Raw genomic sequence first — 216,798 nt, 5'->3', positions numbered from 1 at the left:
TTCTTCCTAAGCCTCCATTCCCTGTCTCATTTCCCTATAGCCCTGAGACCATCCATGTGTAGATATATATTCATGGATAGAATTTTTTATGTTGTTGAATTTATAGTATATTCCTTAATGGTTTGTCCTTTGCATCTCTGATAGATATTTACCCCTACATCAAGATAATCAAGATAATTTCTAATACATCTTTTTTAAAGACACATAGTGGGAATTCCTTGGTGGTCCAGTGGTTAGGACTCAGCGCTCTCACTGCTGGGCCCTGGGTTCGATAGCTGGGCCCTGGGTTCGATATCTGGTCGGGAAACTAAGATCCTGCAAGCTGTATGGTGGGGCGAAAAAAAGAAAAAAGACACATGGTGATGACTTGTGTGACATACATTGTTGTGGAAGTGGGTTGTACACATTCCTAGCTGGATAACTGGAATATCACTCATTTCACTATCAAGAATGCATGTAAGTGAGAATAACATTATAGGAATAATCTTGAAAGCATTTCTATTTCTTAAGCTATAAATAAATCACAGATTTTAAGTGTTACAAGTAAAGATGACTTGTAACACATCTTGCAACTGTGGAGTTATATTTTGGGGGAATCTATAGTGGGTAACTTGCAATCTCTATCAAAATTATAAATGCATATACCCCTGTGGCTCAGTTCTCCCATATCAGAGAATAGACTACAGTTCTGTCTGCACACATGTGTACAACTATTTCTAAATGGAACATAGTTTTTAAATTGCCAGGGATTGGAAACAACCCAAATGTCCTTAAATAGGGGACTGATTAAGCAAGTTTTAGTGTATCCACACAAGAAATACTATGTAGCAGTAAAATAAAACAAGATAATGAGAAAGTTATTTTTATACCATTTTACAAAATGTGCAAGGTGCCCAAAGTGTGTTTAGTGGCAAAATTAAGGTGGAGAACACCATGTATCAATGCTTTCTTTTGTGTAAAAAGTTCAGAATATATTGGAACTTATATTCAGCTTTGCTTATACTCATAAAGAAATACTGAAAGGATTCATAAGAAAGTAAGAGTTGGTGGTGCAGTGGTTAGGACCCATGGCGATTACCAATGGAAACAAGACAAATGAGGAAGACTTTGTATTGTATACCTTTTATATAATTTCTGGCATTCGAATCATGGGATAGCATGACTATTTAAAATTAAATTACAAGAAATCTGGGGAGTGAACTGGAGTCTAGCAGATTTTTAGAGACTGTTTCTTTAATTGACTTCTTTATAGCTTCCTTTCCAGTAGTCCCTGGGGCTAAACTCCTCCCCCTTTCTCTTTATCTCTAAACTGGCAAAAGTTTCAACCCACAAGAGACAAGTATTAAATATGCTTAAATTACAGGGAACAGTGCTAGGTACTGGGACTCCCAAGGGACAAAGGAGAACAGAACATAGTCCCTGCCCTTGAAGTGGTCCAGGTGGATTTTATCACTCTCTTTAGTGGCTATAACAAGAACAAAAAACGTCCTTCTCTCCCTGCTCCTACCCCCTCCTTATAATCTTGCAGAACGCTGGAAATATATTGGAATTCCTACTTAACTCTCCTCCCCCTCACTTGGAGAGCAGTAAGGCTTGAGGAGCTCAGGAACTTTCCATCAGGCCCAGATTGGAGAGACCTCAGACCAGGGCAAAGACTCAACCCACTTCCCTTGGGCCCCTGGTGCCTTGTGGAGGTTCTTGGACCTCAGATGCTGCTGTGACTGTGGTTTCCGACTTCCTGAGTTCTCACACTCAGCTTGGTGCTGCAGATGTCATACCCCTGTTCCTGCTTTGGAGACTGACATGCTCAGGCTTGGTGATACTCTGAGTACATGGGATCTGTGGGTGTGAGTCACAGTCAAGGGGCTTGCTTTTCTGTTTTAATTTTCCCCTTTTCCCTTGACAGACTGATTGTAAATGCCTTGGGGTTGCATAAGGGCAGAGTATAAAGGTTTGCTGGGTAGAGGTTGAGAAAGATCAGTTTTCTAATTGAATATCCTGTCTCAGGTCTTTAATTCTGCTTTTCTTTAGCTAGGGACATTGAATACTCTAGACAATGAATCTAGTAAGAAAGCAATTGGAAAATCATTTATATAGAACTATGCAGTTTACAGTACACTCTCACATATTATTTAACTTAATCGTGACAATTCTTTGAATGAGGGTAAATATCATCCCATTTTACAGTTGAAGAAAAGTGATGCTTAGGGAGAGAAAGGACACTTCCATGCAGGTATTGAATATCTCTGGTGCTACAGTATATTCTCGTGTGTATGTAGGGTTTCATTGTGGAGCTGTCATCTTATGTGCTGGGACCACAATTCTGAAATGGTTGGAGGGATTCTACTCTCTGGAGATGAGGCTGCTGTACATTCATTCTATCACTTGTTCACTCAGTCACAACTGTTAATTGAATGCCTATCTAGACAAAGAAAGGTTCTAGGTAAGAAAGAATTGGGAGGTTGAGACCAACTACTAGTGAGATGCGGGGGAGGACCTTAAGACAGAATGATAGAAGCTGCTAAAGAGGCAGTGGTGAGACCTGGAGTTTAGACCAGAACTTTTCAAACTGGGGTTCTGTGACTAGCAGCCCAGGACTGTTCAGTTCAGAAGCAAGCAAGCCAGGTTTCTGCAGGGTTTTTTTGTTTTTTTAATTTGTTTATTTTATTTATTTTTTGTTGCATTGCGTCTTCGTTGCTCCATGCAGGCTTTCTCTGGTTGTGGTGAGCAGGAGCTACTCTTTGTTACAGTGCGCGGGCTTCTCATTGCAGTGGCTTCTCCTGTTGTGCAGCATGGGCTCTGGGCACACGGGCTTCAGTAGTTGTGGTACTTGGGCTCAGTAGCTGTGGCACTCGGGCTCAGTAGTTGTGGCTCGCGGGCTCTAGAGTGCAGGCTCAGTAGTTGTGGCGCATGGGCTTAGCTGCTCCGTGGCATGTGGGATCTTCCTGGACCAGGGCTCGAACCTGTGTTCCCTGCATTGGCAGGTGGATTCTTAACCACTGCGCCACCAGGGAAGCCCTCCACAGGTTTTTTAATCAGGAAAAGCTTAACTCCCAAGGTATTTCATTCATACTTGTATGAAGTTATTTTTGTCTGGCCAGCATCAGTCCTCCCCCTCTCTTTTCATTTGGGGGGATATCCTTAGGGGCAAATCGTTTCTCTCTTCCCCTGGCAGCCTAGACTAATCCATGTGACCTGAGATTGACCAATCAACATCAGCTCCCCGCCAAGACTTTGCCTTTTGAGTGAGTGACTCAAAGACAAAGGGATGTTAGGATTGAATCCCAGCTGTGATGTGTGGTGCTGCTGGCTGCAGAAGCTGCTGTTTCTTGCTTCTTGCTGGAGCTGCTCTGTGCTGCTTATTTTCCAAGGCTGCCCTCCTGTGCATGCTCTGGGCCCCCAAAGATCCTTGTAATACATGTTTCTTTTGTTTGTACTTGCAACAGTGTCCATGTTTGTATTTGCAACAGACAAAAAGAATTTTAACTTACAAATTGTGATGATTTCTTTACCAGGATGTAAACTCCTTGAGAGCAGGGCCTAAATCTCATTCTGTTCTGTGTCTTTTTTTTTGGCTGCACCGCCAGCATGTGGGATCCGACCCACCAGGGATCAAACCCGTTCCCCCTGCAGTGGAAGCATGGAGTCTTAACCACGGGACCGCCAATGAAGTCCCCTGCTCTGTGTCTTTGATGCTCAGCTCAAGCCTGGGTCTCTATATGTGCAGGTTGAATAAGTAAAGAAACATGTTATATTTGTATGGGGCTATGGATTCGTGGCATGACTTCGGTTGCGGGGCAAAAAAATTCTCTATATGCTACAATAGCCACTAAAATCTGAGCAATTTCATGTCAATAAACATAAACCCAGAGGATCCTGGGAATGTCCTTTCTTTCTGTATCTGAGCCCTTATCCGAGTTCATGTAGGTACTTTTGGTCCTCAAATTCCAGAAGGTGTTTTTATTTTTTTTTTAAATATGGAACACTTCGGGCTTCCCTGGTGGCGCAGTGGTTGAGAGTCCGCCTGCTGATGCAGGGGACACGGGTTCGTGCCCCGGTCCGGGAAGATCCCACATGCCACGGAGCGGCTGGCCCCGTGAGCCATGGCCGCTGAGCCTGAGTGTCCGGAGCCTGTGCTCCGCAACGGGAGAGGCCACAACAGTGAGAGGCCCACGTACTGCAAAAAAAAAAACAACAACAACAACCCCCCCACACACAAAAATATATATATATGGAACACTTCACTAATTTGCATGTTATCCTTGGGCAGGGGCCACACTAATCTTCTCTGTATGGTTACAACTTTTGCATATGTGTTGTCAAAGTGTGTACAGCTGAACCTTTTGTCCCTGGTTTCCTAGAAGCTCTCCCTAAGCACCTCCTTCTGCCCTGACTACATCAGCTCAGGAAATCCTCTCTTCAGCCTCCAGTCCAGATTTGAAAAGACCACTCCTATGGAGCCAGGTCATTAAAGAAGAATCTACTCATTATTTTCAATTATTATTTTTTCCCCAAATATTCTCTTTCCTTTCATTCCTTCCACAGATACATAATGAGCATCTACTATTTGTCAGATTCTGACAATTCAGTAGATACAAGATAGTTCCTAACTCTAATTTGGGGGGAAAAGACAAATAAAACCAAGAGAACAAACAAATTAAATAATTAAAAAGTATGTTAAGTGCTCTGATGAAAATGAACAGTGATAAGGTAGAGAGCAATTGCCCTGTACGAGGCAGGAGATCAAGGGGAGCATTTTCTAGCTAATGTAGTCAAAGAGGACCTCACCGAGGAGATGACAAACTGAAACCTGTTAAAGGGTTAGTTTTGCAAAAAAGCAACAGCCTAGTCAATGGCCCAGTGCCTGGACAGAGCTTGGAGAGAACCATAGAAAATGATAGCAAGTCAATGTGGCCAGAGAAATAGCAAGGGTGGAGGATGTGATGGAGAGATTGGTGGTTCTAAGCAGGGCAGTGACATGATTACATTTACATTTAAAATGTGCAATCTAGCTGCCCTATTTTTCTAAAGTAAAAGTCATTATTGCCTTCCTAAATAACAAATGTTAAGCATTCCTCTTTGGAACTTCCCACGTCCTACTGGGAAAACATCTCAGACCCTTGGGGGGTGGCTGCAACTCTGACCTGGTCCCCTGAGGCAGAATACTGCTCCTCTCCACACCAGCAATTGGAATCCTTTCCTAGGAGCTAATGCAGTGAAGCGGAGTGGGGGGATGAGTGCAAAGGCCCTGAGGCGGAAAGGAACCTGGCTTGTTTGAGGACTTGAAAGATGCTGAGAACTGAGAATGTGGGGGAGCTGAATGCGTGCCAATGTGAGAGAGGAAAGTTAGGTACAGACTCCGAAGAGCCTGGCTCACAGTGAAGATTTAGATCTTAATCTGAAGAACAGTGGGCAACGGGCTTTGAGCAGGGGATGGCGGTGAATATAGTTTCGTTTTGAAAAGCTCCCGCTGTCTGAGTGTGAATGGATTGGAAGGGGAAAGAGTAATTGTATGGAGAGGACAACCATCATCTAGGAGAGAGGTGATGGTGGACTAAACTGGAGTGCTGGCAGCAGGATGGAGAGAAGTAGGAGGCTTCGAGATGCATTCAGGAGGCAAAATTAACAGGTGATGGATAGTGTCCAGTCCTGGCCTTCGTGTGATCACAGTGGATACGAGTGAGAGGGGACTTCGTGCTCCGGACCCGGGAGAAGGCCTGTTCCCGCGCGTCAGGGCAGTGGGCGTGTCCCGCCCGAGCCGTCGCCACGGTGATCGGGTGGGGCGGGGCCGAGGGCGGGGCAGCTGAGGCGCTGCGTCACTCGGTGGAGTCGATGGTGCGTGTGTGTGGGGGGCGGGGGATACGCTGGGCGCGTCCCCGGGGTCACGTGGTGCGCAGCACGCAGAGTCCTTCAGTCGGTTGGACCCGGAGCGGAGCAGCCGGAGCGGGGCTGTGAGGTGAGCTCGCAGCAAGGCGCGGCGAGGTGAAGGCGGCTGGCTGGGGCAGGGTCGGGTCAGGTCGGGCCGGGCCCGGCCCGCGTCGCGCGCGCGCCGTGCGGGCGGGGACGGTGACGGACGCCACCGCTGCTCCGGTCTCCTACCCGGCCCCGCTCCCCGCCTGGCCCGGCTCGCCCAGCCGGGAGGGAGGCCCGGGGACCGCTGCTGAGAGCGTGGCGGGCGTGCGGGCGGCGCCCAATCCCTAGGGCTGCCCGCAGGAGTGACGGTGGCTGCGGCCAATCAGCGGCTCCCGAGGGGGCTGGGCCGCGGGGTGCGGGGCCCGGGGCGCGGAGCGGGCCGTGTTGGGGGTGGGGTGTAGGCGCTAGGGCCGGAGCCTGAGCTGTGTGGCCCTCGAGAGCTCCACCAGCAACCCCTGCCGTTGCCTTGTGCTTTGGGAACGCGTTTTCTTTTATTGACTCTTTTATCCTATTCTGGGGAGCACACCCCTTTCTCAAGCACCAGACTATGGGAGTGTCCCCTTTCTCTATAGTTTTTAGAAATTGTGGTCGGTGCACCCCCTTTCTTAAGCTCCAGCCCTGGGATGTTATCTAAATTTCCAAAGCCTGCCCAACTGAGGATGTATCCCTTGACCCACGACCCCCAAACTGGGAGGACACTCCCTTTTCGAGCCTCCAGTCTGAGTAAGCATCCCCTTTCAAATTTTGGGGTTCTTCCCATTAGCGAGTCTTAAATCTGGGGTCCAATAACCAAAGTTTTGGGGGTACTTATATTCGCACAAAATCGAGGAAGAATTCCCTTTTCCAGGCCCCAAATCTGGCAACGTGCTTTCCGGAATTTCTTAAATTTAGGGGCCGCTTCCTTTCCCTGCTCTTTCAAAATCTGGGAGTGCACCTCATTTCCAGAGTCTACTTAAAATGAGATCCAAATCCTGAAATTTTAGGATACATATTTGTATTTACACAAGGGAATTCACTACTTTTTCCAGTCACTCTATTCTTGGGGTTGCACCGTTTTTCATGAGTTCTCTAAATCCGACCACCTTATTTCCTGGGGGAGACTTTTCATATCTGAAAGTGTATTTGTTTCCTGTGCCCTCCACATGTACAGCATGCACTACTTTTGGTTACACAACTCTTAGGGTGCATCAACCTTCCTGGTGCTTGTTAAATCTGGGATGGCGCACCTTTTTTCTGAGTTCGTTCATTTCCATACGATGGTCCAAGGTTCTTGAGCTTTTCTGCCATCCAAGATATTTTCTTTCCTCAGCTTCCTTCCCTCTTTGGAACCCCATTACCCTTTAGGTGCTCTCCCTGTCAGGGCAGTGCACCTATTTCCTCTTCCTTCCTCTGGTGAATAAATACCTTCAGCACCACACTTTCTCTGCTTCTGTAGCCTTTTTTCTGTGCACACTTCCTAGTCTTACCTCCTGAAGTCCCCTCCCCCTAGGGGAGGATCTCCCCGCCCATCCTAAAGGGGTTGCCTGCATGTTGTCTCCCATATGTCTACTTTATCTTTTACTTTTCTGCTAACAGGAGCTCTTTTCTCTTGGCTTGCCCTATCCCCTGGCATTTTTCTGGTTTCTTTCTTTCTTTGGACACTGCTCTGCTTATTGGTGGCTGTAAAGATTTTCCCATTTCCTCCCCTTGCTCTGGAAGTGGCTTCAAGTCCAGGGCTGCCTGACTCCCCAGCGCTGGATTTAAACTGGAAAGGAATCCCCTTGCCTTTCTTTGGTTATTCACAGGGCTCTTAATCCTCCTGGTGGTTTGCTTCCTATAAGATTCTGGCTAGATGGATACTGTTTTCTCCTTTGCTTTATTTCCCTTCGTTGGAAAAAAACAAAACCAAAAAACCCTCAAGAGATTCTTTAGTCTTGTTTCCAACTCATACGCTTCCTCCCTACATTGGCTTTTTTCCTTCCTTTTATCAAGAAAGGAGGTCATTTGGAGAAATCTGTTGGTCACTCTTTTTTTTGTTGTTGTTGTTCCTGGGGAAGAAGAGGGAGATGGGTATTTACCTCTCCCCGTAATCCTCTCACTTATCTGCCAAGCCTTGCCCCCAACCCCCTCCTTAAAATCTGCAAATGTCTGAGACCTCTCCTCTCTTAAGAGCCTCTCAGTAGGTTCTTTCTTTTGTATTTCCCTCTATCTTTCCAGATCTTACTCAGGGCTTCTCAGCGGGAGCGAACCAGATTAATTTCTCCACAGCTGGAATCTCAAGTGCTTATGGGATAATGACACCTCTGACCTTTCTCCCTTTTGGGAAGTACTTGAGTGTGCAGCTGTATGAGGCCTCAGTGCGGGAGAGAGTTTGAGCCCGAGAAGCTACCCTGGCAGGACAAGGCAGAAAAATACTGCATTTTCAGGACCACGTCCTTCTGAATCTCATTTGAAGATTGGATGTTTGCCAAGCACCTGCTTCTTAGGGATGCCGGGGGATTTAATGATACTCCCAGGAACCTGTAGGAATTAATGGGGCTTGTGGTGAAGTGCTCTGAACTCAGTGTTGGAACTTGAATAAAATAAATCATTATTGTATTTTCAGAACAACTAAGCTGTTTTAAATTTCATGTGCATGAAAACGCTAGAGCTGTGTTATTTCAGGAAGTGAAATGGATCCCACATTTATATCATGTGGTCATTAGTAAGTACCAAATTCATTAAAAAGCATTGGAGGTCTGTCTGAGCAGTACCTAATAAAATATGGTATACAGAAAGTGAGCAGGTACTTTGTCTCTTATTTGCCTGTTTGGTACTTTGTCTGTGTAGTGCTATATATAGTCCACCCTTAAAGTATTCTGCACCAGTGCTGCTCAAACTTGAATGTGCAAATAAATCACCTGGGGTGGGGAGTGTCTTGCTAAAATGCTGATTCTAATCCAGTGGTTTAGGGTGGGGCCTGAGTATATTCTTTTCTCATTCCCAGGTGATATTAATATTTCTGAACTACACTTTAAGTAGTTAGGTTCTGTGCACAAAGTTAAAGATTTCTCTTTGAAAATAGGAAGGTGGTGGTTAGCTTTAAGCTGGGACATTATTTTCCATTCTCTCTTTATCTAGACGCACACTCCTTAGAGTTTGTACAAGTCCCCTTTGGAGGACTACTATTTATATTCATTTGTAGTTACTCTAGCATTAAACTTTTAAAATCATGGCTGGAACTTCTCCAGGAGTTTGATTCCTATGTATTTTGTCAAATTTAAATGCTTAATTATTTCTTGGGACCTCCCTGGTGGTGCAGTGGTTAAGAATCTGCCTGCCAATGCAGGGGACATGGGTTCGAACCCTGGTCTGGGAAGATCCCACATGCCGTGGAGCAACTCAGCCTGTGTGCCACAACTACTGAGCCTGCGTGCCACAGCTACTGAGCCCACACGCCACAACTACTGAAGCCCGCGTGCCTAGAGCCCGTGCTCTGCATCAAGAGAAGCCACTGCAATGAGAAGCCTGTGCACTGCAACGAAAAGTAGCCCCTGCTCGCTGCAACTAGAGAAAGCCCGTGCGCAGCAATGAAGACCCAACGCAGCCAAAAACAAACAAATTTATGTAAAAAATAAATAAATAAATAAATAAATGCTTAACTATTTCTTGATTGAAGGTAAACATAACTCTTGACATAAAATCATTCTAGTAAATCCCATGTAGTAATCAGCCAGCTTGCCTCTCTGGTTCCTCATCTTTTACCCTACCATGGGTAGTGATTCTGAGATACTCCAAGTCAACAGGGTCACAGGTATGGGAATTTCCAAGGAGTCCTTCTAGGTCCTGGAAATGGGCCTGGGAGACGCAGGTGCCTGGACCCTGAATGGAAGCTACTGACTTGTCTCTGTATGGAGCTTCACAAAGGTGAATGCTGGTGTGAATGTGACATTATTCTTTGGTGGGAATCATGGCTTATGATGCTCTCTCTCCTTTTGTATTCACATCTATTTTTAAGTCTTAGTGGGTTTTTCCTTTCTAAGTGTCTTAGGTCATCTGTACCTATTTCCCTGGCTATCACCTGTCGTGGACTTTTCCCAGCATGATCCTATTCTGGGCCCTAATCAGGGCAAACCTGAATGACTAGACTATTTTGTGTCCTGGTCCTCTCCCTTCCCCCCCATCCCTCACATGAGTGTCAGATAGATCCTCTTCAGTAACGGATTTGATCTGGATTTGGCTCTAGTCCCAGCTCTTCCACTCACTATGAGACCTCAGGCAAGTTACTTAATACTACTGGACCCCATTCTCCCCATTTGTAAAGTGAGGGGCTGATTATCTCCAAGGTCTACCCTGCTCTGAGCCTTTGTTCGTGCCTTGCTTAGAAACCCAGTGTCTGTGGGAGTTTGTAGCAGATCTGATTTCCTTCACGTGCTCTTTTGGGCATGCTGCCAATCATTTGCATGTCCGAGTCACTTCTGCCACCGCCTCTTTTCTAGCCGAGGCAGCCACCTTGTCTTCACACCCAGCTTCAGCATTCTTCTGCTTCCGTGTCCTCTGCCATTTCCATGCTTTATTTCATTCAAAACTGTCTAAGCTTCTCAAAGAAGTCTTCCTTGAATTCTCCATTCAATGTTAGCTACTTCCCTGAATCACTAAGAGGGAGTCTGTAGTTGACATGCAATTTTGTTTACTTGGAAGTTCTCTTATCTGATGTGTATTTTAAAAATGTTTTTCCCTCCTCCTCACCCCAGCTTTCTTTTTTGCTTTGAATTAGCAGAGTAGGTACAATGAAATTTAAAAATGAAGCAGGTAGTTTGCCTTTTGCTGGAGTTTGGGGAAAATGAATGTAATGCTTTTAGCCATCTTCTCTCAAGGTCTCAAGGAAATCAGCTAGCTGGTTCTTCATCCTGGATTTTAAAGGTGCTTAAACACCCTATCAAATTTGAAAGTGTATCCTAAGTTCAAACTTCATTTTTTTTAAACAAATTTATTTATTTTATTTATTTATTTTTGGCTGCATTGGGTTTTCGTTGCTGCGCGTGGGCTTTCTCTAGTTGCGGCGAGCGGGGGCTACTCTTCCCTGCGGCGTGTGTGCTTCTTATGGCTTCTCTTGCTGCGGAGCACAGGCTCTAGGCATGCGGGCTTCAGTATTTGTGGCTCGCGGGCTCTAGAGCACCGGCTCAGTAGTGGCGCGCGGGCCCAGTTGCTCTGCAGCATGTGGGATCTTCCCGGACCAGGGATCGAACCCGTGTCCTGTGCATTGGCAGGCGGATTCTTTTTTTTTTTGGCGGTACGCGGGCCTCTCACTGTTGTGGCCTCTCCCGTTGCGGAGCACAGGCTCCGGACGTGCAGGCTCAGCGGCCATGGCTCACAGGGCCAGCCACTCCGCGGCAGGTGGGATCTTCCCGGACTGGGGCATGAACCCGTGTCCCCTGCATCGGCAGGCGGACTCTCAACCACTGCGCCACCAGGGAAGCCCCGGCAGGCGGATTCTTAACCACTGCGCCACCAGGGAAGCCCCCCAAACTTCATTTAAAAATTACTTCTAAATGCTCTTCCTTCTAGGAACACACTCAGCCACAAAACCTGACAAGAAGTTGCTAAGGACAATGATAAGAAATTTAAATTTTAAATAACTTCATCAGTGAGTAAAGCTAACAATTCTTTGAGAGCACCTGATTATTCTCAAGGGCAGCTGCTGATGTTGCCTGGAAATCAGGGATCAAAGATGTATATAACCTAATCCCCCTTCCTCATCTTTCTAGGAAGTGATGGGATGTTTACATGTTTCTTGATAAACGTTCTTTTTTTTTTTTGATAAACATACTTTAAACCAAAATGTGTGTTTAGTCAGAGCCTCCTTGGTTAGACTGTAAGCTTGGAGAGGGAGGGTGCTGTCCCTGTCTTATTCATCTCAGCAACTGACCTTTACAGGTTGTTGATTAACTTTGGGGTAACTTGTTGAAAATTGAAACCTTGATTTGTAATAATGCTGTGACAACTTTACTAGATCTTGTGCTAGGTATCAACTGTCCTTTGCTTTGTTTGGCCAAATAATGGAAGAGGTGAGCTTGTAGAAATCCTGTAAAATTTTAGCAGCTGGGTATGAGTCACCAAACATAAATAGGGCAGTTGTATGAAAGGGTGGCGGTTCCTGAATCAGTGGACTTAGGGGAAGGAAGAAGAGGAGGGGCCTGGGAAAGGATTTTAAATGATGGTTTTATTTGGTAAGAGCTTTTCTCTTGTCAGGAACATAATCCTAAGATTTTAAAGACTGACTCCCAGGCATCTTAGATGATGTAAGAGGTCTCATCTTGTCCTAGTAGAGACCTGATTTTCAAGAGGTCTCTTTTTCCTGTGGAAAGGGCACATGGCTAGATGGATTGACGTGCCTTCCTTGCTTATCCAGGTGCTGGGATTTTGTGGAACCCTAGCCTGGAAATGTGGGCATTTTAGTTAGCATTGTTTGGAGCACTCTATTAGGTCTTATTGAATCTTTACAATTTATCCATTATCTTCATCTTATAGACAGGAAAACTGAGATTAAGTAATTTATTTGTCCAAGGTCATTTGGCTAATGACCCAGGTTGCTTTGCCTGCAAGCCTGGTGCCCTTACATCCTTCTCTCTACAGCTGCCTTACCTTTCTCCCTCAATGTTTGAATAAGTCACATTAGTCACAGTATCAAACAGGGCAGCCTGGAACGCAGGACTGAGGCACTGTTGGGAGAAGAGGTGGCCTTGCCACCTCATCTCAGATTCTGTTCCTGACCATGTAAACATCTCTTAATTGTAAAAGCCAAACTCTCCCAGCTGAGGCTGCATTTCTCCCCTTCTTGAGGCCCTGGTGCGTGGCTGGTTTGGTCTGCTTGACAATCTCTAAGTCTCATGGAGTGGTGAATGCTGTCCAAAGTGCTTTGTTGAGTAGGACGTCGGTCATGCTGTGACCTATATGAGAATTATACATCTACAATTCAGAAAGGCAAGATAGTTTAAGAGGCCACCTTTCATGTCCAGGCTGCGTGGTATGTAGCGGTGAAGGACCAGAATTTGGAGGCAGAATGCCCGAGTTTGCATTCTCGCATCTGCCACTCTGTTGGGGCTACATGTCACTTGGGCATGGGGCTCAAACATCTTGGGACCCTCCCTGTAGCACAGACGTTGGAGGCAGACTTCCAGCATGGCAAGTTTCTAACATATCTGGACCTCTGTTTTCTTTCTCAAGTATCATCATAACTACCTCACATCTATCATTGTAAGTATCAGTAAATGTTACCCTTTTCTCTCCATTTCCTAATCTGTAAAATGGGAAGAAGAAAATCTAATTTATAAGATTATTAAAACTTGGTGAGCTGTGAAGATTTGAGTATATGTTACCATTATTTTGTTTTATTCCTCTTACAAAATGTTTGTAAAATCCCCTATGTTAATTGTGGTTTTTTTATACTTGAAGTATAGTTGATTTACAATGTGGTGTTAATTTCTGCTGTACAGCAGTGATTCAGTTATACATATGTATATTTTTATTTATTTATTTATTTTATGCGGTATGTGGGCCTCTCACTGTTGCGGCCTCTCCCGTTGCGGAGCACAGGCTCCAGATGTGCAGGCCCAGCGGCCATGGCTCACGGGCCTAGCTGCCCCGCGGCATGTGGGATCCTCCCGGACCGGGGCACGAACCCGTGTCCCCTGCATCGGCAGGCGGACTCTCAACCACTGTGCCACCAGGGAAGCCCCTATACATATATATATATATACATTCTTTTTTTTAATATTCTTTTCCATTATGGTTTATCATAGAATACTGAATATAGTTCTCTGTGCTATGCAGTAGGACCTTGTTGTTCAAAGGCCTTATGTTTTTCAATTTTCTAATTTTTTTGGCTGCATCTTGCGGGATCTTAGTTCCCGGACCAGGGATCAAACCCGGGGCCCCCTATCCACTGGACTGCCAGGGAATTCCCTCAAAGGCCTTACTTTTAAATGCAGTATAAATACAGTGGGTTTTGGAGGAGGTCCTGCTTCTCAAATCCCAGCTCTTCTCCTAGCCAGGTGACCATCGGCAAGTTATTTGCTCTAAGCCTCCTTTCCCTCCTCTGTAAAATGGGATAATACTGCCAACTTCTCTGCATTGTTGGGAATGAGATATTTGTCAAGGATTTAGCCTGTGGTGAAAACTCAGTAAAAGTTAGCCACTTTCTGGTGTTAATAATAAAGACCAGGAACAAAAGTTAATACTTAAAGAATAACGTAATTAATTGACTTAAATAATTTTAATTTATCTTTAAAGCCCCATGGGCAGTGAATCAGTTGTAATTTAGGAAAATGTCTTTGGAGGTCCCATGGGGTATTGACTCTATCTCCAAATTGTTTTCCTTTGTAATATAGTGATGCCTCAATTAAGGAATCCTGTAAGAACAGTTTAGTCAGGTATATTTAAAAAAAGATTCCCTTCCCTAAAAGGAACCCACACAAACCCGCTCCAGAGCTGCCTTCCACCATTTATAGACTGGAGCCCTCCCTGTGACTGAAAACCGAGTACAGCTTTTCTTAGACTCCAGGGGCGGAATTGTGGTCTGTCTTCAGGGGCGAACTCGTTCCCTGTGCTTTGCCTTCCTCCCCCTTCCCCCATGGAGTGATAACAGTTCCTACATTTACCTGTGGATAGCACTTTTCAAAGAGCCTCCATATGATTGTCTCCTTGAATCCCTGTCCCTTAAGGTGGGTGATACAGGTCTCTTTCCTATCTTTCTTCCTTTTTTGACAGAGGAAGCTGAGGTTATCTCATTTAACAAGCATCTGACTGCCAAGTAAGGGCGCTGCTTGTTAGTTGCTGGGGATGCGTATGAGGAGTTAAATGCCTGAGGAGAGAGAGGCTCAGAAACAGGCAATTTCAATGTAGGGTGCTGGATTGTGGTCCAGATGGCAGGCAAAGCTGCCATGGGCGAATAATGGAGTGGGCCCTGGCCCAGCGCCCTTGGCAAGGTGCTGATGGCTGAGCCCAGTCTGAAGGACCAGGGAGAGGAAGCATCATTGCAAGGAGTCTTGGTGTGTGGGCGGCATGAGAGCTTACTGTGTGCTAGGCTCTGTGCTAAGTAATTTTTTTTTTTTTTTTTTTTGCGATACGCGGGCCTCTCACTGTTGTGGCTTCTCCCGTTGCGGAGCACCGGCTCTGGACGCGCAGGTTCAGCGGCCATGGCTCACAGGCCCAGCCGCTCCGTGGCATGTGGGATCCTCCCGGACCGGGACACAAACCCACGTCCCCTGCATTGGCAGGCGGACTCCCAACCACTGCACCACCAGGGAAGCCCTGTGCTAAGTAATTTTTATCTTCACAGCACCTGTATGAAGTAGGTATTGGTACTATCCCCATTTTACAGGTAAGGAGCCTGAGGCTCAGAAAGGAAATGACTTGTGCAAGGTTATCTGGAAAATGGTGGAGCTGGGGTCCAAACCCAGGCAGTCTCATTTCGGAGTTCTGGCTCATAACCACCATATGCCGCTGGCCCTCTGCAGAGCTTGTCTGCTCCTCTCCTTGTAAGCTCCCGTTTCTAACAAGCCCCGGTTTGGTTTGGTCATAATGGCTAGCTCACTGATGGCCTTGATGCTGCACTAGTAGTTTGAAGTCTGTTCTGTAGGGGAACTACTGAGCTTTTTTTTTTTTTCTTCATTTGAGATATAATTGACATATAACCTGAAGTGTTTTAAACAGAGGAGTCTTATGATCAGATTTGTGCTTTAGAAATATTACTGTAGCAGCACTGATGAAGAGTAGCCACAGTGCAGTAGTTGGCTAGTCAGATTACCTGAGTTCAGCTCCTTGACACAATACTTGGTAGCTTTGTCATTTGGGCAGCTTACTTTCTGAACCTTACTTTTGCACCTCTGAAACAGGAGTAATAGTAATCCTTATTACAAACCTATGAGGTAGATGCTAAATGAGACGATGTATATGTAAAGCACTTAGAATACTGTATGTTGTAAAATAAGCACTCAGAAGTCAGTCTGTAAGACAATATTGTTTTGGATCTGGGGATGGTGTGGCTGGAGGTTTTGAGCTCCTTTGAGAGTTGTTGCAGTAATCGGATTAGAACTGATGGGAACCTGAACTGGGCAACCACTGGGCAATGGGAGAAACCTAGAAGTAGGTGTGACAAAATGGTGACTGAGAGTGAGATGCAAGGGTGATGCCCATGTTTCTAGCTTGGCACATTGGCCAGTCTTGGAGTCTTAAACTGTGATGGGAAGAAAAGGAGAAGGAACTTGTGAGGATAAGATGATTAGCTCAGTGAAGTTGAGTAATGTGCCAAAGGTTATTTAGCAAATATATTCTGGAGTCAAGCCTGGGCACTAGGCCCTTTCCATTGTTTCTGGGAAGATCCACTGATTTAACCAATTCATTCTCAGTAATTCGGAATGAACCTGTGTTTGCTGTCTGTCTGAATTTTAATTGTGGAAGGAAAAGGTTGGCTCTTAGAGAAAGTATTTCAAGTATCTGGGAAGAGGGTAAGGGAATTTTTTGGGGGGGCCTTTTTCTTTCTTCCTGCCTCCTTACTTTCCTCCCCTCTTCCCTTTGTTTCCTTCCTTACCCTCTCAAGTGAAAGAGGCTAATTCAGCTCTTTTAGTGTGACTTGGGCAAGGGCTGGAAGGAGTGGTAATGGTTGGCTTTAGACCCAGTCTTCTTTCTGTGTTGTTGAGGAGAGGATAGTGATGGAGGGGCCCTTGCTCCTACTTGAACCAACTTGTCACTTCCCTAGGACTAAAGATGTGCTCTTTTATGTTCATTGTGTTGGATACTATTTGTTAATATTGCATAATGATATTGACTGTAGTCCTTTGTGTCTGATGTCCTTTTTGCTAGTGCTACTACTATCACACAGCCATTTTATCACCAATATTGAATATTTAGTGTGTACTGTGCTAAGCACTTGACATCCATTAGCTTGCTTATCCTCAGAATCCCAGGACGTAGGGGTTATTAATCTGCTTTTATAGATGGGCAAACAAAGGGAGGCTCAGTGATTTTTCTCATCTTCACTTAGCCAGCAATGAGTGGAGCCAGAATTCGTCAGAATCTGAGTCTGAAACCTGTCTGCTCCCATCCCTAAGTACTCCCTGGCCTTCCTTCAAGACAGAACTTTGGCAGAGTCCCCTTGGAAGCTTCCTCCTGTGAGACGTAGGTGTCACTGGACCTGCTGATATTGTTTATGCTTTTCTGTAACAGTGGTGAGGGCTGCAGGGAGCATCTCCACCTCCTAGGCTCAGGGCTGTGTGGGGAGGGGAGCTCATTCCTTCCTGAGTCACCTTGCCTCTAGGACTTGCTCTCTACCTAGAATTCTCTTCCTCTGGATCTTCACATGGTGGTCTCCTTGTCATTTATTTATTTATTTTAAAGCTAGATTTATTTATTTATTTATTTGCTTATTTATTTATGTCTGCATTGGGTCTTCATGGGCTTTCTCTAGTTGCAGCGAGCGGGGAGTACTCTTGGTTACGGTGTGCAGGCTTCTCATTGCGGTGGCTTCCACGGCCTGTAGGCGCGCTGGCTTCAGTAGTTGTGGTTCGTGGGCTCTAGAGTGCAGGCTCGGTAGTTGTGTCTCATGGGCTTAGTTGCTCTGAGGCATGTGGGATCTTCCCGGACCAGGGATCGAACCTGTGGCCCCTGCATTGGCAGGCGGATTCTTAACCACTGTGCCACCACGGAAGCTCCTTGCCTTGTCTTTTAGATCTCTGCTCAGACCTCAGCTCCTCAGAGTTCTTTCTAACAGCCTTATCTAAGGTGGTCCTGCCGTGTCACTGGCTCACATTGTTTTATTGGGTTTTCCCCCACAGAACTTAGCCTCCCAGAAATGATCTTATTTGTATTTGTGTTTATCATGTTCCTGCCTTCCCCACTAGAGAACGGGGCCAGGGGTGTCTCATCCTCCCAGCATCTATCTCCAGCACCTGGCACATAGCAGGCACTCAGTAAATATTTATTGAATGAAGGAGGCATAAAGATGTTTTTTTTAGACATTTTTTAAAAATTTTTTATTTATTTACTTTTGGCTGCGTTGGGTCTTTGTTGCTGCGCGTGGGCTTTCTCTAGTCGTGTTCTCTAGTTGCGGCAAGCAGGGGCTACTCTTCGTTGCGGTGTGCGGGCTTCTCATTGCGATGGCTTCTCTTGTTGTGGAGCACGGTCTCCAGGCGCATGGGCTTCAGTAGTTGTGGCTCGTGGGCTCTAGAGTGCAGGCTTAGTCGTGGCGCACGGGCTTAGTTGCTCCGCGGCATGTGAGATCTTCCCGGACCAGGGTTCGAACCCTTGTTCCCTGCATTGGCAGGAGGATTCTTAACCACTGTGCCACCAGGGAAGCCTGAGGCATAAAGATTTAAGCTGGTCTTTCACTTGCAGTGTCCCTCAGTTTGAAAGGCACCGTCACCCTTTAATGGAGGTTGAATTTCAAGCCTGGTGTAAGCACTATTAGATTATTGTAAAGCCTGTTCTGTAGTTTCTGGTGGTTAGTAGCTGAGTAACATTCTTTATTTCATTTATTAGGCATCTGTTGAGTATCTGTCATTCCTTTCCCTAATGGAACTTAAAGTGTAGTCCTACTACGTTAGGTTTTATTTAAATATTCTCTTATTATTTTAAATATTTTTTAAAATTTTATTTATTTTTTGGTTGTGTTGGGTCTTCGTTGCTGTGTGCGGGCTTTCTCCTGTTGTGGCGAGTGGGGGCTACTCTTCACTGTAGTGCATGGGCTTCTCATTGTGGTAGCTACTGTTGTGGAGCATGGGCTCTAGGCACGCGGGCTCAATAGTTGTGGCTCGTGGGCTCTAGAGCGCAGGCTCAGTAGTTGTGGCACATGGGCTTAGTTGCTCCGCAGCACGTGGGATCTTCCCGGACCAGGGATTGAACCTGTGTCCCCTGCGTTGGCAGGCGGATTCTTAACCACTGTGCCACCAGGGAAGTCCCTCTCTTAGTATTAAACATGTAAGTTATATCTAGCTTCCCCAGCATTGTATGTAAAGAGCTATTTTTTTTTAATGTAGCTTAACCTTAAACAATTCTGTAATCTGACAATTTTTTTTTTTAAAGAAGATGTTGGGGGTAGGAGTTTATTAATTTATTTATATTTATTTTTGCTGTGTTCGGTCTTCATTTCTGTGCCAGGGCTTTCTCTAGTTGTGGCAAGCGGGGGCCACTCATTATCGCGGCCTCTCTCGTTGCGGAGCACAGGCTCCAGATGCGCAGGCTCGGTAGTTGTGGCTCACGGGCCTAGTTGCTCTGCGGCATGTGGGATCTTCCCAGACCAGGGCTCGAACCCGTGTCCCCTGCATCAGCAGGCAGATTCTCAACCACTGCGCCACCAGGGAAGCCCAAGAGCTATTGTTCTTTTCTCGTTTTCACAAATGATTTATTTTTATCCTGGACTGTATCCTTCTGATTGAAATTACTGGCTCCAAGTGTAGAAGCAATTTTACAGCTCGTTCCTTTTTTCCAGATTGAGGTATAAAATGATGGCCATGGTCAGGGCCTCAGGCAGTGGTTCAAGTGTTCCAGTTTTCTCACAGCTGGGCCATTCTTAGGTGTTGTCCTTTCTGAAAGATTAAATATTTCTGCTTGCTATATAACGGTGTAATAATTCTGTCACAACATTTGAAAAGCACCCAATTGCTTCATCTTCCTGTATTCAAACTATGTTTATGTCTAAAGGCATGAGTATAAGCATAGCATGGACTTTGGTAAGGGAAAGAGGAAGGGCCTTCAAGAAGTGGTTTATCTACCTCTGGAAAAATCCTGTTACCTGTGATAAGAGACATGTCTCCTGCCTTGGAGGACCTTGAAAGCCCCTCTGCACCTCGTTTCCTTTCTGTACAATGGGAATGTCACATTTAGTCCTAACTACATCATTTGGCAGTTGTGTAGGTCCAGAAAATAGTGTAAGGATGAAGGCCTTTTACATATTTAAATAATCTATTTTTTTAAAATATGAAGAAATACAAAGACGTAATTCAAAATTAAATTTTTACCAACTAGATAATCCCTGCTCACAATTAAAGTAAAAACAAAGAAGTACATTCGTTTTTTTTTGTTTTGTTTTTTTTTTTTTGCGGTACACGGGCCTCTCACTGTTGTGGCCTCTCCCGTTGCAGAGCACAGGCTCCGGACGCGCAGGCTCAGCGGCCATGGCTCACGGGCCCAGTCGCTCCGCGGCATGTGGGATTTCCCCGGACTGGGGCACGAACCCGTGTCCCCTGCATCGGCAGACGGACTCTCAACCACTGCGCCACCAGGGAAGCCCCATTCTTTTTTTTAATGTATTTTATTTATTTATTTATTTATTTATGGCTTCATTGGGTCTTCGTTGCTGCGCGTGGGCTTTCTCTAGTTGCGGTGAGTGGGCTTCTCATTGTGGTGGCTTCTTTTTGTTGTGGAGCACAGGCTCTAGGTGTGTGGGCTTCAGTAGTTGTGGCGTGTGGTCTCTAGAGTGCAGGTTCAGTAGTTGTGGTGTACGGGCTTAGTTTCTCTGCGTCATGTGGGATCTTCCTGGACCAGGGCTTGAACCCGTGTCCCTTGCATTGGCAGGCAGATTCTTAACCACTAAGCCACCAGGGAAGTCCCAGAAGTACATTCTTAAGGTTAAAAAATTCTAACAACACAGGGGTAAAGAATGAGAAGTTAAATTTTCATGCTCTATTCCTTTCGTTAAGGGAACTACTTAAAACAGTTATTTTCTTCCTTCCAAGAAATAATTTAATGCATATACTATAATAGATCTGTCTGTTTGCATTAAAGAGATAATACCAGACACGGGCCTCTACACCATGCCTGTTTTTTGTTTTTTGTTTTTTGTTGTTTTTTTTTGTGGTACGCGGGCCTCTCACTGTTGTGGCCTCTCCCATTGCGGAGCACAGGCTCTGGACGCGCAGGCTCAGCGGCCATGGCTCACGGGCCCAGCCGCTCCGTGGCATGTGGGATCTTCCCGGACCGGGGTGCGAACCCGTGTCCCCTGCATCGGCAGGCGGACTCTCAACCACTGTGCCACCAGGGAAGCCCCACCATGCCTGTTTTATTTGACAGTGTATCTTGTAGGTGGTTCCACATCAGCATCTACAGATTGCCATTTTTAAAAAAATTTAATTAATTAATTTATTTTTGTCTGTGTTGGGTCTTTGTTGCTGTGCGCAGGCTTTCTCTAGTTGCGGCGAGCAGGGGCTAGTCTTTCATTGTGGTGCGCAGGCTTCTTATTGCGGTGGCTTCTCTTGTTGCAGAGCATGGACTTTCTAGGCACACGGGTTTCAGTAGTTGTGGCTCACAGGCTCTAGAGCTCAGGCTCACTAGTTGTGGCACACGGGCCTAGTTGCTGTGTGGCATGTGGGATCTTCCCGGACCAGGGCTCGAACCCGTGACCCTTGCATTGGCAGGCGGATTCTTAACCACCGCACCACCAGAGAAGCCCAGCCATTTTTCCTTTTAATAGATGTACAACATTCCATTGTATAGGTGGCCATAATTCATTTAACTAGCCCTCTTTTTTTTTTTTTTTTTTTTTTTCCGGTACGTGGGCCTCTCACCACCGTGGCCTCTCCCGTTGCGGAGCACAGGCTCCAGACACGCAGGCCCAGTGGCCACGGCCCACGGGCCTAGCCGCTCCGCGGCATGTGGGATCTTCCCGGACCGGGGCACGAACCCGTGTCCCGTGCATCGGCAGGCGGACTCTCAACCGCTGCGCCACCAGGGAAGCCCTAACTAGCCCTCTTTTTTGATGGACATTTTAGCTGCAGAAATTACGAAACTATATTGTTCATCCTTACCGGTAACTTGGCAGACTTTGGGGATGTATCTGTCGGATAAGTTACTGGCAATGGGGACTCCTGGGTTGCAGGTATTTGCATTTTTGTAGATAGCGCCAAGTTGCCTCTAGAAAAGATTTTCCAATTTATGCTTCTACCAACAGTGTATAAGCATCTTTTTTTCCTCATCCCTGAAGACACTGGGTATTTTACCTTGAAATTTTTAGTCTGAGAATTGAAAAATTGTTATTTTGATTTGCATTTCCTTTAATTTAGGGTGAGGTTATGTGGATAATATAATATCACATGCTTATTAGACCTTTATATTATTCCCCGCTCCCCCCCCAAACCTCCCCCTTCCCTGGGAACCTGCCAGTTCTTATACTTTGCTCATTTAAAAAAAAAAAAATTATTTATTTATTTTTGGCTGCATTGTGTCTTCATTGCTGCACGTGGGCCTTCTCTAGTTGCGGCAAGTGGGGGCTACTCTTCGTAGTGGTGCGCAGGCTTCTCATTGTGACGGCTACTCTTGTTGTGGAGCACAGGCTCTAGGTGCGCAGGCTTCAGTAGTTGTAGCACGCGGGCTCAGTAGTTGTGGCTTGTGGGCTCTAGAGCACTGGCTCAGTAGTTGTGGTGCACAGGCTCAGTTCCTCCATGGCATGTGGGATATTCCTGGACCAGGGATCGAACCTGTGTCCCCTGCATTGGCAGGAGGATTCTTAACCACAGCGCCACCAGTGAAGCCCATACGCTTTTCCCATAAGTGAGTTGTTTAACTTTTTTCGTTCTTGGTTTGTATGCACTCTTGTTAATAAAGGAAGTTAGCCCTTTGGTCATATGTGTTGCAGTTATTTTCTCCCAGTTTGTTGTTTGTGAAAGTGCCCTTTAAACTGTATTACACAGTGTACCTTTAAAGTTTTCATTGTCATTGATACAGGGGCATTGACTGCAACTGCTGTATTTAAGGAAATAAACTGGGCTCTCTGTCTCCTGTGTAGCAGTGAGCTCACATTGTAGGAAAACTTGTATAAAAAAAAAATTTTTTTTTTGCCATGCTCCATGGCTTGTGGGATCTTAGTTCCCTACAGGGATCGAACCCATGCCCCATGCAGTGGAAATGTGGAGTCCTAACCACTGGACCACCAGGGAATTCCCTGTAGAGAAATTTGAATGTAAAGGAGTAGTTTGAAGTCCTGCCAAGGTCTTTAAGTGGAATCATTTGTGAATACAGATTGCATCAGATTTTTTCTCATAGTTTTTCTGGATGTCCTTACTAAACATATTTCCTTTTCCTATTCTGGAAGCTAGAGCTTTTTGGTAGAAAAAAACTAAGGCCCTGAAAAATGGGTAAGTTAAAAGCTACAGAATCTTAGCCCTCTCGCCTCTTGAGAAAAATTTGTGTTTAAAACTAAATGTGAAGCAACGAAGACCCAATGCAGCCAAAAATAAATAAGTAACATAAATTTAAAAAAATTAAAAAATAACCCTAAATGTTAGGAGTAAAAACATACTTCTTATGTAATCTTTTTAATTCCTGCTTTTGTCTTGAACTCTTCTTTATTCTTCAGTAGATTTGCCAAATTAAATTGAGACTTTGTGGTGATTGTCCCTCACCTTGCCCTTTGTTAGAGTTCGCTCATCTCTTCTCATATTTGTGTTTGTCTTCCTGGGTGGACTGGAGCTGCAACTGAGTTGGATTTCTGATTCCTGATTTCCAGCACAGTGCCTTACTGACAGTGCTCACTAATGGTTTGTTGAATGAATTAATGTGAAATTTAAAACAAACTCTGCTATCCCCAGAGGAGTGGAGGGAAGATTTGGGCATGGGTCATAAAAGCCAGATTAGTCCTTAGTCTTGTTCTGTGTGATAACAGGGAGTGAAGCTTCAGATAAGTGGCTCAGGGACTTCCCTGGTGGCAGTGGTTAAGCATCCGCCTGTCAATGCAGGGGATGTGGGTTCGATCCCTGGTCCGGGAAGATCCCACACGCCGCAGAGCAACTAAGGCTGTGCACCACAGCTACCGAGCCTGCGCTCTGGAGCCAGCATGCCACAACTACTGAGCCTGCGTCCCGAAACTACTGAAGTCCATGTGCCTAACATGCTCTGCAACAAGAAGAAGAAGCCACCGCAGTGAGAAGCCCACGCACCGCAAGGAAGAGTAGCCCCCACTCACCGCACAAAGCAGCCATAAACAAACAAACAAAACAATCAAACAAATAAATAAAATAAGTGGGTCAGAGTTACAGTGAAACAGGTTTCAGTTCATGATAAGGAAGACCTTCGACAATTCAGCCTCAGGAGGACTTGGTTTTCTTGAGCCATTAAGAATAATTTGCTCATTTTCATTCACTGTCTTGTTACCACACTCCTGTACTTTAATGGAAGGCATCCTAGGGAAGTTGTGTGGTAAAAGAATTAATTCAGAAATCAAGCAGATCTGGGCTTTTGTTCTGGGGCTGGTCACTTAGCACCTGAACCTTAGCCCAATTCTTTTTTTTTTTTTTTTTGCGGTATGCGGGCCTCTCACTGTTGTGGCCTCTCCCGTTGCGGAGCACAGGCTCCGGATGCGCAGGCTCAGCGGCCATGGCTCACGGGCCCAGCTGCTCCGCGGCATATGGGATCCTCCCGGACCGGGGCACGAACCCGTATCCCCTGCATCGGCAGGCGGACTCTCAACCACTGCGCCACCAGGGAGGCCCCTTTTCACTTTTTTTTTTTTTTTTTTTTTTTTTTTTAGCCCAATTCTTTAAACCTAATTTCTTCATTTGTGATAATAGAATTATTAGTAGCTACAAACTGTATAGTCCTTACCTTGTGCCAGTGTTCCTTAAATGGATTATCTCATTTAGTTTTCACACCCACTGCCTGGAAATAGGTACTATTATCACCATCCCCATTTTAGGGAGGGGAAACAAATTCAGAGGGGTTAAGTAATTTACCCAAATTCATTCAGCTAATAAAGGGTGGGGCTGAGTATTAAAGGCCAAGCATTTAATCCTATTACATTACACTATATTACATGACATCTGTAAAAGGGAGCTGTCTCCCTGCATGAAGGCTGATAAATACTAGCTGCTCTGGTGAGTTTTCTTTTTTTTTTTTGAATTAAAAAAATATATATATATTTATTTATTTTTGGCTGCATTGGGTCTTCGTTGCTTCACGCAGGCTTTTCTCTAGTTGTGGCGAGCAGGGGCTACTCTTCTTGCAGTGCACGGGCTTCTCATTGCGGTGGCTTCTCTTGTTGTGGAGCACGGGCTCTAGGTGCACGGGCTTCAGTAGTTGTGGCACGGGGGCTCAGTAGTTGTGGTGCATGGGCTTAGTTGCTCCACAGCATGTGGGATCTTTCCGGACCAGGGCTCTAACCTGCGTCCCCTGCATTGGCAGGCGGGTTCCTAACCACTGCGCCACCAGGGTAGCCCCACTCTGGTGAGTTTTCAGTGCCACTCTGTCTTTATTCTTGTCTGACTTCACCTTTTCATATAATCTGAGAGGCGAGACTATTACTTGGTATACATGAAGTCAAAAATAAAAAGATAATTTGAGGCGGTGTTGCTCCTAAGTCAAAGTGAAGACTCTTCTACTGATTGGATTTACTTACATCAGATTCATATCTCATTTTCCTGGAGAGTGTGAAGTATAGCCAGTCAAACATCTCACTCTCCCTTTGCTAGGGTCCATATAATCCAAATACTCTTATTTGACGTAGCTTTTCAGTTTATTAGGTTTCAGATTCCTTAGTTACAACTGTTAACCATTCCTTTATTGGTCTGATTTGCTTTGTGCGTTGTCCAATATCACCCCTTCAGAATGAGTTGTTTAATGTAATGGATAGCTCATCCTTTACATTACATATATTTTTTCTTATGGAAAATTTCCATTATGAAAAACAATAAGCTTAGGAAACTGTTTAAGAGGAAAAGATCACTTACAAACTTCTTTTTTCTTCCTGTGTTTTTTTTTTAAAGGCACATGAATTTTTATTTGAGCTCAAAGGGGTGTAATTTTACATCCTGGTTTTTCATGTAATATATTGCAAGAAAATGTGATGGTATTACACATTAGATGTGAGGACCCACTTTTTTTTTTTTTTCCATTTTTAATTTTTTTGGCCACACTGCACGGCTTGCGGGATCTTCATTTGAACCCGGGCCCAGGGCAGTGAAAGAAAGCTCTGAGTCCTAACAACTGGATGGCCAGGGAATTCCCATGAGGTGCCACTTTTGTGATTATTCCTCATTCATCCATTGCAAAGATTGCCCTCCTGGTATGAGGCAGATACTGCCCTGGCAGTGCAGGCTGTTGGGTTCCTAAGTGCAGTGGGAGAGAATTTACTCAGGGATAGCCTTGCTCTATGGAGGTCGCCTGCTCAAGTGCCCCAAGAACTCAGAGTGGCTACATCTCCATCAGAACCACCACTAGCCCCTAAAGATAAATTTTACTCATATAGAAAATGACCACCAATTCCAGTACCAAAAGGCTCGATTAAGAATTGGGAAAACATATCAATAAATTGTCAGAATGTACTCAAGAATGGGTAGAAATATAAATAAATCAAAAAATATATAAATAGATCAAAGAATGAATAAATAGATCTTTCTTGTCTAGCCTTCCAAAAGTAGGGCCAGAAATCAGCATTCAGATTTTTTTTTTTTTTGCAGTACGCAGGCCTCTCACTGTTGTGGCCTCTCCCATTGCGGAGCACAGGCTCCGGATGCGCAGGCTCAGCGGCCATGGCTCACGGGCCCAGCCGCTCCGCGGCATGTGGGATCTTCCCGGACCGGGGCACGAACCCGTGTCCCCTGCATTGGCAGGCGGACTCCCAACCACTGTGCCACCAGGGAAGCCCAGCATTCAGATTTTGTTCGCTTCCTTTGTAGCACTTAAAATTCATAGCAGTTACAGCTTGCAGTTAAGTCATTTGTCTGTTTACTGGCTACATTTTTGCTTTCCCCCGGTAGACTGGAGGCTTTATGAGGCCAGGAACTGCGTCTCTCTTGGTCTTGACGACTGTTTTCCTAAATCATCTCTCAGCAGGTATTTGTTGCATACTTCAGCAAATGATTAAATTTAGTTCTGAGAGTGATTGTTTTTTTGGTGTTCTGAGAGGTGCCCCTTATAGGTGAATTCTTGGTAAGCAGTGTCGAGGGAGGGTCTCCTTACAGTTCCAGAGACTACAGGATGCTGCATAATAGAGAAGGAGGAACAGTGGAGGACACACCTGTGTTAGGATGAGGGCAGGAGTAAAGGAGGGCGCTGACAGGGTTTCCTGGAGCTTTGTGTTTTGAATAATGCCTGTTTGTCTTTTCTGTGTAGTGAGTGTTACTCCACTCTGGGCAGACTTTGCCTAAGTTTCATAAATTTTAATTGGCTTTTTCAGGAGAATAAAGGCAGCCCCCGTTGATGACTGAAAATGACAAAGCATCCACCTAACAGACGAGGAATCAGCTTTGAAGTGGGAGCCCAGTTGGAAGCCCGGGACCGATTAAAAAACTGGTACTTTTACATTTTTCTGTTAATTAAATCCCTTCAGTAAAGGACTTTTGCCAGCACTGATAAAGAGGGGTAGCCTGGGCTTTTCTGTAGTGTTTTCCTGCTCCCTGACTCTTGGAAGGTGGAAGGAGACTTAAGTCTAGAGCTGTGGAATGTCCTTTGTCTTTGGTGCCAGGATCCCTGTGTCAAGGGGACCATCCTGTTATATTTGTTTCCCTTCTCTGCCTGTTCATCTGAAGGAGTTATGGGAAGAAGAAGCAGAAGTGGCTGCAGGGAAGGGAAGATTAATAGTGGCAGCTCTCTTGCTCTTGGCTGCCTGTCTGAAAGATCAGGGATAGAAGAATGAAGAAAAGGGGTTAGATTGGAACAGCTTGTGTGTCGTGAACAACTTCTGTTTTCTGGGTGTGTTGTTGTACAGTTGAAACTCAGTCATCACATTTTAGGGATGATTAGATTCAGAGGCTGAGAGGTTGTAGTCCCAAATTTGTCATTGACTTGTGACCTCTGGCTGGTAATTAACCACTTTGAGCATCAGCTTCCTCTGTAAATGTGGGTACTAGTAATATTGACCTCACAGACTTTTTTCTGAGAATCAAATAATAGGATATGTTGGAAAAGGCCTTATAAACTGTAAAATGATGGTTGTTGTTGGGGATACCCTAGAATTTAGTCACTTGTTAATGCTTAAGGTGAAAGTGGGAGTTTCAGAACTCAAACCTTTCTGTGAATTTTCATAAGGAAGAGTGTAGTGCTCTTTTTTTTTTTTTTTTTTTTTTTTTTTTGCGGTATGTGGGCCTCTCACTGTTGTGGCCTCTCCCGTTGCGGAGCACAGGCTCCAGACGCGCAGGCTCAACGGCCCAGCCGATCCGCGGCATGTGGGATCTTCCCAGACCGGGGCACGAACCCGTGTCCCCTGCATCGGCAGGCGGACTCTCAACCACTGCACCACCAGGGAAGCCCGAGTGTAGTGCTCTTGAGGGTTATCTCAAAATAGGCTGACCAGCTCCTGGGGTGTAGGAAGAGAAGACGGGAAGGGAAGCAGGGGAAATGCCTGGGGTAGAAAGTGTCTCTGCTGCCTTTTGGGGCTGGGAGATTTGATATAAAAATTAGAGACACTTTGAACACCTAGTTGTTTTTAGGCTGTTTGTATTTCTATAATTATTTCCCTTTGGTTTCCCTCAGTATTTTTTTAAGGCAGCTTAATCAAGAGAAAGAATTGTTTTTAAATTTGGGGGAAAAAATAAAATATAGAAAAAGTTTAAAAGTACAGCTAACTATAAAATAATCTGTGTACTTATCACTTGGAATTACTGAATATTAACACTTCTATTTTACTTATATTTTAAAAAATAAAGGACATAAAACGTTTCTGGTATAATGGAAGTACCTTTTATACCCTTCCCAATTGAATTCCCCTCCTGCATTCCTTAGAGGCAACGAGCATCCTGTAGTTAGTTCTGTCCTTTCTCTCCATGTTTTACATTTTTACTGTATGTATCCATAAATAATACTAGTTTGCATCACTTTGGGTATTTTTGTTTTTGTTTTTTGCGGTACACGGGCCTCTCACTGCTGTGGCCTCTCCCGTTGCGGAGCACTGGCTCCAGACGCGCAGGCTCAGCGGCCATGGCTCACGGGCCCAGCCGCTCCGTGGCATGTGGGATCCTCCCGGACCGGGGCATGAACCCATGTTCCCTGCATCGGCAGGCGGACTCTCAACCACTGCACCACCAGGAAAGCCCCTCTTTGGGTATTTTTTAAAAATTCCTATAAGTGGTCTCATTGTTTGTTTCTCTTCTATATTTCATGTTTTTGTGATTTACCCATATTGATATGACATATTCATCCTAATTTCTTATTTATTTATTTATTTTTGGCTGCGTTGGGTCTTCATTGCTACATGCGGGCTTTCTCTAGTTGTGGAGAGGCTACTCTTCATTGCGGTGTGTGGGCTTCTCATTGCGGTGGCTTCTCTTGTTGTGGAGCATGGGCTCTAGGCGTGTGGGCTCAGTAGTTGTGGCTCGCGGGCTCTAGAGTGCAGGCTCATTAGTTGTGGTGCATGGGCTTAGTTGCTCCGCGGCATGTGGGATCTTCCCGGACCAGGGCTCAAACCTGTGTCCCCGGCATTGGCAGGTGGATTCTTAACCACTGCGCCACCAGGGGGGTCCTGTGTGCAAGTTTCTATGTGGACATAACTTTTCGACTCATTTGGGTAAATACTAAAGAGTGTGATTACTGGATCATATGGTAAGAATATGTTTAATTCTGCAAGAAACTACCAAATTGTCTTTCAAAGTGGCTGTACCATTTGACATTTCTACCGCCTAGGAATGAGAGTTCATATTGTTCCACATCCTTGACAGTATTTGGTGTTGTCAGTGTTTTGGGTTTTGGCCATTAAAATAGGTGTATAGGGCTTCCCTGGTGGCGCAGTGGTTGAGAGTCCGCCTGCTGATGCAGGGGACACGGGTTTGTGCCCCGGTCCGGGAGGATCCTACATGCTGTGGAGCGGCTGGGCCCGTGGGCCATGGCCGCTGAGCCTGCGCGTCCAGAGCCTGTGCTCTGCAACGGGAGAGGCCACAACAGTGAGAGGCCTGCATACCGCAAAAAAAAAAAAAAAAAAAAAGGTATATAGTAGTATCTCATTGTTATTTGAATTTGCTATTCTCTATTGAAATATGTGGAATATATTTTCATATACTTATTTGCCATCTGTATATTTCTTTGGTGAGGTGTTTGTTAAGGTCTTTTGTCCATCTTTTAATTGGTTGGTTGTTGCTTTTATTTTTTTGTTGGTTGTATTCTTATTGTTGAGTTTTAAGAGTTCTTCGTATACTTTGGATAACAGTTCTTTATCAGATGTTTCTTTTGTAAGTATATGGGATTTAAGGCCATGAGACTGGATGAGCTTTCTAGGGCTGCACTGTCCAAAAAAGTAGCCACTAGCCACAAGTAGCTCTTTACATAAAATTAATTCAGTTCCTTAGTCACCCTAGGCACATTTCCAGCGCTCAGTGGCTAGTGGCTACCGTATTGGAGAAAGGAGACATAGAAAATTTCCACTGAGAAGGTTCCATTGGACAGTGCTGATTTAGGGAGTCAATATAGATAAAAAGGAGGATTGAGCCCTGGTTCCTTCCAGTGTCAAGATGTTAGCAGATGAAGAGGAACCAGCAAAAGAAACTGGGAAGGAGTGACCATTGAGGCAGGAGGAAATCCATGGGGGTGTCTAGAGCAGCGGTCCCCAACCTTTTTGGCACCAGGGACCGGTTTCGTGGCAGACAGTTTTTCTACAGACCCTGGTTGGGGAGGGGGTGATGGCTCAGGTGGTAATGGGAGCAATGGGGAGCGGCAGATAAAGCTTCGCTCGCCAGTCCGCCACTCACCTCCTGCTGTGCAGCCTGGTTCCTAACAGGCTGCGGACGGTAACGGGGCGGGGGAGGGGTGGGGGGGACATGACCCCTGCTCTAGAGGACAAGTGGAAAAGGTGTTTCAAGAAGCAGTGAGTAATCACTTCAATCTTGTGATGCTGGTAGTTCACATAAAATGAGGATTGAGTGACTGTTGACTTGGTTACATCAAGGTTGTGGATGACCTTGACAAGAATTGTTTTAATGGAGCAGTGGGGACAAAAACCCTAATTGGCATGGGTTCAGGGAAAACAGGAGAGAAGGAACTGTGATGTGATGCGAAGTGGGAGGAATTGGCCATTGATAGGAGCAGATAGTTCATTTATTATAAGGGGAAGAGGGAAACTGGGTATATAGGTAGAGATGAAGGTTTACTTGTAGAGTTGGTGATGGGAGCATGTGTTTTTTTGTATTTTTAAATTGAGGTATAATTTACAAACAGTAAAATTCACTCTTTTCAGCATACAGTTCCATGAAGTTTGCCAAACTCATACAGTCATTCATGCATGCACCACCATAATCAAAATGTAGCATTTTTATCACCCCACAGAATTGACTTGTGTTCCTTTGTAGTCAACCTCTCCTGCAGCCTCCAGCCCTTGTCACCTACTGATCCGTTCTCTGTCCATATAGTTTTGCCTTTTCCAGAATGTCGTATAAATGGAGTCATGCAATATGTAGCCTTTTAAATTTGGCTTCTTTCACTTACAATGCATTTGAGATTCATCCATATTTTTGTATGAATCAGTAGTTCCTTTTATTGCTGAGTAGAATTAAATTGTATGGATGTATAGTTTATCTATTTACCTATTTGAAGAAATGAATTGTTTCCAGTTTTTGGTGAATATGAATGAACATGAATACAGATTTTGTGAGAACGTAAGTTTTCATTTCTCTTGGATAAATATCAAGGTGTGATTGCTGGGTCATATGTTAAGTGTGTGTTTGACTTGATGAGAAACTGCTGAACTGTTTTCCAGTGTGGCTGTTCCATTTTGCATTTCTGCCAGCAGTGTATGAGAGTCCCAGTTGCTCTGTATCTTTGCCAGCCCTTAGGGATTCTTTTCTTTCCCTCTTTTTTAGTTTTTATTTTTAAAAGTGAGATATAATTTACATACCATTCACTCTTTTGAAACATACAAGTCAGTGGTTTTTAGTGTATTCACAAAGTTGTACAACCATCACCAGTCTCTGATTCCAGAACATTTTCATCACCCCAAAAAGAAACCTCATACCTATTAGCAGTCATTTCCCTTCGTTCTCTCCAGCCCTAGGCAGACACTAATTTACTTTCTGTCTCTGTAGATTTGCCTATTCTGGGCATTTCATAGAAACCAAGTCAAATAATACGTGTTCCTTTGTGACTGGCTTCTTTCACTTAACATGGTATTTTCAACATTCATTTGTGTTATAGCATATATCAACATTCTTTCTCATGGATGAATAATATTCCATTATATGGATATACCATATTTTGTTTATCCATTCATCAGTTGATAAATATTTGTATTATTTTCGCTTTTTGGCTATTGTGATTAATGCTGTTATGAGCATTTGTGTATGAGTTTTAGTGTGGACCTATGTTTTCATATCTCTTGGATATCTACCCAAGAGTGAAATTGATGCATCATATGGTAATTAGCCTGTTTAAGCTTATGAGGAACTGCAAACTGTTTTCCACAGCGGCTGTACCATTTTACATTCCCACCAGCAGTGGGAATTCTTTTTTGATTGTTTTTATTTTTTAAGTGAAATAAGTAAAATCTTCAGCTGAGATCTTGGTCTTGGGTTTGAGGAAAGAAGATAAGGTATGCAATACCATTTAGGAGAGTGAAGAGGGATAGGATGTGAGAAATGTGGTAGGATTGCTGGTGCCCTCAAGTGCCACTAGGGTCCATTGGAAGTTGGTGGTCATAAAGTTTTTCTGATAAGCTTCAGTAAGCTTTTTACCTTACAGTAGTTTTAGATTTACAGAAAAATTCCAAAGAAAATACAGAGAGTTCCCATCTGTATGTACACCCAGTATTTTTCTTTTTCTTTCTTTCTTTTTTCTTCCTTCCCTCCTTCCTTCCTTCCTTCCTTTCTTTCCTTCTCTCTCTCTCTCTCTCTCTCTCTCTCCCCCCTCCCCCTCCCTCCCTCCCTCCCTCCCTCCCCCCCTTCCTTCCTTCCTTCCTTTCTGGCTGCATTGGGTCTTTGTTGCTACACGAGGGCTTTTCTCTAGTTGCAGCGAGTGGGGGCTACTCTTCATTGCGGTGCGCGGGCTTCTCATTGCAGTGGCTTCTCTTGTTGAGGAGCACCTTTAGAGGCCCCTTGGAGCCTCCTTGGCTCCTCTCTTCTACTCCATCACCTAGGACATCAGCTCATCCTGTCAGATCCACTTGCAGAATCTATCCTGACTCTGACACTGGCTGCCACCTTCACCCTCCTGCTGTGGCCCAGTCTCCCATTGTGGATCTCGTGAACCCCGGCAGTGGCTGCCTAACTGGTCTCCTGCATCCTTCTGGACTCCTCCTCCTCAGGCTCTTTTCCACTCAGCAGCCAGTGGTACGCCCTGGAATTTTAAAACACTTTTTTGATAATGATTTTTATGGCAGTTTACAGTTGTAAGACATTGAATTAAGAAGAGAGAAAAGATGCTACTCCTTAAAAATGTTTATTTTTTATTTTTTAAAATACTTCTTTCTTTAGGCTGTGCCGGGTCTTAGTTGTGTCACATGAGATCTTAGTTTCGGCATGCACGCGGAATCTAGTTCCCTGACCAGGGATCGAACCCAGGCCCCCCGCATTGGGAGCCTGGAGTCTTACCCACTGGGCCACCAGGAAAGTCCCGAAAATGTTTATTTTTAAAGAAGTTTTGTAGAGCTATAATTTATTTTAGAGTACACATATTTTGTGTGTGTAGCTTGATGAACTTTTATACATGGATATACCTGTGTAATCACCCAGATTAAGAAATAGACATTCTGGGCACCTCAGAAGACCGTTTTTCCCATACCCAGTCACGCAGCCACCCTCACCCGCAGGGGAACCACTATTTGTGGCCATGCATTTAAAGTGAGACCCATCAGGGACTTCTCTGGTGGTCCAGTGGTTAAGACTCTGTGCTTCCAATGCAGGGGGCTTGGGTTCCATCCCTGGATTGGGAACTAAGATCCCACATGCCACACGGGGCTGCCAAAAAAAAAAAAAAGGAAAATAAAGTGAGACCCCTCACTGTGTGTGTATTCTCCAGCATAATCAGGTGCCTGGGTGCAGGAGTGGAGAATGTGGAGATTCTGATTTGCCTACAGTTGGGGTTTGTCCAGGCAGGTATGATGGAGGGCGAGAGGGGCCAGGGAGTTGAGGGTATATGCAAGGAAGTGAGATTAAAGGATAAGATTTCCAGGATAAGACTGAAGTGTGAGAGCAGGCAGAAGGGACAGTGTGAGCAAAAAGAGTTCAAAGAATGTGGTGTGTTCTCACAGTCTGGAGAGGGGACAGATCAGGAGTGGTGGGAGACTGGGCTAAAAAGGAAGATTTTAAGCAGGAGAGAGGCATGGTCAGATCCCTTGTAGGAACAGAAAAGTGGTGGTGTTTATTCAGTCACCAAACATTTATTGAGTGTCTCTGTATCTGGTCCTTTGCCAGTACTGGTAGAGGGGTATAGGAGTTAACCTGGATGTACTGACTGTTCAATTGTGAGAAATGATCAGCTTAGAGAGGAGAGGTGAATTCAAGACATTTCCTGAGTTAGAAGTGCCCGATGTTGATTAATGGAAGTGGTGAAGGGGTAGGAAAAGAGTTAAGGCATCCAAAACAGCACAGTTTTTCTGCAGCTTAATAGTCAGCCCTTTGTTTTACACTAAATACAATTTCCATCTCCATCCCCTCTCCACAAAGGCTGGAGATGGCTTAGAATGTTACTTTTGTGCATAGAAGTAGTTTGCTTCTGGTGTGTGCCCTGAGCCAGGAATAGAGAGGTACACTCTGATTCTTGAAGTAAATGATTGCTGTATGTTTGCAGAAAGGCTCTTTATATAGGGAAGAATCTGGAAGCAGCCTGAATGCCCAAACCTTGGGGGAAAGTTTAGGCAAATTATGGGCTACCACCAGGTAGACCATTAGGTAGCTAACACAAAAGATACCTCTGTGGACCCGTGTTACTACAAGCATGTTTGCGTGTGAAGTCAGATTAAGAGCAGAAGGCTCTTCACTGGGTTTAGTGAGAAGATTTGGATACTGATCTTGGTTACACCTCTTCCTAGTCACTCTCTTTGAGCCTCCATTTCCAGAAATGTAAAATGGGTGCAGTGATAATAACAGTTCCTTAAGCCCTCATGGGATGGTGGTAAAGATCCTGTGAGATACCTTATGTAAAAGCAGTTTATAACCCCTAGAGTAAACTACACACATTGGTTATTAGTAGCCATGTGAGTGAATGCTGACCGGTTGGAGTAGGAAATCAGAGGGAAATTGTTATCGTTTCTGTTCCTCTTTTTCCCCCTGTAACATTTCTTCAGTTTGTATTTTTGGTGTGTATGTGGGGGGACCAAACAGATTTCTGCCAGGCACTGTCTAGCTGCTCTAATTTAAGCATGTGCACAGTGTGCGGTGTTGGGCAGCTTAATTTTGCACAGAAGCAGCCAAGACTCTGAGCAGCAGCAAGCCTTCCTGGGACTTGAGGTCATATATTGTGGACAAGCCAATGTTGTATTTCTGTGTCAGACCTGGACTATTCTTTGCCTTTCTGGACATGCAGGTGGAGTTATTCCCTTTTATTTGGTGTGGGTTTCACTGTCCCACAGCCCTCTCCTTTCCTTGGTGGAGCCCTAGGGGAGACTGGCTTATCTGGTAGTTTAGAGTAGTGTGTCTCAAACTCAAAAAAATATAGGGACCTCCAACCTAAGTACTATCTGTGGATCCCACTTTTAGTAGCATTGGGGCAAAATGCTACTATGTTAGTTATTTATTGCTGTGTAACAAATTTTCTCAAAATTTAGTGGCCTAAAACAACACCAAATATTATCCTTTCAGTGTGTGGATCAGGAATTCAGGAGCAGCCTAATGGAGGGTTCTAGGCTGAAGTCTTATGTTTGTCTTAAGCTGGTGCTAGTCGCTGGTGGGAGACTTCTGGTTGCACATGGACCTCTCCATAGGGCATCTAAAATGTTCTCGTGACACCACACCTGGCTTCCCTCAGAATGGGGAACCCAAGAAGCAGCAGTGCTTCGTGTGCGTGTATGTGTGTTAAAATATACATAACATAAGGTTTACCATTGTAACCATTTTAAGTGTATAGTTCAGTGACATTAAGTGCATTCATATTGTTGTATAACCATCACCATCACCCATCTCCAGAACTAGGTATGTATGTATGTATGTATGTATGTATTTAAAGTGTAGTTGATGTACAGTATTATATAAGTTACAGGTTTACAATATAGTGATTCACAATTTTTAAAGGTTATGGTCCATTTGTAGTTATTATAAAATATTGGCTATATTCCCTATGTTGTCAGAACTTTTTCATCTTCCCAAATGGAAACTCTGTACATATTAAGCAGTAACTCCTCATTCTCTTCCCCCACCAGCCCCTAGCAACCACCATCCTACTTTTTTTTTTTTTAAATTTTTTTCTTTATTTATTTATGGCTGTGTTGGCTCTTTGTTTCTGTGTGAGGGCTTTCTCTAGTTGCGTCAAGTGGGGGCCACTCCTCATCGCAGTGCGCGGGCCTCTCACTATTGCGGCCTCTCTTGTTGCGGAGTACAGCTTCCAGACGCGCAGGCTCAGTAATTGTGGCTCACGGGACTAGTTGCTGTGCGGCATGTGGGCTCTTCCCAGACCGGGGCTCGAACCCGTGTCCCCTGCATTGGCAGGCAGATTCTCAACCACTGCGCCACCAGGGAAGCCCCATCCTACTTTTTGTTTCTATGAATTTGACTACTCTAAATCATGCAGTATTTGTCCTTTAGTGATTATTTCATTAGTATAATGTTTTCAAGGTTCATCTATGTTGTAGGGTATATATAAGAGTTTTATACTTTTTTAAGGCTGAATAATATTCCATTGTGTAAACATATCACATTTTGTTTATCCATTCGTCTGTCGATGGACACTTGGATTGCTTCCAATTTTTGGCTGTTATGGATAATGCTGCTATTGAACATTGATATACAGATAACCGTTTGAGTCCCTGCTTTCAATTCTTTGGGGTGTTTGCCCAGAAGTGTAGAATTGCAGCACTTTTTATGACCCAGACTTGAAGTCCTCCACCATCACTTCTGCCACATTCTATTTGTTAGAAATGAGGCCACATTCAAGGGGAGGATAATTAGTCTCCACCTTTGGAGGGAAGGAGTGCCAAATTTGCAGATGTCTTTTAAAACCACTACAGCTACCTTTTGAGAGTGATCATATAATGCCAGGTTAATAGCAAACACACACTGAAATTCTTTAGTAGTACTTGATTATATGGTGGTCATCTTTTTTTTTTTTTTTTTTTTTTTTTTTGCGGTATGCGGGCCTCTCACTGTTGTGGCCTCTCCCGTTGTGGAGCACAGGCTCCGGACGCGCAGGCTCAGTGGCCATGGCTCACGGGCCCAGCTGCTTCGTGGCATGTGGGATCCTCCCAGACCAGGGCACGAACCCGTGTCCCCTGCATCGGCAGGCGGACTCTCAACCACTGCGCCACCAGGGAAGCCCATATGGTGGTCATCTTGATTAGTGCATTTCAACCTTTTTCATGTTGTTGCTCACCTGTAATCCATTTGTGGCATCTCAGCTGGGAAGCTCTAATAAAGATGGTTTAGATTATGGAAAAGCACAATAAAACATTCCTTAAGGAGACCTTGTGGACCACCAGCTCTGTGTTCACTAACACCCAGTGGTCCGTGGAATCCATAAGGTTCCTGCATAGTTCTCTACACAGAGTTGCTGTTTCTTTTCTCACCTTCAGTTTCCTGTACTTCCTTATCTTCCTTTGTGCTTCTCTTCCTCTGTACCTATGCTGATTTACTTATATTACACCCTCTCCCAGAAACACTCTTCAGTCTCGTTGCCTCCTTCATCACCTGGAAAATGCCTATTCATCTTTTAGGATTGAGTCAAGTGTCTCCTTTTCACTAGTTGACTTGGCCCTCCTTCCTCAGCCTCCTTCTTCTCCCCCTCTGCCTTAGAACTAGCCTTTTGCTCCTTGGTACCCTATTCTACCTAAGTAGTCATCTGTAGTTGCACCTGTGATGCTTTATTACAGTTATTTGTGTGTATAGTTATACATTTATTCCTCCTGAGGATACTGCAGTAAGAGATAGATGTCTTTAGGGGTGTCTATAATATCCTGGGGAAGCAGGCCATATAAACATAAACAGGTAAACAGAGGAACAAATGAAATAATTACAGATTGGGTCGAGTGTTATTTGTGAAGGAAGCAAGCAGGAAACTGACACAGATTGGAAGGAGAAGGAGGCTACTTGAGATAGTCAGGGATTCTGAGGCTGCAGGAGGGTCAGGCTGTTTCCTGGGAAGAGTGGGCAGGGGAAAGTGATTCAGGTGAAGTGAACATACCCGGTATGGGAAGGGAGTATATGTCTGAGGAAATGAAAAGCCCCCGTGCCTTGTAACATTGTCTTCCTGCCTCTGTCAGCTGTTGTGATCACATGACTTTATAGATTTTGCTCTGTATTTCCAAACCCTGGTACACTTCCTGGCCCAGAGTGGGTACTCAGAAAATGTCAGGGGAATTGATGAATTTCCCTTTCTCTAATTTTTTTTTCCTTTCTCTAATTTTTGTCATTCTCCGTGTGTCTTTACATTTGATTGGCACACTGCCCTTCTGTGGCTTCTTGGTTTAGTGACCAATTATATCACTTGCTTAAGATAAGGTCACCATAGTAACCTAAATTACTATGAAGTTTAGGTTATCCGACCTTTCCAAGTTGAATTTTATTTTATTTATTTATTTTTTGGCTGTGCTGCATGTCTTGCGGGATCTTAGTTTCCCAACCAGGGATTGAACCCAGGACATGGCAGTGAAAGCACCAAATCCTAACCACTAGACCACCAGGAAACTCCCCCAGGTTGAATTTTATTTTTATTTATTTATTTTAATTTTTTTTCTGCAAATTTTTTAGTTTTTTTTTTAATTAATTAATTTTATTTATTTATTTTTGGTTGCATTGGGTCTTCGTTGCTGTGCCTGGGCTTTCTCTAGTTGGGGCAAGTGGGGGCTACTCTTCCTTTTGGTGCACAGGCTTCTCATTGCGGTGACTTCTCTTGTTGCGGAGCACGGGCTCTAGAGCGCAGGCTTAGTAGTTGTGGCACACGGGCTTAGTTGCTCCGCGGCATTTGGGATCTTCCCGGACCAGGGCTTGAACCCATGTCCCCTGCATTGGCAGGTGGATTTTTTTTTTTTAAATTTTATTTATTTATTTATGGCTGTGTTGGCTCTTCGTTTCTGTGTGAGGACTTTCTCTAGTTGCGGCAAGTGGGGGCCACTCCTCATCGCGGTGCGTGGGCCTCTCACTATCGCGGCCTCTCGTTGCAGAGTACAGGCTCCAGGCGCGCAGGCTCAGTAATTGTGGCTCACGGGGCTAGTTGCTCTGCGGCATGTGGGATCTTCCTGGACTGGGGCACGAACCCATGTCCCCTGCATTGGCAGGCAGACTGTCAACCACTGCGCCACCAGGGAAGCCCGGCAGGTGGATTCTTAACCATTGCGTCACCAGGGAAGTCCTCCTACCAGTGTTTCTTTATTTAATATTTAAGCAAAAGCAAATATACGGTGTATTCTTATTTTCCGCTTTTGTAACACAAAAGGTATAAGATATGCATGATTTTATAGCTTGACTTTTTAAAATTTGGAAATCTTTGTCAATTCATAGTTTGTTCTCATTTTTTTTTTTACAGCTGCATAATATTCTGTTTTGTGGATGTGCCAAGCAGCATATAAATCCAAGAACCATGAAGCTACTGGTTGATATCAGCCCGTTAAATATTTTTCAAAACTTTTAATTTAAAAGTATTTATTTGGGCTTCCCTGGTGGCGCAGTGGTTGAGAGTCCGCCTGCTGATGCAGGGGATGCGGGTTCGTGCCCCGGTCCGGGAAGATCCCACATGCCGTGGAGCGGCTGGGCCCGTGAGCCATGGCCGCTCAGCCTGTGCGTCCGGAGCCTGTGCTCCGCAACGGGAGAGGCCACAACATGAGAGGCCCGCGTACCGCAAAAAAAAAAAAAAAGTATTTATTTTTGCTTACACAGGTACTTTGTGACTAAATCCTTGTAAAAATTAAAACCACAAGCAAAAGTCTCTTGGCTATTCCCAATCCCTCTCCTCCCCAGAGCTAAGTTTTGTTTCAGTTTGGTTTTTAATGTCTGCTCCTTTCTGGCTAGCATTTCCATTAGAAATGTGACTCCCAGCTGCAATGTTAGTTTGGAAACTAGAGTCTCATCAGTAGCTGTTAGTTACATGTTGAAGCTGGAAACTCTCTCTCCCCTTTTCTGTCTATATAGATTCCATTCACATCTCCTCTTTTGTTAACCTTGCTGCATCTTCTCCAGCTTCCTTTATGGTTGTTCCAGTATTTGGGTTGAACCAGATAAAATTACTATTTTTGTCAGTAAAAAGCAGTTGATTATCAGCTGTTTCATGTGGTTCCACCATGTAGGTTTTTTTTTTAATGTAGTTTTTTTTTTCTTAATTTTATTGGAGTATAGTTGATTTACAATGTTATGTTGGTTTCAGGTGTACAGCAAAGTGATTCAGTTTTTCATATACATATATTCTTTCTTTTTTGGATTCTTTTCTCATACAGGTTGTCACAGAATATTGAGTAGAGTTCCCTGTGCTATGCAGTAGGTCCTTGTTGGTTCTAGTAGTTTTTTTTTAATAAAATTTTTTATACAGTTTTTAAAGGTTACTTTCCATTTATAGTTACTACAGAATATTGGCTGTATTCACTGTGTTGTACAGTACATCCTTGAGCCTATCTTACACCCAGTAGTTTGTGCCTCCCACTCTCCCATCCCTGTATTTCCCCTCCCCCGACCCATACCACTAGTTTGTTCTCTGTATTTGTGAGTCTGCTTCTTTTTTATTACATTCACTACTTTGTTGTATTTTTTAGATTCCACATGTAAGTGATATCATGCAATATTTTTGTCTCTGTCTGACTTATTTCACTTAGCATAATGCCTTCCAAGTCCATCCATGTTGCTGCAGATGGCAAAATTTCATTCCTTTTTTCTTTTTTAAATAAATTTATTTATTTATTTTTGGTTGTGTTGGGTCTTCATTGCTGCACACAGGCTTTGTCTAGTTGCGGTGAGTGGGGGCTACTCTTCGTTGCGGTGCACGGGCTTCTCGTTGCGGTGGCTTCTCGTTGTGGAGCACGGGCTCTAGGTGTGCCGGCTTCAGTAGTTGTGGCACACAGGCTCAGTATTTGTGGCACATGGGCTCTAGAGTGCACGCTCAGTAGTTGTGGCGCACAAGCTTAGCTGCTCCACAGCTTGTGGGATCTTCCCAGACCAGGGCTTGAACTCATGTCCCCTGCGTTGGCAGGTGGATTCTTAACCACTGTGCCACCAGGGAAGTCCCTTGTTCCTTTTTTATGGTGAGTAGTAGTCCATTGTATATATATATATATATATACCATATATTCTTTATCCATTCATCTGGTTTTTTTAAAAAATATTTATTTATATATTTAGGTTGCACCAGGTCTTAGTTCCAGCAGGTGGGCTCCTTAGTTGTGGCATGTGAACTCTTAGTTGCGGCATGCATATGGGGTCTAGTTCCCGGACCAGGGATCGAACCCGGGCCCCCTGCATTAGGAGCGTGGAGTCTTACCCCCTGTACCACCAGGGAAGTCCCTCATCTGTTTTTTTAAAAATAAATATTTTGTTTATTTATTTATTCTTTTTTTTGACTGCACTGTGCGGCTTGTTGGATCTTAGTTCCCACACCAGGGATTGAACCTGGGGCATGGCATTGAAAGCGCTGAGTCTTAACCACTGGACCACCAGGGAACTCCCTCCATTCCTCTGTTGATGAACACTTAGGTTGCTTCCATACCTTGGCAATTGTAAATAATGCTGCTGTGAACATTGGGGTACATGTATCTTTTTGAATTCGTTTTTTTTTTTTTTTTTTGGATATATACGCAGTAGTGGAATCGCTGGGTCATGTGATAGTTCCATCTTTAGTATTTTGAGAAACCTCCATACTGTTTTCCACAGTGGCTGCACCAATTTACATTCCCACCAATAGTGTACAAGGGTTCTCCTTTCTCTCCATCCTCATCAGCATTTGTTATTTGTGTTCTTTTTGATGATGGCCATTCTGACAGGTGTGAGGTGATAGCTCATTGTCATTTTGATTTGCATTTACTTGCTGGTTAGCCATGCTGAGCATCTTTTCATGTGCCTGTTGCCCATCTGCATTTCCTCTTTGGCAGCATGTCTATCCACAGAGTAGTTTTAAAACTTAGTTGGAAAAACAAACAAGCAAACAAAAACTTAGTTGGTGTCTGGTTCTTCTCAAGGGCAGGGGTCAGAACCACATACATTTAATAATTTCTTCCAAGACCTGGAATTGACTGGCCAGATCAAAGTCACTTAATAACGTTCTGTTGGCTGATGAATCTGAGCTGTCCCCAAGGCAGCTGTGCAGTTGTGAGCCACCAAGCCTTACTGGGTTGATGTCTAAGATCAACTGCTTGTCTTTTCTGTGAAATGGCAGTTGGGTTTCCCCATCCACCATGAATGACTTGTATCCTTGTCACACTTTAGAGAAGTAGGGAGAACAACCTTCTTCTTAGGAAAACTTACTGACCCCTTGGTTATTCTTGATCCTCCTGGAGAGATTTGTGTAGTCTGCAGACAGTGGGATGCCTGTGCCCTGTGAAGTTTTTGAACAAGGGAGTAGCTTTTGGCTAGCTAAGGGCCCAGAGGTCCTTCATACTCTGAGTGTGCGCAGTGGAGTTACTAGCCTAGGATTTTGCACTTATTTCTGTGGATCCAGACTTACCAGACTTTTAGAAGGCACTGACGAAGTGCAAATTCAAAAGAATTTGGGGTTGTACTGAGGTGCCAACTTTTTATTTTGCCAAATAAGGATATTTAAAATAAATACCTAATTATATTTTTTATATTTAATACATGCTCATGGTACAACATTCAAAACAAACAAAAGGATATATATTGAATAAAATAAGTCTCATACTTCCTCTCCAGTTCCTTAACTATCCAGTTCCCCTCCCAAGAGGCAAACCGGGTTGCTTGATCATCCTTCCAGAGATAGCCCACGCATTTAAAAACAGGTACGAATGTATTGGCTCTCTCCCCTCCCCCAAATGAATGGTAGTGCATTCAATACCGTTTCGCATCTTGAGTTGTTCCCCCCTCCACTTTTCTTAGAGATCTTTAAAAATCAGTACATAGAGAGCTGCCTTATTCTTTTTAATGGCTGCATAATGTTAGTAAGGATTAAAAACAATTACGATTGTTTTAATTTCAAAAGTATATTTAAGCACCAAAAAAATTAGAAAGAATGTGATTTTAGTATAAAGGAAAGTTCTATAAGTTAAATAAATTTAGTTCTGTGAAAAATTAATTCTGCACGTTGGTCCAAAGACCTGTTTGAAACTACTGCTAGAGATAGTAAACCACTAAAGAAGGGGCTTTGAATAGGAGTGAGTTAGGGAGGCTTACTAGTCTCTGGTAGGCTGACTGAATGAGAAGGCAAGAGGAATGCAGTTGAGATATCCATATCCTTCTCCTCATTTTATAGGGAGGAATAGACTTAGGGAAGCCTCTTTTATGTCGTACCATTGTACTACTCAGTTCACGAGATCGTACAATTAGCTAGTCTGTTGTCAAGATAGCTTATATTTAGTCAAGATAGCTCATATTTATGGCAGCTGTGTGTAAGTTGGATTGGCGTAGGGGGACTAGTTTCAGGGCTGTTTATTCCTTTTGTTAATATTTTTTGAGCAATTAATGTATGCATAATACCATTAGGAATTTTGAAAAGCATACCCTGTCAGTCCTGTGTGAGAAATACCCACATGAAGTGATTGGGGCCTGAACTTGGAGAGTGACTGAAATTGGAATGGGTAGCTGAAGACTGAGAGCTTTGGGTTTGAAGAACTGACAAGACACTCGACCTTGGGGAAGAATAGGGAGAATAGAATTCATTTGCTGAATGTTTATTGAATGCCCAGTATCTGCAACCTTCTGTGGTTAGTTAACTCCAAGCGTACTGCCTTAGCAGATACTAGCATAGGGTTGAAGAGGACACAGTGTACAGGTGACACATGGAAGCAGGCCTTTTCATTTAGGTAGCACATATTTATTAGGACAGTAGGGTACTAAGTGTTAGATGTAAGAAGAAGGAAATGGTGCGTGTCCAAGCTGTAGGGAGAAAATAAAGAATAGGCAGAGTGTAAACTTTCTCAATCTAGACTAGCATTCTGATTAGTACAAGTGTATTTAAGAGAACAAGTGCATGTTTATTTTTCTTTATTTTTAACCATTTATTTATTTTTGGAATGAGCAATACATTTATATGGTTGAAAAATGAAACAGTATTAAAAGGTATACTGCAAAAGGTCTCCATCCCAGTTTTGCCCCTCCCTGCTGCTATACCCAGTTCCCCTCTGTATCGGTCAGGTTTAATGCTGGAAACAGAAACCATTCTGGGTACTTGAACCACAGAAGGATTTAACACAAGAAATTGGCTACTTACAAAATTGTTGGAAGAGCTGGAGGAGTGGGACCCACGGGGGCTGCCCTTAGAGTGTAAATTTGAAGGACCCACCACTGGAGCTGTGATCTGGAGGCCAGGAATTCACTGCTGCTACTGCCACCCCCACCATTGCTGCTTGACACTCAAGAAGCCAGTGACTAGACATTAGACCCTTGCCACTGTAGACCAGCATGTCAGTATCACCTGGGAGCTTGTGTTAAGCTCGTAGACCTTAGCTCCATCGACTGAATCAGAATCTGCATTTTAACAAGATCCTCTGATGATTTGCATTGCATGAAAGTTTGAGAGGTCCTGCACTGGAGCACTGGGTCTGGCCGCTACAGTTGCTTCCAAATCCACAGGTCTCCATGACCTTGATTGCCAATTGTAAGGGAGTCAAGCAAATGTAGTTGTTGGTTTTCCCAACTGTCAATCTAGAAGAGTGGATTGGAGATTGAAAGAGCCCATCTAGTGAACTGACCATACTTCCACAAGTAACCAGTGTTAGTTTGTTGTGTATTCTTCTAGATGTTTTATGCATATTTCAGCATGTATGAATATATATATTCTTTTTCATCTTGTTAAAAAAATAAGCAGTAGCTTACTTACCATACACAGTTTCTGCACCTTGCTCTTTTCATCTAATAGTTGATCTTGGGAGAGCTTTCCATGTCATGACATAGAGCCATCTTCTTTTTAACAACTTCATAGTATTCCAATATGTAGATAACAAAATTCTTAAAATTCTTAAAATTGAGACTAACACAATCTGGGCTGCATGGTCATTTGAATTTTTTAACACATGCAAAATATAATCTAGTTGTTAAATGTTTGCTTCCTGCCTCCTTTGTGCTTGGGTCTTGTGTATATGTTATCTTGTTTAACTTGCACTACAACACAGTGTGTTGGGTATCCTTCTTCCACTTTACATGAAGGAACTCAGGCTCTGAAAGGTTAATTTAATCACGGACTAAGGAATATCCTGGATGGGATTTGAACCCCAGGTCTGTTAGCCTTCATAATTTTCAATTTGACACAATGACACAGAACCTGTAAATGATAGGCTTTATTTAGTACTTTGAGACCTACTCCTTTGGGAAGAGGTTTGGAAGGGTATCGTTTTGATTATTTTGGGTGGGTATTAAAGGCATTTAATTTTCTTTTTTTTTTCGTGACTCAGGTATCCAGCTCACATAGAAGATATTGATTACGAAGAAGGAAAAGTACTCATCCATTTCAAGCGTTGGAACCATCGTTATGATGAATGGTTCTGCTGGGACAGTCCTTATTTACGCCCTTTAGAGAAAATACAGCTGAGGAAAGAGGGCTTACATGAAGAGGAAGGATCATCTGTGAGTAACAAATCTGGGCAATTCAGTAATGAGTGGGGTCAGCCATTAGGTACTTTATGTTCCAGACTTTGATGTTTAGTGTGAAAGTCTATAGCAGCTGGGGACCATCCTTATTTAGGCTTGTAGTGCAACTCTGAGATCTCCATGGCCCCGGGGAGCGGTGGGGCGGGGTTGTTGAAGAATCTCAGCTGCCATCTGTTTGTATGACGTGGTTGATTTGACAGCTCATAAACTAACTTGGTTGAGACTGCATTGATGATGAATGGGGACTTTCTCTCTCTTTTACACCACTGTGTCCCTTTAGATCATTTAGTAAGCTCATCTGCTGTCTGATCATTTATTAAGCAATCATTCCATGTGGAGCACTGTGCTAGCCTCATATTAAGGTCTTTTATAAGACCTTGAAGAATATTCATTCTTCAAAATGTAGCAATGCAAACTGTGTGCTGGGAAAACAGTATGAAATATTAATGGTGAATGAGTGCCTCCTTTGTCAAAAGACCCTTTAAAAGTGTGGATGGCATTAGGTGGCAAGAATGCTGCTTCCCTTAAGATGAAGTAGCCTCTCTCCTTCCAGCTTGTGTACTTGGTGTGTTCCCTGGTGGTCCTGGGCTCTTAGACTCACTTTCAGGGACAGGATAGGATTATCACTGGTGCTGTGCTGTGGCTGTCCAGAACTCTTAAAATGGCAAAAGTCTGTGTCCAGCCCTTTTGTTTTGGCTCCCAGTGCTGAAAAGCAGAAACATCGTCCTGCATCCCAGTAGCCATCTCCCCTTCCTGCCCTTGTCAATTTCAGCTTCTTTTATGAATTCTGTTACTATGTATGTCCTATGAAATTGGATTGGTAACAGGATCTTTTTTTGTTTTTTAATATTTTTTAGGAATTTCAAATAAATGAGCAGGTCCTTGCTTGCTGGTCTGATTGTCGTTTTTACCCAGCCAAAGTCACTGCTGTTAACAAGGATGGTAAGGCATTTGAGTTGTAATTGTTTTTACTCTTGACTTAGGGGTGAGTTTGTAATATTGGAGTTTGAGAGTATATTTTCAGTATGTATTTATTGCCTAGGAATCCTCTCTCTTTAATTACTCTGTCAGGAGTTAGGAAGAAATTATAAATGGAGAGAAAGGTAGGTTAAAGAGGGGGAGTTTGGTTCTTTGCCTTCTAAAACAGTCATGGTTCATCTGTCACTCCGCTGGGAAGTGTGTAGGTTCTTGCCGTCTAGGGGTTCCTAATATAATAGATGAAATAAGTCCCTAATATTCCTCAGTTATTAGTGAACGGCCAAGAAATGAAGCAAACAGCAAACTTTTCTTAAAAATGTGCTTTGTGGATGCAAGGTGATTGAGAGTGGTCTGTAGTATCAGAGTTACTAGTTGAATTGGGATACTGGGATTTAGAGCACTGAGCTGGAATGCCTTTGCCAGAGTTTAGAACATGTGAGGAGTCAGGACCGGGAACATGGCCCAAAGAGGCTCATTTTGCTAATACAAAGGCAAGAGAAGAGGAGGGTCATGAAGGTAATATGTGTGGTCAGCATCCGGACACACACAGAACACACTGGGGGTTCAAGTGATACCTTTTTTCCTTTTTTTAACATTTTCTACCAAGATGTTTGTGGTATGTCCATGATTCCTGCAGTGAATGTTTAGGGCAAACAGACCTCTTAGTACCAGTGTTAGGGGTGACTCTAAGGCCACATTGATTTTTCATTCAGTGAAGTTATTCAAGTATTTATTCAGCACTCTGCTGGACTTTGGGGTGACCAAGAAGTTTTGTCTGAGAATAGGTTGAAATGGTCAAAAATGAACATACATTTGCATGTAGCAGAAATTTTAGTTCCTCTCTTGCTACATTCACTCCACCCCCAGTCCCAGCAGTGGGTTGACAGATGTAGGTTATCCTTAAACCACAGTTCTTTTACCACAGGCCTCCAAAGCAAGGTTGTGTCTTCCAAGTTATCTAAACAGTTACTGATTCCTCCTGTTCATGGTTGATTGTCTTTTTGGATAGTCCCTTGTTTCCCTAAGTTACTTTATAAGCCAGTGTTCAAAATAAAATCCTGTTACTATTTTTCATATGTATCACTTTAACCTAAAAATTTATTTTAAAGGAAAGCATACATGTTATTAAGCTGCTTTAAATCCTTTTAGTAAAAGACATAGTTTATTATATCAAACACTCATTAAATAAAATTTATAGGTCCATTTTAATTAAAATGGTGACTGATCTCACTTAATATGGGGAAAATCAAGTCAAACTCATAGAAGAAAAAGCTACAAGGATATACTACTGTACAGCACAGGTAATATAGCCAATATATTTTTAAAATAAATTTATTTTATTTATTTATTTTTGGCTGCATTGGGTCTTCGTTGCTGCACGCAGGCTTTCTCTAGTTGTGGCGAGTGGGGGCCACTCTTCGTTACGGTGCGTGGGCTTCTCATCATGGTGGCTTCTCCTGTTGCAAGGCACGGGCTCTAGGTGCGTGGACTTCAGTAGTTGTAGAACGTGGGCTCAGTAGTTGTGGCTCGTGAGCTCTAGATGACAGGCTCAGCAGCTGTGGTGCACAGGCTTTGTTACTCCACGGCATGTGGGATCTTCCCGGACCAGGGCTTAAACCCATGTCCCCTGCATTGGCAGGCGGACTCTTAACCACTGCGCCACCAGGGAAGCCCTACGTCTGAAATCTTTTGAAGTGATCATTTAAGGACTAAAAGTCATTGGCCGAATTATTGGCCATAGTTAATTAAGGTTTTTAAATGTCTTTTAAACTTCGGCAACCAGAGCTTTGCAAGTTGTTTTAAAAAATCTTTTCAGTTCATTTCCTCCACAAGCTAAAATTATAGGAGGGAGAGTCTTGAGGTAATTTGTTCCTACAATGGTCATTTGCTACCCTAATATATTAGTTCTATAAGCTTCAAATTCTGTTCAGTGAATTTTAGGTAACTGGAGGACATTGAAAATGAGTGGATATTTTTGGGAGAACCTGTTTTCCCCAGAGTTCTTGAGTCTGAAATCCTGTTTTATGCTGCCATCCTTTCTGGTTCTTGAGATTAATTGGAAGAGGGAGGAGAAGGAGGGACATGGGGGAGGGGCAATCCTGAAAGTTAATGGAACCAGCTGTGTGGCATTATTGCTACCTCGTGGACTGCGAAGGAAAGCTAGCCTTTGCGGGTGCTCAGATCTGTGCCTGATTTTGAGATGAAATAATGACTCTTAGGTGCTGCCTTTGGGTTAGGTTTAATCCAGGGGAGCTGGCAGTTTCTAGCTCATGATTTATTCTAGTAATTCAATTGCAGGATTGGGAGGGACAATGCTGGACTCTAATTTCACTCTTTCCCTGGTGTTTTCTGCCCTGCCTCCATTCCGTCTGTAGCAGGGGCCACCATGGCTTAATGGTGCTGTGAGAAGAACCTCTGCAGGCAAGGTGGTGCCTTTATTTCCTGTAAAAGTTATTCTGTGTTTTTGGTGCTGCTAGGAGGAGGCTGGGGATATAGTGAAGTCACTTTCTATAGCTTCATCTTGGGAAGGCTTGGTCTGATTTTTCTGCCGTTCTTAACCTCCTTGATGGTTTTGCTGAGGCTGAGCATTGACTGAGCAGGCTGGTGGGTAGTGGCCCTAGCCAGGGTGGAGAGCCCTGGCTGCTGGCATTGGGAATCCGGCATGACTGAATCACAACCAGATAGCAACTTTTATTTATTTATTTATTTTTAAATTTATTTAATTTATTTATCTTTTGGCTGCGTTGGGCTTCATTGCTGCACGCAGGCTCTCTCTGGTTGTGGCGAGCGGGGTCTACTCTTCGTTGCGGTGTGCGGGCTTCTCACTGTGGTGGCTTGTCTTGTTGCAGAGCACAGGCTCTAGGCGCGCGGGCTTCAGTAGTTGTGGCACACGGGCTTAGTTGCTCCGCAGCATGTGGGATCTTCCTGGACCAGGGCTTGAACCCGTGTTCCCTGCATTGGCAGGAGGACTCTTAACCACGGCGCCACCAGGGAAGTCCCTATTTTTTATTTTATTTAATTATTTTTTTTGCAGCAATAAAGTTGACATGTTTATTAATTAAACTATCACTTAAATTAAAAAAGTGCATAGAAAATAAACATGTTTTAAAACTCCTTTTTTTTTACAACTATGTACACTTTTTACTTTTACATTCAGTCTTTCGTTGACAGCTTTCAGCACTATTATTTTTTGCACTATTAAAGTATTTTCCTTCATCCCTGTCACAGGGAGTTAACACTGATGGACTTTAGACACATTTTTTCTTTTTTTTCTCTAAGCAGAAGCTTGGAAGAACACAAGGAAAAAAAACCCCAAAAGATCTGTTTTACATGAATAAGTTGTCAAGAAATGTCTTATTTCTAGAAAAGAAGCTTGTCATCTGTTGAGTTTTTGATAGCAACTTTCAGAGTTTCTTAAGGGAGTTATTTAGCACTTGGAAACTGGGGAGAGCAATGCCATGTTATTTAGCCCTTTTCATCTGGAATGATTCCTTGGCAATGGCAGTTAAGCATCATTTTGTGTGAAGGCAGCCACACCTGGTAGCCTTGTTAGATCCTTGGTCTGTGTTGGAGAAAAAGAAGGGATTCTGCTTCCAGGGAATATTTGTTTGGAAGCCATCTCTGGTGAGTTGACCTCACCTCTGCTCAGCTCTCCGTTTTTATGCCGAGGATGTCAGAGCCGCTTGTCTGTCAGGGGGTTTGTGCCCCTGCTCTGCAAGGCATTCTCTCTGGGGGAAACTGAAAGTAGGTTCACATTTACAACAAAATGAGGAATCATTCCTTCCTGTTGATCTGTGGTTAACTTGAGTGCGCAGGCGAATCAGGTCCCTCTTCCTTAAAATTATGCATATCCTTGGGTCACGTGCCCCTTCGTCCCCTCCTTGTACCCCAGTTCAATCTCTTTGTTCATTGCCTAAATCTGCATTTAAACTGGGAGATTTTATGGAAATGGTCTTATTTCTAGAGTCTCTGGTTGAAGCAGTTACTATTTTTTGTTTTCTTCATGCTGTAACTGAACCTACATTTGAAATGTGGGAACACTGGGACTATGAGCAGCTTTGAATAGAGATAAAAGGACAATTTAGGCCCATACGTGCAGCTGCTAGCTCGGCTCCTACCTTCTATGGAGGGAAGGAGGTTCTCTGTCAAAGTGACTTGGTAGATGATGGTAATTAGAACCACATATTGATCCCTTGCTCTGTGACAGTCCCTTTGCTAAGCAACTTCCATATCTGATCTTATTTAGTCTTCACACAAACGTGGAAAGGTTGTTGCCGTCAACCCCATCCACATTTTACTGATGAGGAACTGAGCTCACAGGAGAAACTGCTTGAGGTTACAGAGCATATAGATAAATGGTAGCCTGAGGTCTGCATGGAGGTCTGTGGTGCTCCAAGTTTCCTGAAACTGCAGTTCCTACAGCACCAGGCCGCTTCTCTGGAGCAGGGTTTTCCTTAAACAGCGGAAGTTGTCAGGGCCAGATGCTCGCTGGCGGAGTGTGTGTGTGTACGTGCACCTGATCCGGTAGGTTGAGTGTAGATGGTTTGTACTTCCTGGAGCCCGGTGGTGTCTTGAGAGCCCTGACTGGAGACAGGCCCTGTTCCAGTCTCTGCTTGATGATTTTAAGCAGTTCACTCTCCTTGCTCTAGACTCATCTGAGCAGTTAGAAATGGGAGAAGGAATTGGACTAGATGAGCATTTTTGGAAATTGTTGGCTACAGAACCTAAGCCCATTATGTAAAATTCCTAAGAGGAAAAGACTTAGGGGGAGGTTGTCTGCAAACATGCACTTATCCCATCCCTCTGCCCACCCCCTTAGGCACATCTGTAGGAACCTCGGGACTTTGAGAAACCATGTTTGAAAGCTCCTATCCATGATATTATGGAATTCTCTGACTCCTGGAGAATGAGCGGGGTAGTAAAAGGGCCCTGAGTCACAGTTATGGTAGATATCAAGAGCAACAGAAATCTGTCCTTTCTAGAGTCACCTGTTTCCTTGGTCTTAGAGAAGATGAGCTTTCTATACATCTCTAGTATTGTTCTTACATGCCTTCTGCTATTACTGACTTCTGTAAGGTTGTCTGATATGCTGAGTTCTTAACCCCCAGAGGGCAAAGCCAGGAAGCTTTGTTTCATCTGGTAAAGACGGGAGCTTCTTAAGGGAACTTGAGGCAGGTGACCTTTGTGGCAAGAATGTTCTTATTTTGGATTCTGTCATTTACATGTTTTTTTGTTAGATGTTGTTTGTGGCCATGGGAGAGCTCTGTTGCCAGCCACCCTTGGGAGGATTCCATGGGAAGACATTCTTTTATTCATGAAACCATTAAAGTAGATTTGGAGCCTCTCTCCAGAAGTGGGTCTAGACCACTGTTGTCTGTGGGATGTGTTGTTTTGTTCCCTCTGATTTATTGAAGCCCAGGTTAGGCTATGTGCATGATCAAGGGAGAAAGTTTCAAGATGATCCCTAGTAGTTCTTTGGAAGTAAAAAGGGTCAGGGCCAGGATATTGTTATCTAAGGACAGTGGCCCCTGAGCACCTTTGGCCATAGTTTGGGTCATTTCAGAGTGGCCAGTGGTGCTCTGGGTTTGGGGTTTGGAACTGAGGCCGAGGGACTTGGGGAATAGGCAGTGTGGGGTGGTGGGAGAAGAATTAGAGTTCAGCAGACAGGCTTGGGTTCTGCTTCTAGCTCTGTTGTAGACTTCCATGGAACTCGGTGTCCATCCCTTCATCTAAGGCCTCCATTCTGAGCCTGCTGTGAGGAGTAAGCTTCAAAATTGACTTCAAGTAGCTGAAAATGTTGGACTTTTGGGTAGTATTTTGTCCTTCTGGATGTTTGAAATGTCTGTAAAAATGGACAATTTTCATTTTGATGTAACTGATGATGAACTTTGTTGATAAGATAGTTGAAAGTATAGGCTTGGGTGGCCTGTTGGCATGCTTAATATTTAAGATTTCTTGAGAATTGGGTTCTTAAGGTCCCCACCCCCAAACCCCCATCCTTAGACTGGCCAGAGCTTTGCCATGGTTGCTTGAAAAGAGTCTGTATAGAGTTCCACAGCCTTGCTTATTATCATTGCTCCTTTGCTTGCCAACACTCTCACAATAGAGGCAGGAAGACCGGAACCCAGGCCTTTGCTGTAAGTGTTCATCAATCATTGCTGATGTGCCTTATGTAGAATGCTTATCATAGCCTGTCATCTTGTTGTTTGCTTTAACAAACCAATTATATATACTTGTATAAGTATTTTATATATATATATATATATATATATATATATATATATATATAAAACCAGCTGTGTATCCTTGTGTCTGTCTTGTTTGCTAGCCACTTTTCTGTGTTGGTGACACTTGTAACAAATAATCACTTTTTTTTTTTTTTTTTTTTTGCGATACGCGGGCCTCTCACTGTTGTGGCCTCTCCCATTGCGGAGCACAGGCTCCGGACGCGCAGGCTCAGCGGCCATGGCTCACGGGCCTAGCCGCTCCGTGGCATGTGGGATCTTCCCGGACCGGGGCAGGAACCCATGTCCCCTGCATCGGCAGGCGGACTCTTAACCACTGCACCACCAGGGAAGCCCCAAATAATCACTTTTATTTTGTAATTACAAGGAGTAAAACAGTAGGTAATTACTCGTTGTTTACAACAGTGGTTCTCAGACTTCATCATGCACCAGAGTCACCTCAAGGCTTTATTAAATTTTTTTTTTTTTTACTTAAAAAAATTTTTATTTTATTGACGTATAGTTGTGTTAGTTTCAAGTATACAGCAAGGTGATTCAGTTATACCTATATATACATTATTTTTTTCATATTCTTTTCCATTATGGTATATCACAAGATATTGAATATAGTTCCCTGTGCTATACAGTAAGACCTTGTTGTTTATCCATTCTTTTTTTTTAATTTTTAAATTTTATTTATTTTTATATACAGCAGGTTCTTAATAATCATCAGTTTTTTTAAAAAATTTATTTTATTTATTTATTTTTGTCTGTGTTGGGTCTTCTTTTCTGCGCGCGGGCTTTCTCTAGTTGTGGTGAGCGGGGGGCTACTCTTGGTTACGGTGCACAGGCTTCTCATTGCGGTGGCTTCTCTCGTTGTGGAGCACAGGCTCTAGGCACGCGGGCTTCAGTAATTGTAGCTCTCAGGCTCAGTAGTTGTGGCTCGCAGGCTCTAGAGCACAGACTCAGTAGTTGTGGCGCACGGGCTTAGTTGCTCCGCGGCATGTGGGATCTTCCCGGAACAGGGCTCGAACCCGTGTCCCCTGCATTGGCAGGCGGATTCTTAACCACTGCACCACCAGGGAAGCCCCAGTCATCAATTTAAAACACATCAGTGTATACATGTCAATCCCAATTGCCCAATTCATCACACCACCACCACCACCACCCCTCCACTTTCCCCCCTTGGTGTCCATACATTTGTTCTCTACATCTGTGTCTCAATTTCTGCCCTGCAAACCGGTTCATCATACCACTTTTCTAGGTTCCACATATATGCATTAATATACAGTATTTGTTTTTCTCTTTCTGACTTACTTCACTGTGTATGACAGTCTCTAGATCCATCCACGTCTCAACAAATGACCTGATTTCGTTCCTTTTTATGGCTGAGTAATATTCCATTGTATATATGTACCACATCTTCTTTATCCATTTGTCTGTCGATGGGCATTTGGGTTGCTACCATGACCTGGCTATTGTAAATAGTGCTGCAGTGAACATTGGGGTGCGTGTGTCTTTTTGAATTATGGTTTTCTCTGGGTATATGCCCAGTGGTGGCATTGCTGGATCGTATGGTAATTCTAGTTTTAGTTTTTTAAGGAACCTCCATACTGTTCTCCATAGTGGCTGTATCAATTTGCATTCCCACCAACAGTGCAAGAGGCTTCCCTTTTCTCCACACCGTCTCCAGCATTTGTTGTTTATAGATTTTCTGATGATGCCCATTCTAACTGGTGTGAGGTGATACCTCATTGTAGCTTTGATTTGCATTTCTCTAATAATTAGTGGTGTTGAGCAGCTTTTCATATGCTTCTTGGCAATCTGTATGTCTTCTTTGGAGAAATGTCTATTTAGGTCTTCTGCCCATTTTTGGATTAGGTTCTTTGTTTTTTTAATATTGAGCTGCATGAGCTCTTTATATATTTTGGAGATTAATCCTTTGTCCATTGATTTCTTTGAAAATATTTTTTCCCATCCTGAGGGTTGTCTTTTCGTCTTGTTTATGGTTTTCTCTGCTGTGCAAAAGTTTTTAAGTTTCATTAGGTCCCATTTGTTTATTTTTGTTTTTATTTCCATCACTCTAGGAGGTGGATCAAAAAAGATCTTGCTGTGATTTATGTCAAAGAGTGTTCTTCCTTTGTTTTCCTCTAGGAGTTTTACAGTGTCCAGTCTTACATTTAGGTTTCTAATCCATTTTGAGTTTATTTTTGTGTATGCTGTTAGGGAGTGTTCTAATGTCATTCTTTTACATGTAGCTGTCCAGTTTTCCCAGCACCACTTACTGAAGAGAATGTCTTTTCTCCATTGTGTATCCTTGCCTCCTTTGTCATAGATTAGTTGACCATAGGTGTGTGGGTTTATCTCTGGGCTTTCTGTCTTGTTCCATTGATCTATATTTCTGTTTTGGTGCCAGTACCATATTGTCTTGATGACTGTAACTTTGTAGTATAGTCTGAAGTCAGGGAGTCTTATTCCTCCAGCTCTGCTTTTTTCCCTCAAGACTGCTTTGGCTATTTGGGGTCTTTTGTGTCTCCATACAAATTATAAGATTTTTGTTCTGGTTCTGTAAAAAATGCCATTGGTAATTTGATAGGGATTGCATTGAATCTGTAGATTGCTTTGGATAGTGTTGTCATTTTCACAATATTGATTCTTCCAATCCAAGAACATGGTATATCTCTCCATCTGTTGGTATCATTTTTAATTTCTTTCATCAGTGTCTTATAGTTTTCTGCATACAGGTCTTTTGTCTCCCTAGGTAGGTTTATTCCTAGGTATTTTATTCTTTTTGTTGCAATGGTAAATGGGAGTGTTTCCTTAATTTCTCTTTCAGATTTTTCAACATTAGCGTATAGGAATGCAAGAGATTTCTGTGCATTAATTTTGTATCCTGCAACTTTACCAGATTCATTGATTAGCTCTAGTAGTTTTATGGTGGCATCTTTAGGATTCTCTATGTATAGTATCATGTCATCTGCAAACAGTGACAGTTTTACTTCTTTTCCAATTTGTATTCTTTTTATTTCTTTTTCTTCTCTGATTGCCGTGGCTAGGACTTCCAAAACTATGTTGAATAATAGTGGTGAGAGGGCTTCCCTGGTGGCGCAGCGGTTGAGAGTCCGCCTGCCGATGCAGGGGACACGGGTTCATGCCCCGGTCCTGGAATATCCCACATGCTGCGGAGCGGCTGGGGCCGTGAGCCATGGCTGCTAAGCCTGTGCGTCCGGAGCCTGTGCTCTGCAACGGGAGAGGCCACAGCAGTGAGAGGCCCGTGTACCAAAAAAAAAAAAAAATAGTGGTGAGAGTGGACATCCTTGTCTTGTTCCTGATCTTAGAGGAAACGTTTTCAGTGTTTCACCACTGAGAATGATGTTTGCTGTGGGTTTGTCATATATGGCCTTTATTATGTTGAGGTAGGTTCCCTCTATGCGAACTTTCTGGAGAGTTGTTATCATAAATGGGTGTTGAGTTTTGTCAGAAGCTTTTTCTGCACCTGTTGAGATGATCATATGGTTTTTATTTTTCAGTTTGTTAATATGGTATATCACATTGATTGATTTGTGTATATTGAAGAATCCTTGCATCCCTGGGATAAATCCCTCTTGATCATGGTGTATGATCCTTTTAATGTGTTGTTGGCTGTTTGCTAGTGTTTATTTATTTATTTATTTATTTATTTATTTATTTTGCGGTACGCGGGCCTCTCCCTGCTGTGGCCTCTCCTGTTGCGGAGCACAGGCTCTGGACGCGCAGGCTCAGCGGCCATGGCTCACGGGCCCAGCCGCTCTGCGGCATGTGGGATCTTCCCAGACTGGGGCACAAACCCGTGTCTCCTGCATCGGCAGGCGGACTCTCAACCACTGCGCCACCAGGGAAGCCCCTGTTTGCTAGTATTTTTTTGAGGATTTTTGCATCTATATTCATCAGTGATATTGGTCTGTAATTTTCTTTTTTTTGTAGTATCTTTGTCTGGTTTTGGTATCAGGGTGATGGTGGCCTCATAAAGGAGTGTCCCTTCCTCCGCAGGTTTTTGGAAGATTTTGAGAAGGATGGGTGTTAGCTCTTCTCTAAATGTTTGATAGAATTCACCTGTGAAGACATCTGGTCCTTGACTTTTGTTTGTTGGAAGATTTTTAATCACAGTTTCAATTTCATTACTTGTCATTGGTCTGTTTGTATTTTCTATTTCTGCCTGGTTCAGTCTTGGAAGGTTATACCTTTCTAAGAATTTGTCCATTTCTTCCAGGTTGTCCCTTTTATTGGCATAGAGTAGCTCGTAGTAGTCTCTTAGGGTGCTTTGTGTTTCTGCGGTGTCTGTTGTAACTTCTCCTTTTTCATTTCTAATTTTATTGATTTGGGTCCTCTCCCTCTTTTTCTTGATGAGTCTGGCTGATGGTTTATCAATTTTGTTTATCTTCTCAAAGAACCAGCTTTTAGTTTTATGGATCTTTGCTATTGTTTTCTTTGTTTCTATTTCTTTTTTTGCTCTGATCTTTATGATTTCTTTCCTTCTGCTAACTTTGGGTTTTGTTTGTCCTTCTTTCTCTAGTTCTTAGGTGTAAGGTTAGATTGTTTATTTGAAATTTTTCTTGTTTCTTGAGGTAGGCTTCTGTAGCTATAAACTTCCCTGTTAGAACTGCTTTTGCTGCATCCCACAGGTTTTAGGTTATCGTGTTTTCATTATCATATGTCTCTAGGTATTTTTTGATTTCCTCGTTGATTTCTTCAGTGATCTCTTGGTTATTTAGTAATGTATTGTTTAGCCTTCATGTGTTTGTGTTTTTTACGTTTTTTTCCCCTGTAATTGATTTCTAATCTCATAGCGTTGTGGTCAGAAAAGATGCTTGATATGATTTCAATTTTCTTAAATTTACTGAGGCTTGTTTTGTGACCCAAGATGTGATCTATCCTGGAGAACGTTCTGTGCGCAATTTGAGAAGAAAGTGTAATCTGCTGTTTTTGGATGGAATGTCCTATAAATATCAATTAAATCTATCTGGTCTATTGTGTGATTTAAAGCTTGTGTTTTCTTATTAATTTTCTCTTTGGATGATCTGTCCATTGGTGTAAGTGAGGTGTTAAAGTCCCCCACTATTATTGTGTCACTGTTGATTTCCTCTTTTATAGCTGTTAGCAGTTGCCTTATGTATTGAGGTGCTCCTATGTTGGATGCATATATATTTATAATTGTTATATCTTCTTCTTGGATTGATCCCTTGACCATTATGTAGTGTCCTTCCTTGTCTCTTATAATATTCTTTATTTTAAAGTCTATTTTATCTGATATGAGTATTGCTACTCCAGCTTTCTTTTGATTTCCATTTGCATGGAATATCTTTTTCCATCCCTTCATTTTCAGTCTGAATGTGTCCCTAGATCTGAAGTGGGTCTCTTGTAGACAGCATATGTATGGGTCTTGTTTTTGTATCCATTCAGCGAGCCTGTGTCTTTTGGTTGGAGCATTTAATACATTCACGTTTAAGGTAATTATTGATATGTATGTTCCTATGACCATTTTCTTAATTGTTTGGGGTTTGTTTTTGTAGGTTCTTTTCTTCTCTTGTGTTTCCCACTTAGATAAGTTCTTTTAGCATTTGTTGTAGAGCTGGTTTGGTGGTGCTGAATTCTCTTAGCTTTTGCTTGTCTGTAAAGCTTTTGATTTCTCCATCGAATCTGAATGAGATCCTTGCCGGGTAGAGTACTCTTGGTTGTAGGTTCTTCCCTTTCATCCCTTGAAGTATATCATGCCACTCCCTTCTGGCTTGTAGAGTTTCTGCTGAGAAATCAGCTGTTACCCTTATGGGAGTTCCCTTGTATGTTATTTGTCGTTTTTCCCTTGCTGCTTTCAGTAATTTTTCTTTGTCTTTAATTTTTGCCCATTTGATTACTGTGTGTCTTGGCGTGTTTCTCCTTGGGTTTATCCTGTATGGGACTCTCTGCGCTTCCTGGGCTTGGGTGGCTATTTCCTTTCCCATGTTAGGGAAGTTTTTGACTATAATCTCTTCAGGTATTTTCTCAGGTCCTTTCTCTCTCTCATCTCCTTCTGGGACCCCTATAATGCGAATGTTGTTGCGTTTAATGTTGTCCCAGAGGTCTCTTAGGGCATCTTCATTTCTTTTCATTCTTTTTTCTTTATTCTGTTCCACAGCAGTGAATTCCACCATTCTGTCTTCCAGGTCACTTAACCATTCTTCTGCCTGAGTTATTCTGCTATTGATTCCTTCTAGTGTAGTTTTCATTTCAGTTATTGTATTGTTCATCTCTGTTTGTTTGTTCTTTAATTCTTCTAGGTCTTTGTTAAACATTTCTTGCATCTTCTCGATCTTTGCCTCCATTCTTTTTCCGAGGTCCTGGATCATTTTCCTATCATTATTCTGAATTATTTTTCTGGAAGGTTTCCTATCTCCACTTCATTTAGTTGTTTTTCTGGGGTTTTATCTTGTTCCTTCATCTGGTACATAGCCCTCTGCCTTTTCATCTTGTCCATCTTTCTGCGAGTATGGTTTTCATTCCACAGGCTGCAGGATTGTAGTTCTTCGTGCTTTTGCTGTCTGCCCTCTGGTGGATGAGGCTATCTAAGAGGCTTGTGCAGGTTTCCTGGTGGGAGGGACTGGTGGTGGGTAGAGCTGGCTGTTGCTTTGGTGGGCAGAACTCAGTAAAACTTTAATCTGCCTGACTGCTGATGGGTGGGGCTGGGTTCCCTCCCTGTTGGTTGTTTGGCCTGAGGCCACCCAACACTGTAGCATACCTGGGCTCTTTGGTGGGGCTAATGGCAGACTCTGGGAGGGCTCATGCTAAGGAGTACTTCCCAGAACTTCTGCTGCCAGTGTCCTTGTCCTCACAGTGAGCCAGAGCCACCCCCCGCCTCTGCAGGAGACTCTCCAACACTAGCAGGTAGGTCTGGTTCAGTCTCCCCTGGGGTCACTGCTCCTTCCCCTGGGTCCCGATACGCACACTACTTTGTGTGTGCCCTCAAGAGTGGAGTCTCTGTTTACCCCAGTCCTGTCGAAGTCCTGCAATCAAATCCTGCTAGCCTTCAAAGTCTGATTCTCTAGGAATTCCTCCTCCCGTTGCCAGACCCCCAGGTTGGAAAGCCTGACGTTGGGCTCTGAACCTTCACTCCAGTGGGTGGACTTCTGTGGTGTAAGTGTTCTCCAGTTTGTCTGTCACCCACCCAGCAGTTATGGGATTTAATTTTATTGTGATTGTGCCCCTCCTACCATCTCACTGTAGCTTCTCCTTTGTCTTTGGATGTAGAGTATCTTTTTTGGTGAGTTCCAGTGTCTTCCTGTCGATGATTGTTGAGCAGTTAGTTGTGATTCTGGTGTTCTCGCAAGACGGAGTCTTTTTTTTTTTTTAATTTTTGGTTGCGTTGCATCTTCTTTGCTGTGCACAGACTTTCTTCTAGTTGTGGCAAGCAGGGGCTGCGCTTTGTTGCGGTGTGTGGGCTTCTCATTGCAGTGGCTTCTCTTGTTGCGGAGCACGGCCTCTACGTGTGCGGGCTTCAGTAGTTATGGCTCACAGGCTGTAGAGCACAGGCTTAGTAGTTGTGGCTCACGGGCTTAGCTGCTCTGTGGCATGTAGGGTCTTCCTGGACCAGGGCCGGAACCCATGTCGCCTGCATTGGCAGACAGATTCTTAACCACTGCGCCACCAGGGAAGTCCTCAAGGACTTACTAAAACACATTTCTGTGTCACACTCCCAGAGTTTTTGATTCAGTATATTGGGGGTGGGGCTGATAACTTGCATTTCCAGTAATTTCACAGGGTTGTTGATGCTTCTGGTCTGGGGACTACACTTTGAGAAACACTGGTTACAGTGAGCCTGGCGCTGTGTGAGAAACTAGTGTCAGATGTGGTCTCTAGCCTTGGAGAGCCTGCCTTCGATTTGGGATCTGCCTTTTATATGAAGGCATCTAAATGTGAGGATCTGCAGGTCAGGTACCAAATGAGTCTGAGAAGTTCAGAGGAGGGAGAACTCTCCAGCAGCAGGGAAGTCAGGAAGCTTTTACTGAACTATTGTGGTCTTTTGAGCTGAGTGCTTAAGGATCAATGAGTGGCACATTCCAGTCAGGAAAACACTTCGTGTGGAGGTGGAAATGTCACAAGACAGTTTCAGTGGGTGGCAAGTAGCTAGTCACTTTGAGTTGGTGGGTATTGTGTGCTGGTAATTCGAAATAAGGTTTGGAAAATAATTGGGCTCAGATTGCTTGGACTTTGAACACTGAAGAGGGAGGGTTTCAGTAGAGGTGGCTAGCCATGGGCAGGGCCTTATTCAGGGCTGGAGGAGAGGGCTGGTGGGTGGGGAGAGAATGTATAAGAAGGAGGCAACCAGCCAGAAGATCTTAACTTCATCGTTGCATTATTCTGCTCCCAACCCTTGGGATTTATTTTTTTTCTTCCATGTTGGGTAGTAAATTGGTCCTGAAAACTGACCATGTTTACTAGTGGTAAATCATTACATGATTACCAGTGGTTCATTGATAATCTTGACAAGATTAACTGTGATTTTTTAAAAAAAATAAATCCCTGGAACCCCCCCCCCAAAAAAAAAAGAGAGAGAGAGAGACATGGGTGGGTTCTAAAATGCAAAAGTTTGAAAGTGTTGGTTTGGGTACAGCTAAGAGAACTTCTGTAGTTGGATGCGTTATTTGGGGAGATAAGATTATTTGGATTTCCAGTTTCAGTTTTTTAGCAGAGAGTGATTTTTGTTGGACTTAAAAAAAAAAGAAAAGGAACAAAACTAATAATGTAGCGGTCACCGTTTAGTGCTTTGGCCTAGTCTCTATTTTGAAATATTGTAATATGCAGCTAATTCATATGGATTTTGAGAGTAATGTGACCTCTAAAAACATAATACCTTTAGCAGATGGTCGTATTTCTTTTAAAGTTTAAAAGATATTACTACTTCTAAGCCCAGAAAATAAAGATTAAGTGATAAACATTAATAATTCACCAAGCAATAAATAAATCTGCATTTTCCTTATATCCTATTTTTTCCTATTTTTTTAAATTGAAGTATAGTTGATGTACAAATTATGTTACAGGTATATAGTAATTCACAATTTTTAAAGGCTACACTCCATTTATAGTTCTTATAAAATATTGACTATATTCCGTGTTGAATAATATATCCTTGTAGCTTATTTTATATATAATAGTTTGTATTTCCTAATCTCCTATCCCTATTTTGCCCCTCCTCTGTTTCCTTCTCCCTACCGGTAACCACTAGTTTGTTCTCTGTATCTGTGAATCTGTTTCTTTTTTGTTATATTCACTACTTTGTTGTATTTTTTAGGTTCCACATGTGAGATCATATGGTATTTGTCTTGTCTAATTTATTTCACTTAGCATAATACCCTCCAGGTCCATCCATGTTGCTGCAAATGTCAAATTTTCATTCTTTTTTCATGGTTGAGTAGTATTCCATTTTATGTGTGTGTGTGTGTGTGTGTGTGTGTGTGTGTGTGTGTGTGTGTGTGTGTATACCACCTCTTTTATCCATCCATCTGTTGATTGACACTTAGATTGCTTCCATATCTTGGCAATTGTAAATAATGCTGTGAACGTTGGGGTGCATGTATCTTTTCGAATTAGTGCTTTCGTTTTTTTCGGATATATACCAAGGAGTGGAATTGCTGGGTCATGTGGTAATTCTATTTTTAGTATTTTGAGAAACCTCTATACTGTTTTTTCCACAGTGACTGCACCAGTTTACATTCCCACCAAGAGTGTAACACATTATATCTTTCCATCTTCAGTTTCTTACATCAGTGTCTTATAGTTTTCCAAGTACAGGTCTTTTACCTCCTTAGGTAGGTTTATTCCTCGGTATCTTATTCTTTTTGATGCAACAATAAATGGGATTTTCCCTTAATTTCTCTGATAGTTCACTGTTGGTGTTTCCTTACATTCTTAATTGTTTTACTGTTCTTTGTTCTTGGTCTAAGTCAGTGCAAGTTTTTAAGATTTAGTGAAGCACCATAAAAATGAGGGGTTTTTTGGATGGATTTTGATTTGTATAGAAGAGGAAAAGGCAAGTGTACTATTATTATCTTGGACATAAGTAAGACTAAATGTGATTCTTGGACAACTTTTTAATTCCCATATGTTTATTATTGTGGTTGGAGCTCCCTTGTGTTTATGCTTTGAAAAGTTTTGTTGCTTTCATGAAACTGCAAGTTAAAATCATATCTTTTTGAATTTTAGGTACTTACACTGTGAAATTTTATGATGGAGTAGTTCAGACTGTCAAACATATTCATGTCAAAGCTTTTTCGAAAGATCAGGTGAGAAATGTGGTTTTATGCTTTGTGGTATGAATAATGCTAATGTTATAGTTTTGTTTCTCAAAGATGTTACATTTGTTTATGATGACAAAATCTTTCCTTCATCTGACATGATTTCACCAGAAAGCAATACACAAGTTTTCAGTAATTGTAAATATTTGTCTCTCTCTCTGCCTTTTTCTTTTCATACCAGTTCTTTTCAGAAGTGCCAGTACTTGAGTACCACTACCTGTTACCTGTCTTTTTCCCAAAGCGCCTCATTGTTATTCTTTTTTCTCTCTTCCTGTCCTCTGCCCACAGAGCCGTTTCCCCTCACAGGGAACTTGCTGAGTGGTTGAAGAGATGGAGATGTTTTCTCCTCATCTGACTTTGTCCTTCAGCTCAGGACCATGGCTTGGTGGTTACGTAGCCACCGTTTGGCGTAGATTTGGCCTTGTGCTAGATGTGCCTGGGTTGAAAATTTTGTTTCCTTTTGTCCCTTTCACCATCCATGTACTTGTCTAAGTACGGGTCCTGAGTTTTGATCCTGGAAATATGGTGCACACAGATGGATTCTGACCATCTGGAAGTGTTGCCTACTTTCTTCATGATTTTTTTTCCCTCTTAGTTTTTTTTTTTATATTTATGTCTTAATGAAATAGCTGAGGGGAAAGATTCTGATTGTAACTAATTGTTGTTTACTTCTTGGGTGGTTGTTGATACGACAGTATTTGGTAATCCTGGAACCTTCTAATAAATTCTTCTGAACATATATTTAGCAATTCCAAAGCATTATGGTACATCGTATTGTTAAAGATAATCTCAAAAGTGTTTTTGCCTTTCTGGTTTTCCTCTTCAGAAAACTGACAAAATTATAAAGCTTTAGCCCTGAAGATGTTTTCTCTTTGATCATTTGCTTCTCAGGCATCTAAGGAGCTACACAGAACTGTAAAACATTATTTTGGCCTTCAGTTTGGCAATTTTTGTGTTAAGTTTGTGGAATGAGTTCATATAGATAGAGGACTGTATTAAGAACATGTCCAGAACTGTCAGATTGTATCTAGAATCTACACAAATGGAAGTCTAGGGCTCCACATAACAAACGTTCATCTGTTTCCTCTGATTGATAGTACTCATGGTGCCTTAGCTTGAGGATGGGCACCTCACCCTGTGTGGATTTGTGGGTCTTCAGTCCTCAATTCCCAGCTGCCTGTGAGTGTCTCATGTCATCTCAGACCTGGCAGGTGGTCAAGCACAGGCCCATGGCTCCTGTTTGTTTTTCTTTTCCAAGAGGACATAGTGGTTTGGATAAATGACTTCTCAGCTAGGCCACTTAGAAAGCAAAATTTCTTACAAATATCTGTCAGACAATTTTTAAAGCTTTTTTCATATAGTATTAGATTGTGGTTTTGTTTTTTGTTTTTTAAATAGGATTGTACTGCCCTAAGTGGTTTGATAATCTGTATTTCAGGGACATTTATCTTTTTTTTGAAGTTATAGAAACTATATGTTTGCTGTAGAAAATTTAGAAAGTACAGAAAAGCGCAAAGAAAGTAAAAATTGTATAATTCTATCATCTAGATGCAATTGCTCTTAACATTTTAATGTATAGTCTTCTGTATTTTTTATAAAAGATACTTATGTATATATATTTTTCTTTTCCAAATTTGAGTCATATGTTACTGTTCTATAACTTGCTGGTTTTTTTTTTTTGTGGTGTGTGGGCCTCTCACTGTTGTGGCCTCTCCCGTTGTGGAGCACAGGCTCCGGACGCGTAGGCTCAGCGGCCATGGCTCATGGGCCCAGCCGCTCCACGGCACGTGGGATCCTCCTGGACCGGGGCATGAACCCGCGTCCCCTGCATCGACAGGCGGACTCTCAACCACTGCGCCACTAGGGAAGCCCTATAACTTGCTCTTTTAACAAAATAACATTTTCCCAAGTTCCTAACTGTATGGGAATATAGCTTTTAATGGCTTAGTAGTATTTATAATATGTATGTAACCCTACTTTGTGTAACCAGTTTTCTAATGGTCATTTAAGGATATTTGTAAATCTGGGTACACACGTCTGATTATTTTGTTAGCAGATTTCATTTCTAGGAATTCATTCTAGTTCAAAAGTATAAACATAAGACTTTTGACATAAATTGCCAACCCCCCTTCCTGGTGGTTGCAATTTATATTTCTGCCAGCAGTTACTGAGGAGTACTTGTTCTCAAACCTGGCTGCTTTCAGAAAATTTTGGAGACTTGAAAAAAATATTTTCTTTTAGTTTCTAACCACAGGGATTCTCCTTGTTTATTACTTTTCCCTCTGGAACAAATTAAACTTTTACTCACTGTGAATTTAGGCAGTCCTTCCTGCTCCTGGCAAAAATCTGTGTGCCAAGTGTGTGCTTGGTGCTAGGGATCCAATATGAACACGATGTGGTGGTCTCTGCTCTTCTCTTGAGGTCTTGGAAGAAAGATACTTACACAAATAAACTTAATTGTAGTTTTGGAAACTCCAGAGCTTTCAGAGCTGGCTTTATTATGAGACAGTATACTAGGACACAAGATTATTAAGATGAATTTTGAAAAAGTAATTTAGGAGGAAAGTAACCAAGAAGCAGTACTTTCTCCTAATGGACAAAAACTCAGTAGCTCAGGAATGCAGTAGGTGACTTGTTCGACTGAGCACAGCCTTTACCCAGTAGAGGAAGCAAAGACCCTGTTTTTGAGATGGAAAATCTTTACAGCTTTCTGGTTCACCTCTAGTTATCAGTTTGGGTTCTTCTCTACACAGGACATCAGCATCTGCTGGCAAACTGAGCCAGCCTCTGAAAGGCCCTGGGTCAGTGTAGTCATTCTTGGGAGGAGACGGACAGGGCATGAAGGCATCTCTGTAAAAAAGATTGCTTCCCAGAAGAGGTCCCTGGGGTAGTTGTCTGTCCCTTTAATTATTTTTTAGTGACTTACTAATCAAAAGGGAGATAGCATTGTCTCAGAAGGAATTGAACATGGCTGTTATTTTCTTTAAACTTAGGACTGGTTTTCAAACCTCAGAATATGGGTGTATATTTTCAGTGGTGCTTTCCGTTATGTGACCTGATACATGTCCTCTTTTAATTTCTTTGTCTTCATAAGTTTACAAAAAACGATCTGATTTATATTTGCAAGTAATCACAAAGTGTGTTTCATCGCTATTTTGCTCATTTTAGAATATTGTGGGTAATGCTAGGCCTAAAGAAACAGAACACAAAAGTCTTTCATCATCTCTTGATAAACGAGAGAAGTTTAAAGAGCAGAGAAAAGCCACAGCCAATGTGAAGAAAGACAAAGAGGACAAAGCCTTAAAGACAGAAAAGAGACCCAAGCAGCCTGATAAAGAAGGAAAGTTAATCTGTTCTGAAAAGGGGAAGGTGTCAGAGAAGAGCCTTCCCAAGAACGAGAAGGAAGATAAGGAGAACATTTCAGAAAATGACAGAGAGTATTCTGGAGATGCTCAAGTGGATAAGAAACCTGAAAATGACATTGTGAAGAGTCCACAAGAAAACTTGAGGGAGCCAAAAAGAAAGCGAGGCAGACCCCCTTCCATAGCTCCTGCTGGTGAGTTTCCCAAGTGTGCAATGCCAGAGTGTTCTTCTGTGGTCCTTTGTGGTTCTTTATAACTTCTGTACTTCAAGCCTTTGTTTTTGTGACTGACTTTGAATCATCCTGTCATCTAAAAACAAGTCATGCCCATAGAGCTGAATTTTATGGGAGGCATATATCCAGGTGAACATAAGTTTCGGAAACATGTTCTTGACTGGGCTTCTGGGGTGACAGATAACTCTTCACTAGATACTTCAGCTTATATGATAAACCCTAATAAGCTAAGGCCTTTTGCTTTTGCCAGTTCAAATGATTTCACTTTAAGTAAGCTTACTAGAACGTAGAATCAGGAAGTAGCGTTTTCATGAGCGACATGAAAGGGGAAAGGAGAAGTAAATAGGTGTGGGCATCTGGAGGAGGCGACAAGAAAGAACACTGGACCTAGGAACATATGGGTACATTTGAAATTGAGATCTCTGGAGAGTGATTATGGATCGGAAGTTTTCCCCATCTAAATAAAAAGCTGAGATGGCTAATTGGTAGCATCAAGGTTAGAGGATTTAGGGAAGAATGCACAATTATTTTAAAAAGTTGAAATATGGAATTCTTCTAGAATAGCCAAGAAAGAAAGAAACCCTGAACTTTTTCCTAAGGCAAACATTCCTTCTCTAGATTGAGTGGCGTGAAGAACCCCCAGGATCTCTAGACTGAGCACTGCCTATGATTATCTGGCAGTGGCCTTCAGACATTCTTGTTTACATGTTCTTTACATAAATATTGAAAAACTGTGAATCCCCTAGTTTTAAAGTGATACCTGGGGACTTGCCTGGCAGTTCAGCAGTTAAGACTCCACGCTTCCACTGCGGGGGGCGCTGGTCTGATCCCCGGTCGGGGAACTAAGATCCCACACGACATGTAGCGAGGCCAAAAAAAAAAAAAGTGATATCTGTTTTTTTCTTACAAGTTTGAATAGCTGCCAAAGGTAAATTTAAAATATAAAATATGACAAAATATATTTTCATCAAAACTGTGGAACTACAGAGTTAGCTCATTTGTTGTTCCCTTATGATGCAGAATGCAAAGCCAGTCCTATCTGTCAATCCAGACAGCTACACCAGACTTAATTCCCGTGGCAGAAACTCTACCTTTATTTACTTCAAATAAATGTATTAGTACTTGTTCCCAGTAGACAGCCTTCTTACATCTTCTCATTTTAAGGTATGAAATAAGACAATAGATTGATTTCTTCCTAGATGAAATAAGGCACTTCCCCCTTTAGTGGTTATAAGTGGGTTTCACTCTCAAGATCTGAGCATGCTGGAATTGTCCCTACGCCTAACTAGGGCCTAGACCTGTGCTGTCCGATATGGTAGCTGCTAGCCACCTGTGGTTACTGAGCGCTTGAAATGTGGCTACTCTGAATTGAGATGGGCTGTAACTTGTAAAATACACAAGGGAGGGCATTTCCTGGTGGTCCAGTGGTTAGGACTCTGCTTTTAGCACTGAGGGAGGGCCCGGGTCCAGTGCCTGGTCAGGGAATTAAGATCCTGCTAGCTGTGCAGCGTGGCCAAAACAAAACAAAAAACCACAGTGGTTTTCAAATAGTACAAAAGAAAAAAAAAAAAAAACACCCAGGAATGTAAAATATCTCAGTAATTTAAAATTATTGACTACATGTTGGAATGATGTTTTGGATGTATTGGGTTAAATAAAATATATTCTTAAAATTAATTTCACTTTTTTTAACTTCTTAAAGTGACAAGTAAAAATTGAAAATTACCTATGTGGCTTCCATTTATGGCTCTCATATTTCTATTGGACAGCACTGGCCTCATTGGCTTTCTCAGTAGGGTTCCAAGAGAGAATTAAGCTCTAATGCCCAAGGCATCTGTGACCTCTAATGAATTGACTTCTGGAAATTGAGAATGTTAGTAGAATGATAAACCACTCTTGGGAGAATTGAGAAAATAACCTTTGTGTTCTGTTTTCAAATGAGGAGCCCTAATTGAGAAAGTCCTGGAGGTTTTAAACCTCTGGGTAGTGTACCATGTTAAGATGTGGGATATAATAAGCAGGCCTTTTTATTAAGTGTAGGATTTCACACCAGATAGGATCAATTTAATAGAGAACTGGAGTTTTCCAAGCTTAGTGTTAACACTTGCCTGAGGCATTCCTCTGCAGTCAGAATTTTCTGAAGCAGGATCTGGGAATGCTAATTGTTAACACCTTCCCAGATAATTCTTACTGTGGTAAGAGTTTGGGAAGCACTGAAGTTCTGTATGGTCAGCCCCAGTTTGTATGTGGTATCAAAGTGAAGAAGGTTTGCCAGTATCTAATATATAGTTCAAATCCCCTTTAAAAATTGCTTGGAATAAGTTCATTGACACGGTGGAGTCTTGAGCTCTGTAGATTGTACAGACCTTATTGGAACAGGATCTGAGCTGTTTGGGGAAGGTTGTTTGTGTTTAATTTGGAATGTGTGTGATCTCCAAGTTCCCATCCTTGGAACTAAATAATGTTGGCACATTGAGAAGATTGAACACAGGAAGAGACAAAGAGTTCAGCACTCTCATCACGTTTGCCTCCTCAGAGCTCAGCCCTGTGTCCTTTGGCCATTTGACATGGCAGATCTGAAGCTGCTAGTCTTAGATGAGTTTTTCTCTCCCTTCCCCCTTCCCCTCCCATTTCTTCCCCTTCCTCCCTCTTCTTTCTCCTGGCTGCTGCTTTCTCTCATTTCAACCCTCATCAGACCCCCAGCCCTACCTTTGCCTCAAGCTTCCCAATTTCTTTTCTTTTCTTTTTTTCAATTAATTAATTAATTTTTGGCTGCATTGGGTCTTCTTTGCTGCGCACAGGCTTCCTCTAGTTGCAACGAGCAGGGGCTACTCTTCATTGCTGTGTGTGGGCTTCTCATTGTGGTGGCTTCTCTTGTTGCAGAGCACAGGCTCTAGGTGTGCGGACTTCAGTAGTTGTGGCACACAGGCTCAGTAGTTGTGGCTTGCGGGCTCTAGAGCTCAGGCTCAGTAATTGTGGCGCATGGGCTTAATTGCTCTGCAGCATGTGGGATCTTCCCGGACCAGGGCTTGAACCCGTGTCCCCTGCATTGGCAGGCGGAGTCTTAACCACTGTGCCACCAGGGAAGTCCCCCACTATTTTTTTTCTTTTGTTTTTTTCTTTTGCCTGCCTTTTGGATTCTCACCTTTCCTCATGGGGGAGAACTTCTTAAGTGTTAGGTTTAAAAGTACAGAGTGAGGGGCTTCCCTGGTGGCACAGTGGTTGAGAGTCCGCCTGCCGATGCAGGGGACACGGGTTTGTGCCCCGGTCTGGGAAGATCCCACATGCCGCGGAGCGGCTGGGCCCGTGAGCCATGGCTGCTGAGCCTGTGCGTCCGGAGCCTGTGCTCCGCAACGGGAGAGGCCACAACAGTGAGAGGGCCGCGTACCGCAAAGAAAGAAAAAAAGAAAGAAATACAGAGTGAAGGACTTCCCTGGTGGCGCAGTGGTTAAGAATCAGCCTGCCAATGCAGGGGACGTGGCTTCGATCTATGGTCCAGGAAGATCCCACGTGCTGTGGAGCAACTAAGCCCGTGCACCACAACTACTGAGCCTGTGCTCTAGAGCCCGTGAGCCACAACTACTGAGCCCATGTGCCACAACTACTGAAGCCCGTGCACCTTGAGCCTCTGCTCCGCAACAAGAGAAGCCACTGTAATGAGAAGCCTGCGCACCGCAACGAAGAGGAGCCCCCTCTGGCTGTAACTAGAGAAAGCCCGTGCGTAGCAATGAAGAGCCAACGCAGCCATAAACAAATAAATAAATAAATAAACCAAAAAATAAAAATAAAGAGTGAGTACTATCTAAGGGTTTAGCTTCTGCACTGCTAAATTATGTCAGGGCTGGATTTTCCAGTGTTAAGCAGCCTTGCCTGGCCCTGACTATCAAATAGCATAGTCCCCTGAGAATTTTCTGGAATTGTTTTTTTTTTTTTTTTTTTTTTTTTTCTTTTTGCGGTATGCGGGCCTCTCACTGTTGTGGCCTCTCCCGTTGCGGAGCACAGGCTCCGGACGCGCAGGCCCAGCGGCCATGGCTCACGGGCCCAGCCGCTCCGCGGCACATGGGATCCCCCCAGACCGGGGCACGAACCCGTATCCCCTGCATCGGCAGGCGGACTCTCAACCACTGCGCCACCAGGGAGGCCCTGGAATTGTTTTTAAGAGGTTGTAAATGTTGACATTCTTTTTGGTCCTTCAAAATTAGGAGCAATGCCAAGCTAACCAATTTAGCAAGTAGAGGTTGAAAATAATAATCAAGCCATAGTCCCAGGGTACTATACATTTTAAGAATGAGCCTGCCTGGTGGATTTCCTGAATATTGTATAAACCAAATTTTGATAAGAAGATTTGATGGTGATAAAAATGACTTTTCTGTTGCCTTTGTACCCTCATATTTTAAAGGAGTCACGTTGGGGTATTTAAAGAGAGGATTTCAGGAGATAAATATATGAGTAGAGCTGGGTCATAGGAGAAACCAAAAAGATTCAGGAGGTCAGTCTGCAGGGTGTCTGTGTTTCCTAAAAGGAAGTAATTTCTCACCCATTTCACTTTTTTTTCCCTTTTGGCTTAAGTAGGAATTCCCTTTGAGGGTCTATTTATCATGCAAGGATGTGTGTGGATCTTTGTATATATGTTTTATTTACATATAATATGAGGATTGGTCACTAAGAAACTACATACCTATTTTTGTGTGGTTTTATATACATTGTAGCTGTGGATTCAAACTCTCAAACTTTGCAACCAATAACATTGGAATTGAGAAGAAGGAAGATATCAAAAGGAAGTGAAGTCCCATTAAAACGTCCTCGGCTTGACAAAAATTCATGTGAGTCTTCAGTTTGTGTATGTGTGGCTGGAACTTGACATCCATTGGGTTAATTCCGCTGTGTTCATCTTGTCGCCTATTCCTTATAGGCGCTGATGCTTGTCCTTGATCACAGGGGCTAGTGTGAGTGGGATGTGGTTGGATCAGAGGAGTTCTGCTAGAGGAAAAATAAATCTCAGAGCACAAGCTGTGTTAATGTTGGGGTCAGTAGTGTTGTCTCTATACCCATAAACTACATCTGATATGAATTCCACTGGAAATTTAATGGCTTAGGAAGGGATGGATTTCATATGCTGAGTAAAACTTTAAAAATACTATTTACTGATTTTACTGTATAGTACAGGGAACTATATTCAATATCTTATAATAACCTATAGTGGAAAAGAATCTGAAACAGAATATATATATATGTACACACATACATATGTACATATATATATGTACATACCTGAAACTGTCACTTTGCTGTACACCTGAAACTATCACAACATTGTAAACCAACTACACTTTCATTAAAAAAATACTGTTTATTGATTTTTTTTAAAGTACCCTGTTGGCTCCAGAAAGGATTTGTGATGGCTCTAAGGCTCTGTAAACCTTACTGACTTGGGAAGTTAGTATGTAGACTTCTATGTTGGAAAGCCCCAAAATAAAACTTGTCAAGACTGGGACACGACCTTGGCACATATTTTCAGATCATGAATCCTTAAATTAGGAAAATTATATCCTGGCAGAAGGACTGCACTTTTACTTAAAACTATAAACCAGGATAGGGTATTTCCTTTCATCATTGATCTAATATTCCAGAAGTCTCTGGTTGAAGCCCTTATAGAGGCAGCCAGTCCAGAAATCTGTAGTAGCAGAATTATTTCTTCAGGTCTCTTGACTACAACTCTCTTAATGGTTTATAGCCCAGGAAAAGTCAAAAAACTACTCGGAAAACACTGACAAAGACTTATCAAGGAGACGGTCCTCCAGGCTGTCCACTAATGGGACCCACGAGATCCTAGATCCTGACTTGGTTGTATCAGATTTGGTTGATACGGTTACTACTGATCCTTTGCAAAACACATCTGGCACCAAGGAGTCTGAAGAAGGTGAGTCAGAGTCTGTTCTGGAATGGTCTTGCCAACCTACTCCTTGTCTAATGAGAACCAGTCTAAATCAATCATTGTGTACTGCCTTATACAAGTTTTAGATGGTCTTGAAATCAAGTTATTGAATTGGCTGCAGTGTTTCTTATATTCTTCACTGAAGACTTAATAGACAAACCTGTTTGCATTTGTGATTGGTTTTGCTTATATATGTCTGAATGTTGGGTTGGAGGTGCAGTGCTTGAAGAGCCCTGTTCCTGTTTCTGTCTTTCTGATGCCATCTCACTCCAGTCCCTCTGCCTTTTTGTTAATATTTCCAGCAGATCCTCCCTTCACTTTAGCTTCTTATTGGTCTTCGTCTTTGATATGCTCACAGCCCTGGCTATGTGTGCTGGAACCTGTGAATGTATTCTTGTATGCCATGAAATGAATGGTTTCCTCTAAAAAGACCCTGGCTTTATCAGGTTTTTTTGGTTTTTAATTAATTAATTAATTAATTAATTTTTGGCTGTGTTGGGTTTTCGTTGCTGCCCGTGGGCTTTCTCTAGTTGTGGCGAGTGGGGGCTACTCTTCATTGTGTTGCGCAGGCTTCTCATTGTGGTAGCTTCTCATTGCAGAGCACAGGCTCTAGGAGCACGGGCTTCAGTAGTTGTGGCTTGCTGGCTGTAGAGTGCAGGCTCAGTAGTTGTAGCCCATGGGCTTAGTGGTTCCATGGCATGTGGGATCTTCCCGGACCATGGCTCAAACCTGTGTCCCCTGCATTGGCAGGTGGATTCTTAACCACTGTGCCACCAGGGAAGCCCCTTTATCAGTCTTTTGTGGGACTTTTGGTTCTCAGATTATGTACATGTATATATTCCCCAATCTTTCTCTTTTTCTTCTAGGTCAGTTGAAATCTCCTTTGGAAACTGGCCAGGTCTCATCTGCACTAACTTGCCACTCCATTGGGGATGGATTGGGGCCTGCAGGCTTGGAGTTGAACTGCAAGTCAATGGGAGAAAACACTATGAAAACGGAACCGGCTTCTCCCCTTGCTGAGTTACAAGAGATTTCTACGGTGGCAGGTTCATATTTAGAGTTAACGTAATCCTCTTCTTTTGCTTCTCCTTTGATTGTGAACTTAAAAAATGGATTTTCCTAATGATTTTTTTCACCTTTTATTAATAATACTTTCTTATTTTAATGCTATATACATTTTAAAATGCTATATACTTGTCATTTCTGATATTGCCAATTTGGGTTTCCTCTTTTCTTGATTAGTATAGCTAAGGATTTATCAATTTTTGTTGATAATTTCAAAGAACCAACATTTTACTTTAGTTTTCTCTATTTGTTTTTTTTTGTCATTGATTTCTGTTTTGATCTTTACTGTTTTCTTCCTTTAAATGTTTCTAGAAACATAGGTCATTAATTTTAGATTTTTCTTCTTTTCCAATATGAGCATTTAAAGTTATAAAATTTCCCACTAAGCACTGCTTCAGCTACATCCTACGAATTTTGGTATGTTGTATTTTCATTTTCATTCAATTCAAAATATCTACGAGTTATTTGTTGACTGGGTTACTTAGAAGTGTGTTGTTTCATTTCCAAGTATTGGTTTGTTTGTTTGTTGTTTTTAATTGATTAATTTTTGGTTGCATCGTGTCTTCGTTGCTGCGCACGGGCTTTCTCAAGTATCGGCGTGTGGGGGCTACTCTTTGTTGCTGTACGCAGGCTTCTCATTGCAGTGGCTTCTCTTGTAGCGGAGCATGGGCTCTAGGCGCGTGGGCTTCAGTAGCTGTGGCTTGCGGGGTCTGTAACTCAGTCTCAGTAGTTGTGGTGCATGGGCTTAGTGGTTCCACGGCATGTGGGATCTTCCCGGACCAGGGCTCAAACCTGTGTGCCCTGCATTGGCAGGCGGATTCTTAACCACTGTGCCACCAGGGAAGTATTTTGTAGATACCTTATTGTTACGATTTATAATGTAATTCCATTGTAGTCAAAGAACATACTCTGCAGGATTTCAATCTTTTTTGTTTTTGTTTTTGGCTGTGCCACGCCAGCATGCGGGATGTTCCCAACCAGGGATTGAACCTGGGCTGTGGCAGTGAAAGTCTGGAATCCTAACCACTAGGCCACCAGGGAACTCCTGAACTGTCCCCTTTGTAATGTGAAGTATAACTCTGGCTTTGGTGATAGTCTTTTACTTGAAGTGTACTTTGTCTCATATTACTCCAGCTTTCAAAAAAGGTACTCCAGCTTTCTTTTGCTTTCTGTATGCATGGTATATCTATTTCTATCACTTTTCTTTCAATATAACTATTAACTATGTCTTTAAGTTCCAAGTGTGTCTTTTATAGATAGTTGGGTTTGGATTTTAATTGCAATGTTTAGTTACATTAAATGAAATTATTGATATGGTTGCTTTTAGGTCTACCATCTCGCTTTTTGTTTTCTGTTTATCCTGTGTTTTGTTCTTTTACTTCTTTCTTGTTTTTTCAGGTCAATTGAATTTTTTAAAATCCCATTTTAATTCATCTATTAGCTTGTAGCTCTACTTCTTAGCATTTGTTTTAGAGGTTACTCTAGGCATTATGATATATATATATATATATATATATCCTTTTCATGGTTTATATAGAGTTAATATTGAACCACCTTATGTAAAATGTTGTATAATCCATTAACACCCCCTTTTTATGCTCTAGTTATGACATGAATTGTATCTATATGTGCTGTAAAGTCCACTATTTAGTATTATAACTTTTGCTCTGAACAATTATGTATTTTAAAGAATAATACAAAAGAGATAGTGCTTTACACATGTATCTACCATATCCAGTGTTCTTCATTTCTTCTTCTTCCTCCTCTTTTTTTTTCTGTAGTGCAGGTTTCCTGGTGACATTCTTTTGGTTTTTGTTTATTTGAACGTAACTTTATTTAATTTTCATTCTTAAAGGATATTTTCACTGGATATAGAATTGCGGGTTCACAGTTTTTTCCTTTAAGTACTTTAAAGATGTTATTCACGGTCCTCTATTGTTTCTGAAAGGAAGTTAGTAATCATTTATATTGTTGTTTCCCTGGTTGTAATGTGTTTTCTTTCTGGCTGCTTTCAAGATTTTCTTCTTTATCTTTGGGTTTTCTTTCTGGCTGCTTTCAAGATTTTCTTCTTTATCTTTGGTTTTTAGCAGTTTAACTATGATGTATTTAAATTTGTTTTAGTTTTTTTTTTTTTTTTTGCGGTACACAGGCCTCTCACCGTTGTGGCCTCTCCCGCTGCAGAGCACAGGCTCCGGACGCGCAGCCTCAGCGGCCATGGCTCACGGGCCCAGCCGCTTCACGGCACGTGGGATCCTCCCGGACCGGGGCACAAACCCGCGTCCCCTGCATCGGCAGGCGGACTCTCAACCACTGCGCCACCAGGGAAGCCCTGTTTTAGTTTTGTATTTAACCTGCTCGAGATTCACTGAGCTTGAATATGAAAATTGATTTATTTCATCAAATTTATGTTAGACCTTTAGATATTGTCCCACAGGTCACTGGGACTCTGTTGTCTTTTTTGTTTTCATTTAGTTTTCCCCCTTCATTTTCAGATTGAAAACTTTTTGATCTGTTTTCAAATTCTTCTCTCAACTCCAATATGCTTTTAAGCCCATCCAGTGAATTTTTTATTTCTAGTACTTTTTAGTTCTACAATGTCCCTTTTATCTCCCTAGATTCTCTGCTGAGATTTTCAGTCTGTTTATTCATTATGAGCGTAGTTCATTATTTTATTTTATTTTAATTAATTAATTTATTTTTAAAATTTATTTTTGGCTGCATTGGGTCTTCATTGCTGCACGTGGGCTAGCTCTAGCTGTGGCAAGTGGAGTCTACTCTTTGTTGTGGTGTGTGGGCTTCTCACTGTGGTGGCTTCTCTCGTTGCGGAGCACGGGCTCTAGGAACATGGGCTTCAGTAGTTGTGGCTCGTGGGCTCTAGAGCTCAGGCCTCAGAGGTTGTGGCACACAGGCTTAGTTGCTCTGCAGCATGTGGGATCTTCCTGGACCAGGGCTCGAACCTGTGCCCCTGCATTGGCAGGTGGATTCTTAACCACTGCGCCACCAGGGAAGCCCATGAGCATAGTTTTAATTGGTGCTGTCTACCACCATTTAGATTATCCTGACGTTAATCCCCATTGATTGACTTTTCTCTATAGGTGACACTTTCCCTTTTCTTTATATGTCTAATGTTTTGGACTATATCCTGTGCATTGTGAGTGGTAAGTTGTAGTTTGGATTATGTTATGTTCCTCTGAAGAATAATGATTTCTTTGTTTTAAAGGGCAATTCATTTGGCTGAACTCAAACTCCAAGTTCTTTTCCTCTGCAAGGGCAGTGTCTGAAACCCCCGTTCAGTCTTTGAGCCTTAGTTGGTCTTCTTGAAACTCTATACGTTCAGAGATCAGCCATAGATTTACACAGAATTTAAATGCATTTAGTGAGTCCACCCTTTTGTGGCTCTCCTCTTTCTAGGATTTTACCCCTCACTTTCTAGCTGTTGTAGTTGCACTGAATGTTGTCTTCTGTTTCTTTAGCCAGTAAGACTAAAGGGTTTTAGCTACACAGTGCTACTTACTGGAGCCTGCCTTTAGGTGAAAAGCCTCGAAAAATGGGAAACTCACCTAGCGCCCTTCTCTTATTCCAAATATCCGACTCCTGTTTCTGCCTCTCTTTGTTGGTCTTCAGTGCCTTTAGATATTTGTTTTTTTATAATTTTCCCCCAGAGTTTATAATGGTTGTAAGCAAAAGGTTTGTTTCCATATGAGGTCTTCTACCATTGCTGAAAGAAAAAACTCTACCTTATGATAACAGACATACAGTTTAGGAAGTTGTGCATATCCATGGCTACACAGAGGGATTTTTTTCTCTGAAGTAGTGATTGCTTGTTGCATTAATAGCTATTTGGATGTTACTGGTAATACAAACTCTTAGTTTTGGTAATGTTATGTTTGTGATAAATGGTCCTTTTTGATGGATATTTAGATTATTTCTGAGCAATAAGAAAGTATTTCAAACAATAATGTAGTAATTCTTGAACGTTTATTTTTGACTGCTTGGTGAATAGACCTATAGGATACATTTTGTAACTGTGATTGCTGGATTCAACGGAATGCAAGTTTTAAATTGCATCAACAGATCACCCTTCAAAAAGACCATTCCACTTTATATAATGACCAAGAGTATGGGAGAGTATGTTCTCCCTACATTCTTGCTGTCTATGGATACTATTCATTGTTTGAATTTTCTTAAATTTATGTTAACATTAGAAACAAGGTTTTACTTTTTTTTTTTTTTTTTTTCGGTACGTGGGCCTCTCAGTGTTGTGGCCTCTCCTGTCGCGGAGCACAGGCTCCGGACGTGCAGGCTCAGCGGCCATGGCTCACGGGCCCAGCGGCCATGGCTCACAGGCCCAGCGGCCATGGCTCACGGGCCCAGCCACTCCACGGCATGTGGGATCTTCCCGGACCGGGGCACGAACCCATGTCCCCTGCATCGGAAGGCAGACTCTCAACCACTGCGCCACTAGGGAAGCCCAAGGTTTTACTTTTTAAGTTGTATTTTTTTAAATGAGGTTTAGCAGTTTTTCTTTTTTTTTTTCTTTTTTTTTTTTTTTTTTTGCGGTACGTGGGCCTCTCACTGCTGTGGCCTCTCCTGCTGTGGAGCACAGACGCGCAGGCTCATCGGCCATGGCTCATGGGCCCAGCCGCTCCGCGCCATGTGGGATCTTCCCAGACCGGGGCACGAACCCGCGTCCCCTGCATCGGCAGGCGGACTCTCAACCACTGTGCCACCAGGGAAGCCCCTTCATATGTTTATTGAATATTTTTATTTATTTATTTTTGTGAATTGTCTTTTCATATTCTTTGCCCACTTCCCCTAGGATTATTTGTTTTTGTTATTGATTTGCCAAGTGTCCTTTGTATATTATTATTATTATTATTATGAGTTAATTAATTTATTTTTGGCTATGTTGGGTCTCTGTTGCTGCACGTGGACTTTCTCTAGTTGTGGTGAGTGGGGGCCACTCTTCATTGTGGTGCACAGGCTTCTCATTGCAGTGGCTTCTCTTGTAGTGGAGTGGGGCTCTAGGTAAGCAGGCCTCAGTAGTTGTGGCACATGGGCTCAGTAGTTGTGGCATGCGGGCTCAGTAGTTGTGGCACACGGGCTTAGTTGCTCCGCGGCATGTGGGATTTTCCCGGACCAGGGCTCAAACCCATGTCCCCTGTATTGGCAGGCGGATTCTTAACCACTGCGCCACCAGGGAAGTCCCATACATTGGTGTCACTTTTATTTATTGTATTTCATAATACTGAAATTAAAAAATTTAAATCTACATTCTTTTTTCCTCAGTATTTGAAAAATATAGTTATGATCATAGTATGTGTATAATCAGTATTATTACATATGCATTTTCCCATATTATAAACTCCATATGAAAATCATTTTAATTATAATATAAGCCACCCTTTAAAAATCTTGATGAGATCAAAATATGTCTTCTACCCACGGCTCATGTTCCAAGGTTTGATCAATATTCATCTTTAAAAATTTGTTTATTTTGTAAAGTTTGACTTATCATTAATTGAAAGAGGTAGAATAGGGGAGAAGGGAATTAGTATAGGTAAATTCTGGTGTTTCCTAAATACCCGTGAAGGCTGAAGGGCTTGTAGGGCCCTCTTGTGGGCTCAGCTATATTCTGAACTAAGGCAGATTTAATGGGTGGAAGACATGGCCTTATTGGAGAATTTAGCCAGGAACAAGTTATGGACTCAAAACTCATGAGATTCTATTGATGACTTGGTTCTGGACCTGGGAAGTGTTCCTTTGATAAACCTGGGTGGTCTGTAACTTTCTTCCTTCACTTGTGTGGAGAGGACGGGCCCTGTGGTTCCTGGAGCAGAGCTTCCTGGGTATGTATGAGCCCAGAGGAAGAATGAAGAAGCTTGTGGAGATTCGTGGGTTGCGCATTGTTCGTGGAGATTTGTGGGTCACGCATTGTTCCTGGAGAAGAATGTGCAGACAAGCTTTTCGTGAGAGACTCAGGGAAATAGTAGAGCTTAAATGAAATTGTCTTCCTGTAGTTAGGGCCTGAAAGGTGAGAAGAGATGCTGCACACATGGATGTGGAAGCTCTGCTTGTGTATCTTGTTTTGCTCAGTTCAGTTAGAGTGTCCTGTTGACCTGCTAAGTAATAGGCGCTGTGCTAATATAATAAGCATCAGTGGTGGAAGATCAGTCAGACTTAGTGCCTGCCTGGGAGGCATGACGTTTAAGCTGAATCTTGATGGATGTATAGCACTGTCCCATGAGTAACACATGAGGCTTAGATATTCCAGTAGACGAAACTATATGAATAGAGGATGTAGCACATCTCTTATTAGGCTATTTGAAATGGAGAGAAGGTAGTCAGTTGAACATTTAGTGATTCTGTATTTTGACACTACATACTTGTGACTTTATTTAATATAAGCTGTCATGAAATCTATACACTTATATACTCATTTGTGTTATACTAAATATAAATCTAATTTATATATTTAATAATTAATGTAAGGTTTGAAATTCTTTGCCTTTCTTCTGGAAAGGCAAATTTCGAACATTAAGAGTAATTTAAATTTTGTCCAGTGGTTAGGGCTCAGCGCTTTCACTGCTGTGGCCTGGGTTCAGTTCCTGTTTGGGGAACTAAGATCCTGTAAGCTGTGTGCGTGGCAAAAAAAAAAAGAAAAAAGGTAATTTAAATTATAAATAGAAAATTTATTAAAAGGTTAATGAAATTTAAATTTTTTTAGTAAGAGTTTTATACTGTAAAGACTATGTGTCTACAGAATTGCATACTTTTGTTTGGATAATTTCAATTTAGATTGGAGGGGCAGATTTTCTTTTTTTTTTAATAAACAAATTTATTTAGTTATTTATTTTTGGCTGTGTTGGGTCTTTGTTGCTGTGCATGGGCTTTCTCTAGTTGCGGTGAGCAGGGGCTACTCTTCGTTGCGGTGCTTGGGCTTCTCATTGCGGTGGCTTCTCTTGCTGCAGAGCATGGGCTCTAGGTGCTCGGGCTTCAGTAGTTGTAGCATGTGGGCTCAGTAGTTGTGGCGCACGGGCTTAGTTGTTCCATGGCATGTGGGATCTTCCCAGACTAGGGATCGAACCCTTGTCCCCTGCATTGGCAGGCAGATTCTTAACCACTGCACCACCAGGGAGGTCCCCTTCTTCTTCTTCTTCTTCTTTTTTTTTTTTTTTGGTCTTGATCAGATTCTGTGTAGTTAACATAAATGCAGTGGCAGAGCAGTTCTTTGAAAATAGTAAACTGAAAGTACTCAAGTATCATTCCTGGCTCATCCCTGGTGCCTTTATGTTGGTCTTCTGTTCCACTGGGTCCAGAGTGTTATGCCTCAGCCATGTGAGCTTGTGGATACAAGGGCTCTCTCCTTTCGTGCTGAGCCTCCTCTCAGTTGCAGGGCTCCTCTCCTCAGCCTACTTTCTTCCCTGTGGGGGAAATTATTAAACTTGATGCGCAAATTTGGTGGAAATTTAATCTCAGAATTTAGTAGTCCATGTTTTGGCATGGAAAACTCTCTATAACAGCCATGTCCCTTAACTCAGCAGACTGAGCCCTTCATTATGCTGTCTTAAGGGTGGTGTTACATTAGACATCACTTGAAATTGGAAATGAATTGTTCCTACGCCACTGGGAAATATGCTGAGCAGATGAGATGAGTGAGAGGACTAGGTCAGAGGCTAAGTCCCAGTGCTTGTTTTAAAGTTTTCACACACATACAGTTTCTGTCTCATGTCAGTTAATATAGCTGCATCTCTGGTTTGTGGAGAAGATGGAAATAAGGTAAAGTGAGAGTGGCACAGGTGAGTCTTGGGAAAGATGATAGGAAGATTTTTTGTTGTCTTGCTTCTTTATGTTGCACATAGGATTTTCTGGGGAATAATTTTGAAACCACTGCAACTAACTGAAGCACTTGCCCATTTTCCAAGAGAGTGTATAGTAATGGTAGTGGTCCAATTACCTGGATCTTGAGCTATGAGGAGTAAAAGCAGCATGGATCCCATTGCTGTTCTCTTTTGGAGTAGGCTCTAAGCTATTTGCTTTCATGACTTAAATGCCAGAGGGGAATGCGGTTGAAATTGTTCTACTTGGGTAAGCATTTGTTTATTCTGTAAAACAGAAATTAGAATAGATGTCCTTAGAAGTTGGGATCTCAGATTAGTCTCTAAATCTGGGCCCAGCCTATTTGGTCATTCACAGATAACCAGGGCTGTTGGAAAATGGGCTGCCGTCCATTCGTTCATTTCAGTCAGGGAATATTTAACAAGTACCTACTAAGTGCCAGACTCTCTTCTAAGCTGTGTCATTTGTGAATATTCTACATGAACCATAGAATGAACAAGAGAGAAGACCCAATAGAAGTACAGACTTATTCAGCTAATTTTTTTTTAAACTAACTACCTGTTAGAAATGGGGTACTACCATGAGGTGTAGTGTCCCATTGTTATGTTGTTAGTTATAAAATGAATAGGAAGTTATTTGTCATTGAATTATTAAACGTTTACAGATGATTTACTTGTAAATTAACCAGGTTAGTTTCAGTGTAATGCCTATAATAGTTCTTGCAAATGATTTATTTTTAAATTAACATGGTCCGGTTTAGTTTAATGCTTACGATAGTTTAGGTTTCAGACACTTGTGTTCTTCCATGTTTTCTTGAGTAGGAGAGTGAGTCGTTGACCTATAGCCATTGTAGTTTGGGGAGTTGGGAGTGTCTGTGGTCTGTCATCAGACATATAGTGGTGGAACATTGGCTGAGAATTCATTGTTCTGGGGGTTAGAGAAATGAATGAGACATCTGGTCAATGTCCTTGTAGGTCTTTCTGTCCAGAGGAATGAATAAGACTGCAGGTACCTGCATTACAAGAGAGACAGTTAAGGTGGTGTCATGAGAAATACTTAAAACTATGGGAGAGAAAACTGACAGTGATAATGTGTGCCTGCCACATGGAAGTTGAACTCAGGATTAGCTTGTTGAACCCCTACTATATGCCTTGGAGCTCTGCTGTCAGTGAATGCGGCACTCTTGGTCTTAGTGTTCAGTAAATGCTCTTTGGATCTGACTATGGAGAGAGGTGATATTTAGGTTGGTGGTTTGGGGGCAGGGGTGGAAGAATATGGAACTTGCACAGGGCCTTGAAGGATGAGTATCACTTAGGTATTTGGAGATGGAGGCAGAGCAGTATCAGCAGCATAATAATAGGGTGTTTTCTGAGACCATTAAGTGTGCTTTCTGACTTAATTGCAGGCTTCCTGAAGTGGGTTAAGGCTGAGCAGGTAAGTTGCTGCCAAACTGAGGTCAGTTGCTTTGAGTTGCTTTTCTGTTTATGGAGCTATTGGAAATGCTTCGTTTGCAGGATAGGGAGATAGCCATCAAATGTTCACTTGGATCTCTGTTGGTAAGGTTGCTTTCCTCCTACTTAGCTGTTCTGTGGCCTTAAGGCATTTTAAAGTATTTTTTTATGAATTGTTTGACAATGAGTTGCAGACTTTTACCCCTGAATATTTTGATGTATATTTCCCCAAAAATGAGGGCATTCTCTTATGTTACCACAATTATCAAAATCAGGACCTTATTCAAACTCCACCAGGGATTTCATTGGCACGTTTTACCTCATTTATGGAAGTGATCTTGTCTTCATTCAGCACTTTCTTTCTTGGTAAGTTGCTTTTTTATATTCATAAATTTGTAGAGAAATCTAGAAAAATACAAGAACAATGAAACTAACATTCATGTTTCCCACCACCCAGAACTGTTGGTATTTGGTCTTGAGTGAGTGCCTCAGGTCCTTACTCTGGCCCGCAGTGGCCCTGCTTCTTCTGGCCACCTGTAACCTCTCCAGTTTCATCTTCCCTCAGTCTCGCTCCTTCCTGCTGCCTCTGCTCCAGCCACAGGCCTCCTTGCTATTCTGTAAGCACAGCAGGTACACTCTCACCTCTGGGCTTTCATTTAGCACACTTATTATTATTATTTTTTTAATATTTTCTTGGCCGTGCCGTTGCGGCATGTGGGATCTTAGTTCCCCGACCAGGGACTGAACATGCGCCCCTTGCACTGGAAGCGCAGAGTCTTAATCACTGGACCACCAGTGACATCCCTCAGCACACTTTTATTGAATACCTTTTATTCCCAGCCAGAGCAAAATGGATCCATTGGAAAACTTATTTCATCAGTCAGTTAGTGGGTAACATTTATCATCAGATCATTCATTCAGCAATTGCTTGAGCATTTCTTAGGTACCAAAACTTTGGAGGGGGGTGAGAGGAAATCTGGAAGCGTTAATGAAAACACAGAAAGATGAATAAGTTATCTCCTTGACCTCAGAGAGACACTTACTTATAAGAATGGATCGTTCTGGGGCTTCTCTGGTGGTGCAGTGGTTAAGAATCCACCTGCCAACGCAGGAGACATGGGTTCGAGCCCTGGTCCGGGAAGATCCCACATGCCACGGAGCAACTAAGCCCGTGCGCCACAACTACTGAGCCTGCACTCCTAGAGCCCACGAGCCACAACTACGGAGCCCAAGTGCCACAAATACTGAAGCCTGCACACCTAGAGCCCGTATCCCGCAACAAGAGAAGCCACGACAATGAGAAGCCTGCACACAGCAACGAAGACCTAACACAGCCATAATTGAATGAATGAATGAATGAATAGATTGTTCTGGATACTTCCAGTTGACTAGTGGTGAATAGCATTATTGATTGATCATTGTCCAGCTTAAGCATATGCCATAATGTTGACAACTTTTTCCAAACAAAATTTCAAGTACGTCCTATTTTTTGATGCAGTGATTCTTTTCCAACGTATATGATCAGATAAAGAATCTATTTTGAAAATAAAGGTGAAAAGGTATTTTAATACTTTCTAAGATATTAAAAGTTATATCAGTTAATCATTAGTATTCTTCATTGAAAAACAACATGGCAGGAACTTAAGATCATTACAGACTGTGCACTTAGTATGGTCATCACTTTTGAGTCATAAGGAGACAGCAATGAAAGGTTTTATTTAATGATGGTTTTTAAAATTTAAATTTGATTTTTCACAATTAAAACACTAAGGAATACTAATTCTTTATAAGTACTACTTCTTGATGAATTTTCACAACTACTCTGATGTAAAGGCAGTTAGGACCCTTATTTAAAAATTATTAGGGCTTCCCTGGTGGTTCAGTGGTTAAGAATCCGCCTGTCAATGCAGGGGACATGAGTTCGAACCCTGGCCCGGGAAGACCCCACATGCTGTAGAGCAACTAAGCCTGTGCACCACAACTACTGAGCCTGTGCTCTAGAGCCCGCAAGCCACAACTACCGAGTGGCCTACTAAGAAGAGCAGTGTGTGGTACAAGTGATGTCAGTACTCCAGGCAGGGTGGTGCCTTTGGAATTCTTTAATGTGAGGCGGGGAGGAAGTGTTGATCTGGAAACTGAATGGTGTTCCTGGTGTTTCTTTTGGAACATGGGCTTAGTGGTGAGTACAGGACATCCAGAAAGATTGCTGGGAGAGAGGGGGGGTTGTTGAGAACTCATTCACCAGGAATGTGTTATGTAAGTAAGCAGGAAGGAGGGCGGGATCATCCTCAGAAACATCCAGCGAGGCCCCTGGAGGCCAGGATGCTGCTGTTTTAGTCACTGTTTAGAGGTTGCTGTCCTGAGCTGGTGCCAGTCTTGGAATTTCTAACTTGGGATGGAGTCATGATCTGAGAAATCTGTGTGAAGGAGGCTCTTGGGCAGCAGGAGGAAGAGCTGGGAAGGCAACACTATCTAGTCTAGAGCAGAAGAGGGGCGTTAGCTGCATATGGAACAGCTCTGGCATTTGAGGCAGCTCTGCCATCTTGTGGAATAAATGCTCAGTGATTTTTGTGAGGGCTGAGTGTGGATAGCCTTGGCAGGGTTGCTTTCCTCACACTTAGCTATTCTGTGACCTCAAAGTATTTTTTAGATTTTTTTTTTTTTTTTTTTTTTTTTTTTTTTTTTTTGCGGTACGCGGGCCTCTCACTGTTGTGGCCTCTCCCGTTGCGGAGCACAGGCTCCGGATGCGCAGGCTCAGCGGCCATGGCTCACGGGCCCAGCCGCTCCGCGGCATATGGGATCCTCCCGGACCGGGGCACGAACCCGTATCCCCTGCATCGGCAGGCGGACTCTCAACCACTGCGCCACCAGGGAGGCCCTTAGATGTATTTTAAAGACGTTTTTATTTTGAAATAATTTAAGACTTATAAAAACTTGCAAAAATAATGGAAAGAATTCCTGTATATGTTCAACCAGATTCCATGCTTAGTTGCTCTGTGCCATGTGGGATCTTCGCGGACCGGGCCACGAACCCGCATCCCCTGCATCAGCAGGCAGACTCTCAACCACTGCGCCACCAGGGAAGCCTGGCAGGTGGATTCTTATTCACTCTGCCACCAGGGAAGTCCCTCTATGCATTTTCATAGTAACATTTTCCCCCTCTGTAACCATGCATGGGGTCATACCGTATGTACTGGGCAACTTCCTGTTTTCATTTAACAGTGTATCTTGAGATTATCCATATCAGTATCAGTAAGTACAGAGCTACTTCATTCTTTTAAATGACTGATTAGGATTACATAGTGCACACTTCCCATAAATTATTTAACTGTTCCTCTGTTTATGGACATTTTGTTATTTTTTAATTCTAAACATTTGACTGGACTAATTGTGAATATTTAAATGTGTTTACATTTCTCTCTGGTTGCTTTTTGTTGTTTTACAGCCGAGAAAGTTATTCCTTCACAGACCTGAAAAAAGTTTTATTCGTTATAGAATTTCAAGTACATTTCAAAAAGTATTAAACTACTGGGGTCATGTGGTGTCTTTGTTGACAAGAATACCAACTGTATCAGGGGTCACTGCTGAGGAAATACAAGACGATGAGCCTTATTCTCGGTCTGGAGAAGTGACAGACAGCAGATCCAGGAGCAGGTCTGCAGTGCTAAGGGCGGGGTGCAGTAGATAGTCATTTGTGCCAGGAGTTGACAGCATGTGGTCCCTGAGAGCCAGGGCCATCTGGATGCCTTCCTGCATTCGGAGTGAGCTGGGTCTGAGTGCAAGTAAAGACTTGGCTGAGGCAGTGAGGGGTGGCAGGGAGCGGGCACAGCCTGAGCAGTGGTGCAAGCTGTGAGAGCGTGAAGCAGCTGCTGAGGGCTCATGGTGGATTAATTAATGGGAGATGAGTTTAGAAAGCAAGATGGTGCTTAGATTGACATGGGCTTAGAATTCCAGCCTGAGTATTGCCAGCCCGAGTGAATACCATCATCATAGTCAATCCAACTGTGAGATTTTGAGGTACTGGCAATGGGTATACAAAACAACTACTGAAGCCCGCATGCCTAGAGCCCGTGCTCCACAACAAAGAGTAGACCCCGCTTGCTGCAAGTAGAGAAAGCCCACGTGAAGCAACGAAGACCCAACGCAGCCAAAAATAAATAAATAAAATAAATTTGATAAAAGGGGGGGTTATATAGAACATTATTTCTAAGCCAAGTTTCAGAGAACATAGTTTAAAAACCTTTTTTATTATAAAGGTGATATATGCTTATCATAAAAGGGAAAGTATAAAGCATTGCCCCAGCAAATAGAAAACTAGAGAGCTTCTGATCCTACTCTGTGTTACCTATTGCTGTGTGACAATATTACCACAAACGTAGTAGCTTAAAACAACATATTTATTTTCTCACAGTTTCTGTGGGTTGAGGAGTCTAGGCACAGCTTAACAGAGTTCTCTGCAAGGCTGAAATCAAGGGGTTGGCCAGGGCTGTGTTCTCATCTGAAAAATCTACTGGAGAAGGGTCTGTTTCCAGGCTCACATGGTGGTTGGCAGCATTCAGTTCCTTGCAGGCTGTCAGACTGAGAGCTACAGTTTTATTTTTTTTAAATACTCTTCTTCCTCCCTCCCTCCCTCCCTCCCTCCCTCCCTCCCTCCCTCCCTCCCTCTCTTTTTTCTTTCTTTTCTTTCTGTTTATGGCTGCGTTGGGTCTTTGTTGCTGCGCGCAGGCTTTCTCTAGTTGCAGTGAGCGGGGGCTACTCTTCCTTGCGGTGCATGGGCTACTCTTTGACGTGGCATCTCTTGTTGAGGAGCATGGGCTCTAGGTGTGCAGGCTTCAGTAGTTGCAGCTCGCGGGCTCTAGAGCACAGGCTCAGTAGTTGTGGTACACAGGCTTAGTGCTCCGCAGCATGTGGGATCTTCCTGGACCAGGGCTCGAACCTGTGTCCCCTGCATTGGCAGGCGGATTCTTAACCACTGCACCACCAGGGAAGTCCCGAGAGCTACAGTTTTTTAGTGGGCACTCTCAGTTCCTTGCCACATGGGCTTCTCCATAGAGTAGGTCACAACATAGCAGCTTGTTGCATCTAGCCCGCAAGGGAGAGTGCCTGCTAGTAAGATGGGTGTTACAATCTTACATAACATAATTATGAAAGTGACATGCTGTCACCTTTGCCTGTTCTATTAGAGGCAAGTTATAGGTCCTGCCCACACTCAAGGAGAGGGGATTACACATGGGCATGAATACCAGGAGGCAGGATTATTAAGAGACATTTTATAGTCTATTTCTACCCTTCCCCCCCAGAAAAAAAGAAAAAAAAAGAGAACATTCCTTAGAGTTATGCCATCATTAAAAGCAAATTCAAATTCTGTGGGCCATTTCTCCCCTCATATACCAAGGTATAGTAGTAATTTGTGAGAGGCAAGAGCAGAGGGTGACTTGGGATTTTGAGCCTGGGAGCCTAGGATAGAGCTCTAATGCTTTGCCTCAATTCTTCCATACAAAAATATGTTCAACATGAGGAAGAGCACAGCATTTAAATGGTAATACCCATAACTACTTGCAAATACTGATTTCCATACTACTTTCTAAAACAAAAATAAATTGGTTTCAGTAGTTTACCCTCTATCCCAAGGACAATTTGATTACCCCTCGCTTTTGAACCAGGCTCCCTGGAGGATTTTTTTTTTTTTTTTTTTAATTTATTTGGCTGTGCCGGGTCTTTAGTTGTGGCATGTGGGATCTTTGGTTGCGGCATGTGAGATCTAGTTCCCTGACCAGGGATTGAATCCGGGCCCCCTGCATTGGGAGCACTGAGTCTTAACCACTGGACCACCAGGGAAGTCCCACTCCCTGGAGGATTTTATTTACATATTTTCTGCCCTTTATCGCCTAGTAACTGCTCTCATGTTGACAAAGGACCATAGTATCCCTAGAGTGGATAATGTCATTTAGCTGGTGCCATCAGTGACATATGTTCCAAATGAACTGTCCTCCCATTGGGAAATAGACACTGTGTGTGAGACTTGGGATTTTTGTAGACTGTGGCCCAGGCCCTTTTGGCAACCATTGACTCTCCTGGTTGCTTGACCGTGCTTCCATCATCATGTTTCTTTTGTCACAGGAACACCATTCTGGGGAGGAATGTAATATAATATATAAAATAATTGTATTCTTTCTACTGTGAAATAATATGGGTATTATAACATGGAAGAATAGGGAAAAAAATCAGTTTTTTTTACCTTGGAATCTCAAATGCAAAATGGGTACCATTGTTTATATTCTTACAATTCTAAACAAAAAATACACTATTTTATATGTTATTCTTATATATAATTTTGTTTTGCTGAAACTTTCTTTTGAGGGTTTTCTTTAGCATAGTTACGCTGTGCATATTCTGTTTTAAAGTTCTTACTTTTAAAATGTAAAACATTTTTACTGGTCGCATCATTTTGCTGTTGTGCTTTTATTAATTACCACTAACACCTCAGTGTTTGATTAATAAAGTGGGGTAATTAGATGTTAAATTTTGTCAGGTCGTGCCCTGGTACATGGATCCCTGGCTGGGATTATGCATAACTTTGTTGGAAGCAAACAACTGTGAGGTCAGTGCCAACTCAGATGACGGCTAATGTTCCAGTAACCTATTGCAGTTAGTAATGGGCTTTCTCTTCTAATACCTCATGGAAACATGTGGGAGCCTTGTGAAATAAGTATTTTTATTCCCATTTAATGATAAGGAAACTGTCTTGGAGAGGCTAACTCTCTTGTTTGAAGTAGTAATACACTGAGTTGAGTACTGTAGGAGTAAAGAATAGAGCACATTCCTCATTTCAATATTTTAGAATAAGGAATGAACGGAACTAACTGTAATACAAATAGAAAGGGACAGATACTACAAGATTTATTTTCCATGAAGTACTTATGGGAATTCAAAGAAGGCAGGATAGAATGTTTTTTGCTCAGAGACCAAGGAAAAAGCATCGTACAAGTAGGTGGCCTTTGAAGGCTGAACAGGGCTTGGTTTGCACGTGGGAGAGGTGTGCCAGAGGCCTGCACCGGCTGGACTGGCAGTTTTCATTGTGCATACAGAGGGCTCATTTGGCTGCCATATGGGAAAATTAGGATAAAATTGTGAAGTCTGGAAAATGCAGTTTTTCATATCTCTAAAAAATTTGTTGGGTTCAGTTTGCAAGACCTTCATGAAAAAGGAGCAGTTACTTAAGTTTTGGGGTGTTTGATCTACTTCATTTGTGAGTCTGAAGTTATAGTTTTGTCTTCTTTTTTAAATATTTATGTTATTTATTTATTTATTTTCCTTATTTTTTTGGCTGTGCCAGGTCTTTGTTGCAGTGCGCAGCCTTCTCTCTAGTTGCAGCATGCAGGCTCCAGGGCACGTGGGCTCTGTAGTTTGCGGCACACGGGCTCTCTCTCATTGAGGTGCACAAGCTTAGTTGCCCTGCGGCATGTGGGATCTTAGTTCCCTGACCAGGGATCGAACCAGTGCTCCCTGCACTGGAAGATGGACTGTTTACCACTGGACCACCATAGAAGTCCCTGAAGTTACAGTTAATTGTTTAATTTATCAGATTTTGTCACAGGCTATTATCCACAATTAATTTATACCCTCTTTGCTGCTTGTCTCACCCTGATGCTCGTGTTGATTGTGTTTTCTCCACATTGCAAGGTAGGTTATATTTACTGGCTTATAATCAGAAGGGCTTGCATATCAATGAGTTATATATATACTTCACTGAGTTGAGTTTATGGGGGGAATCTTATTACTTCCTGAACTTCCGTGGTTGAAGATTCATAATTCTCAAGCCTTTCTTATTCCTTCAGACAAAAACCAGCAACTCATTTTGTCTTATTAACGTTGCCATCTTGAAAAGAGTTCTTGGTTTGGCCAGGGGCTTCATGATAGTGACACCAGGTAGTGTCTTTTCTCTTGGGGAGTTTATCTGTTTACCTGAGCCTCTTTGATCCTAGTACCACCTCTGAGGCAGGTGGCCACCTGAGTGCCAAGCTTGTTTACCTTTGGAGGACCAGCTGTTTCCACTTTCTGCTTACCTGTGAGGAATCAAGGGTTTTGCTTTTGGGGGCGAAGAGTTTTTATCCTGCCAAACTAAACGTATTTCCTTCTGAGAGGCTTACTGGATTGGTAGACTATCTGTCTTAATCCATTTGGGCTGCTATAACAGAATACCATGGACTGGGTGGCTTATAAACAACAGAAATGTATTTCTCACAGTTCTGGAGTCTGGGAAGTTCAAGATCAAGGTGCCAGCAGATTCAGTGTCTGGTGAGGGCCAGCTTCCTAGTTGATAAACAGCTATATTCTCACAGTAACCTCACATGGAGGAACGGGCAAGGGAGAATTCTGAGGTCTCTTTTATAAGGGTGCTAGTCTTATTCATGAGAGCACTGCCTTTATGACCTAATCACTTCCCAAAAGCTCCACCTCCAAATACCATCACATTGGGAATTAGGTTTCACCATATGAATTTTGGGGGTTTAGTATAGCACTGTCAGACTAGGTATATCTTTATTTCAGCAGATAGTTTGACCATATCACTTTTAAAATCTATCTGTGGACAAGGAGGAAATAGATATATGAGTGCATTGGTAATTTGCACAGGTGCAGTTCAATAGGTTCAGGTAACTCTACCCAGAGTGTACATTAATTGATCGGTGTCAGCCTGAAGCTTATTCTGAAGGCTGTCCTCAGCTCTGTCCTACTGGATATTTATCAGCAGCTTGGATAAAGACCTAAGAATACATAGGATTACAGAAACGAGTTATAAAATTCTTGGACTAAAATAATAAGATGGAGTTTATTAGGGTTAAATGTAACTTCCAGCGTATAGTTTGATAAAACTTTTGGGGGAAATGGAAATGCACTTGTGTTTTAAAAAGACAAACAGGACAAAGTTCAGGATTTTGGTGGATCAAGCTTGGTGTACTGTCCAGCACCATGTAATATAATTATTTTTTAAAATTTGGGGGAGGCTGAATTAGTGAAAGTAAGATGTCCTGAAAGGTGGGGGTAATAATGCCACTGAATGGCCATGCTAGGAATCTTGTGGTTGGTTTTGGATTTCACATTCCTAGTAGGATGTAGACAAAACTGAATGCTTACAGAGTGATGTGTCTCCCAGCCAGAGCTTATGAGGGCTGGTCAAAGGAATGTTTCACTCTGGTTGATAATTATAATATTGGGTTGGCCAAAAAGTGCCTTTGCCTTAAGCAAAAATAAAAGACACACTTTTCATTTTCACCAGGAACTTTATTGAACAACGTACTCACCCTTATGTTCCACTATCTTCTGCCATTTTTCAGGCAAATTCATAATTCCATCTTCCCCAAACTTTTTATCTTTTTGAGCAAAGAACTGTTCCAGGTGCCTTTTACAGTCTTCCAGGGAATTTTTCCATTAAGAGAATTTTGTAAAGACTGAAATAAATGGAAGTCCAAAGGGGCAGTATCTGATGAATATGGTGGATGAATCAGAACTTCCCAGCCAAGCTGTAAGTTTTTGCCTGGTCATCAAAGAAACAGGTGGTCTTGCATTATCCTGATGGAAGATTATGCGTTTTTTGTTGACTAATTCTGGACGCTTTTCATCGAGTGCTGCTTTCAGTTGGTCTAATTGGGGGCAGTACTTGTTGGAGTTAATCGTTTGGTTTTCCAGCAGGAACTCATAATAGAGGACTCCTTTCCAATCCCACCATATACACATCACCTTCTTTGGATGAAGACTGGCCTTTGGTGTGGTTGGTGGTGGTTCATTTTGCTTGCCCCACGGTCTCTTCTGTTCCCCATTATTGTATAGTAGGGGCCCCCAATCCCCGGGCCGCAGACTGGTACTGGTCCGAGGACTGTTAGGAACTGGACCACACAGCAGGAGGTGAGTGGCGGGCGAGCGAGCGAAGCTTTATCTGCTGCCCCCATTACTGCCTGGACCATCGCCCCGCCCCCACCCCCCCACCTCCAAGGTCCGTGGAAAAATTGTCTTCCAGGAAACCAGTCCCTGGTGCCAAAAAGGTTGGGGGCTGCTGTTGTACAGTATCCACTTTTCATTGCCCGTCACAATCTGTTTTAAAAATGGAACGTTTTCATTATGTTTAAGTAGAGAATCGCATGCAGAAATACTGTCAGGAGGGCTTTTTTTGCTTAACTTATGTGGAATCCAAACATCAAAGCGATGAACGTAACCAAGCTGGTGCAAATGATTTTCAGCGCTTGATTTGGATCTTTTGAGTATGTCGGCTATCTCCCTCGTGGTATAACGTTGATTGTTCTCAATTAATGTCTTGATTTGATCATTGTCAACCTCATTTCAACTGGTTTGCCTTACCGTGGAGCATCATCTAGCGAGAAATCTCTAGCATGAAACTTCGCAAACCACTTTTTTTTTTTTTTTTTTTTGGCCGTACGCGGGCCTCTCACTGTTGTGGCCTCTCCTGTTACGGAGCACAGGCCCCGGACGCGCAGGCTCAGAGGCCATGGCTCATGGGCCCAGGCGCTCCTCGGCATGTGGGATCCTCCCGGACCGGGGCACGAACCCGTGTACCCTGCATCGGCAGGCGGACTCTCAACCACTGCGCCACCAGGGAAGCCCGCGCAAACCACTTTTGACACATTCGATCAGTTCCAACTTCTCCATACACTGCACAAATCTTTTTTTTGCGTTTTAGTTGAGTTTTTACCTTTCTTGAAATAATAAAGCATAATATGCTGAAAATGTTGCTTTTTTTTCCATCTTCAGTATTAAAAATGGCTACACAAAAATTCACCAATTTTGATAAGTTTTTTTTTAATGCACGCTGATATGACAGCTGTCACATACAATCTAGCAAAATTGTTTCGTATGAAGTTAAAGACACGTGCAACTAGAGCCATCTTACGGAAGAAACCAAACGAAACTTTTGGCCAACCCAGTATCTGTCTCTTGCCACATTCCATAAATGACATAAGCCTGTTTATCAAGATTATTTTATATTTGAAATAATATAAAATAATATATTTTAATAATATATATAAAATAATATATATACTTGGCCTGTTTTGTGCCAAATCTTATAGCCCGCTCTCCAACTCTTGAAATGGGTGGTATTCCCTTTTATAGATAGGAACCTGGATAATAAGAACAGTTTAAAAAAACCATACACAGCTTATTTATGCAGCTAATGAAGAGTAGAGCCGGGATTTAAAGTTGGGTTGTTTGCATTATACCATACTGCCTCTGGAATGAGCATGCAGTGAAGCTGGGAGTGATGGGGACTTAGGCCCTTCTGCTATGAGCAGGTTAATTTCTGGAAGGCTGTTCATAAGTATACTTGTTCTTAAGTCCAAAATGATACTATATACACATATATACATTCTTTTCTAAATATTCTTTTTTTTAACTTCTACTGGTCTTTATTAAAAGGAAAACTGTTAGCTGAAAACAAAGACCCAATGTAGTCTCAGGCTAAGTCTCATTGACAGAACCCCTTAAGCTACAGCCCAGGAACCTAATCTTGGCACTACAGTGTTGTCCTTGACTCTGCCCTCTCTCCCCATCTCAAACTCTGGGGATTCGCTTCCTACCAGGATATTCCTCTCCAGCCAGGCAAGATATCTCGGCCCCCAGGACCCCACCCTTCCTGCCAGGATGGTGGCCACAGGGTCATCCCCCTATCCCCACCCGCTACACACCCGGTCAAGGTGACTGCTACACATTCGGGGCCGCCACACTGTCAAATCCAAATGTCTTCATTGTCTTGTCAGCACCCTGGGTACACTTTAAACATCTTTAAAGTCTCCAGCCCATTAACAATAGGGTCTCTACAACAATAAGGCAGACGCAACCTCCTCTGAACTCAGTGTGGTGGCGTCCAAAGCTCCTAAAATCTAAGACTTAGGTTCTCCCACCCCACGTCACTCCCTGGGGCATAAGAACTACTACTCATCCCTCAGGCCTCAGCTCAAAGGTTTCTTCTCTAAGAAGTCTGCCCAGCACTCGACAGGCCGAGCCAGGCGCCCTCTCCTGGGGGCCCCGTGCCCCCTCATTCTGGGCAGAGATGACACCCGGAGTCAGCGAGTGTGCCCGCCCCGGCCCCTTCCAGGGCCAGGGGCTCCTCGGGTGCAGGAGGGAAGCCGAAGTGCGCGCAGTTACGGTGTCCACGTGCTGGGTCTGCCCGGGATTGGGCGCCTGCTCCTCAGACGGGAAGACTTTAACTCCATGAAGATAGGAGTCCCCCGGTGGCCCACAGGCCTTTTTCCCAGCGCTTCCCGACGCCTAAATATTCTTTTCCATTCTAGTTTATCACAGGATATTGAACAAAATGATAACTATATAGTAATAAGAGCCAATACTTATCGAACACTTATTATGCGCCAGATGTTTTTCTAGAATCTTTGCACATAATTCATTTAATTCTTACAACTCATTGAAGTAGTTACTGTTATTACTATCTCCGCTACGCACATGAGGAAACTGAGGAGGCAGGAGTAATTAGAGGAGCCAGGATTTGAACCAGGCTGTCCAGCTGCAGAGCCCACACTTTTAACCACCATCCTGTCTTTGCCTTACGCAAATGGCCTGTGTGTGTACACAAGGGTGCAAAGGTTTTGAATAGAAAGAGTGGCAATTCTTCATGGAATTGGTTCAAAGTTCTCATTATTTTTAACTTTTTTTTAAAATTCAAAGGTATTTGTAGTTTGGCATTCTTCTTTTCTATTATAAATAAGTTGATCACAAACAGGGCTTCAAACACAAGCCAACGGATGGCTGAGTTTACTGTAGCTGAACTTGACTGCTGAGGTCCTCAGGTGATAGTAGGCAGGGTTGATGCTCTCTGACTTCCTCAGACCTTAGCTTTGTTCACACAGTGGTAAGTGGAATTTTCTGCAGTGATTTTTTTGAAACATTGTCAGATGGAAAAGGAACTATTAGGTTCGACCATATGAAATGGCCAATATCTAACCTTTCTTAACCTACAAAAACGGCAAATTTGTATGGTTCAACTTAATAGGCCGAAGGGGAGGAAATTCCACAGAAACTGTTTGTATTTTTTTTTTTGCGGTACGCGGGCCTCTCACTATTGTGGCCTCTCCCATTGCGGAGCACAGGCTCCGGACGCGCAGGCTCAGCGGCCATGGCTCACGGGCCCAGGGGTTCCGCGGCATGTGGGATCTTCCCGGACCGGGGCACGAACCCAAGTCCCCTGCATCAGCAGGCGGACTCTCAACCACTGTGCCACCAGGGAAGACCTGTTTGTATTTTAAGAAAGAATTTTAGGATGTATTGGAGGTTTGAATTTTGAATTTCTTCACTGACTTTTTTGTTTTTCCTGTACAACTATAAGTATGAGAAGTATGCATTCCATTTCATTTCGTGTTACTTTTTCTTAACTGTATCTGATTTGAACCTCTTTGTTATGTCTCTTGTCATGGATAGAAAGTGATTTAAGGCATTATGCTTTGGCATGGGTATGTGTATATAATTTGTTACTTGTTTAAATGCCTATGTAACAGAATCCATCAGATCATCAAGCCTACCAGTTTGATGTATGTATGTATGTATGTATGTATGTATGTATGTATGGCTGCATTGGATCTTCGTTGCTGCATGCAGGCTTTCTCTCACTGCAGCGAGTGGGGGCTACTCTTTGTTGTGGTGTGCAGGCTTCTCATTGCAGTGGCTTCTCCTGTTGCGGAGCACAGGCTCTAGGCGTGCGGGGCTCAGTAGTTGTGGCTCATGGTCTCTAGAGCGCAGGCTCAGGAGTTGTGGTGCACAGACTTAGTTGCTCTGCGGTATGTGGGATCTTCCCGGACCAGGGCTTGAACCCATGTCCCCTGAATTGGCAGGTGGATTCTTAACCACTGTGCCAGCAGAGAAGTCCCAAGCCTACCAGTTTTATAATCATACCCTAGCGCTGATTTTGAAATGTAGAGGATGATTCAGATTGAGCTTAATAATTTTTTTTTATTCCTTCTGATTATGGAATGGTACTTGAAAAAGTAATCATAATATTTACCAAAAGTTCACCATGCTGTTCGCTTCTAATGGAAATTGTGTCATTGCATTTAGGAAAAATTTGATTCACTCAAGAAAGTTCCGTCCATTCAGGATATTCTTGGGTGACTTAATCTGTAGAGTAGGAGTGATTTGAGTTTATGGTGATTGCTCTCATTAGGGTGAGGGCATTGTGAAGGGACTTCAATAAACTGAGTTTCTAACACTCATGAATTCCTTGTGACAGCATTACTTTTTGTCACTGATTCATGACCATTGCCTTCAGTTTATTTGGTTTGGGGAGAGGGTGTCAGACTTTTTTTTGTCTCTTTGAATTTGATCATTGAGTTCTCCGAGTTCTCCACATGCCTTCCAGCTCCATTCAGTTGGTTGTCTTTTTTTCCTCTTCTTTTCTGAAACCTCTTGATCAGAGTACACGGTAGCGAAATCTCAAAAGCTCAATACTAAAAGCTTTGTAATAGTTACTCTCCTTGTGCAAAAACCATTGTAAGATCCTTTCAGTTTCATAAAGAGATCCCACCAGAATATTCTCTAGTCTTGTCTACACAAAGGTATCAGGATGGTAGAAAGTCTGAATCTGGTCCAACCTATGAATAACAAGTGCTAGGTTGGATCCCTGATTTTGTTTTTTTTTTTAGGATTTTCCCTTGTTCTTCTGAAACCCTGAGAACTTGTGTGGCTGCTTTAAAAAAGAAAAAAAAAGTTGATCTCTTCTTTCAAAAGATGAATCACAGTTGAGTCTCTGTTATTTACCCTGAAGTTACACCATTCTTTCAAACAGCAGTAGTCATTGATGTCTCCGTCTACATATGCATGCTGCTCTCTCACTCTCTGTTGCCATGCGTTGTGTTAATGCATGTATTGTAATAGTTCGAATAAGCATGAGGGATCTTTGTTTTTTTTGTTTTTGTTTTTTTCAGTAACAAATACTTGTAAGAAAACAGATGATTTTGTGACATCTAAAGCACCAGCTGTCGACCTAGATCACAAGTTTAGGTGCAAGGTTGTGGATTGTTTAAAATTTTTCCGCAAAGCCAAACTGTTGCACTATCACATGAAGTATTTCCACGGAATGGAGAAGTCACCAGAGCCAGAGGAGAACTCAGGAAAGAGGCATGTCCAGACGAGGGGCTCTTCAGCTTCAGACAAGGCCAGCCAGGAGAGCCTGACCAGGAAGCGGGTCTCGGCCAGTTCCCCAAGTAAGCATTTTGGTTCTGGGTTGTTATCTGTATCATGAAGGGCTGACACAGAAAGTGGGTGTTAGGTTGGTCTGGTCCAGTTGAATCCCTCAAAATTGAAAATGACAAGTGATCCTCAGGAATTGCCTTGTGGAGTTGTAGCCTTCTTGGAGGAAGTAGAAATACCTGACTCTCATTCTTACCTCCACCTCTTGCTGCTCAAGTTACCTTGAGAAAGTCACTTAGCCTCTGAAGGTCTTGGTACTCTTGGTATGGAGTGGGAACAATCAAGGAAAGGGAGCTCTGTTAGAAGCCAGCAGGAGAACTAGTGCTCAGAACAGCATGGGTGCAGTCATCCCATCCCTGCTAACAGAACAGAAGAACTAAGAGGTGATGTGGGATTCTGCTTCTGGGTCCAATTTTGTCATAATTGCAACCAAAGGTGTTTTCTAACAACACTGTTTATTTTACATAGAAACTACAGTGGTGGTAGTAAGGGTTACCATAAAATCTCATGTTCACGTCTTATTCTAAAACTTACAGAAATTGAAAAATTACATGTTCCTTGGGAATTTCAGAATAATTAATGAGTTTCCAGTAAATTCTGCAAGCTTCCCAGCTTCGTTTTACCTGAAATTGTAACATCACTATATATTTTTTGGCTTGAACTTCTCTGTTAAAATACATAGGCATTAGATGGTATATGGAACTCCTGGGACACCTGACAGTGTTCCCAAGGGAGTACAGAGTTGGGTTTCAGACAGCAGGTCAGGGCCATGCAGACTAAGGTGATCTCTGACCCTGTGAGAGGTCAGTTCTTAGCCAGGCTGTGAAGACATAATGTGTCAAGTGACAGTTTCTTAGTCATATGTGCTGCATTATCCATTAGAAATATAATGTGAGTCAGCCTGTAACTTTTTCTTGTAGCCACATTTTAAAACGTAAAAAGAAACAGGTGAAACTTCTTTCTTTTTTTTTTTTAATATTTATTTTTTTGGCTGAGTTGGGTCTTAGTTGCAGCACGCAGGATCTTCGTTGTGGCACGCGGGCTTCTCTTTAGTTGTGGTGTGTGGGCTCTGGAGCTCGCGGGCTCAGTGGTTGCAGTACATGGGCTCTCTAGTTGTGGCGTGTGGGCTTAGTTGCCCCGCAGCATGTGGGATCTTAGTTCCCTGACCAGGGAACGAACCCACGTCCCCTGCATTGGCAGGTGGATTCTTTACCACTGGACCACAAGGGAAGTCCCTGAAATTTCTTTTAATAAATTTTGTTAACTCAAAATATCCAAAATACTATCATTTCAGCATGTAATCAGCATAGAAATTACTATTTAATAAGCTATTATGTATTCCTTTTTTTGTATTAAGCCTTTAAAATCCAGTATGTGGGACTTCCCTGGTGGTACAGTGGCTAAGAATCCGCCTGCCAATGCAGGGGACACAGGTTCAAGCCCTGGCCCGGGAAGATCCCACGTGCCACAGAGCAACTAAGCCCGTGCACCACAACAACTGAGCCTGTGCTCTAGGACCCGTGAGCCACAACTACTGAGCCCGCGTGCCACAACTACTGTAGGCCATGCGCCTAGAGCCCATGCTCCACAACAAGAGAAGCCACCACAGTGAGAAGCCCACGCACTGCAGCGAAGAGTAGCCCCTGCTCACCACAACTAGAGAAAGCCCACCCGCAGCAACGAAGACCCAATGCAGCCAAAAATAAACAAATAAAATAAAATTTTTAAAAAATCCAGTATGTGTTTTACATTTACTGAACATTTCAGTTCAGACTAACCACATTTCCGGTGCTAGTAGCTGCATATGGCTGGTGGCCACAGAATTGGCCCAGGCAGCTCGATTACTAGCTGTAGACTACCTGTAGGCAGTTTAGCTGTGCACTTGACGAGCCCAAGTACTGAGCTAAAAGGAGCTGCCTGAGGAAGGCCAGCTGGCCAGTAGTCACCCAGGAGGGGCTCCCCATGTGGGCTGCAGGGCATGGCAGCACTCTCCACCTTAGTGACTTCACCAGAGTCCTGCTCAGGTACCCACCAGTGGATGGATATCTCTCACAGCAGGGTGGTCTGAATCAGATAGCAGTGGATGATGCTCAATGCCAGGTGCCAGTTATTTATTTACAATGAAGCCAACAGCTACCCAAACTCCTTGTTTATTGAGCATTGGAGCAGAGCACTGGAGTTAGAGATGCCTCCGGCTCAGAGAGATGGACTTGTTCATTCAACGACTGTATCAAATGCCTCTCTTCTGGGGAGTAAAAAGGAAACCTAGGTCCCATTCTGCCTGGTGCTCTTGGTTGTGGGTGTTCCTGGAACAGAGAAGAAAGGACAGGCTCAGTTGTTAGATGGGAGCATCCTCTTGCCTGGGCAGTGCTCGTTTTATTAGGGCCACTGATTCCTTAGGGATGTTAATAATGTCTTACTGGCCAGTCCCACTGGCTTTGGTGGCCATTCTGTGTCCTTTAGATAAGTTTATATCTCTCTGCCATTGAATACATGGTTCATTCTGGAGGCAAGCTTATTTCTGAGAACTTGAGAGAGACCTGTCAGTGAGATCCTTTTCTCCCCTCCATGTGTCACCTGGCCCAGGTCTCACCTGGAGCAGTGGCCAACTCACCTGCCTGGGAGTCACTGGGTGACTTGTTAAAAGTACAGATTTGGGCTTCCCTGGTGGCGCAGTGGTTGAGAGTCCACCTGCCGATGCAGGGGACACGGGTTCGTGCCCCGGTCCGGGAAGATCCCACATGCCGCGGAGCGGCTGGGCCCGTGAGCCATGGCCGCTGAGCCTGCGCGTCCGGAGCCTGTGCTCCGCAGCGAGAGAGGCCACAACGGTGAGAGGCCCGCGTACCGCAAAAAAAAAAAAAAAAGTACAGATTTATTGGACCCTGCTTTACAGTATTCCAGTTCAGTGGCTCTAAGTTTAGAATCTGAAGTTTTTGTACACGCCGCCCCCCAATATAAAAGTGACATATGATTGCTGTAAAATCCATACAAAAGAATACTAAGGGGAAAGGCCTCCCTCCCACTGGTAGCCCCACCTCCCTTGCAGATATACCTATTTTTAGCAAACTCTTTTATAACTTTTCAGATATTTTCTGTGCGTATCCAAACTGCACATTTCTTTCATGTCTAATAGAAAATATCTTTTTATACAGTTGGTATCATATGCAGCTTGCTTTTTTCATTAAAGATACCTTGGCCCTCATTTCATGTCAGTATAGATACGTGGCTCTATCTCATTTTGACAGTGGCCATTATTTCATTGTATGGGTGTACTGGACTTTAAACATTTTCCTACAGAAAATTATGATTCACCGATTTTTTCACTCTTACCAAGTGCTAAAGCAAAGTAAACCTTCCTGAAGATTAATTTGCTCTTTTGTATGAATAAATTCATGCGATAAGTTCCTGGAGGCGGGATTTGCTTGGGAAAAGGGTATGCATATTTAAATTTCTGATAGATGATGCCAAATCACCCTTCAAAGAGCTTGTCCCAGTTTGTAATCTCCCACCAACTGGTTATGCACATCAGTTTCTTTACAATCTTATCAGTATTATCAAATTTTAAATTATTGCTAATCTGATAGGTAAAAAATATTGTAGTGACTTTAGTCTTTTATTTTAAAAATTTTGGAATATTTTAAATGTATAGAAAAGTACACAGGATTATATATAGCAAACATGTATGCATCTAACCCCCACCTACACTTAAAAAATGTTAACATTTTGCCATATTTCCTTCAGATTTTTTTTTAAGGGAAACAAAACACTAGGATGAAGTACAAACCCCCTGAATTGCTTTTCCTTTCTTTCCCTTTATGCTTTCCCAAATACATGCATATATGTTGAGAAATAATGTCTAGTATTAAAAAAATTTTTTTACTGGAGTATAGTTGATTTACAATGTTGTGTTAGTTTCTGCTGTACAGTAAAGTGACTCAGTTATATATATACATATATCCACTCTTTTTTAGATTCTTTCCCCATATAGACCATTACAGAGTATTGAGTAGAGTTCCCTGTACTATACAGTAGGTCCTTATTAGTTATCTTTTTTTTTTTTTTTTTTTTTCGGTACGCGGGCCTCTCACTGTTGTGGCCTCTCCCATTGCGGAGCACAGGCTCCGGACACACAGGCTCAGCGGCCGTGGCTCACGGGCCCAGCCGCTCCACGGCATGTGGGATCTTCCTGGACCGGGGCATGAACCCGTGTCCCCTGCATCGGCAGGTGGACTCTCAACCACTGCGCCACCAGGGAAGCCCTAGTTATCTATTTTATATAAAGTAGTATGTTTATGTTAATCCCAGTCTCCCAGTTTATCCCTCCTCTCCATATAGTATTTTCGAGTGTTATTAACATTTATATTGGTAAATGATAGAGTATTTTGTGTGTTTTAAAAATATGTATAAATAGTATCATATTATACTTACTCTTTTGGAACTTGCTACTTTTTGTCTAGCATTATGTTCATCTTCATCCCGGTTGAAACCTGTAGGTGAATCTCATTGATTCTTCAGCTGGTGTATTGTGGGTTTTTGGGCACGCCCATCCCCCCTTGTAGGTGTAACTTTTTTTTTTAAACAATAGTTAAGTATGCCAGAGTTTCTTTAACCCCTTCCTACTCGGGGTCATTGAGGTTTCTAGTTTTTTACTTTTATGGATGATGCTTCAGGGACTGCCTGTGTACACATCCCCTGTGCGTGAGCATTTCTTTTGAGTATTTACCTAGAAGAGGAATTGCTAGATGGAAGGGTTTTAGTTAATGTACCAGAATGTATTTGAAAATGGTGGTTCTGACTTCAACATTCCTGTCAGCTCTGTGATTTGTCTATATCCCCACCAGCTTTTGGTATTATCTGACATAAGTTTGCCCAGTCTTAGGAATTTGAAATGATCATCTCCTTGTTTTTCTCAAGGAGAAAAACGTTTGTTCTATACTTTTTAGATGAGAGTCGGAATTGTTACAGACCTCCCCTGTTTCTGCTGGGCTCCCACTGCAGCGCCATTCTCGGACAGCCTGAGAGAGGAAACCGTGATGTGAGGGATTTGGTCTGCTCTGAGGACGGTTCTCTCTGAGCCCCTCTCTCTGTGGATTGGCCTGGCTTGCTGGTTGGCTCTGGTCAGCTGACCTCTGACTTTAGTCTGCACCCTCCCCTCCTGCTTCCCTTTTCAGTGCTGTGGTGGAAGGAAGGAAGGAGCAGTGGTCGGGGAGCCTGAAGGTCTGAGTTTGAGACCCAGCTCTGCCACTCGAAGTTCTGTGGTATTGATTAAATCCCTCACCTTCTAGTATGTAACATGGAGGTTAAACTACTTGCCCCCCCAAAAAATCCTGGAAAGGTCTTTATGTTAGGCATTTAAAATTATTTTGAAATGTGCACACATGTTCAAAGCAGCACTGTTCTTAAGAGCCCTAAATTGGAAACAGCTCAAGTGTTTATTCACAGTAAATAAATATGTGAAGAATAAATCGAGTAAATAAATTGTGGTGTCTTGATACAGTGGAATACTATACAGCAGTGAGTGAATGAGCTACAGCTATACCCACCAACATCTCACAAATATAATGTTGAGCCATCGAAGCTAACATAAACTCATATATATGATATGGTAGATATGTATATGAAGTTCGAAAACAGATTAAAATGAATCTGTTAAGTTTGAGGTCAGTACAGTGGTTTTCCTTGGGGGTAAGTGGATGAATGACTGAAAGTGGGGCAGGAAGGAGACTCCTGGGGTGCTGGGGTTCTGTTTCCTTATCTGAATGGTGATTATAACACATAATCATGGTAATTGTCCGAGGAGGCACCTTGCCCTGAGTACAGGGTGGGTGTTCCCGCACAAGAGGGTGTGCGGACCTCTTGTTTGGTTTTGGAATTCCTGATTAACCGTACTTGAGCGTCTTGATTTGTGTTGAGTAATATGAGCAGGCTTGGAGTCAGCACACCTGAATTTGAATCTAGCCTCCACCACTTGCTTCCTCTGTGACCTTGGGCAAAGAACTGTGAGCTTCAGTTTCTCCATCTGTGAAATGGGAATACCTACCTACCTCAGAACTTTGTTACATTAAATGACCTAATGTAAAATGCTTAGCACAATGTCTGGCCTACAGTAAACTCTTAATAAATACTAGGCCTTTATCTTAGTGAAAACATTAACCCAGGCGGTCAGAGAGCTGAGTTCTAAACTCAGCTGACCTCTGATAAGCTGCAAGACCGATAGACAAGGTGTTGCCATGTTGATAAAATGAAGAAACCTGAGTGAGTGATTTTCTATTTTTATGTACTGCATTTGGGTCTCATACCAATATACCGACATGGGATTTCTAAAATTCTCTCTCAATACAGAAGGATCCCTTTCACTGGGGTTTGGAAGTCCCTTGGTGAATTGGGAAAATTTGCCTGACAGGTTTGAAAATAACAAGATCTGCTATGGGAATACTTGCCAGGCTGGCAGGGGTGGACAGTTACAAAATGCTTTAGGGGGAACAGAAGGGTATTTTAAATCCCTGTGTTTTAACTTGTTAGCCCCCTGCTGGTCCTTTGTAAAACTGGTCAATTTGGTGGCTGAGTGTACCACACAGGCCTCTCACCCATGTTGGGGTATAGCCTGGTCATTCCTGTACCCTCTCAGATGGAGAGCAGGTTTGTGCAGCCAGAAAGGGACATTTCCCCCCCGCCACACACACCCCCATGTCAGACCACAAGACCACAGACCCCCATGTCAGACCCCACAGACCACAAAGACGATTTCACAGCTCTCCCAGGCTTGATTGCTGAGATTGCCAGCAGTTCCCAGGCTGAAGCAAACTAGACCATTCATCTTGCTGTGCTCTAGCTGGGAAATTAAAAACCTGGCCACTCGTCCTGCCTCTGCCACTAACCAGCAGGAGCCTCAGTTCTCACCATCTGTGAACTGGGGTCAGTAGACATGTTCAGCCTTCATCACGTCGCTGGATACCAATGAGAGCAAACATAGGCATATTCAGCATATTCCAGAGGCCCCAGCCCTCCAGAAGGCACCCCCTGTTCCAGGCATTGCCCTCACTTTTTTCACATCAGTCTTCTTCCATTTCCTCATGGATTTGCTGGGTACTTGATTAATCTGATGACTAAATTTCTTAAGATTTGAAAGAATAAAACCAGCTAAACAGATCATCTGTTCTCTCAGCATATCTAGTTTTCACCTCAGCTTCTAAGAAAGCTCTTATCTTTAGGGGTGGAATTTCAGACAGTGGGGGGAGTTCAACTGGGGAGATGTTTCAAGGTGAGACTCTGACACCAGGCAGCTTGTGTGCTAGTTCACAGGCAGTGTGAACTTGACGCTATGCTTAAGTGAAAATCAAAATATTACAGAATGTGTGCTGCTTGGGACAGCACAATTACTGTACTGTAATTGGAAACAGTTATTTGGGGACAATTACTGTAAAAAAGTACTCCCTTTATTCCAAGTACTCTGATTATGGGAACTTGGGTTCTAATAGATTTCTCAGATGGAGATTTCTGGGGCTTCTGGTCCAGCGTGACCAGAAAACGCTCTGCAGAGGTTTATTTTTTGGTCTATCCTCCCCAACCATTTTCCTGCTGGTAAAGTTAGGCAGGAGAAGCAGTTCTGGTCTGAAGTCCACAGACTCTATCTTAGTAGCAATTCTGCTCCTGTTCACTTATGATCTGAGCTCTTCACAGATCTGATTTCCTCCTTTCCAAAATGATGATGTAGGACTAGGTATGAATGAGGCAGGGCTCTTTCTTGTGGGGAGAAAAGCACATAAACAGCTACAGTGAGAACTACTAAGTTCTATGTAGAGAACGTGTGAAGTGTTGTGGGAACACAGATTGAGATTTTGCCTGAAGAGCAGGGGCTGGGATGTCGAGAGGAGGAGGTGACGTTTGAGTTAGGCCTTAAAGTGTGAGGGTAGGTAGGGGGTGAACCAGAAGGCAGGGGAATAGGAAAGGGATCCCTGTGCTGGGAACAAGCAGAACAAAGTTCAGAGGCATTGAGAGGAACAAACTGCCATGGTGGTCTGTCCCTAAGGTACCCCTTCTGACTCTGGCCTTCAGATGTTTCCTCTTCGCTCAGCCAGGCCTTTAGTCACATAAGTTAATTTGGAAGGTCAGTTTAGATTTGCTTTTCCAAATGAGGTTTCATAGAATACCAGAATCCATTTAGTAAATTCTCTTCCAGGGGTGAGCTTAGGCTTCCTTGGTGCTTGTGTTTGATTCTGCATAGGTGAGTTCAGTCCTGAGTAGAGGTTTGCTGCAGAAAGAATATTTGAGGATCAAAGGGAGGCTCACCTGTGCTCATTACCTGTTGTTACATCCATTTCATTCATATTCTCACTCTGGGTGTAAACCTTGGCTTTAGGCCAAAAGGAGCCTTGGAGCACCGGAGTGGACAATTCTTTGTATCTTTTCTTGTGGTTCTAGACTGGCCTTCTCACAGAACCGTGCCCTCTCCCCTTAGAGGGAAGGGAGAAATAGGAGCTTAATTAGGATATAGATTATGGTGCCTTAAAGAGAATACCAAAGAAGCTGGCTTAAGACAGAGGTTTATTTCTGTCTTTGGTCAAACTGTAGGCTCTCCACAGTGGCTCTGCTGTGGCTCTGAGCAGGTGTCCAGGTGTCCAGGGCCAGCTTCCTCCTCAGTGCCCCACCAGCCCAAGGTGTTGCTCTCTCTGTGTGGACCAAGATCCCTCACCACCTTGCCTGTCTTTCAGCAGCTGCGAAGGGAAAGGCGAGGCATGCCTTTTTCTTTTAAGGGCACAACCCAGAAGTGCCACACATCACTTCTGTTCATATCCCATATGCCAGAAGATCTGTACATGGCCACACCTCACTCAGGGGAAGCTGGAAAGTGTACTCTTTTCCCTTTGGGAAAAGTGGGTATTGGAGAATGCATGGCAGTCTCTGCCGTATGAGCCAAGGTAGAAAAAGGCAGGGGGCTTGAGGGAGGGGTTTATTGGAGGACCCCTTTGGGCCAGTGTCTGGGTGGGATCCATGGTGGGGGACTAATTGGAGATGAGGCTGGAAAAATAGACAAGGTGAGGGACTTCCCTGGTGGTGCAGTGGTTAAGACTCCACGCTCCCAGTGCAGGGGGCCCAGGTTCAATCCCTGGTCTGGGAACTAGATCCCACATGCATGCCACAACTAAGGAGCCCATACGCCGCAACTAAGGAGCTGGCGAGCTGCAACTGAGGAGCCCACATGCTGCAACTAAGGAGCTGGTGTGCTGCAACTAAGGAGCCCACCTGCCACAACTAAGGAGCCCACATGCTGCAGCTGAGGAGCCCGAGAGCCGCAACTAAGACTCGGCGCAACCAAATAAATAAATAAATAAATAAATATTTTTAAAAAAAAAAAGACAAGGTGAAATGATGGTGTTAGGCCATGAGACCATTTCCTCTGATAGGTGGTGAAAATCCCTCCAAGAGCATACCCACGCCTGCTCTGCCCTTGAGTTGCCCTCCCCTTGTACAGGTCAGAACAGACTCTGGTCACTGCTTGTCCCTGGCACGTGGCAGTGCTCTGTGGTGTACAAGCAGTTCTCCCATAGGGGAGGGTGATGTCATTTTTTTCCTCTTCCCTCCTGGAAGCAGCAGTCTGATGTCCTTCTGCTATCATAACATAGTGATCCGAGGGAGAAATAGGGAGCAGGCTGTATAGAGGGAGCAAGAAGGGCTCTGGTATTTCTCCTGATGGGCACCTGCAGCCTGAGGAGCGGACGAGTGGCCATCTGGAAAAGCCTCGCCCTCCTCAGGCGACAAGCTGCTCTCTGATCCAGAGCCCTGACAGGAAGTTGCTCTTTGTCCAGCCAAGTCTGGGCCTTCAGGAAGAAGCTCTGTAGCCAAGTGTCTGTTCTGTGGGTCATGGAACAAATTGGTCAAGCTGTTCAGAGAGAGAGCTGACCACAGATGAGTACCACCTTCCAGGGAGAGAGTAGCACAGACGAGATAACAACAGCTAATTTTGTGCCGGGCACTGTTGCAAGTTCTTGTATTTTCTTGTGTAATCCTCAAAAAAAAACCCTATGAAGCAGGTACTATTGTGATGACTTTATGGATTAGAAACTGAAGTGCTGATGAGGTGGATTAACTTGAGCCAGTATAGACACATCTAGCGTGTAGTGGAGCCACAATTTGAATCTAGTTGCAGAACACATACTCTCACTTTTAGGCTCTGCTGTCTTTTAGGATTCCATGGAAGGATGCCCTGGCCCTGGGCCCTGGGCCTTGGAGTGGGGAATAGGAGTGCCTCCCTGTAGGAGACTTCTGTGCACATGGGTAGTCCAAACGAGTGAGTGAGCTCTGCCTGTTGTCACCTTGTCTGCCCCTGTTCCTCAGGGACTCACCTGGGTTAGCTTAGTCCCTGCTGGGCAGTTCTCCCTGTGAGCTCTGTCACCTGTGGCCACATGTGACTTTACAGTCTTCATCCAGAAGCCAGGGTGAGGCTATGAATGCTTTCTCTCTTCCCTCTGTGTTCAGAGAACACAGGTTTCTGTAGAACAATTTCCTAGAATATCTCTTCTTTTTATCCTCAGTGCTTACTCCTCTAATTGAAGCCTCAGGAGTGGACTCTTTAAAGCTTAATATGACCATATTTCTGACCAGCTGCAGCACTTGGGATGCTTTTAGTTACAAGTAACAGGAAACCCAATTCAATTTGATTTCACAATAAAGGGGATGTGTTAGTTCACGTAATAGGGAAGTCCATGGAAGGTGTACTGCTCCGGGCCTGTTGGTTGTCTCACCTCTCAGTGCTGTTTTCAGGTTAAACCCTTGTGGTCAGAGGATGGAAGCCAGTATCATTTAAGACTCCATGCTGCTTCATTCAAACCTAACAAGAAAGTAAGAGCATACCCTTTTAATAAACTTTGGACCAGAGTCTCGAGTTCAGGTTGGATTACTCCATTCCTGTCCCTGCCTTATGAACCAGTTGGCCCAGGCTCAGATTGTCTAAGCCTATGACTGTGACAAGGGGCATGGGATTACTCTTATAAGTTTAAGTGAGTGTGAAGTCAGTCCTGTCCAAATCCCTTAGATGCTGCACAGTGAAAGAGGGGTAGAAGAGATGCTGGGAGATATCCACAATTTCGGCTACACCCAGCAAAATCTGCACAGCCAGGGAAAGGGTGGTGGTGGTGTTGAACTGTAGAGCAGATCCATGCCCTATGCTCATTTCCTGTATCAGGGACAGTGCACAGGGCCCACAACATGGCCCAAGTCCTCAGACCCATAGGTCTGAGTTCATCTTTTCTATGCACCAATTTATATGATCTTGCAGCTTCTCTGAGTTTCACTTCCTCCTCTGTAAAGTGGTAATCAAGTTAAGGTATAGATGTATTTTATGCAAAATTGAAGTTGATCAGTTTGAAGTTGTGTGATATAAAAAGCCTTATGTATAAAATTTGAATTAATACAAATCCTACCAAACTGACAAAATTCATCAACCACATGATTTCAAAGCTGGTAGGCCAATGAAAGTGTGTTCATTATGCCTTTATTTTCTGGAAATATTAGTCATGAATTATGTGAGTTTGAATAATGTAGGGTCTTCAGGAATCTTTTGTATGGAATGAACTTCACCATCCTTTTCTTAATTGCCTGTTGGGTTCCCTAAAGGTTGTGATGCTGTTTTATAAAATGTGAAATGCAAAAAAGATTGTTGTTGGAGAAGCCCAAGGGAACTACCATACTAGGTGATAACTGGGTATGCCCTGGCATTTGGCAATTTATATCCTGCATCTGGACCTTTCTGTCTCAGGGATCCAGAACCTAGGTGGTATCTCTTCAGCCAGTTCTGCTAGTGATTGGATTAATGCTGTTAGCATTTCAGTACGCTAATGGAGACAGTTACTTTAGTTTGAAGGTCATTAAAACTTGAGTTTACAAACCAAAAACTGGATTGGGCAATTGTTTCTATATGTGTGTGGGTGAAGGTACATCAAATCCCATCAAACATTTGCTCAAATCCTTCCAGTGAAGTTACTCATAGTAAAGGCCAATTTCCTTTTAAAGCATAAAGTCTCATTTCTTCTGTTCCAATTTATATTTTATTTCCTTTTCTTGTCTTATCGTACTAGATAGGATGTCTAGTACCATGTTGAAAAGAAGTGTTGAGAGGGTACATCCTTGCCTTGTTCCTGATCTTAAGAGAAAGCATCCAGTTCTCACCATTAAATATGAAGTTAGTTGTAGGTTTTCTGTAGATGTCCTTTATGAAGTTGAGGAAGTTTTCCTCTGTTCCTAGTTTTCTGAGAATTTTTATCATGAATGAGTGTTGGATTTTGTCAAATGCTTTTTCTGCATCAATTGATACTATACATAGAAAATTCTAAAGATGCCACCAGAAAACTACTAGAACTAATCAATGAATTTGGTAAGGTTTCAGGATACAAAATTAAGGCACAGAAATCTCTTGCATTCCTATACACTAACAACGAAAAATCAGAAAGAAAAATTAAGGAAACAGTCCCATTTACCATTGCAACAAAAAGAATAAAAATGCCTAAGAATAAATCTACCTAAGGAGGCAAAAGACTTGTACTTGGAAAACTATAAAACATTGATGAAAGAAATCAAAGATCATATAAACAGATGGAGAAATATACTATGTTCTTGGATTGGAAGAATCAATATTGTGAAAACGACTACACTACCCAAAGCAATCTACTGATTCAGTGAAATCCCTGTCAACCTACCAACGAATGGCATTCTTCACAGAATTAGAACAAAAAAGTTTACAATTTGTATGGAAACTCAAAAGACACTGAGTAACCAAAGCAATCTTGAGAAAGAAAAACGGAGCTGGAGGACTCAGACTTCCCAACTTCAAACTATACTACAAAGCTACAGTAATCAAGACAGTATGGTACTGGCACAAAAACAGAAACATAGATCAATGGTACAGGATAGAAAGCCCAGAGATAAACCCATGCACATATGGTCACCTAATTTATGACAAAGGAGGCAAGAACATACAATGGAGAAAAGACAGCCTTTTCAATAAGTGGTGCTGGGAAAACTGGATAGCTACATGTAAAAGAATGAAATTAGAACACTCCCTAATACCATACACAAAAATAAACTCAAAATGGATTAAAGACCTAAATGTAAGGCTGGACACTATAAAACTCTTAGAGGAAAACATAGGAAAAACACTCTTTGACATAAACCACAGCAAGATCTTTTTTGACCCACCTCCTAGAGTAATGAAAAAAAAAACAAAAATAAGTGGGACCTAATGAAACTTAAAAGCTTTTGCACAGCAAAGGAAACCATAAACAAGACGAAAGACAACCCTCAGAATGGAAGAAAATATTTGCAAACGGAGCAACGGACAAAGGATTAATCTCCAAAATATACAAACAACCCAATTAAAAAATGGACAGAAGACCTAAATAGACATTTCACCAAAGAAGACATACAGATGGCCAAGAGGCACATGGAAAGATGCTCAACATAACTAATTATTAGAGAAATGCAGATCAAAACTACAGTGAGGTATCACCTCACACTGTTCAGAATGGCCATCATCAAAAAGTCTACAAACAATAAATGCTGGAGAAGGTGTGGAGAAAAGGGAACCCTTTTGCGCTGTTGGTGGGAATGTAAATTGATACAGCCACTATGGAGAACAGTATGGAGGTTCCTTACAAAACTAAAAATAGAACTATCATATGACCCAGCAGTCCCACTACTGGGCATATACCCTACATCAATTGATATATTATTTTTCTTTTTTAGCCTATTGATACGATGGATTACATTAATTGATTACCAAATGTTGAACCTGCCTTCCTTGTATACCTGGAATGAATCCCAGTTGGTTGTGATAGATAATTCTTTTTATACATTGTTGGATACATGGTCTGTAGTTTTCCTTTCTGTAATGTCTTTATCTGATTTTGGTATTAGAGTAATGCTGGCCGTGTAGAATGAGTTAGGAAGTGTTCCCTGTGCCTATTTCTTGAACACTGAAGGCCTTCCTGTCCTTAGAATCTTTGCATTTGCTGTCCCTGGCCTGGAAGACTCTTCTCCCAGATTTCTGCATGTTTTGTTCTCTCGCTCCTTTCAGGTCTTTGCTCAGATGTCCTTTTCCCAGCGAGGCATTCTCTGACCACAGACTGTTAAAATTGCAAATCTCCCCTTCCCTCATCCCTACTATCCCCCTTCTCTGCTTTATTTTTTTCTATAGCACTGATCACCTCCCAAAATACTATATGACTTACTTGCTTTCTGCCCCCACCCACTAGAATGTAGTTCTGTGAGGGCAAGGGTTTTTGTCTTTTTTTGTTCATTGCCTTATCCCTCCTCCCTAGAATGGTGTTTGGAACATGGTGGATGCTCAGATATTTGTTAAATAAACGAATTTAAACCGTGGCTGATAATGTGGTTGTAGCCAAGCGAATGTGCAGAAATGAGTTGTTCTGTTTCTATTCCTGAGGAAGACTGTTTCCAGGATCAGAGGAAAAGTAAATATTGTTGATAGCTTTTATGAATGAAATTTAGGAGGCATTTAACCATGTTTTGTTTATCAACTGCATGACTTTGGCTTAGTCACCTTATTTCTTTGGGCTCTGGTTTCTTAATCTTAGAAAGAGTACTTCTGTAAATTAGACTAAGGTCTTTTCTAGAGTTCTTGTTTGTTGAACTTTGTTTCCCAGTTGCAGAGTATTTTAACAGGAAGGGAGCTTAGAGACCCTTAAGTCCTGTGTTCTTTAGCCAGTAGATTAACTTCTACCTGTAGAGCCAGGCTTGCCAGCTGGGGGATGCAGCCCATCGTCCTCCCGTACAGTTCCTGGATGCCTGTTTGGGAGAGGGGCCTCGGAGGTAGTGCTGACTTGGTGCTGGAGAGCCAGATGAACCTGTTTTTAAATGTCTGTATGATCTCAAGCAGGTGTCATCACCTCACCAAGCTTCAGTTTCCTCATCTGTGAAACTGGAATGATATACACAGGTGGTTGTTAGGGTTAAATGAGATGTTTGTGATATTTGCACACAGGAGCTCAGTTAAAATCAGTTGAACCTGACTGCTTATCCTACCCCACACTTGCTTTGTGATCCATCTTGATTCTGCATCAGAATCACCTGGAGAGTGTTTTTAAAAACACTGATGCCCTTGAAAACGTTACGCTAAGTGAAAGAAGCCAGGCACAGAAGGTCACTTATTGTATATATATGAAATGTCCAGAATGGATAAATTCATAGAGACAGATACAGATTGGTGGTTGCCAAGGGTTGAGGGGTTGGGGAGAATCTGCTTAATGGTAAGTGGTTTTACTTCGGAGTGATGGGAATGTTTTGGAACTGGGGTAGAGCTGGTTGGACAGTATTGTGAATGTACTACATGCCACTGGATTGCTTTCTTTTTCCCTCCCTCCCTTCCTTCGTACCTACCTACAGGTTTATTGAAGCTTAATTGTTGTTCAGTGGACTGCACATATTTAAGTTGTATAATTTGATGAGATTTGGCATATATATATACCCAGCCATTACCACAATAAAATGGTAAACATATCCATTACCTCCTAAAATTTCCTTATGCCCCTTTTTAATTCCTCCTTTCTAGTCCTCCCCCCTCTCTCATCCCCAGGTAGTCTCTATTCTGCTTTCTATTATATAGATTAGTTTTCATTTTCTAGAATTTTATATAAATGGAATCATGCAGTATGCATTAGATTTTATATGGCTCCTTTTACTCAGCATACTTATTTTGAGGTTCACTTACGTTGCTGCATATTATTAATAGTTTATACTTTTATTGTTGGAGGTATTCCATTGTATGGATACACCACAAATTATTTGTCCTTTCACCTGGTGATGGACATTTGGGCAATTTTCATTTTGGGAGATTACAACTAAAGCTGCTGTGGGCGTTCATATACAAATCTCTGTGTGGACATAAGTTATCCTTTCTCTTGAGTAAATATCTAGGAGTGGAATGGCTAGGTCACAGGATATATGTATGCTTAAACATATCTTAACACCTAAAAAGTAAGGCGTGGTCAATTATTTGAAATGCTACAGATATGTTTGATAAGATAGATGAAACAACTGGATTTTTGCAATGGTTAGGCTATTATTAACTTGAAAACTACAGTCTCAGTTGAGTGGTAGGTGGGAAGCTTTTTAGAGGGGAATTAGGAAAACTGAACTGAGAAGTTTGGCAGGGAGTATTGATAACTTAAGAAGTTTTGCTGTGAAAAGTAGCAGAGAATGAAGTTGTGGTTTTTGGAAGGTGTGAATTATTCCTTTTTAAGTGGATAATTTTATATTATATGAATTGTACTTCAGTTATTAAAAAAAGAAGAAGAAGAAGAACCAAGCAAACAAAATCCTGATGTTCAGGTTGCACCTCAAGCCAGTTAAATCAGAATCTTTGTGGGTGGGACCCGGGCATTCACTTTCTAAAAACCTACCTTGGTGATTGCAATATGTAGCCAGTGTTCAGGAGTAGTGATCTAAGTAGGGTTGGCACATTTTTTCTGTAAAGGGCCAGACAATAAATATTTCAGCTTTGAAGGCCATAAGGTCTCTGTCTTTACTCCTCGAATCTGCCATTGGAGTGTGGTAGCAGCCATGGTCAACATGTAACAACTGAGCATAGTGTACTTTCAATAAAACTTATTTGTAATAACAGGCAGCGGGCCAGAGTTTGCCAGCCTCTGGTCTAAAGGCTTGATGATAGAGAAGGGGCTGCAGAGCTCTAAGGAGGATGGAAGGTGACCTCCCAGGCAGAACCAGACGTGGAACTCTGTTCTACTGACCATTCTAGTTCTTCACATTGTGCATGCTTACTTACTTAAGCATAAACATCCCGGCATTGAAAACAAAATGTTAGAATGCCAGTGCTTACACTTGTTTTTAATTCTAGCTGCAAAAGACAAGGAGAAGAATAAAGAGAAGAAATTCAAAGAGTTTGTGAGGGTGAAGCCAAAGAAGAAAAAGAAAAAGAAAAAGAAAACCAAACCTGGTAAATTTTCCCTTGGGGCGTTTCACTTGGATTTCCTTACTGTAGGTAGGGAGGGGTTGCTTCTCCCCAGTCTTGGCCTCTGAGGAGAGGAAGGGCCAGCAGGCCTTTAATGGAGCTTGCGGGCTCAGCTCACCCCAGGTGCTGCAAGGCCACACTGGCATTTAGAAAGCCCTCCCTCTTGCTGTGTTGGCCGGTGTGCTCTGTCATAATGGAAGCTCCATTGTAGGAGAGGATATGCAGGTGAATGACTGTACTTGTCTGCACACACAACTCTGAAACACACATCTCTGAACCCTTTCAAGAAAGGATTCATTTCTTGAAAAGTGTGTGTCTAGCCCCAACAAAAATGCTGATTTTTAAGAAAATCAGTGTTCCAGTCTTGGGAGCTAAAGGGATGCCACATTTTATTCTCAAAGTATCTTCTGGCTTAGAAAAGCAGTCTTATCAGAAAAAGGGGAGAAGGGTGATGGTGAGGAAGAAGCTTTTTGTTTTGAGGTTTTTGGAGGTGGCTAGAAGTATTAATCCCTAAATCTGTTCTAGCTGAATTGCTTCTGAGCATTTGAGCTCTTTGAACAGCAGAGCTGTTGGGTGGATGGGGTTGATTCTGGAATGCCCTAGTTATGTCTGAGGGTGCTAATTTCTTCCTGATCTTGTTCTTCCAGAATGCCCCTGCAGTGAGGAGATCAGTGATGCCTCCCAGGAACCTTCTCCACCCAAGGCATTTGCTGTCACCAGGTGTGGGTCCTCACACAAGCCCGGGGTCCATATGAGCCCACAGCTCCATGGCTCAGAATCTGGAAACCACAAAGGGAAAGTGAAAATGTCCGGTAAGGAGGCTCTCCTGGCTTGATCATTTGTACAGCATGGCAGTCTGAGAAGGCTGGATTTATGTTGATATTGTAATCTACTCTCAGGACTTCTGCAAGTAGTCTGTTAGGTCTTTTAAACAAGAAGTCCATCAAATAAATAGGCCATTAGCTATACCTTCCCAGAACTTCCCTTCTCTCCAACTTTGGTCTTAGTAGAATGTCTCTTAGGTACCTCTAAGCCAGTGTGTCTATAACCAAATCCATTATCTCCCAACTCCTTGCACACCTGCCCCTCCTGTTCCTCCATTTCTTGTTGGTGGCCTGTGCATCTAACCTGGTTGCTTGGGGAAATCTGAGTCAACCTTGTGAAGTTTTCCCTTCTTTAGCAACTTATAGGGTGATTGTGAGTTTAAAAGTAGTTAATAAGTATATGGAAAGTACTTAGAACAGTGTCTGGTATAGAATAAGTGATCGGTAGAGGTTAGCTGTAATAACCACTAATCAGGTACCAAGATCTAGTGATTCTGGTTCTGATTATCCCTGGAACCTGCCCCTCCCTCATTCCCCACTGTTCACAGAGTTTTAAAGGTGGCTGTGGATACAGACTGGGCTGTAAGCCAGGTCACGGCTGGGTGGGGTGAGGTCAAGGAACACGTTTGAGTCGTTAGGGATGATGATCTGTGTGGCTCATGTGGAGTTGCAGTTTCTCCGCAAGTGAGCTCTGTGACCTTGAGCAGCCATTTACCTTGGGCTTCACTGTCAGGAAAATGAGGAAATGGAGTCCAGTTCACTGCTGGGCAGCACGTATCATTCGGGCTGTTAGTAGATGACAGGCCTGAGGAACAGATTGGAGTTCGTGTTTCCCAGCTCTGTAAAAAGTTCACAGAGGAGAAGTTCTGTAAGGTCATTTCTACTCTTGACAATCTAGGGTTTTTTTTTTTTTTTTTTTTTTTTTTTTTTTGCTGTACACGGGCCTCTCACTGTTGTGGCCTCTCCCGTTGCGGAGCACAGGCTGCGGACGCGCAAGCCCAGCGGCCACGGCTCACGGGCCCAGCCGCTCCGCGGCATGTGGGATCCTCCCAGACCGGGGCACGAACCCATGTCCCCTGCATCGGCAGGCGGACTCTCAACCACTGCGCCACCAGGGAAGCCCGACAATCTAGGGTTTTTAAAAAATTTTCTAACTCTAATTTTTTAAAGTGACTGTTGTTTTCCCTTTCCTCTCAGAAGAAGATAATCTGAGTGACTCCTCCTCCGAGAGCTTTCTTTGGAGTGATGAGGAGTATGGCCAAGACGTTGACGTGACCACTAACCCAGATGAGGAACTTGATGGGGAGGACCGTTATGATTTTGAAGTGGTCCGCTGCATCTGTGAGGTTCAGGAGGAAAATGACTTCATGATTCAGGTAGGTGGAGCTTCCAGGAGACACAGGTATAGAGGAGCACAAACCGGTCCTTGGAGGGAATTTTGAGGGAATACAGTCTGAGGCCAGCAAAAATAATGTCATGTCAGAAGCCCCAGGCAGGCAGTGCTGTCAGCAGCAGATTGAGCTTTGCTCACTGGCTCAGCTTCCTCTGCATCTCAGGCTGGTATAAATAACCTATGAATAGAATAAGAGAGGACTTGAGGGATCACTGGATCTAAACCTCTTATGCTCTGCTTGGGCCAGCTGGACCCACAAATGGGAAGGGCCTTGCCTGTGGTCACACAGTGAGGAGTTGAACAGTAGGGACCCAAATCTCTGGAGGGGCAGTTTGATCTTCCTGTGGATCCATATCTTCTCTCTCAGGTAAATTTTCTTTATGGCCTAAAGAGATGGAGGCCAGTTTTATAACTTGTCTGTTTCTTAGTCTTCATTTTCTTGGCATTTGTGTGTGTCGTCTCCATTTCTGGGACGTGCCTGTTGGGGGGCCCCCCTGCCTGCCTGGGGAGACCATCACTGGCCAGCACCTGCTTGCCTCTGGCCCTTCTCTTGCTCTTAATCACGGTTCTGGTGGACGTGGTGCTGCCTGGCTCACTCCAGGGAACCTGAGTTTTTTAAGTAAGTCATGTTTATGTTGGTTAGAATTCTTCTGGGAGTTTCTTTTTTTTTTTTTAATAGCCTTCATGGCAACCTCTGGGAAGTCAAGGTGCATGAATGGTCTCAAATAGCTCATGATACTTATGACCTTTGGTATGCATCAGGTCAGTGGTTTTCAAATCACTTTTTCAGCATCAGAACCCCTTTCCCTAATGGACGCTTTTCACAGAACCCCCAAATGTGTAACAGATAAAAGCAGTAGTTTTGGAAGTTCAAAATGAATAATTTTCACTTTGAAGTTCAAAAATGTGAATGGCTGGCCTCTTCCCATGAGCTCTAATATGCAGGTGGGATTGTGAGCGGTGGTTGCCAACTTGGAGCATTTCAGTGGCTCAGTTGTTTTCCTTTTTTTGTGAGACAAGCCTAATGAACATGGCCATTGTATGGGGACTTTTCCTAAACAGCATGCTGTGTAGTCACTTTGGTTAATCAGAGATGGGAAGAAAAGCTTTGTTTTGAGGACAGCATAATAATAAGTTAGCCTAGCAGTACAGAATTATGTGTACTGGTGGGCTCTGTTGTCTTAACATTTAAGCTTGGAGTGTGCATTTTTTGTTTTGTTTTGTCTTCTAAAATAGTCCCATTTTATAAAACACACCAATTTGTAGAATCTCTGAAGCTCAGTGGAATATAATTCAGAAACGTATGTAACATGAAAACCTTTTGTTTGGGGTTTTTTTGTTTTGTTTTGTTTTGTTTTTTTGTTTTTTTGTTTTTTTGTCTTTTGCCATACGCAGGCCTCTCACTGCTGTGGCCTCTCCCGTTGCGGAGCACAGGCTCCGGACGCGCAGGTTCAGTGGCAATGGCTCACGGGCCCAGCCGCTCCGCGGCATGTGGGATCTTCCCGGACCGGGGCACGAACCTGTGTCCCCTGCATCGGCAGGCGGACTCTCAACCACTGCGCCACCAGGGAAGCCCTGTTTGGGGTTTTTTTCCCCTCCAGTAGAATTTTTTTTTTAAGTTTGGCTTTAAAAGTATGTTGGGGCTTCCCTGGTGGCGCAGTGGTTGAGAATCTGCCTGCCAATGCAGGGGACACAGGTTCGAGCCCTGCTCCAGAAGATCCCACATGCCGTGGAGCAATTAAACCCATGAACCACAACTACTGAGCCTGCGCTCTAGAGCCTGCGAGCCAAAACTACTGAGCCCGTGTGCCACAACTACTGAAGCCCGTGTGCCTAGAGCCCATGCTCCACAACAAGAGAAGCCACCACAATGAGAAGGCTGTGCACTGCAATGAAGAGTAGCCCCGCTCGCTACAACTAGAGAAAGCCCACGCACAGCAACAAAGACCCAATGCAGCCAAAAATAAAAATAAATAAATAAAAGTATGCTGAAGATCGTTAGTTTTCATCGTGTCTCTCTGGGCGTGTGCTCAGTTCTGGGCCTTGGAAGCCTGATTTGGTCCTCATTTGTCCTTAGGAATCATTAGTGGGTGAGTAACGAAGGCCTCTCTTGGCAAGGCTCTTCCAGCTAATCAGTATAAGAGATGCAGTTCTGATCCATCATGGTACTTTCTCCATTGACTATTCTGTAAGTGGCAAAGATCATGGGGTGTTTGGGGGGGTAGAGCTTGAAGTGCCATTTTGTGCTGTGAGGAAACTAAGTTTGAAAAAATTGAGACCACACCATTGTTACATGGCAGAGTCAGGAACTGAATTCCATCGCCTGCTTTCCAGGCTCCACATGACCTTCCCTGCAGCTCATCTCAGCACTGTGGCTTCCTTCCTGTCTGGCATTGTGGTGGTGACGAGCTCACTTCAGAACACCTTGGGTTTTGTTGTAGAAGACTCTTCTTTGCTGTCCACTTGTTGTCCAGCTGGCTTTGCGTTATAGAGGGACAGTTTCTGACTATACCTGTCATTGTGAGCAGGGTACCTTTTTCCACTCAGTAACTTTAGCAAAAGGCATAAATTTAGAGGAAGCTAACTGGAACAATACAGTTTAAAGTTTTAAAACGTATTCGTCTAGTTTTAAATACATTCATCATTTAGGAAAGTTCAAATAAGTTTTTCTTAAAATAAATTTTAAACTTACATTGATAATTGCACAACCCTAGAAAGCATTCAGAATTTGTTCTCTAAAAGATTACGTTAGAGAAATAGTTTTCTTTGATCATTTTCGTTATTTGGTAGCAGTATTGTTCATGTATATTATTATTTGATTTTATTTACCAGTGCTAATTTAAATCACTGGAAGGTTAAAATCCTACTTAGTAATCATGAATGTTTGAGAAATCTGGGTACCACATAAAAAAATGAGCAACAGGAAACCCATTTAATATTTAAATTTATTTTAATTGCTCTAAGTCAGGTTTTGGCAAACTTTTTTTTGTTTTTTTTTGTTTTTTTGTTTTTTTGTTTTTTTTTGTTTTTGCGGAATGTGGGCCTCTTACTGCTGTGGCCTCTCCCATTGCGGAGCACAGGCTCCGGACGCGCAGGCTTAGCGGCCAGGACTCACGGGCCCAGCCGCTCCGCGGCATGTGGGATCTTCCCGGACTGGGGCACGAACCCGTGTCCCCTGCATCGGCAGGCGGATTCTCAACCACTGCGCCACCAGGGAAGCCCAAACTTTTTCTTAAAGGGCCAGAAAATAAATATTTTAGGCTTTGGGCCATGTGATCTCTGTCACAACTATTCAACTCTGCCCCAAGCAGTCAGAGGCAATACAAAAAAATGAATGACCATGTTTATGTTCATATTATACTTTATTTACCAAAATAGGACTCAAGCTGAATTTGGCCTGTGGGCTGTAGTTTGCTGACCTTTGCCCTAGAGCAACAAATATGTAACATTAGGTGCTGGACCCCAGTGAAAATTGTGTAGCAGCTTTAATAAGAAGCCCATTTTAAAAACTTTATTTGCTTTCCCTGGAGGCAGCCCTTGTCATCTTCTTGCATATCACTCCAGAAACATTCAGTGGCTAAACAAGTGATATCAAATATATTCTCTCCATTTTTTTTCTTTCTTTTTGTGATAAAATATACATAACATAAAATTTACCATCTTAACCATTTTTAAATATATGTGGCATTAAGTGAACTGGCATTGAATACATTTACATTGCTGTACAACCATCTTTTTTTAACACAATGTTATTTTAATACATAGTGTTTTCAGTATCTTTTTTTCATTTAATAATATATGTTGAAGACCATTCCATTTTCAGATGTAAAAAAGCTTCCCCATTCTTTTTAATGGTTGCATAATGGATGGATCATCATTTATTTAACTCTTCCCTTGTTGATGGACATTTGGATTGTTTCTAATCTTAGCAGTGATGTAGTGAATAATTTTGTGTAAGTGTATCTGTAGGACCAAGTTTTGAAAGTAAAATTCCAGGACCAAAGTAGGTGTGCGTTTATTATTTTGACAAATACTGGTGTCATAGCAATATTCTATACACTTTCCCTGGTGTTACCAAAGAACAGTCTTAGCAGCGCCCTTGTCAGTACAGAGCACTATCAGACTTCTTTATCTTTGCTCTTCAGATAAGTGAAAAAACAGTCTACTAGTGTAGCCATTTCGTAATTTATTTTAATATACTTAAAAAATTTTTATGATTGTGATTTTCTGCATTTTCCAAGAACTACAAAGAAGAAAACAAGGATTACCCAGATTATTTTTACCCAGGGATAAATCACTGTTGTTATTTTAGAATACACACATATACATGCATATATAAATGAAAAACTGTAAACAGTTTTTCATGAGAATAACACTTGTGTGATGAAAGTCGTAAATGTTTATTATAAAAACTTCAGGCAATACGTAAAGGTATGAAGAATTAATTGATATTTACATGTAATCCCAGAATCTAGAAATACTAATGTGTATGTATATTATTAGGCTGGTTTCATTTCACATTAATTTATATTAATTCAAGTTCCCTTATATTACTTTATTCTTATAATGGTTGCTTTGAACATCTTTTTATTTAAGATGTGTTTTTTTCCTTTGCCCTGCCTGTTCATGTCCTTTATTCAGTTTTCTGTTGGATGGTTGGTTGTTTTCATACCCATTTGCATAAGCTTTTTTTAAAAAAAATAATAATTTATTTATTTGGCTGCACTGGGTCTTTCTTGCAGCACACAGGATCTTTGTTGCTGCATGCAGGATTTTCGCGTGTAGGATCTTTAGTTGTGGTGTGCAGGATCTTTAGTTGCGGCGTGTGGAATCTTTAGTTGCAGTGCGTGGGATCTTTAGTTGTGACATGCTGGATCTTTTAGTTGCGGCATGTGGGATCTAGTTCCCGGACCAGGGATCGAACCCGGTCCCCCTGCGTTGGGAGCATGGAGTCTTAACCACTGGACCACCAGGGAAGTCCCTGTGTAAGCTTTTTGTAGATATGCTTTTGTATCAGCTGTGAGAACAGTTACAAATATTTGTACCCACTTTGGCATCCGTCTTTTGGCTTGTCTGATAGATTTTTTTGTTTTTGTGAGGTCAAATATATCAAACTTTTCTTTAATGGCTTTTGAGATTTGAATAGCAGTTGCTTCCTCATTGGAAGTTCATAACAGTTTATAGAAAAGTCAATAAAAGAATTTTTCATGGTTTCTTCTGGTACTTTTGAGGTTTCATTTATCTTTTAGAAACCGTGTAAGTATTTGATCCGCCTGGAATTTATCCTGGTAAGGTGAAGGCTCTCACTACACAGTTGTCCCAACACCATGCCTTATTATTGAAACACCACCTTTATTTACTCTATTTCCATATGTAGTTTGGATCTCATTCTGGATTCTCTCTTCCAATGGTCTCTCTGTCTACATATTTACTTGTACAATTCTATTTTAATTATTATACCTTTATAATATTTTAAAAATATCTGGTAGGGCTCGTACCCCCTTTTGTTCTTTTTAATAAATTTCCTGGCTATTAGAATCAGCTTCTGTATAGTTCCAGAGCTACTAACTTATTATTTTGTTGGCATTACATTATTTTTATATATTAATCCAAGGAGAACTGTCATCCTTATGATAATGACTCTTGCTATCCAGGAATAAAGTACAACTTTCCATTCATTGACTTAAGTCTCCATGTCCTTCAAATATTTAAAAATTTTCTTTACACAGACCTTGCATGTTTTTATTCTTAGTCTCAGATTTATTCTTAGATATTTTATCTTTTCTGTTATTGTTCTTGTTCACTTCTAAATTTAAACTTTTGGGGAATTCCCTAGTGATCCAGTGGTTAGGACTCAGCGCTCTCACTGCTGGAGGGCAGGGCCCTGGGTTCAATCCCCGGTCGGGGAACTAAGATCCCTCAAGCCGCGTGGCACAGCTGCCCTCCCCCCCCAAGAAAAAATTTAAACTTTTATTTTTAATATTTATTAAAAAAATTTTTTCACCGCACCACACGGCATGTGGGATCTTAGTTCCCCAACCAGGGATTGAACCCACGGCCCCTGCAGTGGAAGTGCAGAGTCTTAACCACTGGACCGCCAGGGAAGTTCCAATTTAAACTTTTTAAAAATGAATAATGTATATTAGCCAGACCCACATGAAAAACGTTATTTTGAAATTTTCAACTTAGGTGTTTTTGATTCAATTTTGGTGTATCCTAGTTCTTAAGACACGAAGTCACTGGTGAGAGAGACTTCCATTCTTAATTATTAGTCTGTTTTCTGCTACTAACTGCCTTGGTTGTCTCATACCCTTTTCTTTCCCTCTGAGCCTTTAGTTTCCTCATTGGAAATGGAAGAATCTGGATCGCATCTTATCTGAAGTCTCTCTTCCAGCTCTGCCCCTGTTGATTCTGATATGATCAGCCCATAAAAACCCTTTGATCCTGGGGCCTATCTGACTCCAAGTGGCTGAGGACTGTGAGCTTTTTCCCTTGTGGCCAGGCTGGTGGCTCACCCTCCAGACCATATTGGAAGCTCGCTGTCCACTTTCCAGAGCTATCCATTTGGTTGGGTAGTTAAAGGTTTAGGGCCCTGGTTTGGAATTGCTTGAAGTGTCCTAGTATCTCCTTTGGCATCCTTTTCCCTCCATTCCCTCCTCTGGATCCTTAGCCCTCAGGCTTGCTATCCTCAGGCCAGCCACATGTCTGTCTCCCAGTGCTGCCCTCATCCTCTGCTCTTTTCTTTCCCTCTCTGCCTCTTGCCCCTTCTCTCTTTCCCCCTTCCCCAGGGAAGGCAGTGGAGCCTAGGGGTTAAAAGAACTAGCCTTGCAGTCAGCCAGGCTTGTGTTCTGATCCACTGTTGTGTCTTCTCAGCTGTGTGACCGTTGGTAAGGTTTAGAAAGAACAAATGCAAAGCGCTAGCATATGTTGAGTCCAGGAGGCATCAAAGTGAGTTAGCCTACCCATTCGTAACCGTAATAAGCTCTTAATACATAAAAGTTGTGTGCTGGGCTCTACTATATGAATTTTGACATGTGACCCATTGATTCCTCACAAACAGCCCCACACGGTTGGTAGGAATAGTATCCTATTTTGCAGATGGGGAAACTGAAGCCCAGGGTGGAGAAGTGACCTGTGCAAGGTCACACAGCTAATGAATGTCTGAGACAGAATTCAAACTCAGGTTTTTGTCTTTCTAAGTTAACCTCCCTCTAAGGACTTAAACAGTTTTTCCTTTCTCTTTATAAAGTGGTAAGAAAAGTGAAAGCCTCTAGAAATGGGAGGGAAAATAGTCATTTTTCTGAGATCAGTACTGTTTAATTTAAATGTTCTTCATCTGTGCTGTCCAGTACGGTAGCCAATAGCCTCATATGGCTGTTGAGCACTAAAGATGTGGCTAGTGGGACTAAGGAACTGAATTTTAAACTTAGTTTGTTAACTTAAATGTTAAAAGCACAGGTGGCTAGTGGCTGCTCTGGAAGAGTGGTTGCAGCTCAGCTCCCACTCCCTCCTCCTCCTCTGCCTCCCTCCTGCTTCCGCCTCCCACTGCCCCTTTCCCCCCACAGGTGGGTCTTATTTTTGGATGGAGGATTCCTTCTGAGTTTAATTTTTATTGCTTCTTTAATTCTAACAGTGTGAAGAGTGCCAGTGCTGGCAGCATGGGGTCTGCATGGGATTACTGGAAGAAAATGTGCCTGAGAAATACACCTGTTATGTTTGCCAAGACCCTCCAGGTAGAGATTTCTAGAGTCAGGGGTATTAACAATATGTAGCCTTTTCCTTAGCACAGCTGGCGGTGAAGCAGCCTGAGTGTCTGTGGTCTTGAGACTCATTTCTTCAGCATCGGCTAGACTCTGCCTCCTCCTCGCCTTTGTTGCTAGCTCACCTGGTGGCCAGCTGTCCTGAACTTGGCAGTAAGAGAGCATGTATGAAGAGGTTCACCTAGTGGAAGGCCTGGCCTTGAGCTAGAATTTTGTTGTGTGTGTGGGGGGGTGGGGGTAAAAATCATATAACATGAGCTCTACCCTCTTAATAAATTTTTAAGTGTACAGTACAGTATTCTTTATAAACTATAAGCACAATGTTGTATAGCAGATCTCTAGAACTGTTTCATCTTGTACGACTGAAACTCTGTATAAACTATGGAACGCTGTACCGATTTGCATGTCATCCTGGCGTTGGGGCCATGCTAATCTTTTCTCTGTTGTTCTAGTTTTAGAATATGTGCTGCCAGAGCGAGCACCTTTTCCTTTTCTTGCGAGTTCATGAGGATGTGGGCTGTGTCCTTGGCTTTTCAGGGCTGTTGAAGGGTTGGAAACCGGCCTCTGCTCCCTCTGGTGGCATCTGCCTTCCATTGCATCGTTGCCACCTGGAAGGGAGATATGCCCTTGAGGGGAGGGGAAAGGTGTGTTTGCAAAGAGCCTGTCTGCCACCCAGAGTAGTGAATTAATTTCTTAGGATCAGTTCGTTTCATTGTTCCTTCACCGCAGGGCTGGCCTATGGCTCTTGGGTTCCCCTTTCCAGAAATCTCAGGGGTGGATTATAAATCTGTGGTTCTTGTCTTGCTGTCAGTGGGATGTGACATCGTCTCCATTCATCACCCGTAAGGTTGCTCCCCTTGGGTCCAGTCCCATGATCCCCTTACAGCTAGACAACGCTGGAGAGCCTCTGCTTCTGTTATTCCTTTTTGTCCTATGAGGTGGGCCTGATAGGAGCTCCTATTCCTATTTTTGCTTATGAGGAAGAAATTGATGCCCAGGGAAATGAATGACTTTCCTAATCTCATGAAGAAGATTGGAATTAGAACTGACCTGTGGGACCAAGTCTCTTGATTTTGCTGGTGGTATAGGGAGGGACTGGGCTACCACAGTTCATTTTCCAGCAAGTAGGTCCCCCTGGGGCCTGATAACCTCTGTTGTGACACTGTGTCTTCTTGTGCTAGATTAGTCTATAGACAGAGAGCAATCTGCCTCTGTTTTTCCCTTTATCCCAAGGAAAGAATATGGTCAGAAGATTAGTCCATAAGTCATAGAATATAATTGATGGGCAGGATCTCAGAGACCACTTAGTTTAGCCTTGACATTTAACAGGCAAGCAACAGGCCCAGAAGGGACATGATTGGCCTAAGATCACTCAGACAGTTAGTGCTAGATAGGAGAGGACAACTGGTGTCTCTGACCTTTGTCTTGTAAAACAGGTAGTGCTGCTTTGAATCCTGCTGCTCAGGCTACCTCTGTGGCAGCTGCCTCTGAGATTCCACACATAATCCCCAGGACTCCTTTAGGGCACCATTTAAAAACCTGTTTTGTCTACTTTATTGTCTCTCACTCTTTCCGTCCACTTTTCTCTTTTTAGAAATCATGTACACCATCTTTATCAATCCCTATGCACTTTCTGAACTTTTATAAAAATTGCCAAGACTGGGAATAGATTCCTTGAATTGAGCACTCAGTGACTGTCACATTTATTGACTATGTTTGATTCTGCAGTCTTGGGCCAGAAGTTTAATCTAACATCTATTCTTTAAAGGTTACTTAAAGGTGTTGTTAACAGAATGGAGGTGCATCCCCACCATGTGTCTTAGAAAAGCCAGAAAGAGCGCAAGGACCTTGATAGGGTTTGCCCGGGTTATTTTAGGGTCTTTATAGCCATTGAGAGGTGAACAGCAGTCTGATTGGAAGCTGTTTCCTGGGCTTTTACAGCAGGAAACACTGTGCCAAGTCACGTGTGGTTGTGTTTTCAGTCCTTCCTTAGGATCCCTGTAATGAACAGGACCGCTGAAGCTGTTTGGTTCATCTGTCATTGTTACAGATGGGAAATGGAGGTCCAGAGAAGGGAGTGGGGGGCTGACCATTCATTTAGTTAGGCGGTAGGTGGCACTTGGGGCTTCTTTCCATTTGATAAATCCATTCACGATGCCTTTTGCCAGACACTGAGGACATAACCATGAACAAAACAATTCCTATTCTTCTGGCTTTGAGTGGGGTTTGGACCAGCAACAGATGTCAAAATAAGTCATCTAAACAAGAACATGTTAGGTAGGGATGAATGCTTTGAGGGGACAAAAGCCCTCAGATTGGGAATGACTAGGAGGCACGGAAGAGGCTCTCGTACTTTGGGAGGTAACCAACGCCCTCTCTGAGGAGGTGGTAAGGAGCCAGTCCTGCAAAGGCCTTGGGGAATAGTGCTCCAGACAAGGGTAGGGGTGCTAGAGCAGAGACCCTAAGACCAGAAAGAGCCTGAATGTGTTCCGGAAAGGGTGGGGCAAGGAGGGCAGGAAGGAGCCCGGGCCTGCTGGCCTCATTAGATCAGTCAGGGCCTTGGGTTTTCTTCTGTGCACGATAGGAAGTCATCGAAGGTTTTAAGTGGGAGAGGGAATGATGTGATTTAACTTTAACAAGATGTCCAAGTTCCCACTCTACCTCTGGCCAGTTGCAGAGATCAGGAAATTTATATACTTTTCTCGCTACCTTATCCCCAACACCTAGTAGAGAGCCCAGCATATAGTAGGTGCCAAGTAAATGTATACTGGATGAATGAATGAACAAAATGAACACACCAGTCCATCCTTCCAATAGTTTGTGTGATAATTGTGCGATGATGAAATGGTCTGGGTTTTCTTCAGACCAAGGATTAACTCTCTCATTGTCACTGCTTTAGGTCAGAGACCTGGTTTCAAGTACTGGTATGACAAGGAGTGGTTGAGCAGGGGACATATGCATGGCCTGGCATTTTTAGAAGAGAACTATTCCCACCAGAATGCCAAGAAGATTGTGGCCACCCACCAGCTTCTCGGCGATGTGCAGAGAGTGATCGAGGTTCTGCATGGCCTGCAGCTCAAGATGAGCATCTTGCAGTAAGTGTGGCACCTGCAGCTTTGGGGATGAGTCTGATTTGGCGTGGGCAGAGGGCAGGTTAAATATGAGAAATTGGAAGGCCACAAAATCAGTGATAAGATGGATAAGTTTGAGACTTCTGTTTAAAATTCTCAGTTACATTATTAACATTCTTTTTTAAAAAAATTGACTACTCTATTGAGGTATAATTTACATATAATTAAGTTCACCCATTTTAAATGTTCATTGAGTTTTGGCAAATGTATATACAAACACTACTGTAATCAAGATACGGTGTGTGGGGACTTCCCTGGCGGTCCAGTGGTTAAGACACCACACTTCCAGTGCAGGGGGTGCAGGTTCGATCCTTGGTCAGGGAACTAAGATCCCACATGCCACATGGTGCGGCCAAAAAATAAAATAAAATAAAATGCCTTAGAAAGAAAAAGAAAAAGAAATGGTGTATTTATAGTTTGTTTTTTCTTTTTTTTGTACCGTTCTAAGTTGTTTTTTTCTATTCTTGCTGTGCTGGGTCTTTGTTGTGGGCTTCTCTAGTTGCAGAGCATGGGTTCAGTTGCCCCGCGGCATGTGGGATCTTAGTTCCCAGACCAGGGATTGAACCCACGTCCGCTGCTTTGGAAGGCAGATTCTTAACCGCTGGACGACCATGTTCTGAATTTTTGGGTTTTGGTTTTTAAACTGTGGTAAGATATACATAATGTAAAGTTTGCTATCTTAACCATTTTTAAGTGTACAGTTCAATAGTGTTAAGTACATTCACTCTGTTGCAACCAATCTCCAGAACTCCTTGTGTGGGGCAAAACAAACTCTGTACCCATTAAGCAACTTCTCTCCATTTCCCCTCCCCCAGCCGCTGACAGCCACCCTTCTACTTTCTGTCTCTCTGAATTAGACTGCTCTGGGTACTTCATATAAATGGGATTCTACAGTATTTTTCTTTTTATGACTGGCTCATTTCACTTGGCATAATGTCCTTAAGGTTTGCCTATGTTGTAAGTTGTATCAGAATTTCCTTCCTTTTTAAGGCTAAATAATATTCCATTATATGTAATGCCACACTTTGTTTATCCATTCATCCTAAACATCGTGTGTGGTGTTTTTTTTTTGGCCACACCTCACGGCTTGTGGGATCTCAGTTCCCCGACTAGGGATTGAACCTGAACCGCAGACTGGCAATGAAAGCCTGGAATTCTAACCACTAGACCACCAGGGAACTACCATCCTAAACATTCTTGATTGGTAAACAAAGTAAAATTGAAACAAAGTAAAATTGACATGGCAAGGAGAGGTTGAGCAGGGCACATTCAGCAAGGGTATATATAAGTTGATTTGGGTAAAAACCAAGCTGCTATAACAAAACCAAAAAAATAAAGGCTAAACAAAATGGAATTTTCTTTCTCACATAAGCCATGGTCCAGAGGTAGGCAGGGGTCCAGGCCACGTAGGTGGCCTTTCTCCAAGATTCCAGCTATGGGCGTGGGGACTTGGGTTCCTTCTGTCTTATTGCTCTGGCATTCCATTAAGGTTAGTCTCATCTGTGTGGTCTAAGCAGATGCATCTGTACCTCCACTCTGCTCTGACCCCCAGGAGGGGAGCAAGTGGTTTCATAGACACACCTAACTGCAGGAGGCTAGTAGCCAGGTGGCCGTGTGCCCTGAGCAAACTCAGGAGTGAGGGTGGAGGTGGGTGTAAGAGAAGGAAAGGATGGTTACTGGGGGAATTAGCCGTTACTGTGACGGTATCTGTTGAGGTGAACTGAATCAAGTGACCCTGTTTTGGATGTCTTAGACTGGGTATTCCCTTACATTTTATAAAATCAGAAAATTTTCCTCCATATAAGCCAAGTGAATTTCTTCTTAACGAGATGCCAGAAATTGACTGAGACAGGTGGAAGGTGAGGGCAAACCTCAGATGATGCTCCTGACTGTAAATGTTGCTGTTTCTTTTCATTTGAGGATTCAGTCAGATGGTGTTCTCTTTCTTCTCACTGAAATACCAGTGTTCCAGCCCTGTCCCATATTCCAGAACCTTGTTCATTCTGAATCCCCATTTAGATCCTTCATCTTTAATTTTTTAATATAAATTTATTTATTTTATTTATTTATTTTTGGCTGTGTTGGGTCTTCGCTGCTGCGTGCGGGCTTTCTCTAGTTGCGGCGAGCGGGGGCTACCCTTCGTTGCAGTGCGCAGGCTTCTCATTGTGGTGGCTTCTCATTGTGGAGCACGGGCTCTAGGCGCACGGGCTTCAGAAGTTGCGGCACGTGGGCTCAGTAGTTGTGGCTCATGGGCTCTAGAGCACAGGCTCAGTAGTTGTGGCACACGGGCTTAGTTGCTCCGCGGCATGTGGGATCTTCCCGGACCAAGGATCGAATCCGTGTCCCCTTCATTGGCAGGCGGATTCTCAACCACTACTCCACAGGGAAGCCCCTAGATCCTTCATCTTTATAGCACTGACTTTGTACTGGAATTAAATCTGACTTCTCCAAGAAGTTCAGGAGGGAGTATAGGGAGATTTTGTTAGTCATTATATATGGAGAAAAGAGCCTGGGAGACAGGGAGGTGGTCCCAGTATGTCTCTGTACACCTGGATAGTCTCTGCTATCACAGGCTCTGGATCTTCATTCTCAGAAATTTTGTTCCTAAGTGACCTGGTGGATTCATTTTCAAAGGCAAACAGTAAAACTGGGAATAACTTCAAATGTTGTCATTTCAAAAGTAACATGCATGGCTATGCATACCTTCTTCATGATTGACAGGGCTTACAAAGAAAGGCCAGGGTCATCCTTGTGTAGTAGCTGGGGCTTCAGATCTTAGCTGGGAGGGTGAAAATTGTAGGAGGGAGGAAGCAAAGACTTTTGTGATTTTCGTGCAAGAACAGGTCCATACTGTGGCCTCTATGCTCCAAGTTAACAGATTTCAGGCTACAGTAGACCTGAAAGTGAACAGGGACTCCCATTTCCTCTGATGCAATTATGATTTCAGAGGCGTGTCTGGGGTCCTAGGTTCCTGGTACAGGCTGTGGTACCCTGTTGGAAGTGGCCAGGGACCCAGGCTGCCTCGATGCTGGTGGTTTCCTCTCCTTCTCCAGTGGATCGGAGTGGTATTGAGGATTGCTAGCGTGGGAGAGCCGAGAAAGGATAGTTGTAGCCCCTTGCGAGCAGAATTTTAGGTTCTGTAAGATCATTCCATGCTGTCCTATTTATGGCCTACTCCATTTCTGCAGGAAGGCTTCAGGAAAGTGTGTGGGGGGGTATCTATACGTGGGAGTTGCTGCTGAGTTCCTGCTGATCGGGTTTCAGTGTTTCTCAGTTGGGACTGGTGAAGGTAATGTTTACAATTATACCATGAGATAATTCTCTGTATGTGTGGAATTGTACCGAGCATTACAGATTATTTAGCATCTCTGAATTCAGTGAACTGAATGCTGAGGTCACATATGTGACAATCAGTAGTCATTGTGACAGTTGGAAAGGCTCCCACACATTTCTGCACATCTGTGAACCAAATGTGAGTAGTACCTGTCCATCCTCCCACTTGCTTGCAAACACCCCTGCCAGCTAGGAACTGCCGGTAGCTGGTGGGCCTTACCCGGGAAGCCCAGTTTTTCTTCCTCCGTCCTTTTCTCCTTTCCTTTCTTTCTTCATTTCATTTAATGATCCAAGGTTATAATGGAAGTTCTGGGTGGTAAGCAAGAGTTAAAAAGGTGAAGTTTATCTAGAGTCGTGGCTTTTAAACTTAAATATATATCCCACAGTAAGAAATAACATTTTATATCACTCACGTACAAAACTGAAACTAAAATTTCACAAAACACCTACTCTTACTTAGAATGGTGCATTCTGGTATTTTCTGTTCTGTTTTTCCTTTTTTACAATTGATTATGATCCAGTAAATTAAAGCCTTTCTGTTGGGTCAAACCTCAGACGGTGAATGATTGTGGGAAACTCTGAAGTCATACACAGAGTTTTATGTACACGTATACATGTAGCAAGAGCTTTCAGATTCTCAGAAGTGTCTGTGGCCCAAAAAGGGAGCAGAATCCTTGTTCTTTAATAACAGATTTTCCTCTTTGGAATGGTGCGAACAGAAGATTTTGTTATTAATGGCCTATGCCTAGATGACTTCTGGTTACCACCTCCCTCCCGGGTCACCACTGGATTTGTGTAATTGAGTGCCATTGCATGCCAGGATTATCATGGCTGTTTATTAATAAGTTAAGGTTATTTTTAGCAAGTCACATTTGAAGAGCACTTTACTGCCAACAAAGTACTGTACTTCCATTCAAATTAATTCACTTCATCTATAGCAAACTCAGTGGTTGCTGGCAGACAGGTAGATGGTTAGCCAGATTTGCAGAGGAGGAAATGGGAATGAGGCTGGCTGAGTGACTCGGCCCAGCTGCACTGCTAATCAGCGGCTGAGCTGAAATGCAGTCAGGTCTTCTGACTCCCAAGTCCAGTCCCACTCACTGTGAGTGATACAGCAAGAGCTTGCCTGGAAGTGGTCTCCTCAGAGGCTGCTGATTTACATTCCCTCTTGTGTGGCAAATAGTGGCTTGTACCAGTTGGCCCAGGTGGGAGGTCTTCCCCCCTATTGGAAAGCCCCTGCAGTGGTCCCAGGTACTCCAAAGCCCTCTCTGTTTGCCCTCCCAACAGAAGCCGGGAACATCCTGATCTGCAGCTGTGGTGTCAGCCTTGGAAACAGCATCTGGCGGAGGGGAGATCTCATTCCAAACACATCCATGTCACTGAAGCCAGGATCAGGGAGGAAGCCCCAAGCTATAGAACTTTGAACGGGGCGGTGGAGAAGCCTCTGCCCCTGCCGTTGCCCCGGTCTGTGGAGGAGTCATATATCACCAGCGAGCACTGCTACCAGAAGCCCCGCACCTACTACCCTGCTGTGGAACAGAAGCTGGTGGTGGAGACCCGGCGCTCTGCCCTTGACGATGCAGTCAACCCCCTCCACGAGAATGGTGACGATTCCCTCTCTCCGCGCCTGGGCTGGCCTCTAGAACAAGACAGGAGCAGAGGGGACAGTGACCCCAAACCCAGCTCCCCAAAGGTATGGGGCTCGCTTGTACTGGTTCTTAATTCAGTGTTTGAGTGCTTGTACCTTCTCCTCCTAGGGCTAAATGTTCTGTGGAAGATGTTCATTATAGAGTTGTATTTACTGTAAAACTGTATATAAATTTGCTTATCATAGATGTTTTTTGATCTGTTAAAATGAGTACAAAGTCAAGAGAGCCCACTTAAACCCCAAAGATCATTGGTTCTAGGAAATGTCCACAAAATGGCAGAGTCGGGGGCAGGGTGTGGAGAGGTGGGAGGTAGCAGGGGAAAAGGGTTGACTGGAACTTGATAAATGGAAGTAAGTTAGGAAAGTGAGTTTTTTTCTTCAGTGCAACATATAGTTGCCCGTGGGTGCTAATCCTTCGCACGAGCAAAGAATGAGTCGGGTGTTTTGTTAGGCATAAGGTTTTCAGTACAATTCTATGCTGGCTTTACTTTTCACTTTGCAGCCCTGACATAGGAACAGTCCATTTTGTCAAAATATTTGCTGGTTTCATCAGTTTTCCCAAGAGATAACTCTCAGTTTCTTGTTATTCAAGTCATTCTCTTCTGGAGCCCCCTGTGTTCTCTTGCCAGTGTTCACTGGTCTCATTCTGCGCTGTCCTCAGTTGTCAGTGAGGATTTGTGTGATTTGAGAGCTTCTCCACCCTTGTCATACTTTCACAGACTTCATTTTGTGGGATGGTATCACCAGCATAAGTCCACTGCTGCATCTTGCCGAGGGGGAGCATCCTAGGTTAGAAGCCCCTCAAGGGTGGGCATTATACCTCGTTCAGCCTGTATCCTTGCCAGGGTCTAAACAGTGCTGGATGAGGCTGGTGAGGACATGGTCTTTGGAGACAGACCCAGTTTCAAGTCTGGGCTCAGCCACTTGCTGTGTGATTCTGAGCAGGTCACTTCACCTCTTCAGACGTGTCTCCTTACCCGCTGTCGAGTGGAGCCAGTGGCAGTGCCCTCTCAGTTACTGTGCAGCATATCTGTGAAAAGCTCTCAGAACATGGCTTTGCACATAGTCACCCCTAAATAAATGTTAAGTAGAACCTGTTTCATTTCAAATGAGTGAATGAAAGGTTGCGGTCACAAACCCCAGAAAAGGTTTATGGTCATGCAGACTAGGCAAATTGACTAGAGGTGTCTGGCACATCATGAAAAAATCAGGAAATACTGGGCCTAAACAAGGCAGCTGGGGTTAAAAATCTCTTTCATTGATAGCAGGCTGACCGTAGGCCGGCACTGTGTTTTATAAACATTATCCTATTTCATCCTCATGAACCTTTAAAGTAGGATTTACTACTTCCTTCTTTCCCATGAGGGAACAGAGGCCCAGAGAGGTGAAGTAACTCATCCAGATACATGCGTTCAGCAAGACATGGAGCTAGGACTTAAAGCTAGTTTGTCTGACATCCACATACTAACCCTTGTCTACACTCGCCCTGCCATATTCTGATCTCAGGTTTCTGGGAGCCCTTCTGTGAGGCCTACTTCAGGCCTAGGGCATTGGGCCATTCTTTGGGAAGCAGCTGTGGGATCCTCTGAGCCAGAGGTCTGTGCTGCTCTAAGGTGGTTGTTATTGGTACAGCAGGCATGCTTCTGCCCAGTGCCCAAGAGGGGAGGAACGGGGCAGGGAGGTAGAGAGTTGGGATATTCAAACTGCAACTGGGTTTTCAAATGGTTGTGGACACTGGCGGGTCGGAAAAGGGGCTGGGAGCTGTCTCCATGCAGTAACTTCAATGTTGTTGCATCCCCAGGTGAAGGAATATGTCTCCAGAAAGGTCCTACCTGAGGAAGCCCCCGCTCGGAAGCTGCTGGACAGAGGCGGAGAGGGGCTGCTGAGCTCCCAGCACCAGTGGCAGTTTAACCTGCTGACGCATGTGGAGTCTCTTCAGGACGAAGTCACGCATAGGATGGACTCCATTGAGAAGGAGCTGGACGGTAGGGCTCCCTCCTTGGCTCCCTGCACTTGGCAGGCACTGTGGATCCGCCGGGATGAGCTGCTTTCTGAACCCCTGATCTGCTCTCCAGGCACAGCTGTGTTCTTGCCTCCTCTCCGTTAGTCTCACCACCTTCATTCTCCCCTCAAGATGGCAGAGCCTTACTTTTAGTATTGATCGGGTACTTCTCAGGTTTGTGCGATGTCAGGGGTCCTGCCTCACTTTCCCAGTCCCTTCTGCCAAGGAGAGTGTGCAGAAGAGCAGCTGGACTCTGCCTGCGGGAATGTGTGATCTGAGCAGATCTTTGCTAAGCCAGGTCTGGGGGGAATTGAAACTTTGGCCTATTTGAGCTTTTAGGATGCCTGAGGATTGATCTGAAAACACCTTTTATTTCAGCCTTTCTTAAAATTTAATATGAAGCCTTCTCCTCTTTATCAGTAGAGATTTAAGAACTTGACTAAGTCATTTATGTAGCCCCTGGGTGTTTGTCCCAGATGTTAGTGGTAACAAATGGGCTTGGAGGACTGAACTCTTGATCCCCAGGATGTTGTCAGTTTGCTTTTTGAAGACAAACTTCCTTCTTGATTGTTTGTTGTCTTATTCTCTTATTTCCTAATTACTTGTTTTCATCCTTAGAAAGGAGACTGATTAAGAAATAAATGTTCTATTTGAGGATTCTGAGTACAGCCAGGCTGTTATTACTGTAATTGGGGATGAAATAACTCAGAAGAAAAATGCCATGTGTTATGTAAGCGAGGGTCACAAGGTATGGCTGAAGCCGGGCCAGGGAAGGAGAGCTGCTGTGAGGGGAAGTGATAACAGGAAGGCTTCGACTGAAGCGGAGCCCTGAAGAGAGTAATGTTTTCTGCTACAGGGCGGGTGACTGAGGGTGGATGATAAGAGGACTGGCTCGACTGGGAAGGGGTTGGCCCTGCTGGAGGACAGTGCGAGGACGAGAGCCTAACATGCCCTCATGCTTTCTTTCCTGCCCCGGAGGCAAACCTGCGGAACCAGGAATGGGAGGCCAGTCCAGGGTCCATTGTGAGGGCATTTCTGGAAGGTGGAGTGTTTCTGTCTCTCTTTCACTCCTGAAAGGTTTCCTTGGGCTCCTTAGAACTGTAGCTGATGCCAGGTCTGTGAAAAACCGTGCTATTAGAAAACTGAAAGAGGATCGAATGCCAGACTGAAAATTGTAGTTTCAGACAGTGGCGGTAGAATTGGCTCTGGGTCCCTGAGAAGAGGCTTAGCACCATGGAAACAGGGCGAAGGTTCTGTTGTTGCCAAAGGAACCTGCCCCTAGGGGAGAAGTCAGAGCCTTCTTTCTTTCTTTCTTCCTTCCTTCCTCCCTCCCTCCCTCCCTCCCTCCCTTCCTTCTATTTTATTTTTGGCTGCGTTGGGTCTTAGTTGTGGCACGCGGGATCTTCATGGCGGCATGCGGGATCTTTTGTTGCGGCATGTGGGCTTCTCTCTCTCTAGCTGTGGCACATGGGCTCCAGAGCGCGTGGGCTCTGTAGTTTGTGGCATGTGGGCTCTCCAGTTGAGGCGTGCGGGCTTAGTTGCCCCGAGGCATGTGGGATCTTAGTTCCCCAACCAGGGATCAAACCCACATCCCCTGCATTGGAAGGCAGATTCTTTAACTGGACCACCAGGGAAGTCCCAAGCTTGGGCTGCTCCAGCCCTGAGTTCACTGAGTGGTCAGTGTGGCCAGGATGATAAGCCTGGGCTCCCTTCTCTGGCCTTCTAGAGGACTGCTGTGTCCTGCTCATCTGGGGCCACATACTCTGTTCTTGTTCTGATATTCCAGGCCCCGAGAGGTACTGGAAGCATGAAAATCAATTGTAAAGTTTAAAGATTTTATTCAGGTAAACAGAGTTTGCATTGTATTTAATTAAGATTCATCAGAATCCCATTTTACTTCTACTATCTTCATTTCATCTAAATACCATCAAGATAAACTGAACTTTTATAGGAATTTGGATACAGTATTCCTTTTTTAAAAGTCTGATAAGCTATTGTATTGACTTTTTAAAATGTCATTGTTGGGCTTCCCTGGTGGCACAGTGGTTGAGAGTCCGCCTGCTGATGCAGGGGACACAGGTTCGTGCCCCGGTCCGGGAAGATCCCACATGCCGCGGAGCGGCTGGGCCCGTGAGCCGTGGCCGCTGAGCCTGAGCGTTCGGAGCCTGTGCTCCACAACAGGAGAGACCACAACAGTGAGAGGCCCACACACGGCAAAAAAAAAAAAAAGTCATTGTTTCAGTATTAACCATTATTTAATAACTTACGTAGTTGTGTGAACAGTCTTATAAAACTAAAAGATATTTAATGACCATGAAAATACTGAATCTTTTAGCATTAGAAAGATTTTTCTTTTTAAATGTTACCTTAGTGAGCATTGACCTCTATCTAGATGGTCTGGGGGAGTGTATTTGAAATGAAACTTTACCTTTATAACCTGTTGCCATTCTTGGAATCATGATACTGTTGAGAAGCTGTTGAGCTTCCTTAAAAGAGAAACTTGGGGTGATGGTCCAGCACCTGGTGTGGAGAGAAGGCTGGCTTGCTGGATGCTGGGGTCCAGAGGAGGTGCTTTTGGCTCCCACAGTTCTGGGTCTGGTCTTCTTCGTTCCTGCTAGAGAGAAGACTTCCACCTTAGGGGCTCCAAACACTCCTCTTAACCAAGTTCAGACACTATGAGTGGCCTACACTCTTCTAGTCTGCACACTGACTGATGCTCTTTCTCCCTGTGCGTGCCTGCTGGGTCACCATGGTGTTGGGGGACGTCTTGGGTGAGCCCGAACCAGATCTGAGGTAGTTCCAGTAGCTGTAAGAGGGACCTCTCAGCAATTGTAGGATCATCTTGCCCAGGACAGACTGACTGACATTTTCTCTTGGAATCAACCCAGCCAGCCTTGACTGCCTTAGACTCACCCAGATGGGCTCTTACAGCATTAACTTGGAGTCTTTTCTCCATTTACTCTTTTTTAATTTTTTTTTTTAATTTTTAATTTTTTTTTTTTTGCGGTACGCGGGCCTCTCACTGTTGTGGCCTCTCCCATTGCGGAGCACAGGCTCTGGACGCGCAGGCTCAGCGGCCATGGCTCACAGGCCCAGCCGCTCCGCAGCATGTGGGACCCTCCCGGACCGGGGCACGAACCCGTGTCCCCTGCATCGGCAGGCGGACTCTCAACCACTGCGCCACCAGGGAAGCCCCTACTCTTTTTTTAAAAAAAAGATTTATTTATGCATGCATGCCAGGTCTTTGGGATCTTCGTTGCCACGTGTGGGATCTTTAGTTGCGGCATGTGGGATCTAGTTCCCTGATCAGGGATCAAACCTGGGTCCCCTGCATTGGGAGCGTGGAGTCTTAACCACTGGACCACCAGGGAAGTCCCCCCTCCATTTACTCTTGTGCTCTTTAGCTGAGCAGTTCCTGTCTCTCTCTAGTCTATGGACTTCTTTTTCTTTCTTTTTTTTTTAATAAGACTTACTGTTGTATTGAAACTGGTCACTATGGAGTTTTTCTTGCTCAGGAGGTCACTGGTCACTGTCATTTAACTTTGATCCTTTACTCTTGGTTTTCAAGTTCCGTCTGAGAAGTCAGTTTTATATTTCTTATTTTCAAGTCCTTGTACTTGTTGGGATCAGGAGGAGGGAAGGTTCCTCCTCCTTGGAACCCCCGAGTGCCAACAAGAAACCTGATGGAGGAAGGTGAACTCTGAGGAGCCCGAGCATTCAGTGGGGCATATCGCTGGGCTGTTCCTGCATTCTCTCACTGCGTCTGTTGAGAACCTACTATGTACCAGGCATAGTTGAGTGTTAGGGATATAATGGTGAGTAAGGCAGACTCTGCCTCTGCTCTTATGGAGCTTGACCTTATGTTAGAGACAGATATTAATTAAATCATCCCATTATGTTTAATTACAAACCAGGATAAGTGCTCCAAAGGAGAGCAAGTGATAGCGTAGCACCTGTGACACAGGGACCAGATTCAGATTGTAGAGTTGGGGAAGGCTTCCCTGAGAAGTAACTTGCAGGGAACAAAGGATTTAGAAAGGTGGGAAGGAAGATGGAGGGCTGGTCTGAGGAAGGCAGAGGATTGTGTATGAGGCTGCGGGCTGCTTGAGGAACAGGCACTGCGTGGTCTCCCTCTTTCTGCACTCTGGCTCCAGGGTCCAGATGGTGCTCAGTAGAGCTTGGTACACGGACTAGAAAGGCTACGGGCAGACCAGGGTAAGCACAGGGCCTACCTGGAGGGGCTGGCTCTTGTCAGAGGTGCAGGGCTCCGGAATGGCCCCTCCCCAAATGCCAGAGCTTAAGGGAGTGGCTGGGGAAGAACAAATATCTTTCTATAGAGAAATTTCTGCTCTCAGAAGCAAGACAGCTTTTTAGATATTGAACCAATTGTAGTCAAGTTTGTTAGTACTTGGACATTTTACATTAAGTACTTAGAAAATAAAATCGGAGTGTTCGTGCTACTGATGATAGGAATCAATATGAAGCAGATCAGAATTTATGGAGACAAAAGTAGACCTTTTCAAGTCCCTTTAGATTCTCATTTTTCTTAACAGAAGGCTAAAACACCAGGCTCTCTGATTTTCAACATGGGAAAGCCTTATAAAGGTGGGGCGGTAACACTGAGAAAGGTGGGTCCTTCCAAGCTGGCTAGACTGTAGAGCTGCACGAATGCAGTAGTCACTAGCTATGTGTGGCTATTTAAATTAATTAAAATGGAATAAAATTTAAATTCAGTTCCTCAGTTGCACTAGCCACGTTTTAAGTACTCAGTAGCTACATATGGCTAGTGGCTATATTAGACAACACAGACATAGCCCATTTCTGTCATTGCAGAAAGTTCTGTTGGACTGCACTGCTCTACAGCATTTGAGCTTTGTCCTGGGAGTAATACTTTGCAGAGAGGGTGATGAGTCAGTGTTGCCTGAAATGGCCCTCCCTCCCCGCCCCCCATGAGTGAGATAAAGTGCTGAAATTTTTGCTGACATTCTTGCAGATCAAGTATTGAGAACTCACCGGGTCTTCTCTCTTCTGCCTACAGTGTTGGAGAGCTGGCTGGACTACACTGGGGAGCTGGAGCCCCCGGAGCCTCTGGCCAGGCTTCCGCAGCTCAAGCATTGCATCAAGCAGCTGCTGACGGACCTGGGCAAGGTGCAACAGATCGCACTCTGCTGCTCAACATGAAACTGGGCACCCCACACTAATTGGGGGCACAATCCTGGGGCACCTGCAGGAGGAGCTTCACATATTTAAATAAATAAACCTAGCATGCTGAATGCACGTGACACCGACTGACTTCAGGGATCTGGGCAGGGGTGTGATGGACTTGGACAAAGGCCGTTTTGGCTGCTGGAAGGGAGGGCACTCTGATCTCGAAGCCTACCAAGAAGGTAGCAAATAGACTCTTGGGATTCCCTTCTTCTGTGCACATTGTTGAATGGAGAGTGAGTCTTTTTGCACAAACTTCACTTGAAATCGTGCCACTGATGATAAATGGAATGAGAGCCAAAAAAGTTTAGTCGGAAACAGTTGTAAATTCAACTTGCAGCTTATTTAATTGACTTTTCTGTCAGGTTGGGGCACATGCCAAGCCTTCTGGTTTTCTGCCTGGCATGGATTTAGGCAGCAGGCATCATTTTCATTTTTCCAGCTTCGTGGGAATGTCGTGACCTCACCCTTCTGTGGAGGTTGGGAGGGAGCAGAGGCCTTGGCCGCCCCGCCTCCTTAGAACTCTTCGCTTTCTCACCACCTCTCGTGCATGACTTCATGGTACCGGGGACAAGTTTTGTACGCTTTCACCCCAGAATTGGCTGGGTTGTGTCTTTTGTGGCAGAACCCATACAGCCTGTGGAAGAACTAGAATCTCACTGTAATAAGAATCTAGGAGGAATTCCAAACCGAAGCAGGCAGGGTCTGGAACCCAAAGGACAGCATTTTCTACCCACTTCTTGACAGCTTACCAGTTCTATTTAATGTCCAAAAAATGGTTCCCCCAAATTTGAACTCTCACTGTAAAGATTTGTTACAAAGAATGTGGTTTGGGGAATTACCTTACTTTGTATTGTTGTAAACAAACCAGATTCTACATCTGCTGCCGCTTTTCTCCTTCCCCGAAGGGTATATGTTCAGTAGTTGGCATTTTCAGAATTGTTTTAATATACTTTAACACTTTAAATTTCCTGTTCATATTATTTTGTGAGATCAAGGTGATTATGCTGCTTAAGGTCCAGGTACAGTTTGTACCTTCTGAGACAATATTTGTTACTCTTCCAGGTTACGGTTCCACGTGTAATTGTTTTGTTTTTCCTTACTAGGCAAAGTTAAAGAAAATGTTCCATGCTTTGAGGAGTGACCCGTTTTACCATTTAGTTTTCCTGTCACTAAAGGCAAAAATCAAAGCACATCTATCCATTAACACTCACAAGTTAATTATGGGTTTATGAATCTGTAATGTTATATGCTGCAAATATTTACTATGTAAACGTGAAGTAGCCAATATCTCAATAGCAATGACAGTATCTCCAGTGACCTTTGGGATGGTTAGGCTTTAAGGTTCAGGTCATTGCGGTCACAAAGCCCTCTGTACCAAGATCTGTTTCAGGGTATCCTTTGTCTAGTAATTTAACTCACCATTTGATATAAAATGAATTTAGGACAAGTTGACCTGCTGTAGCTCATCCATCGGAGGGAATACATGTGGCTATGACATCTGTAATAAAGCTGACACAATTCCTCTGTAAGAGGTTGTTTCCCATTGCTAATATTGGTGTTTCTGGTGTGGGAAGAAACGCTCAAGGAGTATGCATGGCATCTGTGTTTTGCATAATTTATCAGACAGCCACATTATAAGAACTGTGTGAAGCTTGTCTGAAAGGGGAAGAAACAGGATTATTTTCTGTAGCCACAACTGTGAGGTATGGTGACTTATTAGATTACTGATTTTTCTTTCCTGAAAACACATTTGAGCATAACTTCTGGGGAAGCTGTAACTTTAAGGGAGTCAATCTCATGTCTTTTTCAAGATGAAAGAAGAAACTGAGTTACCCTAATTTTGCCAAGTGGCCATTATTGAGTTTACTGTATGCTTTTTGTAAAGGAAATAATCCCATTTCACTCATTATGACCTTTGTCCTTAGGGAAGCAGGGGGTGACTCCAAGTTCTGATAACCCCAGTGTGCTTCCCTAATTTAAAGCCATGTTGAGGGGCTCCATCCCCAATTCCTGGGTCAAGTTGAATTAACCCCAGGCTGGAGCACTAGAAACTGTTATTTGCAAATATTACTGTTACCATTTAGAAATATGTACACTACCTAAGTTTTCTTTTGAGAAAAACTATCCACCTATTAAAAAAAATTGCCTTGACAAAAACAGTTCTGGTTTGACTAATCATTTTGTTTTAAGTGATGAGTGTATGCAAGGTGGACCCTTGATGAGCCAACATTGCACTGTGGATACATATCCATGTTTACGCGCTATTAGAACAGAAGGCGCTGTATATAGAAATGTTGCTTTGAAGCAATATTTGCAAAACATGCAAACTTCTGTATCTGTATTTGGAAAAAATAAAACAGGTTTTTGTTGCTACGTTTCAGTCGTTTGTTATATAGTTATCTACCCTATTTTTTTAATATAAATTTATTTTTCTTTTTATATTTATTTTTAGCTGCATTGGGTCTTCTTTGCTGCGCGCAGGCTTTCTCTAGTTGTGGTGAGCGGGGGCTCCTCTTTGTTGCGGTGCACAGGCTTCTCATTGCAGTGGCTTCTCTTGTTGCGGAGCGTGGGCCCTAGGCATGCAGTCTTCAGTAGTTGTGGCACACAGGCTCAGTAGTTGTGGCTCGCGGGCTCCAGAGTGCAGGCTTAGTAGCTGTGACGCACGGGCGTAGTTGCTCCGTGGCATGTGGGATCTTCCCGGAGCAGGGCTTGAACCTGTCTCTCCTGCATTGGCAGGCAGATTCTTTTTTTTTTTTTTTTTTTTTGCGGTATGCGGGCCTCTCACTGTTGTGGCCTCTCCCGTTGTGGAGCACAGGCTTCGGACGTGCAGGCTCAGCAGCCATGGCTCACGGGCCCAGCCACTCCGTGGCATGTGGGATCTTCCCGGGCCGGGGCACGAACCCATGTCCCCTGCATTAGCAGGCGGACTCTCAACCACTGCACCACCAGGGAAGTCCCATCTACCCTGTTTTTAATGTGCATTAATTTTCTATAAACATTACCTTTTAAAGGAAGTCTGCTTTTACATTCTAAATAGATGTATCTTCTGCAGGGAGGCAGGTGCAGGCTTAAATCCAAAATCTCAAGGAAGTATGCAAAATACTTTTGAATTCATTTAAGTGTCTTTAATATTCAAAAGTAAAATGCCCCACACCACCCTCTAGCCCAGTCTGGCTCATGCTTTGTGATGTGAGCTGCTGGACTATTCAATTTTTGATTGTTGAAAGCAGTGCAGGGAAAATAGGTCTGGCCTTCCTTATATTAAAAGATGGCACCCACTGCAATTAGGACCCTTCTGAGGGCAAGCCAAACGGCCTATGAACCCCAATCAGCTCCTTCCTGGGTGTGCGGAAGACTCAAGGAATGGAGTAGGCTCTAAGGTTATACTGCAGAGCTTCCCTATTACTTGCCACATTGCTCCTTCCCTTCCTAAACAATTATGCTTATTAAAAAAGTTAAGGGAGGCAGTTGGGGAGACATTAAAGTGAGTAGCAATCCATTAGTTCACACCAGATATGCTCCTTAAATCTTTCAAGAGCCTTAAAATTTGGTATGGAGGCTTAAACCAGAGCTCACAAACAAGAACTAGCCTATCTCTGTAAACACCTGCACTAAACACTTACTAAAATAGCCCTATAACTTGGGCCTTTGGGGAAGTCTGTGCCCAAAGGGCAGGCAGATGGAGCAAGTTGGTGGCAGTATTGGTATAGCAGTAGCCAGTTAAATAAGCACCTAGTAGAGCCAGCTATTTGCCGGCACAACCCACCGCCATCTACAAGACAACAGAACACTGTGATCTGTTCTCTTGGAAAACAAGCTCAAATTCTAGCTAGTAAGAGGTAGGGGCGACGACGGAACACAGGCTGCTGGAGCCCTCATTACACAGACTCCACAAAACAAAGGAAACCCAAGTGGGGCGCTGGGGAACGCGCAGGAAAAAAAAAATTTCCCAGATGTGGCGGCCCAGGCCTAACCAACACATAATGATCCCACAAAAGCCAACGATGGCCAAGTGAATGAGAAACAAAGGATTTATTCTCATGGGCTCCCAACCTGGTTTCGCCACCAGCCAGAAAGGAGGTTGGAAATAGGCTCGGGAAAATAAGCACAGTAAAGCACGAACGAAAAGGACACACGAGACTGCAGGAACTGCCAAAACTCATTTTTCATTAACGCGTAATGGGGAGCCAGGCTCAGGGCCTCGGATCTGATCATGGCTCTAGTCCAGAAAGCGCCCGGGCCGGGCCGCCCGCAGCTCTGCCGCTCAGCCGGTGATGCGCACGTCCGTGCGGCGGCGAAGCCGCCGGGCCCGCGCTGCCTCAGGCAGGATGGCGAGCAGCTGCTCCTGCACCAGCATCTCCACGATCTGCTCCTTCGTACGGATGTCGGGCCGCAGCCACTGGCGGGAGAGCTCCCGCAGCTGTCGGAACGCCTCCCGAGGGCCTGCCGCGTCCTGGTAGCGGAACTGCCGGAATCGCTGGCGGAACGTCTCCGGGCCGGGCCGCGAGCCGCCAGGGCCTGGGGGGGATCGCGGAGCGGCTTCGGCAAACGGCGCGGAGGCCAGGGGTGCGGGCCCGAGGGGCAGCTCCAGGGCGGCGGCCGCCGCCGCGGGAAACGTAGGATTCGCTTCGGGGACCGCGGCGTTGAGGCTGGACGACTCGGGGGCAGGCGGTGGGGTCTCAGGAGTCGAGGAGGAGCCCGTGGAATTACGCTCCAGGCCTGAGCTCAGGCCGGCCCCTTCCTCTTTTCCCGACAGCGGCGCGAAGCTCTCGGTTACTGCCAAACTCTGCTCACTCGCCGCCATGATTCCAGCTCTGGACGTCACTCTTTGTCCGGCAGCTGTGGGCGCAGCACTGCGTCTGTGAGGGGGCGGGGTGAAGAGGGAGACGTTTCCGCTAAAGGGCGGAGCCCGAGCGACCCTGAGGGAGAGGGGCGGTGGGGGCCCCAAGCCTACCAGCGCCAGCAAAGCGTCTGGGGCAGGCGGAAGTGGGCGTCCCGGCTGGCTTCTCTATGGCGAGCTCGGCGCGCGAGCGTCCGGAAGCTGAGTCCGGGCTCCCGGAAGCGACGCCCCCTCGCGTTCCTGAGTCCCGGTAGGAGGCTGTGGTACCGCCCCGCCGGCCAGCCGAAGCGTGCAATGGCTGGCTCCGGCTGGTGGCGCCTCCGAGCACCAGTTCGAGGAGGAGGAGAAGTCGAAGAGTCGGAGGAGGAGCCAGAGGAGGGGTCGGAGGAGGAGTCGGTGCCGGAGCCGCCGCTCAAGCCCAAGCGCAAGCCCAAGCCTAAGGAGAAGGGGCCCAGAAGGGTCCCTATCAGCCTCGATCGCTTCGGCTTGCAGGTGACCTGCGTCTGCCCCTGCGTGCGCGCCTCCTTACTTGACCCTGATTAGGATGATGGAGAACCAATGGCTCCCGGAGGCTGGCGCCCGGCGGGTGGCGGGAGCGGGACGGCGGTCGGGCTCTGGAGGAGGGCCCAACTCCGGAAAGTTCTCTCGCTCACTCAAAAGAAGAGGGCAGTACACCCGCCTTGTGGCGAGGAAGACACAAGATAACGTGTGTAAGATTTTCAACACACGTAGTAAAAAGTTGCCCTTTTCATGGCACAAAGTAAACGCTCAAGAACTTTTTGCCGTTACGATTTTTTTATTTTGGCGTGGCCTCTGAAACCAAGGGACAGGTGGCTCTGTGGGTTTTGCTTTTAATTTCAGGATTACTAAATAGACTAAATGCGTAGCCTCATATAGTGGCCACTAGCCCCATATGCTTACTGAGCCCTTGACATGTGGCTAGTGGGAATTGGGACGTGATGTAATGTAAAATACAGCCAGGACTTAGTATGAAAAAAAAAAGGTAAATATCTCAATAATTTTTTATATGGGTTACATGTTGGATTGGTAGTATTTTGCATATATTGGGTCAAATAAAATATATCATTAAAATTAATTTCACGTGTGTCATTTACTTTTAAATGTAGCTACTAGAAAATTTTACCTTACGTATATGGTTTTCATTATACATACGTTGAACGGTAAAACTGTGCTACCCTATTGGAGTCAGGCTGCCTTGGAATCCCCGAAGGGTTTATTTGCCTTAGGCCAGAGTTGCTGAGAGGATTAAATAGTGAAGACTTTGGAAAGAAAGGGCTTTTTAAATGTTTGTCTTCATTAAGTAAATTGCTGTCTCTGAGCTACAGTTTAATGATCTGCAAAATGTGGATGTATTAGAACTAACCTCATTAGTAGTTATGAGAATTCAGTGAGATGATGCAGGTAAGCATGTAGTTCTGACAGCCCTTTGGTAATTGATATTCTTTTTGACAACTGGCTCACAAATATGTTTTGTATGTATTTTACAGACTGGGAAACTAAGGGAGAGACAGGGGTCCCTTATGAAGATTTTGTATAACCCTTGCAGTACCTTTGATTTCTATGCAGAATGAGTGGGCCTCTTGTACAGCCATCAACACACCAGTGGCTCTGATATAAAACTTGCCTCCCGCATAGGATGTGCTCTTGTAAATGGGTTGAAGTAGATCCTCACAGAACAGTTTCCACAGCCTGAAAACCTTGAAAGTCATCACAATAGGTCTTTAATGTTTTTCGTTAGTAATATGTAAAAATTGAGATTTCACGTGCAAATCTGGATTTCCAGTTTTTCTTGAAAAAGTGGACAAGCTGGCTGCACCGGACCCACCCACATTCCTGCCAGTTAACAATTAGCTGGAGCTGAGTCTCCTTCTTTTAGACAGATACTCTGTTCCGGTCAGGCTCAATCCCCACCCACTGTTCCCTATTGTTCTCTGAAACAGAATGTTGTTTCCTGTTACATTAACATTCAGAAGAGTTCATTTACTATTGCTCTCAGGTTGTCGTTTTCCTTAGAGCCAATATTTTTCCCTATTTTCTTTTCAAAGGTGGGAAAACAGGGGCCTAGAGTTTGTCATACCTACCAGCTTCAAACCTTTCCTTCCTCTGCCAGGCCCCTTGGCAGTTCGGATTGCTGCCTTGAGTGAACCAACAGTCCTATTTCCTGTGTGGTAATAGGCAGTCGGTATCCAGGGCTAAGGGAGCCCACCAAACCCTGCTGTAAGGATGAGGGGTCCTGGAAGTCTTCACTCAGGAGGGGACCTTTAAGCTTAGACTCAAGAAGAAAAAGGGTGGAGTTAGGGGCATTCCAGGTAGAAGGCACTGTCTGTACCAAGGCACAGAGTGAATCGGAGCAAAGCTTTGTGGAAACTGCAGGCTGAGGTGAGGTCTGGGGAAGGGATAAGAGCTGCGGTTGGAAGGTCAATTAAAGGTTAAATCATAAAGAGCCTAGAATTCCATGTTGAAAAATTGAATCCTTGTCCTCTTGCAGAAGGGAACGAACTCTTGGTACTGGGAATCACGGGTGTTAGAGCTTTAGCCCATTTCTTCCATTCCTATTGGAATCACAGAACATTAGAGATAGAAGGAGACATCTTAGAGTTCTACTAGAATTGTAGAATGTTAGTATGGAAGGGACCTCAGAGAGTAAATCCAAAATCAGTTTCAGTTATAAGCCCCCAAAATCTATTTTTTTAAAAATAATACCTCTTCCTAGAAGAAGGATGCACTTACATACTTCTGCATACAATTTCAGGTAATTTCAGATAGCCTTGAACCCACCCGGAGGGCTCAGATTAAGTTTAAAATATATATTTACGTGCATTCTATTCTCCTGAATTTTGCAGGTTAAGAAACCAAGATACCAAGAGGCAAAGGATTGGTCCAAAATCAAAAACCTAGTAAGTGTTTCCAGGAGGACAAAATTCTTTTGACTTCCTAGTCCAATGCTCTTATCTTATTAAACATTTTTATTAGCACTAGGTTGGGAGCTCCCATGGGAATGGATGATAAATTATTCATCTCATATCACTTAGCTTCCAACACAAGGCCTGACTTCCCAGCTGACACTCAGTAAATGTTGATTAGAGAGGACAAGCAGTGGATTGCAGATCATGCCTGTGAAAGGAGAGCTCCAATAATGATTTCCAGACTCTTTCAGGCAGAGATTTTGTTGTCTTTTGATGGCACACTGTTGGGGGTTGTGGAACAGAAGCCTAGATACTTTTTTTTTAAAAGCTTTTAATTTGGAAATAATCATAGATGCACAGAAAATTGCAAAAAGAGTGGAGACTTCACTTAGTTTTCCCCAGTGGTAACATAACTGTAGTACAATATCAAAACCAGGGAATTGACATTGATATAATCCACAGAGTTTATTCAGTTTTCACCAGTTTTATATGCACTTATTTGTGTATGTATGTAGGCCTATGCAATTTTGTCACGTGTAGATTAGTGCAACGATGCCACCATAAATACCTAGAAATGTTTGATCATCACAAAGGTCCCTCATGCTGCTGCTTTATAATTACACCCATTACTTTCCCATACGCCGTATCCCCAACCGCAGGTAACACTAATCTATTCTCCATCTCTTTAATTTTTTTCATTTCAAAAATGTTGCATAAATGGAATCATTTAGTATGTAACTTTGGGGGATTGGCTTTTTTTTTTACTCAGAATAATTCCCTGGAGATTCTTCCAGGTTTTTGTGTGTATCAATAGTTTGTTCATTTTTATTGCTGAGTCATAATCCATGGTGTGGATGTACCATGGTGTGTTTAACCAGTCACCCGTTGAAGGACATTTGAGTTATTTCCAATTTGGGGCTATCACAAATAAACCTGCTATGAATTCTTTTATAATATGGCCTTAGGTAAGTCATATACTCTTTCTGAGCCTGGGGATAATAACTACCACACAGAATGGCTCTGAAGAGTCAATGAGAGAATATATGTAAAAGAACTAGTACCAGGGCTTCCCTGGTGGTGCGGTGGTTAAGAGAATCCGCCTGCCAATGCAGGAGACACGGGTTCGAGCCCTGGTCCGGGAAGATCCCACATGGAGTGGAGCAGCTAAGCCCATGCGCCACAACTACTGAGCCTGCGCTCTGGAGCCCGTGAGCCACAACTACTGAGCCCGCGTGCCACAACTATTGAAGCCCGTGTGCCTAGAGCCCGTGCTCTGCAACAAGAGAAGCCACCGCACTGAGAAGCCCGCGCACCGCAACGAAGAGTAGCCCCCACTCACCGCAACTAGAGAAAAGTCCGCATGCAGCAACGAAGACCCAGGTGCAGCCAAAAATAAATAAAATAAATTAATTAATTTTTAAAAAAAGAACTAATACCAGGTCTGGTATTATTTAGATGTTCTTTAACTTTTTTTTTTTTTTTTTTTTTTTTTGTGGTACGCGGGCTTCTCACTGTTGTGGCCTCTCCCGTTGCAGAGCACAGGCTCCGGACGCGCAGGCTCAGCGGCCATGGCTCACGGGCCCAGCCGCTCCGCGGCATGTGGGATCTTCCCAGACTGAGGCACGAACCCGTGTCCCCTGCATCGGCAGGTGGACTCTGAACCACTGCGCCACCAGGGAAGCCCCAAGATGTTCTTTAACTTCTTACATCAATGTTTTATAAACTTCAGCATACAGAAGCTGCACATATTTTGTTAGACCTAAGTATTTCATGTTTTTAGTGCTACTATAAATAGTATTGTTTAAAATTTTTTGATTTCTAATTGTTTGATAGTATATAAAAATACAATTGAATTTTGTTTAGTAACTTGTGTCCTTCATTAAATCAGGAAACTCAGCCCCGCTGGGGTTGTTTCTTCAAGTTTTTACTACCCTCACTCCCAAAATCCATTTGGCATTATTTGCTTTTCAGATTTTGAAGTTGGGTGCTGTTTGTATTTTGTCCAGAGTTTTTAGTTGTAACGGATGAGGGAGAGAGGCTGTAAAGGGATTACTCCATCTTGGTTGCCACTGGAATTCATTATTTATTCTGATACTCAAATTATCTCAGATTTGACCAGTGGGAGCCCCTTCAGGCTGACTTCTGTGTCCTTTTGATACGTCTCCATCATTTTTTGAGTATTTTCTTACTTTCTAGCATATCTTGTACCTTCTCTGTCTCAGCTCAGGATTCAATCATTTCTCCAAGAAACCCTTGTTCTTTTAGTGGAGAATGGTGTTTAGAAACCAAGATTTGGGCAGTGGGTTTGTTCATTGCTGTTGGAATGGTCACTGCTCCTAGGCTGTCTCATGGACAGAGGGAGGGTATATATGTATGTATATATGGTAAGTGCACGTACATTTATATCTGTTTATTTCTACATCTATCTATATATATTGAAATCCATGAGTTCACACCAACACATTCAACTCCAGTCCAACACCACAGGGTTTATTCTAGTTTTCTCTCTTTCTATACATTTAACTTCCTTCTTTGACAGAGAGAAACCTGGCTCTCACGATCTTCTTTGACCAGCCCTCCTGAATGTAACCAGTCTCCTGTTGTTGCACGCTAACCCTGTCCCTCACTACCATGCCCTCACCCCAGTCCCCTCACCCTGCTCAGGGCTCCAGCACCTTGTGCTACCCCACCACAGCCTCCCTCTACCCCGAGACAGATGCCTGCTATGCCTGGCCTCAACTAATGGCTTCTAAACAGAATCATTCAGGAAGGGTGGGGGAAGGGGAATGAAACCGTACCTCGAAACCTCACACCTTAGATGGGACTCAAACCCAGTTGCACCTCAGATGGGACTTGACCCACAATCTCTGGCTTAGGAGGGTACTCGAACCCACAGTCTCCCAGCTGAAACCGCACACCTGGGCTCAGAACGTAATGAAGCTCGGGTTCTTTACGTCTCAGCGCAGAAGGAATTCAACAAGAGGCAAAGTGATAGGCAGGAAGTAGATTTATTAATCTAGGATGCTTGTGAAGGATACAAGTGGGCAGGGAAGAGGGATCTGCCCCAAGGATTAAGTGGGCTACATTTTTATAATCAAAGGAAAAATGAGAACGGGGAGAAGACCACCTTTGTCCTCTTCCTTTGTAAAGATGCAGCAGGAAAACGGGGCACAAGAGGATGGTCATGTCCCAGGTCTTGGGTGAGTTCCTGGGACAGGCCACCAAGTGAGGGTCCTTGGCCTCGCACAGGAACGAATTCAAGAGCGAGCCATAGTAAAGTGAAAGCAGAGACACACATTCCGTAGGCAGAATGCGGTTCGTCTTAAAAGGTGAGAGAGGCCCTGGGAGAAACACTCCACAGAGTGTGGGCCATCTCAGAAGGTAAGAGTGGCCCAGAAATATGGGGGGTTAGTTTTTATGGTCTGGGTAATTTCATAGGCTAACAAATGGGGGGATTATTCCAACTATTTTGGGGAAGGGGTGGGGATTTCCAGGAATTGGGCCACTGCCCACTTTTTGGCCTTTTATGGTTAGCCTCAGAACTGTCAGTGGTGCCTGTGGGTGTGTCATTTAGCATATGCTAATGTGATACAATGAGTTTATAATGAGGCTCAAGGTCTAGTGGAAGTTGAATCTTCCGCCATCTTAGGCCTAATTAGTTCTAACCAGTCTTTGTCGTATCCTCAACAGCTATGTCATTCTTTTCAAGGTTGTGCCCTGCCCCCTTCCCTCCTGTCTCAGGAACATACTTTTTTTTAAAACTTAAAAAACAATTGTGGTAAAATACACAAAAACAATTTACCATTTTAACCATCTTTAAGTGTACAGTTCAGTGACATTAAGTACATTCACATTGCTCTGTAACTGTCACTACCATTCATCTCCAGCACATTTTCATCTTCTCCAACTGAAGCTCTGAACCCATTAAACAATGACTCCCCATTCCTGCCTCCTTCCAGCCCCTGGTAACCACCATTCTACTGTCTCTATGAATTTGACTCCTGTAGGTACCTCATACAATATTTGTACTTTTATGTCTTATTTTAGTTAATATTTTCAGGGTCCATCCACATTGTAGCATGTATCAGAATTTCCTTCCTTTTTAAGGCCAATTTTCCACTATATATATGGCACATTTTGTTTGTTTATCTATTCATTTGTCAATGGACATTTGGGTTGTTTCTCCCTTTCGTTTTTGTTTTTTTAATATATTTATTTATTTATTTATGGCTGCATTGGGTCGTCGTTGCTGTGCCTGGGCTTTTCTCTAGTTGCGGTGAGCGAGGGCTACTCTTTGTTGCGGCGTGCGGGCTTCTCATTGCGGTGGCTTCTTTTGTTGTGGAGCACGGGCTCTAGGTGCACGGGCTTCAGTAGTTATGGCTCAGGGGCTCTAGAGCGCAGGCTCAGTAGTTGTGGTGCATGGGCTTAGCTGCTCCGCGGCATGCGGGATCTTCCCGGACCAGGGCTTGAACCCGTGCCCCCTGCATTGGCAGGTGGATTCTTAACCACTGTGCCACCAGGGAAGTCCCTGTTTCTCCCTTTTGACTATTGTTTATAAAGCTGCTATGGACCATGGTGTACAGAAATCTCTTTTGAGTCCCTGCGGTCAATTTCTTTGAGTATATACTTGTTACCCAAAAAACTGGGTTCGCCTCTTGGTGAGTATCGAGCCAAAAGACACAACCAAGCCAAAAATCTGGAGAAGGAAGGATTTATTATTACTTACAGTAAGTAAGGAGGCCACTGGGGATCTTTCCCAAAGCAGTGTCTCCCCAAACAGCAAAATCGGGCAAGTTTTAAACCAAGGGCACATGCATATTCATGAAGGGGTTTGGGCGGTCAACAGAGTCCAAGCTTTAGTTGATTGAAGTCACTAAAGGGTCAGAAAAGGTCAACATCATCATCCCTTAGGTTCCAGTTGATGTAATGGTAGAGCGTTTCAGGCCAGTCTTTACCACTGAAACAGAATTGGGAATCTTTACAACTGATTTATAATCTTTGCTATTGTTACATCTGGTGCCTAATACTGAGACCTGTTCAAGGACAAGCCTGTGGCCAGGCTTAGATCACAAAATGTCTTAGGTCAAAAATGACGTCTCTTATGTCAAGAAAGCTATGCCTGGTTCTCTTTCTCTGGGGACCCCCTACCCTATCTTCTTACATACCCAGAAGTGGAATTGCTGGATCGTATGGTAATTCTATGTTTAATTTTTTGAGGAACCACCTTATTTTTTCCACAGCAGCTCCACCATTTTACATCCCCACCAACAATGCACACGGGTTCCAATTTCTCCTCATCCTTGCCAACACTTGGTATTTTGCATTATTTTTTAAAATGTGAGATGTTAAATAGAAATTTTTAAGATAAGTTACCAGTGATCAAGAAATTCAGATTTTCAACAGATTTAGTAATCCTGTAATTTCATTTACACACACCACATACTGCATACATCATTCCAGGGGGCCAGCTGTGCTCATGGTGAAGAGGAAGCAGGTTCCTCTTGCTAATGAGGTAGTTTGGATAAAAAGCCCCAGGCTATTCCATTTGTGTGTGTATGTGTGTGTGTGTATGTGTGTGTGTGTGTGTGTGTGTGTGTTTAATTTTTTATTATGAAGTCTAAGAGGCTTGCTGTGGTCTCTCTACTGACTATTAACTTCTTTTTGATAACCTTTTTTATCATATATGTTTGATCTTGGGATGAAGGTCTGTTTTATCTTTTGATGTTTTGATGAACTGAAGAAGATAACTGGTCTAGGGTGCTCAATCTAACCCTCTGTATGTAATTATGTTTGTAACTAACTCTTATTATTAGTAAGTCTCATTCTTGATAAACCAGTGTAAATTCGGTAGCCTAGATACTTCATCAGCTTTTTGCCCTTTTCTCCTTTCACTGATTTCTATTCAATTGCAGCCCTCCTAGATCCCAGTTTCAATGAACCTGTTTTTACTGTGATGCTCTACCAGTAGCTCTGTGTTCCTTGTTGTACTGCACTGATTTTGTTTTATTACTTAAAAACTGATTCAGTCATTTGAATAGGTGAAATGTATATACATATAGATAGACAGATAGATAGTACAAAATTCAAAAGTCAAAAAAAGAGTAATTGGGACTTCCTTGGTGGTGCAGTGGTTAAGAATCCACCCGCCAATGCAGGGGACATGGGTTCAATCACTTGTCCGGGAAGATCCCACATGCTGCGGAGCACCTAAGCCTGTGTGCCACAACTACTGAAGTCTGTGCGCCCTAGAGCCCGCGTTCCACAACAAGAGAAGCCACCGCAATGAGAAGCCTGTGCACCGCAACGAAGAGTAGCCCCCGCTCGCCACAACTAGAGAAAGCCCACATGCAGAAACGAAGACCCAATGCAGCCAAAATAAATAAACAAGTAAATAAATAAATAAAATAAATTAGAAAGTTCACACCTTTAAAAAAAAGATAATTGTTATACTTCTGCTTTTCTTTATCCAGTTTTAATTATTATTGTTAGTTCCCTTTATATCTTTAAATGTGCTTAGACATCTGTTTCTAGATTTATCAGATTTTAAAGGTATCTTAAGATTTACAGCTATAAAAGTTGAAGAAACGCATGTGCTTAACCCTCCCACTTTCTTGCCCTCTGTGTCTCCATACTTGTTAGCTATATTATTTCTTGGTTCCCTTTTAATTGTTCATTTCCAACTCCTTCACTTGCTTTTTGCAATCTTATCCTCTATATTCAGCAAGGCTCGCTTCCTTGTTGATGTTTCTGAAATTACCTTCACTTCTGAGATGTTTTTTTTGTTTTTTTTTTAATACTTTCTTTCCTGAGCTCTGCCAGTGCCATCTCCTCCAGTTGCTTCATCATCTCTTCTTTGAACTATAGCATCCTTGCTTTGATCTCTTGCTTTAAAATTCATTAAGCCCTGAGTCCTTTGCTGTTCATGATTATCATCTGTTTCATGTTAATTTTTTTTTTTTTTTTGGTGAGTGCCTTTTATCTAATATTTGTTTTCCTTGTTCCCTGCCTCCCCCCCTCCCACTTTTCTGTAATATATTTATATAGGTCTGGTGCTATTTATTTTTTTACTATAACTTCCCTTCAAGTGAAGTGAGTTCTTCCTGGTCAAGCTATTTGTTGGAGTTGTGCATGGAGAGGGGACTAGAGTAGAATTCCAGGCTGGCAGGAAGTCCTTTAAGGTCATTAGTGAAGCTCCTCAGGACAAGGGTTTTGTGTGGGTGAATTGTTTTAGTTTTTTCCTCTTCCCGGCAGATGGAGCTTGGCAACTGCAGCATTACAAAGATGGCATGTCTGTGTGTGTCCCTGGTCCATGCCCTGCTTCTCCTTGGTGCCAGTGGTACCAGGGAGGCTCCCAGAGCCAGGCCTTGCATCACAGTCCCAGTGTTCAACAGAAGGTGTTGTTGGTTCTGCCTTCAAGGTGCATGCCCTTCTCTGGAGGACTCAGAGCGCTGCCAGCTCTCTTCCCCTGAGACCTCAGTCCCAGGCCTTCTCTATGGACCTGAACTCTCTGTGTCTTCTCAGCACTTGCCGTTTCTTCATTGACACGATGGGTTCCTATTCTGAACACCTTTGCCAGAGGGCTTGTTCTGCCACTGGATAGCTCAGCCCAGAAATGCTGGCGAGTGAATGCCTTTAGGAGCAGCCCTCAACCAATGGGACAGCCCTGAGGGGTAGGGGAGCAAAATTTCCCACCCCAAAATGTGTCTCTTTGGCATTAAGATTAATTTAACCTGATTATTTTTAAGAAACAGAAACCTCAGGAAGTCTTTCTTTTTACCTCCCCCTTAGCTGCCTAGAGAATTTAGATTAAGGGCCTGGAATAGAGCTAATGCCAGAGATACCTGCAGAGACTATGAGCTGAGTGTGGTAGGGGAAACGTGCAGGACCTTAGTGATCAGAGTCCATTGTGTGTCCCATTGTCTCTGCATGACCCAGGAAACATTTGTTTACCAAATATTTGTTTTCTTCTATCTCCATGTAAAATTGCCTTCCTCTCCTTTGAAGTCCCAAACCACAACCCCCAACATCCTCTTTCATTTTTAGCTGAAGAAGCTGAAATTTAAGGTGAGGATTTTGGCCATTTTGGCAAATTACTCAGTTTTCCCAGGTCTCTCCCAAGTATACAAGTTATTAAACTTTTGTTTGATTTTCTCCTGTTAATCTGTCTCATGTCAATTTAATTCTTAGACCAGCCAGAAGAACCTAAAAGGGTACAGAAGAGGAAAATTTCTTCCTCCCTGACAGAGGCATGCTAAGCCCGTTGGAGCCCCAAATGCCAACAAGAATGACATGTTCGTTAATGTGTGTGCCTCTCTCAAAAATTGTTTTTAATGGATGAAGAAGAGCAGATGATTCTTCTCCTTAGTCATCTAACATAACATTATATTTATGCATTCTCTATTGACCATCCTTGCATTCCTGGAATGATATGCTATTTTAAAGTGTGCTATTGAATTTCATTTGCTTAATATTTTATTTAAGATTTTTAAAACAATATTCGTAAGTGAAATGAATCTCTAGCTTTCTCTTTTTATGCTACCTTTATCAGGTTTTAGTATCAGTATTCTCCTTGCTTAATAAATAGAATTTGAAAGTTTTCCTTCTTTTTATGCTCTGGAACAGTTTAAGAAACATCAGGATTATCAGACATTGCCTGTGAAAACTTCAGGACCTGGTACTCTTTTCTTTTTTGGTGGTAGTGGTGGTGAGAAAGCTCTGTTACAACTTTCTCTGTTTCTCCTATGAAAATTAGTCTATTAGATGTTTTCTATTTGGGTCACTTTGGTAAATTATTTTTTCCTGGAAAATGACTCATAAAATCCCAGTATTTAAGTGTTGACAACTGATTCAAAAATTTTTGAAAACTCTGTCAAAACTTGCCAGCAGGCTAGATATGGCCTGTAGACTACAATTTTGCAACCCCTGATTATAGTCAGAGGATTTTAGACCTGAAAGAGGCCATATAGATCCTATACCAGGGGTTGCAAATAGGTAACATGCTCACAGGTAACACAGTTGTGTGAGGTGAGGACTTTGTTGAATTGGAGAGCCCATTCCCCAACTAAAGATAAAGAAGTTAAGTTTTCACAATATTTTAACCAAAACACCATGTGGGTCTGCAAGCTCAGTTTGGCCCATGGGTGGCTGGTTCGTGGCCTCTGCCAGTTTAACCCCACTTCCTGCCATACCTCCTGGGCGTCTCACTTTCCAGCCACATCTTATGCTCCCTGAACAAGCCCTGCCCTTTCTTCATGTATCTTTATAGCTTTATTCTAGTGAGACGACCACAGCTGGCAACAGATGAAGTTGGGAGAGTCTACTTTTGAGGTTCCATCAGGTTTTTGGTTCTACCTACCGGCATCCTCTAATGCCCCTCATTAGCCTGGTCCTCTCCATGTCACTTGGATCCTGAGGCAACTCCGGGGCAACTCAGGGGACTGATGGGACACCCCCCTGTCCATATCTACCTCCTACTGTCTCTTTTGCTTTCCCCACATCCAGTAGTCGTTTCTCTCTGAAACCCTCTAAACATTTGTAGGAGATCTTCTTATATTTTCTTCCTCAAGACTAGGTCTGGGGTTGGGGAGGCAAAAACTCCACACTGCTTCTCTCTCTTTCTCTCTTTTATCGAAATGTTCTCTTCCTCTGTTTCTTCCTAAGTTCTTTACATTTTTTCTCCAGGTAAGGGGGAAAAACCAGTTCTATCTCTTCTCACCTCTGTAAGTGATTAGTGTCTCATCCCAGGAGTGATGGCCTTTGAATTTAGTAATTTAGAGCCTGAATATTTCTTCCCAGCTGTCCAGCTGTCCTCACTGTATTCAGTACCCTTCCATTTCGCTGTCAGTTTGGGGGTGCTTAGCTGGATAAGAATGGCACATCAGGCGGTAACTTGAAATCACAGTCTTTTACTGAGGATTCTAGTACAAGAGCAAGTTGGGATTTTCAGCTGCCATCTTTGATCTAGTAGAAAAAGTACTTTATAACCTGTATGCTTCACTTTTGGAAGGACCTCAGAGTCATTGATTTTCAGTCACCAAATACCTTTTAACATTTGGCACCCCATTTGGTTGAGGACTTCCAGTTTGCTGAGTGTTCCTGATTTGCTGGTTTAACAAGATTTATAGGATAGTGCCAGGCACCTACACTCCAGGGTCATCTCCAATTTCTAAGCCTCAGAGTGGTCCCCAGACTGAGGTTTTGGATGTCCTCACGCCAAGCCCAGAAGCCTCCTACTTTCCTTAAGCTGGCCCTGTGGCTCTGGCAGTCATTTAGCTACTTTGAGCCTTAGCCTCATGCAGGGAGTGGGTGTGAAGTCCCTCACCTTATAACAGTTGTGAGGATTAACTAAGATAATACCTCGGAGTGTGCACTAAATGTTAGATTCCCAGATTCCAGTTACTTCCCACTGCCCTCTCTTCCTTCCAGACTCTTCCAGTGTGACATAAGGAGGTTCTGAGAATAGATTCGTTAGAATGAGGCTTCCAGCCACTGTTGGTTGGGGATGAGGAATGGAGAGGAGCTCTTACCTTGCCACTGAGGGAAACTTTGTTTCTAGTATAACTGGATTCTTGGGGAAAGACTTGTGGTCCTACCCTTGAAAAGCAAAGGGGCTGTTGCGCCATTTGCCAACTCAGGAACCATGAAGAGATTTGTGGTGTCCCATTCCTGGCAGATCCTGAAGAAGGAATTGGTGAGGAGTGTCAAGGACCCCGGGAGGGAACAGTGGAAGACTGAACAAACAGGTACTTTGAGGGAAGGAGAGGCAGGTGTAGGAGGCGGCCTCGGATAAACGTGGCCACCCTGTACCTTTTGGAGTCACAAAGGAAAGACTGAATTCTGACCCCTGCCCTGTAGCCTACTCTGCCCTTGGCATTGGCTACACTTTGAGCCCCTGAGGACTGCTCTGTACTCACCCTTCTTGCTATTAGGAGAGTCAGAGAGAATAAGGCCCAGCATCAGGGTAGAGTAATAGGTTAAACTTATGGACTCTGGAGCCAGACTTCCTGGGTTTAAATCCCTATCACCTATTAGTCATGTGGCTAATATTAGTATTAGGCAAGTTACTTGATTTGCTGTGCCTGTTTTCTCCTCTGTAAAGGGTGATGATAACAGTACCTACTACATTGATTTATTATTGAGGATTAAATAAGTCAATACATATAATAGGCTTAGAATAGAGCCTGACAATGGCAAATTGTATTCAATAAATATTAATTTTATTAATAAAGCTTTTCCCCATATTTCCTTTAGATATATAATTTTTTTTTTTTGCGGTACGCGGACCTCTCACTGTTGTGGCCTCTCCCGCTGTGGAGCACGGGCTCAGTGGCTATGGCTCACGGGCACAGCCACTCCATGGCATGTGGGATCTTCCCAGACCGGGGCACGAACCCATGTCCCCTGCATCGGCAGGCGGACTCTCAACCACTGCGCCACCAGGGAAGCCCTAGATATATAATTTTTAAAAAATATTATAGTTACAGGTAGATCGCCTCACTATCTCACTCCCTTTCTCCTCACTGGCAACCACTTTCCTGAGATTGATATGTACCCTTCCTGTCTATGTTTAAAATTTTTTTATTATATCTGTGTGTATCCATAAGAACCTGCAGTATGCAGCACATTTTAAAAAATGGTATCATAAATGGCATCTCATTTCACCTTTTTTCCACTCAAAATTGTGTGAGCTTTACCCCCATTGACACACACTCTAGTGCCATGTCCAGCCCCGTGACTCTACCGGATGTATTTTTCTTATTTGTCCCTCAAACGTCTTTTACAGCTTGTTATTATGAACCAGGAGCCAATCAAGGTTCATATTTTGCATTTGTTTGTATGTCTCTCTTTTTTTTAATAAATTTATTTATTTGGCTGTATTGGGTCTTTGTTGTTGTGCGTGGGCTTTCTCTAGTTGCGGCGAGCGAGGGCTACTCTTCGTTGTGGTGCATGGGCTTCTTGTTGTGGTGGCTTCTCTTGTGGAGCACGGGCTCTAGGTGCACAGGCTCAGTAGTTGGGGCACACAGCCTCAGTAGTTGTGGCACACAGGCTCAGTAGTTGTGGCTCACGGGCTCTAGAGCGCAGGCTCAGTAGTTGTGGTGCACGGGCTTAGTTGCTCCGCGGCATGTGGGATCTTCCCAGACCAGGGCTCAAACCTGTGTCCCCTGCGTTGGCAGGCAGATTCTTAACCACTGCGCCACCAGGGAAGCCCTTGCAGCTGACTTTTTGAAGAAACTGGGTTAGATGACTTGTAGATTGTTTTACATTCTGGATTTGTCTCTTTGGTGTTGAACTTGTTTCCCTGTCCCTTATATTTACTTGGCAGGTAGAGGGTGACTGCCCTTACTCCTCAATTCATATTGGGATGGAGAGGCTGATTTGTTCTCAGTTCCAATTCCAAATTCCCAGGGAAAAGATAGGATGGCTTGTCTTGGATTAGGTGTTATATTAGTTTTCTTTTGACTGCTGTACCACACTTTAGTGGCTTAAAGCAACACACATTGGGACTTCCCTGGTGGTCCAGTGGTTAAGACTCCGTGCTTCCAGTGCAGGGGGCACAGTTTCGATCCCTGGTTGGGGAATTAATATCTTGCATGCTGCACGGCACAGGCAAAAAATAAATAAATTAAAACAAACAAACACACATTATCTTCTGGAGGCTAGAAGTCTAGCACGGGTTAAAATCCAGGTGTTAGCCGGGCTGCGTTCCTTTCTCGAGAGTGGAGGGAAGAATTTAGTTCCTTGACTTTCTATCTTCTACAGACCACCCACATTCCTTGGCTCATGGCCCTTTCTCTGCCTTCAAAGCCAGGATTGTTGCATCTCTCTGACCATTCTTCCCTCAGATACATCTGATTCCATCATGCTGGCTCTTCACATCACCCCTCACGGCGTGCCGCGTGCCATTACTTGCGCACATTATTTTCTGGACCGAAGTGAAGGACTTGACAGTTAACTAAAGCTGTGCTGGTGAATGTTTTAACAGGCTCCTGGGGAGGGAGATGCCACCACTTGTAGTAGTTGCCAGTTTCTGTGGCATAAATACTCCCACCATGGCCAATTTCAAGCTACCAATATGATTTCAACAGGCTTGAAAACTTCCTAAAGATGTAACTATGGTTCCAGCAACAACACTGCACTTAATCCTATTACATTTCACCTTGTTCACACTATCCAGCCTGCTGTTGACTGTTGAAAACAGATGGTTTCCACAGATCTTGTTTGTTTTGTTTCCACAGGGGCTGTACCAGCTCACCATGGATATCATTACGATGAACCGAGTGTGTAGAATGTTCCGCCAAGGCCTCAGGGGGTTTCGGAAATATCAGATCATTGAGACTGCTCACAGAAAGCACCCTATCTTCTCTTTCTGGGATGTAAGCTGCTGGGCTTAGCAGGTTTATACACGGTTTAAAGGGGTCCAATAAATAGCACCTCACTTCCCAGCCCAAGTTCTGAATCAACTGAGAGAGAAGACAAAGGGTAAAGCAGATGGGAGACTGAGCTGTCACTTTTATTAGTGACAAAACTTACATTGGAGAAGCTGACAGGTGTCATCAAGCCAGAGGGTTACCTAATACTAAACCCCAGAGTTGGACAGCCTTATCGACGACCCCAGTCACAGGCAGTGCTGGACCAAGGCAGGCATTCACTGCAGTAGCAGGGTCTCCTGCCCTACACTCACAGCAGGGAAGGGCAGAGCAGAATGTGGGCTTGGAGGGATGGAGAAGGGGATGATCGTGCCCGGTTTCTCCTTCCAAATTCACCAAAGAGTTTAAGTCACTCCTTCTCAGTGTGAAAGGAGAGGAGCTGGTAGTGTTCTGCTAGTACAACTCCCTCCACGTAGAGAGAAACATCAAGAGTGGGGAAGAAGCCATCTCCATTCCAAGGGTGATCAAAACAGCCGGAAGAAATCCAGGAGCCACAATGGAGCCAGGATTTCCCGAATACTTACCAACTGTTCATCTTCTCTGCCTTCTTTCCTGTCCCCCCCACCTAGACAAGAAGGGGACATTTGCAGGGCCTCTCTGGTGACCTTGCTTTCTAGATTTTCTGGAAGGTCCCAATTTCAAATATTTTATCCCAGTGGTAGATCCTGAGCCCCTTTTTGGCTCAGAAAAGTTGATCACCATTCTGTTAACTTGTTCTGGGTCCCCAAGGGTGTCTTCATTACTATCCAGGGCTCCAAAGTTTCCCCAGCCAATACCTAGACAAACCCTGCCCAGATTCCTATTGTGCCAGTCGTGCCTCCCCACTGCATCCAGCGATTGTCTCCAAAACATTTCCCAGAATGGTTTCTGAAGCCTAGCAACCAAGGAGAGGGGCGTGGAGGGGTGGTGATGGGGAAAGGAAGGTGTGTTAGGTTGGTTTCTAAGGGACCAGAAGCTAATGTAACTGTGTATATGTGGCTGAGTTTAAGACGAAGCAGGGAGTAGGCACCTGGGGGCAGCTTGAGGGGAAGGGCTTGCCCCATCTACAGACATTCAAATTCATATGTTTTTAAGACATTTTGGTGGCCAAACCAAACAAATCTGCAGCCAGATTCTGCCCTGTTATTGGGTCGTGAGATGAGAAGGGTTGGAGCAGGAGCATCGTAACCTCAGTAAGGACCTTCTGACTCAGGGTGTCACGCAGTGGTGAAGCGAAGGGCCCTGGAGACCAGGAGTCTGTGGTTACCAGAAGACCTGGGTTGGTGCCTGGGCAGCTGGAAGCTGAAGACCAGAGTCAGGCTTGTCATCATGGGAGTGTGAGGCTAAACCTAACAACATTGCTCTGTCAGGATGGCCTTGAGCAGAGCAGAAGCGTCTCAGGGACAGCCTATGGGGGTCATATGGCTTCCGGGCAGGGAGCCAGGGGGTTGGGGCATAGTGTCGGGCAGAGAGAGCCGTAGACTGGTTTTCAGTGGAGTATGTGAATCCAGATCTTTCTGAACATCACGTCTTTCATTGGCCTCTCTGAGAAGCACCACATGGATGTATAAACTATAAATGGAGGGAGGGGACAGGGAACCGAGTGGGCTCTGGGGAAGGATGTGAGGTGTGCCCAGAGAGATGAATGGGGGGTCCTGGTTTGCCCCAGGATGCTGTTCAGGGCCTTGTTTGTCCCTTTCCTCCCCTGCTACTCCCCGCCTACATATCTTTTTCCTCCCTCTCTGCCCCTTTCTCTACGCTTTCCACATCCTCTCTGCATCTATTAGGAAATAGGGTTGAATTAGTTCATCCCTAAGACCTCCTATACCTCTTCTTCCTGGCCATCCTTCAGATGAGGACCATTTCCTCACTGTGTGATTTTTGGGCAACTTCCTTCACCCACTTCAGGTCCTCAGTGGAGCTGCTCAGTAGTACCTGCTTTGTCCTGATGATGAAATGGAATAAGATAAGCCATGCCTGGCTCGTTATAGGCACTTAATGAAGGTTGGCTTCATTTGTTCCTTCCTTTTTATCCCTCTTTTCTTTCTTTTCTCTATACTTTCCTTTTTTTTTTTTTTTTACTTCTTTTCCCTCTTCCTTTTCTCTCTCCATCCTTCTTCTCTTTATCCTCCTTTCCCTCTCCCCACCCCCATCTTTCTCTGCCTCCATAATAATACATTGTCAATGCTGGTCCCAAGTCTTATGTGGAGCTGGGGCTTTTGAGCGGAGGTGGACATGAGAGGCCCAGCTGGTAGGAGGTTTCCCAAGGCTTGCTGCCTACCACAGTGGCCCAAGTACGCAGAAGGGTTTCAGTGCAAAATTCTAGAAACAGTCTTGCTGATTCTCCTTCCTCTCTTCAGCCCCCCTTCCTTTTTTATTTTCCCCAGAAAAAGAAACAAAGCCGAATCACATTTGATACTATGGACTTCCTTGCAGAGTCGGTATGTATAGACAGCTCTGACCTTGCTGCTGGGAATTTTTTTTTTTCTCGTATCATAGCCTAAAAGAAGCCCTGGGCTGGGTATCAGGATAGCTGGGTTCAGACCAGATTCTGCCACCAACCCAGCGTGCCACCCTGAGCTAGCCACTTAGTTTCCTCACCTATAAAATAGCTGACCTTGGTGATCCCTTTCAGTTCTGGCATCCCAAGACTGCGAGCCTTCCCCCCCTCCCACCCACCTGAACCCCAAACCCATTGTTGCGTTATAGCTGAGCAGAACCAGCACGGGAGATCGCCTGTGCTTGGACCAGTGGGAAAACCGTAGAAGGCAAAGGAGAGGATGTGAGAGCCCCAGACAGAGGAGAAATAATCAAGGTGGTGGGAAAAGCACTGGCCTGTGTGTGGATTCTGGCTCTGCCTGAAACTTTCTGATAGATGCTGGGCACATCTGTCTCTCACCTGTGCTCAGATGGCCATTCTGAGAAGGGAATGCCTTCATGTCATTTACACTATGTGATTTGTTCTCCAAATTTCAAGCATTATTATCTTCCTGGCTTCTCCACACCAAATCCTGGATATTAAATTAAAATTAAAATTTAAATTTAAATTTTAATTTAAATTTTAAAGGGGCTTCCTTATTTATAGGGAAGATCTGAAGTTCTCACCAATGTAGACCTGACTTGACCCTGGCCTGGAGCAGACATGCTGGTTTTTCTCTAGGAAAAGCAGGGAGAACAGAGCTTTATAACTGGTACCAGGACCACCTGTGCCACCCTGCTGCCTCCTCCTCCTTTGGAACCAAGGTGTGGCTCCTGTTGACTGCCTCCCCTGGGCATAATCTAATTTCTCATGCCCCATTATATATGAAGCACAGTAAAGTCCTCCAAATTCTGAGTTTTCTTCAGTTTTTGAGACCAGCCAGTGTGACCTGACACTGTGCATTGAAGGTTACCCAAGTTTCACCCTTCAGACAGGAGAAACTAGGGGTCTCTCTGAGAGCCACAGAGCTCTGGAGATGGAGGCAATTCTGTGCATAGCAACAGAAGGAGAGAGGCGAGTACAGAGGAAAAGTCCATCATATAGGCAAGGCCTCTCTGCCTTTTGAATGAGTTATCACTGGCTCCGTCTCCAGCACAGACATGGAGAGTAGAGACCCGATTTAAAAACCTGCCCTTTTAGTGACTGCGAATGGGTACCAGGTTTCTTTTTAGGGTGATGATTAAAAGGTTCTAAAACCCACTGTGGTGATGTACTACTCTGTGAATACACTAAAAATTGATCTGTGCACTTTAAATGGTGAAATCATTATGTTGTGTGAATTACGTCTCGATCAAGGTGATACACACACACACACACACATTTATACATATATAAGCTGTCTCTCAGACAACACTGGAAAACTCAACTTCCATATAGTCTACTAATGCTAACCTTCTCAGAAAGAATCCTAAGAATTATAGAGGCTTAGAATCATAGACTCATTTATTATAGCATTTGTGAGACATTGGAAACAATGGGTACATTTCTAAAACATGGTTTAAAAAAATATTGAGTGAAAAAAGGCAAGTTGCATAAACGATGTCAGCAGTCTAACATTTATGCAAATAAAAATAAAACAATTCTATACATATTCTGTGGGCACACATATAAGTATATAATAATATATATAAATGGTTAACTGGTGGTGGAGAGCAGGTCTGGGTTACTGGTGACATGGTACAAGGGGATTTTAACTATATATATTGTTCTGATTTTTAATGGAAAATAGTCATGTATTATGTTATTTTCAAAATTTTTATTTATGCATAAGAAAAAGGCAGGCAACAAGAATGCCACATGTAAATGGCTAGTTCTGGGTGGTAGCATTATGGGCAGCCCCTCTTATTTTCCTTTATCCTTCCTGTATGCTAGATGAACACACTGAGGAGATGGCTGGCCTGAAGTGAGTGAGGGTGACAGCGCTGAGAAATGGTGTGTGAGAAACAGGCAGGGCTCTGTTTGAATACTATTCCCTTTTCCCCATTCCAGATATTTTTATGAGCTCCTAAGGTAGGGCTAGATCTGTGTCTGGTGGTGGGGAATACAGTCAGGTGTCTGTATCTGCAGGTTCCACATCCGTGGATTCAACTGACCATGGATAGAAAATATTCAGAAAAGAAAAATACCAGAAAGTTCCAAAAAGCAAAACTTGAATACTGCTTGCAGACAGCAACTATTTATTGTATTTGCAACTATTTACATAGTATGTACATTGCGTTAGGTATTATAAGTAATCTAGGGATGATTTAAAGTATACAGGAGGATGTACAAATACTACACCATTTTAGGTAAGGGACTTGAGCATCTGCAGATTTTGGTATTGGCAGGGGTCCCAGAACCAATCCTTCCTCCCCACCTTGTGGATACTGAAGGACAAGGATGACAGTGCTAGGTTGTGTAACATTCGCACCTTCCCTTAAGGAGCTAATTAGGAGTTAAGGTGATGAAACTTACCCAGGAAGTTAATAACAAATTTTCACTTTTGTAGGAATCCACAGAAGGGAGTCTCAAGGGTTAGGGGTAATAAGAAGGATTTCCTGAAGGAATTAGGGCCCTAAGTGGGCCCGAAAAATAAGTTTGGTTCATAGAAGCCAGAGGCATCTGGTTTACCATAAATAGACCCTATGATAGAAATCCTAATGGGTTATTGATAGTAAGAGAGAGAAAGGAGAAAAATTGGATTCAGACCATAAAAAAGACCAGCACTTCCATAGCCCTTGCTCTGTGCCATGCACATTGTAAGCCCTTGACACGTATTAACCCTGCTATTTGTACATGTAGTTTCTGTTATCATCAGGTAGGGAAACGGGCTCCAGGAGAAGAGACTTGTGCCAGGACACGCAAATGGGAAGTCGCAGGACAAAGTTCAAACCCAGGCACCTGGCAGCATAGCCTGTGTGCTTTTAACCACTGTGCTACACTGCCATTCCGTCTGTCGTTGTGAAGATCAGAATTCTGCATCATGTCCCACTTTCCTTTTGCTTCTATGACAGTTACTGTTATGTAAGACTGCCGGTGTTCATTCCTTCCTTCCATAAATATGTATTTTGTTGAGTGTCCACTACAGATGAGACATTATTCTAGAGTGGGAAACAAGGTAGACAAGGCCACTATCGTGTTTATATTGGGGCTTATATTCTAGAGCACCTTTGTCCGATGGAACTTTCTGTGACAATGGAAATGTTTAGTAGTCTGCATTATCCAAAACAGTAGCCAGCAGACACATGTAGCTACTGAACACTTGTCGTTAGTGTGACTGAGGGGCTTGTTTTTTATCTAATTAAATTTAAGTAGTCACATGTGGCTGTTGGCTGCCATAGTGGACAGCGCAGTTCTACACGTGTGTGTGTGTGTGTGTGTGTAGGGTGGGAAATGACAGATAATATCCACATTAACAAAAAAAGAATAAGGTCATTTCAGAAAGTATTAAATGCTTTGAAGAGAATGATTCAGAGCTCACAGAGTGCTGGGAAGGGGGCCTGCTATTTTAGCTCAGATGATGCAGAAGGAACTCCCTGAGGATGTGGCACCATATGAGCTGAGAGCAGAATGAGGAGGAGGAGGAGGCGGCAGCCATATCCATGTGAAAACCCAGGGGAAGAACATTCCAGGCAGAGGAAACAGCCCAAGCAAAGATCTAAAGACAGAAGTGAGCTTGGCACGTGCAAGAGATGGATAGAAGGCTAGAGAATGAGGGGAGAGGCAGGAGGAGAGGTTGGAGGGCAGTAGGCAGGTAGGGAGTCAGACCATGTGGGGCCCCAGGCTGTGGTAGGAGTTAACATCTTCTCCTGAGTGCCACGGGCAGCCAGTGCGGGGCGTTTAACAACTCACAGTGCCATTTCCCCGCAGGTAGGAGTGGTGAGCGAATGGGTAGATCTGCCCGCCCCCTGGTCCACGAGTCCTGGCTGCTGAAGGTTAGCTAAGAGTCTCTGTAGGCTCTCTTTGTTCCTTAGGCTCCCGGAGCATGCTGAGGTATAGGCTGAGACAGGGGAGGTCTCCCCTGACTGAAGTGTGTCAAAGGGCCCTTGGAGCCCAGGGAGCCCCATTATTGACTTGGGGGCGTGGTCAGTGAACAGCAGAGGTAGTATGATCAGTAGTTGGGGATACAGGCCTTGGCATGTAACAGATCTAGGTAATAATCCTGCCTGAATGTCTTCATCTGTCAAAGGGGATAATAAGCATGCCTCGCTTCTTTAGGTAAAGATTCAATGAGACGGTGTGTGTAAGTTGCCTATCCCGATGCCTGGCACGCAGGAAGCACTCATTACCTGTCAGCCACTATTGTATGGGAAGTGGGACTGTGAAAGCAGGAGTGTGGGGAGTTGCCTGCTAGCCCCTGGGGGAAACTGCTGGGCTCTCTGTGTCACTTTGGCTCTCTCTTTCCAGGGTCACTTCCCTCCAAGGGCCATTCAGATCACACAGAAGAAGCCCGCTTGGAGGACAGAGCGCGAGATCCAGTCCCTCTGTAACCTCCTGCAGGTTCTGGATAGTTACCGGAACTACTCGGAGCCCCTGCAGCTGCTCCTGGCCAAGGTCATGCGCTTTGAACGGTCAGTGAGGGGCACATCCCTTGGCCCCTGGGCTGGGGCTGGGCTGGGCAAGAAGGGCCCGGCTGCGAAGGCCACGGCGGGTCTACCAGCCCCTCTGCGGGGTGTCAGCCGTGAGAAACCTGTCACTTCACCTTGGTGCTCACCGTTATGACTGCGGCCCACTGTGTCTCAGCCATTCACTGAGAATCTACCCAGAATTAAGGAGTCACTGAGTCTGGAGAGGATCTGGTTGGAACCTCAGAAAGGATCTAGTCTAATTCCCTCATTTTTCAGATCAGGAAACTGAGGCTCGGGGGGGAAATAAGTCATCCTAGTTCACCCAGAAAATAAGTAGCAGAGCCGAGACTCAAATCCAGGCCCTAAAAGCCAGAGGGGATCACAGATGAGGTACTACATCCAGGTAGGAACAACTAGGGCAAGAGTCTGTGAACTTGGATGAGAAAAAATATTATATCTGTATTTTCATTAACCTCTGAAATTTATAATTTCCTTCAGTCATGAATGTAGGTAACAAACCACTGCATACTATTTATTTATTTATTTGGCTGTGTCGGGTCTTAGTTGTGGCACGCAGGATCTTTCGTTGCAGCACGCAGGCTTCTCTCTAGTTGTGGCATGCGGGCTTAGTTGCCCTGTGGCATGTGGGATCTTAGTTCCCTGACCAGGGATCAAACCCGCATCCCCTGCATTGGGAGGTGGATTCTTAACCACTGGACCACCTGGGAAGTCCCTGTATATATTTTTTTATAAATAAAAAAATACAGGTATTATGACATATTCAAGTTGCTGCAGATTTCTCAAAAGTTAATTTATATTTATCACATCTTTGAAATGATGGTAGTTATTAGATCTGCTGCTGGCTCTTGTTTTTCAGTGCCTTAATGAAGAGGCACATATATTGCTATATCACAAACTTGGTTTTTTCTTAACTGTAATTCTAATGTATATTATTTTATACATTTAAAACATTGTTCTGTGAAACCTTCACCAGATTGTCAACTGGTCCGTGACACACACAAAAAAGGACCTTGTAAATCCCTTGTAGTAGAGAAGCCTAAGAGGTACATGTGAAAATAGTTATTTCCAGGACATTTCAGTGGCCTCAGGGGGGCAGCCTAGCAGAATATTTGAGGTAAAACCTGTCTTGAAATCTAAGATGTAAGGTCACTATAGGTTTGTGCCCTATCTTCCTTCATAGTGGTCACAGTCTAAGACATAACCACACTAACTATGGGTTACAGACGACCCTTTATGACCCATGCAGGGTCTGTTTCGCAGATAATAAGCCAGGAGGAGGTAACCTTCCAGCTAGCTTGGCCAAGGGAGTTTCACAGAAGAGGTGGCATTTGAACAGGTAGATTTGACAAGTGGAGGTGTAGATGGGACATTCCAGGCAAAGGGAACCATCTGCTTTGTTCTAGCCCAGTAAAGAGAGGGAGTCACTGCTGTCTTTTTTTTTTTTTTTTTTTTGCAGTACGCGGGCCTCTCACTGTTGTGGCCTCTCCCGTTGCGGAGCACAGGCTCCGGACATGCAGGCTCAGCGGCCATGGCTCACAGGCCCAGCCGCTCTGCGGCATGTGGGATCTTCCCGGACCGGGGCACGAACCCGTGTCCCGAACTCGTGTCCCCTGCATTGGCAGGCGGAGTCTCAACCACTGCGCCACCAGGGGAGCCCCCACTGCTGTCTTAAAGTAAGATTCTATAGCAGGCAGAATGTCGTCACAGAAAGAAAAAGAGTCACAGGCTTAGAAGCTCTGGAATTTAATGCCCCGTCTGCTGTGTGACCTCAGGCAAGCCACTTAACCTTTCTGAGCCTAGTATCCCTATGAGTGATATAAAGATAATAATATGAATTTTACAGGCTTTTTGTGAACATCAGGAGGTGGTAATTGTTAAAGCCCTCCACTAAGTTGCTGATTACTATTTCTGGGACTGGGAATTAGCAGATTAGATAGGATTCTTCCACTTGCTAGTGACAGAAAACCCAGCCTAAGGGAATGCACTGGTGGCTCATGTATCTGAAAGTCCTGGGATAGTTCTCCAGCTTCAGGCTCAGCTGGATTCAGGGGCTCAGTGTCACCAGGACCCACGTTTGTGTCTGTCTCTCTCCATCTCTTGGCACTTCATTTGCATAAGCAACTTATGCAAATGCAAAGGAGAGTGTCTGTCTGAGACTCTCCCTTCATGGTGGCAAGCCGGCTGCTACAGCCACAGCTCCAAACTTCTAGCTTTCCAGGTTCAGTCCATTGGAAAGGAGAGAATACCTCTTCACAATCAAGTCAGAGCCTTGGGATTAGTTCTTTCTGAGCCAGGGTGATCTCACTTGAATCACCAGTGGGTTAGTGATGTTCCGATTGTCTAAGAGTCAAGAAAAGGTGTTTCCCCCAAAGTAAAATCAGGGTGCAGTTGGTGGAAAAAGGTGACCAGATGCTTGGCAGAGAAAACAACAGATATCTGCTGTATGAGATATCTCTTCACTCCCAAAATGTAGGTTCTGGTCTCTGAGGGTCTACCCTGGAATGAAGGCTGGCCTGTGTTCTCTCGTCCCCAAAGTCTTATTTCCTGGCTGAATATGCTTGCCTTCTCCCATCTAGTCATTGTCGTCTGGGCTGTCGCCTCTTTCCTCTATTGATAAAGCCTCTGGCTTGTACATTGTCCTGTCTGATGGAGCTTACTGTTCTTTCTTTGAATATGCCAGGCCTCCAGCCATCTCTGTGCTTTTGGACATGGTGGTCCCTCTGCTTACGACACTCTTTTTTTTTTTTTTTTTTTTTAAAGATGTTGGGGGTAGGAGTTTATTAATTAATTAATTTATTTTTGCTGTGTTGGGTCTTCATCTCTGTGCGAGGGCTTTCCCTAGCCGTGGCGAGCGGGGGCCACTCTTCACCGCGGTGCGCGGGCCTCCCACCACCGCGGCCTCTCCCGTTGAGGAGCACAGGCTCCAGACGCGCAGGCTCAGCAGTTGTGGCCCACGGACCCAGTCGCTCCGCGGCACGCGGGATCCTCCCAGACCAGGGCTCGAACCCGCGTCCCCTGCACTAGCAGGCAGACTCTCAACCACTGCGCCACGAGGGAAGCCCCACGACACTCTTTCATCTCTCTGGCCACCTGGATGACTCTAGCCACCATCCTAGAGCCTTCTCTGGCCTTCCTAAACTGGGTTAAGTGCCCTTTCTCTCTGCTTCTGAATTAGCCTGTGCCTTACGTCTTTTAAAGCATTTTTAAACCTTATTTACTTCTTGTATTTAACCATAATTTTGAGAACAAAATTTGTATTTTTTATCACTACACCTGTTAGACACCATTGGTATTTGTCTAACTTATTGAATGAATGAAGGAAATGAATAAACACTAAAAGAAGTGAGATTTGACTTGAACTTGCATTTGAAATACAGAAACTATCCTCCTTTGAGCCTAAGAACTGTTAGTTTGCTCTGAACCTGGGTACCTCTGCCCTAAAGGTTCCCAGTTGGATAGTGAGCTATTAGGGATCATAATAAGATCATTTATCCATCTCTTTCTAAGTATGCTCATCTGCATTTTACAGACAAGAGTAACTGAGGCTCAGAGAGGGGATATGAATTGCCTAGTGTCCCACAGCTAAGGGCAAAACCAGGATTTGGATCCTGGTCTGACTCTAAAGCCAGTGGTCGTAATCATTTAGCTACGCATCCATTGCTTCCAGCATTTGTTCATTCATTTATTCAACAACTGTTCATTGCCTGAGCAGACTGACAAAGGCTCTGCTCTCCGGCAGCTTCCTCTAATGGAGGTGGGCGTCTGGACAAATGTTAGTGAAGGGGTCAAGCTTGATGGGGATGGGGCTGGGCTGTTCTGAGGTCCCTTCTAGTCCCAGTCTGTGCTTTCATACTCCAGAGCAGGGAGCACGGCCCGTCCAGATCTCCTCCCCTTAGGGACCAGACTCTGTGTTGCTACCAGGTCAACTGGCCATGGTTTTTTCCCAGGTTTGGTCGCAGGCGTGTGATCGTCAGGAAGGGCCAGAGGGGCAACAGCTTTTATTTTATCTACCTGGGCACGGTGGCCGTGACTGAGGACGAAGATGGCATCAGTGCCTTCCTGGACCCCCACCCAACGTTGCTGCAAAAGGGCAGCTGTTTTGGGGTAAGCACGGGGCACGGGTCTGCGTTCCTGGGGTGGGGTTCGGGGTGTGACAGGACTCCTGCTACAACCTCTAGGCCAGGCCCAGTCCTGCCTTTCACTCTGTGCAAGTCATTGCCCTGTTGTGGGTCACAGAGCCCTTACCTGTCAAATGCCGACTGAGTTGGAGCCAGTGATGTCCAAGTCCCACCACTTCGTTTGTGATGTTTAAGGAGTATGTTCCCTCTATAACCCCCTAGAGATGCAGTGACTCCTCAGCAAGGCCTCTCCAGCTTCCTTTCTCTGCCCTGGTCAAACCAGTTGCCTCTTTTTCCACAGGCAGCATATTAAGAGGGAGGGGCGTGGGCCCATAGAAGCAGGGAGTGAGCAGGGGCACAAGGCGGTCCAGGGAACCTGCAGTCTGGGGAGGAGAGATTTCTCAGGGGAGATGGAAGCAGGGAAGAGGTGGTCAGGGCTGTGGGCACAACGCCAGGGGTGACCTCTCACTTGCCTTTGCCCCTGCCTACCCAACAGGAAATGGGCTTTCTAACTTCTTCAGTGAGGAGGGCCACCGTGGTCTGTATGGAAGAAACAGAGTTCTTGGTTGTTGACAGAGAGGATTTCCTTGCTAATAAACTGGACCAAGAAGTTAAAAAGGATGCTCAGCATCGGTTTGAATTTTTTAGGTAACTCCACCAGCCAGCATCTTCCCCCTGTGTGTCTATTAGGTGCCTTTGTCCTAGACCCAGTGGGGAACACTAGGTGCTGTCCTCTCTGCTTGGAATGCTTTTTGGTACCCACCTCCCACCCAACTTCTCGGTCTAGCAAACTCCTAACATACCTTCAGGTCGCAGTTCAAATATCCCTTCCTTATGGGATAGTAACAACAGGATAGCTAACATGCATTGAGCACTTGCTGGGCCGGGCAGGATGCTCAGCCCTTTGTACCACCCGTTATATCTAATCTCACATTCAACCCATGATGTTCTTTCTCTTTTTCTCCCCAGTTTACAGTGAGGGAAGCAAGGCTCAGGATGGTGATGTGTCCAGAATGCCTGACTCAGAGTCTCTGGGCTTCACCACCCCGCCTCACTAACCAAGCCCAGCTACCCTCACTCCAGAATAGAGAGGGTGCCCCCTCAGTGCTTCTACCCTGTGTTTCCGTAAAGCCCCATCCAAACTGTAATTCTTGATCATATAATACTTTCTTTACAGTTTATTTGTGCCATCAGACAGTAAGCAGCACAGTGGCAAGGGCAGACCTGGCTTTTTCACCATCATCATCCCTATGTTATCACAGTGCCAGGCGCATGCAGGTGCTCGTTTAATTATCTTTAGTTACTTGCCTTGAGGAAAAGAGTGAAAATCAAATGGAGCATCTGCACTGGCACTGAGAATACAGGTTGTAGGGTTGCAGGGCCATAGAGAAGCGTGTTGAGCAGAGGGGTGGGCTGGAACTGAGAGAAAGCCATCTGCATGAAGGGGCTGCAGCCCGAAAAGGGAGGGACTCGGTTCTGAAGGGAGGGACAGTTCATTTTTGTATACAGTGGAAGAAAAATAGGACCGTGTTCTAATCTCAGCTCTTAGGCTTATCCACCATGGGACCCTAGATAGGTCGCTTCACTTCTCTGGGCTTTAGTCTCCTGTGCAGTAAAATGGGGATAACAATTCCTCTCTCCCGAGGTCATTGTAAGAATCAAATGAGGTGATCGTGGGAAGTGCGTGGCTCAGTCTTGGCCCAGGAGGTGCTCCTTCTGTGGTGGCCCTGCTTTCCTCCTGTGTTTCCAGACCCTTCTCCTCCTTGGGCATGGCACTGACCCTGTTCCCCTTTGATGCCTTGGACAGAACTCGGTGCTCCCTCGCCTAGGTTGAGACCTGAATCACCCGAGTTCAGGGCTCATAATCTGTTGGAGCTGAGAAGATCTAAGATGATTTTTGTTGGCAGCCCCGCGGGGCCACCTGCGAGGGAAGGGAAGCCCACGATCAGCGGTGTATGAGGTTCAAGATCAGCGGAAGGGGTGGTCACTGCCGGGTGGGCCTTTCACCACAGGGCACAAACAGGCCAAAAGAGGAGAGTCCAGAATTCCCCCATTCCCAGGCCCAGGGCTGAGGATTTGAAGCCAATAGGCTGGAGGAGACAGGGGTTGGAATGAGCTGCCCAAACCAAAGGTAGGGCCCGGACTGCTGGGCTGGGGGACAGGATAGCCAGTGAGCTGAAGTGAGGAACTCTTGGGTGCTCCTTGTAATGGGAGTAGCTCAGTGGTAACAAGGTTGGCAGGGGATTCAGCCGGGAGAAGCTCCTGGAGGGAGGAGCGGAGGTGAAAGAAGCAGAGCTCCAACCACCCCCGGTGCGTCTGAGGCTCAGTTAGGGGAGCAGCTGAAGGGCAGGGCCTTGAGAAGAGGGCAGGGGAGCAAAGGACAAGTGACAGGAGACCAGCTGCAGGCTAGGCTAGCGAGCAGGGTGGGTGTGAAATCTTCCACCTCAAGCCTTTGCAAGAGCAGGAGAACATATTCCTTTTCTGGAAATTGCTAAGTGCTGAGCCACCTTGGTGACAGAGGGCGATGAAGTCTAACAGGCTTTTCCCCTCAGGAAGATGGATCTGTTTCACTCCTGGTCCGATGAGAAGCTCTGGAAGCTCGTAATCCTGGGGAAGAAAGAGAAGTTCTCATACGGGCAGCTGATCTCAAAGGACTTTGTAGAATCATCCTCCATCGTGTTTGTGTGTAAGGTAAAGAGGTCTGGGGTAGGGTGGTGAAGCTGGGAAGAGCGTGCCTAATCTAATGTCCTGTAGCCTGGTGACTGGCAGAGCCCTGGCCTTCAACACGTCTTTTTCTGAGCTCCCACGTCCTACTTAAAAAGGCAAAGGAGTGTCCATCGACAGGTGAATGGATAAAGAAGATGTGGCACATATATACAATGGAATATTACTCAGCCGTAAAGAGAAACTGAGTTGTTTGTAGTGAGGTGGATGGACCTAGAGACTGTCATACAGAGTGAAGTAAGTCAGAAAGAGAAAAATAAATACTGTATGCTAACACATATATGTGGAATCTAAAAAAAAAAAGATGAACCTAGGGACAGGACAGAAGTAAAGAGGCAGATGTAGGTAATGGACTTGAAGACACAGGGAGGGGGAAGGGTAAGCTGGGACGAAGTGAGAGAGTGGCATGGACATATATACACTACCAAACGTAAAGTAGAGAGCGAGTGGGAAGCAGCCGCATAGCACAGGGAGATCAGCTCGGTGCTTTGTGACCACCTAGAGGGGTGGGATGGGGAAGGTGGGAGGGAGACGCAAGAGGGAGGAGATATGGGGTTATAGTATGCATATAGCTGATGCACTTTGTTATACAGCAGAAACTAACCATTGTAAAGCAATTATGCTCCAATAAAGATGTTAAAAAAAAAAAAGAAAAAGACAAAGGACACATTTTGGCCACCCTCCCTCAGAGGGTTGCTGTGAACGTTAAGATATAGCTGTTATATTACAAAGAGGGCAGGTGTGGGGAGGGGACCCCTTCCTTCAGCTCATATACATGTTTATTTACAAACAGGTACATATTTAAATTATGCATTTGGCTCTTGAATTTTAATGATGCCAGGTCACTATTTATTATTTCTTTTTGGCTGCATTGGGTCTTCATTGCTGCACACGGGCTTTCTCTACTTGCGGCAAGCAGGGGCAACTCTTCGTTGCGGTGCGCGGGCTTCTCATTGCGGTGGCTTCTCTTGTTGTGGAGCACGGGCTCTAGGCGCGCGGGCTTCAGTAGCTGTGGCACTCGGGGTCTGTAGTTGTGGCTCGCGGCTCTAGAGCTCAGGCTCAGTAGTTGTGGCGCACGGGCTTAGTTGCTCCATGGCATGTGAGATCTTCCCGGACCAGGGCTCGAACCTGTCTCTCCTGCATTGGCAGGTGGATTCTTAACCACTGCGCCACCAGGGAAGTCTCCAGATCACTTTTTATAATTATAATCTCTAAATTGTAAAAGTGATACCACCACATTATACAACTTTCCAGGAAGAGGGACAAATGAGCTCATTACCACAGAATAGATTTCCAAAATTGAAATTGCTTAGCATCACCATTTTTATGACTCTTGGAACAAACTGCTTTTCACAAGGAGGGATCCACTTTCTCTAGCTCCCAGCAACATACAACTTTGCCAGTGCCACCAAGCTCTGCCGTCATTCTTTCAAAAGTTTTTAAATTTAATATGTGGCAATTACTGCCTCATTGAGGATTTAACTTATGTTTTTTTCTGATTACTAGTGAGATTAATCTTGTTTGTTTACTATCTGAATTTTGTGTTTTGTGAATTGCTTTATGTCCTTTGCCCCCTGCTCTGTTGGTTGATAATGAAAAGAAAATTTAAGGAGGTTGATATTGTCATTATTGCCATTTTACAGAGGTGGAAAGGAAGGTTAGGTGGCTGTTCAAGGTCACGCATTTGATGAGGGGCATGAGGCAGGGTTCGACCCAGGTCTGTCTGACCCCAAAGCTCTTCTTCCCAGAAGCTGGGACTTGGGATTTGAGTTGACCTTTCCATCAGTTGTTGACCCTGCTCAAATCCTAAGTAGTTCATCATCATAATCATCATCATAAGAGTCACTGTTTTTTTTGAGGCTCTTTGCTCCTGTGCTAGGAGTTCTACTGACATCATTAATCTTTTTTTTTGTTTATTTTGGAATAGGTAGTACTTCACATGCTTCAAAATTCAAAACGTTCACAAGAGTGATGTCTCCCTCCCCCCTCTCTCTCCCAGAATATCCCTCCCCAGGGACCACCACCAGCACCAGTTTCTTGTGTCTCTGTCCTCCACACGTTCTCTCTCTATACAGGCAAATGCGTGTGTATATGTTTTTTCCTTTTTTTTCATAAGTGGTGTCATCCTGTACAGACTGTTCTGCACTTTGCTGTTTCATTTAAGAGTATTTCTGTAGGTTGTTCCATATCAGTACATAAAGAACTCATTCATTCTCTTTTACCACTCATGAGTATTTTACTGTATGGTTGTGCTTTATTTTTTTATATATTTATTCGAGTATAATTGCTTTACAATGTTGTGTTAGTTTCTGCTGTATAACAAAGTAAATCAGCTATATGTATACATATATCCCCATATCCCCTCCCTCTTGTGTCTCCCTCCCACCCTCCCTATCCCACCCCTCTAGGTCATCACAAAGCATCGAGCTGATCTCCCTGTGCTGTGCTATGCAGCAGCTTCCCACTAGCCATCCATTTTACATTTGGTAGTGTATATATGTCAATGCTACGCTCTCACTTTGTCCCCGCTTCCCCTTCCCCCTCGGTGTCCTCAAGACCATTCTCTACGTCTGCGTCTTTATTCCTGCCCTGCCACTAGGTTCATCAGTACTGTTTTTTTAGATTCTATATGTATGGTTGTACTTTAACCAGTTCCCTAACTGATGGATATTTAGGTTATCTCAACGTTTGCTATTTCAAACAGTGCTTTGATGAATAACTGTGTACCTAGTACCATTCTACCATAAATCTTCACCGTAGCTCTACCAGGAAGATATTATTATTCCAAGTTTGCAGATGAAGAAGTTGAAGCTAAGATGCCTTAAGAAAGGCCACCTAGCTAGTAAGTGGCAGAGCCAGAATTTTGCCCCCAAACTCCCATATTTAATATCTCCTGTATACCTATTGCCTACACGTTAAGCCACCACAGACATTTGCCAAGTTTTTGCCAAGATCATGACACAGTGGCCCAGGCTCTGGAGGGATACAAAGGTGGAAAAGATTGGTTCTCTGGGGCTTCCCTGGTGGCGCAGTGGTTAAGAATCTGCCTGCCAATGCAGGGGACATGGGTTCGAGCCCTGGTCCGGGAAGATCCCACATGCCATGGAGCAGTTAGCCCGTGCACCACAACTACTGAGCCTGTGCTCTACAGCCCGCGAGCCACAACTACTGACCCCGAGTGCCACAACTACTGAAGCCCGTGCGCCTAGAGCCTGTGCTCTGCAACAGGAGAAGCCACCGCAATGAGAAGCCCATGCACCGCAACAAAGAGTAGCCCCCGCTTGCCACAACTAGAGGAAAGCCCACGCGCAGCAACGAAGACCCAACGCAGCCAAAAATAAAATATATTTATATATTAAAAAAAAAAGAAAAGATTGGTTCTCTCTCCTTATATATCTTCTCCACTAGATTCTAAGTGTAGACAAAGTTGTCAATGCCGACTACCAAGCGATTAGTACAAACCCTGTGAATTACAAGAATTCAGGATGCAGAACTCTCTAAAGGCTGAAGGCTCCAAGGAGGGCTTCCTGGAGGATGTGAGGTGGGAGATGAGCATTGAAGTATTGGGCCCTTAGACAAAAGTAGGGGGCAAGATTGGTTGTGTGCTGGAGCTGGCTCTTCCTGGCTTGAGAGAGCCGATTGTTAAGTTCTCAGGAATTTTGCAAGTCAGTACACATGATAATTATTAAAAATTAAATTATATAAACCTACAATTAAATATTGAAAACAAGGGTAATAAATACTGAAAAACTTATCATTTCCTGGATTTATTGCATTTTACTATTATCTATGCTCTTGAAGTTCCTTTTGCCCATAGTATCCATATGGTGGAAATCTCTACCATTGTGCACATCTCTTCTCAGTTCCATGTACAGTGACTTCCCATTGGTAGCTGAAAATCGACCATGGTGGGAGTATGTGAACACACAATGGAAATAGGCAGACTCTCTAAGTCAGGTCTTGATTTATGGCTTTGCTGATTGTCTTAAGAAAGCTATAGAGGAAATGTTTATAATGCAGATTAAATTTCAAAGTGGGCTGGGTCTGTAGCCATTACATTGTAAAGAGCAGAAAATTAAGGAAATGTTTTCCAGTATTCAAAAATGACTCATCATAGTTTCATCATAGCAGTTATATAATTGATGAACAGGTGAAGTTCTGATAGACATAGTGTTAAAGCTAAAAGAGGTTTCAATTTAATGAATATAATTTATAAGAGGGTGAGAAATAGTTTACCAGTAGAGTACAAGTCAGACTTAATAATATTAAATTTATAGATTGGGATGCAGATTCATTTGTCAAATTATGGTTGGATTGTGACTATAGACTAGCCACTGATATGAGTTCAGCCAAAGTCAATAAAAGCATTCTGTGAGAATCGATTGGCTATATGGAATTTCCAATAAGTGTGGTATATTTTATTATTATTTATAAATTGTGTGTAACACACCCTTCATAACAGTAAAATGTATAGACGTGCATACATTTTACCCAAGAGCCGGTTGTTTCAGCGTCACCAGGGATGTGTTTGTGTTGTGGTTTTTGGGTTCAGTCCCAGAGAACAGTCAAGTCTAGCTAATGCAAGCAGGAAGGGATTTACTGTGGGATGTTAAATGGCTAACAGATTTACTGGTGAGGGGAGACCTGAAGAAACAGGCTCTAGACTGAAAATGACTCCCAAACGACTCCAAATCAGAGTCCAGAACTGGACTGTCACCGGTGCTGCTGCTCCTGCCAAGTTCAGGAAGCCACCGTCTCCACTAGTGAAGTGGATGTCCCACCGTTCCAAAACCAAGCCTTGCCCAGGTGTACTGGATTGGTGGAACCCAAATCACATCCAGAGCCTTAGCTTCAGGGTACCTTGGGAAATGTAGTGTTTGGTTTCCAGCCTCTACACACTAACACTAAAAGGGGATTGGATGCACAGGATCTGACCCAGAGGAGGGCGAGGATGAGGATGAGGTCCTTGCCAGTGGAGGGGGGAAGAGTCTGATAAGTTTGGAGAATCCTGATGGTCATGTGAGGAGAGGTGGGAGAAAGCCTAGAAGAGAAACTGGTGGTGGAGAGCCCTGAAGGCCAACCTGAATAATTTGCCATTCTTTCTCCCCCTGATATCTGCTTCCTATTTCCTAAAATATTGGGGTGATTGCCTCCAAAGCCAAGAATGCCATGTGTCTGCAAATTTAACTCTAAGCTCTTTTGATACTGTATAACCAGAAAAGATGGGGGAGATGAGCAGTAAGGGATATAAATTCAAGACTTTGTTTACTCAGCATGATGGTTACATCCTGACCAGCAGAAGGTTCTTAATCTGGTTTAGCCTGCATTTCTTTATTTGTAAAATTGGACTATGTGCTTACTTCATAAAGTCTGTGAGGATGAGATTAGCTCAGCACATGCTCACTCACCTCAGTCACCCTCTAATCCAGTGGTTCTCAAAGTGTTGTCGCTGGACCAGCAGCGACACCTGGGAACTCATTAGAAATGCAGATTCTCGGGCCCACCCAAGAGCTATTAAACCCAAAACTCTGGGAGAAGGGGCTCAGTAATCTGTGTTCTGACAACACTGACATCTGCTTCCGGGTGATTCTGATGTGCACTAAAGCTGGAGGACCCCTGATCTAAGGGAAGAGTTTTCAAATTTTGGTAAGCATAACAAACTCCTAGAGTGCTTCTGAAAATGGCAGAGTCCTGCCTCACCCCAGAAATTCTGCTTCATTAATTCTGGAAATCTGCATCTGAATAAGCGTCGCAGGTGATGTCTAATGCTTGAACTTCATTCTGAGAAAAATAATACAGATGTCACAAAGTGACATCAGATAGAGAGCCTCTTGCCTAGTAGATGAGTTGGTTTATCCCTTATAGTATTTTGCTAAAACCTGATTTAATTGTTAATGTGAAGTTTCTACATAAAAGTTCTGATTTCTGGCTTCTTTTGAATATTCAGAAGATCAGGCAATACCAGGCTATGTTCTGGTGTGGCCCCTCTGGCTGGAGTTGAAGTGCACCTGCCACCTCTAAAGGGACTGCTCTTTTTTTCTCATTTTAATTTCCCACCTGTCCAGCTGCTTAAATGTTCATCTGCTAAAAACAGTTGTCCCGACTCCTGTAGTTTACTGGTATTGCCACTAGAGGGAGAAATCAGCATCGGGTGGCTGTGCGTCCTTGGGGTAACGGCAAAGTTGGAGAACATGATTTCCGCTAGCATTGCAAACATAATTAATGCCCATAATCAACTCATTTTGAACAGTTTATCATTTGGGAACACATGGTGAAATTGTTTTTTCCACAGATACAGATGCGATTAAAGACCCATGAGAGTCTTTCCAGAGAGAACTGCTCATGTGTGTTTCTCCAGTACCTGCAGTTCCTGGTAGATAAATGTTTGTTGAATGAATGTTGAATAAAGCTCCTAGCACAATGCCTGGAATATAATAAGGGCTTATTAAATGTTTGATCTCTTCTTCTCCTTCCTGTTCAGCAGTAATCTATCTTGAACCTTAACCCTTTATAATGTGTCTTTTAGAATTCCTACTTAAAAAGATTAAAATTTTATAAAGTATGAAATACATAAGAAAAATGACGTATCTTTCTTGCCTCTCAGAAAAGATTAAAAGGGTTGCGAAAACCCAGTTGTCAATGTACTACAAAGATGTATTACAACAAGTTCTGTTATGCACTGTTGGACAGAGTGTAAACTTATCTAACATTTCCAGGGGCTTCCCTGGTGGCTCAGTGGTTAAGAATCCACCTGCCAATGCAGGGGACACCGGTTTGAGCCCTGGCCCGGGAAGATCCCACATGCCACGGAGCAACTAAGCCCGTGCGCCACAACTACTGAGCCCATGTGCCGCAACTACTGAAGCCCGCGTGCCTAGAGCCCATGCTCCGCAACAAGAGAAGCCACCGCAATGAGAAGCCCGTGCACCACAGTGAAGAGTAGCCCCTGCTCACTGCAACTAGAGAAAGCCCACATGTAGCAATGAAGACCCAATGCACCAAAAAATAAATAAGTAAAATAAGTAAATTTATTTTTTAAAAAACCAACTTATCTAACATTTCTGGAGGGCTGTTTGGAAATATGTATCAAAATTTAAAACATGCATAATACCTTTAGGAATGAATCCCAAGGAGATAGTCAAGCATAGCTATTGTATTAGGATAAACTGGATTAAGCCACAATTATTTTTAAAATCCTCAGATCTCAGTGGATTGACAAAGATATATTCCTTCCTCCCACTACCTGATCATAGCAGGTCAGCAGGAAGCCTTACTCCTCATGGTCACTCAGGGACCCAGGTCACATGGAGACATGGGCAGAACAGGAGAAGGTAATATTGAGAGTCAAGTGATGGCTTTTATTTATTTATTTATTTAGGCCTCGCTGAGCGGCTTGCAGGATCTTAGTCCCCCAACCAGGGATCGAACCTGGGGCCCCCGCAGTGAGAGCACCAAGTCCTAACCACCGGACCGCCAGGGAATTCCCTGGCTTTTAAAGTTTCTACCTAGGATTATCACAAGTCACTTTGCTAAGGAAACTGGCCAAAGTGGTAAGAAGGCCATGCCTAATTCAAAGGGTAGAAAAGTATAATCCTGCCATGTGCCTGGAAGGAGAACTCAAGTACTTGCCTTAATGACCACTACGGGCATTAAGATGTAAGTACAAGGTTATCAGTTAAAAGTTGCTGTCCACTGCAGGTCACAGTATTAATAGTCTAGAATTAAGCAATCCAGGGCTAGAACAGCTGTCCTAGGAAGTCATCAAGAACCCAGACCCCTTCTAGCTTCTCCCTTCATCGTCCACAGTTTATGGCTTTCATCCTAATGGCGACAGTATGGCTGTTCCACCTCCAGCCATCACATCTGAGTTTCAGGCAGAAGGTAGTGGAAAGGATAACCATAGCTTTCCTTGGAGATTTATCCATCAGTCTTCCACTTGTATCTCATTAGCCAGAATTGAGTCACTGCCAGCCCCACTGTAGGCGAGTTTGGGAAGGCGGTGAGTTTTTTTAAACTGGGGATTTTGTTGTCCTGAACGAAATCAGAGTTATATATAATACTGGCAAATTAGAAACAACTAAATATTAATCTTCAAAAATGTTTTCCTGGGGCTTCCCTGGTGGCGCAGTGGTTGAGAGTCCGCCTGCCGATGCAGGGGACACGGGTTCGTGCCCCGGTCCAGGAAGATCCCACATGCCATGGAGCGGCTGGGCCCGTGAGCCATGGCCAGTGAGCCTGCGCGTCCGGAGCCTGTGCTCTGCAACAGGAGAGGCCACATCGGTGAGAGGCCCGCGTACCGCAAAAAAAAAAAAAAAAAAAAAAAATGTTTCTGAGGTGTAACATATATGCAATAAGGACCTCAAATCTAAACTTTTACAGCTTGATGGATTTTTACATATGTACACCCCTGTGTAAGCATCACCCAAATCAAGATAGAGAACATTTTCAGTACCTCAGAGGCTCCCTTATGTCCATTCCCAGACAAAATGCCCCCACACAGGTAACCACTCTTCTGACTTCTGTCACCACAGATTACTTTTGCCTATTCTTTAACTTTGTGTAAATGGAATCGTATCGTATGTGCTCCTTGTGTCTGACTTCTTTTGCTCAACTGAATATTTATTTTTAATTTTATGTAAATTATGGCATACATAGAATAATATGCAATCATTAAAAACAATAGCATAGAACCATATTGCTTGGCATAAAAAGATGTCCTTGATATATTATTGAGCTTTTACAAAGGTTACAAGAGTCTGTTTTACATTAAAGGACTTATTTATGCAAAATTGTATTTATACATCTTATATGCTTAGAGAGAAGAGTTTGAAATAATATTCACCGAAGTGTTACCCTGTTATTTCTGGGTGTTAGGATTAACATAGTTTTAACTTTCTCTATGTTCTTCTTTGTTTGATTTGAATATTTTTTAAACTTTTAGTTTTGGAATGATTTTGAATTTACAGAAAATTTGCAAGAACAGTACAAAGAATTCCTGTATAACCCTAACCTGGCTTCAGCAATTATTAACATTTTGCCATATTTGCTTTTACATATATGTATATATTTTTCCTGCCTGAATCATTTGAGAGTTAAGTATCATTCATCATATTCATTTACCCCTATATACTTAAGTGATTATTTTCTAAGATCAGAAATTAACCACAGAATAATTTTTGAAATCTAGGAATTTAACATTGATATAATATATAATCTGTAGTCCATAATCAATTTCACCAGTTGTCCCAATAACATCCTCAATGGTGATTTTTTGTTTTTTTAGTTCTCAGGCCTCTTTAGCCATTTGAATTTTTTATGATGAGTAGATAACATTTTCATTTTTAAAAAGGACGTGAAACCACTTGCATTAAGCAAGTAAAACAAAAGAGAGCTTATCTTCAAAGCCTAGCCTACCTGGAGCTGGGGTTGACCCTTCTGCTTGTGTCTCTTGACGTGTCCAGGGCAGCTGTGAAGTACTGCAGTTGATAGACCTTGCGACCTCGCCCTTCTACCACAAGTGGATCTGGCAGCACCTGCAGCTGATAGACGACACACCTCCAAACACCCACCTCAAGGGTAAGCCGATATCCACATCCGGCAGCCCGCAGCACAGCAGGGGGTGCCTGATCCTGTGGGTTCTCAGTGCCTGGTCCACAAAATCTTAGAAATCTAGAGCTGGAACGTCCTGGCAGGATAGACATCCTTCTTCTACTAGCTGTGGAAGCCTGGTCCGCGTGGCCCTCCGAGGTGAGGCTCCTGCCCACTCCTGCAGCCAATTTCAGCCTTTCCCCTTTGCTTCAGCCCAGGGAGAGGGGTGGAAAAAAGAGAGCTTGGAGCTAGACAGAGCCAGGTTTGAATACCACTGATTAGCAGGGTGATCTTGGTGAGTACTCAAGCCTCTGGGCCTGGTGTCTTGGGGTCTGTCGCTGGTGTCGTGGTTAAGAGCATAGGCCCAGGGCCAAGCTATGTTTGAATTCAGGGTCCTTCTCTTACTAGCTGTGTGGATACTGGGCAAGTGATTCCATGTCCCTGCACACTGATGCCCTCAGAGTATGTAAAATATGACTCATGGTCCCTGCCTCATAGGCTTGTTATAAAATTAAGCAAATGAATATATAATGCTCTTAGAACACTACCTAGATGTATTAGTATATAGTAGATGTTCACTCTCATTATCACACAGGTTACTAGGAGCACCGAATCAGATCATGTGTTCATAGGGCCTGGGAGGTGCTCAGTAACTTTCAGCTCTCTTCTCATGTCAATTCTTTTTTTCTCTCTTTTCCATTGCTAATCCACCAGAGAAAAAGCTACATCCCACACATTTCCCCCCCCCCATTTTTTTTTTTTTTTTTTTTACTGCAGCAGGATACACATAACGTGAAATTTACTATCTTAACCATTTTTGAGCACACAGTTCAGTGGTATATTCTTTTTCTTACCTGCCTTCTTTTGGACTATTATGTATGATGCCATTTCATTTTCTCTGTTGGCTTATTAGCTCTAACTCTTTGTCCTTTTATTTTAGTGGTTGCCTTATAGTTTGTTGAACATACCTTTAACTTATCACAGGCTACCTTCACGTGATATTATGCCACTTCACATACAGGATCAGAACCTTACAACAATATGCTTCCATTTCTCCCTTCTCAGATTTTGGGCTATTGTCAAATATTCTACCTTCACATATGTTAAAAACCTTACAGTACACAGTTGTCACTTTTACTTTAAACAATTATCTTTTAAATATATTTAACTAATAAAAACAAAAGTATTTTATATTTACCTATGTGGTACCATTCCTGATGTTCTTCATGCCTTTGTATAGGTCCAGATTTCCATTGTACAATTTCCTTCTGCCCAAGGTATTTCCTTTAACATTTCTTTCAGCTTTTCTATGTCTAAAAATGATTTTGTCTTAATTTTTAAAAGAAATTTTTTGTTGGGTATAGAATTCAAGGTTAACAGGGTTTTGTTTTTGCTCAATATTTTAAAGATTTGCATTAAAGTCTGTCTTCTCGCTTGCACTGTTTTCCATAAGAAGTCTGCCAACCTTCTTATCTTTGTATAATCTCTTTGCGTAACTTTGTATATTCTTTGTACGTAATAATGCCTTTTTGCTATGGCTGTTCTCTTTTCTTCCAATTTTATTGAAATATAATTGACATACAGCACTGTGTAAGTTTAAGGTATACAGCATAATGATTCAACTTAAATACATCATGAAATGATTACCACAATAAGTTTAGTGAACATCCATCGTTTCACATAGATACAAAAGAAAAAATAAATTTTTTTCTTGTGATAACTCTTAGGATTTACTCTCTTAATAGCTTTTGTATATAACATACAGCAGGGTTAATTATATTAATCATGTTATACATTACATCTCTATTACTTAGTATTTATCTTATAAGTAGGTGTTTGAACCTTTTTTAAATTATTTATTTATTTATTTTTGGCTGCGTTGGGTCTTTATTGCTGCCCGTGGGCTTCCTCTAGTTGTGGCGAGCGGGGGCTACTCTTCGGTACGGTGTGTGGGCTTCTCATTGCGGTGGCTTCTCTTGTTGCAGAGAATGGGCTCTAAGCGTGCGGGCTTCAGTAGTTGTGGCACGTGGGCTCAGTAGTTATGGCTCACAGGATCTAGAGCGCAGGCTCAGTAGCTGTGGCGCATGGGCTTAGTTGCTCTGTGGCATGTGGGATCTTCCCGGACCAGGGCTTGAACCCGTGTCCCCTGCATTGGCAGGTGGATTCTTAACCACTGCACCACCAGAGAAGCCCCAGATGTTTGTACCTTTTGACCACCTTCATCCAATTCCCCCTCTGCCCTTCCCCCTGCCTCTGGTAACCACAAATCTGATCTTTTTTTCTATGAGCTTGTTTATTTTTGAAGGGTAATTGACCCATGACACTATGTTAGTTCCTGGTGCACAACATAGTGATTCGATATTCCTGTACATGGTAGAGTGATCACCACTGCCCTGCCCTGGTTGGTTTAAAATTTTTCTCTTTATCAGTAAAGATCTTATCAAATAAGCAATTTGGTCACACTGTGCCTTCACAAAAATTTTGTCATGTTTCTGTGCTTGGGGTTCATTTAGTTTTTTGGATCTTTGGGTTTATATTTTTCATCAGATTTGGAACGTTTTGACCATTAAAAAATTTTTTTTTCTATCTTTCCTTCTTTCACCTCCACTTTGAGGATTCCAATCACATGTATATTGGACTGCTTGAAGTTGTTTCACTGATGCTCTATTAATTTTTTGTTGTTGTCTTTTTTCTCTCATTTTTGATCATTTTTATTGCTATGTCTCCAAGTTCAGTAGACTTTCTTCTGCATTTTCTAATCTGCTATTAATCCCATCCATGTATTTTTCATTTCAGACCTTGCAGTTTTCATATCTAGAAGTTTGATTTGGGTCTTTTTTTTTTCTTAAATAATTTCCATGTTTCTGCTTAATATACACACAATTTCCTCTTTGGAATACAATTATAATAACTATTTCAATGTCCTTGCATACTAATTCTGTTATCTGTGTCATTTCTGGGTCAGTTTCAGTTTATTGTTTTTTTCTCTTTATATGGTTCATATTTTCCTACTTCTTTGCATGGTTGGTAACTTTTCACAGAATGCTAGAAGCTGTGAATTTTGGGTGCTACATATTTAAAAATTCCTGTAAATATTTTTGAGATTTGTTCTGGGATGCAGGTAAGTTATTTGGAAATATTCTGATCTTTTAAAGACTAGCATTTAGGCTTTGGTAGGTAAGATCAGAGCAGTGTTTAATCTAGAGCTAACTTTGCCCCATTCATGAGACAAAGCCATTCTGAATATTCCACAGGTGCCCACGGCTTGCGACGCTTTCTATTCTAGCTATTGAGAATAATAACTATTTCTGGTCCTGTGTGAACTCTGATTATTTATCCCTCTAAACATTTTGGGTGGTTCTTTCCCCAGCCTTAGGTAGTATTTTTGTATCTATTACTGCATAACAAATTATCCCAAAACTTAGTGACTTAAAACAATATTTGTTATCTCTCAGTTTCTGTGAGTCAGAAATCTGAGCATGGCTTAGCCAGCTGCCTCTGGCTCAAGTTCTGTTGTGAGGTTGCAGCTGTCTGCCAGGGTTGTGGTCTCATCTGAAGACTCACTTGAGAGGGACCCACTTCCAAGTTCACTTACGTGGCTATTTGCAAACCTTGGTCCCTCACCTTGTGGGTGTCTCTACAGGGCTGTTTTATGACATGGCAGCTTGCTTCCCCAGGAGAGAGAGAGAGCAACACAGAGTATACCCAAGGCAGAAGCCTTTTAAAACCTAACCTCAGAAGTGATATCCCATCACTTCTGCTATATTCTATGTATTAGAATCAAATCCAGCCCACACTTAACGGGAGGATAGTACACAAATGTGTGGCCATCAGGAGGTGGGAATCACTGAGGGCCATCTCAGTGGCTGCCTAACCACTGGTGGTTTCCTAACATCATTCATGTATTGCTCAGTACTCAGCTGAGACCAAAGGGGACCCTCGGAAGATCTTCAGAGTTCTCTCTTTCTGCAACTCTCTCCTCTCTGGGACTCTGCTCTGTGAACTCCAGCTGCCTTGTCTTCCCTGGACTCACTTCTGTCTCATTAATTCAGAGAGATTGCTGAGCTCCTCCTGGGTTTCCCTTTCCTGCACCATTGCCCAGAAGGTCTCTAGGTGGTCAGCTGGGGCAATAGTAGGGCTCAGCCCATTTGTTTTCTATCTTTCAGGAATAATGGTTCTTCATGGCCTGATGCCCAGTGTCATGAAAGCCACATTTTTCATGTATTTAGCCCAGTATTTTATTAGTTTCAGGTGGGAGGGTAGTCCCTGTTACTCTGTTTGGCTGGAAGCAGAAGTCTAGATCTATGGTTCTTAATAGCTGAGTTTTATTCTCTTGTATGGATATACCACAATTAAACCAATTACCTTTTACAGATATTTTGGGTTATTTCCAATTTTTCGCTATTACCCTACTGTGGGGAATTTCCTGGTGTGTTTATCTTTGCATACTTGTGCACAAAAACATATGGGATAAATTCTTAGAATTACTGGATCAAGTAATTGGTTCAGTGTGTACTGGCTATGCACATTTAAAATGTTGATAAGTATTGCTAAAATGCCTTCTAAATAGGCTGTACTTAGGGCTTTTTTTATATATGCTACGTTTTTCTAGGCCTACTCCTTGTGTAGTTCGAGTTTATTTCTATTAACATTAATTTTAATACTAACACTGGAGAGGTTTTTGGTTTTTTTTTTGGTCGTGCTGCACAGCTTGTGGGATCTCCATTCCCTGACCAGGGGTTGTACCCAGGCCACGGCAGTGAGAGCCCAGGATCCTAACCCCTAGGCCACCAGGGAACTCCCAGAAGATCTATTTTTTAAATCAATATCATTAAGGTTTCATTTTCATACAATAAAAGACACACATTTAAAGTGTGTAGTTCAATGAATTTTAACAAATTTACATCTGTTGTAACCACCACAATCAAGTTATTGAACATTTCCGTCACCCCCAGAAGTTCCCTTGTGCCCCTTCCCAGTCAATCCCTATCCTTCACCCCTGGCCCTGGGCAACCACTGATCTGCTTTCCATCACTATAGGTTACATTTGTCTTTCCTAGAGTTTCATGTAAATGGAGTCATATAGTATGTACTCTTTTGTATCTGGTTCCTTTCACTCAGCATAGTGTTTCTGAGTGGTATTCTCTTGGAGATCTTTTTATTTTTAAAAAAAATTTATTTTATTTATTTATTTTTGTGGGGGGGCTGCATTGGGTCTTCGTTGCTGTGCGCGGGCTTTCTCTAGTTGCAGTGCGCGGGCCTTCTCTAGTTGTGGTGAGCGGGGGCTACTCATTGCTGTGGCTTCTCTTGTTGCGGAGCACAGGCTCTAGGTGCATGGGCTTCAGTAGTTGTGGCGCATGGGCTTCAGTAGTTGTGGCTCACGGGCTCTAGAGTGCAGGCTCAGTAGTTGTGGCTCACGGGCTTAGTTGCTCCATGGCATGTGGGATCTTCCCAGACCAGGGCTTGAACCCACGTCCCCTGCATTGGCAGGCGGATTCTTAACCACTGCGCCACCAGGGAAGCCCCATGTTGGAGATCTTTTTATTAATGCTCACAGAGGACCTATTATGTTCCAGGCACTGTGTTAGGCATAGCACATACTTTATCTGTAATGCTTACAATAGTCCTAGGAGGATTCCAGGAGACTGAGACTTGTCCAAGGTTCTATGGCTGGTCACCCATTTATTTATTTATTTATTTATTTATTTATTTGTGGTACGCAGGCCTCTCACTGTTGTGGCCTCTCCCGTTGCGGAGCACAGGCTCCGGATGCGCAGGCTCAGCGGCCATGGCTCACGGGCCCAGCCACTCAGCGGCATGTGGGATTTTCCCGGACCGGGGCACGAACCCGCATCCCCTGCATCGGCAGGCGGACTCTCAACCACTGCGCCACCAGGGAAGCCCCACCCATTTGTTTTTTATTGCTGCTCCTGCCCCCAGTCCCAGTTTGAAAGCCCAGATAAATGTGATCTGTTAATGGAAAGACATGAGCTTTGAATCAGAAACAGCTGAGTTCAAATACAAGCTTCAGCCCTTTCCTGGGTGTTAAACTCTGCTTCTCATTTTCTCTCTTAAATAAGGCTAATGACATTTGTCTAGATGTAATGGATGTAAAGGCTCTCGCTCAGGACCTGGCACAGAGGGACAATAGTGGAAGCCAGTGTTTTTCTTTCCTGTTTTTCTTAATTCCCCCGTGCATCAGACTAGCCACACAGGAGATTGTGATATACCTCCAGACACCTCCAGCACAACCCTCATGTATGCAAAGACCCACTAATGTGTTTTCCTGTGCTTTCTCTAACAGATCTGTCTCCTGTGGAGAGATTTAAGGAATTCCAGATCAGGTCATATCCTGTACAGGATTTTAGTTTTCTGAAACTTCTGCATCTCCGGAAAGCCCAGGAACAACAGGGATCCAGCTTCAGTAGGAAGATTAAAACCTCAGGAAATACTCTCCCAAAGACCTTGGGCTCAAAGATCAAGTAAGCTTTGCCCTTGACAGATAGAATGGTCCAGATTCTGGTTGAAAAGGGGGATATAACTTACAGGGCAGAATGTCAGGGATGCTGGGGAGGGGGCGGAGGTAGCAATCACAGCTTGACCCCAAAGGTTGGGATGTGTGCAGAAGGCAGCCTACAGAGGTCCTAGGTGTGATATGGGGACTGCCTTCCCTGCCTCCAGCCCACAGGGCCCCTTTAGGTGGTGGCTGCTTCCTTTCTCAGGGAACCCATCTGAAGAAGAAGGGGCAGGACACAGTTTTTGGTGATGACATTCTGTTTGTATATCACTGGGCCTTTTTGACTCTGAGCTTCTTTTTTTTTTTTTAAACATCTTTATTGGAGTATAATTGCTTTACAATGGTGTGTTGGTTTCTGCTGTATAACAAAGTGAACCAGCTATACATACACATACATCCCCGTATCTCCTTGACTCTGAGCTTCTTAAGAAAAGTCTGCTCATTTAAGGGAGGCAGTAGATAAGTGCTTTGGAGTCAGTCCAATCTGAGTTCGAATCCTGGCTTGGCCACTTACTTTAGCTCTGTGTCCCTGTGCAAGGGACTTGACCTCTCTAAGCCTCAGCTTCCTGGTCTGTAGCTAACAGCATCTAAGTCTCAGTTTTGTTGTAAACCAGCAGTTAAATGAGATAATGATAATTATAGCTAACACTTATGGAAATGACTCTGTGCCTGGTACTGGATTATCTAATTTAATTCTCCCAACAACCCTACAACGTAAGTACTGCTATTATCACTCACATCTTTCAGGTGAGAAAACCAAGGTACAGGGAGAGATTAAGTTATTATTCAAGGTCACACGGATAGAAAGTGGCAGAGTCAGGATTCAAACCTGAGCAGCTTGTTAGTGCTCAGTCTTGCTATCTGGTATGATCGTCATGACAGAAACAAGGTGGATGCACAATGAAGGCTGTGCTTTTTGCCTTTCCTGGGGAGGAAGGGACACTCAGTGGGCACTGGCCTAGAGGCAGCTCAGTGCCCTTCCCTTCATTACATATGAAGTAAAAATATCATACTGATAATGGCATCAGTGTCACAATCTCTCTGGTGCCCGGATCCAGCCTGCTTGCCTCCATAATGAGCACCCTGTGGTTGCTTTGTTGTTTTTACCTCTGATGGATACTCTTTCCAAAGGATCCAGTGTTTGAAATCCCAATCCTAGTTCTTCTGAAGGTAGAGATGGAACAGACTTAGTTTCTCTGCTGTAAATAGTGAGGAAAAAGGGGACAGGCTGTCCCCACAGTAAAAAATAAAAGACATAGGCTGGGCATGTCCTGGGAGGCAAGAATGGAAGCCTACCTTGTGTATATGTTGGGTGAGTTCAGCTATGTTCTCAGCTGTTGAATAATCTTTTCCCTGCCTCTAATCCAGATAGCATACTTTGTCTCTTCCTTCTACCTAGCCTGAGACCAAAGAAAGCACAACAGGATTGCCTGTGTAAAAATCACTCCAAAGTGAACAAAGTACCGAGTCTACAGATCACTGAGGGAAACCCATTTTTGTAAACAAACAAATGAAGCCATCTCTTCTCTGCCTGCCTCTCAAGAAGAGCCCCAACCTCTGCTGTGTCCCCAGGAGGACAGAGCTTGCTCTTTCTCAAAGTAGTCTGTTCCATTTTTAGACAGGTCTGACTTAGAAATCCCTTCCTTGTGCTGAGCATTAAGTCAGCCAGCCTGGACTTCTCACCCATCAGGCCTGGCTCAGGTGCATGTCTTCTCCCTATTAAACCTCTCCAAATCCTGACAGTCGGTTTGTCCAGGGGCTTGATTTTCTGTTTTCTCACCACCTGGGAGAAGGGAGGGGCGATCTCAATATGCAGTTGAATGGGGGCTGCTTATCCAGGGCTTCATGAACTGGCTGTGTTACAAATGAGTTCTCTTTAACAAGGTGTCAAATTTCAGATCCAGGTGTCCTCATTTCATCGAGTGTCCCATGATTGATACGAAGTATGGTGATCTCCCCAAGGAGGCTGCTGTGGGGGCCTACATGAAGATCCACACCGTGGAGCAAGGAGAAATCTTGGTAAGTGTGCAGAGAGCCTTGTTCACAATAGAGTGTGTAACACGAAGGGCTGGGGGTGCTAAGTAATGAGAATAAATGTTTAAAATCATCCTGTTCGAAATTCGGTGATATTAAGGAATATTGTTGATTTTTTTAAGATATGATAATGGTATTGTGGTTATGTTTTTTAAAGAGTCCTTATGGGACTTCCCTGGCGGTCCAGTGGTTAAGACTCTGCACTTCCATTGCAGGGGACGTGGGTTCTATCCCTGGTTGGGGAACTGAGATCCCACATGCCACGCAGGGCAGCTATAAATAAATAAATAAATAAATAGTCCTTATATTTAGGAGATACATATCCAAATATTTACAGATAAAATGATATGACATCTGGGACTTGCTTTAAAATAATCCAGGAACAAGGCAAGGATGTCCCTTCTCACTACTCCTATTCAACATTGTTTTGGAAGTTCTAGCTAGTGCATTAAGAAAAGGAAGTTAAACACATACAGATTGGGAAGGAAAAAATATAGCTGTCTTTGTTTGCAGATGACATGATTGTCTATATAGACAATTCTAAAGAATCAAAAAAACAAAACAACAACAATAACAAAAAAGAACAAATAAAACTTCCTGGAGCTAATAAATGATTACAGCAAGGTCACAGGGTATAAGGCAATGAACAATTTTAATTTGAAATAAAAAAACACAATGTCATTTACAATAGTAACAAAAAATGAAATACTTAGGTATAAATCTAACAAAATATGTTCAGGATCTATATGCAGAAAACTATATAACTATAATGAAAAAATTCAAAGAAGATATAAATAAATGGAGAAATATTCTATGTTCGTGGATTGGAAGACTCAGTATTGTTAACATGTCAGTTTATTCCAACTTGATGTATAGATTCAATGCAATCCCAATCAAAATCCCAGCAAGTTATTTTGTGGATATTGAAAAACTGATGCTAAAATTTATATGGAAAGGTGAATGTAAACAAACTGATAAATCCATACAATGAAATATTATTTGGCAATAAAAAGAAATTAGCGGGGCTTCCCTGGTGGCGCAGTGGTTGAGAGTCTGCCTGCCGATGCAGGGGACACAGGTTCGTGCCCCGGTCCGGGAAGATCCCACATGCCGCGGAGCGGCTGGGCCCGTGAGCCATGGCCGCTGAGCCTGCGCGTCCGGAGCCTGTGGCCGCTGAGCCTGCGCTTCCGGAGCCTGTGCTCTGCAATGGGAGAAGCCACAACAGTGAGAGTCCCGCGTACCACAAAAAAAAAAGAAATTAGCTAAGAAACCATGAAAAGACATGGTAAAATTAAATAAATATTTCTTTTTTTTTGGCTGCACCAAGTATGGCTTGTGGGATCTTAGTTCCCCAACCAGGGACTGAACCCAGCCCCAGCAGTGAAAGCCCAGAATCCTAACCACTGGACCACCAGGGAATTACCTAAATGAATATTTCTAAGGGAAAGAAACCAGTATGAAAAGATTAAGTATTGTATGATTCTAATTATGTGACATTTTGGAAAAGGCAAAAATATGGAGATAGTAAAATGGTCACCAGAGGTTTGGAATTCAGGGGGAGGGATAAATAAGTAAAGCACAGGGGGTTTTTAGGGCAATAAAATTACTCTGTAATTACTGTAATGGTGGATACAAAACATTAAGCATTTGTCAAAACCCATAGAGCTTTACAGCACAGAGTGAACCTTAATGTATGCAATTTGTAACAACAACAAAAATCATTTAGGAGATGGGGAGGGGGATCCCCCAGGAAGAAGTGCAGACTGAGGAGAGAATCTAACAATATTACAAATCTGTGAAACAACTTCAGTGAAGAGGATGGGAGAGAAAGGTCCTGACCTAAGTAACGTTGGAGATGAGTGGAGTCTCTAAGACTGAAAACAAAAGGAACTGCACATGAGCACTGTACTCTATGACAAAGTTTTTTCCATGGGTGTGTGGATTAACAATGCTGATACTGCTGTACGTGTATACTGAAATGTATCAATTAAGTAAATGAATGGCAGAGGGTAGGAGCCAGGTTTTTCACCACTGGAGTGGAAATATACAGATATGCAAGGGGAGGAGGCTAGAATGATCCATGTGGTAATGGGTTAGAGTTACAGACATCATGTGAACTTATGTCTATCGTAATATAGATACAGATGGTTCCATAAAGAAATATTTATAGATATATGTATAAACATGTATCTTTTGTTCTGTTAGCCGACAGGGCCTAGAAGAAATGACACACCAGTAGCAATGAGCACACATAGTGCCCAGATCTTGGTTCCTAATACCTTTCTTCAAAAGAAACAAGGGCTCTTTGGTTGAGTCTAGAACCAGGACAAGACATATATGAGTGAGCCTGGAGCCTTTTGTAGTGCCAGGAAGTAAGGATGTGCTGGGGAGAAAATCCCTACATTGATGGGAGTGGGCATATCAAAGGAACACAGGGGCCAACTGAAAAGAGCTCCCAGTGGCCAAAGCTGGAACAATCGGAACAACTAAATAAAGTAGTATTGGATTATAACCCAAAGTACAAAATAAACATCTGTAAGGACATACTGATATAATGCATAAATAATGAATAAATGAATAAACAGGGGAGAAAAGACAAATCTCCCATGCGGAAGAATTCCAAATAATTATGTAGACACTCTGCCCTAAAAGAGAGGGTATATAACTCACCGCTCCTTAGGTGTGGGCTGCACATAGTGACTTCCTTCCAAAGAGTACATGATAGAAAGGAGGAAAAAAAAAGAATAATTTCACAGAGGAAAAACCATTGAGTGAGCAGTGCTTCCTCACTCAGGTGATCAAGGCCAAGATCAAGAATAATAAATCATGCTGATAGTATGTCCCCTAATATGAGATGATAAAAGTGGGATGTGGTGTGATGAAAATGGCATACTGTGGTCCTCTTCCCAATAACCCATAACCCCAGTCTAATCATGAGAAAAATCAGACAAATTCTAATAGTGGGGCGACCCAAGAAATACCTGACCGGTACTCCTCAAAACTGTCAAGATCATCATGAACAAGGTAAGTCTGAGAAAGTGCCACAGCCAAGAGGAGCCTAAAGGGACATGACAATTAAATGTAATGCTGTGTCCTGGATAGGACTGTGGAAGAGAAAAAGGAAATCTAAATAACTCGTTGGCTTCAGTTATTGATTATGTATCCATATTGCTTCATTAATTGTAACAAAGGTATCACAGTTAATGTGAGATCTTAACAGGAAACCAAGGGCAGGGTATATGGGAACTCTGTACTATCTTCTCAATTTTTCTGTTAAGTCTAAAACTGTTCTAAAGAAAAGTCTATTCATGAAGTCATTACAGTGACTGTGACTGTGAACTTGTATATTTTCCTCAGTGGTCTATACGCATCTCTATAGTAGGGATTGCCTCAGAACCCAGCACAGAGACTGTCAGTTATTAAAATTTCAATAAATATATGTCCATGAATAAAGAGAGTTCCATTACTCATGGAAATCTGGTAAATGTATGTCAGGAGCTCACAGAGCCAGAATCTGAATCTGAAACCTGAATCTGAAAGTGTTGAATAATATGAAAACATAAAGGACATACAAAAGGAAAAAAAAAAAGTCTATTAAAAAGTAATTATCCACGGGACTTCCCCGGTGGTGCAGTGGTTAAGAATCCGCCTGCCAATGCAGGGGACATGGGTTCGATCTCTAGTCCAGGAAGATCCCACATGCTGCGGAACAGCTAAGCCCGTGTGCCACAACTACTGAGCCTGCGCTCTAGAGCCTGCTCGCCGCAACTAGAGAAAGTGTGCTCACAGCAACGAAGACCCAATGCAGCCAAAAATAAATAAATAAAATAAATAAATTAATTGTTTTTAAAAAGTGGGCTTCCCTGGTGGTGCAGTGGTTGAGAGTCCACCTGCCGATGCAGGGGACACGTGTTCGTGCCCCGGTCCGGGAGGATCCCACATGCCGCGGAGCAGCTGGGCCTGTGAGCCATGGCTGCTGAACCTGCGTGTCCGGAGCCTGTGCTCTGCAACGGGAGAGGCCACAACAGTGAGAGGCCCGCGTACCGCAAAAAAAAAAAAAAAAATTAGTAATTATCCAGGGACATCCCTGGTTGTCCAGTGGTTAAGACTTCGCCTTCCAATGCAGGGGCTGAGGGTTCGATCCCCAGGGAGCTAAGATCCCACATACCTCGCAGCCAAAAAACCAAAACATTAAACAGAAGCAATATTGTAACAAATTCAGTAGAGACTTTTAAAATGGTTCCCTTAAAAAAAATCTTTAAAAAAAAAGTAATTATCCAATAGTGGAGGGGGGATGTATGGGTGAAACAAACTTGGCCATGAGTTGACCACTGTGGGAGCTGGGCCATAGGTGCTGGAGCTGGGTGGGCGGGTGAGCTGTACAGGGAGGGCACGAGGCCTCCTGGTGGGTAGCGATTCACCTCAGTCTTCCTGGAGGTGAGGGAACTGTCTTCTGATGTATGGTCATCGTTGTTGCCATGAACCTCCAGGGTCCTCACCCCGTGCTGTGCTGAGCTCTTAGTGCTCCTGCTCTGGCCTGTGCACACCCCCCCGCCGAGGCAGGGAGGTCAGCCCAGCACTGTCTGGAGCCCCAGGCCCTAGCACAGCCCTCGGTCAATACCGCGTGAGTATTTCCGAGCTTTTCAGCAGCTCTTACTTTTGCTCAGTAAAACTCTGCCTCCTACAATTTTTAAGGAGCTCCGACTCCCGCTTACCCATCCCCCCAAGAACAAACAGAAATCAGCTTCCTTGCCACATGGTGGCCTCTCAGGTATTTAAAGAATGCTGTTTTGTTTTTCATTCAGCATCTGTGCCCTGTTAATTATTTTCTTATGCAGGGAAAACATTCCTCCATTCCTTCAGTCTTCATGTGATATAGTTTCCAGCCTTCTCACTTCCGTTTTCCTGCAGTTTCAGTGTCTCAGAGTGAGGTGCTCAGGACTGGACACAGGCCACCTGAGGCCAGGCACCTGCCGTGCATGCAGCCTTGTGGGCTGCCCGCGGAGGAGCCGGGATGCCTGGCACCCTGTGGAGGAACCACAGGGCAGACGAGGCGTTGCCCACTGTGGTAGAGGGTGACAGGAGCGGGAGGCTGTGGAAGATGGAACAAGAGGGACTCGGGTCTTGATTCTCTAAGCAATCCTGGAAGGCTCGGAGCAAGGCCCTGACTGCCTCATTCACCACACAGGACCCAGAGCAGAGAAACTCCCACCACCAAATAGTCATTAACGTGATCCTGTTGAAGAAAATGCCTGTGGTGTGCCTTTGGTAAAATTCTGTTCTCCCTGCTTTCAAGGCCCTGGCTTCATTTGCAGGAGAATGAATGGTAACAGCTGTGACTGTATTCACCTACCAGGAGGTAGGAGGTCACATTTTCCTTTGGAGGCAGGAGTGTAGAGCTGAGTCAGCCCTGGAAACAGCAGAGCTTGGGGCCTGGAGTAAAGAGACCCAGCTTTTGAGCCAGAGGGTGTAGAGGAACCAGCTTCTCCAGGGAACAGGCGGGCTGAGGCCTCAGACTTGGTCAAGACTGGGCAGAGCAGCAGGGAGATGGCAGATGGGCCACCTCACATCTTTTAATTTTTGCTTCTAATTAGCTTGCTGTGTGGCCTTGGGCAAATCACTTTACCTCTCTGAATCTGTACCCTCATCAGAAAATGAGGACATTCACCTGGGTGAGCTGCCGACTCTAATGTTCTATGATTCCATTGGAGCATTCACTCAGCAGATATTTCTGGAAGATCTATCATGCTCCAAGCGTGGCCCAAGGTGCCAGTGTGGGCGAGTAAACTGACATTATTCTTGCCCTTATGGGGCTAATGATCTAGTCTGGAGACAGACAGTAAACAGATAAAGCAGCAAACACACAGAAAGTTTTAAATTGCTGTTGGGAATGGAACAGAAAGCTGCGTTGAAGGGGGTGGTCTTCCTAAACGGAGTGGTCAGGGAAGGCTGCTCTAAGGCAGCGATATTTAAGCTGGGACCTGAACGACAAAAGGAATAAACTACAGACAACCTGGGGGGAAGAGTGTTCCAGACAGAGGAACAGCAGGTTGAGCCTGAGGCAGAGAGCAGCTTGGCCTGTTGAGGGGACTGGAAGGGAGGGCAGCATGGCTGGAACAGAGTCAACGAGGCAGGAGCCTCACAAGGGTGAGATAGCCAAAGCCTCGGTGGCCACAGTGAAGAGTTCTGCTTTATCCTGGGCGCTTTGGGAAGCTACTTGAAGACCTGACTCCAGCTGGAACGTGTGGGGTGGGGTGGAGGTGGATAACAGTGCCTGCTGACGGTGCTGCCCTCAGTGAGACCCTGGACAGATTGCTGGTTCAAATCCCGGCTCCACCACTTTCTGTCTTGTTACCTTGGGCAGGTTAGTTAAGTTTGTGCCTCAGTTTCCTCGGAGTGTAGTGGTTAAAAGCATGGACTCCAAAGGCAGGCCCATCCGAGTTCAAATCCTAGCTTTATTGCTTCCGTGCTGTATGATGTTGGACAAGTTCCTTAACCTCATCAGCATCCTCTGTAAAATGATGATCATAAAAGGACTCACCTCATGGGGTTCTAGTGAGGGTTCCATGAGCTAACACACCCCAAAGCTACAAGAGGGCCTGGGATTTAGTGAAGGCTCATTAAACATTAGCTGGTGCTGTCATCACTGTCATCATCATCATCGTCGTCATTATCATCGTCATCATTGTTATTGTTATAAGATACATGACCTTTGACAAGTAAATTTCCTTTTTTGAACCTTATTTTCCACATCTGAGGCTGATAATTCCTGTATCCCCGGGTGGTTGTGAGGATTACATCTACACACATGTTTCTCCCACACAGTAGGAGCTGACTAAAGAGCAGCCATCTGGCTTCTGTGCAAGGCCTGGCGCTGGTCAGAAGGGCCTTTATGCCCATCGCACTGAGCACAACTAAAGTGGGGGGCTTCACGTCTCCCAGAGCATCCTCACACACACCATCTTGTTTGGACCTTCAATAACTTCATGAGAAAGATAACACATCTCCATTCCAGTCTTACCAAGGAGAGACAAGGCCAGGGCTCAGAGTAGATGGTCATTCTTCAAGGTCTGGAACCCAAATGGTGGTAGTGTGGGTGAGGGCGGGGAAGGGGAAGCTGTTCCAAACCCTACTTCACATCTCCTTTCAAACTGAGAATCCTTCAGAGACATGCAGGGCAGGTATTTTCACCTCTGTTTCACAGGTGAGCAAACAGTGGCCCAGGGACATATAACTTTGCCCAAAGTCGCATGACAAGTAAACATATGGATCTTTCTTCTGAAGCAGGATTATTCTCAATCCCACACGGCCTCCATAGAACAGAGCTCTTGGTTTATGGCTGATGTCTTCTTTTTTGCGGTACGTGGGCCTCTCACTGTTGTGGCCTCTCCCGTTGCAGAGCACAGGCTCCGGACGCGCAGGCTCAGCGGCCATGGCTCACGGGCCCAGCCGCTCTGCAGCATGTGGGATCTTCCCGGACCGGGGCACGAACCCGTGTCCCCTGCATCGGCAGGCAGACTCTCAACCACTGCGCCACCAGGGAAGCCCTGGCTGATGTCTTCTTAAGCCCAAGACAGCTGGGCATTGTAGGCTCCAGACCATTGACCTCCCCTCCCCTCCTTGCCTGAGTCTTAATAGCCGAGAGGCTGAGTGAGCCCTGGATTGGGGTTTCAGCAGCAAAGACTCTGGTCCCGGCTTTGCCCCATCTCAGAGTGTCTCCTTACAAAGGGGGTTACACTCTGTAAAGCTGTGCCTGTTGACCTTCATCTCCCTTCCAGATATAACTGAGTAGGAATCCACTCCAGGGAGCCCAAGGGGCAACGGGAGCCGCACAGGGACTACCAGTGGCCCCAGAGCCCGTGAGGGACGGAAGGAACTAAGGCGACACACGCTTATGAAGGAAGCCCTGGAGGAAAGGGTGTGGGAGGGTGTGACAGCTGTAAAAGGGAAGATGTAGAAGAGGAGGATGAGCTGTCCATCATAGTCCTAAGGAAGAGAAAACGGGCTGGCCTGGCACAAAGAAGAGTCGAGACTGGACACCGGGGAAAGCTTGTAAAATGCCGTCGCTCGGCAAGCGACGGTGCGAGTGCGACTCTTGCAGAGCCTGCTGCCCGTGAGCAGGACAGCTGACAAAGTGCCCTGAGGGCTCTTCTAATGTGAGGAGCCCCAGGACTTTGATGTCATTAGCAAAGGGAGTTCTGGACTTCTCCCCGTCACTTGCTGAATGACCCCAGGTGGATTCACCTCCTGTTCGGGGCCTTGTTTTGCCTACCCTGAAAATCTGCTTGTACAAGTGGATGGTCTCGAACTTTCTGGGACTTCTTTTTTCTAGGGCCTTCACCAGATCCTCCTCCCGGAGAGCCAGCATGACACTCGGCCCTTGATCCTGGTGAGCCTGGGAGCTGAGGTGATACGGATTAGGAAAGAGAAGTTTTGCGAACTGATTGACAGTAGGACAATAGAAAAATTGTCGAAGTTCGAGATCAAGTACCCCAGGTCAGTGCTGTAAATGTGCATACCTCCCACCAGATCAAATCAACAATTTTTTTGCCTCTTATTTTGGTAAAAGGAAGAAAAAAGTGATGATACCTAAAGCTGACACTGGTGGAATGAAACTGATAATTGTTGGTACACTGGAAATTGGCTCAATCCTTTTTTTTTTTTTTTTTTTTTTTTTGTGGTACGCGGGCCTCTCACTGTTGTGGCCTCTCCCGTTGCGGAGCACAGGCTCTGGACGCGCAGGCTCAGTGGCCATGGCTCACGGGCCCAGCCGCTCCACGGCACGTGGGATCTTCCTGGACTGGGGCACGAACCCGTGTCCCCTGCATCGGCAGGCGGACTCTCAACTGCGCCACCAGGGAAGCCCAATCCTTTTGATAATAATTTTAGATAATAATGTTTCAAGGGCCACAAAACTGTTCCTACCCTTTGAAGCAATGGTCTACCTGTGAATTTATCTGTATGTAACTAATTATAGGGAAAGCTACATACACTAAGATGTTCGTAGCCGCCATATTCATAATAGAAAAACAACCACCTTTACCCACATGTGGTACACTAGGGGGATAGTTTAGAAAACTGTGGTACATTCCCTTGATAGAAAGTAACTTTTATTTAAAAATCATAAGTAGGGGCTTCCCTGGTGGCACAGTGGTTGAGAGTCCACCTGCCGATGCAGGGGACACGGGTTCGTGCCCCGGGCCGGGAAGATCCCATATGCCGCGGAGCAGCTGGGCCCGTGAGCCATGGCCGCTGAGCCTGCACGTCTGGAGCCTGTGCTCCGCAACGGAAGAGGCCACAACAGTGAGAGGCCCGCGTACCGCAAAAAAAAAAAAAAAAAAAAAAAAATCATAAGTAAATGAGTGATAAAATGCTACAAGAAAAGGATAGGGTACAAAATTGTGTATATACATACTATGACTATGCCTTTGTAAAACACATGAGAAAAATCTAGAAGGAAAATGAGCAAAAGTGATAGTATCTGTGGTATTGCCCAATTTGTAATAGTCATTCTCTCTGGAAGGTCGGACTAAAAGGGACTTTTCTGGTTATAGTTATATATTCCTCTGATGTGTAATTGGTTTTGTAGTGAGTATGCATTTCTTTTATAATGAGGGAAAAAAAGATATACTTTTTAAAGTTGTTGTCAGGGTATGACATTCCAAGTGGGTTTTTTTCCCTTTATTCTCCAAATGTTTGTTAATGATGATATATTACTTTTATAATTTTAAAAAATTTATCTTGAAAGATTTGATAAAAAAGATTTTATATTTCCCTAGTTTACAAATTTTCCTGAGTGAATACTTTTTTTTTTGCGGTACGTGAGCCTCTCACTGTTGTGGCCTCTCCCGTTGCGGAGCACAGGCTCCGGACGTGCAGGCTCAGCGGCCATGGCTCACGGGCCCAGCCGCTCCGCGGCATGTGGGATCCTCCCGGACCGGGGCACGAACCCGTGTCCCCTGCATCGGCAGGCGGACTCTCAACCACTGCGCCACCAGGGAAGCCCTGAGTGAATACTTTTATAGTGTGAAAAAAAACCTAATTTTTAGGTAAAAACGAATTTATTGTCTGGACCACTGGTCACAAAACTGTTTTGATCTAACACCGCTATTACTAAAGAGTGTTTGAGTGTATACCCCCTAGAATATATATGTGATATAAATAATATATGTTATTTAATTTATTTTTATTTATTATGCCCATATATTGCTATATGAATATATCATATATTTTATAAACATGCAACAAATAGATCTTTAGAAAGAGTAAGACAAAGGTAAATATAAATGGAGTCCTACTGTTTTTTTCACACAGCCCAGTGGATCTCATTCACCTCCCTGGCTGACACCCTAACCCCCACTTTGGGATCCCCAGCCGAGACTCCTGTAGCCGTCCTACCGCTGGTCCCCTGCCTCGGTCTCTCCCTGCCAAATCCTTTCTGCATACTTTGCTCTTGCTGAAACCCAAATCTGGCTGTGTTAAACTCCTGCTTAAAACCTTTCAGTGGTATCTCACTGCCTGTATGATACAGTGCAGATTCAATGCCACGTAAATGGCCCTTCATTTTCTGGCCCTTCAACTCCCCTGCAGCACCTCCTGCCACCTCTAACCCACTCCAGCAACCCAGGCAGATTGCCTCCTGGACCTGCACATACTTGCCTTTGCCAGTGCAGGCCCCCTGCCTGCAATGCCACCCCTCAATCCTGCTCCTCTCCCCTTTATTTTCTGATAAATTTCTTCTCATTCTTTAAGATTCATCTCCTCCAGAAAACCTTTCATGACTGACCCCAGGCTGGGCTAAGTACCCCTTTTTCTGTGCACTCGTAATCCTCCCTACGTAGCTCTCACAGTGGCCACACCACGTTATATTACAGCTGTTTAGAGCTGCGTATTTTTCGCACAGTTCTTTCTCCACCACTTGGTTAATTGCTTCGTGAACGCAGGGATTGGGCTTTATCCACCTTTCATCTCTAGCGCCTGTATAGTACCTGGCACATGGTAGATGCGTGATAAACGTTGGGTGAGTGAATGAATTAATGAGACACACTCATTAGGGAAAACTGGAAAATGCTGCACATTTAAGAAGGTGAAGACCTTCTTAAATGCATTTGCATTCCTCCAGCAATCTCAATTAGCATTTTATGTATTTCCTTTCCGTATTTTTTTTTTTTACCGCATGGCTGTGTACCAAATAGGTATTTATCATTCAGGCACACAGAGCTTCATAATGGAGATCATACCGATTGTACAATTTTGCATCCTCCCTCCATTTTCTTTTCTTGTGGTGATGCTGTGATCAGACATCGTTTTGTGGGCAGGTGTGGGAAGCAAGTGATTCCTGTGGTTGAGAAAGAGGTGTGAAGGCAAGCAAACCTGTAGAGTTGCTTCAGCTGTGCCCAATAAGCACATGAAAGAATTTGATATGGGATCCATATAACCTTGGATAAGTCATTTCCCTCCCTCCCATGTGACCTTGGATAAGTCATTTTCCCTCCTCTAGGCTTCAGACTCCAATCTACAAAACAAGAAAATTAGACTAGAACAGTGTTTCCCGAAGTATGGATCATATTCACAGAAGGCTTACAAGATGACTTTAGGTGGTACACGGATTGTAAACAGCTATGTATTTATTCTAGTGTGACCTAGAAAAACATGACTAGCTCACTAAACCCATGATTTGACAAACTTGTTGCTTAGAACAAAGCCAAAGTAAATACTTAAGTAAAAGAAACTAAGTAGAAATTCAAAAAATCATTAATAAAATAATAGATGATATGTAGCTATGGTCCAAATTGGGGCAGTTTTGTGAAAAAAAAAAAAAGTTGGGAAACACTGGTGGTTCCTTGCAGTTCAGCGATGCCCCAATTCTGATTCCTGCATACTACCAACATAAAAAATAGCTATTTAGAAAATAGCTACTCAAAAAAGGATTTAAGGGGGCTTCCCTGGTGGTGCAGTGGTTGAGAGTCCGCCTGCCAATGCAGGGGATGCGGGTTCATGCCCCAGTCTGGGAAGATCCCACATGCCGCAGAGCGGCTGGGCCCATGAGCCATGGCCGCTGAGCCTGCGCGTCCGGAGCCTGTGCTCCGCAACGGGAGAGGCCACAACAGTGAGAGGCCCATGTACCACAAAAAAAAAAAAAAAAAAGGATTTAAGGAGCCTTAGCTTCTCACATAACATCTGGTACATGATGGGTGTCAGTTAATGTTGGTTGAATTGAAATTCAGATGTTTATGTAGACTTGAGGGTGGCAGATGTTTGGGCACTCAGCATCTGTGCTGCCCAGTCAGCACTTTGCTGCAATCATCTGCAATGCTGACAGAATTCTCGCTTATTCATTAATTGTTGAACTCATGGCTTTCTAGACTGCTAAAGCAGGCAGAAAATATAAGCATTATCTAGCTCAAATCCTCCATGTTTTAATTGAGGACTGTGAGGCCCAGGAAAGGGGACGTGACATCCTGAAGATCACACAGTCAGTTGGTGAGACACCTGTCCTGTGGATGCTACAGGCTAGATTATCTGAAGCCTCTCCCCCATGTAGAATATGAACAACTGAGTTCACAGGAAAGAAGGGAAATCTCCAAGGACCCAAATGAAGAGCAGCCTAAAACCAAAGCACAGAGTGTGATCTAGTGCTGGATTGCCAGGCAGGCATGGGGAGGGGTTGTGGCTGAGGGCACCACAGGCTGAAGTGTTGCATCCTGCAAGGACAGGTGACACTTTCAGTTCAAGCGAGGCAGAGAGTGGAACTGGAATTGCTGCATGAAGCTGAGGACTTTAGAAGAGCTGCCGCATTTAGTGAAAGGCTAGACTAGAAATCAACGTGACTGTCGGCATCAGGAGGTTATGTGGAATCTTGTCTGTCTTAACTTGGACTCTGGATCAAAAAAAAAAAAAGATCCCTTAAGAATCTGTAAGCACGTGCTTGCCCCCTCATAGGTTTTGATGAATTCCTTAGCCCCACTGAGCCTTAGTTTCCATGTTTGTGAAATGGGGTGGTCCTGAGGATCAAATGAGTTAACAAGTGTAAAGTGCCTGGTCATGGTAAGTGTGAAGCAGAGTTAGATACTGTTATTTATTATGTAAGAAATTGGGAGTTAACGGGACTTTTTAGTTGGAGACTATCCAGTGGTGTGCTGGGAAATGTTCAACAAGCAGCTCTCTGGGAGGTGGGAAGTAACCTGATTGGAAGTGTTTGCTGGTTTCTGTGGTGCACATACTGCCACCATGGCCGGTTTTGAGCTACCAACCTGATGTCATCGAGCATGGAGTTGCTCTCGTGAGCTGGTAGGAGCTGACGCTGGCAATGCTGAGACCACCAGGGCTAACTTGTAGCCCATTCTGACCTCTAGATTTTATATTAAGTTGATCTCTATGAATCAAAGTTGATTTTGGCCTGGTCAATATAATCTACCCAGAAGAATGCTCTAATGTGTTAGTGATTTATCAGAGTTGCCTCCTTAGGTGAGAGTATAGGTGAGTCAGTGGAAGTTGAGTGTGCCCTTCCCTTGCTGAGGTCTCAGAAGAAAATAAACCAATGAGTCCTGAGCTCATTCCACCCTCCCCCACTTTCCTCACCCTCATGTGCTATGAGGGAAGGGGGCCGAGTAGAGCCAGGGCACCAAGACCAGTCCAAGGTAGCTACCAATGGACCTTCTATCTCTATAGAGTGGCCTTGTCTGGACATTTCAGATAAATGGAACCATGTATATGTGACTGGCTTCTTAACATAGTGTTTTCAAGGTTCATTCATGTTTTAGCACGTACCAGCACTTCATTCATTTTTATTGTCAAATAATATTCCAGTGCATGGATATACCACTCTTTTATTTACTCATTCATCAACTGATGGACAGTTGGGTTGTTTCCACTTTTTAGCTATTATGAATAATGCTGCTATGAACATTCTTTTTTTTTTTTGCGGTAAGTGGGCCTCTCACTGTTGTGGCCTCTCCCGTTGTGAAGCACAGGCTCTGGACGCGCAGGCTCAGTGGCCATTGCTCACGGGACCAGCCGCTCTGCGGCATGTGGGATCCTGCCGGACCGGGGCACGAACCCTTGTCCCCTGCATCGGCAGGTGGAATCTCAACCACTGCGCCACCAGGGAAGTCCTGCTATGGACATTCTTGTTCAAGTTTTTGTGTGGACATATTTTTCATTTCTCTTGGGTATATACCTAGGAGTGGAATTCCTGGGTCATAAGTTAACTGTTTAACCTTTTGAGGAACTGCTAGACTGTTTTTTCAAAGTGGCTGCATCATTTTACATTCCTGGCAGCAATGTATTGGAACCCTCGCTCCAATGTCTCCACATCCCCATTAGCACTTATTATTATTTGTCTTTTTAATTATCGTCATCCTAATGGGCATAAGTGGTATCCTGTGTGGCTTTGGCTTACATTCCCCTGATGGCTAATGATCACATACGTAATTTAAAATTTTCAGTAGCCACGTTATAAGAAATCAAAAGAAATGGGTGAAATTAACTGTAATAATATATTTTATTGAATGCAGTGTATCTAAAATGTTATCATTTCAACATGTAATCAACATAAAAATTACTGAGATATTCTGCATTCTTTTTTTGTTGTTCTAAGTCTTTGAAATCTGGTGTGTATTTTATACTCAGAGCACACCTCTAATTCAGATTCATCACACTTCAGGTACTCAGTAGCCACATGTGGCTCGTGGCCGCCACATGGAATAGTGCAGGTCTAGGTGATGAAGGTGTGGAAAGGTAAAGGAGGCAGAGGAAAGAGTCTGGGAAAAGGCGCGGAGGTGGGACAGGGCTCAGTGTGTTTCAGGGCTGGAAGGAGGCAGGGCTGGAGGGGCAGGGGGCAGGGAGGAGCTCGTGTGGGAACCTCAACATCTGGGCCTTGCCTTCAGCGACGAAGATGTGTGCCAGAAGTTCCTCGAGGAGAACAGTTGGAATGTCTTTCGGAAGGACCTGATGCAGCTGCTGGTGGAGCCTCGCCAGTGTCCACCATTCACCCCAATCCAGCCCAAGAAGAAAGGGATCTACAAGCCCAAGGCTGTGATGCTGGATTTGTGTAGCTTAGACAAGAAGACTAGACCTCGTCATCCCATTTTTATGGCACCCCAGAAATACCTCCCCCCGTTGAGGATTGTCGAAGCCATTATAGCACCCCGGTACAAAATCCAAGAACTCCTGCCTCAGTATAAGAATGCAGGGGTCCTTGTTTAGAGTCAATAAAAGATGTTGGGTTGACCCTCGTGTTTCCTGAATAACCACCATGGGAGTTGCGGGGCTTACAGTGGGGGATCCTGAGGGCTGAGCCATGGGTCCAGAGAGGTGTTTGGGGCAGCACCTGGGGCACTGTCTCTCTGGACACTTGTGGGACTGAGTAAGGGATGGTTGGGAGGCTGGGTGGGGATGGGTTAATCACTGGAGGTGGCCTCAGAGTGGGAGGGTCTTATCTGAGGAGACAGATGGGAGACACAGAGGCAAGATGGGGTTGCAAACTCAAATGCCTTGCAAGCCCGGCAGGTCGTCTAAAGGAGTGTAGCAGAAGGACTGGGGAGGCGGCAGGGAACGGTGGGGGCTGGTGCGCACATTCCCCGTCCAGGTGGAGCCGCTGCTCCGTAGACCCAGTCAGTTGATGCCATGCCAGGAAGTAATGCAGGCCCAGTACGGCCAATCTTTAGATTTTTCAGGAGAACCCAGAAATGCAGTGTTTCAGATGATTCCTACCCATTTTCAAATGTGAGCAACGAACTCAAATTGTTTTTGAAATACTGTGTTAGGCAAACAAAACACATACACAGGCTGCGTTGGGCCCACAGGCTGCTGGTTTGCCAGTAGCTTGTCAGGCAGCTCTGTCAGAATGACAGGGTGTTGCCAGAGACTGGAGTGAGGCGTGACCGTGGGGGGAGGTACAAGGAGCCAGAGACGGATGGGCAGCGTGACAGGAGCCGGCGTCCCGGGTCAAGGATGAGGAGTGAGCAGCCTGAGAGAGGATGTAGACCAGAGACAGGAGGCGGTCAGTGGGACCTAAGGAGCTCTCCCTGGTCCCTCCGGTGGGGCCTGGAAGCCATCAGTCACTGGCCTGGGCCGGCTCTCCTTGTTGGTAGCGCTGGGCCTTGAACTCGGGGTTCCTGTCTCACTCCAGCCTCGGCACCACAGACCCAAGACTAAGTCACCTCTCTCCCTTGGGAAAACCCATGGTTTAGCTTTGAGAGCCCTGAGGGGCCTGGTGGAGGCCATGGCAGCACAAGAGCCCAGCCTGGTGGTGCCAGGAGAGACAGGAGCCCTCCCCAACCAGTACCTCCCCCCACAACAGCACCCCTGCGAGGAGCGGACTCGGAGGAACACCGGGCACTGAGCCGGCATCGGGAGCCCTGGAGAGCCTGCTTCTGTCCCGTGGGACCCCCTTGAGTGCCTGGAGTGCTTCACCTGCCCTCCGGTTTCCCCAGTGGCAAAATGAGCGTGTTGGACAAGATGAATGGTTTTCACGAGTGAGAGGTGAGTATAGTTTGAAAAGCACATTCAACATTATACTTTTGTTTGTCGAATTTAGAAGAAAGCTGTTTTCATGTTACCCAGCAAAGAAGGAGGAGTAGGGAATTTGTCTGTCAGAAGAGCGTGTGGATGTAAGAGAGGAGAGAAGCAGTGGACTTAAGTCATCTCGACTTCCCTGATAGCTCCAGAGGGTCGAGGAGCCTGGGATGTCTGCAGCAGTCCTGGAAGGGCTGCCTGTGACCTACAAGGACAGGGTGGCATGGTTTGGGGACCAGGTAAATTGGGGTGTCTGACTATATTTAGAGATCTCTTTGTGTGTAGGTCTGTGGCTCCAAGATGATGGTGTGGACATTTTGTTCATTCATTTGAAATGTATTTATTAAGTACTTGCTCTGTAGCAGATCCAAAGGAGGATAAGAGGCAGTCTGCATTCCCTCTTATTCTGTAGGCCAAGGGCCAAATAATAAATATTTTAGGTTTTATAGGCCTTATGGTCTCTGTTGTAACTACTCAACTCTGCATGGTGAAGGCAGCTTTAGTGTTCCAATAAAGCTTTATTTGCAAAAACAGGTGGCAGGCGGGCTTCCCTGGTGGCACAGTGGTTAAGAATCCACCTGCCAATGCAGGGGACACGGGTTCGAGCCCTGGTCGGGGAAGATCCCACATGCCACGGCGCAACTAAGCCCGTGCACCACAACTACTGAGCCTGCGCTCTAGAGCCCACGAACCACAACTACTGAGCCCGCGTGCCACAACTACTGAGCCCGCACGCCTAGAGCCCATGCTCCGCAACAAAGAGAAGCCACCGCAGTGAGAAGCCCACACATCGCAACAAAGAGTAGTCCCCGCTCGCCACAACTAGAGAAAGCCTGCACGCAACAACAAAGACCCAACTCAGCCAAAAATAAATAAATAAATTTATTTAAAAAAAAAACAAAACAGGTGGCAGGCTAGATTTGGCCTGTGCGCCATTGTTTGCTGACCCCCGCTCTAGGCAATAGGGAGCCCTTGAAGGTTCTTGAGTCGACCTGACATGACCAGAGAAGGGGTGGGAAGCTTTTTATTGAGCATTTATTCTATGACAGCCATCTTGCTAAGCATCTGACTGGAGTCTAATGACTTGGGCTAAGATCCTAGGTCTGCCACTTAATGGCTGTTGAGGATTAAAAGAGGTGGTACATGAACAGCAAGGGGGAGGATTTTATTCACCAGGACCACTGCATCCAGCTTCCTGGAAAGTGAGAGAAAAAACTTCCAGCGTAGGAGGCAGAGCAGGTTTTCTAGGGGAGCGGTGGGTGAGAACTCAGACTAGAAGAGCAGCCTGGGAGCAAGGGCACCATGTGTAGAAGGAGAGGCTGTGAGGTAGGGGCTTTGGGAAAGAGCAAAGCTTTTTCTGAAGCTACTATGTAACAGATAGGAGAACTTGAGAATGAGAAATGCCCAAAGAGGTCTTCAAAGAGCTTTTCTGTGTACTGAGAATGTGTTTCTCCTTTGGCATTTTCTTGAGAAACCAAGTAAACATTTGAATAGCTCCTTTTATTTTGTTTTTTTGAATAGCTCTTATTTATAATTTTATGCCATAGTGCTGTTTCTTTGAGTTCAGTTACCAAGCCGACAGTGGGCAGCATGAGGCCCTAGTTATGTTCGGTTACACATGTAAAGTCCCTGGTACATAGTACGTGCTCAATACATGTTAGATGGTATTAGTACCTTTTTTAAAATTTATTTTATTTATTTTATTTATGGCTGTGTTGGGTCTTCATTGCTGCGCGCGGGCTTTCTCTAGTTGCGGCGAGCGGGGGCTACTCTTTGTTGCGGTGTGTAGGCTTCTCACTGCGGTGGCTTCTCGCTGTGGAGCATGGGCTCTAGGCGCGTGGGCTTCAGTAATTGTGGCGCACGGACTCATTAGTTGTGGTTCACGGGCTCTAGAGCGCGGGCTCAGTAGTTGTGGTGCACGGGCTTAGTTGCTCCCCGGCATGTGGGATCTTCCCGGACCAGGGCTCGAACCCGTGTCCCCTGCATTGGCAGGCGGATTCTTAACCACTGTGCCACCAGGGAAGTCCTATTAGTACCTTTTTGATCAAGATCAATTTGGCCTTCCAGAGACTCTCTTCCCCCTTCAGTGGAATAGGAAGCCAAGGCTTTGGAAGGCTGAGGCTGCATAATCAATGATAAAGACCATCTCCGAGAGATTTGGGATAGGAGGGCGCTGGCTGTCATCTCACCCGAACCCCACACTCTAAGTGAAATGGTTAATGTCAGTATTAAGAGGCAGCGTTGGAGGGAGAGAGCAGAGGTGGGTCAGCAAAGCATCAACATGCACTGTGGGCAAGGGTGCTGGTCGAAGGAAGAATGAGTGGGACGGTGTGGGGAGGGCTGTGTGAGAACCTCCCAGCCTCCGGGCCGTGAGCTTCAGAATCCCTCCCCTTCCGCATACACTCTGCAACAAACAGCAGTGGATCAGCATCAGGCAGGGAGGAGGACACATCAGGATTTATTTGGGAGAAAAGCTCATTCAGAAGGAACCAGTATGACACCCCTTGACACAAGTGTTAGTAATAAACATATTTTCAGTGCTACAGAGGTTCTTACTGCCCACCTGGCACAGATCCAAGGGTCAGGAAGCCCATAGTGACCCGTCACAAGGGAGTAGGGCCCGGCTTAGGTACGGAGTGCTCCCTGTGTACCCACATCGTGTGAGGCACTCTATAGAGGCTATCACTTATCCTGAAAATACTTCCTGGCAACTAACCAGGTGGCATTGTCCCCATCTGACAGATGAGGAGCCTGAGGCCCAGAGAGGCAAAGGCCTTGTCTAAGCTCACTCGCTACCAGGTGGTTGCTCCAGGAAATCCGAGAGCTTTCACTGCACCCCAGCACCCTCCCAGGCAGGAAGCGTCTCAGCGTGTGCACTGTGACACCACCCTCACTCATCTATCCCAAATGAGCCACCTGTTTTCCAAACAAATTCTGTACACACAACCCTGGAACTGTGCTGGAGAGAATATATTCACCCTCTGGGATGATTTTCCATATGTAAATAAGCCTAGTCATATTGCACACACCAGGCCACTCAAGCCAAAAATACAGCCCCCAGTACTGATAGCTTCCACTGTTTGGGGAAAATGAAAAAAGCCATCTGAGAAACACAGGAGATATTGCCAGCATTTGTTATAGGAAGTGTTTAAGATCCCTCCTTGGGGTTGGAAGCAAAAGCATTCTTTAAATCCTCTATTCCTTTTATATAACTCATGGAAAAATCTTACCTTCCTGTTACAGAAGGTCTAAGGGGTGAGATGGGTAGCTTTGCAACCTCCATCGCACTCACTAGAGGCTATTTTGCCATGATGCTTTTCTGTCATTTAGGGATTTAAGGGGTTTAACCACAAGGGTGCTGAGTTGCAGAATTTGTAGTCACAGGTTCAGAGCTGACAATGAAGACGAGTAATTTCTAGGTGGCTGAGAAGCAGCACCAAAGCTGGAAGGAGGGTTTTTCATGGCTTCTAAAGGCTGTGGGCTTTAGCCCTGGGGACAGAGCCTGGGGATATTGGGAGGGTGGCACTTCTGGACAAGAGCTGTGTGACTTTCAGCCAGGCTCCTTCCCTTTCTGGAGCTTCACTACCGTCATTGGCAAAATTGGCACAGGGTCTGGTAGGTGTTCTTCAGCCTCCCTCTAACCCCAACAGAAAATCAGAATCAAGAAGAAAATGGATTACAGAGACCCTTGGTGAAGTGTGAAAATGAACCGCAGATGAGATAATAGTACTGTATTAATGCTAAATGTCCTGATGTTGGTAATTTTACTGTGGTTATGTAAGAGAATCTCCTGTCCTTAGGAAATGCACACTGAGGTCCTTGGCTGTTAAAGGAGATGGTTTCTTCAACTTACTTTCAAATGATTTAGAAATATATTGTGTGTATATTTAGAAGAGCAAAGCATATATAGCACAATGATAACAACTGGCAAATCTGGGTGAAGGGTACTTAGGAGTTCTTTGAACCATTCTTGTAATTTTTTTTTTCCAATTTGAAAGCAGTCACTGTTTATTAACTTGACCAGATTACAAAAATAATCATGGTAGATACCTTAGGTCATCCTTCATTCTTGTAACTTTAAAAAAATTATTTTAAGTTGTATAATACACATAAAACTTACCCTCGCAGCCATTTTACTGTGAGCTACCTTCTCCCAGGGTACTTTAAATTAGGGGCCTGTTTCTACCTGGCTCTGGACTTCTTGGCCTCGGGTCCCTTCTGGCACCACAAAGTTAGTATCTAGAATGGTTGGCTGCCGGTGAGGGCTGTTCCCCCCTTGCTCCCTTATCACGTTTATCACATGGAAGGAGGTGGACTCATGGTCTTTAAGTCTTAACAACACTGATCATCTATGATTTTAATGGTTAGAAACTGAGACCATATCTTTTCCTGAGAGCAGGTTTTTATCTTGAAAGATACTGTCAGAAAGTCCTTCTTCCGGTCATAACTTGAAACTCATGCTACTGTTCAAGATTTTTTCTTGTTTGTGTGGAGATGGAGAGGAATTGCTCATTGCTCTTCTGGAAGCCTCTTCCCCATAAAGCCAGACCTTCTCCTGTCCTTCTGTCTGATTTCACTGACATCACAGGGCAGAAGGAGCAGGATAATGAGCAGGAGTTCTGGATTTAGGCTGCTCTGCTTCTGACCAGCTGCGTGACAGCAGGCAAGCCACTGCTCTTTGCCTCAGTTTCCCCATCTGTAACATGGGAATAATAAAAGCATCTGTTTCATAAAGTCATGAAGATTAACTTAAATAGTCCATATAAAACACTAAATTCAGAGTTTGACTCTCAGAAAGCAAAAACCTGGGGTGGGAGAAAAAAGGGGACCCAGGGACAAAATGATACAGACAGTAGGTCTGTGAGACTTGCAGACCGACCGGGAGGCCAGCCCTGCCCACAGAGTTGAAATAGAAGAGCCCCACATATGGACATTTCTCAGTTTAACAGATCACAGCAGCTGGGGGATTTGCACATGTAAAAAGCTCTCACCGGTGAATCATTCTGCATTTGCACATTGCTCTATTATCATACACATCTTATCAGCTTCGATGATTACCAGCTCATGCGGTCCTCTGCCTTTTTGAGAGGAGAGCCCTGGAGCCTGCTGGCTGCCTATCTCCTCCTCCTCCCTTTATGCCAGTGCTTGTCTTCTGTCCCTTAGCTGCCAGGCTCCTGGCATCTCCATTAGATAGGGAAGCATATGGGAACTGGAAGGACTGAACTAAAACCTAGATGAATTCAACCAGTATATCTCCAATTAGCAGACATGCTGCAGGGAGAGGGAGCTGGTCAGGGCTTAGAGAGACAGCACCAAACCAAACCAAAGTCCTTGGCATCAAGGAGCTTACATCTGGGTCAGTGGTTAAAGAACACAAGGAAAATCAGGGAAACTGGGGGATGGAGGTGGGTTACAGGTTACTGCATTGTAAAGGATAGTCAGGGAAGGCTTCTCTAAGACTGTGATATTGATGAGTACAGGAAGTGAGGGGATGAGCCATGCAGATATCGGGGCAAGAATGTTCCAGGCAGAGAGAAAGTACATTCAAGCATAACAGCAAGAAGGCTGGTGTGGCTGGAATGGAGTCAAAGGAGAGAGAAATTGAAAAAGGGCAAGGGCAGAGAGGGACTGGAGGCCAGCTCATGATCATGTGAAGGGAGCCTTTGGAAAGTTCTTAGCAGAGGAGTGAGTGATATGATCTGGCTACAGACTGGGGGTTTAAGCATGAGGGTGGCATGGGGAGACGGGGGTGGGGGACAGTTGGGAAGCCAGTGCCATAATCCAAGTAGGAGATTACGGTGGCTCAGATCACCATATTGATTGTGGTGGTGTCTCGATGGGGCTGATCGTGGACATATTTCGATGGTAGAATCGATCAGGGTTTGCTAAAGGACTGAATGTCAGGAATGAGAGAGAGCGACTAAGGATAACTCCAAAGATTTTGGTTTGAGCAAGTGGAGGATGGAGTAGCCGTTCCCTGAGACAGAGAAGACTGTAGGAGAAGTACATTTTAGGGGCGAATATCAGGAGTGTGGTTTTTTTTTTTTTTTTTTTTTTTTGCGGTACGCGGGCCTCTCACTGTTGTGGCCTCTCCCGTTGCGGAGCACAGGCTCCGGACGCGCAGGCTCAGCGGCCATGGCTCACGGGCCCAGCCGCTCCGCGGCATGTGGGATCCTCCCGGACCGGGGCGTGAACCCGTGTCCCCTGCATCGGCAGGCGGACGCTCAACCACTGTGCCACCAGGGAAGCCCAGGAGTGTGGTTTTTAACAGTTAAAAAAAAAAAAAAAAGGATTTAAGGATGATGTGGTAACACACGTAAAGCAGTCGCAACCCCACCCGGCACTTCATGCAAGGTTAGTATTATCCCCATTTTCACACTGCTGGTTTGGTAGAAGAGCCAGAATTCAAACCTGGGTCTGTTTGGCTCCAAACCTCGGTTTGTTTCTCTTCTTAAACATCCTCAGTCTTCCATGATCCCTTGTCCTTAAGGTTTCATGTTGATACTGTCAGAAAGTTCTTCCTCCTGTTTAATGGCAGTCTGTCCGATTGCAGT

The 216,798-nt window shown here is 43.9% G+C and overlaps 3 protein-coding genes across 12 annotated transcripts; 2 read left to right on the top strand and 1 right to left on the bottom strand.

Moving 5' to 3' along the window:
• The first annotated feature begins 5,875 nt into the window (after nucleotides 1-5,875).
• Nucleotides 5,876-142,898, top strand: PHF20 (PHD finger protein 20). Of its 9 annotated transcripts, none has more exons than XM_081255478.1 (20): nucleotides 5,912-5,956; nucleotides 6,486-6,636; nucleotides 8,498-8,596; nucleotides 27,032-27,147; nucleotides 45,455-45,626; nucleotides 46,508-46,592; nucleotides 63,065-63,144; nucleotides 66,325-66,712; nucleotides 71,461-71,574; nucleotides 72,486-72,671; nucleotides 73,553-73,732; nucleotides 97,981-98,259; nucleotides 115,113-115,211; nucleotides 115,874-116,038; nucleotides 117,248-117,426; nucleotides 125,077-125,176; nucleotides 128,103-128,298; nucleotides 132,955-133,360; nucleotides 135,117-135,300; nucleotides 140,356-142,898. In XM_081255478.1, exons 4-20 carry the CDS (start codon nucleotides 27,065-27,067, stop codon nucleotides 140,496-140,498), a joined length of 3,039 nt encoding a protein of 1,012 aa, XP_081111604.1. In that variant the 5' UTR covers nucleotides 5,912-5,956; nucleotides 6,486-6,636; nucleotides 8,498-8,596; nucleotides 27,032-27,064; the 3' UTR covers nucleotides 140,499-142,898. The 9 variants fall into 9 exon arrangements, with proteins under 9 accessions (XP_081111608.1, XP_081111600.1, XP_081111601.1 ...); XM_081255476.1 differs by having other exon boundaries at nucleotides 8,110-8,596; XM_081255475.1 differs by lacking the exon at nucleotides 6,486-6,636 and having other exon boundaries at nucleotides 5,890-5,956; nucleotides 8,110-8,596.
• A 1,640-nt stretch (nucleotides 142,899-144,538) lies between these two features.
• SCAND1 (SCAN domain containing 1) lies at nucleotides 144,539-145,501 on the bottom strand. The gene has a single exon (XM_081257888.1). It carries the CDS (start codon nucleotides 145,327-145,329, stop codon nucleotides 144,790-144,792), a length of 540 nt encoding a protein of 179 aa, XP_081114014.1. The 5' UTR covers nucleotides 145,330-145,501; the 3' UTR covers nucleotides 144,539-144,789.
• A 68-nt stretch (nucleotides 145,502-145,569) lies between these two features.
• CNBD2 (cyclic nucleotide binding domain containing 2) lies at nucleotides 145,570-208,933 on the top strand (the record flags this gene model as incomplete). Of its 2 annotated transcripts, none has more annotated exons than XM_081257887.1 (13): nucleotides 145,570-145,857; nucleotides 148,230-148,283; nucleotides 161,528-161,665; nucleotides 164,086-164,139; nucleotides 168,564-168,727; nucleotides 172,693-172,849; nucleotides 173,360-173,511; nucleotides 175,416-175,554; nucleotides 185,049-185,163; nucleotides 191,480-191,657; nucleotides 193,597-193,711; nucleotides 202,059-202,222; nucleotides 208,615-208,933. In XM_081257887.1, the coding sequence occupies exons 1-13, from the start codon at nucleotides 145,660-145,662 to the stop codon at nucleotides 208,931-208,933; spliced, it is 1,947 nt and encodes a 648-aa protein (XP_081114013.1). In that variant the 5' UTR covers nucleotides 145,570-145,659. The 2 variants fall into 2 exon arrangements, with proteins under 2 accessions (XP_081114013.1, XP_081114012.1); XM_081257886.1 differs by having other exon boundaries at nucleotides 193,591-193,711.
• Nucleotides 208,934-216,798: the final 7,865 nt, after the last annotated feature.

The sequence above is a fragment of the Mesoplodon bidens genome (genome assembly GCF_964165515.1).
Source record: "Mesoplodon bidens genome assembly, chromosome: 15".
Lineage (NCBI taxonomy): Eukaryota > Metazoa > Chordata > Mammalia > Artiodactyla > Ziphiidae > Mesoplodon > Mesoplodon bidens.
Note: the sequence above shows the minus strand (reverse complement) of the source record. Positions and strands in the feature narration are given on the sequence as shown.

Bases quoted from the DNA above. Each gene is read 5' to 3' on its own strand.
- PHF20 (XM_081255474.1), top strand. From the start codon at position 27,065: ATGACAAAGCATCCACCTAACAGACGAGGAATCAGCTTTGAAGTGGGA. The intron at 66,713-71,460 runs GTGAGTTTCCCA...TATACATTGTAG, and splicing joins CCCTTCCATAGCTCCTGCTG to CTGTGGATTCAAACTCTCAA. The intron at 125,177-128,102 runs GTAGAGATTTCT...TCACTGCTTTAG, and splicing joins TGTTTGCCAAGACCCTCCAG to GTCAGAGACCTGGTTTCAAG.
- SCAND1 (XM_081257888.1), bottom strand. From the start codon at position 145,329: ATGGCGGCGAGTGAGCAGAGTTTGGCAGTAACCGAGAGCTTCGCGCCG.